The following is a 288,358-nucleotide window of genomic DNA, read 5'->3' on the forward strand; positions in this document are numbered from 1 at the left end:
CATGTCAGTTAAACCTCAATAAAGCTGGGGAAAAAGTAAACACACACAGCATGAACAAAGATATAGATCACATCAAGAAATAGGTTCTTGGGGGAAGAAATCAAATAATTACCATGGTTTTGTAAGCCTCCCAAGCTCCATGCCATGCAACAAAATCTTCTCTGCTACTATTTAACTTCTTGTAAGGGTGAATTTAAATCAAAATTTTCTCCTGACGATGGTGGCAATAATGAATTTTTAAAAAGGTTAGGAAACACTGAAATAAGGTGGGGTGGGTGTGAGAGGCCCTAATTAGCAGTTTAGGACAATGAGGGAGGTTGGAAGAAGACTTAAAAGTTTCAGATGCATATATAGCTCTATCTATTGGTACACACACTTTAGCTATTAAACAGACCATCTTCTAACAGCTGTAGAAATAGATCTTTCAACTTAATATTCTTTACTGAAAAGTCAGAAAAAAAATCTGAAAATGGCATTGTATTTCAGCCAGGAAAATCACTGTTCCTCTTCAGAAATAGACCAAAGATGACACGGATGAGACTGGGTTGATACATTTTGATTATATTACTCTACCAGATGTGTTTTTTCTCCCCCCCCCCCCCCAACCTCTTTTTGAAAGAGTAATCATTAGAGCAGCCCATCACCACAGGGAAATGAGCTTAAGTGATCTTCTGGGATTTCTTTCCACATATCAGTCACCAACATGCAAAATAAATCTGAGTAAATTTGACATTTTTCAAATGAAAATATTAATAAGGCTTAGTTGAGTATTCAAACTAAATCAGAAGGCAGAGAAAAAAAAAAAAAAAACCCCACACTTTCCAAACTGTCTAAAAAGAATGTGTCAAGAAAACAGATGAACACATACTTGAGAGCTAGATGGGTCTGAACCCTGTTTTGTTTGGGCCACAAACAGGAATTTCCCTTTTCTGGCTGTATCAAGTGACCCGGGGCACCTTTAGCTGTCGAAACCTGTCTACGCTGATGTGCACGCTGGTTATAGGCATGAAGAGTGAACGAGAAGGCATTGCTAGGACCTCCCTCCCCAGGATTTCAGGGAAGGCTCGCGTTTACCATGCAATGTTATCTGAGGGGCAAGAGCCACCAATATAGGTCACTGTGATATAAAGTTTCCAAAAATATAACTGTTCTTTGAACACAAGAACAGGAACAGCATATGTTGAAACAGCACCGTATGCAACACTTGGGGGAGAAGACAAAAGGGAATTTAGAAAGGCAAAATCTCCCAAATCTGGGTGAGAGGCTGGAAAACACAGTTCTGTTTTCTTTTCAGGTAGAAGCATTCACCTACTTTCTACTGAAGTTCAGGACAGGGGAGATATTTATCTCAAAAGACACAAAATGCATTTCTGTTCTCACATTTGAGTAGGCTCCAACATATTTTATTAAGCTCTGAGTTTTGTGGTTCTTTTCTTGAAAAACCCCACGTTCCCCCCCTATCAAGAAGCTAGTGTCATCACACAAGTGTTCTCAACTTCAAGAAATAAATGGGTATCCCAGGGAGAGGTTTAATTTTCTGGAAAGACAGGAAAGTCACCTGTTCTCTCCAGCAAATTGAGAGCAACCATTTCTTTATTATTGACATGAATGTAAGATGCTCAGCAAGGACGGGGGTGCCATATTCCACATTTTTTAATACTTGCTCTTAGTTGCACCCACTGTATTCTTAAATTTTTTGCTTATCAAGATGTCCAGAAACCCCCGAAGTTAATAGCAGCATCGAGAGGAGGCCTACTTTCAGTTTGGGGACTGATCTGCTAGCTTACAAAGTGAATGTAATTGGCCTTGAGGCACAAGAAGTGGTACATTAACAAATCGCTATAAACACTAAAACTGTCCATTCATACAGTTTATTTCACTAGACTGCAAATTTATACACAGTATGAAGGGGTTTCCTGATAGCACGCATATAGTTTACTTTCTGTACTGTTGAAGAACCAATTGTTTTTTACATTATATCGTAATACCCTATCATTAAAACATTATTCAGTGAATTTTTTTCCAACTACGTATAAACGGAGATTTACCACACACACGGTGCAAGAATGTCTTTATAACATATTTGAATCACAAAATGTGAATCTAAAATACATCACTGTAATTAGAACACTACTTTAAAATTACAATGTCCCATGTTATATTAGCCAGATTGAATTAATCTCTGTCTACATCACAAAGTGGTTTGGTGGTTAACTTCTTGGATAACTGGCAGCAGCTTTGAACCAGGACGTCAAAAGAAACCTTTAAGAATCAATTTTGAATTTTAAAATCTTTTTTTTTTCCTGTATGTACTCAATATTCTCACAATCAAAATGGGACATTTAAAAATTTATATATAGTCTCTAACACAAGGAGAAGAAATCCATCCCTCCCTTAGCTGAAAGGCTGGGGTTGTAATATTAGGTTTTGTAGAAATCTAAGAAAAGCATTGTACGGGGAATGGAACTGAGTTAAAGAGAAACAAAATTTCTTTAAAAACATTTTGGATTCCTTTGTCCTCTCTACCTCTGTCAAATGCAGAGAAAGAATACTGCACTACACAAATAAAGATGTGCTTCCGTGAAACGGTGTTCTAAAGAAAATGTATGTAAACAAGTCAGAGAGAAAGATTTCTTCATTTTCCCATTTTGTGGAGTGGGGCAGTGGGATGGTGTCACTTAAATAACAGAACTCCTTAGTCAAAGAACCACTTCATCACACACAAAACAGCTAGGGATAACCGCTGAAAATTTCTCATGTGTTTCTTTTTCTTTCCCCCAAAGTTTGAGAATGTTTGAAAGTTCAATAAATAGTAGAAAAATAATCCTTTACTTAGAAATGTTGAGATGCATCATTTAGAGCTCAACAGGAGTTCCATAGAGCAACCGCGGCATCTAGGTACCGCTAAGAAACAAAGCGTCATCTTCCAAGCGCACATTTCTCTCTGGATGTGCCCCATTCCCAGTCTCCGGCAGGGCACATTTCTCGCTCTTCCAGTTAAGGAGAGCCAAATGTTTCTGGCTCCTCAGAACATTCCTCTGGCTCAGCTTAACGAAGGTTCCCAATGTTTCATTTATAGGTTCCGTCTCTGTGTTTGGAGGTCTGCCTTCTGTTCCATTCCATTAGTACGATGGCAGGTTCATTAATCAGGCTTCCTTCCCCTCCGTCTCAGAGCCAGCCCTGCATTTGCACAAGCGTGATTTTGTGGTTGTTTCTCCTTTTGAAACACATGAACAGGCAGGAAATGAGTTAAAGCACTCTGGACGAAACACAAACACAAGGGGTCTCTCGCTGTGGAGTATCTGATGCTGGCTCTTTCTCCCTCCAGAACATTCTGTAGCTCCCAGATCCCGTCTTCTCATGGAGGTGAGGAGTGTTAGCATTCTGCGTCGACAGTGTGTACTGTCACGGCCGCCTGTAAGTGGTGGCTGTGATGCAGCGTGGGGTGGTGGGGGCGGTAGTGGTGGAACTTGTGACTTAGGAGGGCAGCAGTCTGGGGCGGGGTGTCCAGATCCAAGTCCTCATCGTGGTTTCCCACGTCGACCCCCGCCGACAAGGGGTCATTGTTGCACGGAGGGTTCTCACTATCTTCCTGCGGGCTCATGGTACTGTAACCTAGAAAAGGAACAGAACAGGCAGCTGAGAGCTTCCAGATGCAGGGAAACTTCACTTAAGATTTCTAGGGCACTGGGAGATGTTCCTATCTTTGTGTTACATGGGTGCAAACATTTGCAGACATTAAAGCGCCTTATTTTTTTTTTTATTTATTTATTAGAGACACAGAGAGTGAGAGAGAGAGGCAGAGACACAGGCAGAGGGAGAAGCAGGCTCCATGCAGGGAGCCCAAAGTGGGACTCGATCCTGGGTCTCCAGGATCATGTCCTGGGCTGAAGGCGGCACTAAACCGCTGAGCCACCAGGGCTGCCCAAAGTGCTTTATTTTTAAGGAGATCTTTTATTAGCCATTCTTTTTTCACAATCACATAATATATAATCATCTTAGATACCTGAGAAAGCACAGATAAGAAAAAAAAATGCACAAGCAAATCCCCAAATCAACAAAACAGCAACTAACATCACCACACATCCCCTCTAATCCACAGAGGACTACCATTGACATTTGGAAGCTCTCTTTCTACACTTTTCCCGGAGATAAATTTTATTTAAAATAAAGGAAAAGATAAAAAAAAAAAGGCAGCCTCAAAAAAAAAAAAAAAGTCATAATGGGGCTCAGATTGAATTGGTGGGGCCTAGGTGGAGGGAAATTGGGGCTCCAATAGGCCTGAATGTGATGTCACAACACAATGAGAACAAAAACAACTGCCGCCATCATCTGCACACCTGCTCCACAGCAGGCACCAGCATCTTGGGGTTCCCACACACCAGCCAGGTATGTAGCTTAACATCCATCTTACAAGGGAGGGAGATGACGATCAGAGAGGTTAATGAACTTGCCCAAAGTCCCACCCAATGAAATACTAACTCCACATATACCCATAGCAACCAGCAACGGAATCAACTATTCTCTGTGTAAGCTGGCTCACCGTATTTAAAGATTAATTTCTTTCGGTGTTCTAAGTAATACATGTTTCAAAAGAAAATGCCCTTGCTGATCAAAGGATTCCATTCCAAGAACCCTGGCATGTTTTTAAATATTGCAAAAATCCCCTTTAAAAATTTTGAGAAGTGACAGCTCATTAATATTTCCACTGCATCTACGGTTAGCATCAATCAGCACTTACCCATGGGTAGCGCTAGTCACATTTGTGGCTGCAAAATTGATGTGCTTGCATACAGCCAAGCAAGAATAGTTTGTAGTTGAAAATGTATGCTCTGTGCAAAAATGCGAAAGGCAATTCTCCGTCCTCAATGAAACATTTCTCAAATGACAGAATTATTGATGTCAGTCCAACTCAACGAGTATTTACTGTGCCCCTATTATGTGCTAGGTACGGTGTCTGGCATTGCCGGAGACACCATGGTGAAAACTGGTCCCAGCAGAAGCAGCTTTTAAAAGCTAGCGCTTGAGAAATAAAGCCAATACAAGCATAGAGCCATTCAATTATTCATTTATAGAGGACCATTATGGGGCCAGAGAGGGAGACAATGAAACACGAATAAGAGAGGTCTCTTTTCCTTGAGGATTTCACAACCAAACAGGAGACACGTACTCGTGAAGCTAGGTTTATTCTAATGCAGATGATGGTTAAGTGCTATAGTTGAGGTATAACTGAAACCTAGAACATGGAATGGCCGATTCTGGCTGGAAGAAAGAAAAAGCTTCACAGAAAAATTCATATTTTAGTTGGGCTTTAAAGGATGTGCAGGAGTTTGGTAGGTGGATATGAGCCAGGCGACAGAGGAGCATAGCCATGGAGCTATGAAGTGCCAAGGCCATTCCCATATCACGTGGCGAGAAGGTAGTGCTTGTGGGTAGCTGGAGGACATGGCAGGAGGTGGAAAGGTGAGTTCTGGTCAGATTATAAAGGCCATGCCAAAGCAGAGAAAATGGAGAAACAACAGAACATTTGGAGCAGGCTGAAAAAAATAGATGAATTTCTGTGTTTCAAAGAGAGTTCTGGTGGCAGCTTAGAAGATAAAAAGGAGAGAGGGGGGACCGTTAGGAGGTTATTTCAACAGATGGGAGACTAAGAAAACGAAGTATGGAATTGGACAGATTTAAGAGTATCTCAGGAGCAGAAGTAAGAGAAGCTGGTTAGCTATTACAAGTGAGGGGGATGTGGTGGTGGGGGCGGTGCTTGAGGAGTAAAGGGCACAGCGACTTTGAGTCAGGATTGTAAGACTCGGAGATCCCAGGTCTCAGGGACAAAAATGATTTTTGCTTTAGACATCTTGATTTGAGAGTCTGTGGAGATGTCTAGCAAGAAATGCAGGAGTGTTGATCATGAGAAGTCAGGGCAGAAGAGGGGGAGTTCACTGACGAATAGGTCTACCGTCAGAGAGCCTTCTTGGTGCCAGGTGGGGGGCTCAACACAAAAAGGGGTAACGGTGAGGCCCCAGCTCCTGAGAAGCCCACGGTCAAGAAGGGCACGAAAACAGGTGTTAAAACAGAGGCCTACCGAAAGGAATACCAAAGCTGGTTAACTTGGCTTATACCTGAGAAGGACACTTAAGGTAGCCCTCGGGGGAGAGAAGGTGTTCGTTAGGTAAAGAGAGGGATAGAAAGGTACTGCAGGCCAGGAGATAAGCAAACACAAGGACACGGTAGCCTGAAAATCTCTAGTGGGCTTGAGGGGATGATAAAAAGCTTGGTATGGGGGAGAAAGATGCAGGAGACACTGCCCGACACATAGGCTCAGACCAGGTCAAGGTGGCTGGTGGAGCTGGGAGTTGGGATTTAGGTTAACAGGCAAGGGGGTAAAGCAGGGTGGCCAGGACATCACATGTGCTTGAAGATCCCTCGTGCCAAAGAGGAGGCTGGACAGAAGGAAGGAGGGATCAGCTAAGAGGACAGGAGGCTGGAGTGCCGGCCCCAGGGAAGAGAAGACCTGAAGGGACGGTAGCAGTGTGACAGTAGAGCAAGTGGCTGGCTTCAAGAGACCATTCGAGTGCACAGCAGGCTGAACTGGGTGGCCAAATGGACTTGCCTGGTGAAGATGCCAGGAGGGTTGACATCCTTGGATAAGGCTGAGGTTTCTAGGTTCAGGGGCTAGGGAAATGATGCCTCTCCTCAAGAATAAGGGATCAGGAGTCAGAGTGAGTTTCTCAGCTTTGGCAGTGCTTGGTCTGGAATGTGAGACCGGGTGGCAGCTCTGAATCTCCAGCTACGAAGTGCTCTCTGTGTGCTTGCGCTACCACGTGCTTCACATGCAGGGGGCTTGAGTGGAAAATACACTTTTAGCAAAATCTCAGTGTCTCGGTTGATTATTGTTGGCCTACCTGTAGCACCAGGCCGTCTTTACCTTGCCTCCAGATCTGTTCTGAATGGCTTCCCATCTCTCATTTACAAGCACCCACGGTAACTGTTAACTAATTTGCACATTCGTGACAGGCCCTCTGCCTGGCTCACCCTCCCACCCTCCTTCATCTGGCTATTGTGCTTCATGCTTCAATTTTTAAAGGTCTTCTCTGGGAAGCAGCCCAAAGCCCAGCCCTCAGCACACATGGGGTTGGATGCCCCTTCTGTGAGTTTAAATAGCATTCAGTGCACATCTCTAGCTTACTTCTTTTTTTTTTTTAAGATTTTATTTATTTATTCATGAGAGACACACACACAGAGAAAGAAAGAGAGGCAGAGACACAGGCAGAGGGAGAAGCAGGCTCCATGCAGGGAGCACGACGTGGGACTCGATCACGGGTCTCCAGGATCAGGCCCTGGGCTGAAGGCGGTGCTGAACCACTGAGCCACCCAGGCTGCCCTCTATCTTACATTTCTACTATATAATAAACTTCAGGGCTGTCTTGTCTGTCAGCGAATTGTTTCTGTACTCCTAACATTCAACACAATGCCTCCCACAAAGCAGGCACCTCATTTTTCAAAATCACATTACTATGCTCCCGAAGCAATGGCATTTGCTTTTTTAGTTATCTGTGGTTTTTACCTGGTGTGACATTCAACGGTCTCACCTACTAATGAAGACATTCCAGGACTCACTGGGCCCTGCCCAGGTGTTCCAATTCAAGATTCCAGGGATGCTCTGAACCTGGCTGGCCATAGGCTCAGGGTGGTTTTGATGGTAGCGTTCCCAATGCAGCTCAGGGACCCCCCATTTCTCCTGCCCTTGCTTTCTGATGGGAACCCCCAGCAGAGCCTCTTCCAAAGTGAACCACTTGCTCTGAGGACATTCTGTTTCATTTCCGCAGCACCCAACCCCTCTGTAACTTCCTCAGGCTTCCTCTTAGCTCAATAATTAATGACAGTCTGGAGGGAGGGATAGCAAGCTGTGGAGGAGGAGGAAAAAGCCAAACACATGCGCTCACTTAACAAATGTAGTGTTTACTTAGCACCAGGCAATTCTGCTGAATGCTGGGAACAGTGATGAATAAGACGGACTCAGTCTGATTCACGGAGGGGGAAGCACCATTTAAAACACAGAGGATATCCGCAAAGGCTTTCAAAGGACAAATTTCTTTACTATCCAAATGTGCACACAGTCAAGTCTTTGCAAAGATGACCACAGGCAAAAAGGAGGCTTCAGGACAGAATAGAAGAGTCAAGATGAGGCTGCTGCTCTTCCATATTCTGCTTACATACTTAGCTGATGGTTCCTGAGAAAGCTCTCTTGATGGGTAGGGGACGGAAGGTCCCTCTGAGGACTCACTCCCCACCTTGTGGCCACAGACAGTAACTGCAGGAGGATATCTGTGCACCTCTAGAAAATGGTCTCGGGGTGCACTGGGTAGCTTTTGACCATGTTATCAAGGCTCAGCATTTGCCTTTTAAGCTTTTTGGAATTTGAGTCACTAGGAGGAAATTTCCCCTTTGCAAAGAAAAAAATGTTGCTTAATATATACTTGCATAAAGTTTCTAACAAGACTGTAACCAACACATGAATTCACAAGGACAAATATACATTGGCGGTTTTTGAATTAAAAATAAGCCAGCTGTGAATTAGAATACGGTATTTTCAGAAGAGATAATGGATAGAGCATATACAGAATTAAAAACATCAGTAGGTAGGAATTGTTTTTAACCACTGCTTGTGAGCATAACACTAAATAGTCGAGTGCTAAAAACAATTATTCTAAGTGGTCTTAGAATATTGACAAAAACAATTCTATCTTTCAAAGACCATTTTTGAGTAGTTTTTTTAAGATAGAAAACTTAAGATTCCTTTGAAATACAAAACTCTCTTGGCCACATGAAATACCACTGATTCTTGAACAGGAGTTTGAGCTACATGGGTCCACGTGTAGGCTGGTCTTCCATAAATATAGGACAGTACTGTAAATGCATTTTTCTCTTATGATTTTATTTTTTTTTAAAGATTTTATTTATTTATTTATTCATGAGAGACACAGAGAGAGGCAGAGACACAGGCAGAGGGAGAAGCAGGCTCCATGTAGGAAGCCCAGTGTGGCACTCGATCCCAGAACTCTGGGATCGTGCCCTGAGCTGAAGGCAGACGCTCAACTGCCGAGCCACCCAGGCGTCCCTGTCTTGTGATTTTCTTTTCTTGAGCTTACTTTATGTAAGAATACAGTATATAATACATGTAAAATACAAAATGTATGTTGATCCACTGTTTTATGTTATTGGTAAGGCTTCCAGTCAAGAGCAGACTATCAATAGCTAAGTTTTTGGGGAGTCACAAGTCATACATGGATTTTTGACTGTGAGGGTTTGAAGTAGGGAGGTCAGTGCCCCTTATGCCCACAATGTTCAAGGGTCAACCATATATCTAAATAAAAACACAGCTTGAAGTCTCCAAGTTTGGCTTGGGAACATTCAGTTTTAATTCTAGGAATATCACAATTCTGAACCCTATCATGAAAGTCTAGTATGTTCAGTACTTATACATCTATGTACTTTATTCTTTCGAGTTTCCTTTTGTGTATCAGACCCAATGACTCACGTGGAAATACGCTCACTGGGTTTGCAAAGAACTGGGGCCCTACAATTTTACCAGTTCAAGGGCCAGCACCAATGCCACCTTCACCTTCCCCCCAGGGAACTTCTTGGATTTAGGTGCAGATAAAAGTGAATTATCTCCCTATCTTCTTTGTTCTGGTCCTTTAAGGAAGCTGTCATATTCAGCCTTTTATCAGTCTCATGAATACATGCATTCATTTACAGTTTCCTGTTAGATTGTAAATTCCTTGAGGGCAGAGTGGGTATGGAGGTGGGGGAGGTCAACCCTGAGCTCAACATGCCTGCCCTATGTTATTGCATTTAATGCTTACAACTGTACCAGGGAGAAATTTCTATTCCCATTTTAATTATTAGGACACCAACGTCCAAAGGAGCCTAAGACCTCATAATCTGCAAAGGGGAGAGGTGGGTTCCAAGTGAGGGTTGACCCTATTTTATAAGCTCTTCCACCCAAGTCTGCCTCACAGAAATGAAGCTGCCCCTTCACTAGGTCCCTCCCACTGTGCAAAATGCAGATGCCCAGTATGTTCACCAAGGAGAAGAACACAGAGCTGAGGAAGAAGTGTGCTAACAAAGCCACTCAATTAAGTTTCCTTATTTCAGTGTGCACCTATGGCTTATTCTCAGCATCGCAGGGACATTAGAACTTGATGCCAGCACTTTTAGTGACCCACTGTACAGGTTCAGGGATAGGACAACATGCAGTTAAACACTATTGATTTTGTGGTACATTTGGAATTATTTGGAGTGTCAATGCCTTCCATTGCTTCTGGTGTTGCATTCTGTTGGCACAAGAAACTATTTTTCATTCCTCGGGGATAACAGGGATCCAATTATTGTGAAAAATGAAAGAAAGCAAGCCCTTAGCTAGATTCCTTAGCTTTCAGATACTGACACTGCACTATTTCTTTTATCTAAGCTGTTGCTTCATATGCCATTTTCCTAAGACAATGGGAGAGCTAATGGATCATCGTAAACGTCACTCAGAATTTCAATTTCGTATTGAAGCAATTTCTATCCGGAGAGAGAGAGAAAAGATTCAGTATTTCTGCTGAATAAGAAATTATTTCTGTTGAACTTTAGTAGCCTCAAACCTGTTTTATTATTCAAAGGAGAAGAGGCACAGAACTGGCTGGCAGAATGAATTTATGCAAGTTCAAAGGTTTTTACAAGGGGGAAAAAAAAAGCAGAAAGTCAAAGAAACTGAAAAATTTAAGTTGTGCTTTGACTCTCCATAGAAACCTGAGGTTTCTACTTAGTTGGTGGGAACAATGTCATTCAAAGCCCAAATTAGGAGCCTCCAAATTATAATCAGAGTTTTGGCTTCTCCTGTTTTCCAAAGGGAATTTGAATACCTGGCTGTCAATGTAAAAGGCAACACTGGTCGCCTTGATGAATACCCATTCCTGCATTTGTTAGCACAGGAGTGGGAGCACACTGCTTGAAGACATCCCTTTTTTCCCCCCAGGGTAGATATGGAGAAAGAAGAGTCAAACGGTATAAATCCATTATTTACACATTTAAAAAAGACCTGATTCTTGGAAGAAAATAAATATTTCTGGAAAATTAAACAACCGTATGAAAAATAAAAAGATCTTACAATTACAGGAAAGGTCCCACACTCCTGCCGCTCCAACATGTCTGTAGTTCTCTGTGATGCTAAGCCATAAAAACCCTGGCAAGGTAAGAAGCTCAGTGGTGGCCAAATCTTTTTGGTATAGCATGTGGACTTGAACTACAGCTCCCTCAGCCTTGGTGTCTTCCCAATCTAGCCCCAATCCTTGCTGAGCATCTTAGAGCCACCTTATACAACCTCCATGACTAACTATATACACCAGTTCCTTTGCCTATAATATCCTTTGCCCCCAGCTTTTATCATCCTTTAGGTCCAATGCAAATTGTTGTCTTCTTGGTGAATCCTTCCCTGTACCTTCCAGGCATGGCTGGAGGTCAGGGTGCAGAATGTCAGAGGGAAGCACAGACTCTTGTCATGGCCCAAGTGCACATGGGCTGAGAGCGCCCTTGAGGATGCTGGTATTTGTCAACTAACCACACTGGGTAGTAGGAGCAATGAGGATGCCAATTCCCAAGGGTAAGTGGAGGAGAAAGCAGGTTCCATTTAGAGAATGTGAATCCTTACACATGGAGAACATCTAGAAAGCAATCTCTGTGCCCAGAGGTCACCTCAATTATCTGGGAGTGCGGAGACGTAATCAAAGTGACCCTTGGGCTCCTATAAACATGCTATGTTGGAATGTGTCCTTTAGAAAACTATGTCAAAGTAATGAATTTGAGTACAGAAGAGGAAAGAGAAGTGTGGGTGTGAGTAATGGACCACAGGAGCCCACCAGGTTCCTCAGAAGGAACCGGACCTTACCATGATCACTTTCTGTTCCCGATCGACCCCAGTAGCGACGCCTCCTTTCTGGACTGTGTGCGTGTCGTTCGATGACTGCAGCTATAAATCGAGTATTGCTGACTGTGGGAAGCAAGGGCAGTTAGTCACTCTTATGCCAGTATCTTTATTATATCAAGCACATTTACTCTGAACAGGCTCATTCACACTTTGGGGGAGCTAGTCTTTGAAGAGATAGAAGTAAATTTTTTTTTTTTAATTGTGAGGATTAGTGGCAGTGAGAGGTCCCTAATTACAGGTCTCCAACATGCATTAAGAAGATATGTTCTATATAGTTGAAGGCCAGGGTATGTATCTCAATACTAAAGGAACTCTCTTTTGATAGTCTTCCCCCACCCCCGTGAAATTATATACATTTAATACCCTGAGGGATTAAAACAACGTATACCTGATTTCTGGCTTTCTGAAATAATATTATGCTGGAAAGCAAGTAGGAGGAGAAAGAAAAGGTAGGGGGAGGTATTTTAGGTCAAAGCACTTCATGCAAAAAAGGAACATCATGAAATCTTTTAAGATTTTTTAAAACAAAGCAAGCACCTCCACTTAAGTCTAATGAAAATTGGGGAGGAAAAACCTTGGTCATGTCAAAGATTCTTAAATTCTAACATAAGCCAAAAGGATATAAGAAGGAGCGTTTATTCTGGGTTAGCCTCCTGCTGGCACGTTCCGCTACGAGGCAGCTTGAATACTCACTGATGCCTCTGTCCTCATGGCTGTCATCATCCCTTTCATCTCTGTCATTTTCCAGGTTGGACATACGCACTGACATTTCTACCCATCATTAAAAAGAGAGAAACATGACTATTTAATCAAACAAAATCACCCACTTTAATACCCTGAGAAGTGCTCGTTTGATGCCTGGGTGACAGCATTCTATTATGAACGAATCTAAACTTGGAAGACAATCAGCTGATGTCCCATCTATTTTTTTTTTTTTAAAGGAGGAAGGAGCAGGAATCAGAAGAGGGAGTGCCAGACACGAATAATCAAGAGAGACACCTGAAATTAACTTCTGAAGAAAAGAGAGAAAAGAATATGTAGAGGTCAACGGATCTTTAATCCTCTACTAATGTACCTGAAAAAGAAGGAAGGGGTCTATAGACATGTGGTATCTGTGCTCATTTGTGAGCACAGATATCACATTAAACAGTTGGTATGGAAGCCATGATTGCAGATTAATCATTCTGTATCTGACTTCGATTACTTATCCCATTTAAGACATGTGATTATTGCTTTGGATGTGTTTGTTCACACTATGTAATACTAGCGACAACAGAACAGATTCATGGTCTTGCAAATAGTGGCTCAGGGTATCGTTGCTCTACCTGTCTGGGACAGCAAAGAGAACCCACCTCTGAGTTGAGGGAAGAACAAAACTTCCCACTCAACTGCCCAGCACTCCCTCACTGGCTTATTCCAGAGGCGGGAGGTGGGAGCTTAGCCCTGTGTAAGAGGAGAGAGCATCTAGGGATTTTATGGGGAATCAAAATGAAGCCCACAGGGTTTAGCTAGCTACTAGAGAATGAGCCGTGGGCTAAAGGAGGAAAGGAGGCTTTGGGGACTCACGAATCATACTCCCTGGAAGCAGAAAATGAAGTGCTGTTCTCCTAAATGCTTAGCAGCTTATGCAATCGGCTACTGTCCTTCTGGTGTTGGAAGGACACCAGGGAGGCTGCTGCCTCCTGGAGGAGCTTTGGACTCATTCATTGGGAGCTCACCTTGGGCAGCAAGAGGAGACATGTGCTGATGACTCCGGCGATGAATCTGATGGCGGTAGGCATACACAGCGAGAACCAGGACCATGATGCATCCCATGATGCCCCCAGCCACGGGACCCACGGGGGCACTTTTAATCATGTTCAGTGTGACCACCTCATCGCCTTTGTTAAAATAAACAAACAGATGTCCTTGTAATGATTTCCCAACTGTGGTTGCAAGTGGGGATGAAGATGAGATGGGAAGAAATAGAGTGGGGTGGGGTTTGGTGGAGACAAGAGCACCTGCTTTAAGTTCTGAAAAAGGCTGAGAGGACCCAACAGAACATAGGAGTAGTGAATTCCTTTAGTCCCTGGTTCTCAAATGACATGTTGGTTGCTCAGCACAGTAAGAGCACACCAGACAAGGACTACTAAAAACAGTGAGGAGGTAAGAATCACGAAAATTTGTGCTGCCCAGGGCTAAGAGCCTGGCTCCTCGGGGTGTGGGCTCCTCTTGGAAGAGAAGTCATGGAGTACAGAGCTGAGCGTTCCTTAGGCCTCTGAGCACATATTTATTGTACCTGGCGCCCTTTATGCCTGTGGGTCAGTCACATGACCCTTAAAAAAGGATCCCATTTCAAAGCTAATGGGTTCCCTTTAAGACATTATTTGCACTGTCGCATAGGAGACTGCAGGGGGGTATATAAAGTGATGTCTTTGAACAAGGTCATTCCAACTAGGTCCTCACCTGGTTCAAGAATTCTATGTGAGGTCAGGACCCTGCTTCACATAGGAGGAGCTTTTCTTCTGCTGACAGGTTAATGTGGGGAGATGTTTAAAAAACAAACAAATGAAAAGGTTTAAGTATCTCACCTGTCAGGTAAGGTTTAAGAACTTGTGCTAGCTCCAGAGAGACACTGAGAAAGACTCAAAGGAGGTAGGCAGGTAGTTATCTTTGAGGTCTGGAGGCTTGATCCCAGACATGTTCCTCCCTACAGTGTCTCTTTCCACCCCTCTGAGCTAACCCAGGCCACATGAGATAGCTTGGGCTTCTGTTGACTCCAAGACCTTAAGCACTGATTTGTAGCCATAAGAATTCTGCTTTGCAAACATGGTGATGGAAGGTTACAGCAGGAGACCGACGTGCAGCGGTCACTCCACCCATCTCTGGCCCCATTCTTCTGACAGCTGGGACTCACATTCAAACAAACTCCACAGTTCAGCCATGTAGAAATCAGGCCTGATGGTTCTCAAAACAAGCTTTATGGGAACGAATTCCAGGCTTGTAAAATTTGGCAGGAAAAATGGCTGCTTACTCGGCACAGAATATCTAGCCAGCTTTGAAGGTAATTATGTGCCTTGGTTTTGTAAGTACAAACTACTGGCAAAGGAAACAGGAAAATAGGGTTGAGGATCATTTTAAGAGTTTTGTCCTACTGGAGAGGATAAAAAAAAAAAAAAAAGGATTGAGAAATCAAAATATTCTGTGTTCCCAATAAACATACCTATTGCTCCCATGTCGTCCACATATGGACTTTTGGCTCCCACGATTCCTCCGAAGCATTCTTTCTGGGGAGCGCAGTAGGATTTGTCCAGGTGAGTCTTTCCATCGCTGTCCACCATGCACCATTCACAATCTAGCACACCAAAGCAGTCCCTGCCAAGGAAGAGCAGATGGACTTGGGTATCAGACAGCTCTCAAGAGTGCCATTACTTACTAGTCCTGTAAGTCCTCAAGCTTTAGTTCCCTTTCCTTATAAAAGAAGAACGGCCAATAGTCTGCCATGGGATAGCTGTTTTATGTCTCACAACAGCTTGAAAATGAGAGAAATTAAACTGTTCTTTCTGTGGATCATACCAAAAATCCACACATCACAGATTAGTGCAGGATTATTTCAAATCATCTTAAAAGACCAAATGGCCCCAAGGTTTGTTAGACTTTGGCCTGACCCCATGTATAGGGTCATTTAAAAGAGAGGGAAAAAAAGAGGGGGGGGAGGAAAAATGGGCAAATAGATTGGGGAAATACTAGATAAATTAAACAGTTTCCTTACTGCCAATTTCTTAGAACTTTTAATATGTTAAGCATATTAGGACTCAAAGAGGATGTGTGCAGTGTTTCTCAAATATAACTAATTTTGAGTTATTGCCTAACATCCCAAATTAATCAGTCCAATACTCTACCATTTCTTTGCTAAAACATGCATTAAAAGTAGAACTGGGGGAGATCCCTGGGTAGCTAAGTGGTTTAGCGCTGCCTTCAGCCCAGGGTGTGATCCTGGAGTCCCGGAATCGAGTCCCACATCAGGCTCCCTGCATGGAGCCCGCTTCTCCCTCTGCCTGTGTCTCTGCCTCTCTCTGTGTGTGTCTCTCATGAGTAAATAAATAAAATCTTAAAAAAAAAAAAAAAAAAGTAGAACTGGCTGCCCTCCTACCCACTGAATGTTGATAATCAAGGGGCAATCTGCAGTCACAATAAACAATCACCCCTCACCCCTGTAGTCCACGATAGCCACTATTCGCATGATGGCTAGTCCCAAATATCTATCCTAGAGAGAAGGGAGAGGGATGAAGGGACATGTAGTTTTTGGTTCTCCAAGCTATCATGATGCCGATCTACTTTCTAAGAAAACAGAATTGATGAGCTATAGTGTGTCACCATGTAGAGTTGGGTTCTGCTTCAGGAACCCTAAGAGTTCCTGCCCCCCTCACTTGTGCTTCTTCGTGCCATGTCCTCTCTCATTCCTTTTATTTCAAGAGTAAACTTTCCCATCCACAGATGAGATGACCAACATATAGTACAAACGCCAACTAGCTACAACAAGTAGAAACTGGAAAACATTAAACCTGCTGGATAAAAGGCTCATAAGAATCACTTTTGGGTCTGAAAAATTGGTACACCTTTAAAAAAACATTAAGAAGGAGAATGATAAATACCAGCTGGAAAAGCTCAACGAGGCTGCTGGTCACCATTCCTCACTAGGTTCTACTCCCGCAGTGATCATGTTGATGTAAACGCAAGCAACGGGCAATGCTTACCCACTTTCCATCCTCTGACTGCACCTGCTGTTGACACACTGATGAAGGGCATCTTGCAGGCCAGGGTCAATAGCTGTGTATGTCACCGGCTCCTGGTGGACCTCACAGCTTGGGTTTCTATGCAGGAGCAAGTCTGGAGGTTAGGACCAATAACCACTCACATTCCAAACTCATCAGGCCTCTGGCCCTTGATAGTGTCAGATAGATCTGGGTTTAAATCCTGGCCACTTAAATAGATGTAACCTTGGGCCAATCACTTAACCACTCTGAACTTTAGTTTGTTCATCCTTATGTACAATAGAAAAAAATATATATATAAAAAAAGGAAGCCATAAATATCCCACAAAACATGAACGTATATGATCAGAAGTGAGGGCAGCCTCAGTGGCTCAGCGGTTTAGCGCCGCCTACAACTCAGGGCGTGATCCTGGAGACCGGGGATCGAGTCCCGCGTCAGGTTCCCTGCATGGAGCCTGCTTCTCCCTCTGCCTGTGTCTCTGCCTCTCTCTCTCCTGTGTATTCTCTTGAATAAATAAAAAAAAAATAAATAAAAAAAAATCAGAAGTGAAAGTTACCTCCCCTGACTTGCTACTCTAAATCTCTTTTATTCAAGGTAATCATTATTAATAGTTTCATGAGGGTCCCTTTTAGACATTTTTTTCTATGCTTAAACATATCAGTTTCTATGATTAAACATATCAGTACACCCAGATTCTTTCCTTTACGTTCTAGAGAAGGGATTTAACCCCAGCTTATTTAACTGTAGTCTTAAGATTTGTCACTAATGTAAAAAATACCATATGAGGTGTAAGCATGTGTGTGAAAGATACCTACAAGATTTATCACAAAGTTAATTTGAAAACTAAGTGATTTAACGTGCATAAAGTATCTGACACCTGGCAGACACTTAGCGATTGCTTGTAATAGTCTCATAGCTTTCGTACAGACCACATATAATTTTAACGTTTCACAGCATTTAAATGTACACCTGAAAAAGGACTTCATTTTAAGGCTTGAAATCTGACTCAGTGAACAGTTACATCATTAGAATCAATCATCTTACCACAACCCCAAACAAATCTATAGAGGAGGCTCTCTGTGTGTGTACAATATATATATAACACACATATTGATGTAATGTCTATCTTACCGGTTCTCTGCATTTGTGAGGTTCCCAGTGCACTCATTGACCTCTAGAGGGCACTCACAGGGACATTCACATTCATTTTGTTCCATTCTGAAAGGCAAAAGGAAAATCACTATGCAGAAGATCAATAACAAACTTTGTATTGTATATGTACCAGAAGAAGGAAAAGAGAAGAAAATGTGAGCTAGTTAAAAGGGACAGTTAAAAGGAAGCTGTGACCAACGGTTTAAACATATAATTCGCCTTAATTCATTACTCTTTGGACAAGGATACTGTAAACTGCACAGCTAGAAATACTTCCGTAACCAGGACCTTCTTTTTCTCCAGGGCACCCCCCTGTGTCTTCTGTTTATATGGCAGATGCCACGTCAAAATGATTGGCATCAGTTCAGATATTTAACAGTGGAATAAACAGAGAAGAGGACCCATTGCATTTTTACCGGTGACAGTTGAGACAGAGCCGATCCACCATGCTACAAGCACAAAAGGCAAGAGAGTCGCACGTTTCATTGACAATGCCAACAAACGCGTTGGTTCCTGGGATCCTTGCCAGTCTGTACTTAGAACAGTGGCTGCCATGCACAAGGTTCGTCAAATCTCCCTAGAGACAACGGAGGCGTCAGAAGTGACAGACAACAATGCGAAGATTCATCCCTACCGTGGTGAAAACGACTCTTCAACCAACTGCTGAAAGTAGCTTACAATAAAACTTTATTTCTGACTACAAAAGTAATATATGGTTACTGCTGAAAGCTGGAATAATAGAATTTTTTTCTTAATATCAGAGATAATTCCCAGGTCCCACTTAACAGTTGTGTATATTTATTTATTCTCATATCTATGCTTATACAGATAAAAATTTTATAGCTGTTTTGTAATTTTTTTTTAAAACACATTACACCATAACATGAAGATAACTGCAAAAAACAATGAAAGACAGCATTCAGGTAAGGAATAGTTTAAAATGTATTCAAAGGCAAACCTAATCCACCAGAAAACATGCAACCTCTGAGCCATCTTGGATAACAAACCTCTCTTCTTCTAGAATGAAAAAACCCCAGACTCTTTTAAGAGTCCAATTTCCTTCCAGAATATTTAAAAAATAAATAATATTTAAATAACTAAAGCAAGCATTCTTTTCTTCATTCTATAGCAAGAAAATGTGATAGCCAACTTCTTGAAATGGCAGATTTGTCTACTATAGAGAAAACCAAAGATTCAAAAGCAGCTCTGGGAAGCTGAATATGGCTATTCTTTTCTGCACGTGTGTCCAATGTAGTAGGCCAACTATGTAATCCCATGCTTGTTTCCATGCCAGTCATCCCTTATATGTGCATGATGAGGATAAGCCTAACTGAGAAATGTGGCACTGGATGGAGGTCTAGATGAATTTTCCACTGCCTGGAAGATGCCCGCCCCACCATATCAGCATTAAGATAGGCCTATCATCCTTTTAGCTCCACTACCCAGAAATGTTCCAGTTCTATTTTGGAATACCTTGAGCTGTTAAGAAATTATTCTAATTCATATTCCACTAAAATTTGCGTTTCTGAAAAATTTCTCCCAGAGTAGCCTGGCTTTGTCTGTTGAAGACTCAGGAAATCACTGTATAAAAGGTAGAACATACAGAGTAAATCAGACTCTCACAGAACAATCTTGCTTGGCAGCTTCCTTCTGATTACATTCAAGTTTGTCAATGTCCTCTTTAAAGAGAGTGTTCCTTAGAATGCTGTGAAGTCTAAACAGAGTAATAATGATTTCCTTTGAACCCACTATCCTATTCATCTATTTGTTTTTTTAAACTCTTTTATTCCAATTGTTTTTGCTATTGTTTTTCTGAGAGAATTTTCAGTCAACCCAATACATCTTTAAAATTTTTAATTATACATTCAATGATATGAATACCTGTCCTAAATAAAAAGCTTACTTCTTGTGAACAACTTTTTGAACGTTGGTTCTGTCATTATGTATTTTAGCTCTTTTCCAGCTAAGACTATTGACAAACTAGTAGGAACATTCTTAAGATCTTTAATAATATCTAGGTAAGCTTGCAGTTCTCTCAAATCAAATACTTAGAGTACTCTAAGCTACAAAAAATGAATTTATTTTTAGATGATCTACATGAGAGCTCCCATCTAACTGGGTAAGATGACCAAGAAATGACCTAATTTGGCCTTAGGAATTTAAGGAGGCTGCATGATCTCTAGAAGACAGGAAGAAGGGAACACATGGTGCCACACATATTTACATAAGAGTGTGGGAACAGACCTCAGCAGACATTTCAAAGGGTTTCTACTGGGTGAGTCTTTAAACAAACAAAACTAAAACAAAACACCAAGTGTGAAACCTTAAAACATTCACTTTTCCAATTTGGGCTTTACACCCCATTCTGGTCAAGCTAGGGAGCTGGCCTAAGGTCCTGTCCTGTCATTCTATAATTTTAGGCCATGAAACAGCCAGGAGTCATATTCAGATATTAACTATTATTCCATTTCATATTCTGCAATGGAATGAGATGTGAGATGATAAGGGATCAACTTACCACAAGGCTAGTGTTGAATTTATAAAATCTTTGAACTGTTCTGTCACTGAAGCTGTTGCACAGGTTTTTCTTTACAAAGTTGGGGTGGTTCAGGATATCATTTGCTACCAAGGGCTCCTAATAAGGCCAAGCAGACAGAAAACACAAGTCATGTAGTTAATGAACCACAGGCCATGGGAGCACTGAGCCGTCGGCTTTGCAACAAATACCTTGTGGGTAATATGCTGTTGTTCCACGGGTGCATGTCCTTTGGGGTCAATGAGGGTTGGATGTGCCACCAGATAACCCCTGTCCTCCATTATGAAGCACCTGTGCCAAAACAAGTGATATCTCTCAGTAATATACATGGTCTTTCTACACTTTCAGAGAGCATTTATCTTGCTAACCCTGAAACAAATTGCATTTATCTCAGTAAATATCCACTGAAACAAATTCACTGAAGGCTGGCAGGCAGGCAGATACATTATTCTTTTTTTAAAGTTTAATTTAATTTTTTAAAAAAAGATTTTATTTATTTATTCATGAGAGACAGAGAGAGAAAGAGGCAGAGACACAGGCAGAGGGAGAAGCAGGTTCCATGCAGGAAGTCTGATGTGGGACTTGATCCCAGGACTCCAGGATCACGCCCTGGGCTCAAGGCAGCCGCTTAACCACTGAGCCACCCAGGCGTTCCCCTCCCCCCCTTTTTAAAGTGGGATCTACATCCTGCATGGAGACAGATATGGGCCTTGAACTCATGACCCTTAGATCAAGATTTGAACTGAGACCAAGAGTCAGAGACAATCAGCTGAGCCACCCAGGGACCCCAACAGATACATTACTCTTGAGGCGATAGATTACCTAGTATACAGTTTATAGTAATAAAGTTACACCTGACTCTGAGGCCACCTACCTAGTTTTATAGAATGTGTCTACTTAGCCCCAGTAAGATGAACTCAAAAATCTTTTGTAAGGATTAATGACAAGTTTAGTCTTTCTTCAGAGGAGGGATTACTCTGAAGGAAGTTGCCTTGGGTATTTATAGGCACAAGCTTTAAACCATACAATTTCTTCTTTGACGATTAATATACATAAAATATAATCTTCAGGGACATACAAAAACTTATTTGATGGAAACACTAAAGCAAAGCTAGAATTGCTCTAACCAAGACTATGTGCTGCTCTATTTTACTCTGCATTCATTCCAACAGTTTGCTATGAATCCTGCATTTCCCTATTCAGGCCAATGTGAAATTTAGCAGTGATGTGAAGCATGGGCCATAAGAGTGAAATAAGAAAGCTATTTTTAAAAGTGGCCTGCATTAAATCAAGGGAATACCCTTGCTTTGATCAGACACGTTCTTTTGAAATTAGGAGGTGAAGGCTTTTTTAGTTCTGCAAGCCTCTTTCTGGGGAAATGTAAAAGGGAACAGTCCAAGTGTCTGAAATTCCCACAGACTTTGGCTTAACTAAGTTAACATCAAAAGTACCCTTTCTGGTCTTCCTAGCACCCAAGATCTGGGAAACTTCTAATTACTGACTCTGAGAGAAACAAGAGCTTTAGGAGAATTCTGTGCCACAGTTACTCTCCTTGTTATAAGACAAATCTGAAGAAAAAAAAAAAAAAAGACAAATCTGTTTGTCTATATCATAAACGGCATGCATCTTAGAAAAATGAAAGAACAAAAACTTTGTAATCGAACACCCAGGCCATGGATTGACTTTCTGGTCTTGATCATGACAATGTGGTTGCCATTCAATTAGAGATATCAGACATCATTTTCTTTATATTTTGCAGATAGATGGGAAGTGATGTCCCTGAAGGGCTTACCTTATTTTGTTGCCACCATCTTGGTTACAAACTGGTAGTAAGTCCATCAGAACCTTGTAGAAGTATCTAAGTGTGAAGTCGATACCCATCACAGCCACAGTATGCCCAGAAGACAGCTGTGTACTTCATGTGAAAAAGATCAGTGAGAACAAGAGGCACAACTTATTTAAAGGTAAAAGTTACATTCAATCAGAAGGACGTTGTATGGTATTAGAAATATATGCCTACTGTTCCTCCACATTTTTTACCCCTCTAAAAATGATCAATTAAATGACTGACTGGTAGCATAACATGGAGATTTGATGAGAGAAAAACAAGGCTAAAGGTGGAATTTCCTAGTAAGACCAGCTCAAAACATGTACAGCTGTGGAATACACCTAGCCCTGACTTTAGATATTCAGACAGGGGCTGGACTATTCTTTGGCAAGAATATGGAGGTGGCAGGAAAAGGCATCAGGTGGGAGATGAGATACATGACTACTATGGTTCCGCTCAATAAGGAACCTTAGACAAGAAACATGAATGATCTCTTTATTTCCCTCATTTTATAGATAAGGAAACTGGGATCTCAGAAAGGTTAACTGATTAGTGTAAGGTCATACAAAACTCAGTAAAAACAAAAACAAACAAACAAACAAAAAAACAAAAACAAAAACCAACACCCAAAACAAAACTAGGTCTCATTTTCTTTCTATAACATTAAGGTTGGCTCTACTTAAAACACAGCTCAGATTCTAGAACAAAACTCACCTGGTTCTCAGGCCAGTTCCTTCTCCAATCTAAAATGCTACTTTCAGAAAGAAAAGCACCAATGAGGATAAAGTTGGGTAGGTTATCACATGGTGCTTGCTAAGCCTTTAGCTCTGGAATCAAGCAGATCTGGGGTCAAATCCTGGTCCTCTTGGTTTCCATCTGTGTGGTTCCTAGGAGGCTACTTAACCTTTCCAAGACCCAGTTTTCTTGTGTGAAAATGGGGAGAGAAGTGTCTACCTCACAAGGCTGTCATTGGGCTTAAATGAGCCAGTGTGTTTACAGTGTTTAGCAAGCTGCCTAATCTATCTAAAATACCCAATAAAAAGAAGTTTAAAAAAAAGTTTAAAAGTTTAAAAAGAAGTTTAAAGAAAACCAACCAGGGCTTAAAGCTCAGACGAGGACAGAGAATGAACTTATTCTCCTAGAGAAATGCTAGCTATATAAACAGCATGGATTTCTCTGTCACTTGGAACCTTGGTTCTTTCTAATGTATGATCATGGGTATTTGGAGGGGTTTGGGCTATTTGGCTAATGAGCTCCTGAACCTTTGTGGCTGGGAATTTGCAGGGTTTACTCAACATTACTATCATCCATCTGCCTGATTTCTTTTTTTTTTTTTTTTTAACATCTTATTTATTTATTCATGACAGAGAGGCAGAAGCAGAGACACAGTCAGAGGGGGGAAGCAGGCCCCTTGCAGGGAGCCCGATGTGGGACTCGATCCCGGGACTCCAGGATCATGCCCTGGGCCAAAGGTGGGCACTAAACCGCTGAGCCACCCAGGGATCCCAAAATACTTAGTTTGTTTATCTATCTATCTATCTATGTATCTATCTATCTATCAGAGAGAGAGAGAGAGAGAGAGAGAGAGAGAGAGAGGCAGAGACAGAAACAGGCTCCATATAGGGAGTCCGACACAGGACTTGATCCCGGGTCTCCAGGATCATGCCCTGGGCAAAAGGCGGTGCTAAACCGCTGAGCCACCCGGGCTGCCCCCATCTGCTTGATTTCTTGATAAAGAAAGTACCAACAGAAAAATGGGGCTGTTTTAGACAAAAATCTTAAAAATTGTAATTGGAAAGCTCAGAAGAAACTTCCCAAAGCATAATAATCTTTTGGAAAATCAAAACTTGGGAGTGAAATTAGCTTTGTTATGTAGACAACTGTCTCCTTCTGGTTACTGTCAACATTGATACTAGCTTATCCCCAAACCTCGGGCCAAAAAAACCCTGAAAACCCACAAGAAGGGACCCTGACCCACAATGAAATTTCTGTCAGAGCTTAGCTGTCAAAATTGTATTTGGCATGAGATGAAAGAGGACCACATTGTGGGATTATCTATGAGAGGCTATTGCCTCAATAAGAGCTTTCTATTGTTACTGAAGTCACTTAAATTGTACTACGGAAGGCATCCAAGACTCAGCTATCTTACATGGGATTTGTGTTTTGTAGCAAATAATGTTTTACTGAAGTATCAGTCGAAAGAAGTTTATAAAGCTCTCTTACTTGTCCAGGAAAGAGTGAGGAGTCTAAACAGCAGGCACCATTATGATAATATTTACTGAGTGTTCACAATTTATGGGTGCTCTGGTGGGCATTTGAATACGTCATTTCAATTATTTCTCACAAAAACTTTATGAGGCATTATCATTTCCAGAAAACTGAAGCTTGGAAACATTAAGTATTTGGCCAAAGTCACACAGTGAATAACTAGTGGAAACAATGGAATAAGCCTCAGTCTTCAACTTCAGAGCATATGCTTTTTTTTTTTTTTAAGATTTTTTATTTATTCATTTGAGAGAGCAAACGTGACCAGGGAGAAGGGGTGGGGGAGAGACTAAGGGAAAAGCAGACATCCCCTTCCACCCCTCCAGAGTGGGGAGCCCGACACAGGACTGGATCCCAGGACCCCAGGATCAGGACCTAAGCTGAACATAGACACTTAACCGACTGAGCCACCTAGGTGCCTCCAGAGCATACGCTCCTAACCAGTATGTTATACTGTCTCCTTAGAGATGCAGGACATTCAAAAGTTTCCAAGCCATTTTACATGACCTAATCAATTTCCTATGACAATGTCAGGAAGGAATTACAGTTCTCATTTTATAAATGGAAAATCAGGATTAGAATGGCTAAACGACTTGCAATTCTGGCTCCTTTTACAATACTGTAGCTGACTCAGTGAAAAATACGACTCAGGTTTTTCTGGTGCAAGTTAATTTTGTTTCTAAACTTCCCCTGTATGACTGCCATCTGCTCCAATGTGATCAACATACTGAAGGAAAAGCATGCATATTGCCCATGTAAGTCTAGCATTCATATTTTCACCTGAATTTAAAAAATGTACAGTTACCATAGCAACTCATAAAGAATACCACAGAAAAATCAAACCAAGTCTACATTCCAAGGTACAAAGGACCATGCTGTTCGCACCACTTCTGTGAGATTTTCACTGCCAAAGACTCATCTGACCAGTTCCTTAATCACTGACCATACTTCATCATCTCCGCTAGCATTATCATCCTCCAAACAATGCATTTAGATCCTCAGGCTATGAATAATGCTTGTGGAAGTGTCCCAACACAGTTACTAGGATAAGTGAATGCTGGGTTAGAAAAGCCTCTCCCCAAGCTATCAGCTATCACTTCTGAAAACGAAGGCTGAATGAGAGTGCCTCATAATCAGCTGAACACTAGCTTAAGGTCTCTTTCCTGACCTATTAAAATGCCAGAAGTTTAAGGCCGAAATAGCATGACATCAGAAGTATTTGTCTCTTATTTGGGACTCAACATTGTCAACTACAATGCTAAGCACTTCATATGCATCATCTGTAATTCTCATTATATCAGTTCAACACAGGCATTGTCTCCTGTTTCATAAATGAGGCTTTAAGAACTCAAGGCACATAGTAATAATACAAGTATTTACAACATTTATCGAGCCCTTCCCGTGTGCCAAGCACCATTCTGAGATTCACATATATTATTTAACATAATCCCTTATTATTTGAGATGGGCCTTAATACCTCTCTTTCATAGGTGAGGGAACCAAGGCAAAAGGGAACTTGAAGCAGGAGATGGCAGATAGACTTTTTCAGAGTAGAATCACATCTTAGGAGGAGGTGAGGTTCTCAGGTTGGCACATGAGACCAATCACTGGTGATCACTTGAAAAAAGTACCTTTGTGCAGCCCATTAAAGCTACAGTTGCTTTGGCTGACAATTAGAAGTGGAATTTGACTTGCATATGCTGAATGAAAAATACACAGTTTTAAGTAATAAAAGCATGCTCAGCTAAGGAAAATGTTCAAATGATCAAGTCCATGGGACTGCATATTGATCAAAGCAAGAGCAGATACTTATTCCTGGAATACTCTCTCATTGAGTGGCTGGTGGACAGAATCCAGGATTAAAGCGGCTATTTTCACTCTTGTTAAAGTCAAATAGCTAAACTTGTATAGGTTAAACATACTGTTAAAAGCAGCCAAATAAGGGAATTTAACTGAAGTTTTCTCTAATTTGAAATCCTGCCTATTTTTTTCATCGTGCTTCATTTGGGCTGACACCATAAATATTTAAAAATCAGCTAAACAAAGGTTCTTCTACCCATCCAAATTTTAATAAAAACATGTACACAACTGTAAAAGGCATTGAAAATTTGCACCTGCCTATGGCAAACCCCCCCCCCCTCCGCTGCCACACAGACAAGGAGCACTGTACAGATAGAAGGACAAGATAATAGCACTTGATAACAAGTGGCAGATAAGACACACACAGGCAGTCATTCTATTCTTGCCACCCCTACCCCCAATATCTGAAGCCCAGTGCCGGCCCATTGTCATTGTCATCAAAGATCAAGGTGACTACCAGTCTCCTCAAAGAAACTACCTTTGTTTACTTTTTCTCAACTGATTAGAATACATGGGAGAGATGTCAAGTCTATTTAGACAATAGGTGTATACCTGACAGATGGTCTGTTAATGAAAGCACTGAAAAGTCCGGTTCTAAATGAGTATCTACTTGTTTATATGTGACAGAGCCAAACAGATACCATGCCCTGCAAAGCAATCACTATTTGGCTGGCGGCAGGGCCCTGCTTTCCAAGGAGACACAGGTCATGATATTGAAATTCCGACACAGTACTGCTTCCCAATTCTTGCTCCCAATGAACTTGTGTTAGAATTCTCCTGAATGTCAATCATTTGATATATAATGAGCACCAGTGAAAAGCATAAAGTTAAGCAAGAAAAATCTGTCTCCCATAAATTTTAAGGCATCATTACAGGTATTAGTCAAAATATGAGCTTTCTAGGTTGCCAGGGAAAAACATCTATTTGTATAATGAAGGGATTAAAACAACATGTGTGACTTGCCTTTCTACCCAACATTTCACTACCATTTGTAGCTTAAATACTGAAACCTCAGAGGCCTGAAATATAAAGCACCCGAAATATATTTACAGTGATACTGACATTTAATAGCATTCTTGGACAATCAATTTTCAAAATGTCTTTTTACTTTTCAAGAGACAGTATAAGGACAAAGTGACAATAGCAACAAACTCCTCTATCATTCTAAAATGTTAGGCCAAAATAAAAGAAGTAATAACATTAGGGTCTCAATACTTTTTTTCTTCACTACAAATGTTCCTCTGCTTAGGAAAATGTTCTCTGGCAATAATTGTCAGGCTCTGGTTGGGATTTCTTCCTCTGGTTAAAACTGGTATTTCTACAAACTACTCTACTGAATCTAATGTCTATTGTTCTTTGTAAGCATCTTCTTCCTAAGAAGAGGGCTAAAAGCTTTTCATTGGCTCAATCACATGATAACCTTGTGAGGTAGATATTATTCCCATTTTATAGATGACACGTGGAAGCCCAGGGAATGCAAGATGATACAGCTAGAGAAGATATTCAGACTCCAGATGGCCTCCCATCAAATGTCATGCTTTTGCCATTAATCCTTAGTTGTCTACCAGACTTTCAAATTTTCAGAATATCCTTGATGTGTTTATAAAAGGACTAAGAAATTAATTTAAGTATTACCTGGATGAATGGATTGTGTGACTGATGGTTACTACATAGCCAGCTCCTCCAACATCTAAGTAAGGGCCAGTCAAAGAAATCAAACCTGGATTAGCCACTGCATGGAGATACCTAACGGAGACAAGAGAAAGTCACATTATTTTAAGGTCTGAAAAATGATCTGTAAGTGTCAAAAGTGAGCTTGTAGCTCTAAAAAGTATTATAAAGTGTGCCTATGTTACCCTGGAGTTCAAAGGAATTCTATCTTTTATCTCTGACTGTAGCAACACAAGAGGTCAAGAAAATCTGAAATTCTTTTGTAGGAGATGGTCAGCTCAGTATATATTTGAGCTTTTAATAAGCTCTATAGTGTGGATGTTTTAGAGCCTAATATAAAAAGAAAGTAATAAATGAAGTAGAAACAATACAATTTGGCCCATGAAACTGCCCTCTGGATTGGTACAGACAGTACAAATCTAAGCAGCACAAGTCCAGAAATCTGGTTTTTAGGACCCAGTTGCCTTCCCTGCTATACCACCTGACTAGCTTTTGTTTTTGAAAACCTGAGTAAAAATAAAGCCAAGAGGTAAAAAGAAAAAAAAAAGGATTTATACTTATTTTTCATAGGTCATAGATGGGTTATAATTTGATGCCATCATGGGTAGGGATGTTAAATATCCCCACTAAGGGCACAGTGCATGCAACAGAGGACTCAAACAAAATGCTAGGAATTGAAATGGCCAAGTATAAAGCATTTCAGTCTCAAAATTTCAATGAAGAGATAAAAACATTGTGGACAGAGGAAAACCACAAAGCTGTTATTACTGCATTAAAAAAACCAGATTCAAAAATATGTTTTCACGGCCATGGAAGTATCTTCTTTATTGTGACTGCCTGAAGTTGCTTTATTGTATTGTACTTATCATGTCTCTCCATGATTTGGGGGAACCTTTGATAATGGAAGCCCCTAAAACTCACCATTGTCTCCTCGTGGGATCAAATGCTTTGTCCATGAGGGAACCAGGATAAATTCTAAGGACGCCATTGGGCGTTGCTATGTAACGGCGGACAATGTACGTGTTCAGGCTACTCATTTCCATTTGTGTCATCCATTCATCTGTGACGTGGCTGGTGGCCATTACTTCATTCCTGACAGAGAACTGGGAAACAAAGGAAGACATAGCAGGGATCCTTTAAGACTCACATGAAAAGAGAGTGGGCTGCTGGCAAGCTCTCTTGCAGAGAAGCCAAGCCCAATTACTTCTTAAAAATCTTTCCACAGCAGATGGATACAGCCAAACTTGGTGAAAACAAAAGCTTACTGAAACATAGTCAGTGGATGTATGATTTACTCAATTGTTCATCCTAGTGAGGCTGTCAGCATTTAAGAGGAAAGATCCTATAGCAACACACACACACACACACACACACACACACACACACACCAGCTAAATCTCTGCTCCTTAAACTTTACCATGTTTATCTCAACAGACCATAGGGGCACTTACTTCTTTCCCCTGGGAAAAACGGGTCTGGGAAAGTTCCACAGATCTCTCTAAATCATAACCCCCCTACCTAGAAAACCCCTAGTGTATCTAAGGCCTGAAAGAGATTCTTCATCTGGCCCACAGGACTTCTTAATCCGTCAGAAGGGTCATCGCCAACCAGCCTCCTGGGGGCCACACATTGCCTTCCTGGCTCTCCAGCTGAGAGGCACAGATCCAGAGCTGGGCTTCCCACTTCAAAGGTTCACTGACAGCACCCCCTCCCAGGCCTGTGGAAGGATACACCAGAAGTGGGGCCCCAGGCCAGCACTCACTTTGAGCCCCGGGTTAGCAATGAGGCGGGTGTTGTCACTGAGATAGGCTGTGTAGTGTTCCACCATGCGCTTTGTCTCTGGCTGGCTGAGGTGTTCGTAGGGGGAGGAAAAGCTGCCAGCAGACAGCATGACAGTTGGACTTTCTGAAAGAGAAGCAAACAAAGCAGGCCTGGGAACACTGAGACTTCATCTCAGGCCCAAACAAAAGCATCACTAAGGCTCTGCCAATCTGTTAGCCATGGTGACTTAAAGTCTTCCGTGAGGAAAGAACTCAACACTAGAAGGAGCGAAGAAGGAAAAAAACTCTCATTTTCTCCCTTCAAGGAGTTTACAGTCGGGAGCGAACCACAAGAGATATGTACAAATAAATACAAGTGCCCAAAATTGCAAATGCTCAAAATATCTTAGATCTACATATAATATTTTACACTTAGTAGGATTAAGGAGGCGACATTCGACATACAGCCACAGTGGGTTGAATCTGGGCTCCACCATTTCCTGGCCATGCGATGTTGGGGAAAGTTGTAAAATAGGCAATGCTTTTGTCCTCTGCAAAGTAGGAAATTGTAGTACCAACTTACAGAGTTACGGTGAGAATTCAATCGGTTAGTTTACATAAAGCCAATGGGTTAATAAATGTAAAGCATGTAGAATAGTGTTTAGCACATGACAAATGATTTGTGGGTGTTAACTACTATTGTTCATATTGGTATTCATATTTCAAAAGACGGAAAAATGGTATAGTGCAGACAATGCAAAAATAAATTTCTTATAAACAGGGATAGCCAAACTTGGCATAAACAAAAGTTTCTAGAAATAGAGTACTGTATATATAATTGCTGATCCTAAGAGGAAAACCCCATTCTCAAAGACCGAAATCCTCCCAATGAATTACATGATGAAACAAAACACTACATTTCTGTCTGTGACATTTCCTACTATTCCATTTTATAGTTTGAGAACCTTTAGGGGAGCACTGTCCACTGTTCTGTGTCTAATCTCAGTTAAGTGTATAGGTCATTTTCCATTCTTTTAGTTCTCACTTACAGTGTCTTGTTTCCTTATGGCCTGGCTATCTCTGACTGTGCAGGATACATTGTACTATTATTTTTTTTTATTGTACTTAAAAACAAATTTGTAGGGATTCCTGGGTGGCTCTGTGGTTGGGCGCCTGCCTTCGGCCCAGGGCGTGATCCTGGAGTCTCAGGATCGAGTACCGCACCAGGCTCCCTGCACAGAGCCTGCTTCTCTCTCTGCCTGTGTCTCTGCCTCTCTCTGTGTATCTCTCATGAATAAATAAATAAAATCAAAAAAACAACAACAAATTTGTAGAAAGAGCTGAGTCCTAACAGGACACAGGCGTATCCAGGAAGGACTGTTATTTGGTTCTATCAGGCACCAAACCCCAGGATGAGGCAGGGTGGTAAGGTGGAGACAGTTTTCAAAAAGCCAATGGGATGCAGGACCTAAGTACTACCCTGTGGGACTTGATATTCAGTGAGTCGTGACTAGTGACTATGAGCTTCCTTAGACCACTCAGGTGACCCGAATCCCAAGTCAAGGGCTTCTGTGGCTTCAATTCATGTCTGCCCTAAAGATGTAGTTCTGCTAAAGCATGCCTGTGTGGCAGGTGAAAGGGAGGGTTTTCACTTGTTAGTCCCACCTCTTGGGGGCCTTGGATTTGATTTCTTCCTCTCCTCCCAGCCCTAAGAACCTACTACCTAAAGAATAGTTTAATTTCCCAGTTGTTTCTTCTGGATTGGTGAATGGGTACATCACAAATGTGGCTTTAAATACTGGCTTTCTTCTCTGGGTTCTTATATTTTCCTAGACTTCTGTCCAATTCCTAGCTATCATGTTAGTTCTTTGATACTTTTCAGAAAGGTTCCCCTCCCCCCCCACCTTTCTATCCATTTTCAGGTGTCCTCAGTAGAATAGGTCAGAATTATGTAGTCTGCCATTATCAGAAGAAAGTGCTTCCAGTGATGTTATGTCTGATTTAATTCTCCTGATACCACATGGGATGGCTGGGGAGATTAGTATTATATTCCTATCAAGGACAAGAAAACCAGAAGCTTAAGACTTCAGCTTTCTAGCAGCGTGCTGTGGCCTAGGCTCCTGGGGCCTTCTGGGCACAGATGCACCAGAGAGAGGGTAGACTGTCCCTCTCAAAGAGCCTAGAACTGGTTGGAGAGACTAGAAATGTTTAAAAAGAGGAAAACAACAAAATAAGAATAATCCAATAATATTAAAAATGTCAAAAGGCAACCCATAATCCTTCAGGGAGGAAGGATTAGGCCCACAAAGGAATAGGCCCAGAGGTTAAGTGGAGAGACACTTTAGGAGTGGGATTTTCTTGTAGTGACAGAGACTGGGCATTTGAGGAGAGGCTGCTGCAAGGATTTGGACTAAGAGAAAACAACCAAGACACAGGTCTTTGTATCTAGAGGGTAGACACATTAAATTACACACATATAAGAATACTGAACTGCACTGGATGATGCACAATTAAATTTCCCTGTGTACCAAGAAAGACAATATCCCTCCTCCAGCCCTCTTGATGGGGGTTCCGACATGGATTTAACACGTCACCTCAAAATCCCATCAATGAACTTGAATGGAAGTCACTTATTTGCCATTATCTCTCTTCTTTTTCATTCCTTTTTCATTACAATTGAAGTATCTTGCTTTGTTTTCATTACCAATGATTACTAAACTGCCCTTTATGACTTCAACATGTTGTTCTGAGAAGGTTCTACTGCCAAGGTGAAGTTGGGTGGTACAGTGGAAAGATGGCTCAGGGAAAGCCAAATAATGGCCTATGGTTGGTCTGTGTGATCTAGAATTAGTCCATCAGTTCTATGTAAAGTGGACTTAATTCTACATTCTGTGAGTATCTCTATGAGGCAGTATTGTCCAACTGGAATACGATGCAATACTCAAGTGTCATATAAAAATCTTCCAAGAGCCACATTCAATAAAAACAGGTTAAACTAATTTTCCTGGTATATTTTTTGAAATTCAATATATCCAAAACATTACTTTAACAAGTTGCCAATATAAAAAATTAAGTATTTTACATTTATAGTAAATCTCAACTTGAACCAGCACATTTCAAGTGCTCAACAGCCATGTGTCTAGAGGCTACCGTTACTGAAACAGTGTAGCTAGAAGGGATTGTGCAAAGGAAATTGAAAAAATCTAAGCTTCAGCTTTTCTCTCATTCAGCAATATTACCGCACTTCACAGTCTCAAATTTCAAAACAATGACCTATCTTTATCAGTACTTGTGTTGAGCCTGTCCCACAGCATGTAAGAAAATTGTGCATATCTTGGCTATCCAGTGATCATTTCTTAAAAATGTGAATTAAAGGGCATACATGTGCTTTTGTATAAAAGAAAAAGACAGAACCTCAAAACTTAAATCAACTGTAAAAGCCAACCATTTTTGACTGACATCTCTGGCCTTCCTCAAGTTGTCTACACTATTGGAACGTGCCATAAAGGAGACTATTCAGTCTGGTCTGCTCTTCTGATCTCATAACCAGACAGAAATGCTATAGGATGGAACTTAAAAGATGGAATCTGGACACAAGTACTCTCATGTGGAATCTAGACACTGGTGACTTCCATCTTAATCCTCTTCCCACTTGTGCTCCCCTCTACTCGGTTTGCCCATTCTCTAACAAGTCTTGGTCTCAGTGAAAAAGAGTGCCTGTTTTACAGTCCTAATAGTACTACAGAAGTGACTAGCATGTGCCTGGCACATGGTGGCATGCAATAAAAGAGGTGCACAAGTCACATTTCAGCCTTGCTACTTTCCGTGTTACCTTGGGGGAAATTGGTGTTTCTGGTAAATCTAACTGTCCTCCATCTCGAATAGGTCAAGTCAAACGATGAATGCAAAATATGAGCTACCTACAAATGTAAATTCCCTTTTCCTGCCTTTGAATTATTTGCCTATTTCCTAAGCTCTTTTTGAAGACAGGGGCCTGTGGTAGACACAGATACGCCATATGGGCATGCTACCCTTGGATCTCCTTTACTATTTTTCCACCTTTTACCCTAGAGCCCCTTATCTCCGTATTTCTGTGCTTGCTTCTAAAGGGTCATACCGGTGACTCTGATGGATTGTCTTGGGGCTACTAAAACCTCTTTGCCTAGCATTAGCAGAAGGCTGAAAGATACAAAGGAACATGAAAGTCCAGCTCCCTTTCTTGAGACTGAGCAGACTCTGTGGTGTAATTTATACTCCAAAGCCCTACCTTGACAGGATTCGGCTGAGGCTGGAACTTCACCTAAAATCAGACTCTTGCTTGCTTTCTCCTCCCCTTTGCTATATTGTTTCCCTCATTTCTTCCCTAGTTTCTTCTTAGAGCCCATCCTTAATAAATCCACACACAAATCCTGATCTCATTTTCGGCTGGAACGCAGGATCCAAGGCAAGGCCTCAAATTGTGCTCACATCTGTATGCCCAAACTGGCACTGCTGACATTCAATATGTTTTTTTGGGGCAGAGGGAGGGGTCTGGTTTTATCATTTAATTCAAAACTGATATTCACAGGGAGTTGCTATGAGTAAGCCCACAAAGGAAGCTGAAAAGTGCAAGGGCTTTACCTAGAGTGGCCAGCTGTTTGAAGTGAAGACAAGCACTAGGCTGGCCCAGGAGGTCCAGCCGGTGGTATAGCAGCTTGCTGCTGGGGACAGTGTTGAGGTTCTTCAGTTGTTTGACAGGTATTTCCGGTTGTATCACCACAATACAGAGAATAAAGGAAGTGTCCTGTACCTGGAAAAATCAATAAAACATTTCTAACACAGAAAATAAAGGTTTCTAGGGATAGTGACTTTGCCTACATTATTTTATACTATCTCTGTCTCTAACCCCCACTAAAAAATATCTGATGAGTGAATGAAAGCCATGAGGATGGGGTGAGAGAACCTATCTCTGGCAAAAGATGACATTTTCTATTCTCCTTTCTGATTGAGGGAAATTAATGTATGTAACAGAAAATTATGGAACTAATAAAGGGATTAGAAAGTAGTCCCTTTGGAACAGCCACCCTATGCCTCTTTTGCTTCTTTAGGCTAACAAATCCAAGCTGGAATACGGCATATGAATACAGCACTTACTTCTGTTTGGGTCTGAAATGCATTTTAAAATATAGAGTTGGTTTGGCAATGAGTATTCTGAGAACTGACTATCTCGAAAGCCAATTATGAATCTACATATGCAGCTCATATAAAATCTGTTTTATTCATGTATTCCTGACTAATGCTTTCTCCTTGGCTGGTTAGAGATGAGCAGGATTCTCAGACTCATGAAAAGTATAAATCCCATGGCTCCCTCACAAAGCCTGCCTGACTTGTCATTTCAGACCAGAGTAGGCAAGTATGCTGTAGCTTAGCCTAATTTATTAAGCTCATATGTACAAATAGGAATACTTCCAAATTCATTTTGCTCTTTGAAATAGAAGCTTAAATAAAGTTAGTGAGAAGAATGGCCACCAAAGAATTAAAAAAAAAAAAAAAAAAAAGCAGTCTACTTAATTCTAGCTCCTTAACTTAAAAATACAAGATAGCCAAACTTCTGTAAGTCCATTATATAAGGAGGTGGGCGGAATCTATTTAAAAGATGGTTGGTCAATAAATGGAAAGTGTGATAACCAGCTAAGTTAAAAATAAAGGACAGTGAGAACTAAAGCAGCCCAAAGGATTTACTTCATGATCAAGGAGAAATTTTTAAGTAGGCAGGTTAGAGTTAAGTGTAATTTAGGGTTTATGAAGATGGTTGCACAATCTTTTTGAACACAAGAGAAATTTGCATCTCCCTGGGATTGCTTTCAAGTACTGCTGCCAAGGATATTCAGTTAGATTAGCAAATTTAATTCTCTTCCCCCCATCTGCCTCCTCCTCCATTATAAAATGATAGTGTCCCATAGTGTCATTTACTATTACTCTCTCCCTATCTCACACAGTCACCCTTTGTTTCCTTCATTCTATGTTCCAAGGAACCAAAAGACAAAAACTTCACCAGAATGACCAGAAAAAATTGTAGAATAAGGTCTATTCTGCAAGAGAAAAATTAAAAGTTACCCTAAGCATCTAAAAGCAACACTTTAGAGATAGTTCCTAGCTAGAAAGGAAAATGGATTTCAATACAGGTGCTTCTATCATGTTCTTAGGTGAAAAAAGAGTCAGTGCATTAAGGAACCAGAATATTTCTAGAAGGGCTCTCCATGATTGGGGAGTGTTTTGGGTTTTTTCCCCCCACTGATTGCCCATGGGATTCATATTTTGAAGTGAGCCATGCCTGTGTCACACAGGAACACTGTAATACCTTCTGAAGTCAATCCTTTTTTCTGTCTCAGCATGCAGCCTCCTCAAATGCTCAAAGATGGACTTGGGCTGCACAGTGACAGAGTAGTAATCTCTTAACACTGCTAACATAATCTCTCACATTCTATTTAAATTAATTCAGTGACATAATCTATCAGTATCTGCTATATCTATGGATGCTAAGCAGTTTAAATAATCATTTTCAACATAGACTGAATGTATTTGAATTACATTTAGCAGAGGAATCCATTTTATTCCTGAAGACAAGAGGAATAGTTCCCCCCCCGCCCAAGTAACAAAAAAGAACTTAATATTATTTGTTTATATTGCTGGGTTCCCAGGCAAGGAAGGCTCTCTAACTTCTATCTTATTATTTATTATTTATATAATTTTTCACTTAATAGTGATGTTCTTGACAATTTTGGAACTCTGAGAAAGCTAACACTTCTACCTGAAGCGATTACATGATTATATCCATTTGGCTACACAGAGTGGCCAGAATTTATTGATATCACTGAAGAAAATCTTAAGAATACTTCTTTCCAAAATGTTAATATTGAGTTTATTCACAGTGCAAAAAGGTCTTAAGAATGCTTACATCTCCTTCTTTCTATTTTTTAATTTTATTTGCTTAAAGACTTTATTTCTAAGTCATCTCCACACATGGTGCTAGAACTCACAATCCTGATATTAAGAGTTGTACACTCCACCAACTAAGCCAGCCAGGCACCCCATCTTTCTTTCTCCTTTAATGCCAACAAATGTCAAGGTAGATATTTTCCTGGTACGCAGATGAGTAGCTTTCAGTCAGGATATACTAAAGGTAAACAATCTCAAATATAAAAGTATTTTTCAATCCTGGTGTGTGGTTTACCCTTTCTGAGGTGAAAATAAAACAATTCATCCTTATGTAAAAACCGTATGAAAATAAGAGCAGATGGTGCAATAATTCTCAAAAAAAAAAAATCATGAAAATGAGCTAAGAGAGTTTCCAAATAGATTTTGACCATCCTCAGATCTGTATCATCACAATAAAACATCAGTAGAATTAAGCTTGTAAATTGTGAATTTCTCAAATGATTTTATTATTTTGTTTGCTTTTGTTTCCATTGTAGAAATCAATGTTGCCATAATGATGCTTTAAGAACAGAATGAGAAGAAGAAGAAAAAAGAACGGAACAAGAACATTGGAGGAGGCTCCTGCCGAAAGGCATGTTGGCTACTTCCAATCCCCATCATTCCCATGCCAGACACAGACACTGGATGGAGTTGCTGGTCTACCTCCACTTCTGGGCTAGATGCTCTAAGAGGGCAGAGAAAGTATCATTCTTCTTTATCTTTCTTAGCCCACAGTAGCTGTTCAGTAAGTCATCCTTAAAGCGATGAATATGTAGAGCCGTTTGGAGTTAATGGCTTAAACCCCAGATATGGGCAAAAGTAAGGGAATCTCTAATATGACTGCATTTTAAATTTAGTGATTAAAAGTTGATAAAAAACGAAAGTCCACTCTGCTTTTGACCACTTACAGCATCAAGGGCACCCAGGATAGCAGAAATGTCCTGAGGGGAGGGAGTAAAGGGCAGCAACATGAATAACGTGGATAGTGTGTGCTCGAAACTGACTCTGTGATGCCTGCTATCTGAATGAGGCTAGTCAAAGGATGCTTAAGGAAGTGGCAACCGAAGGCGATCACCTAACTGTCCATCTCTAGGTGGTGAGTATGAATGATCCAGATTCTAATCTGAAAGTTTCTGTGCCTTAGAGAATGTCAGTAGAGGGCATTCATGCTTTTGTATTTCCTTTTCAACCTCTAACTTCCACAATCCAAGTTTAAAATGATAAAAAGCCAACAACAACAACAACAAAAAACACCTCACTGGATATAATCTAAATATATAATGATAGGAGGGCTGTGTTTAGAGACATTTGGCCCGTCAACACAGTGCAATGCTACACAGCCATTAAATGTGCATGCAGATGCCCAGATACAGACGCCTGTGTATGAACAAAAACATTTTCTGGAACTGACCCAAGTGGTGGTTTCTGGGGAATGGCAGGCCAAGGAGAGGCAAGTGAGAAGGGCAAAGTTTACTTTTTACTTTGTATCCTTTTATACAGGTTAACTTATTCTACATGAACAGTGATTGGTTTTATAAACAATAAAGGAAAAAAATATAGGACATCTGTGAAGTCTCTTCTTTTTCCAATCACCTTACTATCGATCAGCAACATTATCAGAACTAAGTTCCCCAGAATTCATGCATGAAGTAGCAGTGCACCCCCCAACTCCTCAGGCAAAGTGCCATGCAACTCACCATCTTCCAGGCATAGCTAACATTGTAGGCCTCCTTTCCAGTTGCTCTCAGCTTGTTAATGTGCCAGGACAGGGATGAGTTCACAGGGACTGCGATTATCTGACTGCCCAGAGGGAGGCTGTGTTGGCAACAGAATGAAATACTTCAGGCAAAAGATAAAATTAAGCACTTAATTAAAGGCAGGGAAGAAGCTGTGAGTCAATGACCACCTCCTGATTTTGAAAAGCAATGAAGCTCATCACTTTTGAAAGAGATAATGTGAAATTTTCAATTTTGTAAAAGCATGATGCCAGCTCAACACTAAAATATTTTTTACTTTCTACCCCTGCATACTGCCCCCCAACTCTAATTTTTTCCAGAGACAAACTTGTCTCAAATCACTGTCATTAATTTACAACCAATGAGCACAAAGACCCATTCCTCTATAGGTTACCATCTGCCAAAATAATGTATCATGGTTGGAAAAAATCCAATCTGTTTTTTATTTCAAAAGAAAATGTTGTATATGATCGTGCTGTCAACTCGGAATGGACACTATTTTGCCAAGCTATTTTTTGGCATGCTGGAAAGCTGGTCCTCAACATAACTTTTTATTTTGCCAACATTTTTCAATTTAGTACAATTGGAGTTTTTCTTAAATGAGTTAACATATATCTGATTTTACAATTCATGGCAATGTGGACGTAGAATTTGATTTACAAGACATTTTCTCTAAGTAACAGTTTTAAGAGACCTTACCTGTTGTTATACAAAGTAAATAAAATTTTAGCTACTCTTCTTATGAAAAATTTACTGAGTATACTTTTAATAACATCAATTTATATACGTGTTTGTTTTATATCCTATAACACTCATATTTGACCTCAAAATGTCTATTGTTTCAGAAAAAAAAAAGAAAACCCAAATACTACAACTTTCACCTTACCTTAGGATATTTTGCCGAACCAACTCAAATTTTGGGATATTTTCATAATGAATGATGTCAGTATGAAGTGGGGGTTCTGATAGTAAATATGGTCTGGTAAGAGATGGATGCATAAGTGTATACCCTGAAATAAGAAAACAAAAATATATGCCGTGGGAAACATGCTGTAGGAGCTATAGATTCTAAGAGAAGTGCCTATCATACATTTGAAATGTGGGATATTCTGGGATGAATGCCCAACATGTAACATCTCAGTATGTAACTCACCAGTTCAATAAAAACTGAACTTGTTTATATGTTCTTGCATAAAATTCTTAAAGTATAGAAAGATGCCTTAAATTATAGAACAATTGTCTAATCAAGAGTATCTTAGAGGTATTGGTCTTTGGGTTTTTGTTTTATAAAAAGGTTCTAATCTATCACATAAACCTTGATGTTAGTGAATTTAAAGATCATGATATAGAAAAATAAAATCCAAAGAATCACATTCTACATGTCATTCAATCCTCAAGTCTAATTTCCTGATGTTTAAGTAACTGTTACCTACTCCTTAGGACAACATAGAAACAAATGCATTTTTGTTTCTTAAGAGAGAATCTTAAGCATGCTCCATGCCAGCATGGAGCTCAGTCTCATGACCCAGAGATCATGACCTGAGCCAAAACCAAGAATCAGATGCTTAACCAACTGAACCACCCAGGTGCCCCTAGAAGCAAATGCATAATTTTTAGATACATTCTGCCATTTTTATGGTTTCCACCACAAATGAGCAGTCCTACTTGCACTATTTTTCTGTAAATACTATAATTTTCTTACTTTGTTAGTATCACAGATTATTTTCTTCAGGTTCAAAAAGAAATTATTCTTTCCCATTATAAATTTTTAACAGATTACCTTTGTCATCTATGAGAAAAGTATAGGAGGCCAAAGAATCTTGGTAATACGTCACGTCTTCAAGGATGTAAGCCAAGTTCACGTCCACACCTACAATTCCCAGAAGTAGGTTTCCAAAATAACAGGGTTTACTTACAGTCATTATCAAACCTACGGGTTAAAAACAAAAAAATCCAAAGGATAGCAGAAAAGGCAATGGACAAAGACTGGAGCTGTGCTCTAATGAATCATGAAGACTAGGTCTTGCCACCTCAATTCTGCTTGAAGAGGTGACCTGTGGGATCCAGTAACTAACCATGGCCTCTGCAGACAGTCTGCATAAGTGAACAAGACTGCAGGGGAAAGTGTCTTTTGTGAGGTCAGATACCTCAGTCACTTTAGAGGCAATTCATACATTTTCCACTATTTCTTGACCTAAAAGGACAGGACATTATAGATCAGTGCAAAACATAAGCAGCACTTCTATGATTCTGTTTCCTCAAGTGGGGAAGAAACAACTGAATGTGAAAGACCTTTGGACAAGGACCCTGAAAAATTGGGGTTCTAGCCTAGCTGTGCCCCTTACGCATTGTACACAAGACATGGAAATAGCTGCTCTGAGCCCTGGTTTCCATATCCATTTAAATGACATCATGATAACTACTTTCCTGATTTTAAGGGTGTTAGATGGAAAGAGATTATTTCACTAACATAACCTATAAAAAGACAACAAAGGTGAAAAAAACCTAGAAGGTTTTTTCTAAGATCTGACCAACTAGAACTCTGAGCAGCTAAAGGAGACACTAAGTTTCCAAAGGAATGTATTTGTAGTCATTTGGGTTGGGAGTTCCTTGACTTTTACATAAAGGGCTAGATAGTAAATAAATATTTTAGGCTTTGTGGGCCATACAATTTCTGTTGCATATACTCTATTTCTTTAAAAAAGAAAAAAAAAGCTTTAAAAATATAAATGGCATTTTCAACTCATAGGCCATACAAAAAACAGTACAATAATCAGGAAAGGGAAAAGCAAAGGAAAAGAAAACGCACAAGAGAGGAGTGTGTGACTAGTGGAGTCAGTGTGTGGCCCTGAGCATCAGGATAGCTGGGCTCTCCTACTGAGTTAAGTGGTGCCAACCTTTCAGAAGGAGTCTCTTCATGTGTCAGAGACAAAATGATCTCTGGCACCCCTAGTAGTTCCACAATCCTATGGTTCTAAATAAAACTCGAAACAGAAAAATGGATGGTTTCTCTCCATCTTCCATGTATATTTTCCTGTGCTTAATGGCAGGTTCATGCCTTACTTAGCAGCCTATCAGAAAGCCATTCTTCCGTAAACACCCAAGAAAGGGATTTGGGTACTTGAAAAGTGCTACGAAGCATGGACTTCCACACACAGAAACCCATATGAGATCCATTCAAAGTATTACTGAACTTGCCATGGTTGCAAAGGCCAATTAAATGTATTACCTGGTAGGAGGAAGTATATATAATACTGAAAACCTTGGTGAGAAGTTATGCTCAGAATGTAAGTTCTAGGGATGCAATATACAGCATGGTGACTATAATCAACAATACTGTATTGTATATCTGAAAGTTGCTAATAGTTCTTAAAAGTTCTCATTTACAAGAAACATTTTTAACTCTGTGAGGTGACGAATGTGAACTAAGCTTTCTGTGATCATCTCACAATATATACATACATCAAGTCATCATGTTGTACACCTAAAATGGATGTAATGTTTTATGTCCATTATAAATCAATAAAACAGGAAAAAAGAAAAGTTGTGCACTATTATAATTTCAGAGGCTTTCTTTAAGCAGTCCACAGAAGGTTTTAGAAATGTATTTTAAGGACATTTTTGCTCAGGTATCCCTGGACAAGTGGGTTATAAATGATGGGAGCAGCGCTTGAGGGCCAGCACAGAGACAGAGGTCATAACCTGCACACCACGCTCCCCTGGGCTTGTGTCTAACATTCAAGCTGTTCTCATAGAACGGTGAAGTACAACAGAAATACTCTGTGACCACATGTTCACTTCAGATTTCTTTGGCTATGTTGAGAACAAGCCTGAAAAAAGAAACACAATCTCACTGTTCAATTATTGGACAGAGGACTCTTCATCCTGCCGTGGCAAATAAGGTATGCTAAGCTCTTGCTACACTTAAGGAAATCCCTAAATGCCCTCTCTACTTTAACCTAAAGTACACAGATTTACTTGTTAAAAGATGTACATCCAGTAACCAATATTTTATACTGTGGGGGTTTTGAATGAGAGCCCATGTAAATATGGGACTCCCTAGGCTCGGCATCCCCATGTTGGGAGTTAGAGGAGATGTCACCCACTCATCCTGGGGACTGAACACACAAACACAGAAGGCATACTCCAGTCAGGCAGTGGGACAGTCCAGTAAACCAGTCACCGCAGAGGATTCAGAAAACAGGCCTTGAGGACTACGCTTTGGAAAACATCAGCCAAAAAAGAACCAAAGATTTGCTCACAATTTGATTGAAAGCCTTTGGGTAACTCTCTCTGGGTCATAGAGGTGAATGCTGGAAAGTTTCCTACTCTCCCTGATATCACTAATGGTAACGGGTTTGACTGCATAAATCTCCGTACTTGTACAGGACTCGGTTTCCACATCCGCCTTTGTTCCTTTGACACAATATTAACATGATTCATTGATCTATCTTTCTCTTATCAGACTTACATGCTTATTGAAGGTGGGATGTGTGCCCTACTCATCATTGCCTGACACAAGGCTTGGCTGGCACTCAACACTGGAGGTTAGATGCATAAAGCATCTTTTGCATTTAAAGCTTGACATTTCCCTATAAAGGGAAATGACCTTATCTAAAAGTGTGAGTTTCTATACTATACACATCTGTGGGCTCTGCCAGAAATAGGAAGGATAAAAAAAAAAAAAACAAAAAAAAAAAACAACAAACTGACATGTAGCAGAAGCTACCATATTTCTTCCTTACAGAAAAAAACATGTTTACCTAATTGCTGGAAAACATATTCCTTAGGCCTGTTAGTTTTTATACATGAGTTTTCTCTGGATATCTGTATTTGTGAGAGTTCCTAGTTACTGGCACATAAAAATAGGATCTCTGTCTGGTAGTATCTGTCTAGCTAGTAATTAGCTTCCTTTTCCATTCTCTCTGTCAGAGAAGAAAGGGAAGCATGTCAGGCAAAGGATAAACAAGAATATGAGGAGGGAATGAAAAAGGCTGTACTTTTACTGAGCATACACTGTTGGCCAGCCATTATTCTAGGTGCTTCACACATACTAGTGCATGTAATCTTCACAACTGCTTTGATGGAATTATTTTTGCCATTTGACGGATCAAGAAAGTTAATCATGTGAAGGTTAAACACTACCCAACATGTTATGAATAACTTGTGACATTAGCATAATAATGACAGTGACAGTCACAATACAAAGTAAAAATAATAAATCAATACGAGCAGCGATTATTATTGAGAAGTATGCTAGGCACCAATAAACTTTCTAATCCTAAAAACCTGGAAGATATAGTCTATGAAAGACATTCTTACATTTTAACCAAATGGGAATTACTGAGATTAAATAAATTACCAAGGACCACAACTTAAGGAGTAGAGTGAGGTTTGCAATCCTCCTATGTCAAACCTGTACTTGTCTGACCACACCATGTTGCTTTACCTTTCAGGCTGAATCCTAACCATTTCTGAGATTTACCATCTGCTATGCAAAGTTACTGTTTTATTCCAGTGCACCAACTTTTGGATATTGGTGGGGATCCTCAGTAAGCCCCCCCAAAACACAGACCCATCATGTTGACTGAGGCTAGGGCAATGTGGAAAAATAGGGCTGGGGATTTCTGCTTTAAAATATAGTGCTACCAGACTGATGGCAGAGGGCTATGCCAGAGAAAAGGAATGACCACGCCCTTGCCAATCCAGACCATCTAATGCTCACAGGCAAGTGCTGAGCCACATTTAAAAGTTACTGTCTTGGTGGACTCATGTCCATTTCTTTTCCCCTTCCTTTAATAGGAGGTTTTCCCCAGACTCACCATCTCCCATCTCATCAGAGAAGGGAAGGCTAAAGACAGCTTCGTCAATCATCCGGTTGGGAAGGTTGGTATAGAACCTGCCAACTGTGATTTCCAGGTTACTCAGCTGGTTCAGCACCATCATGCTCCCCTTAATCACAGGCAAGGTTGTCCGGTCCAGCACGCCGTACTTCCCTGAGTTTTGTTCAGCCAGATCTCTCAGAAAAGCTAGCTCTTTTAAACCAGTCACCCCATCTGAAATGGAAAGCCAAAGGTAGGCAGCGTAAACCAAAATGGTGTATATCCATACAATAATCTTGCCATTTAGATTTAATAAGGGCACAGAGAAAGCCTGCAATGCCAGAGGAGTCTTGCAAGGTCGACCTGGATCCAGGACACAGTTACCAATTCTTGCTGAGGAACAAAGCATGAGCCGTGGTCTTTCCTCAAACAGTCAAAAGGGTGAAGGGAGTCTTCAAAAGGCAATGCTAAAAATCACATGAGTAAAAATAAAGGAGCCCAATTTGGCAATGATACGTTTCTCCTCTACAAGTTTAATTTTTCTCCATTTGATATTTGAAAGCAAAAGTAGTGATTAACAAGTCTGCATTTAACTTAGTAGATGAATTTGTTAAGAATTTTAAAGGATAGAGATTTACCTTTCATTTCTTACCTCTTCGCCTATTAAATACTTGCCAAAGTCTCACGGAACTAAAAGGAAGAATTATGTATTGCACTTAGTGATGCCTCCAAACCCTGTGTCTTAAAGCTCATTTTAATTACAAATGCTTTCATGCTTGATACTGCTAGGACAGTCCTGGATTTGATTTCTTTAATGTGTATTTTCTACGTTTAGAGGGTTTAAAAAACTTTGTAAAAGCTTTAGGCATACTGGGATGTACTGTTCTACAACATCTGTAATCTATAGCATAAAAATAAATTTAATAAACCTTTTTAAAAATTTTGGTTTGCTATTGTTGGAACACAGTCAAAAGGATTAGTAACTGATCCCATATGGGTGCCATTGTAAACAAATTCAAATGATTTCATTCACTTTTGAGAGTCTACCAATGAATTTTAAAATGCCTATTTAAAATGCCTCATGTTCTTTAACTACTCTTTAACAAAACAAAACTGAAGAGTTCATGGCTCACCTACTTTATGTGACTATCATTTCTAGCTAAGGAGTATGTATACTTCTAGCCTTGAAAGTCCATTTTTAAAGGCATGCAAATATCTAATGGATATAATTTCCTTCTTAACATATTGAATTGAAACAACTTGGATTTTGCTGGAGCAATGATGCTAAGAAGCCAGAATCAGATTATTGCTCCCTTTCCTGGACACTGAGTGGAGATAGAGGGGATGAGTGGTACACTCTGGAGTAAAAAAACAAACACAAAAGGCATGATTGATCCCTGGCCTTATACCTTTTGAGAAGCTCACAGAAGTGAATGATAAAAGGAGACAACACAAGACAATGAACACATTTCCTTTCTTTGTCATGTACTGTTTAACACTCTCAAATGTAAAAGAAAAGTGGTAAATGGGAACATCTACTAGGCAAAGAAGAATAGCATGGGATGGAGGGTTATCAAAGATTGTATATTTTATGTACTACATCAGGAAATAAGTGCCAAAGGTGGCAGTGGATGGCAGACGGGTAAGTTTGGTAGATGGTTTTAACACCAACATGGTCATCCTGGAGACTACATATCCTGGAATGCTTTTTTCCTCTGTTTCTAGGTTAAAGGTGGCCAAAACTGAAGTGCTATAGATTTGAGAAGTGAAACAGACACGGGGGGACCAGAATGTTCCAGTTTGTCTTGCCCTTCCCTGATCTGCATTCCGTTCCCTTCTTTAGCTGCAGGCTGGCTCGCTCAACAAGGGCAACCCCAGGCTCAGCCCAGATGCTTCATTGAGAATACACAGGGATATGGAAGCCATAAAAAGCCAACAACCTCCCACAGACTTCTCTGCAGACCTCCTAAGTGGTCTTCAATGTTCCTAGCTTTCAGATGTCTCAAAGAGCTCCAACTTGTTCACCCATACCAGAGATGGTTACTAAACACTAGATTGTCAATTCCTCTTTCTGGATCTCTACTTTCCAGTTGTCTCCTCAAATGTGTAGATTCTAATTCTGATAATAAATTCATTATACCAAAATTCTCATAGTGGCTCTGCTTCCCTTTCTGAAACCTGGCTGACAAGAGTAAGGGGATGTGTCACCCTTAGTGAACAATGCTCAGAGACAGCATTTGGAGAGGGAAACCTGGCAGTGAGGATGTTGTATCTAACTAGATTATAGAAAGAGGAATGAAGAGATAAGGGTGGTTAGAGGGAAGTAACCAGAGGTTTGTAAGACTGGAATTATCAGAGGCACAGCAGGTGCACAAGATACTCTAGCGGGAAGATTTAAGACCAGTGAAGAGATGGATGATCGTAAGGAAGCTTCTTTCCTTACTATCTGCCGAGGCAGACCTTCAAATCTAACAGAAAATAAGTGATCACTTCCTTTTATGTGTTCTTACATCTGTACTATTGCACTGAATTCATCTGCCTTGTCTTTCTCACAGAGTCACAAGGTTCTTGAGGACAGGGACTTTGTATAATATAGCTCCAAAACTTCAGCATACTATGTTACGTGCTAGAGACTCAACCGACTTTATTTTCTTCCCTTTCTCTGTCTCTTCTCTCTTGAATCAAAGCAGCTAAACCGTAGGGAAAAAGAATACATGGCACTCAGAGATAATACTGAGAGGTAAGTGCCCCAGCCCCAGCAAAAACAGGCCATCCTTGCCTACCTCAACTGTGCTCACCCTGTGCTCAATGCTCCGAACACAAAGAAAACTAAGATGCGGTTTATGTCTGAGGCTCACACTCTTGTGGAAAGAGGAGGAAGAGGAGAGAACAGTGGGTGAGCACATCATTCCATGTCACAGATGACATCTTAATAGAAGCAAGCACAGTGTGCTTGTGGACAAGGAATACTGAAATACTCAAGAGAGAACTGGCCCCCGAGCCAGAGGGAGAGAGAGAAGCACCTCTGCCTCTGTGGTGTACCGAGACAGGAAATCACACTAACTTTAATTCTCTCCATTGATCAAGTACCGTGTTAGGAACCTTTAACACACCGTATTTTATTTACTTATCATCACAGCAATTCTATGCACATTTCATTTTCATTGTTTTCATTTTACAGGTATAACTGAAGCCTGAAGAGATTAAATAACTTGCCATAAGCCACACAACTAATAGATAGAGACTGGAACTCACACCCTGAATTCTTCCATGTAGAGTTTACAAAATCTGTGGAAAAGAATCATGCCAACCCAAACACAGATTTTTGGACTCTGCCTTGGCAGATCTGAATAAAAATCCAAGGGTGCTGCCTAGGAGTCTACATTTAAAAAATAATCTCCAAGTAATCCTTAGCATGTTAAAATGAGAACCATTGGTCCCTATCTATAGCCACATGGTTCTGCATGGAAATCTGGAAGCGGATGCAACAAATAAAAGGTCAGAGATGAGAAGAGCTCCCGGACCAAGACATGGCCTCTTAAAAACAAGAGAATATGGTCATCCTGAACACTGGGGGTAAGAGGCCTGAAGAAAAGCTCGGGAGGAAGAGCAACATACATTAACAGGTGAAGAGACAGGATATAGCAGAAAAGCTAGAAAACTGGGCCACAGTCAGACTATAGGATATGCTGAAGAGCAGAAGGAAAAAAAAAAAAAAAAAAACCAGAGTATTTCCTCAGATTTGCCAATTTACTAAACCCTTTCACATACTGATTTAATGCAACAAAATCAACCTTCATGAGTACCTAGAAAGTGACACATGCCATCCTGGGTGTTTACTGTATATTAGGGCTAATCTTCGCAACAGCCCTGTCACCTCGGTAATTCTTATCTCCGTCCTACAGTTAAGGAAGCTGAGGTGGAGAGAGTAGAAGAGGCTTTACATGGTGATTCTGCAGAGAAATGTGATATTCGCTGGCTTGGTTATACAGAAGAATCTAGGTCAGTACTTTGGCTTCCTGAAGCTTAAATCAATGAGCTCAGTTAATAACCTCCATGCAGTATCAAAATCCAAGAATATGAAGGAGAATTGGAAAAAAAAAAAAAAACAGAACTGTACAGAATCCTCGGCAAGAACGCATAACTGGCGAAGGTTTAGAAATGAACATTTGGCTGGAAAGAGAGATGAAGAGAGAGTGACATCCTAACATATGCCTTGAATACAAACGGTAGGGAGAGAGAGGCTTGGGCAGGAAGCTGCTTGGTGGCCTCTCTTCTTATACTCTTCAAAGCGCACACTGTTAGGGTCCTTTTTTGTTTTTTTTCTGAAAGCAGGATGCACTTAGAGGGAACTTTCATCTGAAAGAAAAATCTCGAAACACTACCTACCATTCATGAGGGCATAGGTGAGAATCATTACGGAGTTGTTTAGAAAGCTATTTTCTTCATTGATGACACGGAGAGTTGCCTTTTTATCTTCTTCCGAGGAGTCCTTTGATGTAATGCCAGCTGACAGGTAAATTATGACCATGTCTGTATCTAAACAAAAACATACAAATTGAACGTTAGGTTGGATTCCGGCTAAAGGCAGCAGTTCTGTTTCTTTTTCATTTCCTTTGGACTTGCCCGCCTTGAGGACCTGCCTGGCCCAGCGTTCGGACTCCTTCCCATTTGATGCTGGGGCTTTCATCTCCCTGCCTCTGCTTCTCTTCTATTCTGCCCTTTGTGGGCAACGAGGCCTCATTTACCCAGTGTCAGCTAAAGAGATGTTCCTAATAAATTTACCAGATAAAAGAAGGTGATTTCCTTTAGGCACTCATGGTGTGGTAATTTAGCCATCCCAGATGGAGCACTCTCTTGCCTTTGGCAAGAGAAGATTCAGGACCTGATTTATCCTATCCTTTCCTCACTGACTGAGGGGCTTCCACCAGGAGCAAACATTTTTGGGGTGATTAGGCTTTAAAATGGTGGTTCTTCCATGGCCTCTTAAAACATGAAAGGCTATTTGTCTCTACACTAAGTAGCTCCATAAGCAGTTGTGTTTTAAAACTCATCAGTGTAGAAGAGCGGTAACAACACGGACATGGGAGCCAGGTTGCCTGTGTCAAAATCCCAGTTCTGCTACTTATGAGTGTATCCGGGTAATTTTAGGCAGATTTCTTAACTTCTTTACACTATATTTTGTTGTCTACAAAATGGGGATGACAACAGTACTTTATAGTATTGCTGTGAGGACTAATTGGTTAATTTAAGTGAGGAGTGAATCTAAGGGTGATGGCAAATAGAGAGTAAAAGAAAGAAACCTCAATATGCACCCCCTCATTGGTCTGAAGTGGCACCTATGACTCAAGATTAAACTATTCCCCAACCAGGGATCATGAGTAGAATGATTGAGAAGGTCATTTTAGTTCAGTGTGAAGAACTTCCTTTAAGTGGATTTACTAAAAAATAAAAGTAGCATCTCCTACTAGCGGAGATACGTAAGCAGAGGCTGGATGACTACTGCAATGGAGGGAGGGAAGTAAATGAGCTGGACTTCTACGTTGTCTTTCTGAGATTCTTTGGTTCACTATGTATTTTTATGAGGATAGCCTACATGGAAGTTTACCTTTCTGTTGAGAAATAAATATTCATATATTATATGCTTATTTCTTTAGATCCTATTGCTATCATTTAGGCAAGGTTGTTTTATAGTTACTGTGGTAGGCAACAAACCACCTGGTTCCTCCAGTGATCCTACATCCTGATATCTACAACCTCGTGTAGCTGTCTCCCTCTTGAGTGTGGGCTGGAATTCATGACTTGCTTCTTGAGAATAGAATGCGGGAGAGGCAATGGGGTGTTAAGAAATAGATTAGGTTACACAAAGCCAGTGGCTTTCACTGCACATGCTCTCTCACTCTGAGGGAAGCCAGATAGTCTGGTGTGAGTCACCCTCGTTAGAGGCCAGGTACTGAGGCCCTCAGAATGGAGTTCCCCCGGCAACCGAGTGAGTGAACTTGGAAGCGGGTCCTTCTCAAGTTGAACTCTGAGAGGATATCAATTCTGGCAAACTGTCTCACTGCAACCTCATGAGACACCTTTAGCCAGAGGCAGGCAACTATGCTGTACCCAGATTCCTGACCTACAAATGCTGAGACAGTAAATGTTTCCTGTTTTAAGCCATGGAGTGTTGGGAAATTTCTTACCCAGCAATAGGTAATCAGTACAATTATTCACTCTTTTATTTATTTATTTTTTATAAATTTATTTTTTATTGGTGTTCAATTTGCCAACATATAGAATAACACCCAGTGCTATTCACTCTTTAAAACATTGTCCTAACAGTGATGAGGCTACAATGATTGAGTTTCCTTCAGTTTGTCAGTTTCCATTTTAGCCCTGAAACATCTTTTATTATACAAAATTGAATGGTTAGTTTATGTTGTTTCAATGTTGGAGACAACTGAACTCAGAGTGATAAAACTGATTCAAAAATAAATGTGACATAAGTTACTGCTTCTTATTCACTACGATGATTTAATATACAAATAAGTTAATAAAAATAAAGCCATTTGATGCTTGAATAATCCCTCTAATACTACCTGCAAATTTAATTGCACTATTTATTCATCAGAACTTAAGAAGTAAATGCCGATGCAAAAAAAAAAAAAAAAAATCCATAAGCTTAGAAATACCCATCTTAAGCTGGATGTCAATATTTTCCCAATGATGTAAATACTGTCCTGTAAATTATTCTGTTAGGACTGCAAACATCTCACTTAAGCTTCAGACTGGGGATAAAACAAAACACTACTTGACTCCCTAGTTGGGGGGAACACAGATATACCACGAGGCTGATATGAAGTAGGAGACAAACTGTCATCCCATGGCAAAGGTACTGTGTGCCATAAATGCCTGGATACCTGTTAGATTGACCTAAAAGAGAACCCTGAGTTTTCTAACTTAGCTTTATGACTCTAGATAAAATATGCTGTCACAGAAAGCTGGCACAGCTTTAAGGCACAGGCCCATATCTGGAAAGCCAGAAGACTGGCAGTCTGCAGCCTCCTTTAGCAACCAAGCACCTTTCTTTTCCCAGTCTCAACAATAAGGCATGCACCTGTAAGCTTTCTCATGGTCTCTGCTCAGCCTGACTCGATCCTTGCCCTATCCTTTTTAAATAGCACATCTGCCAGATTTAGTGTGATTTATTATTGTTATTTTTTACTTATTAGGATATTTCCTCTCTAGTCACTCAGAGGAACTCAATCTTGTGATTAGTAATGTCATGGATGAGTAATAATTATAGGGACTTGGGGCATAGTGAAGATATAACATGTAAAAGGAAGAAAATTAAGTATCTTCCATTTGACAAATCTCTGTCTAAGCCACTAGCATGGCCTGGGGTCAATATTGAAGGGGAAAGAGCAATTGAAATTTGGGCTTTGCCCATGTCATTAGATCCCCACTCCTATCTTATTCCTTCTGCTATAAAATGATCTACCAACCAATCACCCCCAGAACAGGCAACCCAAATATATCAATGGTATCCATTACAGATCTACCACAAGACTGAAAAAGAGCCAGCATTACATAAGATTTTTAGATATTTTATTAGTGCAAAGTAAATTCGTACAAAGCCACTATGATTTATGACATGTAGCTTCTGTTCATGTGGCTATTAGTGTGTGGCAGATACTTCATTTTTGCACACAGACTAATCCTTATGACAATCCTACAGGGTAGGTCTTACTTATTAGAATAACTCCACCACAGGGCTTTAAAACAGTACTGGGTACACGGCAGATGCTAAATAATTATCTAGGGAGTGAACAGAGTATCACGTAGAGTGTAAGTTCCTAAGATGAGCACATAGATCCCTTACCATACTGTAGCCAAGGCTAGTGTGGTCATCAGCCATCTCGGCTTGAGGTCAACTCAGATGTTTCAGGTATCTGCTCCAGTTTAGCCAGAGCTAGAAGTCTTATAGGATACTGAATACCATAACCATAGGTAATATTTATTTAATATTTATGATGGAATCCTGGATCTTATTATTACCCCAAGTTTGCAGAAAAGGAAATCAGGCCTGGAGACATCAAATAGTAGTTCACACAAGTTCACAAGTACAGAAAAATTTCAGAGTCAGAATTTGAACCCACAATTGGTTAAAGTCCAAAACCCACATACTTAGCCACTATGCTAAACTGCTTGAGAGCACCTCAATTTTCTCCTTAATGAGCTGGACAATGCTAATTTCTGATGTGTTTCCTTATACAATCTAATTTGCGTTTTTCTCTGAACTGCCAGTAAAGAAGCTATAAAGTGAAGGCCCATGAGCTAAAATTTAGGAACATCTCACTTGGCTTAAAAAGGATTCATCTGAGCATTTGAAAAAGAGTGCCATCAAAATTTGTTCAAGTCTGTGATGGTCACTCTTCCTGCCATGTTTCTATTTGCCAACATTAGGAAAAACAAAAAAAAAACCCAGAGGAGAAATGCCTCTCATCAAAGCCTCCTGTTAACGTGTACCACAGGAAAGTTTGCAAGAAGAGGTTTAATGAGGTTTCAGTTTTTAAGCTGGAACAAATGTCAACATTTGAAAACCAAGGGGGCTCACATAAAAATCCAGATTTCTGGCTTCTCTTAAAATAGAAGATCTGGCAACTCTGGGCAGGCCCTCCTACATGGCTGCACAGAAGAACAGTTGCCTTCTCCATGGAGTATGTGCCCTCTACTTTACCATGATCCTGGGCAGCCTGGATGGCTCAGCGGTTTAGCGCCACCTTCAGCCCAGGGTGTGAATCCCGGGATCGAGTCCCATGTGGGACTCTCTGTATGGAACCTGCTTCTCCCTCTGCCTGTGTCTCTGCCCCTCTCTCTCTCTTTCTCTCTCTCTCTAGGTCTCTCTCTGGTCTCTCATGAACAAATAAATAAAATCTTAAAAAAAAAAAAAACTTTACCATGATCCCCAAAAGAATCTTTATTTGCTTACTTTGGGTTCCCCTGACTCCCAATCACTGGCAGGCCACAATCAGTCTAACATTTCTCTCCATTATTTGAATAGTATAATCAAAATTGGACTTTAAAGATGATTCGATGACTGAGGAATCAAGTAGAATCACTCCTGGTGAGGAATGTTGACAAGTAAATGGCAATGATCAACTAGCCAATCTGTCTTGAATACTCAAGTCAACCTTGTCCACTGGCCTTACTGACTCAGCCATCCCGTAATATTGGGTAGCAGATTCTTGCCAAGGCTGGTAGGCAAAATTCTAAGATGACCCTAATGACCCACACCCTTGTAGAAGATTCTCCTCTTGAGGGGGCCTGTGACTTGCTTCTAACCAATAGAATATGGCAAAGGTGATAGATATCAATTCTGTGATTATGCCACAAAGATGGCAAAGATGGAAGGATTTTGCAGAGGTCACTGAGATTTCTAATAAGTTAATCACAAGGGAGAGAAATTTGATTAATCTGAAAGGAGATGGGTCTGATTAGAACAAATGAGCCCTTCAAAAGAGGGTCCAAGCCTTCCCTGAAGTCAGGGGCTCAAAGACGAGATGCTCTCCTGTTGGCTTTGAAGAAAACAGTGCATACGAGTTTTACGGTTGCCATGAAATGAAGAGGACTCCAAACCTCAAAGGAGATCACAGACCAGGGTGGCCTCTAGACTGCAGCCTGTGCAACCCTAAATCCTTACCTAGAACCCAGGAAAGCTATGCCTGGACTCCTACCCATGGAATCGTCTGCATGGTCATAAGTGTACACTGTTTTAAGCTGCTATTAAATTCGTGGTAAATTGTTGTATTCAAACACAAACAAATACGCCATCTGCCATCATTAGTTCTAACAATTCCAGTAGCTTCCATCTTTCATGGCCTCATCACGTGCCAGTCACTGTGCTTTACATTCATCAATGTTGTGTTAGTTTTAATGCAGACACACTGAAGAGCTTAGAAATATAATCTTAAAGTTTACCTCAATAGGATACATTCATTTAAAAAAAATCCTACAAATATTCAAATATAAAAGGGAAAATGACATAGATTCCTTTCTGTAGTTTCAAAGCATATGTCTTATTTCAAATATCCTTTCCTTCAGTTTAACATGCATCCTAATTCCAGATTTTCTTTAATACATGAAAATTAAATTAGAGTGCCTTTGTACATTTGAAGGGCCATGCTCATCTAAATGACAGCTGGTTACAAGAAGGAAGGATCAAGGCAAGAATCCCACAGCCTGTTTACGGACACATGCACACCAGCACACATCCACTCTCAAGTAACGAGGAGGCAAGGCCAACAATTAGCATTAAAAAGGATGTGGATATTCTCCTGGGAAGTAAATGGGGCTATGTCCATTATTAAGGGGCAGGAAGAAGAGACTCTGGTAGTGCAAAAATCGTGCAGGCTAAGTACCTTTGATTGGAAAAGATGAGAAAATCCAGTGAGGTCCTAGGACTAGATGACCATTATGACAACACATAAAAATTTTATCTGGGGTCAATTTTTTTTTTTTTTTAAATCCCCCTAGATGTATTTGTGTGATCCATTTACAATGTATTCCTATTCCTGTCCTTTATCTATTAATTTTAAGTCTTCCCAGAGAGTGCACTTACTTGCTTGGAACTTTGTGTTATTGTTTGTGCTTCGAATCAGCTGAAATGCTTTTTGAAATCCAACCGCGTGCTGGGTAGGACTATCCAGAGACTTGACACTGCTAACGAAGGTGGACATTTTCCTCTTGGTTTCGCTGGTGGCTGGAGACAGGAACGTCTTATAGCACTGGTCAAGTGAGCATGTCCGGACTGTGTCTGCCACAGTCAGCACAGAGATCTGGAGGAGAGAAAAAGAAACCTTGCTATGTTAACATGACTAGGGTTTTTCGTTTTTTTGTTTTAATATTCTGGAAGAGTCCAAGGACTGAGATGGCCTATAGAACAGTTGCTGAGAGTTTAAAAATAAATGCCTGGAGGCATAAATCTATCAAATTTGAAAAGGATTAGTTAAGGATTGGTGAGGCGGAGGGACTCTAGAGTTTGTTTCTTGTTCCCAGCTGAAGTCAGCATAATGGTGTTCATCTATAACATGAAGAATGACTATTTCATGCAGAGAGAAATCTTAGGACTAACCATCTTGGTTTTCCAGCTGGAAGTGGGGGTGCGCACAAAGGCATGAAGTGTGTGTTTTAAGCAACTAGATTAGTCAGTAAAACCTTAGGAGTTGGAAAAGTCAAAATGTTGAAGCAAAAAATGTCCACAGGCAATAGATTATCATTAGCTGTAAACACACCTGTCTCTGAGCTATCCTAGAGATTAGTAAACCTCTAGAAACCATCCCTTATCCCTCACCTCTCATAAATCTTGAGATAAAGTCAGGCCATACACCAGCCTCCACACCCTTGTCCTTCTCCTCAGCATAACTTCCAGTGTGAAAGCCACAGCTAACTGGAAGCCTTGATATGAGCCATGAATGAAGTACAAGACTCGGCTTGGTGGGGGTGATTTTAAAAGAGCCAAAATCAGCAGCTGTTTCCCCAAATGCTAGAATAAAAACAAAACCGCTCTCTTTTCCCCATAGTCATTTTAAATATGGATTTAAAACTATGTATCATAAAACACAAGGTACTTTACAAAAGACATTCAAGGCAGAGTCAATGACATGGGGGTCACTGAGGGTACCTTGTCGTGCTCATCGATGGCACTGAGGATGACCCGGGCAGCGTCCTTGGCGATCTGAAGCTGGGTGTCTGTGACGGAAGCCCCGTGATCCAGGATCACGACTATGTGCTTGGACTGTGGCCGGACTGTGGAGACGTAGATAGGTCTAGAAGGGGGAAGAAGCTTTCTGGGGTCAGTCCTGATTTAGGTAAAAAGGACCTCAACCTAACGCAGCTGTAAATAAACACTACAGATGTGCAGGCATTTGGTGCCTATATGTTTTTCCAGCGATGGCACAAGAATGGAGAGATCAGCTGCAAGGAGAAAGGCTACTGGCGCACTGAAAATATGACCTCGAGACAACAGCATGTGTCTGTAGAACAGAGAATGGTACCTTAAATCTCCCAAAGGTTAAGACAACTGGGAGGAGGTTATAAGAAGCTGACCTTTTGGAGGTGCCTTAGTTGCCTCAGTTGGTGGAGCACATGACTCTTGATCTTGGGGTTGTGGGTTTGAGCTCCACATTGGGTAGAGAGATTACTTAAATCTTAAAAAAAAGGGGCGGGGGGAGTAAATCCTTTGGGAGACTGGCTTTTTCCACACACTTGAAAGTCCACACTCGTAGCTGTATGTGGTGATGCTGTTCAAGGTTACCCAATGTTCGGCTACAGAAAATGGAACTGGTGGTCTCTGAGACTGCAGAGAGCACAAGAGAGAGAAGAAGGCCTACTTGCCAGTGCTGGGTCTGCAGACATACAGAGCGGGGCTTTGCTAAAACGGAGGCGGCCTGTCATCTGTGAACATGCTGAGCAGCTTTGAATAGCAGGTTTGGTTTCTCTCTCCCCAGACAAAGGCTACTGCTTAAGAGGGCCCTTTCCTTTCTGTACTGAACCAATTCACACAGGTCAGCCACCAAAAGGCCCCTTATCTGAGCATTTAAAACCATGCCATCAAATTTGTCCAAGCCTGTGATAGCCACTCTTCTTGCCAGGTTTTTGTTTGCCAACATTCAGAAAAGGGGGTGGAGGGAGGGTGGGGAAGGTCCAAAGAAGAAATGCCTCCCATGAAAAGCAGCCTTCTGCTCATGTGCAGTACAGGAAGGTTTGTGAGAAAGGCTTTAATGAGGTCTCCCTTCACAGTTTTAAAGCTGGAACAAATTAGTTGGAGCTTAAGAAAGCAAATCAGCCTCAAGAGAATTCTCTCCTTTACTGACACCCCTAAAACACTAGTTTTTTTCTATGAAATGTTAGATGCCAGTGGACTCAAAAAAGTCTGGGCACAAATTAAGGAAGAAAGGCAAAATACCCAAAACCCCCAAAAAACAAAAACAACCCCCCCCCAAAAAAAACCCCAAGAAATCCCACAAACTCTTGAAATCTAGCCAAGTTTACACTTTTGTTCTCAAGCCAAAAGTCCTACGTGAACACTGAAGTACTGCTTTATTTTCACCAGTTGATACCATTAAGCCAGTAGGGAGATGGAATAAAAAGAATCCAGGAGAGATGGCTACAGAAATAAAAGACAGAATGGAAAAGAATGAAATCTGACTATCCCAACACTGACAACCATCTCAAATATTGAACTTTTTTTAGGTCCTCCAAGCAAGGTGAATTAAAAAAAAAAAAAAAAAAAAAAAAAAAAAAAGGCATAGCTCTTTTCTAACTCAACCCACATCAATGAAAAGCAGGATGTATGTTTCACATTGCCTGCCACAGAAAGTTGTTAAGAAACTGTTTTGGAGGGATGCATAAATAGTAACATTAAATGTATAATCTGGGAATTGGTCTCCACAGCATGATTGGTATCCACTGGTTCCTTTCTCGTGTATTCTGAAAACCCACTCCACTTCAAAAGATGTGGAAGACTTGCAAAGGCCTCAGAGGAAAGCAGTGAGGGCAAGTCAAGAGATAAGAACAGCAATCTATAAGGAAAGAAACCTGGACTATTTAGCCAAGGGAAGAGTGTTGAGGGTTGGTGTAATGCATATTCAGGGTGGGTATGGATGAAACTTTCCAAGTGTAGGTGAGTGTTGATCTGTGACAAGGTCCTGCTTGCCCTTTTGTACTTTCCCTCATTAGGTGAATCATTAAGAGCAGCATGCCATCCGATCTAGCTTCTTAGAAATACAAATTAGATGGTTCATGGTGTCTTTGGCCTCTCCTGAATGAGCCAGACCAGAAACAAGGTCATGGTTTCCGGTCCAGTCTCTCGACACTTAGATCTTCATCAGGATGTCTAGGGAGGGAACTGAAGAAACCGTATCAATGACACAAAGGTCTTTCTAGGAAAAGCACAGTAGTAGAATTTTCCTTGGGGAAAATTTTAGATATGATTTAAAGTAAAGATAAAGAGAGGCTAAAGTGATGGTTACTTTAAACTCTAAAAAATGGCATGAAAAATGAACATCTCCCACTAGCTCCAGATTTTCTGGCATCAAACATCTGACACTGCAAAGGGAAACTGTAAGGACTCAAAGGGGAAGTATCTTTGCCTAAGGTGTTCTGTAAATTGATGAGTCTTGTCATACAAATTAGCTCACCATTACTGCCCTTCTGGCTAAGCGGTACAAACTCTAGTCATTTCCGTGAGAAGAACAGGATGTTAACGGTCTTCAATCCAATGTGTTCTGGGCAACCTTAAAACTTCTAGTAGCATGTAAATTTCAAAAAGATGGCCAAGCACATTATCAACAGAAAGGAAAGCTGGGAATCACAAAGTCCACTCTGAGAGGCTCCGAGTCTTCTAGGGCTGCACTTAAGGAGAAAGTTTTATCATTCCTGTCTCACCAATGCCTGAACCTCAAAACAACTTGGGTGCCTCCAACAATTTCTTTATTTAAGTACTCTTCTTTGGCTTGTTAGAAAGTATAGAGAAACTCTGGGCTTTATCATTTGCCCTTCCTAGCACTTCCACATCCACCTATGCTCAATGGTGAAATCATTCCAAAACAGGCTTCTGAAACCACAGTTTGGAGGCAGAACCATATGTGTATATGAGGAGTCTCTCTTTCATACAGATCACTCTTAAGCAGTAATTAAAACTTCAGCAAGTGAGTCAACGTACCTACTGCGATGCTCATAGCTGCCCTTACACCGGAACTTGTGTGCTGGGAAAACGGTGAAAATCCCTTCTTCCGAACTGAAATACTGCCACTTAATTCCAGGGTTGGATTTCAGGTTGTCTGCAAGAACTGGAGGAGTGGGGAAAAGGAAATATAACCACCAAATCCACAGGTGCAGGCAGGCACCACTCTTTAGGCATCTGTTTTGCATAAACTGCTTGTAGTATGAAGAAATCCCACTCGATCTCAGGCTGTAAATTTTCCGCTAAACATTTTCTTTCTGTCCTTTAAAAAATACCCATGAACAGAAAAATGTAATGAATGCTTCAGTCAAGGGAAGCTATTATTCTTAACACTGTATGGTGATGCTATATGTCCTGGAATATTTTTCCAGCATGAATGATTTCATCTGCACTGGTCTCTCCCCTCAGTAGGTTGGCCCCTGTTGGACCACTGTATACTTGCTGGCTTGGGGTACGTTAACTGTGGAAAACAGTGACATTAATAGGTCTAGTCTCCAGAGGGACTAGACCTGTGACCCTGATCTTGCTCACTCCACAATGAGGAAATTAGCATAGATGGTACTTGAAAGGTCAGAACCATCATCATTCTGTAAGAGTTCACAGAATCATTCCAATGTGCCAGCAGTGGGATATAAAGGCTTTCCTTCACGTTTTCTCATTTAGCACATGAAACAACTGTAGGATGAAGGTGGTATTATTATTTCCTACTGTGGAGTTTAGAAAATACACTCAGAGAGCTTAAATGACTTGTCTAAGGTATCACCCATAAATGGCCAAGTTGGGATTCAAGCCTGGCTGTCCTAGCTCCTCTGTTCCCACCAACCATGCAGTATTGCCTCCCTTCCTACTAGATACACTGCATCCCTGCCACTGATCTGCAGCGGGAGTGGCAGCCACCTTACCCTGAGCTGTCCTGTTCCCAAACCTCCATGAAGTCGTTCTTACCCTCTCCCACAAGCAGAGTTCTCTGCCTTCTCTGATGCCCTTCCACTCTGTTCCCCCGCCGAATCAGTCATGGAGGACACATTTACTATGGGTAGTGCCCTGCTTTACATGCTGTGAGATACACACACAGCTGAGCCAAAGACAAGCCTTATGTACTAACTGATATGCTAGGAGACTTCTATAGTGGGAAACAGAACGGAAAGCCATTCAGTGGGAGGAGGAGCCTGGGCAAAAGCAAAAAGCAAGCTCTGAAGGCCACGCGGCCATCCTTGAGCCCAGCTCAGAGGTCGGCAAACTTCTGCGAGGGCTGCAGAGTAAAGAACTCTGGCTTTGTTGACCACGCAGGCTTTGTTGCAACCCACCCAACTGTGCTGCTGTAGTGCCAAAGTGGCCAAGGACATTCCGTTTTGTCTTGTGCCCATACAGTTTATCTACAATCGGTGGCAAGCTGGATCTGGTGAGTGGGCCTTTGATTTTAGTGCTGGTCCTCTGAACACACCATGTGAAATGCACTACGTGGAGGACTTAAAAGCATGTTCGGTGTCTCACGCCGTTAGTAATTACCCTGCCAAACAGACACAGAAAAAGGGTAGATCTTATCCATGAAAATCTAGGAGCAACAAAGTATTCTCCCCAAGTTACAGACAAAGAACCCATCTGAGTCTTCTGGCCTCCCGGAGGTTTCACAGGGAGTAAGACGGCAGTCAAGTGTGTGTGACCGCAACACCGGTCCCCACTGCACTCCTGCCAGGCAACCTTAGCAAGGGCAACACCTGGACCAGTGTGACCACTCTCTCCCCTGGGACCTACGGCTGACGTGCATGCAGGGAAACATGGAGGCAGCCTTCTCTCTGAGGGTCTGAAACCTTCACCTTGATCTCATGTAAGCGCTGTTCTTCGGGCAGCCCTGCCAACCCTGCAGTAACCGGCAAACACTGCCTTTGGAAAGTAAAGCTCAATGACCTCATTTAAAAGTAACATCTGTAACAATAAACAGGCTACAGTGAGACTATTAAAAGGGGAGCCTATGAGAGCAAGAATGTTTTAAAAATAAATCAGAATTCATACAGTGCATGATACATTTAGTCTCACCGGAGAAGATCATTCTGGTTCCTTATAATCATTCCAGCACTAGAGCATCAGTATAAGGCAAGGTTCCTCAAGCCCTCCTGCTGAGAACAACTTTGGCATCTGATGACATTTCATCCATTATTCGGTACTAGTAGAAGATGATGAATAGGATGGTAACAAGGACCCCAGGGCCCAGAAGCAATCTATCACTGTAGTGTGCACCCCAAGTGGGCCCCTCTCTGACCTAGATATTGGAGGTGAAGGACGGCCCTATTTTCCGCATAGGCACAGGCAACCCCATTCTTTAGGAGTCAGTGAGGTGTTCGGGCCACTGGATAACTTGGGCTGGGGTCCTGCATGCTCACTCTGTCCTCAGCAATGCTGGATGCTGTCCAGGAAAAGGCTGGGCATACATCCAGCCTGTTGGCCCACAACGCACAGCATTAGGCTTTAAGCTATCAACAGGAAGGGCCTGTATTTGTCTCAACTGCTCTGCACATCTACCTCAGACAGACACACATGAAGGTGGCAATGAACGGCTTTGTCCTCACTCCAAGCTCATCTCCAAGACAGAAGCTACCACACCCTCTGAAATTCTCCAGCATCTCACCTCTCCCACCTTCTAGTTAGTGTTATCATTGTTCTGGCAACTTTTCATTCTTCCAGCCCTAGATTCTGAGATTCGTGAGGGTGAGATCTGGGTCTGAGTCAGCTCTGCGCCCAGAGCAGAGGTGCTCGGTTCTCTTCAAGTGAAGGCACAGGCTCTGTGAGAGCTGTGGGGTTGGTGTCCCCAGCGCCTGGGCTGGGAGGGTCTGCTCAGAAGTAGTGTTTCTCAACCTTTTGTGATACGTTTAATAAATTATAAAATCTTACTCTAATGCCAAATTCCGTTGAAAATAAATATGGTGATTCAATCAAAACAGAGCAATGATAATTCTAAATAGGTTTTAAAATGACCGACACTCTGATCTCCCAACACTACTGCCAATATAATAGGTACAGAAATAGGTAAAGGGAAAGAGAGAAAAGGCCTGCTTGTCTGATGGTTTCAGGGGACTATACATGTCAAAATATATCAATTGTATATATTACACATGTGAAGTTTATTGCATATCAATGATGCCTCAAAAGGATTGATTTGATGGTAGAACAGTGAAAATTTACTGAGTACCACATAAACTAGTTCTATATATGGTGTGCTGCTTTTTGTAATTACTTTATGAGTTTGTTGTTATACTCATTTTATAGATGCAGAATCAAGGCCCAAGTCATGGTTTGACCTAGGTGTGTCTGCCTCCAAAGCCCTTGCTCTTTCAGCTACGGTGCAACCACAAGGTCACTAAATACATGTTGGATGAATTAGCAATCACTAGATAAGTACACAGAGTATTTTTTGAGAAGCAAAATAAATATATAAATACGTTGGTGTTTTTCAATCAAAATAATCAGCTGCATTAGTTTGTAATGACACAGTGTAAATAAATGCAGTTAAGAAGACACTTGACAGAAAAAAATTGAAGGAAGACATAGGCTAAAGTGAGCATTTAATCTTGTAAGAAAAACCAAATGGTGCAACTGCTTAAAGGGGCACACACCAGCTGAAGAGTCCAATGTCATGGGGTTCGCCAGTGACCCCACAGGCTGGCTTAACTGGCAAATACCACAGACATATACACTGTAGCTCAGAAGGCAGACTCAAGTTAAATATAGAACTCATGACTCTGAGTGACACCAAACCATAAAAAGCATATCTTAGATAATAGGAGTTTTTATGGGACTGAGAAACTATACTGCTGAGAACTCATTTTAATTATTCTGAAGGTGTTCGACCAACTGGAGAGGTCTTTCACTGTCAGAGTGAATGAACATAAGAAAGCCAGTTGGAACAAAGTCCCAATGCTGTTCTGTACTTTCTATTTAATTTGGGTTGGCACTTAGGAACTAGAAGGAAGACCCTGATAAATCAGAATGGACTGGGAGTAGGGAGCCATGGGTTTTGGTCCCATCTCTAAGACTAGCAAGCTCTCTGACCTTAAATTTATTCACTATACAGAATCCAAAGGCATCTTTCTAAAATGGAAATCAAATCTCACCCAAAATCCTTCAGAGGTTTCCCACTGTGCTACAGCTAGCATTAAATCCAAACCCAATAAGGCCCTGCACCATCTGGCCCCTTCCTACTCTCCAACCTCACTTTTACCCTCCTTCAACTCACTCACTACACTGTACATCAAGAGCTACTTCCTTCAGTTCTGCACACGTGCTGATCTCTCCATACAAGGTGATCCTTAGACTTGAAATCAGTCTTTTTACTTTCTCAGAGAGATCTTCCCTGGCCACCCTTGATTATTATCCTAATAGCACCCAGTATTGTCTTTCAAAGCAAAGACTGGTAATGGCCAGTGTATTGATTTTTGTAGTGATGTTTCATGTCTCCCATGCAGACTTACTGCAGGCTCCATCAGGGCAGAAGCCAAATCCTGAGCCAAGTTCACCACATTCCCAAAGCCTGGTGCATGCCTGGTTTTTAGGATGCACTGAGTCAGTAACTGCTAGATGAGCCAGTGAGTGACAACCTTGGCCAAGGCTCATCACCTCTGTCCCCCATGAGATTTCATAATTTCCTCATCTCTATTCTCTGAGTAATGGATTTGGACAAGGTATCTCCAAAGACCCTCTAGAAACCAAAGAGAAGAAGGGTAAAGAATGAAAGTCAACAGTAAGGAACGAAGTACAAAGATTCGCAACTAGAAAGGACAAATTTCTACCTAGCTTTGATCAAGTTTATGCAAAAGGAAAAAAAGTGTGTGTGTGTGGGGGGAGTATTCTTACTTCCTAGTAACTTAGGATAACTTAGTAGGTCAGCACTAAGAGATTGTTATTATTGACCCAAGACTAAACAAAATGTCCAAACAGTACCAGGAAATGTTTAGACAGAATGACAGAAAACTTTCTAATCGGCCTTTAACAAATGAGGAAGTACCTGTGAAAGCTCCTTGTTCTTTAAAGGCAAGTTCTGCTCCTCTGGTCTCCTATGTAACCTTCAACAAATTTACTATTTTTCTCTTATAGTTCCCATGCTAATTCTAACGAAGACAAACAATTTCACCATACCTATTGGCTTATTTTTCTTTGCCACAATACACAACCTGTAGTTGGAAAAGCAGCTTTAAAAATGTGGCTTTTGGGGCGTGGCCCACTGGCTCAGTTGGTAGAGCATGAAACTCGATCTCGGGGATAATGAGTTTGAGCTCCGTATTGGAAGAAGAATTTACTTTAAAAAAATGTGCCTTTCCCCTTCTCAGGCATTCTTTATTTCCCATTTATTTGAGTCTCAAGATTTGCCTGGATAGTGTAATATACTGTCTGTGGAAAATTCTAACATATGGGCCCCAGATCCCCTGGCCCCCAAATATTTCCTTTCCAATTTCACCATCTACATCTGACCAGTTCTTAGATCAGCCTCTCTAGTCAAAACAAAACCATGTCCCCAACCTCCTTGCCTGCCCTCTTTAATGCTTAAACCACCAGATTGATGAGAGAGAGAGACAGATTACAAACTGCTTATAGCTGGGTTGTGACTTTGTTTTTTCCTGACAATATTATCCACCAAAGGTAGGAACACAAAGAAATGCTCTATAGGAGAGAACTTGTTGCCTTCCACCTCAAGGAACTCTGGCCTTTCTGATGCCCAGCCCAATACTACTCAGCAAAACACATAAAGCTATGTACCTCCCACACCTTGCCAAATATAAAATACAAGAGCTGTCCTAAATACACAGAATGACAGACACACAAAAACACAAACATTCCCCCAAAAGACCAGAAATTACGTAGCACCTTTCTGTAGTATTCTGTGCAACAGCAATCATTTTGGAGTGGAATAAAATAAACATTTTGAGGGCTCTCAGCAAAATTTCTGGCATTATACCCTATATCACACCTTCCAAGTCCTACTCCTAGCTCACATCCAGAGCATCATTTTATCACACATTTTATCACGTACTATTTCATGGATCTTCAGGAAATGCTTACAATTTTCAGGAGTGGTAGGCATATTGAATATTTGACTATGTACCAAGCACTTTGCTATGTCTTTTATATATATTATCTCAGTTAATTCTTTTTTTAAGATTTTATTTATTCATTCATGAGACACACACAGAGAGAGAGAGAGAGAGGCAGAGACATAAGCAGACGGAGAAGCAGGCTCCATGCAGGGAGCCTGATGTGGGACTCAATCCCGGGACTCCTGGATCACACCCTGGGCTGAAGGCAGGTGCTAAACTGCTGAGCCACCCAGGGATCCCCTATCTCAGTTAATTCTTATAACAACATTTTGAGGTAGGTTTATTATTCAGGAAACCAAGGTTAATTTTCCCTCTAATTGTATATGATAGCTAGGCAAGAGCTGGAATAGGTGGAGCTTTACCAAGGAGATATTATTCCCATTTTATAGCTAAACATATTCTGGCTCAGAAAGGGAAGAGTGACTTAAGCTCCGACCCTTGAATGGGATCTAGATCATGTAGCCCAGTAATTCTTCTACCACAATGACCATGCTAGCTAAAACCTATTGTCAAAGTTAGATTAATGACAACTGGCTCAGATAATCCCACTGTACTTACATTGGTCTAATACTAAGGAGAGAACATCCTCAAATCTCAGGCTCTGCTTCAAGCTCACAGCAGTTTATGTCCATTCTAGATTATCTACATAATGCAAAAATAATCATTCCATTATGTCCTTGATTCATTTAAGACAGCCTGGGTCATGGGCTCAGAGAATCCAAAATAAACTTCTGAGGCAATCCAAAATCAGTATAGGATCTACTACTCTCTATCCTCTTCTTTTTAATAGATTACTCCCAGAGGATCCAAAGATCCAGGTGATCTCCAAATATTCATGGAAGGGGTAAGATAAATTTAACAGAGTTCTCAAAGCCTGGCTGATCATTATAATCAGCTTTTGAAACCTATAAATTCCCAAAACTTTACCAAGCCAATATTCTGAGTTGCCAAGTCTGCGTTGGGGGTCAAAGAATAGGTATTTTTTTGACAAAGCACTCCAGATGACTCTGATGATCAGCCAAATTTGGGACAACTGGACCAAGACATTTAATTCCATTGTCCCATCCATTTCCTTAGTTTTACTTTTTTCCTCCACTGTTTTCAGCATATAATCATTTTCAAGTTTTCCTAACTTAAAAAAATGATTATCAATAAAAATATATAAATAAAAAAATAATAAATAAATATAATAAATAAATAAAACTCTTCCTTTACCCTATTTCTTCCCTATGTTATCAGGGACCTTTCTCCTTTTTCTCAGCCAAATAATTTGGAAGAGTGGTCTACACTGATTCTCCGTTTCCTGTCATCTCATTTATCCCTCATCTAGTCATTTTGCCTAAGCCATCATCATCTCTCTCTAATCCTACTTTTGGATTTACATGTAATAGTCTACTCCAGTTTTCTCCTTCTCCCAGGCCAAATATGCTTCCATTCATTTTCCACAAAGCTCTCTTGCTTGCACTGCTTAAAATCTGTCACTTGGTTAACTTCAAACTAAAAAACAAACCAAACAAAAACCAAACCCAAACCAAACTCCTCAGGGTCATATACAAGTAGTTAAAATCTGGCTTAGCGCTACCTTCATTTACTGTTACCACTGCCCTCTTCCACAATGATCCTGGATTGTGGTGGCTGCACTTTTTATAGATTTCTAATTGGGAGATATACTTAACACAGGCATATCACCTGAATAATTCCTATGGTCTTTTAAGGCACATCTCAACCTTACAATCTGGGTCAAGTGCCCTTGCTTATCTTTATCATTACAACACTTAGCATGGTAATAATGGTAGTTGTCTGTTGATTTTCTCCTTCTCTTCATTCCCCTTGATACATACATATAATACAATTAGGTTGTGAGCTCTGAGGATAAAACCTCTGTCTTGATTATCTTGGTGTCTGCCACAGTAACAGCCTTATAGAGGTTATTTGAGAGAAGCTCTTTATGAGAAACTACAAGGAGGGAGTCATGGTTGGTTCTGGGTCTCAAGCTTCAGTGACCTGTAAAATGAAGCTTTTTTTTTTTTTTTTTTTTTTTAAGATTAAAAAAAAAAAACTATTCATGAGAGACACAGAGACATAGGCAGAGGGAGAAACAGCTCCCTTTGGGGAGCCCAGTGTGGGACTCCATCCCAGGACCCCGGGATCACAACCTGAGCCAAAGGCAGGCACTCAACCACTGAGCCACCCAAGTGCCACAATGAAGCCGCTGTTAATGGACATACAGAACACGGGTGGAGGAGGAGGTTTGGGTTGAAAGGGTAGAAGAGTATGGGTTTGATTTTAGACATAAAGAGTTTGAAGTATCATAGCCAGAATACAGGGATGGAGACACTCCTTTGTCCTAAGCTTCTATGGTAGGAAGCTCACTAGACTAGGAGTCAGGACATAATGTTTAGTCATCTCAACACAATTTGTTGTCTGACTTTAGGTAGATCAGTTATCTGTGGGCCTGTTTCTCATCCATAAAATAGAGTGGATACATGTCTTTGGTATCTATGGTAAGACAAAAATATTAAATGGTTTATGAAGTGCTAAGAAGTAACAGATTGATTTTCTTGTGTACATTGTGTATTTGGATTCAGCATAGTTTGGATCATGCAAATGCAAGATGGTATCATTCATATGCATAGCCTGTGTTACCCTATATACCTGAGATATTTATGTATGCTAATTTGCTGTGAAACTAAAGAAACCATCTCATTTATTCCTCATCTAGTCATTTTGCCTATGCCATGGCCACCTCTTTCTAATCCCACTTTTGGATTTACATGTAATAGTCTTGCAAGCTACCCTGCAAGCAAATCAAAATCAATTCTTTTCTTTCCTAAGGTCCTTCAAAATTCTTGGTCCTTCCACTATAAAAATGAAACAGAAACACAAAATTCTAGTTTCATTCATTCATCAATAAGTATTTGCTGTGTACCTGCTATGGGCAGGTCACTATATTGGGAACTTGACATATAAAAAATAAATTAAAAAGGGATGCCTGGGTGGCTCAGTCAGTGAAGTGTCTGCCTTCGACTCAGGTCATGATCCCAGTGTCAGGGGATCCACCCCAGCATCCAGCTCCCTGCTCAGTGGGGTATCTGCCTTCTTCCTCTCCCCATTCCCCACTTGGACACTCTCTAGTTCTCACTCTCTCAAATAATTAAATAATCGTTTAAAAATTAATTAAAAAGAGCAGAGGGTCAGCATAAAAACTGAAATTTCTAAGAATGTACCACAGAATAAAGTGATAAAGAGAGTGTTGTGCCAACCCAATTCTGAATGACCACCCCAGCCTCTCAACTCCCTTGGAGGTGGCTGAGGACCTCACCTCAGCCTGACTGGTCCCACCCCTCAATCCTGCTTCCTTCCCTCTCTCCATAGGCTGCCAGTCTCCATCTCAAAGTGTGGGCCTAGTAAACTCAACCAGTACAACCGACAAAGAATTCTACCCGTGAAAGTCAGGCAAGATGACAAGGAATTTGGGCCCTGAGGAATGAGCAATATTTTATGAGTCAGAGGAGGCAGGCACTATATTCTGGGATAAAACAGTCACAGGAGTGAAAGCATGGAGGAGTGACAGATTAAGGATTCGAAGAAATGAAAGCTACCCCCTGAGGGCAGGAGGAAGGGGAAAAGAAGATGGCATTGAAAGGCCTCCACCTTTATCTTACAGGTGAGCCACCAGAGGTTTTTCAGAAATGGAGTTATAGAGCAGATATTTGCAAAATACCTACAGTATGCAGGATATATTGAAAAAAGAATAAAAGCAGGGAAAACTTTCGGGAGGTTTCTGTATGAATTCATCTTCTAGAAAGGTCTACAAAGATCTAGGTTTATGGCATTAATAGTGCAGAAGACAAAAGGGATTCAAGACACATCTCTGAACTATGGACTGTGAGCCAGGTTGCCCCTTTAATGAAGAGGGGACAATGACACCTATGTCACAAGTCAGCATGACAAGCGAGAAGGGCACATGGTAAATGCCTAGTGAGGTGACTTGTACATAGTAAATACTTAATAAATATTCACTCACTCACACTCTCATTTAATCACTGACTTAAGAGAAGTTAAGTCTGTTAAAACTTGGAGAAGTACTGGGTTGAAAAAGGTGAGGAAATAGTCCCAATATAACCAGGATGGAGGTACTGCTAATCGGGATAGCGAGCCTAGCTGGGAGAGAGGTTTAGAGAAAAGTTTGTTTTAATTTTTGAGGTAGCTACAGAATTATCACAGAGACATGTGTCTTAAAGCTGGTTACTCAATACATAAGCTCAAATAGGCCATGGCTGAAGAGAGATTTGGAATTCCTCAGCATGTGGCAGGAGCTGAGGTGCTGGCTAAATTGAGAATATTTGGGGAGATAACACTTATAAGCGGGGGAAGGTGGTTAAGAGAGGACCTGTGGGGACATCTACCTGAGGAGAAAGGAGCTTAAGAAGAAAAATGAAAAGGTCTGAGCAGAGAAGAGGATAAATGCCACAGAACAATTTCATGGAAGCCAAAGGATGATAGAACTTCAAAACAAAAATTTACCTGTCAACTACTACACAGGGGTCAGGGAAACTGTGGAGGGGTCACTTGGAATCCTTCCAGAGGGAGTGATACAGTGAAAAATTGGGACAATCTGAATGGTGAACTGGAGTAGATGGATTAATTCAAAGATGTTCTACAATCATTCCCACCAGGATCTACAAGTAAATTTATTTACATATATACGAAGGAATGTTCAAGATACTTTTCTTAACTAAAGCCAAACCAGGCTATATCCAATATGATATGTATTATGAGAGAATATATGAGGATATGTGTGACTAACAAAATCTTCTGAAATCAGTATAATAGGGTTGCTGTGACAAAATATAAAAAAGACTAGACTTTGAAGTAGCTTGCATTATAGGAATAGAACAAAGGAATACTTAATTTTGTGTATATGTGTGACACACATACACACACAAATATATACTGAATTATATAGCCTCAATAATCTGGATTTCTAAGTAACTGAATAGTTTTTAGGTGTTATACAGATAATTACCACATCTGTGATGACACTAATGCAATCACAAAGCTGGGGCAAATAGGCATAAAAATAAACCAGAAATTCCTAGGTTGGTTGATTTTTATTCTTTTATTTTAGGTTTTTAGGAAGAACATAGCTTTTCACTGCATTGGCATTAGCATATTGAATAGATAATTTTCATGACATTTTAAAGAAGGGAGGAAAACCCTACAACACAGAGCCAATCTTTGTCATTCACAGAAGGAAGTGATGAAGCCACTGAAACTAGCAGCAGTCTCCAGCCTCCAGTGCCCACCTGTACCTCCTGCAGCATTTACCGTTGTAACATGACTTACAGATGCCCCTTACACCCCGTGAATCCCATTTCTCAATGTAGACTGCAACGCTACCAAGATCGAAGTTTGCAACTTCAAATGATGTCTTTAAATCAAACACAATAAAGAAAGTCCAGGCACTTTTCTTTTGGCAAGAAAGACTAACTCCCACTCCACTCATACCTCCATTGCATAACTCAAGAGAGCAAGAGGCAACTTTCCTTGGATTCTTCAAATAAATTCTCTTTAGGGATCAGGCTACGCACAAGAAAATAGCTCAGCAGGAATTAAAAAAAGAGAGAGGGAGGGAGGGAGGGAAACTAGGGATAAAAGCAGGAAGGAACCTGAACAAAACATTATCAGCACCATAATGTAACGTGTGCACTGTCAAATGCTAGTTGCTTGAATGGAATCAGGGACAAGGAGTCAATATGGAAAGTTGAGATCTGGCATGGTTTAAGAAAAAGAATATACGAGTGTGTTGGATGGATGGACACATGACCTAGTTTTGGGTAAATGAAGCTAAGAATGGTTTACAATTTATGGGAGTCTGTTTCCAGCTAGTCTGAAAGGCAACCTGAAACTGTGCTATCAATTAGGGACCCATTGATGGATTATATACAGTCTGAAAGAGCCTGAGGCTGGACATCTTACAGATGTAAATATCAGACATGTAATAGCCCACGAAATACATTAATTCTTTTCTGAAAGGGGGCATGAGCTGAAGAGGAGGAAAAGGGGGAGCTCTGAGGTTACCCTCCAGCATCTACCACTCCTCTTATATTACAAATGACTGCTCAAGAATGTGGACTTTGGGATGCAGCCACTGGCTTGGTGGAATGTCACACAACTTCAAATACAAGCAAGTCAGTTCTCAAATACCTGAACATTGTCAAAAACTGCTTGTAAATCTAGCTATGTCAACTACACTGAGAACAACTCATTAGGTAGGATGTTATACTTGAGATGTGCTTTTAGAAACAGCAAAATTCAAGATCTGATGATCTTTAACCATATACCTCTGACCTCACCATCTTCTTTCTCCCCTCCTAATTTTTCAACCTCTCTCTCCCTTCACAGATAACTACTGTAATGAAACAGCATTTTGTCAGGATTCCCAATTACATGTGCAGCTGAGTTCTGCTCTAAAACCTCATTTATAGATGACAAACTTAGTATATATAAAAGGTCTTCAATGACTCTTCTTCCTCTGGCTTACTCTTGGCTGATGATCTTGCTTCCTAAGTCTCTGAGAAAACAAAATCACTATGAAGGGGAAGTCTCTGCATTCCCTACACTACATGGATCATTATGGGGATCCCTGTACACTTGCTCTTCCTTCCCTCCTCTTATTAAGAACGAACAGTGTTTTTGGACCCTCTCACTGGAATCGCACCATCTCTTGCCTAATCAAGAAAAAGGCTCCAATAATTGTCTCCCCTATTGCTTCTGGATCTTTTTGCTTTCCTCTACTGGATCATTCCCTTGGCACATAACCTTGCTGTAATTTCTTTTAATTTAAAAACACCCTCGGGACTCCACATGGCCCTCCAGGTTTCCTTTCAACAAACTTTGGGATTTTTCTTTTCTTTCTTTTTTTTTTTTTTTAAGATTGTATTTATTTATTCATGAGATACACACACACACACACACACACACACACACACACACACACACACAGAAAAAGAATGAGAGAGAGAGAGGCAGAGACACAGCAGAGGGAGAAGCAGGCTCCATGCAGGGAGCCTGACATGGGACTCGATCCCGGGTCCCCAGGATCATGCCCTGGGCTGAAGGTGGCGCTAAACCACTGAGCCACCCAGGCTGCCCACTGGGATTTCATATACTGTTTCCTGCTCCTCTCATCCCTTCTTAAGAGCTTGAACCAACCAGGATCAGCCTGTCATTCTATTATACCAAACAGTCCTTGTCAAGATCATCAATGACCTCCATGTTCCTAAATCCAGTGTCTGCTTTCTTAGCCTTCATCATACTGGGCCTACTTAATCCAGTTGATCTCTTCTGGCTTCTTGAAATACTTTTTTCACTTGGATTCAAGAAGATGGCTCTCTTGGTTCTACCAGATTGACTTCCTTCTCAGATTCCTTCACTGTAACCTCTTCACTTCAGTGACCTTTACGTGGTAAAGCATCCCAAGACTCAGTCCGGAACCTCTTCTCTTTTTTACTCACAGCCACTTGCTAGGTGATCTTTTGGGTCTCATGATTTATTACCTATACACAATGAATCTCAAATCTCAATCTGGAGTCTGACCCATTCCCCAGACTCCAGACTTGTATATTCGACTTGTGATTATCGAATGTGTATCTCAAATTTCACTTTTCTAAATCTGAAATGCTGATTTCCTGCTTGCCACTGGTATTCCCCACCCTGATAAATGGCAACTCTGTCCTTGTTGACAAGGCCAAATATCTTGGAAGTCCTTCCCAGTTCTTCTCTTCCTCTCACATACTCTCCCCCACCCTCATTCAATTCATCAGCAAATCCTAATGGTTCTACCTGCAAAACCTATTCAAAATCCAATCTCTTCTCACCACTGCCTCTGTTACTACACTATGAGCCACTGCCATCTGCCACCTGGATTTTGGAATAACCTCTTAAATGGTTTCCTGGCTTCCACCATTGCCTTGCTATAATCTATTCTTGTCATAGCAGTTCATAAACCTTTTAACCTAAGTCAAATCATGACTCTGGATAAGCCCTTTTTGCTCCTTGCCCCCACCTCTCCTCCACCATGACCTCTATTCATAGCAAAAGCTAAAGTCCTTCTAAGGGCCAGTAAAGTCAGGTTCTTGGTAACCTGGCCCCCAACTGCCTCTCTGGTCTCATCTTCTAGGGTCAATCCTTGTTCACTGAATCACAGTTATACTGGCCTTCTTGCTGAGCACACTGAACATTCTCCTAACTCAAACCCTTTGCCTGGATACATTTCTTCCAGTTATTCTTATGGTTTTACAACCCCACTTATTCAGATCTCACTGATGAGTCCTTTTATAAAGTAATAAGACTCCTTCTCTCCCTTCTTTCTCCCTCCTCTCCCCTCCCATCCCATTCCATTCCCCCTGCCGCCAGCCAAAAGTACCATTATGTCTTATCCCTGTGTTACTTTTCCTCCATAATATTCACCATCAGATATATGTATATTTACGTGTCCTTTTGTTTAAGATTTGTTTCCTGGCTCCTGGAATGTAAGCTCTTTGCTTTCTTTATAACTGACCTAGGACAAAGGAAAGTGTTTACCACTACTTGATAGGTGTACAATAGGACTATTAATGATGGAGAAAGATTTCAATAATACACTCATTATTAGAAACAATGAATAGATATAAAACAAGGCAATGAGGATGGAGCCCTGGCTGCAGCAGCTTCCAGATCCTCCAAGGTCTGGCCTACCAAGGTGAAGGATCCTGGCAGGACAGTGTCGCTCTGGTTCCCAAATAAGCATGCACCATCCTCATGTGGCCCCAGCCTACACCTTATTATTGTCCCAATTATACAGTCAGAGGGTAATGGAGCTTTGTCTAGAACCCTGACATCCATTTGAGGATCTATTGTCAGATTCATATTACGAAAAGTACCGTCCACCAGAAAGAAGTGAAAATATATTGGGAGGTAGTAATTCCTTCTTGCTTTATTTTCCCCTGATTATAAAAGCAATGCATGCTTAGTTTAAAATTAAGAAAACTGGGGTGTCTAGGTGGCTTAGTCAGTTAAGCATCTGTCTTTGTCTCAGGTCATGATCCCAGAGTCCTGGGATTGAGACCCATGCCAGGATCCTTGCTCAGTGGGGAGCCTGCTTCTCCCTCTGCTGCTGCTCTTCCTTGCTCATTCTCCTTTCTCAAATAAATACATAAAATATTTAAAAATATATGAAAATTGATAAGTACAAATACCTATTCCATCACTAAAAGATAACAATTAACATTTATGTGTCAGCCCTTATAGATCTTATGTATGTAAAGAAGGAATGGGCTATATTTTTTCCTTATTAATTCAAATAGCCAGAAGTGAACACATATTATAAAAATTTTGGCTCAGATCATGATCTCATGGGTCATGGGATCAACTCCCCTGTTGAGCTCTGCCCCTCCACCCCCATGCACAAACTTTATCTCTCTAATAAATAATTTTTTTTAAAAAAATTGCTATTTCAAGCTCCAGTCTTCAGACCCAGCAGTGTATCTTGTGTTACTAAGCATAACTGAGGGAAAGAGGTAAGCACTGAATTTGAGAACTAGAAAACTCAAGTTCTAGCTCTGTGCTCTGTGCCAGCTATGGAATCTTCCATAATTCATTTACCCTGCCCATTCCATGTCCTTCTGTACTCTTATATTTTGTTATGAAAAATATTTTCAATTGAGCTTCTTCTGTGGTAGTTAACCACATCTACTCCTGCTCCAGATGGCCTCTAAATTCCCTAATAACTAAAAACAAAACAAAACCTGAATCCGTTACATATTGGTCTATATGTACCTGGCATATTTAGGTTGACCATTTAGCCAACAGCTAGACTTTTAATATCCTTAAGCGATATTAAGCTACAGTTCTTTCCTTCCAGATTTACTAGATTACCTGGTTTGTGTATACAACTCCCAAAGGCTACAATTCTCCCCATGGGCCATGACTGGATGGGGCTCTAAAAGTAAATATTTTGTTCCTTCAGGGTTTATATGTCTGCAAGAGATCTGGAATTTGGGAAATACAGTTCTTCATATTTAAGATTATATCCTTCATTTTCCAGTAATAAGAGAAGTCGTAGGATCCTTCTGAGCCTCAGATTTGAGGATTGAAACCAGTAGGTCATCTCTAAAGAGATTTCCAGCTCTTAAAAGGGAAGCTTTTTGATTCTGAAGCCCACCAATCAACAAGTGTGCGTAGCAAGACAAGTAGAGACATATAGACTGGAAAACCATGACAAGAAAGCAGAGATACCAAATCTCTTTGGAACTACACATAATTATATATACAGGTACCCTAGTAGTTATTACTACTGCATATGACTAAGTTTTAACAAAACCGAGAACAATGCTCAGCACCCTGGCACTGTTTATTAGTAGAAATGCTCCCTTACCATTCTTCCCAAAACAAATTAAAAATTACAAATAGGGAATACAAATTCAATACTTTTTAATGCAAAGGTAGCTGGGTCTCTAAAATAACCTTTAAAATAATAAATGTAAAACTCCTAATGAACAAGATAATGGATTGAAGAGCCGAGCCATATGTATACTATACAATAAAAACTCAGTACAGGTCAGCTGGATTTTCTTTTTCCTTTCCTTCTTTTGAGTGTCAACTTCCCAGAAAGAAATACCTAATTTTAGGTATATGTTATTTTCTCTTCAAATCTTAAGGGGAAAAAATCTAAAGCAATACATTTATTCAACTTAAATGTGGTGGAATATAGTTCATCTTTATAAACCAAGAGATTACTGACCTGAATTTAAATCTCGTCCTGGATTGAAGGCTCGGCTATTAACAGTAGTAGAAAGTCGATCACAACTAATTGTTCTAGATACATTGGTATTAAAGTTCCCATCAAATCTGAAACAATAGAAGAGAATTAGCAATATTTATTTAAGTGGTTATTAAATTAAAACCAAACCAACAAAATAATTGATATCATATATGAAATAAGGCAGCTCATAATAAACAGTAAATTGTTATTTAGACTTTAAATATTGAAAAAAATCATTTCAGAACAGTATGGGAAAAAAATATATGCTTCTAGAAGGCTTTAGAAATCAAGTTCAGTCTAAAGAGATAAAAATAACCATCCTTTCATCCAATTCTCGCTGCAATGAATTTGAGTCAAGTACTATCAATAAAATCATACAGAAAACAGATTTGACAAAATTCAGACTTAAGCTATGATGTTATATATGAAACAATTCTTTAAATTAAAAACCAGTGACTAAGAACAAAAATAGTAAGTAGTGAAGGCAAAAGAATGTTTGTGGAGGCGGCAACACCTAGACTTTGATTCCCTGCTGTCGCTATTAAATGTGTGACTCTCAACAAACTTCAACTTGTCTGAGCTTTTTTTTTTTTTTTAACCTAAGGAAGAAAATTTTTAAAAAGTGAGAGAGATAGGGCAGCCCGGGTCGCTCAGCGGTTTAGCGCCACCTTCAGCACAGGGTGTGATCCTGGAGTCCCGGGATCAAGTCTCACATCGGGCTCCCTGCATGGAGCCTGCTTCTCCCTCTGCCTGTGTCTCTGCACCAGCCCCCCCTCTCGTACTGTGTGTGTCTCTCATGAATAAATAAAATCTTTAAAGGAAAAAAGAAAAAGAGAGAGAGATAAAGTTCCTCTCATGGTATAGAACACACAGTTTGCATCTTCTGGATTATACTGTAAAAAAGGTCACAATCTTTTTGATTTCCAATGAAGTGCAATGCTAGGAGTAGGGCTAGAACATCACTAGTACCCTGACTAGTTGCTGATAAATAAATAATAGTGTAATCAGGATCCATATCCTAGAGCAAACAATCTGCAACAAAGTAAAAAGAAAATGCTCCATCTCAATCATATACAGTCCCTATGAGTATTTTTTCCTACGAGTATTTTTTAAGTAAACTTAATCCAGAAGTAACGAAAGCAAAAAAATCTTAAATTTCTAAATAGCTCAATTAGGATTTTATAAACTGAAAAGACTCACGAATTTTTAAGAGTTCCCCAACCAAATTAACTTAAGCTGAAATTAGGGTTTTTAAAATGTGTAGCTCAGCTTATAAATACCATTGATGTAATTCCATTTATGCAGAGAAGCTATACGACCTAGAAGAAATACTCCTAAAAATCAAGATCCACTTGGTTATTCACATGAGCTTTGATTAATGTCAATCACATCTCAATATATAAAAATTACTACGTTGAACTGATTGTATAAGCAAGGGGACTAGGTCTTCACATGGTGTGTTGGGTTCCAAAATGAAAGTTTTGCTTGAATACTTATCATCTTGCAGGAAGAGGTAACTGGATTTTAAGAGAACTTTAGTTCAGCCTCCAACCCAGTACAGGATTATATCAACGCTATCAATTGTGCTGCCAAGGACACATTTGCTTTACCAACGTGGTTGCTCTTCCTTGGACCTGCTCCAATTTGTCTAGACAAGAGACTGCTGCCTCAAAAGCCACAGATGGAGAGAAAAGAAGAAATTAATACATCAGCAGCTGCCTGTGTGCAAGCAGGCAAAGCAACATAATCTCACCATCCCTCTCTTGTAGCATTTGAATATCTGTATAGCAAGAGTGGCACTATACAAGGAATTCACTTGCTCTCCTTGCTCTATATAGCCATGTTATGCCAATTCCCTCACATACTTTTTAATAAGACTATAGAATATTTAGGCTTGTGGGCTGGCTATATAGTCTCTATCACAACTGCTACAACTCTGCCACTGTAGTGTGCAACCAACGAGCATTCACAAAAGAATGAGTATGGCTGTGTTCCAATAAAACTTAATTTTCAAAAATAAGCGGTGTGCCAGACTTGCTTTACCACCCTGGGCCCAGATCAGGGCAGTCCAAGAAAATTCTCTGAAATGACAAAAATGTATTATTTTTGTAATGTCCAATATACTAGCTACACATGGCTACTGAGCATTTGAAATGTAGCTAATACAACTTAGACACTAAATTTTTAAGTTTTTAATTTTGGTTAATATACCAAATTTTCTATGTTGTACAATTTTATCTTAAATGTAAATCATCACTGAATAGTGGTTACCATTTTGGACATGTACAATTCTGTAAATTTCTCTTGATTATTTACCCAGTCATCCTTCAGGTCTCTCTATTCACTTACTATTCTCCCAGGAAGTCCCATCCTGATTGTGGATGATTTCTCATCTGTATCACTCCATCTTCTCTCAAAGTATATGCCATAATTTTTAATTTGTCTTCATTTGAGTATGTTCATGGGTGGATTTTTATCACTATATGAATAGACAAGATCTCCTTGAAGGCAGGCACCACGTCCTGTTGGTTTTGTGTGCCACTATGTATATGCGACACAGCATTCTTGTCAAACCAGGCATTCCTATTCACTGATTTTCTTTCTTTCTTTCTTTTTTTTTTTAATGAACATCCATGGTGCCGATGCCTAGCCTTGTTCTAGGCTCCCCAGTAGGCTCTGGAAGTCCAAGCAAAAGAGGACCGTAATTTAGATGAATGGTTCGTGATTCCTGAAAGACTAGCCATATCAGAATCACCTGAGCTGCATGTTGGAATGCAGATTCCTGGGATCTACCCTGGAAGAGTCTGATTTACTGAGTCTGAGGGAAGGTCCAGGAATCTGACTTTGGCAGGCTCTCCAGAAAGGAGGAACCCACCAATACTGTCATATAGATTTCTTTAGAAATAAAGCAGTAGGGTGGCTTTCTGTGTAAACACAGGTACTTCAAAGTATGCCTCAAAAATGATAGGCCTCAAAGACAGAATGTCTTCCAGTTTGAATCAAGAGAACAGGTGGGTTCCTCCTTTATTTAGGTAGGTATGCCTGGAACTAACATCTCGACTTTGCCGGACAAATTACAAATCCCTTTTATTTTTCAAAAGTTTTTATTTATCTTTATATCCAAAGTAGGGCTTGAATTCATGACCCCAAGATCAAAAGCAACAAGCTCTTCCAACTGAACCAGCCAGGTGCTCCACAAACCCCTTTTAGACCTATTCACTTCACAGCTGAGAAAAGTGACACCACAAAGAGAGGCTTAAACCCATTGCGTTATAAACTCCCTGTCCATGGATAAGCCACACACCACCCTGCTTAATTTAAATGACACATAACAAAGAGCTTGCGGAAAGGGGTAACTCAGAAGCATTATTGACAATTTCTCCCAAGAGAAGTAGAAGTTTGGTGAGAAGCCCTGCCTCCCTGGATAGAGTCTCCACTGTCAAGACCCAGGCTACCAGCTCAACCCTTGAGAAGTAGATTCCCAGAGCCTTTGTGAAATGAAAGGTTGCTCCTGGGGACCCCGGCAAGGAAATTATTTTTGTAGGTTGTTTTCCTTTCCGTACCGAAAAGATCATCTTGAAGAACATTAAAGACAATAAAACCTGGAAGTAATTCATTAGCAAAAGTGCTCAGTAAACATTTGTGAGTTATAAAAAGGTTTCACAATGTAGTATTTGCCACCAGTAATTTACCCAACCTTCTCTTCCCTCTATCTCCCAAACCTATAGATCTAACCAGATCAGTCCATCAACTGTTGGATCCCAGCCATGATGTCCTCTAGTGTCCACTGCACTCAACAAAGTCCAGCTTTTTAAATTCCATGCTTATGTTTTTTTAGGATTTTATTTACTTTTAGAGAGAGAATGCACACACATGAGCCAGGGGTGAGGGAGAGAGAGAATCTCAAGCAGACATCAAGCCCAGTGAGGAACCCAACACCGAGACTTGATCCCATGACCCCGAGATCATGACCCAAGCTGAAATCAAGAGTTTTGTAATCAGGCTTAACATAAGCCTGATTATGCTAACAATATGATATGTTATCATATTGATGTCTATTAGATCTAGATTGGTTTCAGATTCTATTTATAGCAACAAAATTTTAAAGTAAATTATTATGAGCAAATTATCTTACTTGTTTCATCCTTTCCATATACCAAATAAGGATGTATCAAGTTAGAGATGAGACTCCAAAGACTTTGGTATAGAAGTCGTCTTATGTAAACCTTGCCACACAGCATTTGAACTCCCAGTTCTTTCAAAAGCCTTTCACGTCTTTGAGAAGTCTTAGTTCCCCCACTAGGGCTGTGAGTCACTTGAGGATTTGTAGGTATCTCTCAGGTCTAGCACACTGCTGGCAATGTGTAGTATCCAATAAATCCTTATTGGTGACTAGTGAGGAAGGGCAGAGAGCTAAGTCACTAGAAAGCTCTCAGTATTTTATCCAGTTATATTCATTGAACATCTATGATGAACAAAGCACTGCCACTGTGGCAGAGCATGATTAGGTCATGGTCAGGAACATAGGCCTGAGAGGTACAGGATCTAGATTGGGGTTTGGGTTTAAATTGCATTTTGCTATATAACTCTTGCACATAACTTAGGATTTCTAAGCCTCTGTTTTTCTCATTCATAAAATGGTTATAATAGTATCTATTTCATAGATATCTATTTCATGAGATTGTTTTAAGAATCAAATCAGAAAATGGCTCTTAAGAGCCAGATACACAGTAAGCATAAAATAAATAGTAAGAACTAGTATTAGATGTGTTAGAAGGAGTTACCAGCTACTAAGTGCTCATCATATGTTCCAAGCGCTTTACATGGATTACCTCATCTGATTTTCACAAAGCCCGAGAAAAGTACTATTACCTCCACTTGAATACTTGGAAACTGAGGCACAGAAATGTTAAATCAAGAAGCCCAAGGTTCACAGCTGGGAAGCAAACAGAACCAAGATGTGAACACCTATTCGAGTTCATTCATAATGAATACACTGTAATGTATCTCAATAAATCAACAAGTTATCATTAACATTATCTAAAATAGCTGAAATAGAATTGAATTCTCTCAGAGGAAAAGATTACTCTGAAAGATGATAGAGCACAGGAAAAATCTTTGCTTTTCACTTAACAGAAAATGACAGTAGCTGGAGTGCCTGGGTGGCTCAGTTGTTTGAAGGCCTGCTTTCAGCTCAGGTCATGATCTCAGGGTCTTGGGATCGAGCCCCCACGTCAGGCTCCCTGCTCAGGGAGAGTTCGCTTTTCCCTCTGTGTCTTCCCTCACCCGCTCTTGCTCACTCTCACTCGCTCTCTCACGCGAATAAACAAAAATCTTAAGAAGAATTCTAAAAAAGAATATGACAGTAGCTAAACATAAGGCTTCACAAAGCACAGCTTAAGAGAAAGAGCTCTATGGGCAAATAGAAATATGTGCAGGAAGATGATATTAAAGGCAGGTGTTCTTTATCAATGGTTAATAATTTAAATGCTCATCACCAGCATAGTATGGAATTGGCCATTAGGAGAATTACTTTTTATTATTTCATTCTAGAAAAGCCTCAAGTTCCCCTCCCATTCAGCACTGAAATCTGAGGTGCTTCAGGGAACCAAGGATAGGAGAGTGAACACATACATTCTCTGCACAGAGAAGAGACACAGCTGACCTGGTGCCAGCTCAAAGTAGTTTTCTCCTCCTCCTGGTACCAAAGTTCTTCTCTGAAAGACCCTGGCATTCTGATGAGAGCCTTGAACATTTAAATGGCTTGGGTACAACAAAGATAACAGAAATAAGACAATATCAAGAAAGAAAAAATTGTACCAAATTTTGAAAATTCTCACAATGGGGCAATGAATACAGGATGCAAAACAACATAATGGACAACAGCCACAGCTTAAGGGTTTTTTGTTTGTTGTTATTGTTTTAGATTTATTCGTAAGAGACATAGAGAGAGAGGCAGAGACACAGGCAGAGGGAGAACCAGGCTCCCCATGGGGAGCCCAATGTGGGACTTGATAACACCCTGGGACTCTGGGATCACACCCTGAGCCAAAGTCAGATGCTCAACCACTGAGGCACCAGGTGCCCCCGACAGCTTAAGCTTTACTGTAAAGGTAGGCAACGTGTAATACTGAAACACAACTCAGGAAAACCCCAACTGATGTGGTACAAATACAAAGGCTTCCAGAGACCAAACTTGATTCAAAAATAAAATGTAAAATATCTAAAGAAGTTCTTCTGAAGGAATCCATAGAACAATCCTGATGCTTTAGCATTAAAAAAAAAAAAAAAAAAACCTTAAAAAATTAAAAAATTTAAATTAAATTTAAATTTAATTTAAAAAACCTTACAGGAGAACCTTAGCCAGAGGGCAATCTGATCCCTGTTCTGTTAGTTCAAGAACATGTGGGTTCTAAAAGTATATTAGTGAATGATGAACAGATTGTTACCTCATTCCGAAATCTGATACAAGTAATATGCATGCAGTGAATGCTAGTGGCTTTAAGTTAATTTACTCCTATCAAGCCCCCACATTCAGAGACCTGTTATCCACTCCTTCCTGCTAGATGGCATTCTTCAAGTGGTAACAGTCTCACAATAATCTCAGTGGTTTTGAGTTCTCTCATGTGTGCTGAACCTCAGCCATGGGGAGCATGTCCTCCCCCCCCCAGCTGAATTAACATGAAATGCCTAGAAATAACCCTCCCTCTGCTTCTGCCAGTCAGGTAAGGAAGCAGGTGTCAACAGGGGGCTTAGAAATAAAGGAGAACAGTGTGTCCCAAGCTGGTGAGCCAGCTAGGAGATGTAATTACAAGAGCCAAAAAAAACCCCTGATTATCACTCCACCCTCCACTCACCCACACTCACTAATGTCTGCTTCTCTTCTGGACTCCAGATTCCTACTGGACTCCAAACACATCAGTAAAACCTGCTTAGTTGTCCTCGTTACACTGACCACCTCCAAGCCCCAGGGAAATGGCTGCTTTGCCTAAGATGGGAATGCGTTTTATGCATGTGTGCCTCTTTCTAAATACTATTTCTAAAAGAAACATACTATTCACCTCCATTTGGGGCCTGAGAGAACTGTAGTTCATGCTAAAAGTACTTTATAACAATACATCAGTTACACTCTGAGGGGTTACCTAACAGATTTTTCATTGAGAAGTATATTACCTGCCAGTCACATTTATGTAATTCCAGGTTTACGGAAAAGGTCATGCACTGGTAAAATCATACTGTCATATAAAATGAGCAATTCAACTTATCTTTATATGTGCGCTTTAAAAAAAGGAATTATAATAAGAGAACGATCCTATCTAAATCTCCTATAGACCCTCACTCTAAAAACAGGAGCTATTGGATTATGACTGCTTTCTATACTTATTTTCATAAGATAAAACCAGTGCCCGAAATTCAGTTTCAAAGAACTCTATCTTTCCTATGCCCATAAGTTTGGGGGGGAAAAAAAAACTTCCTTCTGGATTTACTTTCATGAACAACTGATCGAAACTGCATCCCGAGGGAGAAAACAGAACTGTGACTCCCACTTTGATCTCTTCCCCATGGAGAAATTCACTCCCTGCCTGGCTTGCAAGATGTTCATTTGATTGACGTTTGCTCTGATGTGCAAACTGCTTTGAACTTCAGACATTTAATTCCCATCAGGCTGCAGTCATTTTTATTCTCCTTCAACAGGATTTACAAGCAGGAGATCAGCAAATGTAGAAGATAAAATAAATTTGCAGAAGCTTTGAATCTTACATCAAAACAGTGTTCAAGTGAGTTCCAATTGGATTTCATTCAGCTGCGATTCACAGTGTAAATCAACTTTTCAGTGGAGTCCCAGTTTAGAAAGAAAAAGACATAAAGGAGAGAGACACATACACCAGTTGGGGTTTACTTCCTGAATCTCTTTTTTGGTCTTTGTTTAAATTTTCTATGGAAGGTGATTTGCCAGGCAAATCACTCAGAACCCTGGGTTTTCCTCAACATTTCCAAAGAAGCCTGCCCAATTTATCACTTAGCACACAAAAACCACACCCACAGTGTGGATTCCCAGAGTGGTGGTGAAATGTGGTATTGTTCATGGACACATTTTTAAGGCAATAATTCTAAAAGCAAATCCCTGAGGATCTCTCAGAAGAGCCAGGCTTAAACTGCTAGTGGAGTCCGTTAACAAAGACACTACGATGACAGCTAATGGGATGGGGAATATTTTTTTATTTGTTTGCTTGTTTTTAATCACTGCTAAAATGCCAAGGCAGGTGCAAAAGGTTAGAAAAAAAAAATCCCACTATTCTGAAAGCAGAATTCCATATTAGATCAGAAGTTAGTGTGAAACAAATGCAGGGAGACTCAGATGAAGTTTACAACACAGTCTGGCCCTTGCTGTGAGGGCTGTTGAACTATCAAGTTCCATTTTAGGGAGAGCACACATCTTTCTGGGAAGCTTGATTCAAAAGGCAAAATCCCTTGACTGGTAGCTGCAGGAAAGAGCCTTTCAAAAGAGGTCTGGACATGGAGAAATGCTCAAGTCTAGCAGAGCTCGTGGTCCTAGGGAACAGCTTAACAGTGTCTGGTCTACCATGATAGGAAGAGATCACTTCACCTCCATCCAACCAGGTTCGGGCTCCCTCTTTCTGGGAAGTGTCTGCTTTCCAAATATTTGAGCAACACCAGTTGAAAAGAATCAAACAAGAAGTCTCTTATCTTCCACTTAACCGCCCATGAGAATAAAGTTAAACAAAGAGAGAGCTAAGATAAAAATCAAACATCTGCACTGGCAAATATTTAAACTCTATGAATGGCAGAGGAAAGGGGTAAGAGTAGAATCACTTCAAAAAAGGAACTATCACATTTATAAAAGTAAATGATACTTGCTCCCTCCCCGCCGCTGCACAGAGTTTAGTTATTCAAATACCTAAATTAATGGGCAAACTGAAAAGCTGTCAAGTAACGTGTAATCACGGTCCGAGAAATGGTTTTTCCTCCCATCTCTGCAGAGATTGGAGAGATAAGTCACATTCTTTTTGTTCTTATCAGTATTAAGGATTAAACCTTCAGGCTTCGGTAACTCAGACACAGGGCCAGTGTCAAACACCCTTGGAAGGCAAGGCTTTCAGAGCAGTAAAGTTTCTCTATTAAAGTCTCCTACAAACAAGCTCTTTTTTACCATTTTCCCACAAAGATCACTGAGAGGAGAACCTGTTGTGATCTCATGTCTCATGTGTCGATTCAAAGTGGCGGTATGATTCATTTACTCCGCTTTCTCACACAAGCTTGGAAAACTGCACAGGTGACCTCTAGGGGGATTGGAAGTGATTCCACAACCACCTGAAACATTTATTCTTGTCCTTCTCATCACCAGGTTGTGGCAGGGGTGCATGAAGAAGAAAGAAAGGTACATGGAAAAAGAAAAGAATACAAGCAGGTGGACAGGAGCCTCGCAGGACCCACGGGCTCCCTCTGTATTGCCCCGCAGCCCATGTCCATCCTGCCACTTGACCTCTACTAAGGGCTTAACATGCTTCACAGTTATTTATCTATACACTTTTCTCCCTTGCTAAGAAGACACAAAGAGAGAGGTCCTTTCCTGTATCCCCAGGGCCTGTGGGCCAGAGTCAGCTGTGAAGAGTAAGACGTTAGTCAATAAATGTCTGCTGAATGAAGAAATGCCAGAAACCTAAGAGATGGAGACTTCCTGGAACTAGAGATTGGAAACTCGTGAGCTTTCTTCCTCTGTCGATAGCCGACAACTCTGAGTGGTAGGACCCAGACATCAAAGAGAAGCATTAAGAACCTGAGTTAGCAGATGACCTTGCAGATGAACTGGTTCAATCTCTCAGGCACATATGCATTGGAGAGGGAAGAAGCCTGTCCAAATCTCCCTGTTCTGTAAAAGAAACATGAAATGTAAGATGTGGAATACTTATGGCTGTGTCTTCAAAAAGAATTACTGACATGGTATTAAAAAGTTAATAAAGCTGTGCGTGTGCATCATTATATGAGGCAAGTGGAGTCCCCAAAAAGAGATTATAGGCAGATGGGTTTTAAATCTTGGCATTCTTCTTTGAAAACACTTTAATATTTTTGCACAATAAACATATATAAAGGAAGCTCAAGGAAAGCTTCTGGTTCTCTGCTCCTACAGGGTCTATTTCTTAAAGCTGGTATAGTCTACTAGCTCATTTCTCTTGGAGGCTAGATTTAAAAAGAAAAAAAAAAAAAAAGGAAAGGAGGAAGAAAAGAAAATCATAGGATCAGCTCTCCCTAAAATCCACAAAAGATAGACTGATGAAATTCAATATTCTAAGCAGAGTGCCAGGTCTCCCTGAGTACAGGTTACATGAGGAAAAGATCCAAATGCAGGTGTGCTTTCTGCTGTAAGGGTGTTCATCCATAGTACTTTAGATATAGGTATCTATCTACCTACCTACGCACACATACACGCACACATGCGCGTGCACACATGCACACACAGAATTACAGGACAGATTACTGCAGGAACATGGTTTTAGGCCTGAGAAACAAACTAACCCAACTATGTGAGGTTTATAATCTGCTAACTTAGAAAATTTAGGTCATGCAACAACCTCAAGTGAAATTTTAAGAAGGAAGATAAGGCATTCCAATTTTACCACAGGTCAAAATACTTTGTCATTAAAAAAAAAAAAAAAAAAGATTTGAAATCAGGTAACTCAGATTACAAATCTGGCTTCTGGAGCCTGGACACAACCTCTCTGAGCCCACTTCCTCTTGGGTAAAATGGAGAGGGATGGAGAGGGGAGGAGGAGACGGTACCTAGCTCACCACAGTTGTTGACAGGATCATTTGAATAATCTAAGTAAAATAACATTTACAGAAGCCTAAGAAAGTATTTTACTGAAGTATAGACATATGTAACTTTTACAGAAGTCAAATAATGTAACTCAGTTGGCCTTCTGAAATGTAAAGCATTCTATAAAATCTTTGTTGAATTTTGAGCTCTACTGAAGTCTTTCCGGCGCTAATATCCATAAAGACTGTATCTGTAACATTTCACCTGCCTGCAGGTAATAATTTTTAAAAGGCCAGGAGATGAAAGTTTGAGATAAGGGAAAATAACTTGAAAGGCTAAGATTTGCCATATAGCACTTTCAGGGCAAAAACACAAAACACACCTTCTTGGGGAAAGAACAGGACCTGCAATAAAATTAAACTCCGTTGCCAAAGACCAGGCTTGTCACATTATTTGCCCTTGTGACATGGAAAGAACAAAAGAGCAAGGGTCATAAGTGCAAAAGCACCTGGCTAAGTCACAATGTTTCATTTTTCATTAAAAACAACACATGAGAACATAATTCTTATTATAAAAAAAGTGTACACAGGGTTAAACACTTTATATAATTCTTTCATGTGCACTGCCTTAAAATAGAAGTTGCCCACATGTGGTTAAGCTATTATGTCTAGAAACATCATTTTAAACAAAACTAAACTATGTATTAGCACAACATTAAAACTGTACATTTCAACTTGGCCTTCTCTCCTGAACTGCCATGCATATAATATAGTTGGGGGGGGGGGGTGGAGGGTGGAATTTGAGGGAGGAAAATAAAATGATGCTATAGGCTAATCTCAACTTGTCAAACACCTCCCCAGAAGGATCTGCATGAACTTGAAGTCAAAATCAGCAATGTTCATACTGAATTCTTCTTCCTCTTAAAAACCTTTTTTTGCTGGGGTGCCTAGCTGGCCTAGTTGGTAGAGCATGTTACTCTTGATCTCAGGGTTCTGAGTTTAAGTCCCACACTGGGCATAGAGCCTGCTTTGGGGGGAAAAAAAAAATCTTCCTTTGCTTTTCACATTTTAATTAACAGATTTGTATCCTCTGAGATGCTTGATTTAAAATTTTAAAAATTTAAAATATTTCTCCCCACCCAAATCTCCAATTAAATCTAGTTGGCAGATTTTATATACTCCGTGTCTAGGAGCTACATACATTCTACGTAACCCACCAACAACCGAGACAGCCTTTACTCCCCTGCAATCCTTCCTTGCAGTGCCATTCCCTTTCTCCTGGATTATTACGATGCTCCAATTTGACAAGCAACTTGCCTCTCCACCTCAACTTATTCCTCCTTTGCCAACTAATTAATTTGCCCAAATCCCAGACTGACCACAGCCTTTCTTTAAAACCTACTGTTCATGCAGGAAAAAACTGTCTAGCTGTCCAAGAATTTTGAGCCACACACAGTACATCTCTTCTCTAACATTCCAGCTCTACCTTCCACTTCTGCATGCTCAATGCTTTATGATGCTTCCTCTTTGCCATCTGAAGCATTCTTCCATAGATCTACCTGCAGGAATTCCACTCTCCGGACCCGAACTACCATTTCTCTACCAAGACTGAGTGCTCAAAAGCCTCCATTCATAATCACCTTTTCTTCTAAAGGAGACTTTGGATTTTTCATGGCACTTGATAGAGTCTGCTTAGCTTAACTCTAGCATCCTATAATCTCCTGAAAGTAGAGACTGTTTTATTCATCTTTTACCTATCAGACAGTATCTAGTACAATGTCTTGCACATGAACTGCCTTGAATAGGATCCAGACAAGTTGAAAATGATATACATAGGTATTTGGAAATTTCATGCTTTCAAATTTACCCTGCATATAATCAATTATTCATATTATAATTATTCATATACATTAATACTACATTAATGATTAAATCTAATAACTGAGATAACTAAGTCAACATCAACTTATATTTCCTATCAGAGCTTCTGACAATGAAATAACACTAAAAAGACAATTATAAATGGGCATAAAGGTACTTGAATTTCTGTCAAGAGGTAAAGTAGCTCAATAGTTCTGTTACCATCATCACTACCAATACTCAAAAATGAAAGACAAAATCAGATTTGCTATCATGCACTAATTCCTTCGGTAGATATTTAATGGGGACCTGTTCAAGCAAGACGTTGAATCCAATCAGGTCCCTAAATTCAAACGTAACTAAGAAGAAAGACGAGAGAGCACACATAGTACAAATAGGACTTAGAACCTGGTATCAACATTCTCAGTTACTTAGAATCAACCTCAGCCATGTTTGGCTCCTCCCTCTTCTAACACCCAAAATAGTGGGTTGCCCGTAGTCACGTTCATGCCCTACTTGCTCCTTCTCTACTTAAATGGAATCAGACTAGGTCTTCTAGCTGTTACGTGGTTGACAGGGAAAAATCCCCTTAAAGGGGATCTTCATTTCAATCCCTTTCTCAAAAATCTTTAATTCTCTCATTCAACCAAACATTATTTATTGAATGTCTACTGTGTATCAGACAGTAAAGATAAAGAAGCACAGGAAGACTTGTCCTTGGCTTCACTTACAGTGCCTAAAGTCTCTTGAATAAAGTACAATTCCTCAGTTCAGCATTTGAGGGTCTCTGGTTTCTGAAATTAACCAACTTCTCAGATGCCCCTTCCATCATTTGTTCCAAAACAATGTACTCTTCAATGCTCGTGGCCATTTCTACCTACAGGATTTTCTTCATATGGACCTTTCTCTCCTGGAAAGCTCTTCCTATTCTTGTAGGTCCAAATCCTTTTTTTAACTTCAGTACTCAGCTGAAATGCTTCTTCCATAAACCATTCCCCAATTTTTATTTTTTATTTTTTTTTAAATGAATGAGAGGTACCTGGGTGGCTCAGTCAGTTCAGGGTCTCACTTTGGCTCAGGACATGATGCCAGGGTCCTGGGATTGAGCACCACGTCCAGCTCTCTGCTCAGCAGGGAGTCTACTTCTCCCTCTCCCACACCCGCCTGCTTGTGCTTTCTCTCCTTCTCTCAAATAAATAAATAAATAAAATCTTAAAAATAAGTAAATAATTTAATGAATGAATAACCTCTGTAGGCCTTGCTACATAATACCATCTTTTTCCCCACTAGGTAGCTCTCAAAAAGATGAGGGTAAATTCTCTCATAAAATCTAGAATTTACAAATTTGGGCAGTAGGAAAAGTTGCCTATAACGGCAAATGGCACCAGTTAAAAACAAACTTTCTAAGGAGGCTGAGGGAAATGGACCTTGAAGGCTACATCTCTAGAGTACAGTTCAAACTGCTCTTTTCATAGCTGAGCAAACTGTGGACCAAGAAGATCGGGTGAACTTCCTAGGATCACATGGCCAAATAGCAAAGCAAAGGTCCATTTGGCTCTAGGACTATTCTGCAATGATATAACCTGCATCACAACTGTCCTTAAACCCAAAGGAAAACAGTCTTCACTGCTTATTTCTTTTCCATGAGGGTCAAGAATGAAACGATTTTAAAAATTAAAAATTTCAAAAGAGGCTTGCCTCCTTTTCAAAATGAAAGAAGGCTCATGTCTGAGTTCAGCTTTTAAACAAACAAACAAACAAACAAACAAACAAACAAAGGCAAACACAAACTTTGACCTGAAGCTAGCAAGTCCCTAAAGAATCCAGTTTAGGAATTTGAACATTATGGGTCAGCATGTTAACCATCAAAATTAAAATTAAAAACAACTCTCTAAGTAACTTATTTCTGGCTCCTGTGGTGTCAAGAATACTAGAAACTTAATATGTGAACACAGAAATTTGCACATGTAAATCATACCACAAGATATACAACCCAACCTACATGGAAAAAGACTTACTCAGCTGCCTGCACTCCTTTCCAGGCAGCTATTAACATGAACATTAACTTTTTAAGAGAAGCGGTCTAGTAGAACACAGCATAAAGTTTGAAGAGTGATAATCTGGCATCCTCCAATCTAAATGTGAGTGTTAATAAAAATATAACTTCAGTAGTAGGTTTTGCCGCTGTTTTCTATCCTTTCTCTAAGAGTGTGTGATGGTGAATTTTATGTGTCAATTTGGCTGGCCAAGGTATACCCAGATATTTGGTCAGCCATTATTCTGGAGGTTTCTGTGAAGGGATTTTTGGGATGAGATCAACATTTAAGTCAGTGGACTCGTGGGTCCAATTAGTTGAAGGCCCTAATAGAATAAAGACTGACCTCCCCACACAAGAAAGAATTGTCAGCAGACAAACTACAACTCTTCCTGGGCTTCCAGACTGCTGGGCTACCCTACAGATTTTGGATTTGTTCTGCATCATCACATGAGCCAATTCTTTAAAATAAATCTCCTTCTCCTTCACTTTCACAGAGCTCCCCCTCCTATTGGTTCTGTTTCTCTGGAGAACCCTGACTAACACAGGGTTCTAACAGTGGTTATTCATGAAAAATGCCATCCGGAGCCTTACATCAGAACCTATGCTGGTTGCTTTGTCTATAGCACAATACCAACAAATAGGTTTTGTGCTAAGGCCTAACTCTTAAATCATATTGTTCTACTGGGTGGCAGCCAAATGCATTACATTTGGGTTCTCAGGAAATGAGAGGAGTCCTCCCCACCTTCCCCAGCGACTACATCAATCTCAGTAGATGCTCCATCTCAAAGAGCTCCTTGAAAAATAGCAGGAATCTAATCTGACAACGTTTCACAGAGTTTCTTCTGTGAAGTCAGTGAAGCTTTTTAAGTCTGCCCTGATGGGTAGAAGAGAATTCTCTATAGAGCTGAAGTCTAGCCTCAGGTGGCTGGCTTCTGAGGGGGTTGAAAACAATTGCTTACTTACTCCAGCTCCACCAGAGTGTCACTTTGCTCATCCTAAACCTGGTCTAGATGCCTTCAATTCCCACCACAATGAACCAATTCACAAGCATAAACTGAGTAAGGACAACAGCTCTGAACCCTATCTTGGAGCCACAGATGAAAATAAAAATCTAAGTGTATCTTCCCAGCATTTTCTTTTTTTTTTTTTTTAACATTTATTTATTCATTTATTTATGATAGACAGAGAGAGAGAGAGAGAGGCAGAGACACAGGAGGAGGGAGAAGCAGGCTCTATGCAGGGAGCCTGACGTGGGACTCGATCCCAGGACTCCAGGATCGCGCCCTGGGCCAAAGGCAGGCGCCAAACCGCTGAGCCACCCAGGGATCCCCCAGCATTTTCTTCCTAGTTTATTGTCACATTGTTCCCTCCTTAAAAAAAGGAAAAAAAAAAAAAGAAAAGAAAAGAAAAGAAAAAAAAAGACATAAAAATAAAAATAAAAAAATAAGAATGCCACCAGGAGGCAGGAATACCTCCAGAAGAGACTGAAGAAGGGAGGAGAGAAGTGGATTAAAAGACGTGGAAGATAAATTATTGATTGGTTTGTATAAAAGCCAAGGGTTAGTGAGCCCTGCTGAGTAAGCAATAGGTTCAGAGGTGCTCAACAGAACCCTATCTCTGTAGCAAGCCAGGTATTGGACAGATGTTCTTAATGTTATACATGGAGGAGCTGTATTCTTTAAACTTGACAGAGTAAGTATGGACATTTTGTTAAGTCAAACTTATTAGTATTATACAGTCCTCTTAGACCAGGAGTTTCAAACTCACACATTGGTGTGGGCCAAGCAGGTGATCAAAGTCAGGGGAACAGGTTGGTTGGGTGTAATCCACAGGGACTAGTGGTTAAGTCACTGTGTGCAAGGGAGAATGTGGGTCCTGCCCTCAAAGGGGATCAATGCTTCATGCAAGCTGATTGCTGCCCAGTTAGAATATGGACCTACTATTGCCAGATCTTCTGATTTTAAAGACAGAAACTTGGATTTTTAAAATGTGTAATCTCCCAAAATTTAAATGTTGGCAAGAGATTTAAAAACTTATAAATTTAAAAACCTTTAAAACATCTTGTGGGGCCAAGATAAACACATCTGTAGCTCAGATATAGTTCCTGAGCATAATTCTCTGTGTCTTTGTACTCATCGTGGAAGAGTTCAGTCTCTCATGCGCCCTCATCGGCGACCCAACATGAAACAAGGGGAGCTGTTAATTATATGAGTAAATGAACTGGTTCTCAAAATTAATGTTATTTTAAGTGATAGCCCTGAAAATGAGTTTGTCTTAGATTAAGCTGTAATCGAATTTTTTTTCCATCTTAGAGGAGGTTAATTCTTCAGATCATTCCTTCAGCAAACATTGACAAAGTACCTAATCTCCATGCAGGGCCTTGTACAAAATAATGAACTTGTAGGACTCTCGAGTAGGAAAGAGTTGAATGGTCTGAGAAGTATCAAAATCATTTGAAAAATCAATTTTCTGCTGCTCTGCAGGTTCTATCGTTGTCATCATAGTATAAATCTTCAGAATCTATAATGGGACTATTTATTTATTTATTTATTTATTTATTTATTTATTAATTAATGGGACATTTTAAAGCCCTTCTCTCTTCAGAACTGGGCATTTTATTGAAATATGCATTATCAACCTTTGTGAGAAAAAAATAAATGAATTATAAATCAGTAAAAATGAAATTCTAGGCTTGAAACAGCAACTGAGTATTAGCCATTGGTAAAATTAGTTGTAAAAATATTGTCCTAGGACTAACTCATCTTTGATGCCGTTAGAGAAGCAGCAAGGTCTATAGGCCATAGACAGGCACTTAAAATGTTAGTAACAAACAGCTTGAGCGCGAGTAGGCCAGTGCTAGGTGTAAAACATGTTTACCGAGCTCAGATGTTTAAGAATGGATAAGATCCAGATCTAAGAGTGGAGGTACCCTATCTCAAGTTAATTGCTTGTATTTCATATAATGGCAGTATTAATACGGATTTCCATGTGGCTAGATACATGCCATGGGCATCAAGAGTCTGCCTTAGAAAACTGTAAAATCTCACAATTCGGAAGGATTTTAGCAATGATCTTGAGCCCATTTTTCATTAACTTTAATCATTACCTTCTATTACCTTTAAGATTTTAATCACATTCACTTAATATTTTCATTTAGGTTAACTCAATTTTTAAGCACATATATTTTAAAAAGAAATTTTGTTATTGCCCTAAGAGAAAAAAAAAGTATATCTCCTGACATAGAGGATAACATCCACAGGTATCAAATAAAGAAGCTACAATCTAAAAACAGCTCCCTACAGTGACCCTGTAAGGTATGTACTATCCTTATTTCTCAGCTCACTGATGAGGACATTGAGGCTCAGAATGAAGTGACTCTCCAGGGTCAACTTATGAGTGAAAGAGGTAAAATTCAGAACCAAATCTGCCTACCAATAACAAAATTGTTCTTAGTTATGTCCTCAAATTGCTTCCCAAGCCTGGGAGTTCTTCCTTTCTGCACTTAACTCCAACATGAACTCAGAGATTCAAAAGGTAGACGTTTTTGGAGGGATTGGAATATACACTAAAAATGTGTTCAGTAAGATACCAAAACAGAAAGCGTTGAGAAAAGCATTGTATAAAGGACTGTAACAAAGGCAGCGAAGGATTCTCATCCTGGCTCACCCCCAAAACTATTAGCTCTTTCCATTTTTGAATTTTCATAAAAAAGGTGAGATAGAGTCTCATAATTCTATAAAGTGTTTGTGTTCAGCCAATTGCTACAAAAACATCAGCTACAAAATTCCTAAACAGGTGTCCCTGGTCAGTGAGCTCATCACGAGCCAGGAAGACTCTAAGAGAAGGGTAGTTACACCTTGCCGCTCCCTGTTGCCAACAGTTTTTATCAGTTATCTCTTTAATATGCCACCAGAGGAAACTTGTTTTTTACTCATCTGTAAATCTTCTGATTACCCAGCTTCATCGTCAGAACTGCCCTGGTTTTATGAGCTTCACTCTAAATGGAGGTTGGTTCTGTCAACAATGCCTAGTGAGGAGATAAGATTGCATTGCATCTCTACAGTGTCTCTATGCAACATTCAGTACCAACCACCTACTAACCTGCTTACTCAGCATGTATCCTACTAGGAGGACAACTGAAGTCTCTTGGATAATAAACTGAATTCTCATTTCTAAATGAGAAATTCTGGGAGGGAAGACACTACACTTTATGTTATACTATATTCACCAAAAGGTAGACCATTCAATTTTGCCAAATACCTGCATGGCCTGCATCTCTGACCTCAATCCTTATCTCAGTATATTCAAAATGGAAATCGAGGTCTTACCCCAAAAAACACTTTGATGTGAGTCCTCTCAAACTTTTAGAGTGTGTGTGCACACGTGCGTGTGTAGGTATGTATGGCCATTTTCACAAGTCAGCAAATACTCTTCTTTTATAGTCTGGCTGTATCTTATCATCTCATGTTTATGGATGTGATACAATCTCCTTGACTAATTCCCTATTATTAGAAATTTAAGGTAATGACAACATTTTCTATTCTAAATGGCACTGCCATGACTTTCTTTACAAGCTTCTCTTTATAAACGTGTCTTATTATTTTATTGTGATATTCCCCCAAATGATCAGATCAAATAACATATATGCTTCTAAAGTTCACAGAATCTTTTGTGATGCCAACCACCTGGTACATTTCTCTGCTTTGAAGAACTATAGTACCTCTGTGTCATATTTTGCACTATTATGTTCAGTATTTGCCTTCCATCCTCAAAGTTTGAATTTGTTGAGAGTAGATGTCCCCTTAACTCATTTTTTTTTTTTTTTTAAGATTTATTTATTCATGAGACACACACAGAGAGAGAGGCAGAGACACAGGCAGGGAGAGAAGCAGGCTCCATGCAGGGAGCCCAATGCGGGACTCGATCCCGGGTCTCCAGGATCACACCCTGGGCGGAAGGTGGCGCGAAACTGCTGAGCCCCTGGGGCTGCCCTACTCAATTCAGATTTTGACAAGAAGTAATTAAATACAATCTAGATGCTGGGGTAAAAATGGATGAGGTGTAATCCCTGCCCAGAACAGCAGGGGAGGCAGAGTCACCACCAACAACCCCTGATACATTAAGTTCTACACCAAAATAGAGAAGTTTTAAACTTCTTGTGGGAACAGAGATGAGGGAGCACTGAATCCCTCCGGGGATAAAGGGAAAGAAGGGGGAGGGTGGGTATTAGGAAGCTATGGAAGAGAGGCAAATTGTTGAGTTATTTCTTGAAACATTAATAGAAATTCACAAGGTGGATCAGTAATGGGATGAAGACATACAGGATAGATTTTCAAGTACAGGCAATTCAAGATTGTTGTTTCAACTAGAGCAACAGTTCCACTTATGAATTTATGGAAACCTATCTTCTACGGCAGGGGTTTTCACCCTCTGCGCTACTGACATTGTGAACCAGTAACCATTGGGGGGGGGGGTCTGTCCTGTGCACCCCAGGATGTGGCATGGCATCCCTAACCTCTCCTCACTAGATGCCAGTAACAACTCTTCCTACCTCCCAATTAGGACAGTTGAAAGTATTTCCAGACATTGCCAAATGTCCAAGGGAACGGGGATAAGGTGGAAATCACCCCCTGTTGAGAACCACTGTTTTAAGCATACTTCTAGCTCTAAGGATTTCTCCTAATGTGGGATCCCTGGGTGGCGCAGCGGTTTGGCGCCTGCCTTTGGCCCAGGGCGTGATCCTGGAGACCCGGGATCGAATCCCACGTCGGGCTCCTGGTGCATGGAGCCTGCTTCTCCCTCTGCCTGTGTCTCTGCCTCTCTCTCTCTGTGTGACTATCATAAATAAATAAATAAAATCTTTAAAAAAAAAAAAAAGGATTTCTCCTAATGTATCTATCTACACACACACACACACACACACAAGCTCTTCTCCTTGTTCTGAAAACAGTTTTTTCTTTGGTTCAAAACCCAACTAGGCCTTCATTCTCTTTTTAGGTAAGAGAGAAATTGTCAAAAATGTTAAGTTACTGATGCCCCAACTACAAAAAAAAAAAAAGACATCTTCTTTGATTACATCTAGTAAAAAATGAGATGGTCACTATGATAGGGAGGTGTGTGTATATGTATATACACACACTTGTATGTTTGTATACATACACTCTTATATGTATATACATATACACACATATACATTAGGGTTAATATTTTTTCAGAAAATTACAAAGTATTTTTCACATGTGATCTCACTAAATGCTCACAACACCCTGTGAACTATTTATTATTGTTCCCACTCTAGAGATGAAGACAGAGTGGCTAAATCATCAAATATTCAAGACCACGTGAGTATCAGGGAGGATGCCTATCCAGATAGGCTCATTCTACACTGTATCCATTTTTCGCATTTAGTTAGTTAACAACTAGGAGGAGCTTCTTTAGGCTGCTGATAGAGTAAACCAGGAAGAAAGGCTCATCGTAGTGTCACACAGAGAATAAAAGACCTTAAGGATGCCCTGCTATTTACACAGCCCACCAAGAAACTATAGTAAGTTAAAAAAAAAAAAAAATGCTTCTGGGAGCAAAACATTTAACCACTAAACACTATGTTGCATCCATCCTGTGCAAGGCTTTAAGAGCACTTACCGTGCAAAAAGAGGAGTAATACATACTAATTATGAGAACATTGACACTCAGTTTTTAAAAGTACGTTAACAGCTTTTAGTTACTCAAAATAGTCCTAGAAAATTGGTATAGTAAAGTGTATTATCCACCGATAGAAAAATGCACAAAAATAAGGTCACTGAGCCTGTTTCAAGACTAAGTAAAAATTAAGTTCTTAAAAAAAAAAAATAAGTTCTTTGTACCTTGAGGGAAGTATTCTTTCCACTACCAACAATTTCCAGCATCACATGACCCTACACCCTCCAGATATACATATCACTAGGCTAATAAATAAAAAAAAGCCTTAACTATGCAGATACTGATGCTGTTGCAGTATTATCTGAAGCCGTATTTCCCAGTAGTGTAGTTGCTATCTTTAAAACTACCAAGCATGAAGTGGGAATTTTTACTACTCTCTCCAAAGACAAAATGCGCTCCCTTAAATTAGGCAAACTGCCAGAATCAGTGAGACTATTTTATTCATGACCCACTAGTTGAAACATGACAAAATGTTCACAATTTTCTTAGCTTAACTTAACTTTGCACTCAACTAATATCTGATACTTTCGAACCTGGATGCTGACCTTGACAAAAGTGAGTGGGGAGGGCCTAGGAATTTCCTAGATATAGAATGTTGAGTTCCACTTCTTGAAAAATTACTTGTCTATGTAAAGACAAAGGGCTTATTTAAGATAGAAGTACCATACACTTTGCAATAAACAAGCAAAGGCATCTGAATATGAATGGAAAGCAACTCAGTTCCTAGTTTAAACAACGAGAAAAAATATTTTTCAAGCCTTACTCCATCATGGAAGGTGGGATAGTACAGCAGTCTTGAATCGCAGTTAGAGGAGAGGTTAGGTGAGCCGTATAGGAAGCTTCTACAACTTGCTTGTTCCGGTTGACCACATCCAAATAACGGTTGAACTTCTCTCGGATTTTTTTGGCTAGCTGGGAGACAAACAGTAAGCAAAATAAATCAAAAGTCCACCACAATAACCCATCGTGTTTTTTTCTAACAGCTCATTAATCTGTATCACAGGCTGCATGTATTAAAAACCTCAGGTGAAACACACAACATACACCCAAAGCTCATTCTACTGTGTGAGTTGAGATAAAAACTGCAAAATGCCCAGGATAGTCAGACAACAATAAAACGGTATCTGCGGTCTCTTAATAGCTAATGATGCATTAAGAACTTCTCACATGTATGAATAATACTGATCCATAAAATGCCTTGCCAGATAAAGAAAAACAGAGTCTATTGATATTATTGTCAGCAGGATGGCAACAGGGCTTACAAAGCAACAATAGTCATTGTAAGAAAACAACTCACTATTTATGGTTCTGGATTCACATAGATTTTCAAGGGAAAAATACACGAAGAAGGGAAATGAGATCCAGAATCTTCTGCTACACAACTCCAGGCAGGGGGCACCATCACAGACCTCCACGTGAATGGCAAATCCCTGGCCTTGTACAATATAGACATCCACATAAAGCAAAATATGTAGTTAAAAATATACTCATGTTTGGTCTGTTACACCTTTAAGATGGACAAATGTCTTTCTTAACTGCTGCAAACAGAACACTTCATCATAATTTACTTTCATGTGGGAATAACAAAAGCAAATTGATAAGCACACTGCTTTTTCCTCCATTGTTGCCATCAAATATCACAGCTTAATTACAGATCTCCAAGGAAAACAGTGTTGTTTTTCTTTCCCTTAAACAAAATGTTACCCAAATGAAATGACTGATAGAATTATAGCTAATTGGTTTTGTAGAGCTATTCATTATCAGTACACTAGAGGAGAACTAATCATCTCCTCTGGGTCATGCAACTCACACGATCCAATAGCTCACAGGCTGAGAACATGAAGCCAAAGTGGGTTATCTTCATTTGTTATTTTCAAGACAACTCCAAAATCTGATTTTGTTTGTTCCCATTGATGTTTGGGAGTTTTCAGAGTTTCACTTAAATAACTGAGGTTCTCAGCCTTCCTAAACAACACACAAACCATGAAGTTTAGAAAAATTTCTGGACATAGCAAGAGTATCAGAGTAACATTTAATTTGATAAAATGTTGTCCAAATTTGTTTTAGCATTTTCAGAGGAGGAACTGTGTGCCCTTCAAATTAACAAATCCACCTGCAATTCCAATCCCTGAACTAGAATTTATTATTTTTTAAAAATCATAGTGTTTTTCTCACTGAAGTCTTTACAATAAAATGTATAGACACAGTTTCCCATCTTAATTTAGACCGCTGATGATTTTGTAACCACTGGCCCTCCCCCTATCGCCACAGACATTTGTCAAAGTTTGGAGACAATTCTGGTTATTTAAAATTTGGTAAAAAGTACAACTGACATCTGATAGGTGGAGGCCAGGATGGTAAATAAAAATGTGCTCGGGAAATAGGCTGTATTTTTTAAACAGAAGTTTGCACTTATGTAACAATCCCTTTTTCCTGGATTCTTACATTCAATGGATAGTTGAGAATGAGAGTAACAGGTCCAGCTTAAAAACCTAAAGTATATTGTCATAGTGCCCTGCATTCCCTCTGTTGCATAACACACATTATGTTTTAATGCTGTTATCTATTTAATGTCTGTTACCCCCCTAGACTGGATGCTCTGTAAGGGCAGGTACTCCATATGTTGTTGTTCATTCCTAGATCTTCAGCACCTGCCTGGCACTGCAGGCAGATAATATTTAATGAATTAATAAAATGGGGGGGGAAACACCTCACCCCAGAGACTCTTGGTCTAAGGATCTTTTGGTCTAAGGATCAACATCCTCTTTAAAAATGTGGAATACTTATTTAAACACAACAACATGTATTCTAGAAAGTCCATCAAGAAGAGCAAGTTCTATCTTTTCTCCTTAGGTTTTAGTATATGTGCTGCCGAAGCGAGCACTCTCCTTAGGTTTTGAAGTAATAAATATCATTAGTTTTCTACCTGTAATATCAAGAGTATAGCCCTTCCTTGCTCTTGGGAACAAATGTTCTGTAACAGTATAAAGATAAAATATAAAAAATAAAAAATAAAAAAATAAAGATAAAATATGCTTGAAATAACTGAAATTCTAAGTAATAGCTTTACAAACTCACTTCAAAATGAAAATGGAATTTGCAACCATTTGTCTCTCTCTCTTTCACATGAATAAACACACAAAAACATCTGAGAAATACCCAGTGTTTCTTTTATACATTTGGAGAATTCTAACTTAAAGTCAGAATCTAGTTAATCATGATATTCTAATTTTGCTCACTGTCCATTTCTGTATGAGCTAAGAATGATTCTTACATTTTTAAATGTCTTATTTTAAAAGGTATTTTTGTGGTTCTAATAACTGCAGGAAAGTCAAATTTCATTGTTTATAAAGTTTTACTGAAACAGTCATTGGTTTACCTAATTGTTGATGGTTGCTTTCATTCTGCAGTGATAGTGTTAAGTAGTTGCAAGAGACTATATGGCTTATTTTGCTATAGGTAGAAGTAAGAAGCCCTAACATGTCCCAAAATAGAGCCATAATCGAGTAGTTTTATAAAAATTTGCTGCAATTTTTTTTTTTAACACTCCCTCCATCCTGACAAATGGGGTCTGTGTTCCCTCTCCACCCATTCCTTCAAATCTGAGAAGGGTTATGATGGCTTCTACCAGTCAACTACAGAGAAACTGACACTATGTAACTTCTGAGGCTAGGTCATAAAGGGCCATGCAGTTTTCACAGGTCTCTCTTGGAATGCTCTCAGCTACCACACTGAATGAAGTCCAAGACACATGGAGAAGCCACAGCTAAATGCTTGGTTGGCAACTCCAGCTGCTCAAGTCTTCAAGTCATCTCAACCCAGATTCTTAGTAGGCATCACGAAGCCTCCAGATAAGTCTCCCCTGAAGAAGTCCCAGACATCCTGGAATGGAAATAAGCCATCCTTGCTAAGCCTGGCCTGAGCTCCTGACCCGTAGAATACGCAAGCACGAAGAAATTATTGTTTATGCCACTGAGTTTGGGGTATTTTCTTTATGCATCAATAAGTAACTCGAACAACCAAGATAGGATGAATTCCAACCCTAGATAAACATATTGAAGCTGCGTTATTCAAAGCTGCTCAGATCTAGGTACTACCATCTACATCATCAGAATTTATCAAAACTGTAGCCTGTGGATCGGAAACCTGTTGTGAAGACATCTCAAGGTTCTTCACAAAATTATAATAGTTATTATATAGTGGTGCTTATCGCATGCTACACATTTAAAAATATGATAAATCACACAATCTGACGAAACTCCCATCAATATAATTAGCCAAGGCAGAGCCAGGGCATAAAGCCCCCCGTTACTGAGCTGAGAGTTGAACTAAGGGGTTCCCTGAAGGGGGAGGGGGAGGACAGGAGTTGAGCCAGGCCAGAAGTAGCAGGCCGGAGCAAGCTGGCCACATCTGCCTTCAGCCTCCTAGTTAGGACAGGTCTCGAGCTGCGATGTTCATCACTGGAGGCAGCGACCTGCATACAGAACCCAAACACACATGACAATTAACAGAAGGTCTCAAATGCCAGATCCTTCCACTCTGGATTCACACCTCTCAGTCGGAAACTCCTGTCTTTCATGTAATGATATCTCATCTTGTCTTATTAAAAAAATATATAATAGCCAACATTTGTTGAATTTTAACTACGTGCAAGGCACTGTTCTAAGCACTTCACAAACATATTAATTTAATCTTTCAAAGAACCCTGTAAGGTACACATTTCCATTCCTCCCCATCCCTCCACCCCGCCCCCCGCACACCCCCCATCCCCTCTGCCCCCCACCAAAACAGACACTAAATAAAGGTTTGGCAACTCGCTCAAAGTTACAAAGATAGTAAGTGGTAGAGCTGACACCCAAACCCAGTAGTATTCTAACTTCAGAGACTCAGCTTCAACCTCTATGCAATATTGTTTCTCCCTGTAAGAAACACAGCCCAACAATTCCCTCCTCCCATTTCTTTTCAAACCCATCTTAACAAATGCTGTGAAATTCTTGGCAGAGTACCATAAGCCACACACAGTCTCATTACTTTATAATAATTAGACTTCTAAAAATACATTTAGAATTCTACATAATTCCTATGAAAATCAAGGTTTTGAGGAGTTTTAGAATTGAATTCTATCACGGATTTAAAAAAAGAAAAAAAAAAAAAAAGGAGGGAGGGGATAGGGCCAAATTTGAAATAATGTATTCTCCAAAAACAATACTCTTGCTGGACTACTGTGGTCTAAGTTACACCAAACTAACTTAAATTGATCCAATTACTCCAGGGTGTTTAACTTTGCTCATAACCTGGAAAGAGAACAGCATGGATGCACTATTCCTTTAAGTGACTTTCATAATTTAATGTTCTCCTCTGGATTTTCATTCAATTAATTCATCTGCCATCATAGGGTAATAAGATGCAATTGTAATTCCCATTTTACAAGTGAAGAAACAGGCATGTGGAGGTTAAGAGTCCCTTGATTCCCATGTGGTTCTCTGGCCTCCCTTGACCCCACTGCCTGAGATGACCTCCCCATGCCCTTCTGACAAGGAATGTGATAGTGATTCACTATGGAAACCTCAACTCCTGCTCCACTGCAGGGTATTTCTCTCTCTCTAAAAGCAATCTCTTTCAGCATGCCAAGCAAATCCAGGTTGCTCGGCGGGCATAACAGAATCTATTAGAGTAAAGATAGCCCACAGAGAGATTAAATTCTGAATGTATCCGCTAAACTGAAGAGGACTGGCTACCAACACAGAACCTTCCAAGAGGCCAGACAGATTCTGGGTCTGTATCCTGCCATGATCCCTGCAGACAGGAGAAAACAAAGGACGTTCTTAACAAAAGCTACAGGTGGACCCACAATCCTCCTCAGTGTAATTAAAAACATTTTTCTTTCCACAGCTCAGCTTTCATCTTTTATCCTTCTTTATCCTCTCCCCTTCATCCCCTAAGGGGTTCCTGAATGCTGATGAGACTACGGGACTAAAACCATCTTGTCATCTTTTGGGTCAATTCTTTGGCTAGCCAACATCCAGCCATGGGTCAAATGATCAGTAGGTAGCACGCCGGTCCCCATGGGAACGGATTCTAATTTGTCATCATCTCCAGTGACAACGTTTCATCACAACATCAATGAATTTCTTTCTTGCTGAATTTCACTTCCCTTAATTTTCCCATAGACATTTCTGCCATTTGCATACTTCCCCAGAGCCCCCTTTTTTAAAGCTCTCTCTACCTTAGCTTTATAGTTCTAAAGACTGGGGGTGGGGCAGACACACAAAAAGGTAAAAGAAAACAAAAATGTAAAGGCAGAGTACACACTTTATTTATGTCTCTTTCCTAAAACTCCGGAAGGAGTTTTGAATGTTAAGGAAAGCTGCATTTAAAATGCATAACAATGAAGCTGACAGGCACCGACAGGAAAGGTACCCTAGGGGACTGAAGATTCATAGCAAAATTCCTATTGAGTGTAGAAGAGTTTAACATTTGACATTCAAAAACCTTTGTGCTGTGATAAGAATTTAATAGCTGATCCCCTTTCCCTCCAATCCCAGTCTTATTACTCAAGAATTATTATTTCCCCCAGCAGTTTCAAGATTTGGTTATTTAAATGTGACACAAATAATTTTAAGTATATGCAAGCACAAATGCTTACCATCTCTGAACATCACATCACTGCATTCCAAAGTTCAAGTAGAACACATTCTCATGTCTCAGGTTGCACACGGTAAACAGGATATATATACAATGCAGTACCTTTGCTATCTCTTGGTAATTATTTTTAGTAATTATTAACAGTTGCAATATTCTCTAAACAGCTCTCTCAATTATCGGCTAGAAATATTGAGCAACTGACTTCACTAGTCTCAGTTTTCTCATGAGTAAAATAGGAAGACTACCCCCTTTACAGGGGCTTATTGTGCTGTTCAAATGGTGAACATATAAAGCCCAAGAGAAGTACAAGGGATTATTCTTATTGTTCTAGCCCAGTCTCCATACCAGGAAATGCATGTGATAGTGATAGGAAAGTAATGTAAGGTCTAAGTTTTCCAATAACCAAGCCCTAAGTAAGGGAGCGGGCTGCCTGAACATTGACCATTTTGTTAATTTAACTCACCCTCATCCTTCCATCCTGCATAGAAAACCTGGCACAGGGTCGGCAGGGGAAGGAGGGAGCTTTTCTATTTTCCCCTCTTAGGTTAAAAGCAAAATGGCATAAAGGGCTTAAGCTTTGGAGTCAAATAAATTTGAGTTAAATCCAGCTGTCATTTACTAGCTAAAGGAACTAGGCAAATTATTTCTGAGTCTCAACTTCATGATCATTAAACTGGAAATAGTAACAGGTGTTTCATGTTGTTTGAAAACTAAAAGGGATGAAGTTTGTGAAGTATTCAAGAGAATAACATACTGTCAGTGCCAAATAAATGGTACTGATTTTTGTGTTACTAGTGCTGTTATTGTTACTATTATTGTAGTTATTATTTGGGGATTTTATGTATTGACACAGGTACTTTGAATGGAGAATCTTGAAGAACATAATTTTTGGCAATTGGACAGGTGGCAGGCTGGATGCGTTAACACTGGACTAAGGACCGTGCTAGAGCTGTCAATGCCTCTTTGAAAGCACTATGTCCTAAAGGTTATGTAGTTACAGTTGCAGGTAACTCAGGATTCATCTGGGATCTTCTCTTTCTAAACTTAAGGATCTGATAAGGACTTTACTCTGGGTTTTTGTTTGTTTTTTGTTTTTGCCATTTTCAAAGCATTTTTACATGACTCATCTTAATGTGTGCCTTCCAACAACCCTGGGAACTGGGCAGAGCAGGTATTCCCTGTCCCATTCCTACACTCAGAAAATCTAGGCTCAGTAGTGGGCCCATACTCCTGTTGAGTGAGTGTAGAAAGTAGAGATCATTTCTTCTAACCCCTAGCTCCATTTTCTCTATGTGCTACAAACTCTCCAAATTGCAGGGGGGAAAAAAAAATCAAATCTCCCAGATCAAACTAAGTTCTAAGTTCTACTCGTTCTTTCAGTTCCAGCCCAATTTTTGTCTCTTTGAATCCTCCTCAGACCCTTCCTTTCCAAAATCACCTTGGACTCACCATCTGCACCCCTCATAACCTACTTCATATTGTTCATTTTTCCTATTTAAGGATCCCATTTCCCCCTCCCCCACAAATCAGTAGCATAACAATTAGCATTTATGGATTGCTGGCCATGTGCTGGGCACTTTGAAAGTGCAACTATATATCAAGCCTTTTAATTTTCCCAATAGCTTTTAGTAATTGCTATATGCTCTTTTTAATAGAGGTTCTAATTTGCCCAAGGCCACGCAGCTAATAATTAGAACCCATGTTCTTGAACACTATACTATGTATTTTTATTTAATGCAGTGCCTAGCAGCTAGAAAAGACTTAGAAGTGGTCACCACTGTATTCATCTGTCCTCATACAATATACCATTATTTGCAATATTGGAGAAATCTGCTTCTAGTTCTAGGAAAGGGCAGATAAACCTATGAATACTGCTCCTTTCTGGTTCAAGCCAATCAAACTCTGGACCTGTCTAATTCCCTATCTTGACCTGCCCCCTGGGTAGTATCAGCTGCTCTGGCATAAGTCTTGCCTAGAAAAAGAACGCCAGTTCAGGGAAGGTATCCTGATGGCCAATAACCATCATTGTGATGTGGCTGCTCATCAACCACCAGAGTTTGGGCTTTGTGTAATCACTCAGAGAAGAGCTAGGCACAGCAGGCAAGGATACAACACAAAATAAGTGAAGACCTGTAGACAGAATAGGGTCAGTCTGACTTTCCAATGGACCAGAAGCTTCAGGGTTGTCTGACGGATGTGTGGGAATAGCACATCCAGTGGAGAAGCAGGGCAGCTGCTGACAGATGAACTGCAGGTGGACCAGGAAGATTTATGTGCAAGGCTGTCTGGGCTCCAGGGTCACATACCCTGATCCTGTGAGAGGTGGGGCCCCTGTGGCTGAGCTGGGGAGGAGTGCAATGGAAAAAACAGAAGGCAAGTGCTGACATGCCAGAGAACCAGAGGAGGCCGAGCTCTGGGAAACAGTTGAGAGCAGCAGCTTCTCTCTAAGCAAAATGCAGGTTTGCTTTAAAGGCTATAAGGGGTTTGCTTTGGGCAGCAGTTTGTGTTAGGTATTTCAGGAGAGTCATGGAAACACACACCCAAGCCTCCTGAAAGCCAAGGTTATCAACTCAAGGGCTCAACAAGCTCTTGCCCTGGTTTTCACCCCACTCTACCCCTAACAACCAGATCATAACAAAAGAAACAATGGGAAGGGCAGGCTTCAATCCACTTCTTCTCACTTCATTCTGTAATAGGAGCTCCTGAGCTGAGGTTCCTTTAAACCAAAATAAGCAAGTCCTCAGGCCTTCAAAGTTTACAGCCTGTTCCTTCATGAGGAACAAGAAGTTCAGCCTAGTCTTGACCTTAGAAAAATCAAGAGGCTGAGAATTGGGGATTGGGGGGGAGAAGCAGGAACCACAGTACAGAGGCTAACCCCTACCGTTTAACTCACAACTTTCGAGAGAAGTTTGCGTAAGAAATTAATCATGGTGGAAAGGGAGCGAAATATCTTGGGTTTCTGAATTTAGTAATTTTCTGGTGACCCATGAAGAACACAATCGTGGAAAAGGAAAGAAAACTCAGGCCCCTCTTACTTTGTAAAACCCATATTTAGAGTACAAATATCTGTGCATAACTTATCAACACCAGGTGTAACTTTAGAAGCATTCCAAGTAACGGGAGGCCATACCACTAGAGAAACTGGGGATAGGCTGGGAGGGCTCTGGGACCCTGCAATTTTCCCCACACCCACTGCAAATGATATCTCATCTCCAACCAATCTGGCAACTTGGGACAGGGCCTGGCACACTGCAGGGACTCAGGAAGTCTTTTCTGTATAAATGAAAGTCAAAACCCCAGCTAACCTCCAGTTACAGGCCATCTGACCAGTGTTTTAGGGTTTCTTGACGGGCCCTTTGAGAGTAGATCGATCAAACACTTGCCAGCAAGTGTCAATTAGCTCAGCAATGAAGTGGAAAGATGACACTGGCAGGGAAACAAAAATCTGCTACCACTAAACACTTCCTTACCCTTGACCTGGCAAGAACTTAGTAAATCCAATTCTTGGGAAGACAATCTTGAAACACAATGGAAAAAAGATGTTTCCATTTCCCCTTTTTGAATATTGACTTAGCTCTCCAATGGAATAGAACATGCCATTTCAGGACTTCATTAATACACAATTCTTCTAATGACCTTAGAGCTCAATACAGTAAGTAGATCTCTCCTAGTCCTCCATTATAAGAAGATAAGTCAGCACAAGACAGAGGCCAACATAAAGTGTACTCCATATTTGGAATAACAAACTCCCACAACATAAATTCCCTTTAAAACTGAGGGGCGGGGGGATCCCTGGGTGGCGCAGCAGTTTAGCGCCTGCCTTTGGCCCGGGGCTGATCCTGGAGACCCGGGATCGAATCCCACGTCGGGCTCCCGGTACATGGAGCCTGCTTCGCCCTCTGCCTATGTCTCTGCCTCTCTCTCTCTCTCTGTGTGTGACTATCCTAAATAAAAAATAAAAAATTAAAATTAAAAAAAAATAAAACTGAGGAGGGGGGAAATAGTGCAAGAGAAAGCATTCAATTTCTTCAACTGTTGAAGACTGGCCTGGAATATCCATAATCACCTGATTATTGAGTATGGCGTGAAAACCTCAGGAAGGAGAGCACTCTCTCTTGGTCCTACCTTCCAACAGGGAGGCCAGTTTGTAATACACTTCTCTCAATAGATAGAGAAAAGGTACTTCTTCGCTTTAGTTTCAAGATACCCGAGTAGTGACAAAGGAGCCTCTGAGATCTCGGGGCCTTTACAATATAGACATAGAGCTTTAAGTATTGATACAGAGGTAGGAGTTTTGTTTTTGTTTTTGTTTCTTTTTTGCTGTTGTTTTAATTAGGAAACAACCACAACACTCACATAGACCACTTATATGAGGTGCAAAGCCTGGATGCTAGAGGGAAATGCTATTAAGATTTGCTAGAAACAAGAAGAAGTAATGTTTCCCATGTGGATTCCAAACCAGAGGAATGAGGATATTTGCTTCAATCACAACAATTTTATTATATCGTTCTCTGAACTATTCTGTGTGTTCCCTTGCCAAACTGCATCTGATATCATTCTCTAACTCACAGTTGGATTTGGGAAGGTCTTCTCATCCCCTATCTGATGACAAGGAGGATTGCAAACAGAAGACCTGGGGCATGCCTGCTCTCTATCGCAGTCTGCGTAGGATTCATTGCTAACACCTTCCTGGTGGTGGTGGTAGTCGGGGTGCCTGACATGGTGTCAGAGGATGTGACAGCGACACTCCTCCAGGAGTTTGCAGAAGAACCAGCATGCACTTTGCAGCATATAAAAGGAAAGCATATAAAAGGACTGCTTAAGCACCAATGAGTGAAAATGCCCACCATCAGCTATTTTAGCATGATCCTGACCTGCCCAGTCTTCCAATATTAAAACAAAGTTGAAATCTTGGTAAGATTTATTTTTTATCAGTGTGTTACTTCATGGGTCCAGACTTTCAAAGGGTTTGGCTAATTCTGAAGCTCTTGATATTAGCAGCAATTAATTCCTTCACGTCCTCACCACAAGTATTTCCTACTGTGCTAAGGAATATATTAGGGATGAGGTGGTCCCTGCTCTTAGAGGAGGCTCACCAGTTTTCAAATACACTCTGAGTTGAGATTCTGTGTATGCATTCTGCCAATGTAGACGATTGGATTGTTTTTCTAGTAGGAGCAGCAGTCTTGTGTGGATTTGGAGAGATCTTGGCTGTTACCTTCTCCCCAGTATTTGAGTACTATCCAACCCAGAGACACTGGAAACGTGGGTATAATGAGCTTAAATTGTTTCCACTTTTAGTGGAATGTTCATTTCTCATGATGCAGTCTTCCTGGCTTATAGAATGAAGACTTCCACTCAGTCCATTCCCTTCTAGTTAGATGCATTTTGAGTAAAAAGCCCATACTTTTCAAGTTTCTGCTTTACGAAAAGACGACATCTGCACACATACAGACTGCAGGGTTATGTGAAATGCTGGAGCAGGGAGAGATGCACAGTGGAGTGGGAGCTTATGTTTCTTTTCCTGCCCTGCTCCAAAGGCTTCATCCTTCAGTACCTGGCTACCAAATACTCTCCAGTGGTGCCTGCCTGCAACACTCCCTTCTCCCTGTCTTTGCTGATAGAGAAACAGTACCTGCACGCCTGCATTTGCTGCATCTCCAACAGTGGGAACACAATGTATAGAAATTAAGAGAATGGGGGAAAAGGATTATTCTGGGTTTTTGCCAAAACAAGGACAAAAAAAAAATCTGTAACTAGAATTCATAAGCCTTAAATATTAGTGTGTGATGGTGGTGGGAGAGAAAGATTTCCATTTTCTATTGCCGGGGTAAGAGTACATATAACAAATGTAAACATGAATGTTGGGTTACAGAGACTGTAAATATGTGCACAGAATACAATGCATATCTGTAAACAATAGATACTGCATTTTTTGTGTGTGTTCAAAGAGAGTACATCATATCAAATGTGTGAGTACACAGGAGAGGCGTGTGTGAGTGAGAGAGAGAGCAGGATTATCTCCCCTTATCTCAATATGAGGCACATACATTGGCTAACGTACAGGACACATATGCTTAAAGTCAGCCAGTCTATATTTGGCATCAGAATTAAACTTTTCATGCATGCATACAACCATATTTTAATTTCCAAATATAAACAAGCATATGGAACATATGCTGCATATATATTTTTTCCTTAAAATATAAACAAGATAAATAGTTGAAATTCCAAACTGCTATTTATTAAATAGTGAGATAGGTAGCCATCTGGTTGCTTTCATTCTCCTGAGCCATCTTGCTCCCCGCCCCTCCCCCAGGCAAGCTGGCTGAGCAGTTCCTGATTATTAATCAGTAACATTGACAATAATCAGAAATACTGATTATTGGCTTGTCAGAAATACTGATTATTGTCAAAGCTTCATACTGAGAGAGAACCTAGGAGTCCTGAGAGTAGCAAAGGGTTTGCTACACTCTCCAGGGAAGCCATACTATGAAAAGCTTTACCAACCACAGTTCCACACTGGGAATGCCAGAGTCAACCAAGTTCTACTTGCGTGTAACAGAAAGGAAGCTCACTCTATTAGACTTTAATCCTAAGTACTAACTCAACAGCTGCAGTTTTTCAATTACTCCATTAGCTAAAAGTTCTTATATAAGAGGTACTCATTTACAAAACAACGCCAACAACAAAACAAGCCAAAACCCAACAGAAATTCCATAGTGACATACATTATTAGCAAGTGTCTTAGGGTTATGTTCTAACGGAATAATGATGAACTGTGGGGGGGGAAAAAAGAGTGAAAGATTTCATTTAACTTTTATATCTTGTTTATGTTCCTGCAGGATGATCCCTTAGTAATATAATGCTCTTCCTCATATTACATCCTTGTGATTTATTAGAGTTAAAAGGCTTGTCACTAACAGTCCAGAAGGCACCCCAGTCATTGTTTTACCCATGTCAACTGAGCATTTAAACTCAATCTTTTCCTCATTTAGCAGCTAATATTCATCATAGTACTTAAAATGTTTAGACATATTCCTTTCTTGCTTTGGTTGATGAGTAATACTCTCAGGAGAGAATAAACCACCTTCCTTTTTAAAAATTGAAGACCTACAGAAAACTGGCAGTGGAAAAAGTATAAAAAGCAACATCAGACCACACTGATTAAAATCTTGGCCATATCACCTAATTCAAGAATGATTTTGGGAAATTGCTTAGCAGAGTCTCAATTTTCTCAAATCTAAAATGGTAAGAGGAATTGTATTTGTATCACAGGGTTGTGGTAAAAATTCAAGGAGATAATTCACATTAAGCAGCATTTGTTAAAAGAACACAAACTGTTGTGTCAAATAAATAATCTTTCTCCAGAATAAACACCGTTTAGGTACAATCCAGTTCTTGCACCCACCCCCCATTTATTAGAACTCTAGAAAAAATTTCTAGTTTGAGCTGAAAGTACTGCCACATTAGATGGAATTGATAATCTATTCAGACCACTGTTCAGTCTCAAATACAATCAGGAAATATTTCCCAAAGAGGGTACTTCTGTCCTTTGGGGCATCACCTGCAAGAGATTAGCAAGATATACCAAATATATGAACACATGTCTCGTGTGACTTAACTATGTCCTTGGGATAAGCTCTTTGTTTCTCTTCCTACAATGTCAAGTATATAGTAAGTCCTCAACAAATGTTTGCTGAATTCATCAACTATCTACCACTTACCACAGTATGCTCAGAATCTCCCCTCCAAGAGATCATACTCTAGTTTATCCATTCATTCCCAATATCCATAAAGCACTACAACATTATTCTGACATGGTCCTTCCACTTAGGAGTTTATTTTTAGAGGACCTACAAATACCTTAAATTTTCTCTCTGCTTTAAGAACATTTATTTAATATTTTCTTACCATTTCCAACAAAGTTTAAGGAGTATCTCCTAATCATAATATTTGTGCATTTCTTTTAAACTCAAACTCAACCTTGCAGGATTATTTTTGAAAAGCAGAAGGATATAGTGTAATCAATGGTAGATCTTTTTTAAAGTGACACACTACTTTAAAAAAACTTCATACTGGGCAGCCCCAGTGGCGCAGCGGTTTAGCACCACCTGCAGCCCAGGGTTTAATTTTTTTTTTTTTTTAACTTTTATTTATTTATGATAGTCACAGAGAGAGAGAGAGAGAGAGAGAGAGAGAGGCAGAGACACAGGCAGAGGGAGAAGCAGGCTCCATGCACCGGGAGCCCGATGTGGGATTCGATCCTGGGTCTCCAGGATCGCGCCCTGGGCCAAAGGCAGGCGCCAAACCGCTGCGCCACCCAGGGATCCCCCAGCCCAGGGTTTAGCACCGCCTGCAGCCTCGGGTGTGATCCTGGAGACCTGGGATCGAGTCCCACGTCGGGCTCCCTGCATGGAGCCCACCTCTCCCTCTGCCTGTGTCTGTCTGTCTGTCTCTCTCGCTCTCTGTCTCTATGAATAAATAAGTAAAATCTTTAAAAAAAAAAAAACTTCATACTAAACTCTAATATATCAAGCAGATAAGGTGAATTGTTAGAGGAAGAAGTGGAAAGAAAAGAAAGATAGAATTTCATCCTTACATTTTACAACAGCTTCTGCAGTACCTTCCCTCATACCTTAGGAGATGAAATTTTGAAGATATGTAGTAGAACACCAAATCTAAATTCACTTGAATTCATAATCAATTTCTCTAACCACTTAAGATGACCCTGGACAAGATATTTACCTGTGCATAATTTTCTTCGTCCGTAAGCTTTATAGAGCTGGTTTTGAAGATTATGAATTCCTATAGCAAATGTTTACTGAGTACCTACCATATACTACATGTAGATATTTTTTCCGGATACTGAGAGCGCATCGAGGAATTGAATAGCTCTGCCCTCAAAGAGTTTTTGTTCTACTAGGAAATAATAATATATAAATGCATACAAAAATGCATATAAAAAATAAATGCATATACACATCCTAGGTGATAAATTATAAGGAGATAAATAAAACTGAAATGAGGATAAAAAGTAAAGAGGGGTGCAATTAATAAAATTTAGAAACAAGTGGCCAAGAAGGGCCTCACTGAGGAGAAACACTGAGGTAAGACAGAAGAATTTAAAGGGTGGGGGGAGAACTATGTGGCTACAGAAGATTTAATGACAGTACTTAATAATACATATTCAATAAATGATGACAAATATTATCATAACCAATATGATACAAAGAAAACACAAAAGTAGAAAAATTCTGTCTTTGTCACTTTAACACTTATAATGACCTCTCTGATACAGTTTTCCCGTATGGAAAATGGGATACTGATAGCTGCACTTTTTATGATGTCATTAAGAGGATAAAATGAGAAAATATACATGGATATACTAAAAAATAAAGAGTCACATAAATATTAAAACTATCACACCCTCTCTTATACTATTTTTCCAAAGTGAGAGACCACCATCTCATCTTATGGAACAAGGAATACGTTGGGCCAGGAAGAGGGTTTCTAAGATAAAAAGGAATTTCTCTTGGAAAGTCAGACTATGAACAATAAGAGCTGAAAGAGACCTAGATTAATTTCCAATCAAGGAAACCTAAACAACCTGCTCAATTTGCCAGGGCTCTGGTTTTCGAGAATAATCATCTGTTTGCTCTGAGCCTTGGTTGATCATTATAAATTCCTCATCTGGGTGGCTTCACTAGCTTTCAATCTTCCTTTTACCTTCCTACAAATTTAGTGCCTTTTGTTCACTTATTCAACTAAAATTTCATGAACACTTACAATAAACACAGAGCCAAGTGCAGATTTCAGTAAGTGGGTGAATTAAACCAGGGCTCAGCCTAAATAAATCCCCCAGGGACAGGTGGGGGAAAGGTTAGAGGCAAAGAAAGAATGGAATCCATCTACACCACCTCCAGGATTCCTCTAACTCTGGACAAGTCTGAGCCTTGAACATACTTAACTAGGTAATTATCAACAAAATGTGAGCCTTCAGGCTACTACCACACTAGGTTATACTTGGCTGGGCAATCCAAAATAAACCCAGATTCTGGAAATATGAATACCAAGGTGCAAGGGTATCTCTAGAAACTTTTTTAAAACAAATATTTGCTAAATGCCTACTTTAGTACCAGGCACAGGGAGCCAGAATCAGAACACCTGATTCTCAAGTGTTCAGACCTCCTCTTGACTTCCACACCTCCTCTTGTTTACCATTGTCCCTTTCTTCTGTGGTTCAGTGCACAGTTCAATAATGTAACCAGGTTTTCCTACAGTGAAGAGTTTCCAGTAATAGAAATACACAAGTAATACAAATGCAAAGCCAATATAAATCCCATGTCCAGTCTCCTACTTCTCGACTAGCATGGCTTCTAGTTAAAGCTCCCACTAGTCCCCCTTCAAGGGTCTTTCTGTGATCATTCTGTCCCAGAAATTCTCTAAAATTCATAGATCTTTTCTTGCAGGCGTTACCTAAGAATATTAACACATTAAGAATAGCAATCTTCTCACTCCTTCACTCTTATATGCACACTCTACCGGCATTTTTTTTTTTTTTTAATTTATGATAGTCACACAGAGAGAGAGAGAGAGGCAGAGACACAGGCAGAGGGAGAAGCAGGCTCCATGCACCGGGAGCCCGACGTGGGATTCGATCCCAGGTCTCCAGGATCGCGCCCTGGGCCAAAGGCAGGCGTCAAACCGCTGCGCCACCCAGGGATCCCTCTACCGGCATTTTGAAAGCAGAATACAAAATACTGAATACCTCTGAAAGCAGAATACAAAATACTGAAATATCTAGTCTGTGCCAGCCAGGTAACTTTTTAAGCAATCTTGCAAGATAGACTATTACCTCTATTTTATAAATAAAATGGATGCAGACACTGAAAGGTTAAGTGTCATGCCAAAAATCAAATTGATAGTAAATGACAGAACCTATGTGGAACTCTGTTTTCTGTATCAAAAGATGAGGCTCTTTAGTTCTCCATTCCAAGCAATCCCTACACAAGAAGGCTGCCCCAAAGACTGGAAGGAAGCTTCCTAACCTTTCTGGCCCGTACCCATGGTCTCAGAGGTCCCTTCCAACTCTAAAATTCTGAAACATCCCACTACATACAACTGATTATTTACATTTTGGCACATAAAGTATCCTCTCTCTAAAGACAGACTATGTCTATTCATAGTATCTTTGAAGAAAGAACTATTTTGTGTTTGTTCTGCTTCAGAGTATATTCCTTCTTCTATGAATAAAGGGATATAATTTTGTTCATGATCTAGATATTGCTTTTTAGATAGATTCTAATCCATTGTTTTGACTTGGTCCAAATTCCTCATGACTAGAGACTTGAATTTATACTTAGGTACAAGAATAATTTGGAGTATTAGCATCTGCTAAGTATCAATTTCTTTTAAGACCAATATGCTTCTCCTTTGCTGCACTCCAGTGAATTGTATTTGGTGAAATAAAACATCAAATTCTAAATCTTGCAGGTAGAACTGTCAGTATCAAATAACAATTGATAAAAATAATTAAGAAAAACGACGGACTTCTACCAAAATACATTTTAAATACTAGAGTGTTTTGAAACACAAGAAATAGACTAGCAGTTTGCATCCAATCAGCCCAATTGCCTGCTAAAACAAACAAACAAAAAAAAAAAAATCAACTCTTCTCACAGGAATATAATAGAATCCAAAATTTTTCATAGTCTCCAGAGTACAGTCCAAATTTTTTGACAGAAGAAAAACCAAAGTGTGACCAATTTTCAAGAATAAAGAAACAAAAATCAAGTTCAAATATTTGCAGATGTTAGAAGCAGTAGGCAGGATTCTAAAGCAGCTATCATAACTATGCTCAAGGATACAAAGGAAAACATGCTTGCAATGAATGAAAAAAATCTTAGAAAAATACCCCATTAGAAAGAAACAAGTGGAAATCCTGAAGTTTAAAAATATGATACTGAAGCTTAAAAAAAAAAAAAATCTGTGGAGTTCAACACCAGGCTGAGGCAATAGGAGTAAAGTTAAAGACAGATCAACAAAAATTATCTCATCTGAAAGTCAGAGAGGAAAATAATTTAAAGAGGAGGAGGAGGCATTAACTCAGAAACATGTAAAATATCAAAAGATCTAGCATATATGTGATTAAAGTCCCAGCAGGAGAAAGGCGAATGATGCAGAAAAAATATCCGAGGAAGTAATGATCAAAATTTCCTCAATTTGATGAAGACTATACATTTATAGATTTAGAAAGCTCAACAAACACCAGAGAGGATAAATAAATACCAAGACTGTTAGGTCTAGACAGTTATAGTCAAATTGCTGAAAACCAAAGAGAGAGGGGGAAAAAATGTCAAAGCAGCCAGGGTGTGCGTGTGTGTGTGTGTGTGTGTGTGTGTGTGTGTGTGTGTGTGTTTGGGGGGTGATGATATTACATCCAGGGACAACTTTCACAGACTTCTCATCAGAAGTGGAGTCCAGCACACAATACAACATCATTTATGCGTTAAAAGATTTTTAAAAAGCAATCAGTCTAGAATTCCATCTCAAGCAAAAATATCCTTTAAGAGTAAAGGCAAACAGACATTTTCTGAGCAGTACAATAATAAGAGACTTTGTCACCAGAAAATCTTCACTACAACTAAATATTAAGAGAAGTTCTTAGCCCTTCCCCTTTCACGAAGATGGTGCCAAAGGTGAAGGAAGCCCCTGCCCCTCCCAAAGCCAAAGCCAAAGCCAAGGCTTTGAAAGCTAAGAAAGCGGTGCTGAAAGGCATGCACAGTCACAAAAAAAAGAAGATCCGTATATCACCTACATTCCGACGACCCAAGACCCTGCGTCTCCGAAGGGAGCCCAAATATCCTTCAAAGAGCACCCCCAGGAGAAACAAGCTTGATCACTAGGCCATCATCAAGTTCCCCCTGACTACTGAGTCAGCCATGAAGAAAACAGAAAACAACACACTTGTGTTCATTGTGGATGTCAAGGCCAATAAGCACCAGATCAAACAGGCTGTGAAGCAGCTCTATGACACTGATGTGGCTAAGGTCAACACCTTGATCAGGCCTGATGGAGAGAAGAAAGCATATGTTCAACTGGCTCCTGACTATGATGCTTTGGATGTTGCCAACAAAATTGGGATCATCTAAACGGAGTCCAACCGGCTATAAATCTAAATTTTTTCACCATAAATAAATAAATAAATAAATAAATAAATAAATAAATAAATAAATAAATAAATAAAATAAAAGAAGTTCTTAGACTATCAGTTGATTATCTTTGGAAAAAATGGAAGCTCATTGGAAATGGTCAAGTACCCAACATTTATTTTTCTTTTAATTTGTTAAGTTCCTAGGACAGTTTAAAGCAACATCTGTAACATTCTCTTGTGCAGTTTACAACAGATAGAACTCTAGCATGAAGGGTAGCAGTGGAAAAATGGACCTATAAGGTTATGAGGGTTCTAGATTTCATATGAAGTGTTAGAATATTAATTCCAAATACACTGTAATAAGTTAAGGCTGTATATAATTTATATAGCATAAACCTAAAAATAAGAGAAATATAGCTTTAAAAAGCTAAAAGAGATTAATATGAAATTCCAAAAAACTTCAAAAATTCAAAAGGAGGTGGGGGAAGAACTAAAAGAGGGGAAAATGAAAAAATAGTTGACCCAAATCCAAAAATCAAAGTAAATACTCCCAAAAACCTAAATTGCCAAATTAAAAAAAAAAAAAAAAAAAAGCCTCAACTATATTCTGTTTACAAAAGATACACTGTTACCAATGGAGACCAAAGGTAAATGCTTATGAAAAGACAGTGCAAATAGTAAGCATAGAAAGGCTGGAGTGACTATATTAACATGAACTTAAAGTTCAAGGAAAGACCAATGTAATCAGAGATAAAGAACAACATTTTACAATGTCAAAAACTCATCAGAAAGACCAATTTTAAACGTATACATGCCCAATAATGAAGCCTCAAACTATAGAAGGCAAAAATGGGCAGAATTAAATGAAAAAATACTAATTCCACCAATATAAATATTAACAATCCTCTTAGCAATGATAGGATCAGACATATAAAAATCAGGCCCAAAATAAATATCTAAATTATCAACCTGCTAAACCTAATGGGTATATAAAGAACCGAAGAGTCAGCAACTGCCAAATACACAATCTTTTCAAGTTTACATGGTATACTCACCAAAATACATCATGTGCTGAGCCATAAAACTCAAAATTTCAATAAACTAACAAGGACTGAAATCATATAGAATATGTTCTTTGACCACAGTGAAATTAAATTAGAAATTAGTAACAATAGCTAAGAAAATCCCAACTGTTTTGGAAATTGGACAACACACTATAAAGTAATCCATGGGTCAAAAAAGAAATTAGAAAATATTTTAAAAATTGAACCATAATAAAACAGTGATAAACTTTGAGCTGTAACAAAAGCAGTGCTTAAAGGACAGTTTACAGTGTTAAATGACTCTGTTTGAAAAACCAAAAGGTGTTTAAAAAAAAAAAAAAAAAAAAAGACCTAAAATTCCAATTTAAGAATTGAAAGACCAAAATTAACCTAAAACATAAGGAAAGAAATTATAAAGAACTTAAATCTTGAAATAGAAAGTGGAGTAAATTAATGAGGCCAAGTTCAAGTTTTAAAAACTCGATCATCACCAATTTACTTTGCCATTCATTCTCTCTCATTCTCTGTCACTCTGATTTATCCATTTAACGGATTTTTTCCCCAAAAAAGCTAGCATTTTGTTTTACTGTTTTATGTTCTATGTTTTTCTTTTAGCCTACAGATATTAAAAGAATAAAATATTAAACACTTTTATGCCAACAAATTTGACAATTTAGATGAAAAGGACAAATTTCTTGAAAAAAAAAATCCACTTACAAAAATTGATACGAAACAGAAAATCTGAGAAGAAAAAAATGAAACCTCCCCCCTAAACCCTACCCACAAAACCCAAAGACCTGTAGCTATTAAAGAAACTGATGCCCACACAGAGTGCTCCAGGTGCAGATGGCATTCTGGGTGTATTTTACCAAAATAGAAAGGAATACCACCGATATACTCTTTTCAAAAGTAAAGGACAAGAGAATGTTTCCAAACTGGTTTTATAAAGCCAATACCTTAAAACCACAAAGTGATAAGAAATAAGGGAAAAAGAAAAAGTAGAACAAGGTAAAGGAAAATCAGGAGTTTGGCAGGCAAGGTGGGCTGCATCTTAAAATACGGCAGTCTCCTCTTTCAGCAAATGACTTCTGAGGAAAGACAAAGCAGGTGAAGGCCCTTGGAGTCCTAGGTCTGCGCAACACCAGTGCAAAGCCCTAAAGCAGGAATGTACTAAGAAACACCAAGGAGGCAAGTGTGGGATCCTGCAGACCCAAGCCTTGTAAGTTTATCAACACAATGGAACTGACCAACTTCTTAACACTGATGTTAATCAGATAGAACAAGGACCCTGGATTTAGCAAATTGGACATCACTGGTGACCTTGAAGAGAGCAGTTTTGTGGAACTTGTAGGGCTGGACAAAGTTTTAGAGAATGGGACAACTGGATCCAGGGAATATAGACACCTTGTGATGGTTTGGGCTTCAAAAGGAAAGAAAAAGTGTGGCAGAACATGGAGAGCAAAGTGGGGTCAAGGGTTTGTTTGTGGTTAAGACAGGAGAATAGCATGTTTACATGCTGAAGAATAGGATCCAGGAGAGAGAGAAGTAGACACCATTTAAGAAAGGAGGAGTACTGCTCAAGGAAAGCCCTCGGTCCAAGGTCAGGTACATCACACACGTAAGTGTTGCTCTTACCACGAATGCCTGTTCCAAAAGAATTCTGAAGTCTTCTAAAATCAGCTACTGCCATCAATAGTTTATGAAATACTGCATGAGGAAAATATGTTTGCTATTTCATTGAATAAGTGATTAATCTAAATAATTAGTAGAACATTTGTGAAAAAGTTAGACCAAACTCTTGAAACCTGTCCAAGGAGCCTCTGATTTCTTTGATGATCCAATTAAGGGCTCCAAGAGCTTCTTTCTCCCTTTGTTTCTTTTCTTCTTCATTGCTTTGTGCCTTATGGATGATGATTTGCTCTCTTTGGGGCACTTGATGAAAAATTTATTTTTCTTGATTCAAGTTCAATTTCATATAACAGCTTTATGTGCTCACACAATTTCATTTTTCAAAGTTTTAAAAAATGGAGTCTATGGGAAATGCTCCTCGTAAGAATGCACGCATGGGATTTTTATTTTCCTTAGGCTGTTGCCATAGACTTTTGGCAGCAAAACTACACAGATACTGAACTAATTAAAGATTTAAAACACATTGTTAGGCATTTAGACCCACACTCTGAAGGTTAATTTAAAAGAAATAATTAGAAAAAGCAAAGTCTATGCCATAGAGAATTTTGTGGTAAGAGTCAAGAATCACAAAATGTTTTTTATTAGTTTAATTACTTTGCTCCCCTAACCAGAAGATATTAACAACACATTAGATTTACTGCCAACTTATATAATATGCACAAGTCAGATCCAACTCTCAATGAGATCTGATTAGTAAGGTGGGAGAGTAAGAACCCATGAGGTTCTAGTTTTCATTACCCCAATGGAGGAATGATGGATAGAAAACTCAAGTCATGATTCCAGATCCTACAAAATACACCAAAACATGAAGTGGTCCACTAAAGACTGAGCTAAAATAGAGTACAGAGGTCAATAACCTACTTTGGATAACTAGCCTGTTTTGGCTTATCAAACAAATCTTATAAGCAGTTGAGATTGTTCTTATAATAATAATGACATGATAATTATCTCCACATACTGGATGCAAAAGAGGCATAAGATCTATTTGTTCTGGGTTCTTCCAGAGGGCAGACTAGAAAGACTGGAGAAAGGTTAAAAGTACATTCTGGGTCAACATAAAAGAGAACTTTTTGATAATCAGAGAGGGGAAACACAGAACCATGTGATAATTTTCCATTTGAATTACTCAGATTAAAAAAAAAAAAAAAGCTTAGCAGAAGCTATTGTTTTGAATTGAAAATACAAACTTTAAAAATGAACTCAAAAAAATATTCATATATAAAACTTTGTGTCAAACTTGAAACTAGCTAACTTAACAGCCATGAGACTACAGGTAACTTATTTTATCTCTTGGAGCTTTAGTTTGCTCATCTGTAATAAGGGTATCTTTCCTTCAAGGTAATTTGGAGGGGGGGGTGGTGGAAAAATCAATGTAATAAAGCACCAGGGTTCCGTAAGTGCTCATTTGCATGATGATTAAAAAAATTTTTTTAATTTAAAAAAATTATGAAAGGCTTCCAAGCTTTGTGCACAGCTTGATAAATGAAGCAATGACATCGGTCTGGGAAAACAAAACAAGTTTCACATTTGAATACAGTTGAAGAAGAACTTGTCTCTGTTACTTCAAGAAAAGCAACAAAACCGATATCCCTGGATCAGTTTCTTTAAAAGGTTATCAAGTGGCCTCTGGTCTCCCAAAAAGTTTCCCCAAACATGCTTTGTGTAGAAATCTTCCCTACATTAAAAGAAAAAGCGCCTCTTAAATTTCATGACCCTAAAGGCACTTCTCAGTTTGCTGGAATATAAATAAGACAGGAATCATTACGATAAGACTCGATACAGTAAACCACATCATATTCACTGTAATTTAGGGTCATTAGTTTTTAAAAATATCTAAAGCTAAGAAAAAAAGAATACATACATAAGTGCTTACATCCTTTAAATTTAACCTGCAGAAACCAATAAAACATTTTAAGATCTATACAGAGGAAATGCTCAACTTCAAGATTAAACCACAGTAATTTCTTATAAATAAATAACTATCCCATAAATAACTTCACTAATGACAGTTGCAAAGGTTTTTCCTCTTGTACAGCACTTCTGAAGCTTGGATCAAGTCAAGCTGTTTTTCATGAATAAAATAAAGGCAGCATCTCAGATTTTGAATTATTATGTGTTTTACTATAGTTATCTTTTTATTCTGGGGAAGCACTCTGCTACACTCTGGTTTTTAGCTTGGTTCTGTTTTTTACTTAAGTTTCCAGCCTCGCTTCAAATTACCAGTTGATAGTCACATGGTGTAATGAAGTTGGTGGATTAGTTGAAATTAAAACCCAGATTCCTCTTTACCACCCCTTCTTTTCAAGCACAGATCAATTATTTATGACCAAGTTCACCAACACTGTTTTAATTTAGGAAGCAGTCCATTTGAAGGCAGCTGTAAATAAAGTAAATAGAATCTGGCCTCAGAACTTCCTGATCCCACACAGCATTGAAAGAGGAAAGGAAAGAAGCAAAGGAAGGATACAAGGGGAGGAAAGAAAAATCAAAAAATAAAAGAAGCCAATATCCACTGAGCTGCTTCTATGCCAGAATCTTCCACATAAAGGATCTTATTTGTTCTCAATTAACAATTCTCACTTCATAAAGTAGATATTGTATTCACCTTATTGAAAACTTAGAAACTGAAGGTCAAAAAGGCCAACTTGCAGGGCACCTGGGTGGTTCAGTGGTTGAGCATCTGCCTTTGGCTCAGGACGTGATCCCAGGGTCCTGGGATTGAGTCCTGCATGGGCTCCCTGCAGGGAGCCTGCTTCTCCCTCTACCTCTCTCTGGGTCTCTCATGAATAAATAAATAAAATCTTAAAAAAAAAAAAAAAAGAAAAGAAAAGAAAGGCTAACTTGTTTACTGGGGGGTCACGAAATAAGGGAGAATTTGACCTGGGTTAGTCTAACTCCAAAGCCTGGACACTTCTTCTGATATTGGATGGAATAATTTCTAATCTTTTTAAAATTTGGATCTGTTTAGGAGTTTTCAAAAACAAAAAGGAATTAAATAATTATTTCCAAAGTATAACAAATAGTGAAAAACCATCCATGGAACCATTCTATCAACTGTCTATAAGAACTTCAAGTGTGAGGTTAAGACCTACATGAAATCATACACAGAACCGGGGAAAATCTCACAACGAGCAATGAAGCCATATCCAAAAGCAAGACAAAAGGCTGAGGACTGAATAATCTCTTACCTGCTGTACTTCACTTTCTCCATTTGAGATTTTCTCAGTGTAAACAAAGGAGTTGAATATTCGCTGGAACAAAAAGAAAATGAACAAACATTAGATTTTCTAAAGACCATCATTTTTTAATGAGTGTGTGTGCACGTGACTAATTTGTTTACAACACAAATAGAATCAGGCAGAAAAAATTTAATTAGAATACTGTTATTTTACACAGAGAAATCCACATATCAGCCAAAGTCAATCACACTTATATAAGCAATACCCAGGCACTTCTGTAGTGAAATAAACCAGATGTCCCACTATATTTTTCATTTTCAGAAATACATTTAATTATAGATTTCCGGAGCCCATGCCATTTTATCCAAGTGGTATAATCTGACAAAGTTGTGTTTCTCATTTAAATCCTGCACTCCCTGAATGCTGTAATTGTTTACAGACACTAGAATCTAATGTAATAAAGGTCTTTAAAAAGGATTCTTTCCATATTGTCTCATGTCCCTGGTCCCACCAGTACCTACCAAATATTATCTATCACCTTCATTACCCAAGCACTCCCTCGAGAGGGTAACATAATAGGGCTTGCCAAATATGTGCGGCCTTAAGATCCAGTTCTTACATGTCAGGAAATGGGACAGCCGTGCCAAGACATTAGTCCAAACTGTGACACACAAGCACACACATTCTTCCACTGCTCTCTGCCTAGCTAGTACCCACCCCCTCCGTATATTGCCTGCGTTTAAAACATCCCTGCAGACTTATGACTTTACCAAACCCCTCCCATTACCAAGCACTCCCAAGAGATTAATATATAACAAACTAAAGAAATTAGAATCCAAGATACATATCTGTTAGAGACACAAGAAAAGAGCACGGACCCCATCATTTATCCTAAAACTTTAAAGATACCACTGGAATTCTCCAGATGAGTAAGGAGTCAGACCTGGAGATGTCAGCCAAAACTTCCCTTTTCCCTTTCTATCCTACTGCCAAGGGCTTGTCGGCATCTGGGACAGCTTCCAGGACAGTCCAACACACCTGCATGGTTGTGGTGAGGAAGGCAAGTGCCAAGTTTACCAAGTGCTGTGCAAATGAGGAAAGATAAGGTGCTGGGGAAGGGGGGGGGTTGAGAGGGGATGGGGGGGCAGGTTTGTGACAGAATGGAATTTAATTACAGTCTGGAAAATTCTAAGTATGAATTATCATAATTTTACAATACACTACTCATTCATTCAACAGATGTTTATTTTCCCTTTCTTTCCTAAAAGTGACTCTGCTGAGGGGCGCCTGGGTGGTACACTAGGTTAATGGTCGACTCTTGGTTTCAGCTCAGGTAGTGATCTCCAGTCCAGTATCCCACTTGGTGCTCGGCGCAGAGCCTGCTTAAATTTCTCTCCCCCCCTCCCTGTGCCTCTCCCCTGAGGTTGAGCACATGTGTGTGCTCTCTCTCAAATAAGAAAATTAAAAAAAAAAAAAAAGACTGATAAGAAAGATACAGATTTTTAGTAATAGTGCTAACGATAATGATACTGGCTACTATGTAATAAATGCTTACTACAGGCAGACATTATTCTCAGCAGGTTACATCTATTTAATTATTTTAAAATGTTTCCTAAAACACCTCCGTGACAGGCACTATTATCTCCATTATACAGAAGAAAAAACAAGCAGATTTGTTGGGTATCTAATGCCATGCACATATTGCACCTTTGTGTGCATATCCTATTCCATCATTATCCTATTCCATTATTATAAGGAAATCACTATTGCTCCAAAGATGAAAAACTACTACCTTGGGAAATTAACGATCTTACCCAGGGTCACTTTGCAAGGCTGGAATTGGAACCCAGGCAGTGACTCCCAATCTGGTGTCCCTTACTGCATTATCTCATAAGAATATGCCACATGTCTGCCTTATACACGTAAAATAACAACAACAAAACCCATCTCTATTAGGAGCTAACAACAACAGCACCCACCTCTGTTAGGAGCTAACACCCAAACATAGTGCAGATCAACAGTCCTTTAAGTGTCTTTCCAAAATTCAAAAGCTCTAAAAAAATCAAAAGTTTCACATAACACATTTGTTAGCAAAATAGGACATGATCTGAATTTATTTGGCAGTAAATCCCAACTCCAACTGATGTGTACTTATAACCTTTATTAAACCACTTAATGTGAATGTTCTGTAATTCTGATGCAGATATATTAATGAGTCTGATTACTGGGATCTGTTCGAGATCTCACCAGCAGTATTTTATCATTAAGGGGCATCAGGATTCAGAGTCCCAAGACATTTTGATATAAAGAGATTAGGGACCTGTAGACCTACAGCTTTAAGGTCCCAGTTTTCTGGTGAACACCTTAGTTTAGTAGATTATAACTTTTTTTTTTTTTTTTTTGAAGCTGGACCAGGTCACTGCCCTCTACTTCCCAGACCATATTCCATATTTTTATTCAATTTGATTTTCAAAACCTGCTCAGTACCATGAGAATACAAACTAAAAATTAATGTCATTTACGTAGGGTCTCCAGACCTTGAGGAATGTGATCAGTTTCTTATTTCTGACAAGGATCTTCCAGTTGATACATTGTCTGGCCTATCCTGGAAGATGCCTTATGGAACAATGCATGGAACAGCCCTGGGAAGCACACCAGATCCACCTTATTCAAGTTAACACCCACCAAGGGCCAAACTTATGAATATCACATCTTTTGTTGGTGTTGTTGTTAAAATAAAAGGGAATTCCTCACTAGTAATAAGGAATGTGTGTTGTTCACAAGGCTGTGTTTCAGTCCTTGTTTTATTCATTTATTTTTAACAATTATTAGTAATGATTGCTAATACTTCCATGCAGATCCTTTTATGGCCTATAAGCATTTTTCTATTGTCTGCTTTTAATGATGGGGTAGATAAAAGAAAATTTAGAAAGAAGCTCTGGATATGAACAGTAGTTCATATCAAGACTTTGTAGACTACCCTACTTTATACAACCCTCTAGCCACTCTGCAAAGTGAAATCACCTGTGAGGGTCATATTTTAGGGCTATCACCAAAGCAAATGATTTTTGCTCCTCTCCTTCCCCACGCAGGGGAGGGCTGTTAGAGGTCAGTAGAATCTAGATTAGTAACTCACGACTCAACAGGTCAGCCAGTCATATCTGGAGCAAGGTTAAAAGTTCAGGCTCACGTATGCACACAAGACCTCCAGGTACAGAGAGTTTCCACTACACTCTAGGTCAATGGACAGTAACTGTCCAGCTTAAAATGCAGAGCCTGCTAAATCCAGCTCTCAAAGGCTTAGGCTTAGTACTTTTATAGTTTACAATTTCACATAAATGATCACATTCGATTCCCACAGCAACTCTATGGGGCAGGCAGGGCAAATGCCTGAAACCGATTTTACAGATTGCAAGCTACAGCTCAAGCATTAGAAAATGTGTCACAGGTTTAAAAAAAAAAAAAAAAAAAATATCATGTGAAGTCTGAACCCAGGTCTTGAGTAAAAACAAGCACTGATTTTAGCAAAGCTATTATATTTATTCACATCATCTGTTTGTTCAGGATAACCTAAGAACCCTAACACCTACATATAGGGAAGGAAAAAAGGCATATTGGGGATTTTTTCTACCATTTTAAGCAAGATATAATATGCTGGCATAACAATATATGTATCTGATTCACTATGTATATAAGCAATGTCTGGAGTGATTAAGAGTCTCAGACAAAGGTCTTATTTTTTATTACTTTCTCCTGCTATGTGAAGCTGTGAAAGGAACAGGGTTTTTGGGGTGGGCTGGAAGGCGGGGGTCGGAGTGGGAGAAATTAATTTGAGAGCAAGGCATTCCAAATGATATACCCAGCAGACCTCAGTGTAAAGAGTTTCTTGGTTGTTAGAGGGACTTGAAAAATGAAAATGAAAAAGCTGTCCTAAAACAGGAGCAATCCCAAAAGGTCAGAGTGCCCAATCCTCTTGGATGATTTGCTCACAGTGACAGGGTTAGGGTATGGCTATGTGGGGCGGGCATTCTACCCTCTGTTTCCAAGCTGTCAGTTTCCACAATCCCAATTCCCTGGAGAACAAAAGGAATTCCAGAAATTTGAACTCTTAATATTTGAGCACAACCTGAAGGGAGTCTGAAGGAACTCTCCACGGTGTATGAATCCCTGGAAGTAAAGGCAAAAATACTGCCCAACCCTGCCCACTAGTCTTTCTCATTCTCAAATACTGTAAGTAAAAATGTGTTTTTTTGAATGAAAAGATCATTAAAATGGGTGGAGTGTTTAAAAGTTCTTTTAAGTAAACATATTTCACTGGATTCTCTTTATCAATTAGATTTACTTCCACAATCAAAGAAAACAAAGTATCTTATTTTTATGCTCAGAGAACAGAATACCCTGGACAAAAATGACCTTTCTCTCATTGATACATACAGTTTAGACAACTAGCAGTATCTTCTAAACTTAGCTATATGCATATCAAATTACCCAGCATTTCCCATCTTTGGTATACACTGAGCAGAAATGTGTCCATATATTTATTAAAAGAGAAGCATAAGAATCTTCACTGCAGCACTATTCACAAGAGCCCCAACCTGGAAAATACCCAAATACCTATCAGCAATACAACAAATTGTGGTGAAGTCACACTATGAAAGATTCAGGGACAGGAACAAACAAACATCATGCATCAACATGATGATACTCACAAACCATATTGAGTGAAAGCAAACACTAAAATGCATAGTGTATAATTCCACTTATAGCATTTTCAAAACCAGGCAAAACTAATCTATCTTGTCAGAAGTCAGGAGAGTGGTTACCCTTCATGAGAGAAGGAACAGAACAGGGCATGAGGCAGCTTCTAGGACAGTGCAACCTTCTATTGCTTGATCTGGGTGCCAGTTAGAAGGATGTTTACATTTATGAGCATTCATCAGACACCTCTGAACTGTGTACTTTTCTGTGTATATGTTAAACTTCAACAAGTTTACTTTTATTTTTTTAAAGATTTTATTTATTCATGAGAGACAGACACACACACAGAGAGAAAGAGAGAGAGAGAGAGGCAGACACAGGCAAAGGGAGAAGCAGGCTCCATACAGGGCCTGATGTGGGACTCAATCCCGGGTCTCCAGGATCACGCCCTGCGCCCAAGACAGGCACTAAAACCGCTGAGCCACCCAGGGATCCCAACAAATTTACTTTTAAACATACATTCTAGGCAGGCTCTTTAAAATATACCCTAGTCAAATGCTTCCCATACTTTTCAAAATTATTTATGTATAAAAAGGGAAAAGAATTAACTGGATTATTATAAATTTTAAAAAAGCTACACCTAATCTGTAATCCAGATGAAACTGGGACTATACCAACTAGAGAGTCACCTAGCAATTCACAGATAAGATCTCCCAAGCCTTCCCTGAGGCTACATATTAATTGCTCCCTCATATTCTAAGTGTGTAACATTACTCAGTTCTTGAGCTTCCCAGCCTAGTGGCACTGTACTAACTTGAATTTTCAGAGGAGGGGGGAAAAAAGTGTCTTTATCTGAGTTCCATCCAGCCTGGATGCTTCCAACACAATTTAATTCAATCTCTTCTTTGCATATTGTTCTTTTATTTTCCTAATCACTGCCTTCCTCCTCTTCCTCCCCCAAAGAGGAGGTTCAACTCATGAAGATAAAAATTAAAGAATCATGCAACAATTGAATACAATCCCCCCCACCTCTACTGCAAGAGAAGGAAAAATAACATCCCACTGTGTGCGCACTGCACATATACACATGTGCATACATGGCGTGTAGCCTATCTCTTCCCACCTCTTAAGGGCTGCACCTTAGTCCTTCTCTGTCCCTACTCCACTCATTCCTCCCTACCTGCCATCGCCTTCTCTCCCAAATGTATTTAATTGAGCCTACTTAACAGATGGCAAGAGAATCCCACTTTGCTGGAACAGGAACAATTACATGAGTGTTTAATAAGATGGTCGCAGTACAGACAGTTGGTTCCACCTTCACGCCTCCAGCAGCTCTGCCAAATCTTAACTAGATATTTAAATGAATGGTATAGCACAACAGCACAGTGAAGAAATAAATACCTCTACAAGCCTAGTGCAATTCTGTTGGTCTCCCTCCCTGTTCTTTGCTAAGAAAATACAGGCCTGAATTTTTATTCAAAGGCTTACTCTCTTGATGTTTACAGGTCTCTGTTGCAAGCCAATTTGGCTGACAGCTCACTAATAGCTTCATTCAGCTCTGGATCTCTTCCTAGGATTCTAGGAATTGTGGCCAAAAGGGAGGAAAATATAGATCATCACCGTTATCTCAAAAAGTTGACCAACATTAGCCGTGAGAAGAGGAAAGTGCTGTCGTTACAACAACCTCCAACAATCTCTGGGCAGGGCATTAGTGGCAACTTAAGTGTTTTAGAAAAGAAAACATATGCATGACTTTATTTTCCCCTAAGCATACCTCACACATAATCTTTTACTAGGCTTTTAAGGGATCCCTCCTGCCCATATTAGACTTCGTCTGATCTTCACCACCCTATTTAGCCTCACACTGTTAAACATATGGAAGGTGCAGAAAAATGGCCTTCTCTGTGGAGGCTCATTGTTCTGCATTCTAAGGTCACAAATCTGTTGCTACAAATCTTGGTCATTTTCTCAAATCTCTGGATACAGGTGGGCTCAAGAAAATAGTTTACCAAGAGTATTGAGAAGGTTTCCACTAAAAAGCAAAATAAAAAATAACCTAAATATCCAGCAACAAAGCACTGATTACTTTTCATCCAAAAAATATATTGTGTGCTGAGTACAAATAGGTTTACAATGATTCCTGTTATTAATACTTTTAAAGTAACATCTATATATACGAGTATTGTTCCAATTACATATGTGTGTCGGGGGGGGGGGGGGGGGCGTACATTACACATAATGTTACCATGTATACTATCAAAGGTCCAGAATGGATTCAGGTGCTTTACAGCATATTATTTAAAACTCACACCAAGCCTTCATAGTAGTTAGTATGTATTCATTTACAGACAAGTTACTTATCACATCAGTTTAAGTGGCCAAGCCTAGATAGAAAATTTGCCTTACCCTAAAGTTTATGTATCATCCTCTAAGCAAATACCATTTTAATAGAGAAAACTTATACAAAATCTAGAAAGTACCCAAAATAGCAACAGGGCTTCCCTGTGAATAGTGAATCTAGGATATACTTTCTTTCTTCCCCATTCCACTCCCATCTTAAAATGGAACATCTACTTCCTTGATAATGGATAATGACAAACACTTTTCAGTTACCACACTCAGGAGAAGGGGCGTATGCTCAGTTATAACTCTACAGAAGACTAGATCACCACCTTGAGAGCTTTCAGAGGGAAAGATAAATGCAAGGACTTATGCTTGATGCTCGCTATAAAAATTAGATTTTAAATACCATACAGACTTGGAAGAAACACGGCTATTCCCATTTCATGACAAAAGGCAATGCTAAGAAACTGAAAATCATGGCAGAGGAAGAGGCCTACTTTGGGAATTTCAAACAAAACTCATCAGTACACAACAGATGACCTTATGGCAAGTGGTTTCCAAGGTACACATGTCCTGACCCAAAAGACTCATTTTAAGGTTGTATATATTAAAAAAATCATAATAGCTATTGTTTATAAAGCGCTTACTATCTGTCTGGCACCAGGTACTTCACATATATTAACTCAACTTCATAAACAATGAAGAGGAATTTATATAGACTGTTCCAAAAACATTATGAATGTGCTTCATCCACGAAGATAGTTACTCAAACAGTCTTGTTATTCTCTATTATTACTCTCTTATTGTTAGTCTATGTTTTTAAGATTTTATTTGAGAGAAAGAGAGAGAGATCGATCCTGGGACTCCAGGATCATGACCTAAGCCAAGGGCAGACACTTAACCGAATGAGCCACTCAGGCACCCCTATTGTTAGTATATTAAGAGTATTTTGTGAGTGAAAACTAATTCTATGACAACTGGAGGTGTGGAGAGAGCAAAAATACTTGTACAAAACTTAAAAAAAAAAAATGAGCTGGGACTCAAGATTTTACTTATTCATGAAAGACACAGAGACAGGCAGAGACATAGGCAGAAGGAGAAGCAGGTTCCCCATGGGGAGCCCGATGTGGGACTCAATCCCAGGACCCCAGGATCACGACCTGAGCCAAAGGTAGACACTCAACCACTGAGCCACCCAGGCGTCCCCCTCAGCTCATTCTTAATAGTTTTCCACTAATGATAATCTTTTCCTTCTCTGGACTTCTGAAGCAAAGACTCTATGAAACAATTTTTAAAATACATTCACTGTAGAGAATTTGAAAATTCGTAAAGGAAGAAGGGGAAAAATCTTTTGTCTGACTACACAGTAAAGACCAACTACTATTCATGTTTATTTTATTCTCTTCTACCCTTTTTGGCTTCTAGGCTCTAACTTTGTGGTAAATTTTTGATAATTGGTCCATGCCAGTTTCTTAGCACAGGTGCATGGTAGCTAGTGGGTATAAATAAATATTTGCATATCCATTAATCTAGGCATTAAATCATTCAGATCAGTATTTTGCTTGGTGACTCAACCAGCTAACAAAAAAGGAGGAAGGTGTCCTTTCTCTTGAAGATAAAAAATATTCCCCCTTCTCTCAGTTTATTAACAAAGCTTCCCCATCCCTGTTTTTTCCTTCCCTGTCTTCATTGGGCTCTAAGTAGGCACACATACACACATACAGACACACACAATGACCTGCATACTTCAAGTTTGTAAAAGAAGTCAAATTATGAATTCCTTAGTCTGATGTCATTTAACTTAACACCCTTCAAACCAACATGAGCTCTGAACAGTAAAAAAGCATGTGGGAGAGTCACAAGTCAGTGGCAAGTGTCATCTTTACAAAGAGCTGCCTGTTTTTTTTTTTTTGTTTTTTTTTTTTTTTTAAGAGCTGCCTGTTTTGGTCCACTCTGTCTCTCAAAAGAAATTACAGAGAAAAAGGAAAAGTCTGTAGTCTGATTTAGCAGGGAAAATCTAAAGCAATAATCTCAGCAAGCAAAATTCCTCTTCTTGATCACTTGGTTTCCTGTTGCAGCATTCAAAACCAGAAGAGCGGGTGAGTAAATATGAGCCCAGAGAACAAAGACAGGCAAAACAAGACGGAAATGCTTCCCCTAAATGCAATAAAACTTCTGAAGGGTTACTGGATTTTTGTTGTTGTTGTTGTTCTTGTTGTTGTTTTGGCTTTCAAAGAGAGTAAGAGGGGAAAAAGGCAAGTAAATCAGTTCCACATGTTGGAAAGATTCAGCCTTTAGCCAATGTAACTTGATTAAAAGTAATATTCATGACAATGCACATGGCAACCTCTCAGAAATGGAAAGCTGAGTTGCCCAAACGCTTTGCAGATGGTGCCAAATTTCCACTCCCCTACTTCCACTCTCCTAACTTTTAATTCCTTCACTCCCCACCCCCTTGATCTCCATTAAGGCTTTTTTGTTTCACCTTGAAAGAAAAAGGTGGGGGTTATTCAATGGCTGTGCGTTTATTCTGGGAGCAGACGACAGTTTAAGGGTATAAGCCCTCAATATTCAAGTGTTCTGTGTGTGCACAAACCCATTCAAAGTGCTCAGGTCTTTAGGAATCTATCCATTAAAGACAAAGGGAACTAGAAACCCTACAATGCTTAACCTTCCAGGCCTAAGCAACGACGTTTCATTAATAACTCAGGCAATCAATCATGTCCTTTCTGAATGAGTCAAAAACCATGTAAAATATGGCCCCATATTCAAGGAGATCATGATCTAGTTGGAAGGAGAGAAGTTAAAAACAATAAAAGAGTAGTCAACAATGCAGCACAGACTTGGTTTGAATTTAGTATGTTTGGCACAGGCCCAAGATGCTGGGATGGGGGGGTGAGGGGAAAGAAACTCCAAAGAGATGGGACTGGAGCTTGAGACATTGAGTTGAGAGCATTTGAGTGTTCACAGATAGGGTATGGCACATAGTACTAAGTATTTGGGCCAGGCATTGCTCTATATGCTGGAGATAGAAAAATGAGCATAAGAGACAAAACCCCTGTGCAAGTGGACTTTGGGCTTAAGAAAAATCTCCTGGAGGGCTTACTATGCACAGGCCCCATATACTTGGAAAAGGGGGTGTTCTAAGATAAAGACCTTGCCTCTTTCCTGGAAAAGCTCATATTCTAAAGAGGGCCTCTGAAATCGGTAAGTAGGATACAAAGATAATTTCATCAGGGAAACTTTTGCAAACGAGGCTGAACTGAATGGAACAGAAATGATAGAGCTAGACTGCGGAGATTTTTCAAGCCAGTTAAGAGAAGTTGGATTTTATATGTATGGTAGGCACTTAATATTTTTTGAATGAGTAAATGAATAAATGTATATTTGCCAAGAAATAAAGAGCTGTTAAAAGGATTTTTAGCTGGAAAGTGACATGATGAAATCGGTGATTTAAGAATGTTTATATTCCACATGCTCAGAACCAGGCACCCACTTTACTGACTTCTCACAAAGAAAAAAAAAAATGTAGGCCATTTAGAAACCAGTTCCCATCCCAAGGGTCTGTGACAGTTCTAAGAGCCAAATGAACTGGATCATCTAGCATGACACTCAAAGGACCCTGAACTGAAGTTTCCCATGTGTCTTATCTCCTCCGTAGAGTTAGGAAATCCTCCTAGGGACTGTTTTATTCAACTGTGCAAATCCCAATAGCAGTTACACAGAGCAATATTATGGAATGAGACCGAAAAATACTTGTGCAAAAAAAAATTAAAAATAACTTAATGAAAAACAACTGTTGGGGTTTAAAGCACAGTCACAGCGCTGCATTCAGAGATGAAGACTGGTTTCTCGACATTTCAAAATATGCTACTGTAGGGGCTGTTGTGCCTGTTTTTCACATAAAATGTTCATTTGTACCACATCCAAGTAGAGAGAATTTTCATACATGTAATTCTGGTACAGTCTTTTACTTAAAAAGATGCGTTTTTAGTACAATCATTTAAGCACAGGAACTATACATCAAAGTATCAGAAAACCTGAATAATGATGGCAAACTGCAGCTCTGTATAAACTAATTGTATGGCCTAGTGGGGTCATCAAGCCTCCCCAGGCCTAGTGCCCCTCACCTAGAGAATGAAAAACAGATGACAGAAAATTCAGTGATCCTAAAATTTCCATTCTACTCTTATACTAGAATTTTATTGAAATACCAATTTGAGGAGCCACTAATGTTAGGTATTTCTGCCATATGGATAGGTGTTTCAAGAAAATTACATTTGCTGATTAAATCTGACTTTAATTATTTAAAAAAAAAATTACAAACCTATCTCTGAAACTTGCTACAGGAGGAGTGGCCAAGGAGTCAAAGGATTTTAAGATGAAAATTTAAAGAGAGAAAACCAATCTTGAGAGTTGTGAGTTTAAATGTGGATGTTTTAAGACATGAATCAAAGCAGTTAGCTTTTTCAGAATAAATGGGATGCTAATATGATTACATAAATGTCTCCCAGGTCCTCCTGCCTATATCATTCTTCAGGCTCTCCCAGCCAGGGTGCCTGTCACGCATATCGAATACCATGGTAACAATCCTAGCCTGTGATGGCTCCTGCACCACATGCCAGGATTCTCAATAATTATTAACTAACATTTTGATGAATGATGACTCTCTGGGCTCGGATTCACAATACAATTTTAATGAATAAATAAATGCTGGTTAGAAATGTTCTTCAAATTTTGGGGGTAAAAAAATTAGGAATGTGAAAGGGGAGCTAAAAAAAAATCCTATTACCAACTGGGGGGCCTTGGAGAGGTTAATTTGCCCCCATATTCTAAGTTATAAAGTGGAGCTGATCAAAACAGCTACCTTGTAGGGTTTTTGTGAGGTCCGATACATGTACAGCACTTATTCCTTGCATACAATAAGAGCTCGATAGTAACTTTTAAAAATCCTCCAAAAAGAACTATGCCCAGGAATAGCCATTTGAGATTACCCATGTCCTTATTCCAATGCCAGAAACTCTTCCACATCGGCTTTTCATAAGCCTTCTCTGAGGTAACATGATGGATTTAAAAACACTATATTTCCAGGAAATGGCTTCCACATTAGCTCTCAGGGTTTTTACAAGGTTGGCTCCCAGTCTCAACCTGCTGGTTTCCTCCAGTTGATTTAGAAATCCACATGCAAGTGGTGTCCCCTTCGGCAAATGACTTTTCCTCTTGATTGACAGTACCATCTCGTGGGAACTGACCCCAAATCTCTAGTTCACTCAAACCCAAGGCCTTGTACACATATTCCAAGGAGGCCAAAGGATCACACTGAAGTTGGAAAAAGCTGCACAGGTGCTGGCATCTCCCAATCTCGTACTGTAGTACTGCTCTACAGACAGGGTTCCTTCCGTCCAACAGGGCAATGCAAGCACTGGGAGAGCTAAGTAGTCCTAAAAATCCAACCCACACATACTAAGCAAAGAGAGGCTGCCAGAGAGGGGCAAATGCACTAACTGGCTCTCCCTTCAACAGAATCCATGGGCTCATCCAAGCCCTGCCTAGGAGGCAAAACAATTCAACCCCCTTTATTGCCATCACTGAATACTTACTTTCACATTGTAGGCAAGTTTGCTTATAAACACTTGTAGTTGGCGAGGGGGGGTGGGTGTCAGAGAGTGGGGACACTACTCTCCTGGAGAGGAACCGGGGAGCTAAGGTTGGGCTTTGGACTCCTCCAGACCTCAACTATCTCAGCTGTGTGACCAGTACAAGTTATTTAAACCTCTTGAATCTTTTTTCCTCATGGAAATTTAAGCAACATACCTCCAACCCTGCAGAGACAGGACAGAGTGATAATCAGCATCTACTAAGTTTGCTGTTAGAATTAAATGAGAGTGTCTGGCATATTATTTTTGCCCAACTAAGTATAGCAGGTAGGAAAATTGTTATCATCTTCCTTGAATATCCAGCATAATTGCCAATAGATGTCCAGTAAAGGCTTAATGAATAAAAGATTTGGTACAACTCACTTATTTGACAGAAGAGGAGACAGTCTCAAAGAAGGAACGTGATAGATTGGTCCTGTCCCTCGTTGGTGACCTAATACTGGCTTCTCTAGCTTTCAGCCTCCCTGTTACATTTTTAACATGCTGATTTCTCATGTAATTTTAAAAGTCTGGCTGTACTGCATACGTAACTAAATACTAAACCCTATTTATTTACCCCAAAATGCCAGTTGGAACGGGAAGGAAAAATATGTTATCTAAAACTACTGAACTAGGACAAAACCAGAACATCAAATTATTCTCCCCAAGCAAATATTTAATTTGGCTTGAGTTCCTGGAAGGGAACGTGGTATAGTGGAAAGACCATGGGTTCTTTGCAAGGATGCAAAGGATGTCAGACTCTGGCCGTCAGCTCTACTATGTATTGTGAGGTTGGAGGCAGGTTTCTTAAAATGTCTAGAGCCTCAATTTCCCCAGCTCTAAAAAAAAAAAAAAAAAAAAAAAGAGAGTATTATGCTATCTAACCTCGGGCAGGGAATGCTAATAGTTACAAGATTTCTTTTTGGGATGATGAAAACGTCCTAAAATTAGATAATGCTGTTGATTGCACGACTCTGGAAATACACTGAAAACCATTTAATTATACACTTTAAATGCGTGACTTTATGGAATGCAAACTATATCTCAATAATATCTGCCTTACTGTCATAGCTGTGAGGACTTATTTACCATCTATGTGAGAAAAAGGACAGCACACAGTAGGTGCTCAATACAGTTACATAAATTGAACTTCCATCACTAAGGTGGTAGTTACCCAACTTGAAGCGCACAACACAAATCCTGGTTTGCTCGTTATGGAATGCAGATTCCTTGGCTCCACCTCTATAGCTAATGAGTCCACAGGCCTGAGGACACCAGTAAGTGTGAGAATCACTGAGGCAGTTCTCAGAGATGGCCTACTCATCACTGTTTGGAAAGTTCTACACTAGGGAACCTTTCAAATCACAGTACTACAAACTGAGCCTCTCTGAAATGTCAGTATGATCTCTCTATACTAAATTACTGTATAATTCCAAATTTCTGTGGAGTGTACTTTAAAATATGATCTGGCTAAAAGAAATTTCTGCAAAAGAAAAAAAAAAACAGGGAGGGAGAGGGAAATACCCACTATTGCTGGCCACTGGCCACTTCAAGGCAGGGGATAAAGGGGTGGTCTTTTCCAAATCTTCATACACTAACAGATGCTCTCCACTTGCAGTCATCATGCTCAGGATTAGAGATGGAAGAAGAAAAGTAGGAAAGCACTTTGATTTGTCATGCCTCTGTCTCCCTACCTCCCTGAAAGCTATGTGTTAGTACCCTCATCTTATCAACGAGGAAATTAAGACTTGCCAGGACCAAGCAGCTTTCTCCCAAGTCACACATCCAACCCACCACAGGATGGGGCTGCTCTTCCTACAACTCTGGGCTTCCCTAGAGGCTAGAATTCGAATCCGGGACCAAGAAGTCTTGGGCCGCTCCCAGACTTCTGGAGCGGTGAGTGAGCTTTCTTTGTCCTAGCATTAGCCTTCTCCAGCTGAATGTTCTGGAAATGCTCACCTTCCCATTGTGGCCCAACTTTGTTTTCTGCTAGTGAACTCCGACTTTGAGTTGACTCCAAGCTAGACTCTAGAAGACCTAGCATTAAGACAGTCCTATTCTAAAAGCTCTTAGAGCCAGGGAGAAGAGGGAGGTGTAAGCAGAAATTGCAGGGAGTGGCCAGCAGGGGGAAGGGACATTAGACCCAAATCCCACACAAAGTCAAATGGAGCCTCAGTTCCAGCATTCAACAGGAATTATCAGAGCCTCATATGCAGGGCAGGGACATAGCAAGAGGGTGGGCGGGTTTGCTTGGTTTTGACCTGGGATTCACATTCATCAATAGCCCCAACACTGTACTTTTGATTTACTAATGAGACTTTGTACAACAGTCACAGAGATAAAAAGACAGAAAGGGGGGAGGGGGAATAGCGATCATAGAACTTTGAATAAAACACATCATGCATAGACAGTATTCTCAAAAGTAATGCTTTAAGGAAATACATACCGAAATTGGCTTATAAATAACACAGACTGCATTTTGGTGCTTAAGAGTTAATTTGCTAAATAAAACTATTTAAAATAGAACACGTTCGTCCTGAATCATTTCTTTATTTATTAACACACAACTTCAAAAGTGGAGGCAGGCTGGACAGCTCTGTCTCAAAGGTCTACAAGTTAGTGTGCATGGCTGAAGCCTGGCTGAGTGCTGGCATTCTTTCTCAGCGGCAGCAACCACGATGCAGTATCTGCAGGGCCTCCTTTTGGAGCTCTGTTCAGAACTCCAACTCCACATACTCCAGTAACTGCCTTTTCCCTGCCATACTCCCCTCTCATTCACACCTTACCTCTCTACAAGGCACCGATAATAGAAACAAATCCTCTTCCTGTTATCTTCTGCAGCTACTGCCTTCCTCCTCCTCCTCCTCCTCTTCCTCCACCTCCTCCTCCTCCTCCACCTCCTCCTCCTCCTCCTGACACAGCCTTTCAAAGTAAGAGTAAACAGCCTCACTTGACAGATGAGGCATCAGAGCTAGTAAGTTTCAGGGTGAGATCTGAACTCAGATGCATCTGACTTCAAGGCCAAGGTTCTTATCACTTGTAGGTCTAAACTCTCCAGCCACTTCCCAAGCAATTGTGACTAACAGCCCACCTCCTTGCACAGTTCCATAGTCTCTAACTATGTCATGCATGCTCTTTGACTTCTCTCTTGCCTTCTTCCAGACCTCAACCGCCTCCAGACACACTGGCCTCCAAGATGCTACTCAAGCTGGCTGGGCACTTTCCAGCCACAGGGCCTTTGCTCTTCTGGTTCCGTTTTTCTAAAACATGTTGCCAGTGTATGGGCTTGCTCCTCCTGTTTCAGGGTTCCACTCAGATACTATTTTGTAGAAAATAGCAACCCCAGGAGCCTGCCCTGGTCACACCTGACATGTCCTACATTTTATTGTATGCTTTGCTGTTAGTCTCCCCATATCGGTTTGTATGGCATATGAGCAGGATTTTTGTTTTGTTCCCAGTGTCCCCAGCACCTAAAACCACTCGTTGAATTCATCAGAGTGGCACTAATGGAACACATACCATGAGAGAAACACCCTACTGGGAATTCTCAACAGCGAGACTCACTCAAAGAAGGTGCTTCCCGGGGATCCCTGGGTGGCGCAGCGGTTTGGCGCCTGCCTTTGGCCCAGGGCGCGATCCTGGAGACCCGGGATCGAATCCCACATCGGGCTCCCGGTGCATGGAGCCTGCTTCTCCCTCTGCCTGTGTCTCTGCCTCTCTCTCTCTCTCTATCATAAATAAATAAAAATTAAAAAAAAAAAAAGAAGAAGGTGCTTCCCTTGCCTAGAACATACTTGCCTCCAGTTTCCCTAGTAGGTTCATCATTAAGGCTCCTTGGAAAAACTGATCTCTATGCAGTGGGGGTATTGTGCTGCTCTAACACTTGCAGAATGCATTGCAATTTGTTTATGTATCTACCTCCCACCTCTGCTACCTTATCAGTTTCTAGAAGACAACGGATTCCTACTCATCTTTGAATGCCCAGCACACAGTAGGCACATCCTTGGGGACTATGTGGTATAACGCTACCTCCTAATACGCCCCCAGAAGCGGTATTTAGGGTAACAGTGTAAGAGTCTGGTATTAACCAGAACCATGACAGGAAAGATCTTCTGGCCACAGAGAGCAGGATCACTAACCAAACCAGTCCATGTATAAACACGCTCAGCCAAATGTTTGGTGTGGCAAACATTTTTGAGCAACAAAGAGACATTGGTGGGTAATAAGCCAATTAACAAGCAGAAACTCACTCTAAATAGACGTGACTTCTGACAGAGCTTACGTGCATGTTGACCTTGTTTACCTCCCCAAACAAGTTCAGAGTAGCCTTCTCTGCAAGTGCTCTAAGTTCCTTCTGTCCGTCTCTTGTGCCTGCATGTGCACTCATCCCTACGTGCCTTTTTATACCCTGTATATACACTCATATTCACCCTAGTTACTAAGGGAGCAAAGGGACAGTGGAAGATAGAGGAATTTGCTAGGTATCACAAGTCCTGGGACTCAGCTCATGACAGATTAGAGGTTTACCTAGATTTCCTCCCTTTCCCATCTCTGGAACCCCAATTAAAAATGGAAGATTCCATAAGCAGTAAGACAATGGAAGCAGGTGAAACTTTTGCTCAACATCGGTAGAACCGCATCAGACCACAGTGCACTAGATTCCCCATAGCGGTCTGACTTCTAGACTTCTGGAGTATTTGCTTTCAAAGAGGTTTGGGGTAGGCCTTAAATAACAGGGCTTTTCATTTTGTCTGTAATGCATTAATTCCAAATTTAAGGAATGAAGCCAGTGGAGAAACATTCCATGCAATGAACAGACTTGCTCTACATTACAGGAATAGTTGAAGGTGATATACAATTAACTGCCAATAAGATCTCCTCAGACTTTTTTTTAAACAAATTCCTGCTACAGAATGAGGCTTAGGGGGAAAGTATTTATTTCATACTTCCTTCCTTAAAAAGGGGGGGGATGTAATATTGACAGACATCTGAGCTCATTCTTTCCACTTAACTCCTCAATGAAAGAGTTGACCCATTAACAATGATGGAGAAAAAACCCTATACCACTCTGCCTTAACCAGTTAAATAAAACTAAAAAGTGTGTCTCAATAGCTTCATTATTTTTAACCTCGGTCTCTCCCTAAATTTTCCTCTAGATGTATACACAGGGCTTTTTAAAATCTTGTCAATAATTCTGATTTTCAGATGTCATTTCTTAAAGCTAAGTTTTTACCTATCATTTAAAAGTTGCTAGTCTTCAACCTCTCAGAAAGAATGTTGAGATTCATTGCGGAGGTGAGATGGGGAAGTCAAATGGCCCCGGGGAATACTAAATTGTCCAGGCGCCAGGAATCAGCATCGAAGCACCCAGTGTTCTTCCAACTAAACTATAGAGCAAAATGCTGAATGTAATTTTAAGTTTGAAAGTAAGAGTTCTGTGCTATCAGATCCTGACCACAAAGGACAGCCGAATCTTTTACTGCCAGGCACTGTGCTACTTCCAGGGACACCAAATGCTCCTAATTATAGAATCATATCAAAGTTAGTCTCAAAGGCATCTTTTTCTTTTTATTCCAGCCAGCCCATTCTTATCATAAACAACAATAAGGATGAAGAGGTTGACTTGGGCAAAATCATGGAGGATCTAGAAGCAAGCCAGCAAGCCTATGAAGAGCTAGAAGTATTAGGGACCCTCTGAAGTAATGTTATAGAGCAGAGGAATAAACTGATCTGATCTAGTAGGATAACTTGGCAGTGATAAAAGACCCATCATTAGCTAACTAACACGTAACATACAGTGAAACATGAAAACTAGGGTCAAAGGCTGTTGTGGATTCAAATCCCAGCTCTGCCAATTAGTAGCTGGGTAGCCCAGGGCACATTACCTAACCCAAGGACGCACCTCTGCCCACAGCATCCCACTTCGTAGGTCTATTGTTAGTATTAATAAGATAATTCATTTATCCCAGTAACATAGTAGCCAGCATAGGATAGGTATTAAATAAATGATAACTTTTGTTGTTGCTATTGTAATAAACCAAAATGGAGTGAGGCAACATGGGAGGCTAGAATAAGGTGATTTTCTAGAAAAGAAAAATGGGAATGATTAAAGGGGCTTTTAAAAGCTTAGTTGTACTCAAAAAAAAAAATAAAATAAAATAAAAGCTTAGTTGTTGATTGGTTGTGAGGGTACTGATAGAAGCAACAAAAATGCTAAAGAAGTTTGAAAGCTGGGTAACCTTACTTTTTTAAAGATTTTATTTATTTATTCATAAGAGTTACAGAGAGAGAGAGGGGCAGAGAAATAGGAGAGGAAGAAGCAGGCTCCCTGCGGGGAGCCCGATGAGGAACTCAATCCCAGGACCCTGGGATCATGACCTGAGCCAAAGGCAGATACATGCTCAACCACTGAGCCACACAGAGGCCCCCAAAGCTGGGCAATTTTAATACTAGCAGAGATAGATTCCATTTTTAAGGTGCTTTTACCTAGTCAAAACAAAAACAAAAACAAAAAAGGAAAAAGAGATAATCTTTTGTACAAGCACTACAAAGGCAAAAAAATATATAATTTTCTGAAAGTTACCCCCATTCTTTTCAAACAGATAGGGAACAGACAGTAAGCCCTTTCTTTTAGAAAAAGGGTTTCTCTAGAAAAATTCATGGAACTAAAAACATTTTTTTGAAATATATATATGAAACTTCTCTTTTTACAAAAGCAAGCACCAACACTATTGGCTTATGAATTCACATCTCATTTTCCCAATTCAAAACTGATTCTTGGGACAGCATGCAACTAGAATAGGACATAACCTAATGAAAGGTAGAAAAATATGGCAAAATATAGGTAAGTTTTTTTTTTTTTAATGTGAGATGCCAGCATCGTAAAATAAATCTAAGAGTCTTTTTCATTCTCATGTCATTAAATCAGGAGAATACAATCATTTTTTAGAATGTTTAAGTGCAAAAATAGGTGTGATTAAAAGTACTAACGTCAACAAAACTATTTTTAATAGTAATAATGATAATGCTTCTTTTCAGAAATCCCACAAAAAATTTTTAAAGTACTCTAAATCTCATGAATCTATAATAGTAAAGCACTAGTATTACCAAAGCAATAAACCTAGGAAAAAAGTTTTTTTTCCAACAAAGGAATTTTCTCTGGTCGTTTGACTTTACTCTTAACTTTAAAACAAAAAATTACAAGGGGATAGAGTGACTAACCTCCACAGACAAAACTAGTAATTTATCCAAAGTAAATCTCTTCTGTGACATTATTCAGAAGGACCCTATTTATATTACCTTCATTATTTAGGATGTCCACATGCTGATCAAATATATAATGTCATCTTCATTAAACATAATTAAGATTCCCTAGGCAGACACACTTGAAATGGGGGGAAATCTCAATTTTTTATACCACTGCAAGGTTTTCTAAAACTCATTCATATTTAATTTTTAAGGATGCTTTGCAGCACATTAAATATTTAACAGTCAGAGGAATTTCAAACCAGAATGCTAAATGTCAACCTATTCCTCCAAAATACTCATTTCATTTGCAGTAAATTAGCTGGACCTCCCTTCAGAAACAGGAAAGGGGTGGGGGGAGGTCTTTAAACTTAACTCACATTAGGGCATTGAGATGGTAATATCTACCTACATAATTAGACCATGTAAGAGATTTGATTTTAGAGATCAGGTCTATTTAACTATTGTAGAATGCTAAAGTAGCGTGTCTCACATTATAAATGGAAATAATCTTTCAGAAACTCATCCCCTTCTCCTTTCCAGAATTCATTCTGCATCGTGCAACATACATTAACATACAGAATGGATGTGCTAAGTCAGCACCAGCAGGAGCAGAGATAGTGAGATTCCACAGCACTGGGCCAATTAGCAATACAAAATGACAACTGAGGAACACGACTCACTGTTGGAACCTAATTAAGAAGGGGAATTTGAAAACCCATTCTGATTTTTGTAAAGAGTGAGTATTGTAAGGTCATAGTCCATGTGGTAGTCAGTACTCATGGACAACCCCCTCCCAACAAAAAAAATAGTCTTTTCTAGGTTTGTATATTCAATTCCAATATTGTAAATGATAGTAAAATCTGCTTTATTTCTGAACACAGAGAAAGGAAATTGGCTTTAAGCCCTGATGACAAGGAGAAGAGAAAATGTATTTTTAAAAAAGGAAGAACAGAAAATCTCCAAGCTCCAGAGAATCCATGAGACTGGACCATGTCAGGTCAAAATTCAGGTCTTCCTGACCTTAAAAACTTGGCAATTGCCATGGCACAAAATGGTTTCACAACAGCCTTGTGTGGAAGTGTGTTCCTACAGCTACTACACAAACCGTGTGATCACAGGACCTCCCAAAGAAGGCCCACTTTCTCACCTCAAGTCAAAAAAAAAAAAAAAAAAATCTATTGGCTCCATGAGGTCTCAGTGATAAAAAGTAAAAAGCACACTTAAGAAATGCCAACAAGGGCAGCCCCAGTGGCTCAGCGGTTTAGCGCCGCTGCAGCCCAGGGCGTGATCCTAGAGACGCTGGATTGAGCCCCACGTCAGGCTCCCTGCATGGAGCCTGCTTCTCCCTCTGCCTGTGTCTCTGCCTCTCTCTCTCTCTCTGTCTCTATGAATAAATAATAAATAAATAAAATCTTTAAAAAAAAAAAAAGGAAATGCCAACAAGAGTACTGTTTAGCTGGCACATGGCTTGTACTCAAGGCTTCCAACTTTTGGATAACCCTGATTTACAACAGTTTCTGTAGAGATGGAAGGGTATCCAGGGAGACTACTCCATTCCTTGCATGCAAGATCTGCATGCATCGGTCTCCCCCCACTCACGCATTTTATACACCGTTTAATAAGAATCACACTATTTTTCTAACCAATTTTGCCAAAGATGTTCTTTAAAATAAAAAAAAAAAAATTTTAAAGACCATCCTTATCTTGATCTCCACACCCCCACCCCCAACACCCCATCCAACAAGAAAGGAGATCCAGGCAGGATCTACTGACTCCAAACTGCTTGCTACATACCAACGATGTACTAAGTGCATACAAAAGTTCCACTGATTAATCCATTTGTGACCCTTTAGCTAAGTGACTCATGTGGCTGTCCTTTTCCTAGATATCTTCTGAAAGAACTGTAGTAATAACCTGCTACATTCAACCACCCAGGGATGTTAACCCAAACCAGAGGTCGCCAGAGAAAGGAGGAGTTTGGAAGAAATGGTCTGTGCATCAGAGCGCCAAATGTCAACGAGGAGAAGAACGGATTTCTGACTCACATGGAAATAGATAAATAAATAAATCTGCAGAGCTTCTTGCATTCTTACAGGAATGAGAAATTGCTTCACTTCATCAATTTTGAAACTTTAACGTAATTGCCTCTTTCCCTAATGCTCTCCCTCCCACCCCCAGTCTCTCTAAACTTCAGAAGTCTAAAAGAATCCCTGTTACAGGGCAGTCGGCCCACTCAGGACTTTTCAAATTCCAAAACAAGTCCTAGCAGGCTGGAACTTTGTTCTGGGAATAACATTGTTAATGTTATTAACTACCTTTGTTTGTCTCTCTTATTCTGGAACCGCTTTAAGGAAAAAAAAAAAAAAAAAAAGTCACTCTAGCGCTTCCTGGTCCTTCCCACGGACATAAATAGCCATGAATCATTTCTTATAGTTTTCTACCACTGAAAGAGGATGCATGGAAAAACAGGCAGCTGAGGGAAGAAACCACCTGTAACTTAGAATCTTCCACACCCCTTAAGTATGGCTCAGGACCCCACGCCATGCAGAGAGTCTTAACAGCAAGAAGAGAACAGCTCATGCTGAGAGGGATGGCATTGCAATTATACTCATTTTTACCAATCAACATACATGGGTTCTAAGGGATCATGGCTTACCCAAAGTGAGAGGAGTACTAAACTTCTGACCCTAAATTCCAGGGAGACACACGGTCCATACACTAATAAAGCAGTGCTGGGGCAGGTTTTTATTTGGTCCTATTCATAGTACTTCATACTGATTTGATTCTTTCCAGTTCCTAGATCATCTGTCCATTTAAAAGCAAAAATAATTTGAGAAGTAAGCACACACCCAGAACAAAAACAAAAACCAAAAAAAAAAAAAAATCGGTTGCTTACATTCCTACGATTTCTGTAACTCCATGAAAATTGAGTAGAAGGTGTCCTCAGCCTCACCTACAGTTTTTCGGGGAGAGCCAGAAAATTAACAATAGTCAGCGATCTTCATAGAGAGTCTACTTCCTCTACCTCCCTCAGGCATCCAGGCTTCTCCATGTAACCTCACAGGTGGGCTGAAGCAAGCAGTGTTGCCATTACCTAATGAAAACCAAGAGTGTCCGTGGAGTGAGCTCACAAGTCAAAGCACACTGCACATGTGAGATCAATTAGGTAGGGATGACCTTTATATTCAGGAAAATACTGAAATGCCAGCCAGCCCCCTTAATGTCTGACCTACTATCTGAAACTGAAGAACAGCAGTAATTCTAAAGACTTAAACACTTCAGACTACTGGATTTGGTCATCAGTAATACAGTGTGGCAGAGAAGCAGCCAGGATGGGGAATTGAAATCGAACTGCATTGAGACCAGCATGTCAAAACTGGGCAAGATTTTTCAGAGCATCTAATTGATAGCTTAAAGGGGAGGAAAAGAATGCTCAGATAGGTTATTAGTTCTTGAATCTTGGATAAATATTTAGATGACATTCTTTGACAATATATTAATCACTGAGAGATTCTTCATGATCTCCGTCATTTTTAAGCCCTTGGAGGATCATATTCTTATTTCCCTCTGTCTCTCATCATGAAAGCTAATTTCTCAATGCCATTCTTGACAGGAGACCTAATACTAAACTTTGCTTGGCTAGATTTACAACAAGACTTTCAGAAGAGTTATAAAGCAGAACACAAACTAGTGTTATGACTTCAGAATTGGATTTTAATTTTTCCCCAAAGAGAAATGAGTGGGGGAGACACTGCTGAGACTGTCCGCTGGGGATGGTATTATGGATACAGGAGGTATAAACATGTGGAGATGTAGTTAAGGCTCTTCCCTCCCATAAAATTCTAATTCTGACTCTCCCTGCACTAGCAATGCAAACTCGGTCTAGTTACTTGGCTACTCTTGCTCAATTTTCTCAGCTGAAAAGTAGGAATATTCTCTCGCCCATGGGATTGCTATATTAAAAACAAGATATAGAGAGCAGCAAGTAGCCAGGAATATGATAAAAACAATAAATAAAGCTGTAATCACCACCACCACGTGTCTGTTTCCAGAGCTTTTCCTGCATGGAACTTTAAATTTAAGAACATAATTAAAAGTATTCCAAGGATAATTTCCTCTCTAATGCTGCCATTCAATTGTTCTTACAATATAGAAAGTCATCTCTACAACTTTTTTTTTTTTTTTTTTTTAAAGAACTCCTCTTTGGTTTGTGGTAGTTAACTACTAGTTGTCGTTACCCTCAAAACCAGGTAGACAAGCAAACTGAGTGTACTTAAAAGTACTTTTTACACAGTTAGATGGTAAGTAGTATATAATTCCTATTCCTCCTCCATGAGCTAGGAAACAGGCTGCTAACTTGGGGAATGTCATGCAAGGGTTAAAAACCCAACGTGTGATGCTATATAGGATCTTGAGCCATGAAACAAAAGCAGACATGGAGCCAAACAGGACAAAAAGTTACAATGGGCTATTTCTGGAAAAAGGTGAAAATCTTCCTGCATAGGAATTATTCACACAGCACTCAATATTTGTTCTTATGCTTACTTATCAGTATTCAAAATAGTAAAATAGAGCTGCTCAAGGCTGCTTTTCCTTTCAACTAAAACAGCACAGATAGTTTCATTGAAAGTATGTAAAAACAAAACAAAAAAGCCAGCAAAACCTTTACAAGCCTTTTCAAAGCCTGGCACTATTTACATCACAACGTTTAACAATTACGAGAAGTTGGAATGCTCGTATTTCATTATGCTAGCAAAACCAAGAATAAAGCATAGAATAATTTCCAGATGGTGTCCCCTTTTTGTACAGATCATTCAATTCAACGTTGTTCTGAAAAGTTTTAGGTATCCTAATACAGAGTTGTAACAATTCTATGCAAGAATCTTGTTTTGGGATAAGGACTCCTACACTATTTATGGAGGTTCCTAGCCATTAGAAAGAAAGAATGAGATGTAAAGCATGTAAAAGTCCCCTCTACAAACAGCAGGGTCAATGATTGGATAAGGATATAGTTCAACCCTCAAGTGACCAAATTCTCTATGGACCACTTCTGACTTTTTCTAGTTATCAGAGCTGCATGTGCATAAATGGAAGTTTATATATAAAATGTACATTTTAACAAGTACAAAGATTTATAGAATCACGGGTTTAAAAAGCTTCAGAAAAATAAACTTATGCAACTATGAAACAAAGGGCGTTACAGATTAGCATCCATGGCGTACAGAGCAAAGTGGGCACTGGTAGCCAGAGATGAATTCCACTAGGGCTCTAGCACAAAGACTCTGTAAACCATGGTTTGCCTCTAAGAAGTTGGTTTCAGTAACTGCTCCCAAGTGCTCCTCCGTCCCAGTGCATGCAGGACATCCAAACACAGGAGACCCACATTTATGGAAAGCAAACACAGCTCCATGAGGAAATGCTGTATTCAAATGTTGTATTAAAAATAAAACCATCCAAAACTGTTATGGAAAAACCTATAAAAGACAAAAAGAGTGTTACAAATCTCCAGAGATCTGTTACCTAGTTTCAACCATTACCGACTCAGTTAAATCTTGTTCATTCCTATGCCTACCTTTCCCAATCTAAGTTAATTCTAAAGCCAGTTACAGACACCCTATAATGTCATCCACAAATAGTTTATATGAAATTCTAAAAATAAAGATGCTTTTTGTTTAAACAAAAAGAAAGTTGTGTTTGCTTAAACAAAAAGCATGATACCACTGTCACAGTAATAATGATTCACAAATATCATTAAATATCCAATCAGAGTCAAATTCAACTGTAGTATTTTACAGATGCCCTCCTGAGAAGGGGAAAAGCAGTGAGGGGCAGGACATCACAGTATTTTACGCTTTTGTTTTTTAAAACTGTGCTAGCACTTAGGGCATCATAGCATAGTCTAGCTCCCTGGACTCAAATCATTCGAAAGTTTTCAGTCTTGTCTCTTTTTCTTGCAGCCAAGATGCAATGTTTGTTCACTTGAAAAGCAGGCCATGCCAGAATAAAACACAGTATGCCACTTTCCTCACTGGTATTTTCACAATTAAGGAAAAACTATCAAATGAGCCAGAGTCTATTGAACTTTACCTATACGCCATTTCTTTTAATGTTTTCTTTTGAAAAAAATTCAGATTTACAAGCTGCCAATACAATGAATGCATCTTCATAATTTTTAGGAACCTGTACCAATAGGTTCCTAAAAATACATAAATTTTCATAATTTTCTTTTGGCAAAAGATTCTTAGGTATGAAACTAAAAATCTGAACAAGAAAATAGATCAGACTTCATCAAAATTAAAAACTTTGGTGCTTCAAAGGATACCATCAAAGTGAAAAGACAGTCCACAGAATGGGAGAAAATATTTGCAAATCTTACATAAGGGACTTGTATCTAGAATATATAAAAGAGTCTTACAACTCAAGCGAGAGAATTATTTTAAAATAGGCAATGGGAGAGCCTGGGTGGCTCAGTTGGTTGAGTGTCTGCCTTCTGCTTGGGTTCTGGGATGGGGTCACATGGGTCAGTAATAAGGTGAAAAGATATTCAATATTGTTAGTTATCAAGGACATGAAAATCAAAACCACAGTCAGATACCACTTAGTATCTACTAGGATAGCTAGACAAAAAACGTCAGATAACACAAAGTGTCAGTGAGGATACTGAAGGTGTGTATGTCACCATACACGGCTGGTGTGTCAAATGGTAAAGCCACTGTGGAAAACTGGTAGTTCCTCAGATGATTAGAATTACCAAATGCCTAGCAATTTCCTTCATGCATATATACCCAAGAGAAATTAAAACATATATCCACAAAAAAACTTGTATGCAAACTCTTACAGCCAGCATCATTCATGATGGCCATAAAGTGGAAAGAACCCACATGCCCATCGACTGAATAATGTATAAACAAAAATAGGGTATATCTATACAATGGCATATTTATTATTCAGTCATAAGAAGGAATCAAATACTGATACATGCCACAGCATGAACAGATCTTGAAGATATTAGGCTAAGTGAAAGAATCCAGTCACAAAATATCGCATACTATTTATTCATTATTTATCATTATTATTTATCACATACACATTATCACATATGAGCCTATTCATAAGAAATGCTCAGAACAGGGAAATCTATAGAGAAAGTAGATTACTGGTTGCTTAGGGCTGGCTGAGGGAGACAGGAGGAGGGAGGGAGAGTGTGAGAATAGCAAGGTGATAGTTAAATGGTACAGTGTTTCTTTTTGTGGGGGTAAAAAATTTCCAAAATGGACTCTGATGATGGTTGCCAATATTAGTGAACATACTAGAAGCCATTGAATTGCACACTTTAAATGGGTGAATTAGAGGATATGTGAGTATCTCAATAAAGTAGTTTTGTGTGTGTGTGTGTGTGTGTGTTTAAGATTTTATTATTTATTCATGAGAGACACAGAGAGAGATTTGGCAGAGACATAGGCAGAGGGAGAAGCAGGTTCCGCACAGGGAGCCCAATGTGGGACTTGATCCTGAGACTCCAACTTCACGACCTGGGCGGAAGGCGGGGTGCTAAACCGCTGAGCCACCCAGGCGTCCCTCAATAAAGTAGTTTTAAAAAATAAAATCCAGGGGAATCTGGATGGCTTAATCGGTTGGGTGTCTGCCTTCCGCTCAGGTCATGATCTCAGGGTCCTGGGATGGAGCCCCACGTCCAGCTCCCTGCTCAGTGGGAAGCCTGCTTCTCCCTATACAGCTCCCCCTGATTGTGCTTGCTCTCTTTCAAATGAATAAGAAATCTTTTAAAAAAATTATAAGATCAAAAAAAAAATTATAAGATCCATAGATACTTAAAAAAAAAAAAGAAGAAGAAGAAGAAGATGATGATGATGATGCTACAGCACTACTGGCTTTCAGTCCTTAATTCTGTTGTTTTAACTAGTCCTTCCTGGCTATAGTCAAGCACACATCACTTCTCTAAAGAAGGACAAGGGAAGTACAGATGGCTGTGGCAGATATCAATGCTTTTCACAAGTTCTGAGGAGACAGCCAAAGGGCAACATCAAAACTTTCCATTTACTACCTCTGAAATAAAGAAGTGTCTGGAACACAAAATACTTTATTCTTCATATCTTATACCATCAGATATAACGAAAATGCTCTGCAGGGGGAAAGAGGCAATGCTTTCCCCAGTTGCATCAAAATCTCTGTTGAAAGGTTACATATGTCTGTATGTTAACGAACTGAGATTTAAATAAAATCTTTTTTAAAGTTACATATACGATAGTACTCAATATGTACTCGATGTGTCAGATTTTCTTGATTTAAGAACAAAAGGACTTGGGATAGAACATCATCAGTGGCTGCTTTGGAGTCTTGGACAAGAAGGCATTCTTGAACCTAGTGCTTTAAGAAATGGTCTACTAGAGAAGTGTGGTCCAAGGGTATAGTATCTTCTGGAAGCAAGAGCACACAATTAGAAATCAGAAATCTAGGATCTCCAGTCTGCACAGATTCTAAGTCAGGAGATCTCCTTCTCCTTCTGTCTGTAAATAGCAGTACCTCTGCGAAGAGGGATTACCTGGGAAGGAGTGCAAGGGAACCTTCAGAGGTGTTGGAAAGGTCTTTTATTCTCACCCAGGTGGGTGAGTTACACAAGGATAAACTATATTTTAAAAATTGCATCAAGTTGCATGTTTCAGATTCATGCACTTGACTGGATCTTTTATTTCAAAAATGAAATCAGGAAAAAAATGGTTTCTGTAAAAACATTTCAAAAATTGCCAGGTGTTATGTAACTGAAAGATATCATTTTAAGTGGCTTCTTTTAATAAAAGGTGGTATAGATTTCTATGGTAGAACACATTGTATAAGGAATAAGTAGTCACACATTCTCCAACAGTCCTCAATTCAATGGTATTTACTGTGAAAGATTGTGTTATAGGCATAGTGAGAGCACTAGAAATACAAAGCTACCATTCACTGCTCGTGGGCTGATACCCTCCTAGCCACAGTATTAATTTTATGGAACAAAACCAACCCCATCTCATGTAATGAGGAAATTAAACCCACTTCCCCAACTAAGACTCGTTTGGTTCTTGCCTAGACCATATTCTAAGATCTGTTATTGTATGGTCATTTTTAGGGTCAGCTCTAGGCAAAAATGGTAAAGCACAAAGAATTGACTACCTTTGGGTCCCCTTCTCATCACCCCTCATGACTAGTGTTCTCATGGAACACTAACCCTGGGAATACCCTTAGCACTTTTCCGACCCTCCTTCCAGATCAAAATTCTGAGCAGGGTTTGATGGCCAGAATTCTACAATGGTTCCAAAATTTCTGGCCCCTGTTTATACAGACTCTGCATACTCTTGGAGTCTGAGCTTTTATTCCATCATGAGGTTATACCATATGGTTAACAGTTAACTTTGAAAAAGGAAGATTAGCCAGTGGGCCTAACCTGATCACACAAACCCTTTGAAAGCAGTGTTTCTCTGGCTGGTGCCAGAACGGGAATCAGAGAGACACTCCAGCTGGTCTAGAAAGAACAGCACCCACGTGGTGAACTGCACCTGGAAGCCACGTGGCAAGGTAGTGAGCAACGTCAAAGAGGTCCCCAGCCAGCAGCTAGAAGGAAAATAGGGACCTTGGACCTATAGCCACAAGAAGTTATTTCTACCCATAACCAGTGATGAGGGAGTTAACTCCCAAACCCACACAATAATTAGCCCCGGCTAATACCTTAATTTCAGTCCAGTGAAAACCCAGCCATGCCAAGCCCAGAGTTCTGCCTTAAAGAAACTGCTGTGTAATAAACTGGTGTTTTAAGCCACAGAGCTGGTGGTATTTGTTATGCAGCATTGAGAAACAAACAAAGGGGCTACCAGACAGCTCCACCTCAGTTTTCTGTCTACAGAAGGAGCCAGATCTCTACTTTGCAGGTTGGATAAGAAGTAGAGATGGTGTACAGAACATTACTTGACATCTAGTAAGCATGCAATAAATGATAATATGGTTTTCCACCCAGTGATCAGATGGTTCTGAATATGGAGAAGTTAAACGACACTTTTTGAACAAGGCAATCCTGAAAAATCTTTTCAAAGTCTTAACTCCTATAGAGTGCCATTAATAACCGCGGTTTCCACCACAGGGCTTCACAAAGGCAGTGTTAAGATGCCTAATTAGGTTAGCAATAATTCAGTGCAGGTAATGTGATATTGTGTGGGACTTAATTAGGTTAAACTACAACTCAAAATGCAGTTGGCATTACATTCAGGAAGGCCCTCTCCAAGGGTAGGCAGCTTATGTTCTAATCACGAAGACATACTCCAAAAGGAGCACTGCAAATATTATCCATTTTAACCAACACCAGACCCTTCGCCAATTAGGAAAGTCTATGCCAGAGGTGTGTGTGTGAAATGAGTGGCTTATAAACAGGCATTATAAATGTCAGAAGTGGGCTTTCACTGGTGGAATTGAAGATATATTCAAGTTATAGAATTGACCAAAATATTTAGGGATACCCCTGCTCTTGCATGAACAAGAATCCTAAGTTTGTTCCCTAAATGGCCCCAAGTGCAGCCACTATTGGAAGACTGCCAGTTGCTTGATGCTGATTATTAAGGATAACAGAACGCTCTACTGGAATGCTCTCATCTAGGAGTGCAGTTTTCATGCAAGGCAGTGATCAGAGCAACCAACAGAAGACAGCTGGGACTTCATCAAACATACAAGCCAATTTTGCATGAACTACTTTGTGCCTGCTGGCTGATAATCAATGTCTATGTGTAGCAGAATCAGGTCTCAGACTTGCTTTAGTAATAACCAGGTGGCAAAGTTGTGTGGGACAGTAGCTAAACCTCACTCCCCTCAAATAATTTGGCCGTTATCAAAATTACCTTCCCAAAATCCCCTAGGAGTGGTGCATAACCAAATTGGCTTAGGTCAATTTGCAACAGGTGGCAATGATCTAGAGCTGTTTGCAATACAAAAAGAAAAAGCCAAAATTATGCTTGCCATAAGACTAAAATATCAACTTTTGGGGTTTGCCCTGGAATGATACCAGCTTAGTATTATAACTCTGGTTCACTCAAGTTACTCAGAGCATTTGATTTACCGTTAATGGGAAATCACTGTAATTTTTTTTCTTTTTCTTTTTCTTTTTTTTTTTGCTAGGAGGAAAAAACAAGTTAATTCAGACTTAAACTGTTTGTTAGGTGTTTTAATATTAGAAATAATAATGCATGCCTTGTTACGGAGTTTGTCAATCCTTTCATTTTAGCAATAAGGAAACTGAGGCCTGGAGCAGATGAATAATTTTTCTATGGCATTCCACATGTTTCCATTTCTGAAATCAATCCTCCTTAGTGTCTGATGTGAGTATCTCTTCTAAGCAATTCCTGGCTGTGCCTCAAACAGAAAGCTCCACTGCCTCAACCTCCTGGCCCCATGTGGAACTTTCCTACATTTCCATTTCCGCAGGCAAAAAGTTTATCAGGCACAAAAAGCTATTAGTGGCTCTTTGAGACTTTTAAGCAAATTCTTCCATTAAGTCTATTATCAAATAGGTCACAAAGGGTTAATGAGATTAAAAAAATTGTTCCTGCTAATGAGTAACCCCTCAAATGTAAAGCTTTAACTCAATTAAGTGATGCCTATCTCCAAAATTACCTCAAATAATTAAGAGAATGGGGGATCCCTGGGTGGCGCAGCGGTTTGGCGCCTGCCTTTGGCCCAGGGCGCGATCCTGGAGACCCGGGATCGAATCCCACGTCGGGCTCCCGGTGCATGGAGCCTGCTTCTCCCTCTGCCTGTGTCTCTGCCTCTCTCTCTCTCTGTGACTATCATAAATAAATAAAAATTTAAAAAAAATAAAAATAAAAATAAAAATAAAATAAGAGAATGAAGGGGGGGAAATAGGGTCTTGTGAGGAGTAAAAAGATAGTAGTAGGACCAGTAGGTAGAGGACAAGTCTTGTCAGGGTGTGGGTCTGAAGGCACAGGTTGATGGTCCAGGGGCAAGGCCCTTATCTCTGGGGTTTTCTAACACAATAGGTTGTAGATAACCTGAAAGGAAGACAAAAAGCTTCAACTCCTGGGGAATGAGGCAGTGGAAATAAATAAATACCCACGCTTGGCATCCTGGTGTTCTCTACAAAAGGTTAAACAAGAACCATCCCACACTCTTTCTGTTCCCAAATAGTAATCACCAGACAAGTGGCTCCCCACAAGTTCCCAAATCACCAGACATGTGGCTCCCCACATTTGGGGTCACAATACTAGTACAGAGGGATATCTGTATACCTTAGTTTTTTCCTATCTTGTAAGGTAAAAAAGTGCATGTGACTTAACCTACTGTAGAGTGCAGATGGCCTGGGATCAGAGGTGTCACAGTCACACAGCTACTTTTTCAACAAAGGCAGGCATGCCACCAAGGTCCTCTGACTCCAATCTCCTGTGATCCTGTGTAAAGTTTTGCATCATAACCTGCTTTCATCCTGTCCATCATTCCCTAATAGGTCCACATTCCCATGCCTGAATTTAAAAACAAAGAAGTATTTCAAATTAATGTGGCTGAGAAGACTCGAAGACCAATGAAACAGTGGAAGACTATCCTGGATACTGAAAGTCAGGTTTAGAGGTCATTGATTCCTACTTGAGATGCAGTGCAGAAACCTTTTCCATCTGTATGTGCGATGAGGGTAGATCTGCCGCTGTTACCTTGGAGGAAAGAAGTTAAACATAGGTCATGAGCTGACAAATTGCCACACTTAAGCTCTTCCTCTTCTCCCTTAATGGATCCTCCTCACTGTAAGGAGATACAAACATTTAAAAACCACTAAACCAACCAACACCTCCCAGGATCCTCTACTGAAGATTTCCTGGTTCAGTACGAGGAAGCCTGGAAGCCATCACGTCATGTTCAAAGAGGATCACAAGCTGTGCTACCACAGGATTCTACTTTCCTTCCTTCTTAAGATCTAATCATTTCCTTTGTTTCCCAAGGAATACAGCCATTACAGCCACAGGACTGCCAGGTTCAATCAATGATATAGAGTAGGCAGGGCGGCTACCCTGGGCGGTCAGATGCATTTCCCACCCCCCACCCATACATTCAGAGTGTAAAAGGTTAAGCTAATAGGCGAGAGGGGAGCAAGGAGCTATACTGTCCAGGTCCCCCCTCCTGATGAGAAGCAGCATGGTGACGATGATCACACCACTCCTCTGCCCAAGACCTGACCCTCATGGCTCTTCCTTACTTTCACAATGGCCTCTAAAGCCCTAGTGACCCCCCTTAGTCCTCTGGCCACCCTGGCCTCTTTGCTGTTCACCTCCCAGCATAAGCCATCTGCCAGGCTCTTCCCACTCCCTTATCTTCTCACCGACCTCAAGTCTCTCTGCTCAAGTATTATTTTTTCAAAAAGCCCCATAGTGAATACTCTATTTAATGACCATCTCAAAGGCCACCCAGGCCCTCAACACATTCTCTTCGTTCTCCTTACCCTTTTCTCCCTTTGGTCCTCTTTTAATAACACTAGCTGTGCTCCTACATGCAATTTATTTCTTCCTGATATTCATTATGTCTATTGTCTTGCTCTCCCCTGTTGGAATGCAACTGGAATGTAAATCCCATGTCGAAAGGCATTTTTCATAACTGATGAATTAGTAGGATCTAAGAGTGCCTAGCACATGCTATGCACTCAGTAAATATTTGCTGAATGAGTGAAAATGTACCTGTGTCCTAACAGCAACAGCAGGTACCACTTATTGAGCATTTACTACATCTCAGACATCTAGCAAGTGCTTTACCTGTATTATCTCATGCAATTCCTATATGTCTATGAGATAGGTCATAATAGTATCCTCAATTTACATACAATAAAACTGAGGCTTAAAGGAGTTACCCAAGGTCCCAGTGCTAAATAAACAGAAGCCAGAATAAGCCAAGTCTTTGGGTTTACTCCAGTTAACCCCAATGCTGTATTTTCCATTCTAGCTCTGCTAGACAAGTTTTTGTATTTTTGTTTTTGGTGGAACTCTACCAGCGTTTATTAGGAAAAAGCACTTGAAATATGAAAAAGATTCCCTAGCAAATTCAAAGACAGACAAGTATCTAGAAAGAAGTTTTGGTAAAAATGTTTCTGTATTAGAGAATATCTTCCTGTGGCATTGCAGTTAAGAATAACCAGGGGATAAAAACTTGGACTCAAATCCAGACTCATTTTCCTAATCAGTTCTGGGATCGATGTAGGGGTAATAATCTATAAAACAGAGATAATATCTATTGCACAGATTGTTTAAGGATTAAATGAGATAATATTCATGAAAGTGAAAATATATATATATGGCTTGTTATTTGGTCTTTTCTTCTTTTCTGTGTTAACAACCTTATTGACAGAGCCTTTGTTCATAAATGAGCAAACTTATTAAGCACCTAGTATGTGCCAGGTGCCATGCTGGATGTAGTAGTTACAAAAAAAGTAAGATAGCGTACCACACAGTAAGGCTCCCAGTGTGGAAATGAAACAAATCAGCGAACAGCTATTTGAGAACCACATGAGAAAGGACACAGCAGAGTTATGTACTGGACATTGAGACAATGCTGAAATGAACTCTCCATAAGAATGGAGAGATTCTGATAAATTGGTTGCAGAATTACTAGGAAAAAATAGGAAAGGATAGGCATATTAATCATTGGAACGATCTTGCTGATGGAAGGATCCATGTTAGGTCTGAATTCATCTAAAAAGGTTTAGCATCAATGTAGTTCACATGCCACTTATCAAGAAAAAAACTACTTGAACCAACAATCATTTTTCAGGTATCTGTAGCCTGTGAGAATCTTAGTAACTAGCTTTTCCACCACTTCCTCTCTAATCTTATGAAGCCCACCTTCAATTCCAAAAACTTAGATTTCAAAATCTCAAGCTTTACACAAAGTTCATAAAGTAGAGCAAGGGAGGGGAAGGGTGCAAAAAGAAAAAGAAAGAAAGAAATCAATCAATGCTCTCCTTAATTTTTTAAGTTAAAAACAATACAGTCAGAACCATGATTCCCAGCCACTTTTCCATAAACATGGATTACTGGGTTAGTTTAATTTCTATACACCACTTCAGACCACCTGCATCCCCAAATAGTGTCAGATAACAGGCCTTTCTTCATACATTAATTTTACATTACTCTCTCTCCCGGGCAGCTAGGGAGCTAACGAGAAGTCCCTGCGGCTCAATCTGAACAGAATTGGCATGCATTCAGGCAACACACTACAGCTGTTGCATAATAGCATTTTTCATATGAGGAAGCCATATCACCACAAATACTAATAGCCAAAATGATTTAAGGAGGGAAAAAATGCTTTGAGGTATTTTGAACTTGCAAGGATAGAAACATTTTAGTTTTTAATTGCATAAGCTTATATTCCAAAGGTCCTGGACAAATGTCAGACCAATCAGACTGGAAACACGTCTGGTTTGAGGAGCCTCTTAGGGTAATTTAAATTCAGCCCCTTGTATAAATTGGGAGGATCTGTATTACTTCCTATCTGTTTTCATTATAACCTAACTTCCACAGCTCCCCATTTTATTTTCTGAAATACACAAAGAAATTATTTATCAGAAGTATACTGTTTGATTGAGGTAAGCACAAGTAATAATTGTTAAATGGTTTGTATTAATGAGTTCAGGATTCATTAGAAAAATGAAAAAAATTTAAGAATTCATACCACTCAAATTAATCTAGATACCCTAATTTTTATCCTTCTGGATCATGTGTGTATATGCGTGTTCTTCCCAAAACATCCTATATTGTGACCAAAATCATATGGATACCAACATGTCAGTGAAGAGACCTGAAGAACCTGAACATTGGGGGGAAAAGCTCCATTATGGCCAAAGAGGAACATGGGAACTCTGGAGCCTATGTACCAGTCAACTTCATCTCTTGCTCATCCTAATTACAGAATATTTAATTATAACTACACTAACCGTAAAGACTCTGTAAAACCAATTGGACCAGATTATGCCATTTACTATACAAGCAAAAGTTGTAAAAACCTCTATTTTGATTTCCTCAAGGCATCTTACAAAGTACTTCATACTTCATCCTAGACAACAAGATGGCGTACCGAGCTACACTGTCAGAGCTGGAACTTGGATGCATCATAAAAATGTTAACTATCACCGGAGACTTAAAACAACACAGAGGTCATCACCTAGCTTTGCTGGTGAGGTAAATACCAATAATCCTGTGGTCGACTATGAATCTAGCTCTGCTGCCTACGAATACACTCGCCCCCCCATCCCACAGCTCTTCCTGCTTTAGGCTCCTGGTTCAGCAGGGAGGCTGCTTCTCCCTCTCCCACTGGCCCTCTTCCTCAGGGGAGGAAGAATTCCTTCCTCACAGGGCTAAAGCTAAAAGGTTTTTATGTAAAACTACAAAAAAGAAAATTCACAGTCAAGCTGGCAAAAGTCACTTTTAGCTAGATGGCCAGCCATATGGACACCTCTTGAAAAAAGCCATATGGTTATATTTGTTATTTTTGGCCTCTTTACCTTTAACTTCTTTCTTGTATATAGAGGCCTCCAGTTATTAACACCAAGCGATAAATCACTTTGAATTTCCAAGGCTACAAAAGGCATTTACTGGCAACCATTTCAGGTTTCACTTTTAGTTGAAAACCCTGGAGAATTCTTAAGTGAAAGATGTTCGCATTTTCCAAAAACGTTATTTTATTTAACCTGGGTCAAAACTTGAGATCTACACTTTATCTTGATAGCTGAAGTTCAAATGGGGAAAGTAAAACATGGGTAGAAATGAACAGCATACAGTATGAAGGAACATACCAGTTTAACTTTTTCTCCAATAGTTTCTAAGAGAAAGGATGGGAGAAAGGCCTCCCCCTAAAAAGGTTACTGGGAAGAGACTGCAAAGTGGCAACCTAACTCATCCAGCACAAGGTTATTGCTGTTTTAAACTGAGCCAATGGGGGATCCCTGGGTGGCGCAGCAGTTTGGCGCCTGCCTTTGGCCCAGGGTGCGATCCTGGAGACCCGGGATCAAATCCCACATCGGGCTCCTGGTGCATGGAGCCTGCTTCTCCCTCTGCCTGTGTCTCTGCCTCTCTCTCTCTCTGTGACTATTATAAAGAAATAAAAATTAAAAAATAAATAAAAATAAACTGAGCCAATGTTTAAAATTTGGGAAATTTCACATTTTACAAAAAATCTGAATTTTCAGCATCTTTCCAAAAACTGGAAGTTCTGGCAACAATAGACTAACGTTCCCACTAACAACTGGCTCCCACTGAACAGCAATGGTCTCCTTCCAGGGGGTCATACAACCTTCAGTTTGCCACACGCATTTAAGACCTACTTCACTAACTTGTTTTCTGACTGGAAACCTATCAAAAGACTAGAAATGAAGCACTGGTTCCTTCTCGGATTTCTTTCCATTCTCTACTGCTCCCTTTAAGGTAGCCCTCAAATGCCACCTTGCCTTTGAACCTTGCAGAGTTATCAAATTCTCTCTTGTATCATCTCCCCCAATAGTAGTTGCTTGGAAGCAGGACTAGTAACTTACTTCTGGCTCTTGTCTCTTTTCTCCATTGCACTTAGCACAGTGCTTCGCTTGAAGTTATCTCACAGCCATTAAGCTTGCAAACAGGCTTTTACATATACAAGTGTTCCAAACTTAAATATTTTTTATTTATTCATTGAGAGAGTGTGTGCACATGCTCACATACAAGAGCATGAGCATGGGGAAGGGCCAGTGGTAAAGGGAGAAGCAGACTCCCCACTGAACCAGGAGCCCGAAGCAGGGCTCGAACCCAGGACCCTGAGATCATGATCTGAGCTGAAGGCAGAGGTTCAAGCAACTGAGCCACCCAGGCACCCCCAAGTGTTCCAACGTTAGGACAGTATTTCTCAATGGGGGCAGTTCTGTTGCCACACATCCCACAGGACATTTTTAGTTATCACACTGGTGGGGGGGGGAGGGGGAGGGAAGAGAAGGCACTGCTGGCATCTAGAGGGTAGAAGCCAGAGAGATACTGAAGATCCTAAAATGCACAGGACAGATCCACCCCACCACGACAGTTAACAACCACTTCCACCACCCCATTGCAATCTATCCAACCTGTGTCATTAGTTTCAAAGTTAAGAAAACCCTCCTTAGAACAACCTAACAGGGCAGCCTGGGTGGCTCAGCGGTTTAACACCGCTTCAGCCCAGGGCGTGATCTTGGACACCCGGGATCGAGTCCCACGTCAGGCTCCCTGCGTGGAGCCTGCTTCTTCCCGTGTCTCTACCTCTCTCTCTGTGAAGAAAAGAAAAGAAAGAAAAGAAAAGAAAAGAAAAGAAAAGAAAAGAAAAGAAAAGAAAAGAAAAGAAAAGAAAAGAAAAGAAAAGAAAAGAAAAGAAAAGAAAAGAAAAGAAAAGAAAAGAAAAGAAAAAAGAAAAGAAAAGAAAAGAAAAGAAGAGAAAAAAGAAACAACCTAACAAAATTCCAAGTAGAGTCTCAGACTAGAAATCAAGAGGCTGGGCAGCCCGGGTGGCTCAGTGGTTTAGTGCTGCCTTCAGCCCAGGGCCTGATCCTGGAGACCAGGGATGGAGTCCCACGTCGGGCTCCCTGCATGGAGCCTGCTTCTCCCTCTGCCTCTCTCTCTCTAATAAATAAAATCTAAAAAAAAAAAGAAAGAAAAGAAAAGAGAAAAGAAAAGAGAAAAAAGAGAAGAGAAGAGAAAAGAAAGAAAAGAAAAGAAAAAGAAAAGAAAAAAAGAAAAAAAAGAAAAAGAAAAGAAAAGAAAAGAAAAAAAGAAAAAGAAAAGAAAAAGAAAAGAAAAAGAAAAGAAAAAGAAAAGAAACCAAGAGGCTTACTCAAGGTAAACCAACTTGCAATAGTATCAAGATTTGAAAACTAGTGCCAGGATCTCAGAATCTGGTAACAGCAACCAATAATAGAAAAACACCTCAAGGATGGAATTTGTGCCTGTCTGACATGGACTTGTATAAGAATGTTCACAGGCTAGAGACTACCATTCAACTAACAAAGTCTATCTTAGCTTTACTAAAAAGACAGCCCGATGATGAGAGTCTAATAGACACTTGGTGGAAAAACACAATCCTAGCTCATGTCAAGTTTACCACATACATATGCCAGAAAACAAAGTTCCACTCCCCAAAGAGCCTTTTTATAGTAGCTAATTCATAACAAATACATGAAGTGCCCCCAATCCACATGCTGATGACTACAGAATACAAATAACAGACAGGATTCAAAGGGAAATTCCTCTTTAGGAGAAAGAGAAAAGGAAGGCATAGCCATCTGAGGTGTGCAAGTGTTGAATTCAGCACTGAGAATGCGACCTGAGACTGTTACGTCTGCAGGCTATTGTATTTTGTCTCAGTTACTCCAGCTGGCCTAGAGTAGTCTCTCTCAGGGGAGTGGTAGGTAGGAGGATGGAAAGAATACAAATTGAATCATTTGCCTTTGAACCTCAGGGCTTCCATTTGTTTTCTCAGAGGCTTCTTCAGTTCCATGATCTGGAAAAATGAGAATGATCATTTCTACCTCAGAAAGTTATAGAAAATAATCATCAGTAACTTTATAAAACCTTATAAAGTCTCACTACGTGCCAGTGACTGTGTCAAATGCTTTATTTCATTCGTTCCTCTTTACATGATGAGGTAGTCACCATTTATAGACAAGGAAACCAGGGTGACTTGTCCCCAGCCACAGCTAGTAAACAGAGGAGCTAGGACTCAAACCAAAGCAATTTCTAGAGCTGTGGTTCAGGCTGGCTAGCTTTATCAATTCAAAGTACTAATTAAGTGTCTTTAATTACTAACAGGTTATCACTGATGGACACATAAATTTGAAACCAAAGAAGTCCTGGGGTTTGTAACGAATAATTTCCTAACGGCTAGAGCTGTCCACAGATAAAACAGACCATCGGTGAAGGAAGAGGCTCCCCATCACTGTTCAGGAAGAGGCTAGGAGACCATATTGATGGGGCAGTGAACAGCTGGAGACTGATGAGCTTGAGGTCCACTCCAATCTTGCAATTTTAGAATTCTTTGTCCCCTCGATTTCTCAATCTCTGGAACCTAATGGTTGTTTACTTCCTTTCTTTCTCTGCTCTTACTCTCTTCCACTTCCTTGTTTTCCTTTGCTCCCACCATGAATAGCATGGATAGAGCCTGGGCTTTGCAATATAAGAGCTTTGGATGTGAATGTTCAATCTCCCATATGATAGCTAATCAATACGGGGCAAGCTACTAAGACTTCCTCTATAGGAGGATCTCCTTAGCTATAAAACAAAGGAAAGAACATCAAATGAGAAAAAAAGATTGAAATATAGTGCCTGCTCTGTAGAAGCTCAGTAATTATCAGTCTTTATCTGCAATGTCCTCTCAGCCCTACCTACTACTACACTGCCATACTCTGTTTTTGTGTCCTATAGAGATCTAAGTTACACTAAAAATAAGTGCAGTCCCAAAATATCCATGCATTTTATCTACCACGTAGTTAGCCAAAGAAAAATGTCCTGCATTCTCTGGCTCAATATGGATTCTCCACAGCAAGGACCAGAACCATTACTAAACACTATGCCCTTCTTTGACATTCTAAATCACAGCAGTACCCACAACCATATTAATCCCATAGATTTTTCCCCTCATAAGAACTTCCAGGAATAACATATAGACGTTATATATGCACTGAACTTTCAAGGTCCCACAACAATAGCTCATCTAGATCATATGACAATCCTGCAGGAAGACTTACAACGGCACTTGGTCTGGTCTGAATTTATCTGTATTTGGGCACTGGCCAAATTCTCTGCCAATTTTTGGTTTTTATAACTTAAAAACTATGCAGAGTTAAATGATAACTGCCACCATAAAAAATGTATCAAGACAGAAATTAACATAATCAGAAAAGGAATTTGTTAGAAAGACATGAGAAACACAAGAGACAGAATCTTAGCAAGGTTAGATAGTGAAGAACACTCCTCAAGAGATCAAGTCACTAAAATAGCCTCACTAGAAGGCCACAGTGGACAACCGCCTGTTCCTGTCCTTGGAATCTCTTTTCTATAATCTTAACATCCTAAACTGTCCCTCATCTATTGCTGCCTCAATGTTTAAAGCCCTAGGAAGGAGTCTGATCACCTAGTGTAGGTAACATACTCCTCATCCTAGCTGTTACGGAGCAGGGAGTCAGATCATCCACCCTTCCTGTCTATATAATACAGGGCAACCAGAACAGCAATAAATGTCCAAAGATCTGATGAACCTTCACCACAACCCTGTGGGGGCAATCCTATGTACCTCTCCACTCATTTCTGATAAGGTACTGACTTGTTCAGGTTCATGCAGCTGGTCAAGTGCCAGCATGAAGAATCCATCCAAGGCTCCTAGTTCTTGACTCCCGGCAAAAATCTGTTTAAAAAGCAGATTTAGGGCAGCCCCGGTGGTGCAGTGGTTTAGCTCTGCCTGCAGCCTAGGGCATGATCCTGGAGACCCTGGATGGAGTCCCACGTCAGGCTCTCTGCACGGTGCCTGCTTCTCCCTCTGCCTGTGTCTCTGCCTCTCTCTCTGTGTGTCTCTATGAATGAATGAATGAATGAATAAATAAATAAATAAATAAATAAATCTTAAAATAAAATAAAATAAAATGCAGATTTAGGGGCACCTGGGTGATTCAGTCAGTTAAGCATCTGCCTTGGGCTCAGGTCAGGATATCAGGGTCATGGGATCAAGCCCCACATGGAGGTCCGTGCTCAGCAGGGAGCCTGCTTCTCCTTCTGTCCCTCCCCCTGCTCATGCTTTTTCTTTCTCAAATAAAATCTTTAAAAAAATAAAAAGCAGTTTTAAACAATATCTTAATATGGGTTTTTTTTTAATGAACGTGCTAATCCCTCTTCACTCTGCTGTCATAAACATGACTTTATGTGTATAGAACATGTACTAACTGGGTTGTCAGTTTTTCAGCAATCTTTTTCTCTTTTAAAATTTAAGTATAGTTGACACAGTGTTACTTTCAAGTCTATCACTTAGTGATTTGACAAGTCAGCAACCTTTTAAAACTTTTTCTGAAACCTATCATTTCTTTATAATCCTCAACTTAGAAAATCTTTAACAGTATTTTATAAGACTAAATATACCAAGAGTTTGAGACTCAGTCTCTGACTTAATCTTTCCTATTAGTAAACAGAGAAAAGATGCAAATGTCACTAATATTAAAGTAGGTGTATATACTTGGGAAAAAAAAAAAAGGTCTTCATAAAATTCACCTGATACCCTTAACCTCACATTTATATATAATGCTTTTCTTCTATCTTTGTAGATTTAACAAAACACTTCTACTTTAAAAAGCCCCCCTAGGGCCGATTTCATGGTCAAATAAAGCCTTATAAAACAAGTGAATAACTCAGTGTTTTACCTTAAGACCCTTTTCCTATTTTTTTTAAGCCAAGAAAGATAAATGAACTAAAGCTGTTCATCTTTAGTTGATTCAAATCTACCTTTTCAATACCAACTGGCTGATGCCAAATAATTAGAGATGGTGTTCTTTCAACAATTCCTAATTACAATCTGGGATTTGCTTGGCAATTACTCTCTCGGACATGGCTGAGGACAAGCAGACTTACACTGCTCAGACTGGGAACTTTCTAAAAAATAAAAACTCCATATTTGCTATAAAGGACAGGTACCACAGGCATAAAAAGTGCTGTGCTACAGGAAGTTATAAGGCCTTTGCTAATGATGGTTTCAAGAGGTGATGAGCCGCAACCCTCAGGAATAAAAGCAGAGTATTTACCATCCATACACGTAGTTAGGAATGAGGTAACAAAGATGAGGAATGAACTTCATTAAATTTTGAGTCTTCTAGAAATTTCAGAGTAATCTCTGCAATGCCCTATTGCTTTCTCTCTTAAAATTAGCAAAGAGGGATGCGTGGGTGACTCAGCAGTTGAGCATCTACCTGCCTTCAGCTCAGGGTGTGATCTTGGAGTCCCTGAATCGAGTCCCACATCGGGTTTCCTGCATGGAGCCTGCTTCTCCCTCTGCCTATGTCTCTGCCTCTCTCTCTCTCTCTTTCATGAATAAATAAAATCTTTTAAAAAAATGAAAGTAGCAAGGAAAAAACGATGCTTTCCACAGTCCTTGTCTTCTGAGCAAAGATGGGGGTGGGGGGTAGGGGGAGGCTCCAGTCATGAAGGGAGAAGAACCTTATGAGAGACATAGACACTGATAGCAGGGGTCACCCAAAGGAAAGGTGAGTGGTTGGGAGTCCAGTTTTTTTTTTTTCTCCAGGACTTAAAGAACCACTGGAGAGACAACTAACCCAGGCTGAAGAAGCAATCTTGAGCTTATGAGTTTAACAACCAAAAAAGAAATCTTAGAGGTAAACCAGTGTCAGACCTGAACATCAGGACAGAACACATAGTATGGTTCTCTGCATGAATCACATCTGTCTTACCTAACACACTATTTGATCAGTGAGAGAACCAACAACTTGTCCGCTTAGAGCCACAGCTAAGTAACAGGAGCAGCTGTTTATCAATCACCAAAACAGGTGTTCTAGGATCATCCCAACTCACATATGTTCCTTGCCTGGTAGATCCACTACCCATAAGATAGGCATCATCATGCTCATTTTCCCCCATAAGGAAACTGAGGTTTGGAGAGATTAACTTGCTAACCTGAGGTCACAGGAAAGACCACATGCAAAAAAATAAAAAAGAAAAGGACAGACCACATGATCTCAAGTCCTTGGAATCTAAATCCAGCACACACTCTTTCTTCTACGAAAGACTCTTGGTCACCCACCTCCACTCCAGTATGTGTGTTGTGCTTTACACATGAGACAAGAAAGCTTCCACAGGCATCCTTATGTAATTCCTATAAAACATGTTAAGAAGATGACTAGATAGATCATTTTTCCCATAGTAAAGAGATGGAGGCCCATACTTTAAGCAGCTTGGCCAGGCATATATATATATTGAGGCAATAATTCACATCTTTGGACCCTTAAAGGTATGTTCTTTCCTATAAATAGCACTTTTTTTTTTTTAACATATCAAAAGAGTTGTTTTCTCTGTGCTATTTCCTATGGAGTTCAAGTTCCATGCTCACTCCCAGCTACTGAAAGCTCACTCTTGTCTTATTTCTGGCTCACCTTCCTAATTCAACCTGAGTTTCCACATTCCCTATCTCCTGGCTGTCAACAGATTTCTCCTCCAGCTCCCCCATACTCCTGCCTCACCTCTCCTCACCCCCCATCCCTCTAACAGCCACCACCCCCACCCCCACACACAAGCCTCCAAGCCTGGAATCATGAAGACAAGCCTTCATGTCTATGCAACATGTTCCTTTAGTCTCTGGGGTGGGAAAAGAACAGCAACAGAAACTAAAAACATCACCTTTCATCTCAACATTATCCCATGTTTTATCCCATGCAGCCCATTAGATTAATTCGATTGGCAGGTGCTATGTGTACAGTCTTTAACTCAAAAAGCAGAGTAGGGTAGTGCCTGGCTCGAGGAGCACCTAACCTAGTGAGACAGGTAGAAGCAAATATAGCCAACTGTCATACAAGAAGCTGGTAAGTGGTATACAGAGGCACAAAGCAGTGCATAAGCGAAGGGCTTCTGGCTAGAGACACTTAGAGAATGTTTTGACCCTAGAAGTCTGTTCCTATCCAATCCTTGCACATTGGGAACAGTCTTCAAAACAGGATTCATGAAAGACCTATTAATTTACAAGTAATGAGATTCCAATACTTTATTGCCTAGGACCTCAAAGTACTCCCATCTCACAAGAAGAGATGATAGAGTTATTTTGAACCCCATTTTATAAGTGAGTACACGGAAACCCTTGCCCAACAAGGGTCATACAAAGATCAGAAAAGCAAATCCAGCTCCTGTCAGTGGTCTTCAACCACTCTGGAACTATAACTTTGCCAATGGCTCCAATGAAATATGCTCTAATAAGGGAAGCTCTTCCCACAAACAGCAGACAATTCAGGAAAATTTAACCAAAAATACTAAACAGCTTCACTCCATTTAAAATGTTTTCTGGGGACACCTGGGTGGCTCAGTGGTTGAGCATCCGCCTTTGGCTCAGGTCATGATCCTGGGGGCTCACCATAGGGTGCCTGCTCCTCCCTCTGCTGTGTCTCTGCCTCTCTCTGTGTCTCTCATGAATAAATAAATAAAGCCTTTAAAGTAAAATGTTTTCTGGGTACCTTGGAGCTTCTATAGATAAGCACAGTGTGTACTGGATAAGAACATAACCATGATACACAACTCAGCATAATGGACACCTCCTCTCTGAATCTCTCTTGATATATCACTGTCCACCAAGTAAAACAAAACCACAACAACAAAACCTATTTCTTCCCTCTATGCCCATTAACAACCTGACTGGCTTTGACTTCTGGCTCTGCATGTGAACCAGAGTAAAGTAATTTCATCTTCACCCCTCACATCCTCCTTCATATTAATAACAGTACTTACACCTCTTGGTGGCTGGCAAGAGTAAGCAAATTAATACACATAAATCACTTAGAATACTGCCTAAAAGATCATAAGCACTCAAAGTACTGTACCACTTTATTAGTCTCATTTGGTGTAGTAGTTAAGAGTACCCAGGTTTAAATGCTGGCTCTAAATTCATTAACCATAATTAGAGGTCAATCATAGCATCTACCTAGTAGCAATGTTACATAAGATAACACAGATAAGAATATTTAGCACTTGGTAAGAATTCAATAAAGGATAATTACATGATCTACCTGCATCCATAAGGAGCTTTGGCCTGTTTTTTTTGTTGTTGTTGTTTTGTTGTTTTTTTTTGGTTTTTTGGTTTTTTTTTTTAATTCCTAGAACTCAGTACAAAGTGCCAAGCACAACCAAGAACAGTGTCAAGTGCTTTTTCCAATGATAAATGAACGAGTGTGGGGATCCCTGGGTGGCTCAGTGGTTTAGCGCCTGCCTTCAGCCCAGGGCACGATCCTGAGGTCCCAGGATTGAGTCCCATGTCGGGCTCTGTGCATGGAGCCCGCTTCTCCCTCTGCCTGTGTCTCTGCCCCCACCCCTCTCATGAATAAATAAATTAAATCTTAACAAAAAATAAATGAATGAGTGGCAGGCAGCAGTCTAGTTAGGACAGGTGAAGCTGGATCACCAGTTCCTCCTTGGCTTTGTCAACCAGAGAATCATGGCCACCTGGCACTTAACGGGAATGAATGCAATAATGATACAGCAGTGAAGAGCCAGAATCATGTGGCAGTGCTTCAATTCACTGTAGTGTTTTAGGTGTGGGGGGGGAAAAAAAATCCTCTCCATTTAAAAGAACAGCTTTTTTTTTTTTTTTTTTTTTTTTTTTTAAAAGAACAGCTTTAAAAAAATCATATGCAGCCCAAGGGGCCAGAAGTGGCGCCCCAGATCACTGCCCTCCTGAGCGGCAGGCCCCAGTGAGCCAGGCAAAGCTCCACAGGACCCTCCGGAGAAGCAAGCAAGGGGTGGAGAGGCCTTGAAGTAAAGACAAAGGGCAGAGCATGGAGGGGAGAAGCAGGATGGCCAGGACCAAAGACAGGCCCAATGCTGGAGCAGACAAAGAGCCAGAAAGTTGGACATGGGATGTGGGATGTGGATTCCACGTGGTACACAAAGGAAGCCTCCTCAGGACAGGGGTTTGGGTGAAGCAGCCTGAGGGGGAGATGACCAAAGCGCCAGGAGGGCCAGGGATGGGGTGCAGTCAGGAGAGGAGTGGGGAACTGGTGGCGGGGGGCAGGGCTGAGTCAGGAAGAGGGGAGTTGCAGCTTGGAAGAGGGAGGAGGGCAGAAGGCAAGGCTGGGGGCACCCTCTAGGGGCAGGGAGGTCCCATCCCACAGATGTGACCTTGGGCACCTAGTGAGACTTCTGAGATAAGTGATAGCCTTACCCAGTTCCCTGCCCTGGGTTATGCCCAGATAAGTCTGTCACTATCACACTCTGCCTCCTGAACAGGATTTCACTGTTAACATAGGTTTTTACATAGGGAAACATGTAACATAGGTTTTTCCCTTCTACATAGGGAAGGCAAATGAAACCAAGGAGAGGTACCTATGCACAAAATGAAATTAATTAAGCCAAACAGGGAAATCCAACAGCTATAAAACTGGCAGAGATGGAAATCTAGTACACCCAAACAAGGGGTGGAGAATTACTAGAAAATTCATTAGCTCAATGACTGCATATACCATTAGTTTCCTTTGATAAGACGCAAAATACCTAAATACATGTTTTCTCCATCTTTTTAATTTTAACCTTTTAACATGCATTTCTGTTATGCTCATCACTGTTACCTCTAGGTTAGTTGTCAAAACTTGGCCTACATTTCAAAAATACACAGACTGACAGAACTAATAAGGACTGCCTCCAACGTCTTCATTTACAAAAGAAAGGGAGAGTCCTAGAGAAAGTATCAAGTCACTGGGGGATAGCTGGCAAGGCCAGGCACTAGAGCCTAAGTCTCCCAACCAAGAATCTTTCCAACAGTATAGAAAAAATTTTATCTATTAGATTAATAAACCCATGGCTTATTCGCATTTAATTCTCCAGAGAAGCTCTTCAGCTGCAAAATACACTTGAAGCCTAAGTTTATGTATGTAGTGGGGACTGGTCAATAAGAACATTTCTAACGGAATGTCTCAATTTAACAGAAGCTATATTTTTGATCCAACAAAACTCATCAGCTCTACCCAGTACACTACACAAAAGCAGGTTTAGAAAATGTGAACTGAGAAAGTCATCTAGCGGGTAGTCTCTTTCTTCACATGCGAGAGTGCATGCAGACATCTTAAAACTATAAAATTACTCCTTGCATGAACAAGGATGATTCCTAAAAGACATCACTTAGTATCTTGGCTCTGTAAAAATTGTTTTTTTGCTTTTGCACATAAATATATGCCGTATTTTCTCTAAAGTAAACCAGTGCTTTGACAGATTTTAGGTTTTTTCCCCTTAACTAAAAGCACTATTCAATTTCAATGTCCTTGGAGTGTTTTATCTGGGGATTAGACAACTGTACCAAAACACAGCTGTTCCAGTTTTTTCTCCTTTATTTTTCACATTAAAAAACTCCCACTATCAGCCAGTCCAATTAGTTACTCACTATCAAAAGCCGGCTTTGGTCTTTCATCTTCTGGAAAACTGGATCCAAGTGACAGGGTGTCATGGAAACTGTATCTCGGGTCATTTCCTGTTTCAATTGTTTAGCCACAAAAAAAGTTCAGCTCTATCAGATGGAAATTAATGAATACTTGCTGTTGCCTTTTGAAGAGCATACAACTAAATAAAAAAGTAATTATCCTTTTGGACCAAGTTTTCCCAACACCAAGGAATATGGGGAGAGCAGTGTACCCAAAATGAGAAAAGAAAAGCACTTTAACTGATGCAACGAACCAAAGCCTTTTCCAGTTCAGTTTCCCTAAGTCAGTGGTCAGTTTTCAGGCTGTCACTTAGGCTTGGAAAAACTAACTTCAAGTTCAGTGGTTGTAATTGTAGTTAACTTTGTTCTTTTTCCCTTCCACTATCCAACAAATTTCCACCTCTCCTCACTCCATCTACTTCATTCTAATTTTGACATTACCTATACAGAGCTGGTATTCTCCTTACCCCCCAAATCCCCTTAACATAAGGGAATGTGTAGTAGAAACAAAACTTGTAATATAATCTAAAGATTTCTTGCTGTACCTGTTCTCTGCAAACACAGGCGCGCGCGTACACACACGCGCGCGCATGCACACACACACACACACACACACACACACACACGAGGGAAAAGTAGAGCTTAAGGCCTACAAGCAATACCAGGCAAGCACATGTGTTTAGGAAATGAAGTCCTGGCTGGAATTCAGTAATAATGAGCCCCTTAGTGATCTAATGTACACCAGTGTACACTGTGGATGGAAACAGAGTGCCAGACAGGACAATGGGGAACACAACCCGTGTTTAATATGTTTCAGCTCTGTCTAAATAACTGTTGGCAAAAAACGTGGAAGCAATACAACAAATCAATTTTAGGGCTCAGGAGGATTTGTTCAAATAAGACAGCTATGAAGTATGCATTACAGGATAAGTTCACAGCTCCATTGTGAGAAAGACACCTACTTGCAATGCTTTCTATCCTGTTTAGGTTGTTATAGGTCTTCTCTACTCAAAATGAGGAAGTATCTGTGCTGCTGCTTTTTCTTAGATTTAAAACAGAAAAACAACTGGGAAAACATCCAAAGATAAATTAGCTTTATTATTAGCATAAGCTAAGACTTCTATTACATCCAACTTGCTACTTATGCAATTTCTACAAAGAAAGAACACTAAGAGAGGAAAAAGAACACCATTTACCATGGACACCTGAGTTCCAGACCTTTAGATCTGTCATTAAATCACCATTTTTTGAGTACATGCCAGCAAAGAGGCAGCCAGGCCAAACTTGTGCACCATTTCGCTCTTCAAAGTTGCTTCACACACGCTGCCCAGCTCCCCACTCAAAACCTACACTTTTGCCTTTAAGAACTGCCTGTGACTCATTAAAACTAAGATGAAGGGCAGCCCGGGTGACTCAGCGGTTTAGGGCCACCTTCAGCCCGGGGCGTGATCCTGGAGACCCGGGATCGAGTCCCACGTCGGGCTCCCTGCATGAAGCCTGCTTCTCCCTCTGCCTGTGTGTCTGCCCTTCCCCCCCACCCCGTGTGTGTGTGTGTGTGTGTGTGTGTGTGTGTGTGTGTGTGTCATGAATAAATAAATAAATAAAATCTTTAAAAAAAAAAAAAAAACAACACTAAGATAGAGTGGAGGCACCTGGCTGGCTCAGTTGGTGGAGCATGTGACTCTTGATCTTGGGGTTGTAAGCTCAAGCCCATGTTGGCCATAGAGATTACTTAAAAATAAAATCTAAAAAGATGGGAGCTGACTATTTCTAACTGGAAATCACTTCTATTTCTTTTTGTCAGCCTTTAAGGAAAGTAGAATATCCAACCTTCTTTATCTTTCAGGGAAAAAGTTTCTAATTTAGAAGAAAGGTACTGGTAAGCAATCTTTCAAAGTATTTATTTGTATTTTACTTATCATTTGATCGTTAAGCACATAAGACACCAGAAGTAGAAGCAATGTCATGAGAGGTAATTTTTACCAGAAGTCAAAGTAATTTCTAGAAGCCATTCGGGTAGTATTTTCTCACCGAAAAACTATTTAAAATATGGAATTAACTGCTGAAGGCATCAACACAAAAAGGCATAAGTCAGTTCAAAGAGGTAGTGAACCTAGACAAAAATAAATTCAAGAATACAGCTACCAACCAGACTTGAAGGCCTCTGGTCATGATGAGTGAAGTTGGTTTTATCCCAAGAGAAACAATACATAAAATAAAGATGGAGCTGGGAGAAGGGGTTGTGAACTCTAAGAGAGGCAAGAAATACAATCAGTACATCAGGACAAATCATTTTTATATTCTGGCCATAACTCACTATTTTTCTTTTAAGTTCTTTTCCCCAGAAAATGAAATGGTAGTGAGCTTGCTGCATTTTCTACCTTATTTATTAAATTCTTCATTTCAGCCCCCTTCTATTTTAATTTGCAAGTAGCAACTCAATTACAGAAAAATTAAAATAAACTCTCTACATAGAGATAGGATTTTCTAGGTTAATTGTGAGAATTACCCTATCAGATTTTATGAAATTTCAGTTATAGGTTTTGTTTGGTTTGCATGCCCAAACATACTACTTAGAACATAGATATTTATCAGGCACCTTCAATGTTGACGATACAATGCTTAACACCTGTAACCAATGAAAAGCATACCATTGTGAAACAGACACATATGCCACTCACTGTATATCCCAAGTGCTCACCCACATACTCCAGCTCCTTTGAAGTTAGGTGGGGTCTTATGACCAAGTATATCCAACTGGGTTATGATCACAAGTGACTTGTGACAACGGGCAGACACCCAGGACTTCAAGATGGCATGAGTCATACCAGTGAAGGAACAAAAACTCATGGATGTCAAGTAGGGGAGCTGCCAAGCTGCATACTCATGCAGGATTTCACCCCTAAAGGCATTGTTGGAGCATTTCCAAGATGCTTTTATAGTACAAGTATGTCAATGCGAAGAAATGGAGCATCTGGAGTTTCTGAGGTGCTGGCAGCTTATGTGTTTAACTGCTGCCTTTCTTACAAGGAACTCATGTGAATGGTCACAAAAGTACCACTGAAGAGGAAACCAGAGAAGAGGACTATTCTGAATTCTTGGCCATGACCTTCTTTGCCTTGGCACCCCCTCCTTGAGGAACAAAAACAAAAAATCCTATCTTGAGAATTAATGCCCCCCCCCCCAAAAAAAAAAAACTCAATGTGTGAAACAGAACAAACCAGCCAAAGCCTTCAAGCATAAAGACCTTCTCCATGCTGGTCTTGCTCTTTTGAGGACAATCTGGAAGTCATAAGCTTATATGCTAACATCTCAAGAACAAGGAAAGCCACATCTAAGAGACATTAACAAGAACTACATTTACACTGGGTGGCTCAGTTGGTTGAGTGTCTAGTTCTTGGTTTTGACTCAGGTCATGATCTCAAGGTCATGAGACAGCCCCATGTCAGGCTCCACACTCAAGGGGGGGGAGGGGCTCTGCTTGAGATTCTCTCCCTGTCCCTCTACCCCCAATCCTAGCTTGCACTCTCTCAAAAATAATATTTAAAAAAAAAAAAAAAAAAGACTGTGATGAAGGGATTGTTCTTTACCACAGCCTATCCTAGGCCAAAGATTTTTAGCTTTTTGAGTCATAGACCCTAGGGCCAGTACAATGAAGTGTGTGGTCCTCTTCTTAGAATCAAGTGTTTAAATGCACAAAATAAAATGGGAAGGATTTTATTTTATTTTTCAAGATTTTATTTCTTTATTCATGAGAGACACACACAGAGAGAGAGAGAGAGAGAGAGAGAGGGAGGGAGAGGCAGAGACACAGAGGAGAAGCAGGCTCCATGCAGGAAGCCCGATGTGGGACTCAATCCCGGGACTCCAGGATCAGGCCCTGGGCCAAAGGCAGGCGCCAAACCACTGAGCCACCCAGGGATCCCCAATGGGAAGGATTTTAAAGCCCAACTATAAACATTTTTTTTTAGAGTTATAGGATATGTGCTTCTTTATTAACACATTAATCAATAAGATCCAACAGAGTATCAAAACATTGTAATTTCAAAAGGAGTGTGAATCGTGTTATTTCAAGTCATCTGTGATACCTACACAAGTTATGAAATATCTAGGATTTGTTTTGGTAACAAAGCCCCAGGTACTGCTAATGCCATTAGGATTTGTTGTCTATATCATAATAGGAAAAAATGCCAGATTTCCATCACGGGGGTTATAATTTTTTTCCTTCAAGGTCATCAATTCCCTGAATTCTGTGAAGCCCAGAGTAAGAAATTCTGAGATTTACTTTCTTCTAGTACAACCATACTACAGAATTCTCAGAGGGAGTTCTTGGGGCCTCTCTAGAGTTACATGTGCTACAGTGTGCATGGCAGTCTTCTGTGGCTCCCTTCTTACCTGGTATTTTTTATTCTCACCAATTGTTTTTAACGTGATGGTAAATGACTATAGAAGATTATCATTCAGGTTGTTAAAATGCAATTTATTGGAGACTTGGATGCCTTGAAGGCAATGATCTAAAGGGAGGGGTGCCAGGCTGGTTCAGTAGGTTAAGCAACCAACTCGACTCCAGATTTCAGCTCAGGTCATGATCTCATGGGTTGTGAGATCAAGCACCATGCTCAGCAGGGAGTCTGCTGGAGATTTTCTCCCTCTACCCCTCTCCCTCCATTTGTGCATACTTCATCTCTCTCTTTAGAGTAAATAAATCTTTAAAAAAAAAAAAAAAAAGGAAAGAAAATGGGATAACAAAATCTGTTTGTAATAATCTAGAAATCTTTTGACATCATAAATGTCAACTAGTCAGGAAAAATTGACTAAACATTATACAGAAGGCAGCTGCTCAAACAATCTTTCCAGAGGTTGACTTCCAGAAATATGAAGACACCTGGGTTGCTGGGTCACTGCATCAGGATGTGGACTCATCCTGAGCTGGGCAGGACTGCTTTCAGTAATGTACATCCCAAACTAATTGTAAAGTCAGGTCTATTTAATCAGCCTATAAAGGCTGGGTAAAACAAGATAGAAATCTTTCACATTTTGTAAGGTCTACCTCCATTCTGTAAGTTGAAAAGAAAGAAATGATCAATGTATATTCACAGAAACCATTATTGCCCTTTCTTCAATCAGCCTAGCATAGCTGCTGACACCTTAACTCAAGAACAAAGGACGTAGTGGATAACTAAGCTGTAGATTTCAGCTTGGTTAGGGAAATAAGGGATCAGAGAATCAAAGTGTTGAAAGTAGTAATAAGTCTGCAGGCAAGATTTGAGAACCAAGACGTTGAGGCTTGGGGATCCAACTTGTTTCACATTTCAAAAACCAAGAGGTAATGTAACACAGTAGAAATGCCACTGGATGAACATCAACACAGGGCTTTTCATCTAGAGCCCATGACCAATTACCTGAGCAAATGTGGGCCAGAAGCCACATTTCTCCAAGCTTCGGGTTCCCCTTCTTTAAAATGAGGAAATTAACCTCAAAAGTCACCTTCCCATGCAAAAATGAAGATTCGGTAACTTTTGAAACCTCAAGAATGATTTTTTTTTGTTTGTTTAATTTACTTACTTATTAAAGAGCGAGAAAGCAAGCATGAGCAAGGGGAGGGAGAGGCAAAGGGAGAGCAAGAGCCAGAATCCCAAGCAGAGTCCCAGTAGAATGCGGAGTGTGCCCCAGGGCTCAATTCCATGACCTAAGACAAAACCAAGAGTCGGGTGCCTAACTGACTGAGCCACCCAAATGCTCAAAAAGGCTTAAAAACGGGGGGGGGGGGGGGGGGGGGGGGGGGGGGGGGGGGAAGGAGTACTTACTGAAAATTATAATTAAAGATTTAAATGGAAGGTTTTGTGAAATAAAGGGTATTTCAGTTTCAAATGGTGAGAAAATAAAGAGAACTGAGAAGTTTCCATGTACTGAAGCACCATGCTGGGCCCCACATTGTATCTGGTCCTCTACATACAGGAGTTAAAAAAGTTGCACAAGTTGGGGGAGTGGGGAGGTAAGAGGGAGAATTGGAGGAAAGTGGTTAAAAAGGTACAAACTTCCCATTATTAGGTAATTAAGTCCTAGGGATAGAAATACACCATGATGACAATACTGCTGTATAGAACATTTGAAAGTTGTTGAGTAAATCTCGGGAGTTCTCATCATAAGGGAAAATTTATTTTTCTTTTTGTATCTCTAGAAGAGGATAGAGGTTAACTGGGCTTACTGTAATTAAGCTTATACAGCGCTGTATGTTAATTATAGTTCAATAAACCCCTTCCCCCCTAAAAAAAGTTGCACTAGTCAATAGCTAGATGCTCTTGTGAGACCTCATGCATGCTCTCTGTGCTAAACCTAACCACCAGTTTAACTGATCATTAGCTCCTTGAGCGTGTACCACTGTCTTGTTTAGAGCCATATTCCCCAGCGTTACAAGAATCAGTCAAGATTTATCTGAAAAAAGAAGGTCTGAAGAACTTGATCTCAAAAGGTTTGAGATCTAGTCCATGCTCATTCTTGGCCTCTAGTAAGTCCCTCCCGCCCCTTTTTGCTGTCTCTGTTATTTTCTCCCAAGGGGCTGACCTATTTACTAGGAGCAGAGGACTTGTCAGACTAGCAGGAGAGTAAGTCAGCATTTAATGTCTGGATTCCAGGCTCTTTCCCAGGTTTTGTTTTTTTCTTTTTTTACTGAACCACCTGACTCCAAATAACTTCAGTTCTTATAACCATCACGTTAATTTTGCCAGACTTTGAAACCTCTTTATTCTTCCTGGCTAACGGTCTTTTCCCCTGCTCTTCCCTATTCTCCTTGCCAAGGGCTGCTGGCCATAGTTGTGGAAATGTAATTTCAAAACTGGAAAGGAGTGTAGCCCACTGCCTCAGAAAGCAGATGTGGGGTCTGGGTCCTTTTCTCAGTCTACCCCAGGACCCCCAAGGCAGTATGAAGCATACAGTAAGGGCTAAAACATGTTGGCTAAATGAACTTAAAATTGAAGGAGCACTGCTGGCCCGAGCACTTGCAGCATTATGGTTGGACAGAAAAGGAAAAAAGTTCTGCCTTCACGCAGAGTCCAGAGTCCACTATAAAACCAGAAGTAATCTGGTTTACTTCTCCCTCCCACTTTTTACTGCAAAGTTGTTAACTAATCAGTAGTTAATGGGCTGATCACTCCTTGAATCTCAGCATTTTGGGAAAAGAGAAAACTTGCTCACACATGCACACGAATATATACACATATACACACACACACACACACACACACACACACACACACACACACACGGTGGGGGAGGGGACTAGATTTCCACTGTGCTTTGAAACATAAATCTTAAGACCCCTCAGGTTAAAAATGACAGCTAGAGTCCTTTAATCTTGAAAATGCTCTCTCCATGGAAACCTTAAGGACAGGAAACCACTTAGGCAAAGTTTTTTTTTTTTTTTGAGGCAACTTCTAAGGAAAATCTAGGTTTTAAAGAAATTGGACTTTCACGTACAACCATCCTGTAGGAAAGTAGCCCAGGTCATATGATTTCACTAACCCATAAATAAAGCCTTCCCAGTTCAGTTCAGCTGGAAGAGACAGATTCACTTCACCTAACAGATTCTTGTTCTCAATTCCCAGTTCTAAGGTTCTTGCTAGGTGGAACAAGGATTCTACATAATGGTCCACCCCATTTTTACCCAAATCCATGAATTTTGCAAGCTGTAACTTTTTTTTTTTTAAGATTTTATTTATTCATGACAGAGAAAGAGAGGCAGAGACTCAGGCAGAAGGAGCAGCAGTCTTCACGTAAGGAGCCCAAAGTGGGACTCGATCCTGGGACTTAGCTGAAGGGAGACGCTCAACCGCTGAGCCACCCAGGCATCCCAACAACTGTAACTTTTGATTATGAGAAGCACCAAAATGTGATGCTTCTGGCTACAGAAGACTGGAAAAATTCAAGTTAGTACGTAATTCTAGAAAATTAGGAAAGTGTCTAGTAAGTACATTACAGGAGAAAACTATAGCACAGAGAGGTTAAGTGATTAGCTCAAGACCCCAAACACAGAATATGGTTTCCTACCTCAAAGGCTGCTTGAGTTCTCTTGACTTTCTCGCATACCACCTTTTAGATATTTCAGTCTGGCTACACTTCAAAATAATAATAACTAGGTAAAAAGCAATCAAAATATTTTCAATAAAAATAAGGGGAGGCAATTGTGCGAATTCTCACATCGTTTCTAGAATCTTGAGCCTGTTAGAAGAGTAAAACAATCCACAGATTTCAAAGGATGGATCTTAAAGTAGTTCAAACAAGCACCAAACATCAAGTCACTTTCCCAACCACCCAAGCTCTAGGATTCACCGTCTGGGACATCAGCCAGGTTGGCAAACAAATCATTATAAAATGCAAAGGTATTAAGTGCCCTCTTGCCTTTGGCAGTACACTCAAAGCTATTCAAATGTATTATAGCAAAACTAAAATACAGCTACCAAGGTCTCAGCCAACAAAGAGGGAGAGAAGTCCACGTGTGGTTTTTCTTGTTTGTTTTTCAATTTGTTTAGGTATTCCAACTTTTGTTCCATTTTCTTGTGAAAGACAGCCTAGGAAGAAATGGAGAAGGGGAAGATGCATCTCTAAGCTTGTAGAAAAAGGAGGAAAAAAAGAGTAGGCTGAGATGCAAAAATGTAAGGACTTCAGTGTTAGAGGCCCTTTGAAAATTCAGTATAGCAACATGGGTTGAAAACAAGTTAAAAAAAAAAAAAAAAGCTAATTCCCCTAGGTCTGAGTCAAATAGGAAATTTTATTGCCTCTCTTTCTGTCCATGTGTATTTTTCCATTGCTCCCCCCCCCCCCCCCAATCAACAGAAGGGACAAAGTCCATCTGCCAATTTCAATCCAGGCAGATCAAGTACATTGAAAGCATACTCTTCAGAATAAGTCATTTGGAAGACAATTCGAGCATATGAAGACACTACGTGAACAATGACAGCAACCACTTTGTCTGTTTTAAAAGAAGACCAAGAAATAAATTTAGGATTATACAGGAGAGCTCTTCCTAGCACATCAGGAAGAAATTCCAGAATATAAAATAGTTCCTTGGGCAGCCCAGGTGGTTCAGCGATTTGGTGCCGCCCTCAGCCCAGGGCCTGATCCTGGAGACCCAGGATCAAGTCTCACATCGGGCTCCCTGCAGGGAGCCTGCTTCTTCCCTCTGCCTGGGTCTCTGCCTCTCTGTCTCTCATGAATAAATAAAATCTTAAAAAAAAAAAAAAAAAAAGATAGTTCCTGTATCAGAGACTAGAATCTGGCATTCTGTTCTCAGGTTTTTCTTTTATATTCTGTCCTGTTACCCAACCCCCACCCCTTGCCCCCCACATGATGATGCCAACACTTTATATTCACATCCATTTTCAGTCTTCATTACTTCTACATACATACATACTTCTACATTTCCTCCAAGCAGGGTAGGAGGGGTTTCCATACAAGCCTACTAGGGACAGAGGAAAGAACTAAACAAATGTGTCTTCAACCACTGGATTGGTTCAATATTTCCTGTTGATTGAACTACAGTAATGCCAGCTTCTCCCCAAACCCACTCCCCCACATTCTCTAGAGCCCCCTACACAAAGTAATGAGATTTATGCAGACAGCAAATATTAAGGAGCTCATTAAATGCTGAATCAATTAATGTAATTAACCTAAGAATCAGGCAGAAGCCAGCATGGATTTGAATTCAATCTCTTCCACTCCTGACTTTCAAATCCTAAAAGTTGTTCACTCTTTCCCAAGTCAGTAACTGAGCATTAGAAATAAAACTCTACTCTTTTGCATATGCCTGGGACATAAAAAGGTGCCCCCTAAAAGTGTGCTATTTTAAGTTCTACTTACCAGTAAAATGTTCCTTTTTTGAGACTCCCCCAACCCTTTCCTAGCAATTTAAGGAACCATATCAGGCACAATCCACGTAGTTTCACTGGTAGGTAACAGGCAGTGAATCAAAGCAACTCACACTTGGTTAAATTCCAGATTGGAACTTATAGGATCGATTCAAGTAAAAAGTATAAACCCTTTGTCTAAGGAGGCTTTGAGATATTGTTGTTTGGGAACTCAAGAACTTTCTCCTTTACAAGTAAATCCTCTCTGTGAGGACTGTTCACTATTAGGTCACTAATATAGCTTACTTGTCCACAGATGTGAATGTAAAATAACCCCTTCAAATTAAGAGAAATAAGGAGGAAAAGTTAAGGGGAGTGGGGGAAGGATAGTTGGAAAAGATGAGAAAATGTCATGGGTCTTACCAGGCAAAGCCAGAGCTGCAGCACCAGTTCAGAAACCCCTACCTGGTCTAAAGGAAAAGTTATCTAAAGCATTAACTAAGAGGATAAGGATCCACCATTGTTGCAGGCTTAAAGTGATCCACTTTCACTAGAGCTTAGGGTAGTGGGGCCCCCATTGAAAATGCAAAATCCCCAGCTGGGGGTAAGAAGAAAAAGTGTAAAGATGCTCAGCTCTGGAGTGCCAAGACCAAGGGTCTCCACATTCCAGCGCTCAGCCTCCTCCCTCCCCTGCTCCAACACTCTCTTCCTTTTATTCTGGAGCAGGTCCTGCCCAGCTCCGCATTTCCGTGTCAGGGAGACTCAGGAAGAGCCTCAGGAACTGCTGAGAAATGGAGAAATACACAAAGGCTCTCCTCCACAAAGGCCTCTTTCACAGAGGTAGTCGTGTCTATTAAATACGCCCCCTTACTTGCACACACTTCTATAAGGAGATTAGGAGAACCATGAGCTCACTGAAATGGACAGGCCCCCACAAAATGTTGAAACCTACTGCAGGGAGGAGAAACGGTGGGTGCGGCAGCAGGGGGGAAGACTTAAAATTAGTGACAAGGGGGGGCCTCCTCCCCTCTCCTTGATAATGCAGATGGGTGGTGATAAAACTATCCGATAGGGCTGCCCCCAGGGTGGAACTAGTTGGTATCCACACAATCCCCTTTCTTCCCTTGCATTCTTGTATTGCCCAGTCACACATTCGAGGTATTCCTTCCCATACAGGAGTCACAAGAGGACAAGCAGCATTCCCTACGTGGTAATATGCACTTTTCCGACTGCTTCTCAAGTCTTTGGAAGTAGGAAGTACAAAATAGAAGCAATTTTCCAATAAAACATATTGCTACATATTCTGAGAAAGTACATCATACATGAGGTACCCAACTATATATTTAAGTTATTAAACTACTCCTAGGCCATCATTTGCTTAATGAATGACTAAGCTTTCACCTCATTATTTCTTCATGATTACTTCTTCCTGGAGAATGAAACAGTTACACAAAGAACAAGTTCACCCAAAGCAATAAATGGCAGTCCTAGACATATAAAAGATAAAACAAGAAATCTTTCACTCAGAGGGTACTTCTGAACACTTGTAATAAGTCAATGATCTTATAATTCACAAAGGATTTTAGAGACCTCTCATTTGATAGAACAACAGTTTTGTGAAGTATTATTCCCCACCTCCCTTACCATGTAATAGAAGAGGAAAGAGATTGAGGTGGAGCCTCAAATATCTGCTTCCAAAGTCATTCATTCATTCACTCAGCACTCACTGAGGATTTACACTTATCCTGAGCACCATGCAAGGTATTCAGGGAAAGCAGAGACTTAGTTTCCACCTGTAAGTAGCACACAAGGATAAGTACAGATCTAAGGGGGTCACAAAAGAGTACTCAAATCCAAGTTTAGGTATAAGAAAACAGAACTTGGGGATCCCTGGGTGGCGCAGCGGTTTGGCGCCTGCCTTTGGCCCAGGGCGCGATCCTGGAGACCCGGGATCGAATCCCACGTCGGGCTCCCGGTGCATGGAGCCTGCTTCTCCCTCTGCCTGTGTCTCTGCCTCTCTCTCTCTCTCTGTGACTATCATGAATAAATAAATAAAATATTAAAAAAAAAAAAAAAAAAAAAAAGAAAACAGAACTTTCTAGAGAAGGCAATATCAAAGTTGAGCCCTCAAGGATAACCCTAATGTTCTCTTATACCACAATGACTTCCAGTCATTGACTCGCCAGTATTAAACCAGGTAGCAAAAAAGTGGTCCTGAGAACAACATATGTTCCAGAAGACCAAGAACTACACAGTACACCTAGGGAGTCCCAAGGACAGCGTGGTCTTCTACAGTTATGTTAACCTAAAGATAAGGTACTCCAGGGTTGTATACTCTGTAGAAGGTAGCTTATTGCTCCTGTGTGGGTTATGATGGAGAATTCAGAATAGAGGAAGGTTCTTCCAAGAAGGGATGTAATAAGCAGGAAAAACTCATTCCTTAAGGATGAGCACAGAGAGATCTGGAGCCAGGGTCCACCTGATGTTGTCCGAGGGCATTAGATGAATTTATGGATAAAGGCTGGGAAAGGGGACCCAGGCCAGAGACGCTGGTCAAGGCCTCTTCCAACAAATCAATGGGAAAACCCAACTCCATATGATCAGAATAGAGGGCTATCCTTTCCTATATTTTTCTCAAGTTATATTTAAAAACAACAGTAACAACAAAAAAACCTTATTCCTCAAGCAACCAAGAATTTTGAGTGGCCTTTCAGTAAGGATAAAACACCCCCCATATATCGGCTGTTTATAACTGTAGCTACAGAGTATCTTCAACCCTTCCCTTCTCCCTCCCCCAAAGAAATAATGCTGCCCTGATGAAAAATTTCTTTGTTGTTTTTATTCCAAACTTCTAAAAGTCCTGGTCTGCTTAAATTTGTGGAAAAATATCTGAGAGCTACAGACTTTTAAGCCATCTTTAGTCAAGAAAGAAAACCAAGGAAAGTGAGTATAGCTTTGTTTTGTTGAAATCCTAACATCTTACTGCTAATTTTCATTAATAAACAAAAGAAGGGAGGGGGCACCTGACAGGATGAGCACTGGATGATAGGCTGTATGTTGGCAAATTGAACTCCAATAAAAATAAAAATAAAAAAATAAAAATAAACAAAAGAAGGCCTTGAAGAAAGGCACCGCATCTCCCACTGCTTTGGGTCACTGTGTAGAGGGCCTTCTCACTCACGGACTGAACGTTTACAGTCCAGACATTTATTTGGAAGCAACGCCTGCCCAAGCCCTAAAGCAGAGTAACAAATTTAAGGTGCTCTTAATATTATAGAGTCCTCTCATACTGGTCTCTAGACAATAACTTTAAAAGTAAATAAACCTATCTTATTTAAGCAAAGTTTTTCTAAATTCCATCTTTAAATTTTTACATGAGGACCCCACAGGGTTGAAGATTCACTGAAAATTAACGGGTAGGAGCTCCTAGTACTACAATTTGAAAATGTTGCTCTGCACCTAGATTCCCACTGCTCTTTTGCAGATTGCCCCTAAGACTAAGACGTTATCACGGAAAGGCAAGACACAAAAGGCTTCTACGTACATGCTTCATTTGGTCTTCACTGTGGTCTTTGGAGGTACCTAGTATTCCCACTTTGCAGGTAAAGAAACTGAGGCTTGGACCCACGTCACTCAGCCTTAGCACAGCTACTTTGTAATGGGGTTCTTGAAAGGCGAGGAACACTGTGGGAGCAAAGCACCGCACCTACCACAAAGTGTATTCCCTTCCCTCAGATGTCTGAAGGGCACACACATCTTCTGAGAAGACGAAAACTCATCAGCTTGAGGAGAAAATGCCAAGTTTAAAGTGAGCTTGTTAGAAAGAGAGCTATCACAGATTATTAATTTAGCCTTCTCTCCCAGCAAGTGTTTGATGTAAATGGCAAGGGTTCGAAGGTCAAAGAGGAAGAAGTATGCGCTTTAATTTTTCCCCCCAGAGGTGCATGAGTGTTTTCTATTAACAAAAACCCTGTAGCCAACAAATCCTGGGCTTGGATCAAACGACCCTCCATCTTTTAAGTTATAACATCACAGGGAGACATTTCAAGAAGAAACCAGGCCCAGTCAGACCTGCAGTACCAGAGAGGGCTGTTCTGCCCTTTGGGAATTTGAAAAGCATCTTCCTTTTTGCTGAAACTGCTTAGCCACAGACAAAAACATGCCCAGATAGTTATTCCTGATCTATAGACAGGAGCTAAACTGGAAAAGGGAAACAACAACAACAAAAATCTAGCAGCACCACTGGGCAGGGGCAGAGCTAGAACCATTTGCACCTAGAAGGCCAAACCCTTTGGTCAAAGTTCTTAGGAAAAGACACCTTGGCAATAAGCTTGATCCACTGGGCTACATCTGGGTTAAATGAGAATAGCCCATACTTAAAGTGTGCTTGGCATAGTATGTAGTCCATAGTAAGTGTTCAATAAATAATATTGCACACTTCCTTTTTCCAGGCCTTTCGTAACACGGGAGGTTCATCCTATTTATTTCTCATCCCCACAAGCACCCAGGACCCTCACTGCCTCTTAAAATCCCAAAGTACAGGGTGGAGCATTAAATCCTGAGGTCTCAGCAACACCTTTCTTCTTAAAGACTAACATTTAAAAAAAAAAAAAAAAAAAAGACTAACATTTTGTGAGCTCTCTGGCATCAGGCATTACACCAGACATGCCCTCAGACCTTCTCTTATAACCCCACAGCCAGCATGCAGGCACCTCCAATTTTTAGGATAGAGAACTTAAGGGTCAGCAGAATAGGAAGCTTGGATTAAAATCCTACTTACTCTAAACAGGCTTCTGTGAGTTGGCCTGGGAACTGGGTCTGCTTTTATAACCTCTCTGGTGGAATGTTGTTCCAAACAACAGACTTAGAAATGGGATTCTGGAAGCCAGAGTGTTTGTAAACTGAGGATAGTTGCAACTGTTCACATCTCTTGCTGCCCTTCGGGGAATGCCTCTGCATTACTTAAAAACAGCTTTTTAGTTTGAAGCATATCCACAAAACCTCCAAGATGATAAGCATCCCTTTCCTGACAGGACAATCCTCAGAGACTGAAGAATGGAATCTCAGGCAGCTCAGTGAGGAAAAAAAAAAAGAAAAGAAAAATCCAAGTTAAGGGGTTTACAGGAAACACACAGAGGCAGAGTAAAGCATAGTACTGTAATGGTTTTCAGGCCACTCATGAATCTTCTAAAAATGTCATATATATATAAAAAAAAAACATAGCCTAGGGGGGACTAGCGTGCAAAGAGTTAAGCCCTTAGACAATCCCTGCAGGCCACGTGACCTATCCACATCCATCAAGCAAAGTCTTGACCACTGCACTGGCATAATTTCCCTGAACTCACCCTTGTCCCCCTGCTGTTCCCAGGCTGCTTTCTCATCTCCCCAGGAGAGCGTCTGCTCCAGGAAAGCAGGCTTGCATTCCTCTATCTTCAGCATCCACAAGGATGCCTGGCAAGTAGATGTGAAATGAAGAATTTTTTCAATATTTACCTATTTTCCTTGGTTATATTGTTTAGGCACACAAGAATCCCCTCTGAAGTTTTAAAGGGGCTAATTATTTAGTGATATGAATATTTTGAGGAAAAAGGCATTTAGAGAATTCTAATGTAATGACAAAACAACGAAGAAATAGTCCAAGGTCTATCTATACAATCTTGATCTTAGCCTCAAAAATAAGAGAACCAAGGTTTAAAAATCAAATTCTAATGGAAGATATCTAAAAATGATGGTATAAGACACACTGCTTGGCATTTAGAGTATGTTAAAAGAATGGAGGAACAATGGTAGTTACGTTACTAGGCTTCTTATCCCTTGATTCAATGTCAGAGAAATGGCACCACATACCTGTTACTTCCATAGTTTAGGAACATGCTAAAATAAAATTCAACAAGAAATACTGTGTTACATTTAAATCTATAACTCTTAGATCAAAGGGAAGACAAATTTTTGGAGGGTAAATTAAAGAAAGATACTTCTTATTCTTCACCTTCACATTTCTACTGTGTTGTAATAAGATTCAAAAAAAAATTTCAGTTCAATAACTTTGTCCAAAATAGATGGTAATTGACCTCATAACTATACATTTCTCAAAAATCATGTACTGAGATCCAACAGAATTTGTGTTTATTGAAACTAATAAGTAATATATTTTCAAATACCTAAATGAGCTAAATGCAAGTGATTTAATAACCACATTCTAAAGTAGCAGTTTTGTTTTGGGGTTTGTTTTTTTTTTTTTTTTCTTTTCTAAATGCCATTATGAGACAGAAACAAATTACAGATGGGCAAATAGAGATCCGTCAAAAACTTGAGATGTGTAAAACAGATTATAAAGAATTTGTCACCAGGTACTTAGAAACAGGGTTCTATCCGCAAAAGATAGGTTGTTAATATGTATCTGTAAAAATAGGTTTACAAAATGTAAACCCACCAGCATGGATAATTCCAAACCAAAAACCACCTCATATAAACATGAAACTATATTCTGATATAAAGTATTAGAATTGCCTTCTAAACTAATGGATTTGGATTCTTTTACTAACTAAATAGATGAAGCATACCAGATTATCATGATGACAGGAATCAAATAAATCCTAGGTTTCACACAAGTACTTAGTAAATTTTTTTTTTTTAAGTGACAGGAAAGTCCAGAATAATTAGAACGCTAGCCAAAAGAATCAAAAGCATTCCCATACTCTACTGCCATTGGAATGACCAGTGAATATAGAAAGGTTTGTGTTATCTCTCTGCTGCCCAAATCACTGGATTAGGTAGGAGTCAGATGCAGGGGGAAGCAACCAACACCCAGATCTAGATAGGCCCTGATTAGCACGAACTAATAGAATCCTCTTACCTTCATTTCACTAACCACAGTCAAGTCCCATCAAAGTAACCCAACGCACCCTCCAAATGAGTGGAGGAGAGAAGGTCTTCTGAGGAGTATGCTGTGCTCCTGAGAGGCCTGGAATCACAGCATTCATTTTCCTACACAGATAAATCCAGTCTGAGGATAAGCTAACACCTGGATGAGGGCAGAGCCTGGAAACAAAGGGGGTAGGTGGGCAGTCGGAGGAGGGGGGAGGGGGGCTCAGAGGTTTAGCGCCACCTTCAGCCCAGGGTGTGATCCTGGAGACCCGGGATCAAGTCCCATGTCGGGCTCCCTGCGTGGAGCCTGCTTCTCCCTCTGCCTGTGTCTCTGCCTCTCTCTCTGTGTCTCTCATGAGTAAATAAAATCTTAAAGGAAGAAAAAAAAAAAAAAAAGAGGAAAAAAAAAGAAAGGGTTAGGGAGGAGGTAGCCAGGGCTCTAATCAAACTGTGCCTGAAGCTCACCCTAGTTGTAAACTTTTTTTTTTTTTTTCAGCTATTTAAGTCAACAAGCTCACTTTATCTTTTATGGCAGTTTCAGTTGGGATGGGTTGTTACTTGCAATTCAAAGCATCCTAGTAGAATCAGAGAGGACAAGTCTATGATGTACATACATTAATGTACATACAACAATCCAGAGTTGAGGCACATAGGATTTTTCTGCTAATAAAGTGAGAAAATAAAGCAATGGAGAAAGAAAAAAAAAAAAAAAAGACTTGTCAAAAGTGACATAACCCAGGACACCTGGCTGGTTCACTGGGTAGAACATGGAACTCTTGATCTTGGGGTTAAGAATTTGAGCCCCACAATCAGTGTAAAGATTACTGAAATATTTTTTTTAATGTTTTTTAAAAGATTTTATGTATTCATGAGAGACAGAGAGAGGCAGAGACACAGGCAGAAGGAGAAGCAGGCTCCATGTAGGAAGCCCGATGTGGGACTCGATCCCAGGACTCCAGGATCAGGCCCTGGGCAGAAGGCAGACAGACACTCAACTGCTGAGCCACCCAGGCATCCCTAAAAATTTTTGAAGTTACATAGCTGGTAAGCTAAGGTCTCAACTGCCTTTAATGATCGATCACGTAGCAGAGAGTATCTGCCAATGTGAACAATGTTGTCTCATATTTGTATATGAAAAGACTTATTTCCTTGATTCGCTTTTCTGCTGCACCTGCCCTCCTTTCTTTATAAGTCATAGCCTTGGCCCGGTGAGTTGATATACCTCATTAACTACTACAATTTCATCACATTTAAATGAAATCACAAAGGCAAATGGGATGATCTCTCTCCATGAAGAATATCTTCATTTCTCTAACTGGTCTCCTTCCTCACGTCCATGTCTGCTTTCCCCCACCCCCACCACATACATACAACCAGGGCACCCAACAGCCAGAGGGATATTTCTAAAGCAAAAGTCAACTACGTCACTCTCGTGCCTAAAATCCTCCACCAGCTTCCTATTTGAGCCAGAATAAAATGAAAACTCTTTCAAATCCAGTAATCTATCCTTGCTCCTCTTCCTCCACTCCTACCCTCCTTCTGTGCCTTTCAGCCTCTGACACACCAAATTTGTTTTCCCCTCAACCCCTGTACTTTCAACTCCTTCCCCCAGCTTCTTCCAGGCAGCCCCCAATACATCCTCACTCAGCTCAAATACTAGCTCCTCGAAGAGGCTGCCTTTGAACCTCACATTAACCTACTTCATCTTCACAGAACTGATCAGGGTCCAATGTAGCCCTTTATTTGATTTTTGCATATTTAAATATCTATCTTCCTCTTGTAGAATAGAAGACCCTTAAAAGGTAGAGACTTTATTCTTCTGTTCATCGCTGTGTCCCACACTTGAGCAGTGCTGGAACATTACAGGAGTGCAGTCAACAGTTACTAATCAATTGACTGACTAAATCTAAGACTCTACAGAGGCCACATTAACCAAAACTCCTCAAGGGAGCTTTGTTTCTAGCTGAAAACAAGAACTGCAAAACCACAACTCTCTTTTAAAGATTTTTATCCATCCTGGATTATGGTTCATGCTTTCTAATCCTGGTCATTATTCTTTAAGTAATAAAAGCAAATATCTCATGAAAACAATGTCACTTAAAAAAAACAGATTTTGGCCCTCCTAAGGAAAATAAAAAGTATGTCTGAATTCAAACAAACAAAGAAAACCCTCAAAATTGGGGCACCTGGGTGGCTCAGCCAGTTAAGCATCTGCTTTTGGCTCAGGTCATGATCCCCAGGTCCTGGGACCAAGCCCCAACATCCAGCTCCCTGCTCAGCAGGAAGCCTGCTTCTCCCTCTGCCTCTGCTTTTCCCCCCTGCTTGTTCTCTTGCCCTTGCATTCTATCAAATAAATTAAAAAAAAAATCTTTAAAAGGTTTTAAAAAAATACCTGTGGGAGGTTAGAGGGTGTGACAATAAAGTAAACAAGGTAAGGAGACACAGTGAGGAGAGGTAAAAAAGCAGGGTACTATTAAAGGTAACCCAGGAAAGCTTCTTGCTATTCCCAGGCAGAGGGAATTTCAAGTTCAAATGCTCTGGGGCATATGTGTGCTTGGATTATTAGGAGAACAGTGTGTGTGTATGTGTGGGAAGGGTGGTAGTTGGGTGGGGTGAGGGGGGAACTAAGGCCACAAAGGTATCAGAGGCTAGGTCCCATCTGGCTATAAAGGCCACTGTAATTTGGGATTTTACACAGAGTCAGAAAGGAACCTTTAGAAAGTATTAAGCCGGGAAGTGACATTCTGGCTACACATGAGCATGCGCGCACACACAGATTTTCAAACATCTCCCTAGTAATCTGATAGCCCTTGTTTCTAATACTATTCAGAAATTTATAGTTTATAGGTACTTACATGATTATTTCTTTACTATCTATTTCCCCTAGTAGATGGTATACCCCCATGAAATTGGGCTCATGTAACTTTTTTAAAATCACAAATTGAAATCCAAGCATAGTATCTGTCAGATAGTATATGCTCAGTAAATAGTTAAGCTAATTAATAAATTCTTAGCCTCTAGGATAAAGTAGCTTTAAGTACATAATCTGCAAACACATTTTTGTCTTTGCTATATTACACATACATACTTCAGCTTTCTCTCACATGAAGAGATTAGGCATTAGAACCAATGTTAAAGTTCTAATGTGCTTGATACTCTGCTAGACACTGTCACTAATCTGAAACACTTTAGTAAAGACTTTAGTTGCAAATAAAGGCTCAAGACTTCTCACTGTAAGCCTAAAGCAGTAAAATTGACAGATAAAACATAGTAGCAAAAGCTAAATTTAGAGTAGTAAACATGAGATCTTATAAAGTCTACTGTTGAAAGCTGGCCACTCAATTTCTATAGTCCATTTTTTGAGTCCTCACCATGTGCCAGAGACAGGACTAATTCACAGCAGAACTATAGGATGAATAAATCTCGGCGGCATTTCTTTATGGGAGTTCATGCTCTAATAACTCACACCTGTAAAAAGCTTTACTGTTTGCAACTCTTGCCCACATGTATCTCAATATACATGTACGCCAAAAAAAAAAAAAAAAAAAAGAAAAAGAAAAGAAAAGAAAAGAAAAGAAAAGGAAAAAAAAAAAAAAAAAAGAGTCCAAGCTTCCCTGACAGTCCTATTAATTTATTAACTCCAGGGATCTCAATCCATAACAAATATGATTGGTTCAGAATCAGTACAAAGTCAGGTCTCCTGTCACGTGCCCCCTAACCCTGCCTCAAGACTACAGAAGGTAAATATTCCCATTTCACAGGCAGGTCAATGAAGCCAACTATGGACCCAAGAACCAAGACTGCCAAAAACTTCAATCCTCCAAGCTTTCTCCAAAACCAACCAGGTTAGCAACAAACCAGTGACCGTCCCCTAGCTAGAGGGGAGATCAAGAAGCAAAGAGCAAAACAACCAGGCTCTCTCCCATAGTAGCCAGGGGTGGGCCTCATTCAGAGGCAACACTATCCAAGTAGAACACAGTACACACCCCACTTCAGCAACCCCTGCTTCTGGGCTGCCGGGAGAGGCCGTGGCTTTGGAAAAAGCCAATCCAATAAAAGTGGATGAAATTAGGACAAAGGAGTCCTGTATCTTGGCAGGGGCACAGGGAGCAATCCAAATGGACAAAAACAGGCCATGAAGTTTCACTTGAGTTAGCAAATAATTGAGGATGGACAAGAAAGCCAACAAATTTTTCCTGTACCTCTTATTTTCTAGAGATCCACACCATAATCACAGAAAAACTCTTAAGAATATTTAAAATATACATATTCTACCAGTAAAGCAATATATACTCAAATCACTTATAAATATTATCACATTTGTATTAGAGAGGTGATATATTTCAAAATTTCCTAAAGTATCTTTTCATGGTTAAGACACAGCACAGTTATTGTCAAGGTTTTATGGCATCCCTGTGACTTTTTTCACCCCCTGGATAGAATCCTCATTTTATTTTCAGGATACATGGGACATGAAGACTATTTTAAGCTGGTTAATTATTTTATAGACAGAGTTGGGGCAGACTGATGAATCTGTACTTCGCTGTATTTATGGATTATTAATTTCTAGCCATTCCACTTTTGAATCAAGATTTCTTTAAAAAGAAAGTTGGCCATCATATATTAGACTCAGTTTGTCTTGTTTCCTTAACATATGCCTTATCAGCTCTGCCACAGCTGAAGGGATTCCAAATTGCTTTATGACACACTTGGATTTTCTCCCACTAATAATTCCTCCTTCCTGCCCATGACTGGCAGGCTTCTTCCACACTGCAGTAATGCGGGACAGCTAATTATCTACCAATCCACCTTGCTATTCCGCACTTGGCAACTTTTATCTGCACAGGACAGCTGCACTCTCCGTGTTTGAAGTAAAATGTCAGTCTCTGCTAACGCAACAAGACCTACATCACTAATGATGTCTCTACACTTTGAAGAAACAACTCAAAGCCTAATTAAAAATTCAGATTCATTCTCACCGGCTTGCCGATTTTCACTGCCCTTCCACCAGGGCCTCGAAGTTTTGTGGGGTTTTTTTTTATATATACTCCATGCAAAAATAAAACCTAAAGAAAATATCTAAAAGGAATATAAAAATTTAAAACAAGTACTACAGTCTTGGGCCTTGACAGAGTCTTTAAAATAATTGTTATGGTTGGAACAGAATCAAGGCATTATCACACACAACAGATAACAATTTTCCCACTGGCTTCTTCTCTACAATTATAATAAAACACACTATTTCCAGGGAAATACGGATTATAAGTTACTTTTCAGTGATCCACGCAGGTACTTAGGTGTTGGAATTTTTCTAATTATAATTAAATAATTTGACTATATAAATCTGAAGGATGAGAAAACTCCTTTTGAACTTAAAGAAGGTAAAGAGGCATGCAAGTGACATTTTCTTTTGTTTTATTATCCAATAACTTCTCCAAAGTAATAATACTATTCTTTTTCTCTTGGTGAATATTGAAAACAAGAAAAAAAAAAAAAAAAAAAAAAAACCTTTATACTCCTAATGACTAGGGAGATGTAAGTCCTGGAAGTCCAAAATAGAACCCTGCCTGAAAATTACAGGTGGAATTTCCTTCTGTAGCCTTTACATAAACAAAAAACAAAAAAAACCCCAAAGTGTTCCTCCCTTCAAGTTTTGTTTTCTTTTTATGGTTAACCTTTTTAATAAAAAATTACTTGGCAGTGGTAAAGTTCACGATTATAAATAAACTGAGCATTTAAATTTGCTCTTTAGGGACGCCTGGGTGGCTCAGCGGTTGAGCGTCTGCCTTCGGTTCAGGGCGTGATCCCGGATCGAATCCCACATTGGGCTCCTGCATGGAATCTGCTTCTCCCTCCGCCTATGTCTCTGCCTCTGTGTCTCTCATGAGTAAATAAATAAAATCTTTTTTAAAAATTTTGCTTTTTAAAAAAACTAACAATATTGTATTAAGTCTCAAAATTTGTTTCATCTGTGGCTCACTGACTTCTAGGCATTTAAATAGCAACTGATCAAAATAAACAAAAACCCAGTCAGTTGTCAAAGTAGACTATCAGCTTTGTGTATCCATAAAATAACTAAGCCAAACTCCTCCCCCAAAGGAATATAAAGGTCCTTAATTAACTTTCCATTTTAAGGCAAAATTTTCTTGGAAAAACGGAACTCCCACAGGACAGTATTGTATAAAGGGTAAAAACAAAACAAAACACACATGTCTTAAGATCAACACTTGAGTTCTAAGTCACCACTTATTACTGGTGTGGTCTCCAGAGTCACTTCCCTGATGGGCCTTAGTTTCTCATCTGTAGAAGAAGGGAGGTAGAGGTGACTTTCTCTCTTGTCCTTCCCAGTCTTCATGACACCCAGTGATCTGAGGAGCTGAAAAGGTCAGGGAGAAAATGTGTGCCAAGGGCAGGCCTTTTGAGCCTGGATTTGTACAACACCTGAGGGCAGATCACAAGACCACAGTGGAAAGTCAGACCTGCCTGCTTTCCCGCCCGAAGCAGGGAGCCCACAAAGCCGGCCCTCCCTGAACTGGAGTTGGGGAGGCAGGACAAAGCTATGGAGCGGACCCTAGCAGCTGGTGGCAGCTGGTGTCTGAATCCTAAATCACTTCAGCTGAGTTTTCTAGGTACCAAGCTCTCTCCAGATTCCTAGGTCCTTCCCCCCCTCCCCCAGAGTACATCACCAAATACAGGATACTCGGGCACAAGCAGCAAGTTCCCAGCTCAAACACTGATGTTTCATGTTGAAACAAAGGGGAGGTCCTATTTAAGAAAGTGGGCATGCAGAAAAACCGTGTGCTGGCCACAGTGTTTAAGCCCTAATCTGACCACTGCCCAGAGGTCTACCCCAGACTGTTCAGTCGCTTAAGGCAATAGTTCCTTTCTTGTTCAGCCAGTGTAATGGGGTATTCTTTACCTGCCATATAAAAAGTCTTGAGTGACACGAAGGATCTGGGGAATCCTACAACCTCTATCTACTTCTCTGACCTCTTCCCGTACCTTTCCTGCCCTCTGGCTCTCCAAACCCAAAACCTTAATCCCAGTTTTCCATTCCTCAAAGGTGCCATCACAAAGGGGCCTTCTGGGAACTCCACTCTGACCGATTCATTCCTTCCACCTTTTCTGGGAAGCCTTCCGGGAGAATCCCTCTCCCCAAGCATCCGGGAACCCCACTCTCATTCATTGCATTGGAAATTAGCTGATGGAGATCTCAGATATAACCTAGTGCCTGGCACCAAACATAACATTCAAGAATTACTTGCTTACGATAACAGAGAGCTCATCTCCCAAAGCAATCCAATGGAGAAGTCTTTTATCAGAAAGCTTTCCTTTATTACAGAAACTCATTTCTCCATAACCTTTATACACATGCACTGATTTTTACCTCCCGGAGCCCATTGAGTAATTTCAATCCAGTCACTGCAAATTGGTGGCCTCTGGCCTGATCCAGCCTGAAGACAGGTTTGGTTTGGCCCACAATCTTTGTGGATTTTTTTAAAAATCTGAATTGGTTGCCAACATTTTTAGGAATCTAGAGTTTTGTCTAAAAACCAGATATCCACTTTCTCTTGAAAAAGTCATGTGGCATCACCAGACCCACATTGCCAGCGGGCAACAATTGGAGGACAGTAGTACCCGCCAGTTTACAACAGCCGGCACCATTCCCCACTGACCTACCTCACTCACTTTGTCCAATGGATCCCTGTTAGCCCAAGGTATAATCTAGACCCCATATTCTGGCATTTGTTTCTTTCTATTCTATTTTGACCCACAGAAACTGGTTTAGCCTCCCTGAAATGACAAGAGCTCCCAGAGGGAAAGCACTGGGTTGTTCTCTGCCTCTCCTATGCTCTTCCAGCCTCCAAATCTGCACTGAGGCACCCACTGAATATTTGCTGATAGACTCTTCAGGAGACAAAAAGGTATATAGTCCATCTTTTCCCCTTCAACCTCTTACAGCTTATCTTGCCTTGTCCCTTTCTCACTCCTGCCTCCTCTGGAAGGGGCAGAGAACAGATGTAAAGAGAAGATGTGGTCCATGACGCAGCAAATACATGTGCAGAGACTATAAGCTGCCCACTAAGAAACAAACATCCTCAGAGCCTCGGGCAGAAAGCCAGACAGCTTGTGTAAGGGACAGGGAAAAAAGGGTCCCAGAGAAGGCCCTCCAGAAGAAGCCTGGGCATTATTTCTGGAAGGTTGAGGAGGTTGCTGAGCAAAGATAAAGATACCGTGTGTAAGGAGCTGGAGGGGCCTAGTGATGGTTTTGCTAAAAAATTCAGGCATGTCCCCATAAAACACTTTAAAAATATATAGCTTCCAAATATTTGTCTTTATCTGTGGATTGTTAAATTCCATATACTAGTATCCATTATGCATATTCTAAAACATTTTAAAATATGGAAATAAGGATGCAATTTATTCTGGATGGAAAAAAAAATAAAGTATGGAATAAAAGGGGAGATCTGGAAGTTGCTTCAAAAACAATTGGGGAGTGAGTAGAGGCATAGGCAGAGAGAACAGTGGCCTGACCAGGCGTTGCTAACTGTCTAAGCTGGGTAAGAGGTACATGGGCATGGTTAAGCTATCCTCTTTCTTCTCCAAATCTTTGTAATGAAAAGTTTAAAAGTAAATACTATTAACAACAGGGCTAATCTTTTCTTCATAAACCCCAAAGAATGGTTTTGCACCACATCCCTAGGTCTGTGCACCCCACTTCAGTAACCCCTGGGACCTACCTCAGACCCCCCCAAATCTGCAGGTTCTGAAGATCTGATTTTGATTTCATTCAGGCTCAGAAGACTCGCAGGTTCTGGGTCTTGGCACTAAAAAGACAGTCTCATACTTCTGTTTACTGACTGTTCCTATGTTAGACCTTGTGCTAGACACTTCTCTTGTAAAAGATACTTCCCTTCATTAACACAATCAATGAAACATGAAGACACTAATACTCAGAGCAATTCAACAACATGCTGGAACTTAGAGTTAATGACTTAGTGGAGTCAAAATTGTTGTTTCTGTTGTCCTTTTCATATTTCGAATTTCAGTATTTTTACACCAGGTCCAAGCAGATCCAAAATAAATTCCACTGCATGTCATACCAAAATTCCAGAGTTCTGCAAAGTTCCTGTCTGCTCATCCACTTAAGCTCAAGGAAGGAACTCCTCAAGCAGTAACCAGAAATAGCACCAAGTTATAAACTGTGAAACCATCTCCTTCCCCCTCCCCCATACACCTCCAGACTCAAGCACAGTTGGAAGGAAAAACATAAGCACAGGAACTGATGCCAACCATGACAGGTATTAGTGGAGAGGAAGTGGGAAAGAGTATCAATGCACAACAGGGATAGTCCACCAGAAGTCATTTAACATGCTTTTCCTTGGTTCTCTCTTACCACATTCAATCCAGAGTCATCCATCAATGGTCAATTTTCTTCTACTCCAAATACTCGAGAGCAAGTCAGTAATTTTTCCCACTAGGGCTTATATTTTTACACAGGGCATAGAATAAAACCACATTATTTCCAAATACAGGGGCTCCCCCCGCTGTAAGACATTCACTATTGCTTAAGTACACATTCAAATTATCCTCAAATATGCCATTCCTGGTATAACAGACGTGATTTAGGAGACAATTCAAATCTTACCTAAATAAAACTACAAATCAGCATGTGCTTATCATTAAGCCACCAAGATGTTTGTGTCCAATAACCACAGGAGCTCCAGGGCGATGGCCAGTGAGCTAGGATAGGAGGCCATATGAAGAGGTACAAAGGCCACAGCTCCATCCCTACTCATACCAAGTCCCTTTGTCCAGTGCCACCAAAGGGTAGGAGAACTGTTTGGTCAACTCCTGACCTGGTCAGCCTTCATGTTTGAGGCCGCTACTGTCAGGATTGACCTCTCTGTGTTCACAGTTCACTGAAAAAAACTGAGAAAGGAGTAACCAGCTTCCCGGACTTCACCAGAAAGGTTCGGGCAGCCCTCCTCTGCTCCCAGAATGCCTTGCTCCTCGCTCTACCACCGTACACCCACTGCATTCTACTGCCTCTGCCTCTTGCCAACCCCCTAAATCATGACGCCTTCTTTGTGTTGGTCTTCATCACCAGTCCAGAGCTTTTAGGGGCACACACTCATTCACCTTGCTTGTATTCCCCGCTGAGTCGCCCCCAAGGCCCTTCACAGCACAGAAGCCCCCTGCCCAAAGCTTGCTGAACGTATGCAAAATGGAGGCCGAGTTTACGCAATGCTGTTCTGGTACATTCGGAGGCCTCCCTTTTCACTTTGAGCAGCAGCCAATCGTTTACAACTTTGCTCTAGATTTTCACCCAGCACCTCATCCCAGCTGAGCCCTTCGGTCCGTAAAGTCCCATCTGACCTGGCTGCGGCCCTGTCTGAACTCGAGTCGAAGTTTCAGTTTGTGCTTCTCGTCCTTCTTCGGCCCCTCCTGGAAGGGCCCTCCTCACCTCACCCCAGCCCCCCCTCAAGGCCCCAAAAAGCAGCTGTCTGACCAACCTGCTGGTAAGTCTGCCAAGTTCACAGGGACTCTGCCCAGCCCGGCAGAGCCGAGTTAGAGCTCCTATCAAGGCGGGCAGACTGGCCACGTGCCAGGCCCTTGCTGTTAAGAAGCCTGTATTGTCATATAATGTTAAATGGGCCTTATAAGTGCCTGGTGAAATGGCTGCCAGAGCCAGATATGCCTCCTAACAAGCAGACACTGTTACTTAACCAATTTTCCCTTTGCAATCTTCCCTCCTCCAGATTACAAACTCCTCCAGGGCTTATGCCAGCATACCTCCTTATAACCCCCCTAAACACCTAGCAGAGGGTTCTGTGCACAGTAAGCTTTCAATTAGTATCTCTCCATTTACGAACCACCACATCCACCAACACTTCCCAGGCCCAGCTGCACAGGAACAAATGCCTTCACACTCACTATTTCCATTAAGTCCACAGAGCCAGTCTCTAGGAGAATCCATCATCCCCAATCTTGCAGTTAAAGATTGCCCAACTTATAAGTGGCAGAGCCGGAACCCAGGTCTCCAAATACCCAATGTCAAGTCCTTTCTATGCCAAGACGCTGCTTGATTAAAACACAAACAAACAACAAAACCCTCATCGCAGGAGGGAATAGGCATAAACAAGTTTCCCTTGCCACAGCCACTCTTTGCTCCCCACATCTCAACGTTGATGGCTTCACTCCACCAGACCCCTGAGGAGATGATGATTAGGTTTTTGACTTTTACCCATGATGTATGATGTCTGCTGCCAGGGGAGGCAGGATTCAGTGGCAGCTTTCCCAGGGCACTGGCAAAATTAGTTGGTGCAAATCATTTGAAGATTTTTTTTTTAAATTTTGTCCATTACTACAAATGAACCACAACGAAACAAAACAAAACAAAAAACAAAAAACAAAAAAAAAAACTACCACCCAACCCAGGAGCGGGCGGCCTTCATGAGAAAACCTCTCCAAGAAAATCTTTAAAGATAGAGAAGACAGTTTGAAAAGCTGTCTATCAGCAAGCACAACAACCACGCCATGGGAAACTACAGTGCTGAAAGGCGGCCTGATTTTTGTTTTTGTAAAATTACCCCTTGCAACCTCCTGCGAGAAAGCAGTACGTGCTGCCATTCAAAAAGCGGCAACAGGCCTCATTTGAGTGCTACTTCACCATTTCTCAAAATTAAAAATGGTCTTTGGAGAATATGAGCAGGCAGGATCTGAAAGTCTGAAAATAGGCTTTTTACATATAAACTGACCTGCACAAAGTTTCTCATCGATATGGTCCTCTCCTGAAAGGTCTGCACAGTGCTTGAAAGGCCAAGGTCAAATGAAGAGTCAATCCTTAACTGAATGAGAGTATTTTTTTTTTTTCCTCGCAAAGAGACATAACCTGCCCCCAAATCCCCTCCTATCTGCATAGGTCCTCCCCAGCCCCTCCCATCCATATACTAGTCTGACCCTGGCTCGCCTTGACACCCACACAGGGCTATCTACCTCTGAACGACAGAAGAGCTCTACAGCTATAAAACCCAACATTTCACCAGGGAGGACTATATAATCCTTACTTTAAATACCTAAACCCACGTAATTTCAGACCCATTGAACAAATCCCAGAGGTTTACAGGGGAAAACGTGAGGCTCAAAATCTTTGTTCCAAGGGCCAAAAATCTAACCTGCCTTAGATTTTACAAGTATTCCTCCCCCTAAAAGCTGGCAGTCTAACAAAATGAAGAGACTATCCCCAATTTTCCCAGATGGAGGCAAGTGGCAGATCAATGTACAGCTCAAGGAGAGGAATTTAAATACAGTATGTGCCTCTCTTTTCAAAAAAAAAGGAGAGAAGCCACTTCACATTTTGCCAGACAAAACCCTGTCCCCAGGAGGCCAGTTTCCACAATGAGGTTGCAAAGGTGCTAGAAAGAGGCCAGTAGGGAGGAGATACAGGGCCATTTGGGCACACACCCCCCACAGATCAGAGCTTTTTTTTTTTTTCTAAAGTGTCTCCTTTTCAACAGGGAAGCCTTTTAAAAGTACATTTGCTTTGGATTCCTACCTGAATGACAATGTGTTGGGATCCAATTTCACCTTTTGTCAAGGATCGGGTGAGAAATAGTAAAACTGCTGTCAGCATCTTAGAAAAGGCCAAGTCCTTAGCTTATATGTGGAAGGGGGTGGGGGTGGGAAGGAGACTTAAGATCCCTTGTCCAGCCCTAGTGATGGGGTGAAGGTGACAAATGCCTCCTAATCTTATGAACAGTCTGAAACTGTGACATACTAAACCTTCTTTATTTTAAAAGGTGTCACTATGCAAAAACACAACTGTTTGTGCTCTGAACTGAAACATTCACCACTGAAGAGAAAATATCTTAGTTCCTTCCTAACATTTTAGTTCCATTTCCTCTAAAAGTCACCTCACTCCCAAGAACGGTCAACAATCATCAGAAAATGCATGTGGAAAAAAGTGTAACAGAACCTGAACCTGAAAAAAATCTGCACAGAAAAGGACAACTAAATGATGTATCCTAAAAAAGCTTGGCTATTGTTATGCAAATGAAGAAATATCCGACTCTATTGCACTTCATGGCCGGGTGTCTACAAATACAGAAATCACCTTTCAAGCATACCATCCACTCCTCAATCTCATCTAAAAACAAGCCCAACATCTTTCCCCACAGTGAGAGGGGTCTGCAGGGGTGGCTTTAGGAAACTATCATCCTGGGAGAAGACTCGGTTGAGGGGGGAGGCATGATAGGGAGGAAGGTTTTTAAAGAAGAAAAAAAAGACGTCGGAAACCTGAATCCCAAAGTGACTCAAAACACCTCGCCTGGTGGGAGGTGGAGGGGTGGTCACAGAAGACTCGAAATCAGAAACCTATTCTGGGAGCACATTCCTGGAAACTTTGCTCTTTCGAAGACCACATTTGTCACCATTATTATTAGAATGCAGAAGGGAATAGGTTGTTGTTGTTTTGGGGAGGGTTGGTTTTTTGTTTGTTTTACATTGGAATGTTATAGCAAAGGTTGCAGGCTCTTAATGTCACCTCAACCTCTCCTAATCGACTGGGCTTTTCTGGCTAAGAAAAAAATCATGGCAGGACAATCTCCAGGTGGTTGCCGTTCAGCAATCTTCACTACTGTTATTAGTAACACCCTCAGGATTAAATCTTAGCCACGGGCAATCTTTCTTGCAGAAGCCCCTTCCACCGCGGAGGAGGGCCAACACGGTAAACAATCTGGAGAAATGGAAACCTATTCACGGTTTCCCCGTTTATCTGCACCAAAAAGGCACACACAAAACAAAAATCATACAGCGAACCGGGCGCAAACGACGACAGCAACAGCGGAAAGCAATAAAAAGAAATCCCCCCCCCCCACACACACACACACACACCCCCAACCAGAGTCGAGAATCTACCGGGCCAGCCCCTCCCCCAAAGCACCCTGGCCGGCCAAGGAGCGCAGGGTGCACTCCCGAGGCTTGCTCCGCGGGGACCCAGGCGGCCCGGGAGCAGCCGCGCACGCTGCGGTGCCCTCCTTCCCGGTGCCCGGCCGTGCGCCCCGGTCTGGAGGACACCGGGGGACGGTCAAGGGGTGGGGCAGGGGATGGAAATCGGCCAGGCCAGGCGGGGCTGCGCGCCCCGGGATGGGTACACAAAGAGCGGAGGGGAGTTTGCAGGGATGGGGGGCGGGGGGCGGTGAAGACAAGACTGCGGGGCGAAATACGTGCAAATTAGGGAAGGAGACTGAGAGGAGCCGCTGAATCCTCGCTGAGATAAAGGGGCTGGGGTGGGGGGTAGATGGGCTTCGTGCAAAGGGCAGGAGCCTCTGCAGAGGAGAAAGGGAGAGGTACCTGTGTGCATGTGCAGGAAAGGAGTTGATGTGTAAGGGGGCGGCGGGGGGGTGGCGTAGGTCTGTGCAGGGGGCAGAGGTGTCCGGCGGCAAAGGGGCTCCGAACGTACCGGAGAGGTGCGGGCACGGTCGTGGGACCCGTCCTGGGGAACGGGACCCGGCTCTGCGCCTAGGAAGGGGGAGGGCGGCAAGCCTGGCAACTTCGGGGGTCGCAAAAGGGGCCGCTTACCTGCATGGTGACGACCCCAAGTTCCTCGGCCGCCAGCCTCTGCATCTGGCTCGCCAGCACTTGCGCCTCGTCCAGGATGGAGAAGTCGGCGTCGGCGGCGGCGCCCAGCAGCCAGCACGCGCCCAGGCAGAGCAGCCAGAGGGGCGGCCGCCGCGCCCGGGCCCGGGCCCCGGCCCCGGCCGGGCCGTTCGAGCCCCGGCAGCCGCGGGCCCGGGCGGCCGCCCCCGCCGTCTCCTCCTCCTCGGGCTCCCGGGCCATGCCGCCTCCCCCCACGCCCCGCCGACGGGCTCCAGGCGCCGGGAAGCGGGGAGGGAGCCGCGGGAGGCGCGCCCGGGGCCCGCGCGGCGCACCCCGCAAAACTTTCTAGCCCTTCTGCAGACGCCTCTGCGAGCCGCCGCGGCTCCCAAACTTAGGGGGCGCCCGGCTCCGGCGCGGGAGCGCGGGCGGCCACCATCGCGGGCGGGAGAGGAAGCGGCCGCCCGAGCGCTCCCCGGGGCGCCTCCGGGGCGGGGGCGGGGGCGCGGGCGCGGGCGCGGGGCTTCCAGCCGGGGCTGCGAGCCGCCGAGCCTTCCCTTCCCCGAGTCCCGGCGGCGAGCCTGGGCAGCCACCCGAGCGAGGAGGGAGGGGGGAGGAATTAAAAAAAAAAAACAACAAGCAGAGAAAGCGAGCGAGCAGGCGGCGGGGGAATGGGAGGCGTCTGGTGCCACCACGCCGCTCTCCGGCTCCGTGCACTTCCCGGCGCGGCCGCCGCAGCGACTGCGGTGATTTATGGAAGGAGGGAGAGGGGCGGGGAAACTCCCGCGGCCGCCCCGCCCCCTTCCCCGGCTCCCGCCTCCGAGCGGCCCCCAGCCGCGGCGCGGCGAGGCGCGGCGGGGCGGGGAGCCGGGGGCGGGGGAGCGGGGGGCGGGGGGCGGGGGAGCCGCGCGGCTCCTCGGGCCGGGCCCCGCCGGGGCGGGCATCTCCGCGACCTCCCGGCGGCCCGAGGCGGCGCGCCGCAGCCCGGCCCTCCCCGCCGAGCCCCGACTCCGGGATGCACCCGTCGCAGGCCCACCCCTCCGGCGGGCCCTGCCGCTCTGGGGCGCGCGGGGCTTTCGGGCCTGGCGGAGTTGGGGAAGGAGCGGAGGGACCGCCGCGGCGCGCCCCCTGCTTCTCGGCGGCTGCTCCGGGGCCGTGGCTGGACCGACCGACAGGTTTCTTCTCTGAGCCCGCTACTGTGTGCCCGGCCCTGCGCGCTGGGGGCTCCACACGTGGGCCTTTAATCCCGCCACATCCCCGGGAGGGAGCTGTCGTTATCCTGGACGCTTAGGTAACAACAGACTGAGGCTGGGAGAGGTGGAATAAATTGCCGAAGGTCACCCAAGGGACAGGAGGCCGATCCAGGATTTAAGCACGTCTGATTCCAAGGATCTTGCTCTTAAGTACGACGTAGTTCTTTCTGTCTCCCTTTGGAGATGAGCCAGCTGATCCCATCAAAAGCAAAACAAAACCCACAAAACTACCGAAAGGGAGCTGGCCCCGCGCATCTGCGAAGCACGGGGAGGCAGGGGTAACCTTCCCATTTACTCCTGGCTCAGGCTCACCTGATGGGAGCACCCGGAACAAGCGGGGTTGGGGTCGGGGGAGGGGTATGGCAAGGCCGCCCTCCGTCCTCCCAAGGGCTGTGAGGTTGCTGCTGCGGGTTCCTAAGAACAGGGCCCTGCCCGGGAGGTGGACGGGCCTGCCGAGGGGGTACCTAAGGGAATAGTAGCGCTAGGACCTGGACTTCGTGAGCGCTCTTTTGCGCTTTCTAGTAAAACCTTCTGTTGTATTTTGACTACATTGTATTAAAAACCCACTTCTTGGGGCACCTGGGTGGCTCAGTGGTTGAGCGTCTGCTTTTGGCTCAGGTCGTGATCCCGGGGTCCTGGAATCGAGTCACACATCAAGCTCCCCACAGGGAGCCTGCTTCTCCCTCTGCCTAGGTCTCTGCCTCTCTCTGCGTGTCTCTCAGGAATGAATGAATGAATAAATAAATAAATTTTAAAAACCACCTCTTCTAAGCTTTTCCTGGCCCAATGCCTCCTCGTGATTATTGCTCTATTCTGAATTTCCCAATCAGTGCTGCCTCCTATGTTTCTATTTTGTGACGCTCTTCACTCTATGCTCCCTTAAGAGGGGGACAACAGACTCCTGCTACACCATCATTTAGTATCTGTGATGCCTTACATAACTCCCACATGCTAGAATTAGGTAAGCTTGAGGGCAGAGCCCAATCCACCTCTCCACCATTCACACTTAGCTCAGTACCATGCACAGTCAGTGCTGTAAAAATGAAGCTTTAATTAATGATAGGATTAAAAAAAAATCTACCTGTTGTCTTCTGTCCCCAAAGTTGAATTGGCATTTGACAGAGAAATGATTCTATAACTTGTTTTAAATTATTATGTTATTGTACATGGCAATCAGTGAAACATTTTAGACCATGTAGTGAGAGGGAAAAAAAAAACTAAAATAATGGCAGTATTAATGTTTTGTACTGGATTCTTCAAGGTTACTGTCACCAAAGTTGTCTCACATCTCCAAGCTATCCTTCTGAAACTTCAAAATGGCTTCTCTTGCTTTGCCTACCCTTTGTATAATGGTATTTCTTGGGGTCCTATTTCTTGAAATTCCAATCCTATGTCCCTCTTTTTCACTCTAAGGTTCTTTTTGAGAACTCTCACGCATACTCATGCCTTCAATTATCACCAAGACATCAGAGTTTTGCAAACTTCTAAACAAAGCCTCATCTCCCTTTTGAGCTAGCTTTCCATTTTTCCAACTGTTCACTAGCTTCTCTAATAGCTGTACCTAACTAAAACTCAGTACTGCTTTCTCTCATTCTCCACCTAAATCTGCATCTGATTGCACACCAGGGTGGATGTTGCTGCTCTCCAAACTAGACTTCTTACACTCTGCCTCCACTCCAGCTCCCTATGTGTCATGCCCCTCCCAGTGCTCCATCTGTAGCCCATCGGCTGACGTCACTTCCGTCAGTTCCTTGTCACAGCTGACCTGCATTAGGACCACAGCCTCCTCCCCAGTCAATATGCAATCCTCCTTACTTCTGTTATTCTGTTCTCCACACTGAAACCAAAGTTATCCCTCTAAAAGTCAAATCTGAACTTGTAACTCAGTAACCTAATCATTTCTGATTTCCCATCACAGAGAAATAAAGTTAACACAATCAACAAGCTCTCTGTGCTCTGGTCTTTTTAGGCTTATTGAAGCCACTCTGTCCCAACTCCCAACAAATGCCTCACCACTTCTAGAAAACACCTTTGCTAGCAGTCTTGAAAACCTTCCCCTTCTCTCCGCCTGGCAAGTCCTTATCCAACTGAGATGTCACCTCCATGAAGTCTTCTCTCACACTATCCACCCCACAGACACAGAATTTATCGCTCCTCCTTTCCGGCTCCAAAGCTCTAGTGTATTCTCTGAGCACTAAATGTCCTCCAGCATTTAACAAGCAGCATTGTGACTATCCATTTGAAAGTCTTGTTTTCTCCATCCTAACGTTTCTCATTTTAGGTCCACCACCTTGAGGCACTCTTAAACTCTAAATCCTGGGATGCCTGGATAGTTCAGTGGTTGAGCGTCTGCCTTTGGCTCAGGTTGTGATCCCAGGGTCCTGGGATTGAGTCCTGCATCTGGCTCCCCGCAGGGAGCCTGCTTCTCCTTCTGCCTATGCCTCTGCCTCTCTCCGTGTGTCTCTCATGAATAAATAAAGTTTTTTTTTTAAAAAAAAAACAAACTCTGAATTCTGTGCTCCATCCCAAATTTACTGAAGTCCTGCAGTATGCATTTTACAGCCCTCCCCCTTCCTCCCACCAATGAATCTTTTGAACTGCTTGATGTTAGACTGAAAACGAAGCTCCTCAGGATGGTAACTCATGCATCCAGGAGCTCTAATATTTAGCTCAGTGTCTATACACAAGAGATTCTCAATACCCAGGAAGAGTCATGTGATATCTTCAATATTGCCAGTAGAGAAAAACCTTAGAAATAAAGTCATTTGCCCAAGGTAATACAACTTTTAGATGGTGGTACCAGTATGCAAACCCAGGTCTTTAAACACCAAAGAGCAAGCTCTGAGCTACTAGTCTGATGTCAAAATGTTCACACAATTGGTATGTGATAGACCAATAAAAGTTTTTTGCTTGATAAACTACTAACCCTTGATGTTCCGAGCCCATATAAATCATATTGCCCCACACTGGCCCCTGTTCAGCATTGATTGATTGTCTTCTGGGGGTGGAGGGCAAATGATTAGAACAGTGTGGGCATGTGACATGAAGGTAGCCAATCTATCACATGCCAAGGCATGACAAAAAGATTAGCTGCACCAAACAAATTTTTATTCTCAAAAGTTTTAGAAAACACTAAGAGGAAAAAGTAGTTAGAAGTAGTAGTTGGAAAAAAAAAAAAAAAAAAGAAGTAGTAGTTGAGGGGCACCTGGGTGGCTCAGTGATTGAGTGTCTGCCTTTGGCTCAGGTTGTGATCCCGGAGTCCTGGGATTGAGTCCTCCATCAGACTCCCTGCAGGAAGCCTGCTTCTCCCTCTGCCTATGTCTCTGCCTGTCTCTGTGTGTCTCTCACAAATAAGTAAATAAAATCTTTTTTTTAAAAAAAAGAAGTAGTAGTTGAAACTAAAAGGAGGGCAGCCCCGGAGGCTCAGTGGTTTGGCGCTGCCTTCGGCCCAGGGCGTGATCCTAGAGACCCCAGATCGAGTCCCGCGTCGGGCTGCCTGCGTGGAGCCTGCTCTCCCCTCTGCCTGTGTCTGTGTCTCTGCCCCCTCCTCATGAATAAATAAATAAATAAAATCTTTAAAAAAAAAAAGAAACTAAAAAGACATAAGGAGTCATAGGAGCCTTGAGCCCCATATTGCAGGAAATAGATAATCCTTATATACATACAGAACCATCTGTGTGGGTGTGGGTGTGTGTATATAACCACACAGCCATATAACATAGTAGCAAAAATCATGGGTCTTTGGATCAGAAAACCTGGGTCCAGGTCCCAACAATAATACTTATTAGCTATGTCATCTCTATAAAGCTTAACTTCTCTTGGCCTCAGTTTCTTCATCTATACAATACAAACAATAATACCCAGAGTTGTAAAAAGGCACTTAGCATAGCACCCACTACACAGAACCACCCAATAAATAGTGAGTGTGATTCTTCACATTGAAGCTAGGAAGGAGCAAACACCACAAATGAATTAAGAAAGTCAACCAGAGAGAAGAGAGAGTAGGATATTAGAACAGATGGCTTGTAAGAGACATCACCCAGACCTAAGAACTAACTTTCTGGTTCCAATCCCAGTCCACATGTTCTATTAATAAGAGACTCCTTTATCCTCCCCTCTGTCTTGAATCCTAAGGATCAAGTTCAGTCATCTATTTTATATAGTGAAGACACTACTGACTGTGTAGCTATTTGAACTTTAAAAAATGATGAAATGATTGGCAGGTGGGCCACAGTTGTCCCTAGGAGACTGTAGACCACAGTGAAATTTGACTGATGGCTTTACGTTCTCATTAGAGTGCTCCTGTACTCCTTGCTTGTGACTAAGTTGGACTCCTGTTCATTATTGGTTTCCTCCCCAGAAGTTCCAGTACTTAACATGTGACCTTGTAATTGTCCATTTGCAAGTCTGTTTTCTCCATCTTAATGTTTCTCCTTGCACAGGGGCCATGCTAATCTTCTCTGTATCATTCTAATTTTAGTATATGTGTTGCCAAAGTGAGCACTTAATATTTCTCAAAGTGTGGTCTACAACCACCTACAGCAGAATCACCTGTCAGGGACTGTGTTGGTTTCATTCACTGCCACAGAATCTAGCATGATTCCAGACCAGAGTAGAAACCCAAATGACATTGGAACAAAGAACTGGGGAAAGATTTTTTCCCAAAGATTTATTTGAGACAGAGAGAGCATGAACACACAAGTGGGGAAGGGATAGGGTGGGAGGAGAGAATTTCAAGCGGACTCCCCCACTGAGCCCCAGGCCAGACCCCGGGCTCAATCCCAGGACCTTGAGATCATGACCTCAGGTGAAACTAAGAGTCAGATGCTCGGGATCCCTGGGTGGCGCAGTGGTTTGGCGCCTGCCTTTGGCCCAGGGCGCGATCCTGGAGACCCGGGATCGAATCCCATGTCGGGCTCCCGGTGCATGGAGCCTGCTTCTCCCTCTGCCTGTGTCTCTGCCTCTCTCTCTCACTGTGTGCCTATCATAAATAAATAATAAAAAAAAAAAAATTAAAAAAAAAAAAAAGAGTCAGATGCTCAACTGACTGAGCCACCCAGGCAACTGAGGGGAAAGATTTTTAAGAAAATCTATTAATCATTCATTCTGTGCAAAGAGGGGGCACAAACCATTTAGTTCCTTGATTGCTAAAAATGAAGAGACCAAGATTCCTCATCAAACTGTTGCTCTTCCATTTTGGGGGAGGGACCAAGCCATTTTAGTGATAGACTAGTTCATGGTAGTCATTGGATAAGGTTCTCACAACAGAAAAACTCCATGTAAAACTGCTCTGAGGAACTCTTGGTCAGATTTCCAAAACTGTGGTATGGAGTCTCTAAGCCACCACAATTCCCCTTTGCATGCTCTAAAATGGAAACAAAGCCCGACTTAGCAACAAATTCTCAAACTAATGCTGCTGGCAGGCCTCCCACTCAAAACAATAATTGGCTGCAAACTACATTGAACCTGTGAACTCAGGGAGCTCAGGAGACTAGGATAGGTAACTCCAAGGGCAGATTCTATCATTGGCTCATTAACTTCCACAGGATTTCAGATCTCAGCAAATGTACTTTATTGCTAAATGAATGAAAATGGGGACACCTGGGTGGTTCAGTGGTTGACTGCCTTCGGTTCAGGGCATGATCCTGGAGACCTGGGATCGAGTCCCACATCGGGGTCCCTGCATGGAGCCTCATGGAGCTTCTCCCTCTGCCTGTGTCTCTGCCTCTCTCTCTGTATCTTTCATGAATGAATAGATAAAATCTTTTTTTAAAAAATGAATGGAAATGGCTAATGGTCTACACAATATCCTAGAATACAGAGCCTCCCTGGTTTTCCAAGTGACTTTAGGAATTCTCAGATTTCCCATTCCTCTTCAAATGGGGAGTTAGTAAAGATAAAACAACAGTAATAGAAGTTTTGGAACCCTACCAAGGGTTGGGTACTGTATATGGTGCAACATATTTCTTGAATGCTTAGCATGTTTCTTATGTTTTTTCAATTTCAGCATCAAAACAGAGAAGACAAAATTATCATCATGATTTCATATACAGAGAAACAGAGCATCAGAAAGATTAAGTAAATGGCCCAAGGTTACAGGCTAGTAAGCAGCAGAGCTGAGATGAAAACGAAGCTTGACTCCAAATTAAATTCTTTTGCCTCTCTGTCATGTGCCTTTCTCTAAATGAAAGAAGAAAGAAAAGAAAGAAAGAAAGAAAGAAAGAAAACGAAAGAAAGAAAGAAAACGAAAGAAAGAAAGAAAGAAAGAAAGAAAGAAAGAAAGAAAGAAAGAAAGAAAGAAAGAAAGAAAATACCTGGCACCAGTAGATCTCTGCCAAAGAAACATTCTTATTTCCAAGGGACAACTATTTTTAATTTCAACAAACGTTTATGGAGAATTTGCTACGTACTTGTAGTTTTACTAGGGATACAAAAATGTGTAAGATTGGTTGTCCTTAAGAACTTCATAATTATTGAGGAAGTCAGAGCGTTTTAAGACAGAAAATGTCATGTACTGCAAGTGACGCAGGGCCTTTCCACTTGCTATTCCCCATGTCCTAAATGTTCTTTTTCCAGATATCTGCATTTCACTGTCAAAGACTGTAAAGAGTCTGTGGTTTTACTCTACTTGCAGGCCAACAAGTCGGCCTACCACAATCTCAAGGACGCTGGCAGAAGACACGAGGCTCCAATGGTAGAGACAAAGGGCTTTATTACTCATCAATAGCAGTAGCCAGAGGGTCAGCATTTGTGCCCGTTCTCCAAGCCCCAATTCCCACTGGCAACATGGAAAGGGCCAGGTGACACCCACATACTTTGGGTAGCATCGAAGAAGGTAGACCCCAAGCTTAGATAACCCAAATCTTACTTATAATGAAATGCAAACAAAACTGCCCTTTGCCCCAGAGGAAGATATCTTTAATGCACTGGACAGGACAATTTCCCCTTTGCTTCAAAGAGAGACACTATCACTACCTGACAAAGCTGTTCACTAAACAAACATCATTGAAAATATAATGCAGAATAATAGGCCAGTTAGTGCCTTGCTCACATGGCATGCAAAAATGCAGAAATCCATGGAGGATTATCTCCCCACATCACCTCTTCCTAGTCTGGATTCAAATATGAGGGGAGGCCTTCCCTCACCATTCCAATTAAGCTTGTAGCCCCTATACTGCTGCCTCCAGGAACTCCCTATACATTAATTACCTCTCTATTGGACTTACACCGTCTAACACATGTATGTTTGCTTACTTGCTTTGTCTATTGTCAGCTCCATGAAGGTGATGATTTTTTTTTTTTTTGTCAACATATCCTTCATGTCTGAAATAATATCTGGCACATAGTAAGTATTCAAGAAGCACCTACTGAATTAATGAATATAATAGGGAGCCCCTCTTAGGGCTTTAGAGAAAGAGTTTATACATCAGGTACAATGGAAGAGGCACTTAATCCAAGGAGGGGAGTCAGAGAAGGCTCCCTGGAGGACCATATTGTTTGAGGAGTGTCACCAAGAATAGGTGGAGTTTACTTAGGCCAAAAGAAAACATCCCTGGAAGAGAGAACAGCATTTAAAAATGTACAAAGACCAAAACAAAATATAAAGAAAGGAACTAGAAGTTGGGGATTTCTATAGCAGTAGGTGGGAAGGGGCAGTGGACATCGCTGTTGGTAAAGACAGAGGTCGTGGTCCTTGGCCAAGGATTTGGACATTCTCCTGGGAGGGTTGGGGAACTACAAAAGGTTTTTAGGTAGAGAAATCACATTTTAGAAAAAGTATGCTGTAGTTGTGTGGAGGATGGATTTAAGGCAGGGACACTTAGATTCATTGACTAAACTAAATAGCAACTCAAAAGTATCTAAATATTTTTAATTAGGATGTTTAAATTTCTTAAGGAAAAGTGTGATACAGGTTTTTAGTTTAGAAAACAAGAAAAAAAGAATATCCAGTGCTTTAATAAGAACCCTCACAGCTTTCTATAAACCTAATAGTAATAAATTAAACTTAGGGCCTCTAGGGGCACCGGGTGGCTCAGTGGTTGAGCATCTACCTTTGGCTCAGGTCGTGATCCTGGGTTCTAAATTTTTTTTTTTTTTTTTTTTTTTTTATGATAGTCACACACACAGAGAGAGAGGCAGAGAAACAGGCAGAGGGAGAAGCAGGCTCCATGCACTGGGAGCTGGATATAGGACTCGATCCCGGGTCTCCAGGATCGCACCCTGGACCAAAGGCAGGTGCTAAACTGCTGCGCCACCCAGGGATCCCCTAAATGAAACCTTTAAAACAAACAAACAAACAAACAAACAAAACTAAGGTATCTTAGAAAGCAAAGAACAAGAATTGACTCTTAACTAGTCATTTCTGTATACTGAACTCAGATGACTTTCTTCACATGAGCTTGGTGACACTTTGGCCATAATAAGCAGTATAGTTCTTTCCATCTTACCAAAAGTTTAAAATTTTTCTAAAAACTATTTAAGAGTAATAGAATTCTGTATAAACTAAATCAAAATAACTGTAGGGCGAGCATCTCCTATACTCAAGGGACTTCACTACTGCTCTGAGTTTATATTCTCGCTAGGGAGGCAAGACTTGTTAATACACAAAGTAAAATAGCAAGGAGAGACTTAAACCACAGATCAAGGCTATGGTAGAGGAGATGAGTTACACAAACATAGTAGTGATGCGAGGACTATATATAGAAATGATATTAATAGCTGCTGCCACTTTTTGTGTGCTTACAAAGTTCTAAGCATGATGCTCTGTTTTAAATGGAATTATCTCATTTAATCCCTAAAGCTATGAGACACAGTAATAATAGCTAACATTTGAGCTCTCTCTAGGTTCCAGGCACTGTTGTTTTCAATGGATTTTTAAACAAATATTTTATTATTTATTCATGAGAATACACAGAGAGGAGACAGAGAGAGAGGCAGAGACACAGGCAGAAGGAGAAGCAGGCTCCATGCAGGGAACCCCACGTGGGACTCCATCCAGGGTCTCCAGGGTCACACCCTGGGATGAAGGCAGGCGCTAAACCGCTGAGCCACCCGGGCTGCCCTCAATGGATTTTTTTTACTTCATTCTTGCCAAGACCTCTTTAGTAGGTATAATCAACCCCATATTCCAGATTAGAAAACTGAGGTTTAGCAAGATTAAGTTTGTTGCCAAAGGTTTTCCAGGTGCTATATGATGATGTCATTATTTAAATCCAGGCCATCACTCCGAATTACAGTGCTCTCCTCCTTCATAATACCAGGTACGTATTATTATCAAATACATTTTGCAGTGGAGGAAACTAATGCTCAGAAAAGTGGAGCCATGAACGTGTACAAAAGCCGAAATATAGAAACTTAACTATAACACATCTTAAATGATCAGAAGCATGAATGGCAGAGATTTTCTATTTTATCAATGTCATCCAGCTGACCCTGCACTTGAATTGCTAGATAAGTAAACTAGTGGCAAATGGGGCAGACCAGATTCCGATTTTTAAAATCTTTATCATTCACTCACACCAGGCGCTAGAGAGCAAGGATGTGACAGGTATGCCTCATACACTTGTGAGTTAACAGTTTGGGGGCTTTCTCCTTCTGCCAATAGATGAACGTTTATCTTTTTTTCATGTTTCTTTTTGTTTTTGTTTCTGTTTTTTTTTTTTTTAAGATTTTATTCATGAGAGACAGAGAGAGAGAGAGAGGCAGAGACACAGGCAGAGGGAGAAGCAGGCTCCATGCTGAGCAGAGAGCCTGATGCGGAACTCAATCCCAGGACCCCAGGATCACACCCTCAGCCGAAGGCAGACACTCAACCACTGAGCCACCCAGGAGTTCCTTTTTTTTTTTTTTTTCATGTTTCTAAATAAATAGGGTTCATAACTTTCTCTGAAAGTACTGTGTCAATAAGATTAATATTAAACATCAAATTTACCTTCATGCTTCCTATTGAGTTCTCTTCCAAGTTTGTTTGCCCATCACTGTGAGAGTAGAAACACTATTGCTCACATGGTCTGTTTACCACTTAGCACATGGTGGGTGTTTAATTAGTGTTAAAAGAGTAATCATCATATACAGAAGGTGAAAGAAAAAGTTATGTGTTTTTCATGAAAGAGTGTGACAATTATTTTCCTTTTGAAAATATGTTCAACCTCAGTGTGATTTCTCATTTATATATAACCTTGTCTTTTCTATGCCACATCAGCAACAGGAGAAAAAGAAACTTTGTGATAGTCAAAAAGCTATTTAGCTCACATCTTTTCTATTTTGGTCATTCATTTACTCATTCATCCAACAAATAATCTAGGCCCACTATGTGCTAGATACTGTGGGTATTACTGCAATTCTACTTGAATCCTGAGAATTACTTTTAGTTCAAACCTTGATTTCCTTCTGAGACATCCAAATGGTAGCTGTTTGCCAGAATGAGGCTCTGAGTATGGAGAACAAGCTTGTTGCCTGGCACTGGCTTTGGAAATACAAGATCTTGGTGAAGGTCTTCCCTCGCCAGGCCCTGAAGCCCTTCTTGGAGGATTCCAAGTACTAAAACCTGCTGCTTCTTTTTGTGGGTGACAACCCACTGCTGGTAAGTGAAGAGCCCAAGGTCAAGTTCCAGATAGTTCTGCTGTTCTCTATTGCTCCTCATTGCTGGCTAATATCCCATTCCTGGGCCAGGTCCCATCTGCTGTTATGGACTAGACATGATTTGCCATGAATGTAGCAACTGCTTCAACATCAGAATGGATATTGGCTGGAAATACTGCACCACCACTCTGGTGCCCTCCCACATACTCTGCTTCTGGGCTCCAGTGCTAATATCTGCACCCGAAAGCCCTGAGCCCTTTGGAGGTGCAATCCACTCTGCTAGACTGTTGACACTCATCCTCATTCAGTCTTTCCAAAAATTTAATGAGATACACTGCTACTATCCTCATTTTACAAACAAGAAAACTATATAAAAAGCAAGACTCACACACAGATTGTCGAGGTCCAGGCACGAAACATGTCATCACTAAACTGCCAAGAGTCACCCTCTGAGCGAGATGGCTCTTTTGGCCAATAATAATAGTCAATAGTAACAGTAAGGGCAGACAACAATGATAATGACTCTGTGGTAGAAGCCTAGCTGTCCCTGACTGTTGAAGCTCCCTTTCTTTTATAATAAAATCCTTAATTTTAGCCAGGAGAATGGCTACCAATAAGAAAGAATACATTTTTCAGGGCTTCTTGCAATTCTCTACAGCTGTGTGATTAGCTCTGGCCAATGAAATGACACCAAAGTGAAGCAGAAACTTTATAAAAATGCTTTGAACTTTACATAAGAAATACATTTTGTATTACAGTATGTTGTTGGGTTTTTTTTTGCTATGTTATATATATCACATAGACACCCATACATATTTCTGAAACAAAAGTTTCATGTAAGAAATATTTAACCTTTACTGTCTAGTAAATACTCTGATATCATCTATTTTCTTTAGTTTTTTTTTTTTAAATGAAGCACTGTTTTCTAGCATTGCATCACTTTTTTTTAAGATTTATTTTTATTTATTTATGATAGACATAGAGAGAGAGAGAGAGACAGAGACAGAGACACAGGCAGAGGGAGAAGCAGGTTCCATGCAGGTAGCTCAACGTGGGACTCGATCCTGGGACCCCAGGATTGTGCCCTGGGCCAAAGGCAGGCGCAAAACTGCCGAGCCACCCAGGGATCCCCTATTTTCTTTAGTTTTTAAAAGTTATCCATTATATTGATTTTATGACCCACTAGTGAGTCGTGACCCACAGTTCAAAAAACATTGCTCTACAAGACAATGTGTATGTGCTTCTCTTTCTCTTTTTATTTGTCCATTCTACCATCCTGATGCCTGAAACACAGATGCCTCCACTTTGGACTGTGAGATCAAGGCCACACACAAAGGAGTATCAAGATGAAAGACTACTGGATCTCTGATGTTATAAAATGTTATAAGAGCCCTAAATTACCGATGTGGGCTTTTACGTGAGAGACACACGAGCTTCTATCCTATTTAAGCCATCGTTATTTTGAATCTTTTATCCCTCATGGCCAAAACTAATCCTAACCCATTGTGGTAATGAATTGAGTGTTGGCTTTCAGACTCATTTCTCTCTGTTTCCCCACCTTGCTTTTTATTACAAAGGGGCTGGGTTCAGACAGTGGGGCACGCTGATGAGAGACAAGAGGGCAGAGGGAAAATAAGCTAAGGTATTTCTGCTCCTTTCTCTGCCTTAGATGGAGTCTTCTCCAGGAATAGCTGTGCCTCCTCCATAGTTCCAGTTCCTGCTGGATGTGGTTTCGTCTTCTGTCGGGTGACCTCACTCTTGGACTCCGGTAACACTGTCCTCTCCCATTATCTCTGTGGCAGCTCCCTGTGGTGTAGTTGATCTTTGGATTTCCTCACCTTCCTCTTTAGCTAAGTTCCTACACTAAATCTTTATTTTAAGGACCTGAAATAGTTGCAGCCTTCCTGACTGGCCCCTGACTCACTCACTAACATATCATACAAAGTACTTCAGGTAAAATTTCCCATTTCCCCCACGCCCTCTAAGATAGGTGTTATTTACCCCATCCCACTCCCACTGTCCCCTTGCAAGTGATGAAACTAAGGCCCAGAAACATTATATGATCTGCCAATGTCACATGGTAACATGGGGAGGGGTGTCCAAGTCCAAAGCCACTACCTACATTTCCAACATTCAACCAGCTTGATACTGGTCTGGATTTTTCTGAATTTCAAAAAGTAATCACATTGTATCATGTTAGTTTTCAAGGTCTAGACACAAAAGCTATTTGGATGTCATCATTCCATGATACCCAAGTAGGCGGTCTCCATTCACCAAGCATCTCCACAAAGCAGGCCCAAGTCCTTTAACTTCTCTCTGTCTTAGAAAAAGGTTCCAGCCTTCCTCAAAGTCACTTCCCACCTTGGGTTAGGGGAGTGCTCTCTGTCCTTTCACATCAAAGTCTTAATTACTATTCAAGGGCTGCATTTACTCCTTCATAAAATGTTTATTGAGGGCTTAGTATGTGCCCAAGGGCTAGGGTCTGGGGCAGAGCAAACCTGAATGAGACTCTGAATGAGACTCAGTTCCTGACTTAAAGAGCTCATTGTCTAGGAGGAAAGACAGGTTTATAAAATAATGAAAGCAGACATATAAGAAATTTTTTAGTGAGATCCAGCACAATAGCAGCATAGTGGAGGTGTGGATCTTGAGCTGATTCTTGAAGAATAAGAAGGAGTTTGAGAGGGGAAGGAGATTGAAGGAGCATTTCTGGCTAAAGGAACCAACATAGGCAGAGGTTCAAAGGCATGAACGATTCCATCTGCATCAAATATGTGTACATAGGAACACTGCAATATGAACCTTGGTATTTTATATTTGCCCAAATGTATGAATGTATGTGTGTGTGTGTGCATGTGAAATTTATATTTATACATGTCCTACATTTAGACACTACATACCTATATTTTATATAGACATTACATATTGTATGTTTGTGTGTAAATATATACAGATATGTATACATTTAATCTTTGTACTATATATGTAAATATAGACATATATATCTTTTTGCCATTATATTAACCTAACACTGCATAAAAGAATAAAGACAAACAGAATAATTAATGTATTATCAAAATAAGGAAATCTAATTGCCTAGATTATATCTGTAACTGTATTCACTGCACTGATAAATGCCCAAGGAAAAACGATTGACATATAAACCACAGACACATAGCTTTGTACAAGGACATTCCTTCATAGGGAAAAGCTTAAATGGATCTTGTAGGCTCAAGTTCCTTTCTCGAAGACTATTAAAGAACATGTCCTATACTTGTTATATTTCAGCTGAAAGTAAGATGTGAGTAATAAAGGATATTTTTGACTGGGCTGGAGTTAATTCACATTTATCAGTTTGCAAAATGACAGGCTGTCCAAAATTCTTTTTTGCTCGGGGCAGTATGCCTCCCGGGGGGGAAAAAAGGAATTAACTTAATACAATACTGCCCAGAATTCTCTAAGAACCTTTTGCTAACCTACTGAATTCCCGCCTGATGCTTACCTGATCTGCCATTATTGGCAGTGTTTCAGGAGGGGGCTTCACATGCTGCCCTCCCATTAGCTGAGCTGGCCTCTGGAGAGACCAGGACATCAACAACACTGGGGTAGCTTTGGCATTACACCATTTTTTACATATTGTCTTACCTCTTTGATTAGCTTCTAAGTTTCCAAGGACAAGCAACCTCTCATAAACTCAGTTCTTTAGGAACAATTATATTGTTTTCTAAAGAAATCTCTCCCAGTGGGTTTCCTCTCTTGGTTTCTCAGTTTTCTTTTGCCATTTTGGTCTCAGGAAGGGGAATATATAAATCACCCTGGGGAGGAGAAGAAAATGATGTATGTGAAGACTATTTTAGAGAGGAGGAAAAGGGATAGAGTCCTTTTGATACCAAGAGGTGGAAATGCCTTGGAGGAGAGGAAAGAAGAGTTAGGAGGGGAGGTGAGACATGTATGTCTGGCTATCATCTCTGGCCTAAAACCCCAGTGGGGGAGGTTGGAGAAATAACTAGAGAATAAGCTGATGGGTTTAACCCAATCAGCCCTGCGTTGATCACAGTACCAGCAGGCCGCAAGTTGGAGATAGTGGAGAGGTATAGGAAGGTGGAAGAAGACAGATGCCCTTAGTTTCATAAAAAGTCCAGGTTGAAAAAAAAAAAAAAAAAGAAGCCCAGGTTGCAAAGGAGAGAATTCCTAGGTTTGCTGTAGATACACAAAAGGCTGTGGAAGACAGTAGGAGCATGAGCCACGTCTGCCAAAAGAGATTGTAGGATGGACCTGCCACTAGGAACCAGAAAGCCCATGGTTCTGGCTGTGTAAAATTCCTAATGACTAGATTGGGGCAGAAAGTCCCAAGAAGGTGAAAATGGGCTACCTGATAGAGCTGCCAACAAGATGTCACCAGCACCAGAGACATGAATATGTGAGGACAACAGCAGCTGAGGACATTATAGATGTCTCTTTAGCTGCAAACAGTAGCAGTGGGTGCCAGCTGAATGACAGAGCAACCACACTGTATCAGAGGATGACAGAGATCCGGACGACAGGATAGGTACAGGAGTACCTCTATCACTAGGGGAATAGGCAAATCTTCCAAAAAAGACTAACCTTGAGAAAAGGGAGAGAGGAGGACACCCCAGAAAGATGAGCAGAGCAAGTTTAAACCAAAGAAACACATTTTTTAAAAAATATTTTATTTATTTATGCATGAGAGAGAGAGGCAGAGACACAGGCAGAGGGAGAAGCAGGCTCCATGCAGGGAGCCTGACATGGGACTCCATCCTGCGTCTCCAGGATCCCACCCTGGGCCGAAGGTGGCGCTAAACCTCTGAGCCACCAGGGCTACCCAAAGAAACAAATTTAACTGAAAAATACTCTTGATTGATGCACTTAAGCATATTTTTCCTCTTGCCTAATGGGATGGAGGCTACTGAGGAATTTTAAATTCATCAGAGACAATCAAAACATTACAGGTTTCTCATATATTCTGAGTTTTGTGCTGTGAAATATTTGAATTGGCTACACTTACTAGTGGGGATGGGCTCAGAGGACCTTACACATACTAGGCATACAATAATATTTTAGTAATTGACTTGAGTGGCTACATAGGAATCCAAAATTCATTTTGCCCAAGTAATTGTTAGATGTATTATCAGATTTACTATCCATAGCTAATGGAAGTTTCCATAGCTTCTTAATTAACCAAATTTTAATGTCTGAAGATAATGAATTATTGCTTATGTCTATACTTGAACCTACAAGTAAACAAATTCTGCATTTTCTTATGTATCAATTCCATTTCAAAGATTTACCTTACTTGTGTTTACTGCACTTGTCAACTCCCAGCCACTACCTGATATATAGAGACTTGGACAAGAAGGAGAAAAAACAATTTGTTTTTGTAATCTGAAAATATCCTTAAGATGTGTCTCTGTCATGAACAGACCACCTTCATCTGCCAGCTAGTTACTTATCCACACCAACCAGCCTGAAGTATTAAAGTTAAGTACTTTTTACCATAACCATCAGTTGTAGCAAAATTATCGCACATAAGCCACTTCACAGTTCATGGAAATCTTCTAACATTTCATCTCTTCTAATTTCAACAACTCCAAATCTCTCTATAGTCATTCTAATCAAGCCTTAGTAGCCACTATTAGACTGATAATGCTCTTGTCAAGGTGGTCAGTGGCCATCTTACAAAATCCAGTGATGAGCACTCAGTCCTTATCTTACTGACCTCTTAGCACGACTTGCAACACTTTCTGAAAGCATCTTCTTCACTTTGTTTTGGGTCATCTGTATCTTCCTAGTTTAGTGATACTCCTATCAGTATCTTTTACTTTTTGAAAGGAAGGGTTGAAGGCTCCACATTTCAGTCCTTGGCTTCTCTTTCTTTTCACTTGCTCAAGGAGCATATTCAGTACTAGGTCTTTTGATAGCATGCTGACAAGTTCCAAATTCATTTTTCCAGTTCTATCCTCTTCAGTCTTGAATATCTAAGATTACCTGGCATTTCTGCTTGGGTGTTCAAAAACGCATCACAAACTTAACATGTCTACCTTTGCCAGGGCCCCCCCACCCCATGTGTATTTTTCAGTTTCCTTCCTGCCTTTCTAGTTTTTGCTAAATGACTATCTTAACTCTACTTCTTTTATAAGCCCTGATTTTGTAGGTTTTTAAAAAAATATTTATTTATTTATTCATGAGAGAACAGAGAGAGAGAGAGAGAGGCAGAGACACAGGCAGAGGGAGAAGCAGGCTCTTTGCCAGAGCCTGATGGGGGACTCGATCCTGGATCCCTGGATCACGACGTGAGCCAAAGTCAGCTGCCCAAATGCTGAGCCACCCAGGTGTCCCAGAGCCCTGATTTTGGCTTAGCCACAGATCTGACTCTCACCTTAAATTGACCTGTGATCCTGTCCCTGCTTCAAGCTGTTCTAAAACTGAGTCTTGCTTTGCCCATTGGCATCCACGTTCTGCCCTGTATTTGTTCCTTTGTCTTGGTGAGTAGCTTCACCTTTCCTCAACCCACCAGCTCTTTGCCCTCTGTCCAAGGCTCTGGTTGTCAGTAATTCTAGTGTTACTATCTATCTGACAGCTTACTATTAATGAAAACCTAATGCTTTTTAATAACCAATAAATCTTGGTTTCCTTATACTTTTTCCTTTAACAGGAACAAGGAGGGTTAGTCACATGGCCCATAGAGGGCACATCATCAGAGCATCATCAGAAAGTTTATTAAATATTCAATTGCATATTACCTTGTTCTTGTCTTTTAGATTATTATAACCAGGAATGGCTGAGAGGTTCATCTCCATTACCATTTACAGTTGATTGATATTAGCTGCCTGGGGTGTGTTTGGGAAGGATTTTAAAGTCAGTAAATTCAACAGAAAAGAATGCTATGATCAAATGGTAATGCTTACCATCTCCACTGTATCAGGGCAACTTATTCCATTTGCCATCTATGTACAATATAAGATATGATTCTCTTTTTCAAACTCTTTCTATTCATCCACTACTAGAAATAATCATTAATATAATTAATAATTATCAATTATATTATTATTAATTAATAATAGTTCATTGACAACTGATTCATATAGCACAGCTAATAAATACCATTTCTAGAATAATTCACACTTTGCCCAACAATATACCAAGAATTTGGCTTCACTAACTCATTTAAATCCTTACAATCACTCCTTAAGCATTACTATCATTTCCATCTACACATAAGGACACTGAGAGTTAGAGATACAAAATAATGGGTATAAGTACTCTTCACTAGTAAGTGATAGAATTATTTAAACCAAAGTTTAGGGATCCCTGGGTGGCGCAGCGGTTTGGCGCCTGCCTTTGGCCCAGGGCGCGATCCTGGAGACCCGGGATCGAATCCCACATCGGGCTTCCGGTGCATGGAGCCTGCTTCTCCCTCTGCCTGTGTCTCTGCCTCTCTCTCTTTCTCTCTCTGTGACTATCATAAATAAATTAACATTTAAAAAAAAAAATTTTAAACCAAAGTTTATCTGCCTCCAAAGCCATGTTCTTAAAGACTTCGCTAGACTATCAATGTAACATTTCTTTAGATTTTTAAAAGAATTTGATGTGCAATGTACTTGAAGTGCCCAAATCTTTTTTTCCGTTTTATTGAAATATAATTGACATAGCATTGTCCATGTTTAAGGTGTACAACATAATGATTTGACTTAAGTATATTGTGAAATGATCACCACAGTAAGCTTAGTTAATATGCATCATCTCATTTTGGGCACAGAAAAAGAAATTTTTCCTTGTCCTGAGAACCCTTAGGATTTACTCTCTTGACTTTCATGTTTACCATACAGCAGTGTTAACATTACATGCCTAGGGCTTATTTATTGTATAATTGGAATTTTTGGCCACTTTCCACCAATTCACCTCAAGTAACCATTGATCTGATCTTTTTGTATGAGTTTGTTTCTTTGTTTAAAGTTTTACTCTAAACATTTACTCATAAAAGTAAGGTCATACAGTATTTGCCTTTCTTTGTTTGACTTATTTCACTTAGCAACCCGCCCTCAAGATCCATCCCTGCTGTCATAAATGGCAGGGTTTTCTCCTTTTCAATGGCTGAGTTATATCTATCTCTCTATCATTTATCTATCTCTCTATCTATAATGGATATAGAATATATATATTCTTTATCCATTTAATCCCCTGATAGACACCTAGGTGGTTTCCATGTCTTGGATATTGTAAATAATGCTGCTATGAACATGTGGATGCACATATCTTTTCAATATAGTGTTTTTGTTTCCTTCAGGAAGGAAGGAATTAGAAATGAAATTGCTGGATAATATAGGTTAGTTCCATTTTTAATTTTTTGAGGAACCTCTATATAAACTGCCCAAATCTTAAGTGTACAACTCAATAAATTTTTTAAACACTCTCATGTAGCCACCATCCGTGTCAAGATCTAGAACATTTCCAACACTCCAGGAGGCTCCCTCCTGCTTTTTCCCAGTTTCTGCTCCTCCCCAGCAGCAGCAATTCTTACTTCTATCACCATGAATTAGTTTTGCCTGCTTTTGAACTTCACATAAATGGAATCATACTGTCTACAGTCTTTGTGTTATATTTTGAAAGCTAATCATTATATATGTCAGATTTATCTGTGGTGAACAGACCCTACAGAGACTCCCAATAATCCCTACCTAAATCTTGTGCCAAAGAGATTTCTAAACAGCAGAGATCATTCTGGCTGGCACAAGCAGCGTTGTGACATTGGACTTCAGTCTTGAATGCCAAGAAAGGTCTGGAGAGGCAGATCAGGGCAAGACAACTTGATTTTGGCAGGGCAGGCCAGTTGGTCAAGGCACTACATAGCCACAGTTCTGGCTGAGGTGCAGAAAGCAGCATATGAGTCTGGAGATATATCCCCTTGTTCCTAGAGATGTGGCTAATGACATACTGGAGGGAGCAGGTCTACTTAATATTCCATAGAGAGCCTCTCTCCTCCAGCTGTTGCAGTGATTACAGTTTCTAGTCTTTAGAATCCACATTTTTTTCATTAATTTTTATTTGTGAGATTTTAGGGTGCTTTTTGGCCAGTGTTCAGTTATATTTATCTTCTTGTCCTTCTTGTCCAGAACACAATGTTTTCTAAGAAATTACCATTATTCTGGTATCCACTAAAGACATTTTAGTCCTATCCAGCCAAGAAGGAAACCTCCTAAGCATATTCTCTGCCTATGAGTTTCCCTCATACTCTTAGCCTTCTGCCTTCACAAATTTCCTCCCAGATTCATTTATTTCTGAGTGGCATGCATAGTTATCAACAGATATTGTCTTAAAAATAGATTTCTGTATTTCCTAGGAGTGACTTGGGACTGAGATGCAGCATCAAAGGTATGTTTTCAGCACAATCTACTACTGAGGGAACTATGATACATACCAAACTTTTCAGAAATCCAAGGGGGGAAAAAATCTTCCTAATGGCAAAACTGACTTATAATAGCAGAAATAATAAAAAATATGTTGAGAAATATCTTTGCATTCATCAACAGTTTAGTCAAGTATTCTCTTTTTTTAATTTTTTTAAGTTTTTATTGATTTAGAGAGAGAGAGAGAAAGAAGGAGTCGTCGGGGGGGGGGGGGGAGCCAGAGGGAGACGGAGAATCTCAAGCAGACTCCTTGCTGAGCACAGAGCCCGACATGAGGCTCCATCTCACAACCCTGAGATCATGACCTGAGTGAAACCAAAAATTGGACACTTAAGTGAGCCACCCAGGCTCCCATAATCAAGTATCTTCTAATTTATCCTAGTCCTAAAATGGTTAGAATGCTCACATCAAGTCCAATGGAGAACTGGATTGAGTTGGGCAAATACTAACTTTCTGAAGAAAGAAAATTTTAGAAAAAAATAGCAAAAGTTAGAAGGGAATAGAACTAAGTTTTCTGGTCCAGATATGATGTATCAGATGCTGCTTTTAGCATATTTGCATGTGTTTGGGGGCCTGAACTTTCTGTGGGTTATAGGTACTTGCTACCTTACTTATATAAATGTACAATAGTCATATGATAGCATGTGGTACACTTTTATGCCTCTCCATGCCTAGCTCTCTTTCCTGTTCTCCTCCCTTCTCCACTGCCTTGAGCCCACCTCCTTCCTTGGATCTTAAGCTCCTAGTTCTATAACCTGCATGCTGACTCTCTTCACTAATCCCTTCTTCCTTCCCTGCTTCACTACCTGCTTTACCTCAATCAGACTCCTGAAAGGAATTTATGTATTTGATGGCTTCAGTGTGAGTTGCTAGTTCTTGCTTCAGCCAGGCCTGGGGTAGGAGTTTAAGGGCTGTGCACTGTGAAGGAGAAGTTACTTTTACCCTTAAAATGTGGACAGATAGACTGACTTAAAGACTCATTTCTATCAGACGTATCTGATCATCAGTTTGAGAAAGTTAAAAGGAAAAATAATTAGGAAAAAAATAAACCTTGAAAGACAGCCAGAGCAAGTAGATGACATTCAACTTTGAATATTATAAGCCTACTTTGTCAGCAATCCCTTGTTTTTCTGTCACTCATCCCAACTTCCCAGCTATCCTAGGGTCAATCCCATGGGTAGACTCTTGAGCTCTTAACTTCACTTTTTATAATGCCACGAAAAATACTCCTATCTTGGGACACCTGGGTAGTTCAGTGGTTGAGCGTCTGCCTTCAGCTCAGGTTGTGATCCCGGGGTCCTGGAATTGAGTCCTACATCAGGCTCCCCGAGGGGGTCTGCTTCTCTGTGTGTGTGTCTCATGAATAAATAAATAAAATATTTCTTAAAAAAAGAAAGAAAAGGGATCCCTGGGTGGCTCAGTGGTTTAGCACCTGCCTTCAGCCCCGGGCATGATCCTGGAGACCTGGGATCGAGTCCCATGTCGGGCTCCCTGCATGGAGCCTTCTTCTCCTTCTGCCTGTGTCTCTGCCTCTCTCTCTGTGTCTCTCATGAATAAATAAATAAAAATCTTAAAAAAAAAAAAAAGAGAAAGAAAAGTACTCCTGTCTTGCCATCAGTCTTCTGCTACAGCTAGACTCTTAGATTTAACTGTCTCTTGAATAGTCATGCATGTTCCAACTCTGTTTTTATTCGCATCTTCCTGGGATTCCCTCTTTCCTCTCCCTCTTCTCCATCTCTCCAAATCCTTTCCATTTTTAAATACTTATTTGAATCCAAGTTTTCATGAATCCTGCCCTGGCCACCCAGTGAAAATGAGCTCTTCATCATCTAACATTGCTTGTATAATTTGGCAATTAAAATTTTTCAATGCAATAAATATTTATTGAGTGTTTACCATGTGCGAATTACCATATGAGGTACCATACGGGATTCCAAGATAAATAAAACCCTTTTTCTGTAAATAGAGTATAAAACAAGTACTCAAACTTATAAATGCAGAACATGCTACGTACTATGAGGCATGGCAGACAGAGCTGTAGGGGTTTGGAGGTAGGAGGGGAGAAGGGAGCTAACATTTGCTGAATGGATGTTACAGGTTAGACCAATAATGCTGGATGCTTTATGTTGTCATTTATAATATACCGATTTTATAAAGGTGGAAGATAGGGTTCAGCAAAGTTAAAAAAACATAACCAAGATTACACACTTGATTTAGTAGTGTAGAGTCAGAATTTGAATCCAGGGCTGTCTGGCTTCTAAGTCCCATTCTTTCCACTAACTCTCATCTAGTTATAAGTTTAAGAACATTTTCATGAAGAAGGAGGCATTTTAGATGAGGCTTGAATCATAAGTAAATTTAGATAAATGAGAGAGAGAGAAATACACTCTCCAACATTTAAAATTCACAAGCAAAGTGCAGAGCCAAGAAAGAACAAGATGAATTTGGGTAATAATGAACAGTCAAGTTAGACTGGTTCATAGAATATGTGGAATGGGCTAATAATAGAGTAATAACTGTCTTTTATTGTGTCAGATACCACTTTATATACTGTGAGATGATATATTAGTTAACTTTTACTGCTTTGCATACCACCCCCAAAACAATGTGGTTTCAACTAGCTCACAATTCTGTGGGTTAGCAGTTTGGGCTGTGTTCCACTGGGAGGGTTCTCTGGCTAATCTCACCTGGGCTCACTCATGTAGTTTGTAGTTGGCTTGTGGATTAGTTGGAGCTCGATGGTCTAAGACAGCCTCAATATATGTCTAGGGATTGGCAGTCAGTTGGAGGCCAGGCTGGGAAGCTGTGTTTTTCCTCCCCGTGGCCACTCCAAAAGGCTTGCTTGAGTTCATTCACAGGGTAATCCTAGGTCTGCAAGCATGCAGAGTGGAATCCTCAAGGCCTGTGAAAGCCAAAGCTCATCAGCTGCATAAGGTCTGTTACACATATTCAATTGACCAAAAGAAGTCACAAGGCCAAAACAATTCAAGGGGCAGGAAAATAAGGAACTGTAAAAGAGTTGTTGTTATCTATAAACTGCCTCAGATGAATATTATTATCCCCATTTTTACAGATTTTTTTTTAAAGAGGCTTGAAGAGATTAAACAATTTTCCTAAAGTTGCATGTCAAAGCCAGAAATTGAATCCAAGGTTGTCAAAGCCCAAGCTGAGGGGCGCCTAGGTGCCTCAGGGGTTGAGCATCTACCCTCAGATCCAGTCATGATCCCAGGGCCCAGGATCAGGTCCCGCATCAGGCTACCTACCCATGGGGAGCCTGCTTCTCCCTCTGAACTATGTCTCTGCCTCTCTCTGTGCATCTCCCATGATAAAATAAATAAAAATCTTTTAAAAAAGAATCATATAAAAACCTCAATGTATGCTGAGAAGTCAGCCAGTAAACCTTACCCTTTATTCTTGATGAAAACTTTTCAAAAACTGGGTTTGGAAAGTTTATTAAAGAGGTTCTGCAATCACTATGACAACTCCCAAATGCAGCAGCTTGACAAAGGTTTACTTCTTGTTGACATCACACTTGGCGTAGTATATTGTGTGTGTGGTGGGAAGGGGGATGGGCAGGGCTGTTTCACTTTGGCGTTCAAGGGACCACTTCTATCAGTGGTCCACCTTCCACAGGGCCTCAGATTCCTCTGCTGGATCTTTTGTATTGAGCCAGCTGACAAGCCAAGGGAGAGAACAAGAGGAGAATCACACTAGCCCTGCTCACATTACATAGGCTAGAGGGAGTCACATGGCTTAATTCAGATGCCAGAAAACTGGGAAATGTAGTTCAATAGCAAGCCAAGAAAAAGGAAACTGATTTAGAAGGTTTGTGCCATTGAGCTTCTTTTTATCCCCTTTACATGATGCATATTTAAAACTAAGATCAACATTTATAATTATTATAGACCTAACAGAGTTCTTTCCCCAGGAATGAATATAAGAACAAATTCTTTTTTTTTTAACATATATTTTTTACATATATATTTTTTCATTGGAGCTCAATTTGGCAACATATAGCATAACACCCAGTGCTCATCCCATCAAGTGCCCCCCTCAGTGCGTGTCACCCAGTCACCCCCACCCCCACCCACCTCCCTTTCCACCACCCCTTGTTTGTTTCCCAGAGTTAGGAGTCTTTCATGTTCTGTCTCCCTTTCTGATATTTCCCACTCATTTTTTCTCCTTTCCCCTTTATTCCCTTTCACTATTTTTTATATTCCCCAAATGAATGAGACCATACGATATATGTCCTTCTCCGATTGACTTATTTCACTCAGCATAATACCCTCCAGCTCCATCCACGTCGAAGCAAATAGTGGGTATTTGTCATTTCTAATGGCTGAGTAATATTCCATTGTATACATAGACCACATCTTCTTTATCCATTCATCTTTCGATGGACACCGAGGCTCCTTCCACAGTTTGGCTATTGTGGACATTGCTGCTATAAACATTGGGGTGCAGGTGTCCCAGCGTTTCACTGCATCTGTATCTTTGGGGTAAATCTCCAGCAGTGCAATTGCTGGGTCGTAGGGAAGATCTATTTTGAACTCTTTGAGGAACGTCCACACAGTTTTCCAGAGTGGCTGCACCAGTTCACATTCCCACCAACAGTGCAGGAGGGTTCCCCTTTCTCCACATCCTCTCCAACATTTGTGGTTTCCTGCCTTGTTAATTTTCCCCATTCTCACTGGTGTGAGGTGGTATCTCATTGTGGTTTTGATTTGTATTTCCCTGATGGCCAGTGATGCGGAGCATTTTCTCGTGAGCTTGTTGGCCATGTCTATGTCTTTCTCTGTGAGATTTCTGTTCCTGTATTTTGCCCATTTCTTGATTGGATTGTTTGTTTCTTTGCTGTTGAGTTTAATAAGTTCTTTATAGATCTTGGATACTAGTCCTTTATCTGATACATCATTTGCAAATATCTTCTCCCATTCTGTAGGTTGTCTTTTAGTTTTGTTGACTGTTTCTTTTGCTGTGCAAAAGCTTCTTATCTTGATGAAGATAAGATGAAGATATTCCTAGTCCTCCTCAACATACCATGAGATGCTGATAGTAACTGTTTAAGAAGAAAAGAAAAAAAGAAATGAAAATACAGGGAAAAGGAAACATATCTACAGATGACATATTTTTTATCTGTGGAATTCAAACAAAATTATAGTAAATTAGAAATAATTCACAAATAATCTCATCATAGATTTAGAATATAAACTATACATTTGTATCAGATCAAATCTAATACACCTTTTTAGGTGTCCTGGATGGTCTCTTTCTGATGATAATGCCCTCTGCTTCCTGCCTGTGTCACCTTTTAACTAAACTCCCTAAGTTTACTAGAATCAAATGGTAGCCCTGACTGCCTGTGCCACACTCCACACAATGCATTACTGCCTTTAGTCACCACTTCCAGACATGGGTATAAAGCTGGTTGGCAGTATGCATTTTACCTCTCAAATAGGCTCCCACCACTGGGTTGGATGACACAACTCAGAAGTGCAAGAGAGTTACTTTCCTGTGGGGTAAACATTGACCACTAGGGAACGGGAGACCAAAAAGATCTGTGTAACTTTCTTCTTTTCTGCCCATATGAACCATCTGTATAGTTCTTCCTTGCCTTTCGGGAAAGATCCTCAGTACTAAGCAACACCCTTTGTAGCCCATTGTGAAGTAGCTTATTGTATGTGTTGCCTCTTTCCTTACTTCACTTACCCTTTTTTTTCTTAATTCTCTGGGCCTGTGCCTCCCAAATTTTCAGCATTTTATCTTTATCTAAAGCTCTGTTTCCTAGAGGACCTTGTCAAAGCTTATGTTCACTCACAAATAAACCACATTTGTTCTATACACTAATGCCCTATCTAGAAAATAAGATTAAAAATTAATATCTTTCAAAATAATAATTAAATATTGCTTTGGCTCAGATAGATTTATTTAAAAGAAATAATGAAAATACTCTGGGAGAAATAAATGAAGAAATAATAAGTGGGCATATAAGTTATGGTCCTTATTTAGGACCTTGGGAAAATGGAAAGAATTTTGGAGAGAATTCTTTGTAAGGTAATATATGCTTAATGGAACATCACTTCAACCTCCCATGAGATTCTTTATGTAGCAAGGTAAATTGAACGTGAAAATTCCACTAGAAAAAAATGAAAAGTCAGAAGTATATATTTATTTAAATGATACAAACTCTATAGATTAAAACCCATCTTATCAGAGTGCCTAGTTGACTCAGTCAGAAGAGCATGTGACTCGATCCCAGAGTTAGGAGTTTGAGCCCCATGTTGGGTGTACAGATTACTACAAATAACTTAAAAAAAAACTTAAACAATATTATTATCTTAAAAAAAACCCACCTTATCAGTATGATGATAAAATCATTTGGTTCTTTATCATTCATAAAGTACTTTCACATATGTTTTCTCACTTATTCTTCACAATGATAATGATATCTAATAGGTGATTAGAAAAGGTTTAATGTTATCTGTACTTTAGAGATTTTTATTTACTTTTGGGATTTAGTTATAGGTGGGCTCATTCCAGAAAAAAAAAATTGAGATGCTTAATCTCACAGTTGAGAGGTTGGATAGCTCTCAATTAAAGGACTAGTATGAGGATACTGGAACTCCCACTCAAGCATTTTGACTCCAGAGCCCATGTTTTTTCCCACTATACTTGACAGTCTTCTGTTACAATATGACAATGAATCAAAATACACAGATTTATTTTAAAAGCACATCATGGGTGCTCGGGGAGCCAAGGGCTTTGGTGCAGACATGGCCAAGTCCAAGAACCACACCACGCATAACCAGTCACGAAAATGGCACAGAAATGGCATCAAGAAACCCCGGTCACAAAGATACGAATCTCTTAAGGGGGTAGACCCCAAGTTCCTGAGGAACATGTGCTTTGCCAAGAAGCACAACAAGAAGGGCCTGAAGAAGATGCAGGTCAACAATGCCAAGGCCATGACTGCGTTTGCTGAGGCTATCAAGGCCCTTGTCAAGCCCAAGGAGGTTAAGCCCAAGATCCCAAAGGGCGGCAGCCGCAAGCTCAATCAACTTGCCTGCATCGCTCATCCCAACCTCAGGAAATGTGCTCGTGCCTGCATTGCCAAAGGTCTTAGGCTCTGCTGGCCAAAGGCCAAGGCCAAGGCTCAAACCAAGGCCCAGGCTACAGCTGCATCCCCGGGTCCGGCTCCTGCTTCTACTCCTGCAGCGCAGTCTCCCAAAGGTGCCCAGGCCCCCACAAAGGCTCCAGTGTAGAGGCTTCTGCCTGCCAGTGTGAGGACGGAAGGACTGGAATGACCCCTGGGCTTCTGTCTGCATGGGCCTGGTGTCCTCCTGTGCTATTTGTACAAATAAACCTGCGGCAGGATCTGTCAAAAAAATAAAAATAAAAATAAAAATAAAAGCACATCATGTTTAATGGAATGGAACAGATTCCAGACACATACAAATTCTTAGAAGAATTTATCATAAGTTGGCATTATTTTCATGGTCCTGTGTGTTCATATCTTGTAAAATTACCTCAAATTATTTTAGGAAGTAGGAAAAATATAAACAAAGAATGAAAAAAATGAATGCATGAAGTTAATAATATATTTCAAATTTGAAATAATACTTAGGGGGAGAATACTTGTACACATTTTGTTGGAATAATCAACCATAGTATAGTACTGAAAATTAGTCACCCATATTTCACACTCAATATTGCAAAAAAAAATTTTCCAGGTAAGTTAAAATATTAGTTTCCTTCATAGTAGGCTCTTAAGAGATATTCATTAATTGAATAAATATCTTTAAAAAATTAGAATTCCTGGTGGGTTCATAGGTGATTTCTGGTTCCAAGAATTTATAAAAAGAATTGTATTCCATGACCAAGTGGGATTTATCCAGATGTGTATGTAAAGCTTGTTCAAAGTTCAAAACTCAAGGAATGAAATCCATTATATCAACAAGCTAATATAGAAAAAATATGATCAATAGATGCAGAAAAAGCATTTGACAAAATCTAACACCCATTCACGATAAAAAAAAAAAAAAACCTCTCGTAAATTAACAATAGAGGGGAATTTACTCAACTTGATGAAGAATATCTGAAAAAAAACTACAGCTAACTTCATACTTGTGGTGAGAAATTTAAAGCTTTCCTATTAAGATCAAGAATAAGGCAAGGGGGATCCCTGGGTGGCGCAGCAGGTTAGCGCCTGCCTTTGGCCCAGGGTGCGATCCTGGACACCCGGGATCAAATCCCACATCGGGCTCTCGGTGCATGGAGCCTGCTTCTCCCTCTGCCTGTGTCTCTGCCTCTCTCTCTCTCTGTGACTATCATAAATAAATAAAAATTAAAAAAAATGTTTTAAGAACAAGGCAAGGATGTCCTTCTTCACTATTCCTTTTTCAACACCGTGCTGGAAATCCTAGCTAATGGAATAAGAAAAGAAAGGAAATAAAAAATACACTGATTGGGGAGGAAGAAATAAAACTGTCTTTATTCACAGATAACATAATGGTCTATGTAGAAAATTCCAAAGACTCAAAACAAACAAACAAACAAACAAAACAAAACAACCCCCCCCCTCCGGAACTAATAAAGCAATTATAGCAAGGCTGAAGGATGCAAGGCTTAAGATACAAAAGTCATTCATGTTCTTATATATCAGTAAGTGGGACAAGTAGAATTTGAAGTTAAAAGCACAATATCATTTACATTAGCACCCCAAAATTAAACACTTAGGTATAAATCTAACAATACATGAGACATATACAAAGAAAACTACAAAATTCTGATAAAAGATACCAAGGAAGAACTAAATAAATGAAGAGATATTCCATGTCATGGATAGAAGGAGGCTTTTTAGGGCAGCAAAACTACTCAGTAAGATTCTGTTATGATGAAGACATGTTATAGAATAGGCAACACCAAGAGTGGATCTTAATGTAAAATATGGACTTTGGGTGATAATGATGTGTCTGTGGAGATTCATCAATTATAACAAATGTGCCACTGTTGTGGGGGAATTTTGATAAAGGGCAAAGTTACAGCTATGGAGGCAGATGGGATATGGGAAATTCATGTGCCTTCTGCTCAATTTTGCTGTGAACCCAAAATTACTCTGAAACAAAAAATTAAAATTAAAAAAGAATTTTCTCTCTGTGTGTCTCTCATGAATAAATAAATAAAATCTTTTTAAAAATAAAATAAAAAATAAATTTAAAAATTTAAATGTTATGGGAAGGAGAGGAAGCTATACATCAATCCCAAATGTGGAAGAGGGATTCATGGAGGTGATCTGAGACAAGGTGAATTTGAACGGATGTGCACTTTAAACATTTGCACAACAAAATGTCTCTGGTTTTCAGTCTAGCTGCCCTTCCTAAATTCTTTCCAATGGCAGAGGAGTTGCTAATCTGATTGGACTAGGACAGGCAATGGGCTGTTCTTACCAGAAAGTGATGTTACTGTGTATGCCTGTAGTTATACATCCAATATTGCTGCCAGCCTGCTTTCCCTTCTTTTCTTTTTTAAAAAAGATTCTTATTTATTTATTTATTTATTTATTTATTTATTTATTTATTTATTTAGACAGAGAGAGACAGAGAGTGCACAAGTAGGCAGAGAAACAGGCAGAGGGAGAGGAAGAAGCAGGCTCTCTGATGCGGGGCTTAATCCCAGGACCTCGGGATCATGACCTGAGCTGAAGGCAGATGCTTAACTGACTGAGCAACCCAGTGCCCCTCATTTTCTTTTCTTTGTCCTTTATGTAACAGGAGGGTTTGCCTTTGCCTGACACATCAGGTTCTTCTCTAACTTGCTCCATTTACATAGTAAGCTTTCAGTCTCATACTGCCTTCTTGTTTTAGGAACACTGTGGCAAAGTGTGACCCTTAGTGCCAGACCCAGCTATTTCCTTCCACCATTTCCTGCTTCCAAGACTATATAAAGTATAGGAACTTTTCTTCTTTCTTTTTCTTTCTTCTTTCTTTCTTTCTTTCTTTCTTTCTTTCTTTCTTTCTTTCTTCTTTCTTCTTCTTCTTCTTCTTCTTCTTCTTCTTCTTCTTCTTCTTTCTTCTTTCTTCTCTTTCTCTTCTTTTTTTGAGGTGTCATGGCTTCATCGCTTCTGGCCTCTCTTGTCTCAAATGGAGACTAAAGCTCTACTCTGACTCAAAGTTAGGCAGTTGTGCAGATACTTATTCAGAAATGGATATATGAAGGGAATAAGAAGGTGAGTTCTATGTATGGAGACTGCCTCCACAATCACATCTGTTCGACCCATCCACTCTGGCCACAGACCTTCCCCTTGACTCAAGCTGGACCATTCAGAGCTCTTTCCTGGGATTTTTCCAACTTGTACTGGGATAGGAATACTGTTATATGCCCATGACCTTGCAATGTGACTCTAAAGCCATTTGTAGCCATGTTCCCCATCATGTGACTGCCATAGAAGAATGAAGTTAAGAATTATAGACAAGCAGAATTGCTTGATAGGTCCCTAGAAATGTCAAGACACAGCTTCTAGTTAGCTTCAGCTTTTCTTAGTTTCATAGGTACATGACATGCATCAATTCACTTTTCTGCTTATGCCTTTTCAAGTTATGTTCTATCATTTGCAACCTAAAGGGTTTTGACTCTTAGAGAAATTGGAAACCTGATTCACCAGGTTCGTGTGACAAAGTAAGCATGGTCATCAAAATGGGAATAATGTGGGCTTAATACTCCCTGTTAGAGAAAATGCTAACAGAAGATCCCAGATAAGGCTAATTAATCATAGGTTCACAGAAATAAATTTAACAGACGTCCCGCTAAAGTTTATATCTGCATAACCCCAAACATACCAGCTCTGGTACACAGAGGCTTAATGTGAGCCACTGCACTATAGAATCATATCCTCTCATCCATTTCCAGACCCAGATACTCTTCCAGGCCCTCAGAATTTCCAGGAACCTACTACAACCTCCTCTGTGCCTGCTATGAATCTCCCTCCCCCAAAATGATATGTAGCCTATGTTACTATGCATTCAAAAGAGAGAAATATCCACATTTGGGATTAGGGGGTAGAGCACTATTGGATTTAGGCTCCAAACCCTCACTGCTTTGTGGCTACCCATAAATACCACTATGGATATTATGGGATCAGATGGTCTGAAGCTGAGTTCTAACTGAGTTCACCTCATAGATGGTTCAGTGCAACTTGCATCCATTTATAAGGTAATTTCTCTAGTCCTGATCTCAAACAAATATCCTGGCCAATTGAACCTCATACTGGATCCCGGATATAGCTATCATAAGGGGAAAAGCCAAGATGTTAGAGATCCTCTTCCGTCACAAAGTAAAAAACCAAAACAATATAAATCTCTTGGAGAGTTGCAAAGTACAGTAACATTAAAAGAAAAAATTACCCTTTGTTACTAGGTTGAAAGTTGATTACATATTTTTAGCTTCTCTACAGTCATTCACTCATTTTATTTTCTTACTTAGATGCTGGGTTTTGCAGCCACATTAATTTCTCTTCACTTGTTTTTTTTTAAAGATTTTATTTATTTAATTGTGAGAGACACACAGAGAGAGGCAGAGGCATTGGCAGAGAGAGAAACAGAGGGAGAAGCAGGGTCTCAGAGGGAAACCTGATGCAGTACTCAATCCCAGGACCCCGGGATCACAACCTGAGCCAAAGGCAGATGCTCAACCACTGAGCCAACCAAGTGTCTCTCTCTTCTTATTTTTTGATATTGTTTTAGTGTGTTACTTATGTTTGGTATTTGCTTATGAGCTAGTGGCTTTAAGATTTCTCTTCTTTTAAACTATATTTAAAAAAATAAACATGCGGGGATCCCTGGGTGGCTCAGAGGTTTGGTGCCTGCCTTTGGCCCAGGGCGTGGTCCTAGGGTCCTGGGATCAAGTCCCGCGTCGGGCTCCCTGCATGGAGCTTGCTTTTCCCTCTGCCTATATCTCTGCCTCTCTCTATGTCTATCATGAATGAATGAATAAATAAATAAATAAATAAATAAATAAAATCTAAAAAAAAAAAAAAAACCTAAACATGCACAATAAAAATCTTCTTATTCCAACATATAAACAGAAAAAAAAATGTTAGGGAAAATAATAGTCTTGAATATTTAATGACATGAGTCAATAGGGCCAATGAGAGCTGGCATATACCTGAGTTATATATCAGTGAACCTCTGCCTGCTAGTCAGTTTCACCTTAAGGACTGTTTAGAAATACAGTTTTAAAATAAGTGCTTAATATAGAATGTGAAGGGAAAAAAGATCCTGTCAAATATTTCAGGTTTTGGAAAATCTTACTTGCTTAGTTAATCTATTTATCCAGGTAAGAAAATCTGTGTTTTAAAGCCATCATTTAAAAAAAGATTTTATTTATTGATTCATGAAAGACAGAGAGAGAGAGGCAGAGACATAGGCAGAGGAAGAAGCAGGCTCCCTGTGGGGAGCCTGATGTGGGACTCAATTCCAGGACCCCGGGATCATGACCTGAGCTGAAGGCAGATGCTCAACCACTGAGTTACCCAGGCATCCCCAAAGCTGTCGTTTTTTTAAAGATGATTTTGTGGATTTATAAAATTCTAAATAAAATCTTAGTTTTACTTTTTAAGAATGTATCAAAATAATTCTAGAAATTGCCTCTAAAATGGAAGAGAGGGGATCCCTGGGTAGCTCAGCGGTTTGGTGCCTGCCTTTGGCCCAGGGTGCGATCCTGGAGTCCCGGGATCGAGTCCCATGTCGGGCTCCTGGCATGGAGCCCGCTTCTCCCTCTGCCTGTGTTTCTGCCTCTTTCTCCTCTCTCTATGACTATCATGAATAAATAATAATAAAAAATTTTTTAATAAAAATAAATAAAAAATAAAATGGAAGAGATATAAATAACAAGGCAGTTATTGAAAAAAAATGACTATTTAGTGGAACATTGTCCACTAGCAGTTACAGTGAAATAACTGAAGTGGTATAGTATTAATTCAAAGACAAATAGAAAGTTAGGAGACAGAGAATATGCTCCAAATGAAAGAACAGATAAAACCTCAGAAAAGGAACTAAAGGAAACTGAGATAAGCAATATGCCTGATAAAGATTTTAAAGTCACTATCATAAATCATCATAAAGATGCTCACTGGACTGGAGTGGAAGAACTCAGTGAAAACTTCAACAAAGAGAAAGTATTTAAAAGAGAACCAATCAGAGTTGAAGAATACAATAACTGAAATAAAAAATACACAGAGGGAATCAACAGTAGATTAATGGGTGCAGAAGAATGGATCTGTGATCTGGAAGACAGAGTAATGAGAGGAACCAAACCTGAATAGCAAACAGAAAAAAGAGTTTTTAAAAATGAGGATAGGGGTTAAGGATCTCTTGGACAACATAAAGCAAACAAATATTTGCATTATAAGAAGGAGAAGGGAGAGAGAAAGGAACAGAGACTTTATTTGAAGAAATAGTAGCTAAAAACTTCCCTAACCTGGGGGAGGAAATAGGCATCCAGGTTTTGGAAGCAAAGAGAGTTCCAAACAAAATGAAACCAAGGAAGTTCACAGCACAAAACCGAATAATTAAAATGTCAAAAGTTAGAGATAAAAATAAAAGATAAAAAGTTATCTTTCCTTCTTTTTTGTCTCTGTGGCAAGACAGAAGCAAAAAGCTATATGCAAGGGGAACATCCCTAAGTTTATCAGCAGATTTTTCAGTGGACATTTTATTAGCCAGAAGAGAGTGACATGATATATCCAGACTTGAAGGTAAAAAAAACTCTACAACCAAGAATATTCTATCTGGCTAGGTTATCATTCAGAATTGAAGGAGAGAAAAAGAATTTCCCGCACAAATAAAAGTCCAAGGAGTTCATCACCACTAAACGGGCCTTATAAGAAATGCTAAAAGTACTTCATTAGGTGGAAAAGAAAGGCCATAATTAGAAGTAAGAAAATTATGAATAAAAAGATGTGAAATATGACAACATATACATGAATTATGGGGGAAGGGAGTAAAAAAAATTCTTTTAAAATATGTTTAAATTTAAGTGACCATCAACTTCATATAGACTACTCTATACTTAGAATGTTATATATGAATCTCATGGTAACCACAAACCCAAAACCTGTAATAGATACACAAAACATAAAGAGAAAGAGAGCCAAGCATAACACTACAGAAAGTCATCAATCACAAGGGAGGAGTAAGAGAAGAAAGGAGCAGAGAAGAATTGCAAAAACAAGAAAACAATGAACAAAATGGCAGTAAGTATATATCTGTCAATAATCATTTTAAATGTAAATGGTCTAAATGATTTAATGAAAAGACATAGTTTTGGGGCACCTGGGTGGCTCATTCGGTTGAGCATCCAACTCTTGATCTCAGGGTTATGAGTTCAAAGCCCTGCAAAAAATAAAAATAAAAGACACAGTTTGGTGGAATATATATATATATATATATATATATATATGATCCATCTGTATGCTGGCTATAAGAGATTCACCTCATATCTAAAGACACATACAGATTGGTAGTGAAAGGATGAAAAAAAGGTATTCCATGCAAATGGAAGAAAAAAGAAAAAAGAAAAAAAAGTCAGAGTAGCAATATTTACATCAGACACAACAGGCTTTAAAGCTAAGATTGTAAGAAGAGAAAGAAGAGTATTACATAATGATAAAGGGGTCAATGCTACAAAAAATATAACAATTGTAAATATCTATGCATCCAACATTGCAGGACCTAAATATATAAATCAAATGTTAATAGACATAAAGGGAGAAATTGACAGTAATATAATAGTAGTGGGGTACTTTACACTCCCACTTATATCAATGATTGGATTATTCAGGCAGAGAATCAATAAGGAAACAGTATCTTTGAACAGCCCATTAGATCAGATGGACTTAACAGATATGCACAGAACATTCCATCCCCAAATAGCAGGATACCCATTCTTTTGAAGCATACATGGGACATTCTCCAGGATAGATCATATGTTAGGCCACAAAACAAGTCTCAATAAATATAAGAAAATTGAAATCATATCATGAATCCTTTCAACCACAACAGTATGAAACTAGGAATCAATCACAAGAAGAAAAAACTGGAAAAAACACAAATTCAAAGAGGCTAAACAACATGTTACTAAATAGACAATGAGTCCATGAAGAGATCAAAGAAGAAATAAAAAAATACGTGGAGACAATAAAAAAAATACATGGAGGCAAATGAAAATGAAAACACATGGTCCAAAAATCTTTGGGACACAACAAAAACAGTTTTTTTTTGAAGATTTTATTTATTTATTCATGAGAGACACAGGGATAGAGGTAGAGACATAGATAGAGGGAGAAACAGGCTCCCTGCAAGGAGCCTGATGTGAAACTTGATCCCAGGACCCGGGGATTAAGACCTGACCCAAAGGCAGATGCTCAACCACTGAGCCACCTGGGTGCCCCAACAAAAGCAGTTCTAGAAGAAAATTTATAGCCTCAAGAAATAAGAAAAATCTCTAATAAACAATCTAACCTTATACCTGAAGGAAATAGCAAAAGAAGAACAAAGTCCAAGGTTAATAGAAGGAAGGAAATAGTAAAAATCAGAGCAGAAATAAACAAAATAGAGACTAAACAAAATCAATAGAAAAGATCAGTGAAACCAAGACCTGGTTCTTTTTTTTTTTTTTTTAAGATTTATTTATTTATTCATGAGAGACACAGAGAGAGAGGCAGAGACATAGGCAGAGGGAGAAGTAGGATCCTCACAGGGAGCCCAATGTGGGACTTGATCCCGGATCCTGGGATCACTCCCTGAGCCAAAGGCAGACACTCAACTGCTGAGCCACCTAGGCGTCCCAAGACCTGGTTCTTTGAAAAGATAAACAAAATTGATAAACCTTTAGCCAGAGTAATCAAGAAAAAAAGAGAGAGGACATGAATAAGTAAAATCAGAAATGAAAGAGGATAAATAACAACTGACATCTCAGAAGTATTATAAGAGAATATTATGAAAAATTATCTGAGGAAATGGATAAATTCCTGAAAATATATAATCTTCCAAAACTGAATCAGGAAGAAATAAAAAATGTGAAAACAATTAATAGTAACAAAATTGAATCAGTAATCAAAAAACTCCCAACAAACAAAAGCCCAGGATTAAATGGATTTACAGATAAATTCTACCAAACATTTAAATGAGAATTAATGCCTAGTCGAAAACTATTCCAAAAAATACAAGAGGAAGGAAAGCTTCCAAGTACATTCTAGGAGGCCAGCATTACCCTGATATCAAAATCAAAGACGCCACAAAAAAAAAAAAAAAAAAAAAAAAAAAAAAAGAAAAGAAAAGAAAAGAAAAGAAAGAAAGAAAGAAAACTGTAGGCCAATTACTCTGATAAACATAGATGCAAAAACCCTCAACAAAATATTAGCAAACCAAAGTCAACAATCCATTAAAATAGTTATTCACCACAATTGAGTAGAATTTATTCCTGGAATGCAAGGGTAGTTCAATATTTGCAAATCAACCAGTATATCACATAAACAAGAGAAAGGATAAAAACCATATGATCATCTCAATAGATGCAGAAAAAGCATTTGACAAAATCCAACATCTATTCATGATAAAAACTCTCAACAAAGTGGGTTGAGAGGGAACATATCTCAACATAATAAAGGCCATATGTGAAAAACTCACAACTAACCTCATACTCAGTGGCAAAAAACAGAGCTTTTCCACTAAGAGAAGGATGTCCTCTCTTACCACTTCTATTCAACATAGTACTGGAAGTCCTAGCCACAGCAATAAGATAAGAAAAAGAAATAAAGGTATCCAGATTGGTAAAGAAGAAGCTAAACTAACTATTTGCAGATGACATGATACTCTATATAGAAAACCCTAAAGACTCCACCAGAAAACTATTTGAACTAATAAAAGAATTCAGTAAGTTTGTAGGACATATAATTAATATACAGAAAACAGTTGCCTTTCTATACACTAATAATGAAGTCACAGAAAAAAAATTTAGAGAACAGTTTCATTTGCAATTGCAACAAAAAAGTAAAATAACCAGGAGTAAACTTAACCAAGGAGGTGAAAGTCTTGTTACTCTGAAAGCTATAAAACATTGATGAAAGAAATTGAAGATGACAACAAATAAATGGCAAAATGTTACATGTTCATGGTTTGGTAGAATTAATATTGCTATAATGTCCAAACTACCCAAACAATCAACATATTCAATGCATTCCCAATCCAAATACTACCAACATTTTTTTTCATGTAACTAAAACAAATAATCCTAAATAATCCTTTGCATGAAACCATGAAAGACCCCTAATAGCAAAGAAATCTTGAGAAAGAAAAACAAAGCTGGAGCTATGACAATCCCAAATTTCAAGATATACTGCAAAGTTGTAATAATCAAAACAGTATGGCCTTGACACAAAAATCAATACATAGGGGTGCATGGCTGGCTCAGTCAGAAGAGCATGCAACTCTTGAACCCAGGGTCACAAATTCAACCCCCACGTTGGATGTAGAGCTTACTTTACAAAGGAAAAATAAAGAAAAGTCTATACATAGATCAATAGAACAGAATAGAGAGCCAAGAAATAAAACAACACTAATATGGTCAATTAATCTCTGACAAAGGAGGTAAGAATATAAATGGGAAAAGATAGGCTCTTCAATAAGGGTGCTTGGAAAACTGGACAGGTTTATGCAAAAGAATGAAACTCAATAATATTCTTATGCCATACACAAAAATAAACTCAAAATGGCTTAAAGATCTAAACATGAGACCTGAAACCATAAAACTCCTAAAAGAAAACACAGGTAGTAATTTTTTTGACATCAGCCATAGCAACATTTTTCTAGATATGTCTCCTTAGACAAGGGAAACAAAAGCAAAGATAAACTATTGGGATCACACCAAAATAAAAAGTTCTTGCACAATAAAGGAAACTATTAATGACACAAAAAAGGCAACTGCTGAATGGGAGAAGATATTCACAAGTAGTATATTCAATAAGTAATTAATATCCAAAATATAGGGGATCCCTGGGTGGCTCAGCGGTTTAGCTCCTGCCTTTGGCCCAGGGCTGGATTCTGGAGTCCCGGAATCGAGTCCTGCATCCGGCTCCCTGCGTGGAGCCTGCTTCTCCCTCTGCCTGTGTCTCTGCCTCTCTCTCTCTCTCTCTCTCTATCATGAATAAATGAATAAAATCTTTAAGAAAAAATCCAAATGTATAAAGAAGTTAAATAACTTAATGACAAAAAAATCCTCCAATAATCTGATTAAAAGATGGGCAGAGGATCTGAATAGACATTTTTTCCAAAGATGACATAAAGGTGACCAACAAACACACGAAAAAAAGCTCAATATCACTAATCATCAGAGAAATGCAAGTCAAAACACAATGAGATATGACTTCACATCTATCAGAATGTCTAGAATCAGATAGACAAGAAATAAATAAGTGTTGGTGAGGATGTAGAGAAAAAGAAACCCTGTGCACTGTTAGTGGGAATGCAAATTAGTGCAGCCACTATGGAAAACAGTATGGAGGTTCCTCAAAAACCGGAAAATTAGAAATACCATATGATCCAGTGATTTCACTACTGGGTATTTACCCATAGGAAACAAAAACACTAAATTGAGAAGATATATGCATCCCTATGTTTTATATGCTTCCCTATGAAGCATTATTGATAATAGCTAAGATATGGAAGCAACCCTAGTATGCACTGATAGATAAATAAGTGTGGTGTACACACACACACACACACACACACACAATGGGGTGTTACTCAGCCATAAAAAAGAATGAGATCTTGCCATTTGCTGCAACATGGATGAGCCTAGAGGTTATTATGCTAAGTGAAGTAAGTCAGACAAAGAAATACAAATACTATATGATTTCACTTATATGTGGAATCTAAACAGAAAATAAATGAATAAACAAACAAAAAGCAGATATAGGCAGCCCCGGTGGCGCAGCGGTTTAGCGCCGCCTGCAGCCCAGGGTGTGATCCGGTGACCCGGGGTCGAGTCCCACGTTGGGTTTCCTGCATAGAGCCTGCTTTTCCTTCTGCCTGTGTCTCTGCCTCTCTTTTGCTCTCTCTAAATAAATAAATAAATAAATAAATAAATAAATAAATAAAAAGCGCAGATACAGATTTGTAAATACAGAGAACAAATTGGTGGTTACCGGGGGGAGGGAGATAAGGGATGAACAAAATGGGTGGAAGGGGAGTGGGAGATACAGCAATAGAAGGTACAGCATAGGGATAATAGTTAATGGTGTTGTAATAGTGTTCAATGGTGACAAATCATATTTATAGTTGTGATGAACATAGAATAACTACAGAGTTGGAGAAACACTATGTTGTGCATTTGAAACTAATGTAACATTGGGTGTCAACTATACTTAAATTAAAAAAAATAAAAAGTCAATTAAATAGATAAAACCCCAAAGCTGAAACAGGAAGGCACAAAAACTTAATACACAAGGAAAAGTAAGAAAGTAAAGAGTGTTATAGATATTGGCTACTCTGGAAAAAAAAAACAAAAACAAACTAACATTCATACCTCATGCTATTTATCAAAATAAATTAAAGTTATATTACATTTAACTATCTTAAACAACACAGAAATATTTTAATATATAGCTTTTTGGTCTTTGAGAAAAAAACTGAACATAGTCAACTAAAACACAATAAAGAATTTAAAAAATTGAAGGATTTGACATGATGCTTATATTATAAATCAAAAGAAATCATAAATATAATTTAAAAACTAATAAGAAACCGGGGAACACAATTTTCAAAAACATGACAGCTAAAATATCAGTGTCCGTAGTTACATAGAACTCATGGATGTTGATGAAAAAAATGCATGAATTCCCAATTAAAAAATAGGACCAAAACATCAACAGTCTGTTCACACACACATACCACACACACGCACGCACGCACACAAAGAAAAAAAAGACAAATGCTTAAAAATATATAAAAATATTCAATGTTTTGAGTTATGGCAGAAATGGCTAACAGATCATCAGACCTTATGCTCCTTCTCCACAGCAGCTTTTAAGTTAGGAACTACATTTCTCAGCCACCCTTTGCTCCATGAAGGACCATATAACTGGTCTTTGTCAATGGAATGTTAGTCATTTGTTTCTCTTCCCAGGTCCACCTTGATCAACATTAAAATGCAGACTTGAACAGAAAATAATTCATTAAAAGATGGAGTTGGAGCTAGTGAAAAGATAAAGCATTAACTTGGTCAGAATTCTTTCCTTTTTGGGGGGATATAGATGAGTGGTAAGTGGGGGAGGTTGAATTATTTTCAGGCTAATGATGAGACTGAAATTTTGTACATCCTCTGATAGAGAAATGCTTCTAGTTTCCAGAACCAGCACCAGCATGGGTTCTACTCAAAGCTGCTGAAAAGTAGAAAAATTGATACAGAGACTAACAAAATGAAGTACAGAGAATTCTTGATTTTTCTGTACTTCAGATTTTACTTCCCTGGAAGCTATGTATCCATGTATTGATAGTTTCTATGTAGTACAACACAGGGTGACTTTCTTTTTCTTTTTTAAATTTGTATTTTCTAATTTTTCTGTAATAAATATATAAGATACCTATGTAAATAAACAGGAGAAATAATGCTAAATATAGAAGTGAAATTATTTGAGTGTATTTCCTTATTTTCTTCATTTTATTTTCTTAATCTTGTTGTCATCCTTTTGATATCTCTGCCACAAGGCAATCTATAAGCCCGCCAAGTCACAAGTTAAGATTCCAGGCTTTGTGCTATATACTAGGTTGGCTATTCGCAATTCTGAATTATGTGAAGTTCAGGTTATTCCTTCTCACACTTTCTTACTAACAAGGAAAATGTTTCAGATATCTGTATTATATTTTTAAAAAGCAGAATGTAAATTATAAGAATAAATCTATATTCATAAGAAAAGTCATGAGAAAGAAATGTACCAATTTGTAAATAATTTTAGCATTAAAAAAAAAGATGTTATTTATTTATCCATGAGAGACGCACAGAGAGAGGGAGGGAGAGAGAGAGGCAGAGACACAGGCAGAGGGAGAAGCGGGCTCCATGTAGGGAGCTCGATGCCGGACTCAGTCCTGGGACCCCAGGATCACACCCTGGGCCAAAGGCAGGCCCTAAACCACTGAGCCACCCAGGGATCCCCAGTAATTTTAGCTTTTAACCTAATGTCTGAAAAAGCACAAGTTGTCCAATTTGTAGGTGGTCAATTAATGTTGGTTGAATTTCTTTTCTTTTTTTTTTTAATTTTTATTTATTTATGATAGTCACAGAGAGAGAGAGAGAGAGGCAGAGACATAGGCAGAGGGAGAAGAATGCTCCATGCACCAGGAGCCCGACGTGGGATTCGATCCCGGGTCTCCAGGATCGCGCCCTGGGCCAAAGGCAGGCGCTAAACCGCTGCGCCACCCAGGGATCCCCTGTTAGTTGAATTTCAATTTGTAATCTCACTTTTAAGGAATCTCTCATAAGGACATAATCCTAAGGGGGGGGCAATTTATATAAAAATATATATCTAGCATACCCCTACATTCATGAAAAATCAGAAATGAGCTAAATATTTAAAAATAGGAATACGGTAAGTAAACACATTTGGAAGCAATCTAGTTGGTGTTTAGTCTCTGGGTGGTAACAGTTTTGCCTTTCATAAATTATACAAAAGTTTACTGTTTTCCAAGACAATGTTTGACAATACTCATAAAAAATGACACAAGGATATGCACATATGATATAAAATTCATTGAAAAAAAGAAAACAAAAATATGTATGCAATGATCTCAAATATGAACCAACCTATATCCAGATTAAGGCTAATCAATAATTTACAAGAGATGAAAACAAAGTTTTAATAGTAAGTAGATTCCTTATGTCTCTTGCAACCTGTGAAAGAATCTATATGTATACTAATAATTTTTAAAAGTATCAACAAAGGACATTTATTGAAGCCATTCTAAATAAAGTACACTAAGAGATTATTGAGTCTGTCCTACTGTTGAACAGTTTACAGCTACTAGATAAAGTAAGGATACTTAAAAGAAATGAAAAGTCTGCTTTTGCTTTCTAGTCTTGAAGGCATTTTCAGAATTCTCAGAATTTCCTATAACATGGCTTAGATCTTCACAAAGTTCTGGAATAACCACTGGAATTCTCTTTACTAGATTTTAGTACTTAAAAAAAACCCCATTATAGGGGTTTTATTATGAGATCTGGGCTACCACAGGACCTCAGGAAATTAGTTCTAGATGTGGTGGTCTCTAGCAAAGACTTAGATAATATTTTTTTCTTAAGTGCATCATACTTTAAATATGTTTATTCTGTAAATTCAGAAAATATGCTCTATGGCAATTTCCACTTGAAAACAAGTAAGATGCATTTCTATGCCTTGAGAGCACAATTGAATTAACATTTTTTATTATGAGTCCCCAAAAAGTTGTAAATAAATTTTCATTAGTAACTGCTTTAAAGATTATCTCAAGTTTTAAAGTATTTTTTCTACAAATATTTATATTAACTTGTCAGCAAAATGCATTAATTCTTTAAAAACCCAATCATTAACATCTCTGTGGTTTTTTCTGATACTCATAAAAAAATCCCTCATTTTTATAACACTAATCAGTAAATGCATTTGATTTTGTGTCCTGCTTTTCCTATTTACTATTATGTCATATGTATATTTCCATATATGAAGATTTTTCATGTCTGCTTTAAATCAATATTTTTAGCTATATATAAGTATTCATTCTTTTTGAAAACTCAGTGAATTAACTGAAAATTTAACTGAAAATTCACCTTTTACATTTCAAAAATGCAGGGATAAGGCATTTATTTTTATCTATGAGAAATATTTTTATAAAAAAGTCTACACGACCAGGAACATATTCTCTCCCCAGGCAATCTACTAATTTTGCTGCTTCAACTATAAATTCAGTAAAGATACTCACAAATCTTTCTCTGCAGTTCTCATCTCTTTTTGGGATTCCAATTTGGATCCCAAACTGCCCCCTGAACATGTTCATTGGGATGTCTTGATATAAATTAATTTTCTTGATTAATAGATAAAATAGGCATATTTACTTGTCAGTATTTTGTCTTATATGTAGCCAAAAGGAATTCTTGATTACATTCATACCATACATTCTCATCCCTGGAGGAGAGAAAAAGTCTTTGGAAGAGAGATTTTTAGCATTTTTTAGCATGCCTGAAAGTAACAACAGATAAGGCAATAAGTATTATCCAGAGAGAGGTTTGTTGTTTTGTAGGTATTCCCATAGAAAAATGTCAAGATTTGTCATCACTGTCCATGGCAGAGTCAAGAACATAACGTCCTTGACATGGTGACAGGAGGTGGCAGCAAGTATAATGGAACTTGGAATCTGAGGGAAGGATAAAGGATAAAAAAGGAAGAATAAAGAAAAAGGACTTCCAGGTCTTCCCTTTTTCTTATCAGATATGATCTAATTTCTTGACATGACATAAAAGAGTCTATTTTTCTTGTGATTTCTCTCCAGTCTTCTAGGACTAGTCAAAGGTATTAAAATAATATTGTATGTTTATTGGAGTCAGGTAGGCCTGGATTTGAAATCTATCGATGACATTTGCTAGCTGTGTTACCATGAACAAATAATTTCAGTTCTCTGAGCTGCCATTTCTTCATCCACCAGTGGATTTTATAGGAGCATCAAGTGAAACAATTATTTGAGACACAAACCTTAGTGCCTGACACACATCAAATGTTCAGTAAATAAATGTTTTCTATTCTCTTCCTCTAGACAACTAAGCAACCTAAGAGGCAAATATCTATAGATACTGACATTTGGCAGAAAAATTGTCAAATAAGGAATTAGGACAATCCCAAAAGAGTATCCGGTGTAGGTAAGAGAGAACAGAGAGGCACAAGAAGGATGTCCAGCTACGAGAAAAATGACGTGAGAGATTATCTGCTGTGTTTGAAAATATGGAAAGAAGACTTCTTGTTCTGCCAGAAAATTTAGGGATAATTAAGACATGTTTGGGTGCTTTTCTTAAGAGAATCCTTGTGGCTTAGGTGAAAATAATATTTTGTAGTTTTAATAATGAAAATACTGAGTAATAATTTAACCACAAATGATGATGTAACTATTTTGAAAAGATGAAGAAAAAGGAAATGTGTACTTCTGTGGGGATTAGAGATCTGAGAGTCTTTCATCGCAGAAAGCAGGCAGGTAATATTTAAAATGGAAAGAAAAAAGATCAAGAAATAGCACTTAACATGTAATTTAGAAGTATAGAGGTAAATGCCAGAAGAAATGGCTGAAAGAGTTGGAAATGCTTCCTTATGCAGAATGAAATTAGTAATGGAGTCTGGCAGGATGGACAACTGTTCCAAACTACTTGTAGTATTACTTGACTTTTTAAACTAGAACTTGGATTGCTTTAATTCTAAAAGAGAGAGAGAGAGAGAAAAGAAAAAGAGAAAATTAAAAAAAAAAAAAGAGGAGAGAACTGAATGTTTATCCACTTTCCTCCCTCACAGATTGATACGGTATTTTTTTATCAGCTATATATTTTTGTCCTAAGTATGAATGGCAGTGTTATAAGTTCTTGAAAAATTGAAATTCAGAAAAAAAAGGAGTAAATGATAGGGAACAGTTTTGTAAAGATTATTTATTTATTTATTCATGAGAGACACAGAGAGAGAGGCAGAGACCTAGGCAGAGGGAGAAGCAGGCTCCTCACAGAGAGCCTGATGTGGGACTCGATCCCACGACTAGGATCATGCCCCTAGCCTAAGGCAGACACTCAACCACTGAGCCACCCAGGTGTCCCAGTAGTAGGGAAAATTTAAAAGAGTTCCCAGAAGCTAGGGATTGAAAAAATTTAACGTGATTTGATTGTTTTAAGATGAATTGAGGTTGGGTGGTGTTGTGGTTTAAATATTGCTCATATGATAGGATTTTATTTATTTATTTATTTATTTATTTATTTATTTATTTATTTTTTATATGATAGGATTTTAAAGGGACACCAGTAGAGTGTTATAAGAAGCTAGTTTCAAAGATTGGGGCTGACATCTTCTAATCCAGTTCTTACTAAAAATACCACTCTATCTTCTAAATTTACAACCCAATGGTGTTTGAGGACTTTACCAGTTTTTCCTTCTAGAACATCAGCTCCTTTAAGCTCAGATTCCAAGTTTTCCACATATACGTATCCCACACAAAAGTTGACACAGTATTAGGTATGTAGATTATATTAAGAGAACATTCAGGAAAAGTAGTATTACACTAATTCCTTAAAAATTTTGTAAAATTTATTTATACATTCCCTGTAAAAATTTTAAATCTCTTTTCATATTAGCATTTTCATTAGAAAAAGTGGGCCTATTAATTACTTCACCCTCTTTTCTCATTTCTCTCTTTTTAAAAAAACATCATATTGAGTTTATATTAGTTAGTATATGTTATTTGCTATATTGGACAAGTATTTGCAATACCTTTATATAGTCAGTATCTTTAAAAATTATTCTTTTGATTATTTGACAAATATTTGTTGAGGATTTTTATTGTGTCAGGTCCTATGTCAGAAGTTGATAGCAGTGAAAGGTTTCCTATTTAGGAAAAAAAAAGGTTTCAAATAAAAAGTCATATAACTAATGTGTGATTGCAAATTGTGCTTAAAGAGTTTTAAGTGAGAGTTAAAAGGGAGGTTCTCTTATATATCCTTCGGTTCAGAATTCTGGATCCAATCTTTCTAGCTTAAAAAATTCAACTTCAAAAAAGTGAGTATACAGATTGGCTTTCTTTAATAAAAGCATAATAGTGTGCTAGGAGGTAACAGGCACCCATTATCCACATAGCTTTTTAATCTTTTCTGTATTAATTCTTCTATTTATAGCCACTCAATATATAAAATGCAGCTGCCTGTAGTATTTCTACTAGTTGTAAACAACACAACAAAGTCTTAGCTTAATTAAAATACTATAAATAGGGGGAAGAATCCCAATTCCTTTCCCTTTTCTTCTGCTATCAATAGGATTAGAATATTTTTCCATCCAACTTTGCCTTCAGATGCTTATCAAGGCATTCTCAGAACCACCAGCTAATGAGAGGTATCAGCAAGTCAGGGGGGGAGAGAAAGAGGCTTATTTTCCAATTATGAATGTACTGATTCATTAACCCTGACTCAAGCATTCATTTTAGATTCAGGTTGTCATGGGCTTGCATTTAAACAATAGTGGCATGTGGATCTATGCCATTTTTCAACAATGTAGTATAGGGATGCCATTTAAGAAACGGCAGAAAAAGAAGCTGAAAAGTAGTAAAATATGCATGGCCAAGGCCAAAACTGTATAATCTTTCAGAGAATCATAATTATTTTTACTCATCATTGGCAAATCTCAAAATACATTATAATAGTGGCTTATTCTACAAACTTTAAACTAAACAAAGAAATTCAAAGTGGAGAGATCATTATCTGATCTGATACTACAACTTAACTAAAGACATTGAAAAGTTAATGGTAGTATTAGTTAAAGCATCAAGTTAAAATAGTTTAAATATTAACTTACTATTATTCCTCAAAGTTTATGAACATACTCAATATTTTTCTAAAACTATACCTCCTTAGTAATGCACCAGTATAGTCAATTTTTAATAAAAAGTTTCATATTATCTTAATTAACTGTTTTGTTCAAATAACCATCTCAAACACAGTCTTTTGCCTAACCTAAATGTGCTTTGAACTTATAAGAATAATTTATACTACTGTTTGTCATAAATCAGTAATTTGGATACCAGCCTCAGAAATTTTGTCCATTTCCAGGCATCAATTGTACTAATATTTTTTCAAGTATTTTTTAAATTGACAAATCTCATTTTAATTAACTTGACTTAAGTAATAATATGATTAAAATCAAGGGATTGGTGTGATACCTTTATTTTTTTCAAATAAACATTGAAATAAAACTCAGAGGCCACAGTCCATAATTGTTATCAGCTGGAGTGTTAGTTTGAGGCAAGCTACAACTCTCATTCCTTTTAAAGCTACTGAAAGCTGAGATTTTTTAGTTGTTCGTTACAGATCAACTTAGCCTATCCTGAGTGATGAGGAACATACCTTTTATAATAATAGTTGTGTACTATCCTTCAAATTCTTCAAGTTCTTTTCAAATCTTTTAGCTGACTCCAAAACAGTAAATGCACAGAGTGAGAATCCAAGAAGCCTAGCAAAAATCAGCAGTTAGGAGGCAAAGGTTTCTAACTACAAGGACCTAGAGAGAAAGAATTTGAAATCCAAATTCTGCCAAGTAAGAAGAGTCTGATAAACATTTTAGACTTTACACTAGAACTTCAGAAAAGCCACATCTTATGGGTAGTTTAGGACTAAGGGTTCCAATCTAGAATTAAATGCAAAATGGAAATAAATTCACTATAACAAAACCTAAAGCAAGCTTCCATTTTACATTAACAGAATACAGACATGTGGTTATCAGAAGCAGAGGATGGGAAGAGAAAAAAGTGGAAGAAAATTAGATCATCAAAAAGTACAGATTTCTAGTTATGATGTAAATAAGTACTGGGGATATAATGTACAACATGATGATTACAGCTAACACTGCTATATGATATATAGGAAAGCTGTCAAGAGAATAAATCCTAAAAGTTATTATCACAAGGAGAAATATTTATTTTTCTTCTTTCTTTTTTGAATATTATATCTACATGAGATGATGGAGGTTAGCTGGACCTATTGTGATAATCATTTCACAACTTATGTAAGTCAAACTATCATGCTATACATCTTAAATTTATATAGTATGCCAATTATTTCTCAATAAAACTGGAAAAAATAAGATTGATGTGATCTACCAATAGCTTAGCTGTCTTAGTACAAACTCAACTTTCTCTGGAGGAAGGATATAAAAATACATTATCTCTATAATGCATCATCCACAATATCCAGGACAAAATATTACTGGATATTTGGAAAAGCAGGAAAACATGAGTCAAAGAGAAAACATAGTCAAGAAAAGCAAGCCCACAGATGACCCCTATGTTAGCGTTGAGACAGGACTTTTAAAACAGATATTAGAAGTATGCTAAAGGACTACAAATAAGGGAGGAGCAAAATGGGTAAGCAGGGAGTCCCAAAAGAGAAAAGAGAACTGTAAAATAATAAAATTGAGATTCTGGAGCTGAAACATACAATGTCAAAAAAGAAAAATGTACTGGATAAATTTTAAAAGACTAGACACTGTAGAAAAAAAAGAAAAGTCACTTTGAAGATAAATAAATAGAAATTATCCAAACTGAAGAAAAGAGAAAAAATTATTGATAAAAATAGCCAAACTGCAGACATGTGGGACAATAAGCTGACATACGTGTAATTAGAGTATCAGAAAGAAAGGAAAGAGGGTATGGGATAGAATTTATCTTTTTAGGAAAAAAAACAATTTTCTGTTTAGGAAGAGTTAAAAATTTTCCATAATTTAGTAGAAATACATCAATTCACAATTCCAAGTATTTAGAGAATTCCTAAGAGGATAAATAGAAACAGCACTACAGGGAACCCTGGGTGGCGCAGCGGTTTAGCGCCTGCCCTTGGCCCAGGGCGCGATCCTGGAGACCCGGGATCGAATCCCACGTCGGGCTCCCGGAGCATGGAGCCTGCTTCTCCCTCTGCCTATGTCTCTGCCTCTCTCTCTCTCTCTATCATAAATAAATAAAAATTAAAAAAAAAAAAAACAGCACTACATCTAAGCAAATGATCATCCAATTACTAAGACCAAAGATAAAGAGAAACATTTTAAAATAGAGAAAAATACATATTATAATGCTCTTATTTTCACCAGAAAATCATGGAGCTACCAATCAGCTCCATTACCAATATCAAAAATGATATAAGAGGCATCATTTCAAATCCCACAGACATTAAAAGGATATAATAAAAGAATACTATAGTTTGTGTTAATAAACTCATCATCTGTTAAGAAATGGGCACATTTCTTAAGAATCACCAATTACCAAAACTTCAACTTTCAAAAGAAGAAACAGAAAATATGAAGTGTCCCATATCTATTTAGAAATTGAATATGTAATTAAAAACTTTCCTACAGAGAAAACTTGGGCCCAGATGGCTGTACTACCAACTCAATCACACATTTAAGAATTAAATAATGCCAGTTTTAGACAAATCATTTCTGGAAATAGAGAGAGAGGGAGCTTTTTCTAACTCATTTTATGAGGCCAGTAAATCCTGATACCAAAACTTGACAAAGATAGTACCAAAACAGAAAATTAAAGATCAATAGCCTTCATGCACAATAGAAGTAAAAATTATTTAAAAAAAATATTTTAGGGATACCTGGTGGCTCAGCACTCACACATCTGGCTTTGGCACAGGTCGTGATCCTGGGGTCCTGGGATGGAGTCCCACATCTGGCTCCCTGCATGGAGCCTGCTTCTCCCTCTGCCTGTGTCTCTGCTTCTCTCTCTGGGTCTCTCATGAATAAACAAATAAATAAATAAAATATTTTTTAAAATTCTTTAAAAAATTTTTTAAAGACTTTATTTATTTATTTATTTATTTGTTTGTTTATTTATTTATTTATTTATACTACCAGTTGGGGGAGGGACAGACAGAGAAGGAGAAAGAATCTCAAGCAGATTCTACTGAGCAGAGCCTGATGCAGAGCTTGATCTCACAACTCTGAGATCGTGATCTGAGCCAGAATCAAGAGTGACTCTTAATGGACTAAACCACCAGATGCCCCAATAGATGCAAAAATTCTTAGCAAAATATTAACAAATTCACTCTTGCAAGGGTGATATATCATGATCAAAAGGATGATTCCAGGAATGCAAGGTTGTTTTGAGACTTAAAAATTAATGTGGGGCATCTAGGTGGCTCAGATGGTTAGCAGTCTGCCTTGGGCTCATGATCTTGGAATCCTGGGATGGAGCCCTACATTGGGCTCCCTGTTCAGTGGGGAGCCTGCTTCTCCCTCTCCCTCTACCCTACCCCTGCTCGTGCTCTCTCTCTCAAATAAATAAACAAATAAATCTCTAAAAGTAATCAATTATGTGATTCACCACATTACCTAAATAAAAGGGAAAAATAATATAATCATTTTGATAGATGCAGAACAACAAGCATTTGAAAAAATTCACCATCTTTTTTTGAGAAGAGTTTTAGCAAAGTAGAACTAGCAGGGAACTTCCTCAATCTAATAAAGTACAACTCTGAAAAACCTATGGTAACATTCATACTTAACAAAGGACTGAATCCTTTTCTTCTGAGATTAGACAAGGCTATGTTTTCACGATTTAAATAAATTGTAGATTGAAATATAAATGTTAAAATCATAACGCTCATGGAAGAAAACATAGGAGAATATCTATGCACAGTTTGTGCAGCCAAAATTTTGTAGCTATGACATTAAGAAAAATTTAAAAAGTGAAAATGTAAGCTATAGAAAGAAATAAAACATTCACAATACATTACCAGCAAATCACTGCTGCAAACACACACACAAAATTAAATAGGATAAAAACCTCCCTAGTCAGTTCATAGAAGAGGATATATATAGATGACCAATAAATAAATAATAAATAAGATTTTTAGTATCATTAGTCATCAGGTAAATGCAAATTAAAACCACAATTAGGGCAGCCCGGGTGACTCAGCAGTTTGGCGTCGCCTTTGGCCCAGGGTGGGATCCTGGAGACCGGGGATCAAGTCCCACGTCGGGCTCCCTGCATGGAGCCTGCTTCTCCCTCTGCCTGTGTCTCTGCCTCTCTCTCTATCTCTAATAAATAAATAAAACCTTAAAAAAACACACACACACAATTAAATACGACCTCATAGCCACTAAAATGTAAGGGATTAAAAGACTGATATTACTAAATGTTGGCAAGGATGCTATTATGGGTTGGATTGTGTCCCGCCAAAAAAGATATGTTGAAGTCCTAACCATCAGTACCTTAGAATGCGGCCTTATTTGGAAACAGTTCATTGTAGATGTAGTTAGGTAATATGATGAATCACAGTATGGACCCAATATGACTGGTGTCCTTATAGAAAGATGGCAATTGAAGACAGAGATACAAGGAGAAAGTCATGTAAAGATGAGGGCAGAGATTAGAGTGATAGAAGTCAAGGAATATCTGAGGCTATTAGTAGCTATAAGAGAAAAAATGATCCTCACCCAAAGCCTTTAGAGGCTTTAGAGGGAGCATGGCTTTCCTAATATCTTGATTTTGGACTTCTACTCCCCAGAATTGTGAGACAATAGAATTTAGTTGTTTTGATACTTTGTGATACTTTGTGATAGTTTGTGATACTTAATTGTGGCCACCCTAGGAAATGTATACAGGTATAAGGCAACTGGAACTTCTATATATTCCATATATTTCTTATTGAGCTAAACATACACTCACTATATGACTCAGTAATTCTGCTCTTATGTATATATCCAAGGGAAATGAGACTTATATGCCCATAAGAAAACTTGTACGTGAATGTTCATAGCAACTTTAGTTACAGAAATCACACCCTGACATAAATAAAATGTCCATCAACAGGAAATTGCATAGACAATATGATATATTCATGATATTGAACTCTACTCAGACATAAAAATGAATGAACTACTCATAAATGCAACAATATGGACGAGTCTCAAAAACATGCTGAGTAAAAGACACCAGACACAACATTTAATATACTGTATAATTCCATTTATCTGAAAATCAGGAAAAGCAAAACTAAGCTATTATGCTAGAAACCAGAATAATGGTTCCTTCTGTAGATTTACATCCAATGGGTCATGAAGAATGTTCTGATGTGATGGAAATAGTCCATATCATGGTTGGGGTATTGGTTATGTGGATGTATACATTTATCAAAACTTACCTAACTCTCTTTTCTGCTTGCTTCTCCTTCTGCCTGAGTGCTACTCTGGCAGCACCATGCTCACTCAGAGCTCCCACCTCTTGCTAAGCTAGCACTTCCATTGTCTCCCTCCAGCCACCATCACAATCATCTACCCAAACCTCATTAACCATGATAAGATGTTCTCCAAGATTTGGGATGGCCTACAGGCTATGCCCAGAGGTGGAGAAGGATATGGTCAGTAGGAGAGAGGGCAACATTGATGACTCACTCATTTGTGGAAATGCCTTCACCTACGGCCCTGAGGGTGAATGATACCTAAAGTACAGTCATCAGCAGTATTGTCATTGTCATGAACCATAGCTTGCAGGAAACCAGCTTCACAAAAAAAGCCTACAAGACATACAACAAAGATGACCTGAAGTCAGTCAAAGGCAAACTTGGAGCACTGAGGCCAGAAAAGAGAAAACCTTTTATGATGGGCTGAAGAACCAATCAAGAACATCTTTGCTAATTTCAAAACCTACAAGTTCTTTTTTTTTTAAATATATATTTTTAATGTATTCAAGAGAGACACACACAGAGCGAGAGAGAGAGAGAGAGAGAGAGAGACAGGCAGAGGGAGAAGCAGGCTCCATGCAGGGAGCCCGATGTGGCACTCGATCCCAGGACTCCAGGATCATGCCCCGGGCCGAAGGCAGATGCTCAACCACTGAGCTACCCAGGCATCCCTACAAGTTCTTTATTAGCAAAATCATGAATCCAGATGGAATGGTTGCTTTGCTGGATTACCATGAAGATGGTGTGATCCCATATATGATTTTCTTTAAGGACGGTTTAGAAATGGAAACATGTTAACAAATTTGGCCATTTCTTTGGATGTATCACCTGCTGTCATAACTGGACCCTGCCTTTCATCCACATAATACCAGGACTAAGACAAATGGGACTGATGTCCTCTTGAGCTCTTCATTTATTTTGACCTTGATTTATTTGGAGCGGAGGTATTGTTTTAAGAAAAAAAAAAAAACATGTTGGGTAGGTTGTCTGAAAATGCATTTCAATTCCTTTGAGAGAATGTTTCTTTGTTTAATACATATTTCAATCCATCCTGTGTTGAGTCCTGGAGAAGCTAGAGTCTGGTTAAAACCTATTGTAGACTACTTTTAGGAAGTAGAAGATTGTCTGCAGATAACTTCTACAGTGAAAACCACTTCTGGGACTGGAACCTAAAAAACAAGATCCAAACATCTTAGTTCTGACTTCAAGTAAAGAGAAAGGCCAAGCTCATAGCTGAGCCAATATTTGAAGTGGATTCCTTATACATTTCGTCACCTACAAATGGGAGTAGTTAACTCTGGAAGAGATTACCAAAAAAATTTAAAAAGAGACTAATACAGTTGGAAGTAAATACAACAACAAACAACTTATCTAACTCTACACTTAAGATCTTTACATTTATTGAATATAAATTATATCTCTATAAGAGTAACTATTAAAAAAAAACAACACCCTTCTCAATAGAAACACAAAAAGCAAAGTTTAACTTCCACTTCTGGATAGAATGGAGAAATATGGGGTAGGTCAAATCTGTCAAAGACAACTAGGGGGCAGCCCCGGTGGCTCAGCCGCTTAGCGCCGCCCACAGCTCAGGGCCTGATCCTGGAGACCCGGGATCGAGTCCCACGTCAGGCTCCCTGCATGGAGCCTGCTTCTCCCTCTGCCTGTGTCTCTGCCTCTCTCTCTCTCCTCTCTGTGTATTCTCATGAATAAATAAATAAAATAAAATCTTAAAAAAAAAAGACAACTAGGAAAGCCAGCTAAAATACAAAAGCCATCTATGTCAAGCTCAGAGAATTGTAGAAATAATGAAGAATAGACAGATTAAGATTGTGAAGACAGAAAACCATGAGATCTGAGCTGAGGGTCTGCAGATGCTTTCTCTTTAGGAATTTTCACCAAATTTTTGGCAAGCAAGAGGGTGACACTCAGACTTTGCCCAGGGAGAAGTGACCGCTGGGGTCAGAAAAACAGCAAAGGTTTTGGGGATTTCACATGGCTAGAGAGACAAAATTGTAGACTCGATGAGTCAATCCCACTGCCAGTTTTATGTTCCAGATTTACCAGATCCCACAAGGCTAGAGGTTAAAGAGTGAAGGTGAAAATTTTTCATATTTACTTAGGAAACTCTACAGTTTGGTCTTCAATTTACCTTTCTGACTTTTATTTTTCAATGTACTATAACTTATAGATGCTAATCATAAGGAACGTTTCACCTTCCTTCCTTTTCTTTCTTCCCTTTTTTGCTTTGTTAATTACAGTTTCTATGCCTGGATGCCCTTTTCCATTACATGTCTTCAAATATGAAAATCAATCTATTCTTCAAAACCAATTGGAAAAATTTTTGTGTGACTTTGGGAAAGTTTCTTACTGAAACCCAGTGTTCTCTAACAAATGAAGATAAAATATACCTGCAAGATTGTGGTGAAAATTAAAAGAGATTATATAAATGAAAATATCATATTGGGTACCTAGCACATTGAAGTGCTTCAAAAAATTATTCTTCACAAAGGCAATATACAATAAATTATATTTACATATACCAACAAAAAAGAGAAAATGAAAATTAAAAAATAATACCAGTTATAATAGCATAAAACACAAATCACATAAGAGTATATATAGCAAAAATTGTGGAAGAGCTCTATACTGAAAGCTAGAAAACATTACTCAAAGTAAGAACTAAACAAATAGAGTGGTATATCATGGTTTTGAATTAGAAAATAAATATTTTAAAGATAAAAATTTCCCCAAAAGCTGATCTATAAATTCAAAAGTTTCAATCAAAATTACAGCCAGCTTTTTTGGACAGAAATTATGAACTGATTTTACTTATTTGTTTGTTTTAATTTCAGCTTTATTGAGGTATAACTGACATATAAAATTATGAAGATGATTTAAATTTCATATGGAAATACAAACAGGATGATATTGATGTAAAGATAGACAAATGACCAGTAGAACAGAATAAAATCCAGAAACAGGCCCACACATATGTAAAATCTAGTTTATAACAAACACAACACTATAGGGGAGAGGTAGTTATTTCCATAAATAATGTTGGTGAGTTGGATATATCCATGAGAAAAAATTTTGATTCCATACCCAACATTATACATTGGACTATGTTAAAATTAATAACATCTGTTCATCAAAATATCTTCAGATGTTAAGGAGACAACTTAGATCGAAAGGAAACATTCACAATACCTATATCTGACAAAGATTTCATATCAAACATATATATTGAACCCCTACAAAGTAGTAAGAAAAAGAGAGATAATTCATTTACAAAAAAGGGCAAAAACTTGGTCACCTCACAAAGAAAGGTAAAGAAATGGCCAATAACCATAAAAAAAAAAATGCTTGACTTTATTGTTTTTCAAGAGAAAGCAAATTAAAATCAACGGATACCATTGCTGCCACCTGAATGAATAAAATTTAAAAGTAGGAAAATATCAGGTGAGGTGGTAAAGCAAGAGAATTCACACACACTGCTGGTGGGAGTGGAAAGGAAACAACTGTTTTTGCAGTTATCTACTCTAGCTGAGTAGGGACTGAGAAGGAGCCCAAAGGGATTTTCTGGAGGGTATAGCTTGATCTGGGGGCTGGTTACATGCATGTGTTCAATTTGTGAAAATTTATCAAGCTGGATTCTTATGATAAATGCACTTTCTGGATGTGTATTACATTTTAATAAAAATTTTAAAAAATAATCTTTCCCTTCCCTTCCTTTCTCTTTCCGTCCCTTCACAGATAGAATATTGGCAGGTCCCATGGCTTTTCCAGTCATGCTTAGATAATAAATAGTCCCTTTGTTTAGGCATTAAAAAATCCACTCTAGCCTAATAATCACATAACTTAAGCCTGGTCCTGGGTAACCAACACAACTTCAAACTCTTGTCTAATACTAAAGCTTCTCATCCCAGTGGGGGCCTGACCTAGGTGGGGAAGCCCACAGAGGAAGCAGTGATATTCCTGGTCGGCTTCTTCATCAGTTTCCAGCTATTTCTTCTCCTCACTGGCTGCTGGCTTGTCTAAGCCCCTAGATACAGGCCAAGGCACAGAGGATTAGGGGAATGGCACTGTTTTATATGGCCGGAGCAGCTGCAGTGTACTGTGCTCCCCACCCCCCCACCCCCGATGCTGGCTCTTATGAAGTGCTTTTGTGGGTTTTCTGGAGAGTGTCCCACTGAGACCTCAGATGGCAGTGGCTCCCCACCTCGCCCGCCCTGGGCTGCCCAGCCCCACCCGCACGATGCTTGTCCTCTGGCAAGCTGCCTGATGAGCTGCTCCCAGGCCTGGGCTTCCAAACATACCCTACACAGACCCTCTCAGTTGGGGTCCTTTCTCCTTGCTGGGGAGTCTTCTTGAGCATGACTCATTTTGAGGAGATTTCAGATCAGCTCCTTCTCATGGGATCTACATCTTTCCTTCCTGGAAAACACAAACATTTGCCCTGCTGTTTGTGGAACTACAGATTGCTGCCAGTACATTCCTCTCTCTGTGCTGCAGGCTAGTTGCTCATCTTTAGATGACTGGATTAGGTTAAGGCACAGGTCTTCATGTTCCCCAAACTTCTGAGGTGACTTCTGAGCTCCCTCACTTGGCTTGAGGTGAAGGAAAGTGACTCCTTTTCTTCTATCTGCAGAGCCAGTGAGTGAGCAATGCATAGCACACTGACTGTTCTCTCCAAAGAAATCCCCTCTTGATCTTGCCTTTGAGACATCATCTCCTCTACACTCTCAAGGTGAGTCTCTTAGTATCTTGCTCTAGAGCAGTGGAGACACAGTCCAGGACTTGGGACCTATTGGGTTGTTCTCAAAGTGAGACAGCAAAGTGTCATTTTAACATCCTCTTACATAACTAATCTCTTTCCTCATCTATCATAGTTTTTCTCTCCTAGCTTTTGTCACTTTCAATCTTGTGTTTTAGTTATTGATGTGCATATCAAACTTCCCCTACTAAACTATAGGTTTTTGGAGAACAGGGTTCAAATCCATTTTAACTCTATATGTCCCATAAAACCTAGTAGAGTGCTGGTACAGAGTTGGAGCTTAGTGCATATCAAGATAATGAACAGGTAAATAATTAGAGCAGCCCCCTACAAGACTGGACACATTGAGCAGGGCTAAACCTGACCTTTTGTTTGGTACGCAAAGGTACTAAGGTTTCCTGATTTTGTGACCATGAGTTACAGGATTTCCTGATTCTATAACCATGTTTAAAACACGTTCATTCAAAAATAAAATAAAAAAATAAAAATAAAACACATTCATTCATTTCCTATTCACTCAACAAATATTTCCTGAGAATTTATTATGTGTCAGGTCTGGGTAAGTGATAGGAAATAAAACAGACATAGCTTCTACCTTTTTGGAGTTTAGAATTGAATTAGTATGGATTCGACATGAGTGATGAGTAAGCTTTGGCTAGGTGGATAGGAAGAAGAACCAATTCCTGCAGGGAAAATAACTAGCAAGTACTCTTGACTCAAAGGTGAGAATGTGAGGATGTGTCCAGAGAGTGTAGATGAGCCAAGCTGTAACAGAGGAGCCTGAAGCAAGCCCAATCCAGGCTTGATCAGTGTACTGTGGAGAATGAAGTGATACTACGGAACAGACACAGATAGGCTTGGGCAAACAACATTTGTCTCTGAGGGTGGCTCTGAAATCTGGTTTACCTTAGCATGGGGAAGTTATATTCCTTAAAAATATGATTTACAGTGTCTTCTAAATCCTTTGTAAATGTACCCATCCTGGCTAATGAAAATAAGCCCTGGGATATCTTTTTGTGATAGTATCTGTCTCTCAATTGATAAATAACCTTGGTAATTTAACATGACATTTAAAGGTTCTTGCTTCATGATGTCACTGAACAAAGACTTGTTATCCCCCCTTAATTCTCCCAACTCCACAGACTTTCTCTCTCTCAGCCTCTCTCTCTCTCTCTCTCTCTCTCTCTCTCTCTTCACACACACATAGGCACACACATCCCAAGAAACTCATGCTATTTGGCTGCTCTGAAGTCAGGTACTTACTTACCTTTCATTAAACTGATTGACAAGAAATTTGGAAAGTGACCTTGGGGAAAGAAACGGATGATCCCAACTGAACCTTTAACAAAATCATGCCAAGTTTGCCTGAGGGAACAAAGGAGTTCTGGAAAATAGGCTGAATTGGTCACATTTTGTCACCATGAGAATATCATGCACAATCATCTCAACTGCAAAACTCAAAGCCACATGGAGAACTAAGTGTGTGGTCTGGAATATTAACAATACATTTTAATTTGAAGGCATTTTTGCCTGTAGGGCTTTGGGCACTTAAACAGAAAAAATAACTAAAAACAAAAGAAGATCAAATAAAATGACAGGCCAATCATAATCTCTAGTCTACAAGCAAAGAGCTGCCATGACTCCTAATAACATGTGAATAAGCAAGATTTATGGAATGTTGTGTAACAGGATAAAATATTTTAAAAATAGAGAAGAAACATGTCTTCATAATGCCATTGTTTATTGGTTCAAAACAACTCTAAGATACCTACTGTGTAATGCAGTATAACTTGTAAACCATGGGAAGCTCAAAAGGATCCAAGCACTAATATTGAGCCATAGTACTCAGGGTGCACTCGGATAGCTGCATTTATCTCTTATATGGCAAGAGAATTCCTTCGAATATTTTGTGGTCCTGGCAAGCATCAGTAGTCAATGTTACATCATGGCTATGGCCCATGCCATAGGTGAAGATCAAAGACATGGCTAGAATAAACATCTACCTGGAAGTTGGAAAGGATGTGTAAATAGTTAGAAGCAAGGGGAGGCTAGAAGTTAAGATCACGTAGACAGGAATGGGAACATACTATTTGGTGCAGGAAGTGGAGACCTAAAACACAGTGCAGAAGCCACATCTTACAGCCAGAGAGAGAATGGGTTCTTGAAAATAACAACAGCAACAACCCAAAAGCCAAGGCACAGAGCCCGGTGCAGAGAATAAGTCATGAAGTTTGAAAGCCAAAGTGGGTGAGTGAAGACATGAGGAGAAGATTCCAGAAACAGGGCTGGGTTGGAGTTGTCTTGGGAAACCAAATGGGGAAGTAGGGAGGTCTGTGCTTGCTCAGAGTGTTCAGACAGAAACACTATGTGACAATGAACATCTCTTTCAGATGACTGCGACAGAGATATTTCAGCTGACAGATGAAAAATCAGCACCAGATGCCTCCAAAAGAGAGGCTGCTCATGGGATTGCTGTTTTTTTCTTCCCCAAGAGGAAGAAAGTTGAGCGATAAAGCAATGCCTACCCTCCAAAAAGGCCTCTGAGTCTCTTTCATGGAATACATCTAATAAGAAACTCAAGCACAAACATGGAAATGCACCCTGTAAAATGCTCAAACTACTCTGTGGTCAAATACATTGAACTGGGGATAGGTGTGCCTTATTCAGAGATGGGCCAGAGCCAGCTAATGGATTAGGTCTACCTGAAGATCAAGCTTTTGCACTATGCACTGTGACAGAATAATGTTTGGTTACTTCCAACCCCCTTTCTGAAGCCGTGTACTTCCAATCATATTTAGCTGGAGGTGAGTTTTTTTCAATGCTAACTGAAGGTTATAAAGGATACAGTGTGTTAGCATAAAAATAAGGGACGAGACAGATTAAGAGACACTGAAGACAAGTTCTAACATATTTTTAATTGGAGTTTCAGAAAAATAATAAAGAGAATGCAGAAAAGGAAGAGTTCCGAAGATAATAGCTGAAAGTTTCCAGAAATTACACACACACACACACACACACACACACAGACAACTAATCCTTAGATATGGGAAGTTCAAAAAGTTTCAGGCAAAGATAAGGAGAAAGAAATTATCATTGAGATATAAATCATAGTGAAACTACAAAATATCAAAGGTAAAGAGAATACCTGAAAAGCAACTTGAGAGTCAAGACTTCCTACAAAGACATTGCAAATAGCCTGATTGAGTGACTTTTCAACAATAATAATGAAAACCAGAAGACAATGAAAGATATTTTTAAAGCACTAAGTAAAAATAATTGTCAACCTATAATGGAATATGTGGTAAAATAATCTTCCAAGAAGATGAAGGAAAGATGAACATATCCTGGCTAAAATAAAACAAGATAACAGAATTTACCAATAGATTCTTATTAAGGACAATTCTCAAGGATGAACTTCGGGTAGAAGTAATACCAAATGGGAGGTCTCAGATGTGGAAAGAAATGATCAACAGAGATTTCTGTAAATATGTAGGTAAATCTAAACAAATAGTGAACACATAAATTATATCTACTTTATCAAATTAAAAAAATATGAAACCAAATACATAATAATAATAATAATAATAGTAATAATAATAATAATTTGGGAGAAGACTGATTTGATCTGAAGCACTTTGTATTTGTATCTTTGTATTTGGAAAGTAATAGAAAGATTTTAATACTAGACTTTTTAAAGTATCCATGTTAAAGTATTTGGGGTAGGCAGGCCTGGTTGGCTCAGCAGTTGTCTGCCTTTGGCTCAGGTCGTGATCCCAGGGTCCTGGGACTGAGTCCCGCACCGGGCTCTCTGTGGGGAGTCTGCTTCTCCCTCTGCCTACGTCTCTGCCTCCTCTCTCTCTGAGTGCCTCTCATGAGTAAATAAATAAAATCTTAAAAAAATAAAGCATTGGGGTAATTACTGAAATAATATGGAAAATATAACCTTCAAACTCATAGAAGGCAAATAAAGAAGGGGGAGATAGCCTACCAAGAGTAAAAGACCTCAGTATAAGAGGTCTTTAGGTTAAAAAAATAATAAAGTCCATATCAATATGAGGAATTCTTACTCATCATTTCTTCCGGATTCCTCAGGTCCCCACCTTCATCAGTAGTATCTGGCAGTGGAGAAGATGACTCAAATGCAGACTACCAGAGGAGGAAGGACTTTTGTGCAAAGAAGCAGGAATTAAAACAACTGAAGAACTATAGAAGTTCTAAGGGATAGAAGGAGGGAAAGGATGCAAGAAGGCTCTCTGTTGGCGGTCTAAGAACACATGTGTGGTCAAAGCAGTTCAAAGACATGAGAAAAATAGATTCCTTAATATTGATACTGCCTGAAAAATGTTGAGAGGTAAACTCAAGCTAGTGAAAGAGTCAAGTCAATGCTCAAAATAGCTGCCTGACTCATTGAACAAAAGAGGCTGTAAGCACTGAGGAGAATCCAGTGTTACAGGGAGGTGGCATGTGATAGACCGGCTTCTTTCTCATGTTTCCATAAGAATATCTGTTTGCTGAAAGATAGCTTATTATGTGTACAACCCCACACTAAGCACTACATCCCCAAGATCATTTGACATAGACCTTGCTCTCGTGGGGTGAGAAAATTCAAGTACATAAAAGGTTGAATAAAAGGTTCTGAAGAAAGAGAAGTAGAGGTGAAGACTTTGGGGAATGGGTCATTGGGATGAACAGGACCATCAAGTGTGAGTGGAGGGTGGAACTGATCAGTGGCAAGCATACAAAGCTGAACACTGATGTTAGCATCTCAATGGACTTTGTTTTTTTTTAGTTGCTTCTTTGTAGTTTAATGTCAAAGATTATAAAGGTGCTTAAACACACACACACACACTGACACTATTAAGACACAGTACTTGCGGAGTCATGGATCTTCTTGCTTCTGCAGTAACAATGCAGTGAACATTTGTCACTTTGGCCTCATGTCTGAACCTCCTTCCTATGTTTGGGAGTTTCTCACATTATGAGATGTAGCCCTGATTCCTCATAGATATTAAAATAGTAGACATTTTCTTCTCCAGCTTCTGTTGTAGTGTTGGTCAGATGAGCTAGGTTCTGCTAAACAGATTACTGAATTGAAAACTGGTGACGTGAAAAAGCGGGGTCTGCTTGTGCTCTGTTTAGGTGGCAGCGAGAACAGGGTGCAAGGATGGTAATTGGGCAGTGGAGGCTCTGGTGGCAGTAGTGATGATGGTGGTGGAGGTTGTCAAGAGTTGCAGCTTTCTAGAGGCAGCAGGGACAGTGGTTCTAGTAGCAGCCTGACTGCCTAGTGTCTAGTTATGCTGGCAGTGCCAGCTGAGGCATTGGTTGCCCAGAGATAGCAGCAGTTTTGCATTGTGATTTTGGTCTTTGTACCTGGCACTCTAGCCTCCAAACCTGGTTCTCTGCAAGACACTGCAAGCTCCTCAATATACTTTTCTGCTTAAATTAGCCTAAGTAAGTTTCTGTGGCTTATGCCTAACAATCCTGACTGATAAATGGGGTAAAGTCTTTGCTTTTTAAAAAACTGTGGGTTGGGATGCCTGGGTGGCTCAGCGGTTGAGCATCTGCCTTTGGCTCAGGGCATGATCCTGGAGTCCCAGGATCGAGTCCTACTTCGGGCTCCCTGCATGTATCTCTGCAGTGCCTGCCTGTGTCTCTGCTTTTCTCTCTCTCTCTCTCTCTGTATGTGTGTCTCTATGAATAAATAAATTAAATTAAATAATAAAATTTAAAATGTGGGTCAAATTCCATAAGATACTGTTCTTGTGAACCAAACCAATAATGCCTCAGAGTTAGTTTTTCATTCATTCAACAAATATTTATCAGACCTCTATTTTATGACAGACATTGTGGCAGACACTCTGGATGTGTGACCAACACAGATACTATCCTTGCCACTGTACAGCTTACAGCCTAGCAGAAAATACAGATATGACATAAATAATAAAAAGTGTTTTACCTGAATTCTAGAAAATGCTAAGTATGGTTATATGCTATGGGAAGCCTAACAAATTGGGAAACTTAGCCTGGTTTTAGGTACCAGGAAAAGCTTACCATGAGACATGAATGATTTGCAGGAGTGAACAAGGGAAAGAGAAGTAGAATGACAAGATAGCATTTTATTTTATTTTATTTTTTAAGAGACTTTTTAAAAAAGATTTTATGTATTTATTCATGAGAGACACACACACAGAGGGAGAGGCAGAGACACAGGCAGAGGGAGAAGCAGGCCCCATGCAGGAAGCCTGATGTGGGACTTGATCCTGGGTCTCCAAAATCAGGCCCTGAACTGAAGGCAGTGCTAAACCACTGAGCCACCCGGGCTGCCTCACAAGATAGCATTTTATTTTTTATGTATTATTATTTTTTTAAGATAGCATTTTAGATGTGGGAACAACATTTTGAAGATCCAGAGGTGAGAGACACAGGTGGATTTTGAGAATCTAAAAGAAATTTCTGACTAGAGGAGAGAAAGTGAAATATGGGGAGAACTGATAGAAGATATCAAAGACGTTAGTGAAAGATTGTGAAGGGCTTTGTAAACTACGACACTTCTGTGGATTCCTGAGACCCTCAGTCGATGGAGTCAATTGCCACAACCTGTATTCATTTGCCCGGTGGAAAAGAGGACACAGAATAACCCAAAGAAAACTTACAAGTCAATTGAGTTACTAACTAGATTATTTTGTATTGTGGGTTGAATTGTGTGCCCCTCCCCCAAATTTGTATTTTGAAGTCTTAACACCCAGTACAACAGAATGTAACTATATTTGGAGATAGTACCTTTAAAATGAATTAAGGTAAAATAACGTCATGTGAGTGGGCCCAAACCAACAGGTCAGCTTTGTGCCTAGCAAAGTTGGTGTGGATTTGTCTAAGAGAGGCTAGTAGACTCAAAGGAGCTTTGAAATTGGAATAAGGAATACAGAAACCTGCCAGCTGGAAGTTGTGGGGAGACAAAGGTAATCTTAACAGATGCAGGAGACATAAAGGCCAAGGGCCAAAAAAGCTAGGGGAAGAGATGCACATCATCAGGTACCAGTAGAAGACAGAGGATGAAGACAGGCCATGTACCTCACGACATCAGAGCAACCAGACAAAGGTAAAGTCTCCCAACAGGCATAAAGCAGAAGAAAGCACTATATTTGACTGAGAAAGCAATCATTTGATTCAGAATAATAAATTACACAGTGACATAAAGAATAAAGGAAGTCTGTGGCTCATGACATTCATATTTATTGTTCTTACAGTTAAGGATAGCTCTAGGACCATAATGCAAAGAGGTATTGGTTATAAGAAAAAGAAGTGGGGCACCTAGGTGGCTCAGTCAGTTGAGCATCCACTTCTAGGTTTCAGCTTAGGTCATGAACTGAGGGTCCTGGGACCGAGCACCATATTGGGATTTGCACTCAGTGGGAAATGGTCTTGAAGAATCTCTCTCTCCCTCTCCCTCTGCCCTCCACTCCCCATAAATAAATAAATCTTAAAAAAAAAAACCAAATAGAACTTAAATTTACTTTAACATCTAGCACAGACTCAAAAGACTACAACTATCTGATATCCTGAGAAAGTTTCTGCAAAGGGGTGGCCCCAACTGCACACAATTCTTTATAAAGCCAATTAAATGATTCAGCAATAGCTCTTTTAGGTGCAACAAGAACATAATATATATTGGGCAGTTCCACAAAGGTTTAAGAAACTGTTTTGGTTGGACTAGATTATGTCATGCTATAAATACCTTGTATTTGGTAGGACAAATACCAGGATTTTAAAAAAAAGATCTTATTTATTTATTCATGAGAGACAGAGAGAGGCAGAGACACAGGCAGAGGGAGAAGCAGGCTCCGTGCAAGACTCGATCCCCAGGACTCGATCCCAGGACCCCAGATCACGACCTGAGCCAAAGGCAGACACTCAACCACTGAGCCAGCCACCCAGTTGCCCCAATACCCAGAATATTGATGCAATAGCTAGGAAGGTATTGGTGGCCCTAAATTCACATTTCAGGTTTTTTCTACTTAAATGTATAATTGCCAAACAATGTAGGAAATTTTTCTGTGAGCTTATCTTCTATTGATTCCTAGAACAGAATATTATAGAAACATAGAACTACACTGGGGAGTCTAGACACAAACATCTCAAAGCATTGGAAAATTACAGTGTGATAGAAGCTAAGAACTAAAAGTGGTGGGTAATTTTGACCTTGTGATGAGTTTCTAAGTTTGGAAGAGATTGAATTTTGCATATCAAGGTCAGTAAGTTGCTGATTGTGGCAAATATTTGAAATGAACTCCATATTAATAGTTCTCCAATGATTTCTCAAAAGTCTTTCATATTTGGGAGTTACAGAATTGGCATGATTTTGTTTAAAATATTATGAATGTTTAAGCTCTACTTCTGTTTTATTTTCTGGTGCCAGAGGTACATTTCACACTTCCAAATACATTTATGTGCAATCTAGAAAAAGACACTCCCCTCCTTTTCTGGATAGACCTAGCTGTGCATTGGGGCACAGGGCTCAGATCTCTCTACTGGGCTCTCTGGTGTGGCCCAAAACTGTACAACTCTCCATGATGACTCTGGTTGGGGAATTTTGTTGGTATTTTTTGTAGTTTGTACTAATGAGATGAACAGTTCAGACACGGATTCCTAATGATGTGAATCACTTTCATCCTAAAAGGCTTGTGATAGACAGTCTTCAATGATCCCCAATTCCTGGTATTTATGCTCCTGTGTAGTTTTGCATTGAATAGGGCTTATTCTGTAACCAATAGAATATCCCAGGAATAACAGACCTCTAAGTCTAGGACATAAAGACATTGCAACTTCTTTTTTGCTCTCCTGGATCACTAGCTCATTCTGGGGGAAGTGAGTTCTCATGTCATGAGGCCTCTCAAGCAGCACTAGAGAGCTCCTACCAACAGCCAGGTGAATGAGCCATTTGGAAGCAGGTTCTCCAGCCCCAGGCAAACCTTCAGATGATTTTGGCCCTGATTTTAGGCCAGCATCATGACTGCAACCTCATGAAAGATCCCAAGCCAGAACCACCCAATTAAGCCATTTCCTAAAGGCCTAATCCACAGAAACTGTGTAAAATAATATGTTTATTGCTTATTATAAACTGCTAAGTTTAGGAACAATTCACATTGCACAGTGATAGATAAAGAATAGGGCCTTCATACTGTCTTGATCTTTTACCTTTAGTAAAAGTTTGAGACATACACAAGCTTTGTGTTTGTGGCACTTTGGGGGCAACTGAGGAATTAGAGTCATGGATAGTGTAGGATGAAGTGGGCTGGTGAGAAAAGGCAAAGTAGGTAATGGAGAATGTCAGGAAGGAGTAGGTAATAGTGGGAAAGAAGGGTGTAGTATGCATTGACAGGGAAATCCTGAACCCCTTGGAAAAATTCAAGTTAAGGAGAATTTCCCCTATTATGTAGAATGGGGACTTCAGCATCTTTAGATTCTTAAGAGTACTGAAATTAGGGACACCTGGATGGCTCAGTTGTTTAAGCATCTGCCTTCTGTTCAGGTGATCCCAGGGTCCTGGGATGGAGCCCTGCATCAGGTTCCATGCTCAGTGGAGTCTGCCTCTCTCCCTCTCCCTCTGCTCCTCCCCTGCTTGGGCTCTCTCAGGAGTGCACTCTCTCTTTCTCTCAAATAAATAAATAAATAAATAAATAAATAAATAAATAAATAAATAAAATCTTGTAAAAAGAGTATTGAAATCATTCTTTTGTAAAAGAGAGTAAATCAGCTATCTATTGATTTGTAAGAAATAACTCCAAAACTTAGTACTTTATTCCCCCTACCCCAATTTATCATGTCTACATAAGTCTATGATTGGACTAGGATATTCTACTGATTCTGTTAGGGTTCACTCATCCAGCTCTAGTCACCACACAATTCAGATGGGGTGTGTTGGTTTAACTCACATGTCTAGGATCTCATCTAGGATGGTTAGAAGAGCTGGGATTGCTGGGACTGTCTCTTCATGTGGTCTTTCAACTGGCACTTCTGTGTGGCTTGGTGGTCTCAGGGTTCCAAGAGGGTGAGTATGGTAATCTCAATGTATATCTTCTGCTGAGTCCTATTAGTCATTGCCAATCACAAGTCTGGCTACGATTCAAGTAGTAGGAGACAGACTCCATTTCTTGACGAGAATACCTGTAAAGAATTTGTGGTCAATTTTAATCCACTACTATGATGTGGGTCACTTCTTGAAAATTCAAGTAATACAGAGAGAGGAATAAAGGAAGAAAGCTATAAATCACATCAAATCTCATCATCCATAAATAAGAAATGTTAATATTTGATAAACACCATTATTTAAAACATATCTAGGCACCTGGGTGGCTCAGATGGTTAAGCCTTCAACTCCAGTCATGATCTGCAGGTCCTGGGATGGAGCCCCACATTGGGCTCCCAGCTCAGAAGAGAGTCTGCTTCTGCCTCTTTCTCTGCCTCTTGCCCTGCTTGTTTTCCCTCTGTCATTCTTTCTCAAGTGAATAAATTAAAAAAATATATATATATATATATTTAAAAAGAGTCTGTTTCTTAATTTGCCTCTCTCTCTTTAAAAAAACAAAACAAAAACAAAAGCATATCTATTTGGGGGCACCTGGCTGTCTGTCAGTAGAGCATGCAACTCTTGATCTCAGGGTCATGAGTTCAAGCCCCACATTGGGCCCTACATTGGACGTAGGGCTTACTTAAATAAAATATATCTGTGTGCATATATGTAGAGGATGGACAGATGGAACAATAGAAGGATAAATGGTTGTATAGCTAGAAAGAAAAAACAACTAAGAGGTGAGAGTCATTTATTTTTTAACCTACATGTTATAATTTTAGATGAAATGGATTGGCTACTTGTTAAAAAAGGCAAGGAAATGAGCTTTCTTATCATTTTCCCTACTTCTTCTTCCTGCCTATAGACTTGCTTTGATTTGGTGAGAGTTTACAAATTTATTTATTTTTAAATCATAATCCTTTTGGTTGCTTAAATGTAGCTCTGTATTTAAATGAATGAAATGATCACAGGGCTCCTTCATTTTGGCAGGTTAGTCCCTTAAGATTTCCATGTCTTAGAATATCTGTCAATTGCCTTTATCTTTGAATCATTTTTTGGCTAACTATAACATTTTTCTTTCCCTCGGAACATCAGAGACATAGTTCCATTGTCTTCTGGCAGTCCATATTTCTACAATAAATGAGAACGATAATTGCATTTTTTCCTCACTTGTAGAAGGCCTGATTTTTTTTTTTTTTTTGGTCTAGAGTCCCAGAGAATTCTAAAATTTTTTTTAAAAAAGATGTTATTTATTTCATGAGAGAAACAGAGAGAGGTAGAGACACAGGCAGAGGGAGAAGCAGGCTCCATGCAGGAAGCCCAACGTGGGACTCGATCCCAGGTCTCCAGGATCACACCCTGGGCTGAAGGTGGCGCCAAACCACTGAGCCACCCGGGCTGCCCTAGAATTTATTTTTTTTTAAGATTTCATTTATTCATTCATGAGACACACACACACACACACACACACACACACACACACAGAGGGAGGCAGAGACATAGGCAGAGGGAGAAGCAGACTCCTCATGAGGAGAACCATGTAGAACTCGATCCTGGGACAGCAGGATCATGCTCTGAGCTGAAGGCAGACAGTCAACCACTGAGCCTCCCAGGTGCCCCAAGAATTCTAGAATTTTAATGATTTCCCCAGAATATACTTTTTGTAGCATTTGTTTGTATCAGTTTCTTGGGATTCAATCTGTAAATTTAATTCTTCCTTTATTTTATTTTTATGATTTTATTTATTTATTCATGAAAGACACAGAGAAAGAGGCAGAGACATAGGCAGAGGGAGAAGCAGGCTCCATGCAGGGACCCCGATGTGGGACTCGATCCCGGGATTCCAGGATCATGCCCTGAATCAAACGCAGATGCTCAACTGCTGAGCCACCCAGGCATCCCTCTTCCTTTATTTCAGAAAATATTTCTTGCATTATATCCCTCCATATTTTTAATGCTTTATTTAATTGGTTCCATCATAGTGATCCCAACCATTCTTAGGCTGGATTTTCATTACCTTCCTTATCTCTTATCATCTTCTAGTTACTTTAATACTCTTTGCCTTTTTCTTTCACATTCATGTTGATTATCTAAAGCTTTTTAAAATTACATTATATATATATACACTTACTATTTCTAATGTCGGGTCTAGAGTGATTCCATTTGGTTTCTTAATCTGTTTGCTTTGCATTCTTTCCATTTGCCTTTTCTTATTATGTATCATATTGCTTTTGAGCTCCTCCTTTCTTGAATTCATAGCTTTATTTAATCTTTTACTAGTATAAAGTACTTGTAGGATGTATACTTATGTTGTGTTATGTTTTCTCATAAATGCTATTTTTTTTTCTCTTTTGCATGATATATATTTCCTTTTTTCTTTCATTCTTTTTCTTGGTGACATCATATGTTTACATATTTACCCTGCCCTTTTTTCTGCATCTGTCCTATGTAAACCTTTGTCTTTTTTTTTCTTTTTTTAAGATTTTATTTATTTCTTCATGAGAGACACAAAGACAGAGAGAGGCAGAGACACAGGCAGAGGGAGAAGCAGGCTCCATGCAGGGAGCCCGACGTGGGACTCCGGGTCTCCAGGATCACGCCCTGGACTGAAGGCGGCGCTAAACCGCTGAGCCACCAGGGCTACCCCCTTTGTCTTTTCTGGTGTCAGTTTACTTTCATATCTGAGTTTACTTTCATTCCCTCATCCAGTTTGAGACTGCATATTGCATTCCATCCACTTTGCTGAGGCCTAAGGACTCAGGAGAGTAGTACTAGATTTTAGTGGAAACTGATCATTGCCTTTCTGTGAGGTCTAAGCTCTCCTTTTTTCTGGGATTCCATTAATTATTCTGCTCTAGGGCCCCCTTTACCCTGCCAGAGATGTATCTCATTTCAGTGTCCTTGGGTTCAATCCCCCAAAGACAGCACAATCCCTGAAAGATAAAATCTGTATGGATTTGCTTAATCCATTGTTTTCCCAAGGTCATATTAAGGTAGTGAAAATAGAATAATATAAACTCCTACTTTGAGAATGAAAATATTAAATCAGGAATATAATGTCTCTCCTCAAGAATAAAATTGGCCTCAATTGAAGGAAAGCTCTGTAGCAAATCACTTACATAAAAATACTTGTTTATAAAGGTACAATGCTATAAATTTCCTTTTCTGTGCTGATAGGAAAAAAAAATGAAGAATATAGGATATTTCTTTTTTTTTTTTTTTAATTTTTTTTTGGATATTTCTTATTCAGGTTGCTAAACAAAACAACTCAAATGCTGACTAGTCAGATCAAGGTGAAGCTCTAAACTAAGATTAAAATTGACTGTTTTTTAAAAATTGCAAATAACAAAGATTCTCCATTGATTTTCTTGATATTCAATGTTAAGTGATAAGGACTTTTTCTTGACAAGTTATTTTTCCATTGATCTTCTCATTACTTATCTGACATGTAACCCCTTAGCCTCAGTGTTTGAATGTACTTCAAGATTTTGAGAAATGTTTTATAAAATTGCATGAAGTCATAAAACATGGCTGGTGAAAAAGTTAATATTGTTTCACAAAATATATATATATTATTGCCCATTTCAGATATAAATAAATTTGCCATGAATTCACTATGATTTCACTATCCCGTCTCTTTTTACCATAGTTCTATGGGTCTTTGTTTTCAAATACTATAATAATCATTGAATATTTTCTTGTGTTGAGTTAATTTACTCAGTTGATTCTCTTGGAGTAGTGTTTGTAACAAGCTTGCTAAAAGTGTTTTTGACAGTTTCTAAACCTAACCTCAACATGAAGTCAAGATGGATCAAAACAGATACAGTGTTTGAAGAGATGAAGACTGTCACAGAAAAGATAACTTTTGATTCTTCTACAATTAAATGGTGGTATGGGTTGGATTAAACATACACTACCATATAGCCAGTCAAACTCTAGGCTGAAACTTAACTGATCTCGTGTGCAGCAATATCAGTCAGAATCCACTACTTTAAAAAAAGAAATGCACAACAGATTATATTGAGAGTCAATTTTGTGTCAACAAATGGGCTTGCATATGCGTCAGGTAATTGAGCCATGTGAAATTTGTTCTCTCATAAAATGTGTGTTTTCTAATAGTGATGGATCTTAATCAGATTAACGTGTCCTGAATAGGGGAAGCTAGTCTGTGAATTCCCCACCCCCACCTTTTCTTATGATAATGAAGATCTGGTGTCAGTCACCCTGGGCTTATGTTTCCTACTAAGCAGTTATGAGGAGTGTGATCTTGGGCAACATATTTACCTCTTTTGAGTCTTGGTATCCTCTGCTGTAAAATAGGCTGTAGTGAGAAATACATAAATAGAAATTTTAGTAGCAATTTATAATATGTGATTAATACTACTAAGTTTCTTTCTTTCTAGCATATTTTGAAGACAAAGTAACAGAAGTTGGCAAGGCATGGGGGTTTATACATATTTTAAATAAGAGATGGATCCCACTTCAATTAGCTTATCATCTGACAGGTCAGAGTACAATGGTGATTACCAGGTAAAACACAGGGCAGTCACTTCATCTGTTTATGTCTGACTTATCTATCTTTTAGCCATGACTAAAGTTTCTGCCTAAAGTAATAAGGATTCTCTTTTCTATTCTATTCTATGAATAATTCTATTCTATTCTATGAATAATTTACATAATGACAAAAATTACTAGATGTGAAAAAATGGTAATAGAAGGAGGTGAGTAGAAATGAAAAACATGGGGATGCCTGGCTGGCTCAGTCAGTAGAGCATATAACTCTTGATCTCAAGTTTGTGAGTTCAAGCCCCACATTGAGAGTAGAGCTAACTTATAAAAAACATGCAAATTAAAAATATGGAGGACTTACTGGTGTGGTGGAAAAAGCCCAAAGGGTTGACATTAGCTCAATGTCAGAGACAAAACTTCATTCTTTGCAGAATATACTTGGGAGACTTTGGGTAAATGAAATTTTCTTTGGGCCTCAGTTTTCTAAAATAATAATAACAACAGGGATGCCTGGGTGGCTCAGTCAGTTTAGTATCTGCCTTCAGCCCAGGGCAAGGGGATGGAGCCCTGCATCAGGCTCCCTGCTCAGTGGGGAGACTACTTCTGCCCCTCCTCCTGCTTGGGCCCTGGGTCTCTCTCTCAAATAAATTAATAAATCTTTAAATAACAACAACAACAACAAGCCTTTACTGAGTGCTTACTATGTGCCAAGCTCAATGATAAGGTTTTCCATTCATGAAAAAAAAAATTCCTCATAGCTACTCTAATTGATAGGTACTATTACTTTCTTTATTTTATAGTTTATATCAGAGAAATCTGAGGTTCAGGAAGATTAAGTAACCTGCCTAAGATCACGCAGCCAGTAACTACCTTTGCTGTTGCTTTTATGGAAGTAGCATGACTCCAGATTCTGGGACCTGGTCCAAACAATAGTGAATTCAAGATTTCTTTTCCTCTAAATTCCATATTTCTGAGTGTGGTGAAAATGCAGTTGGCTCAAGGATTTTGATAACAATATTTTGGAAATTGCATTGACTGTATTTGTGCCTTGGGTCTAACCAGTGGAATGTTCAAATCAGAGTCTCTCTTGGTTTCTGTACCCTTTGAACTCAAAACCACATTATTGTCAGGATGGGATCTCAACGCGTAACTTTGCCCTCTGGTACTTTAAACAATGATGTGTTAATTATGCTCATCTGGATTCTCCTAGGCACTAAATTACTCCCAAAGGAAAAATTACTTTCTTTTTAAGGTTATTGAATTACTGACTAGTTCCCTGGCACAAAAATCTACTGAATGATACCCAGATGACTTTCCATCATCACATCTTGTTGTTATTTTGATCACCATTAATAGAATGTTTTTTCCTTGACAGTATTTCAGTAATCCTACCCCTTGTGTAGGTACTGTTAATATTGTCCCTCTTTTCAGATCAGCAAACTGAGGCTCAGGGAGGATGAGTAGCAAAGATGACTAATGACATAATCCCTCCCTAGGGAAATTCACATTACCTAAAAATATTTGAGTGCTACTAGACTTCCAGTTATGCTCATTGCTTTATCTTCTTCTACATGACCCCTCACCACTGTCGGCTGTACTGAATGGTATAGGAAGTCCAGGCATATCTGTGAAGCCCTATCTGACAGCTTTTCCACAAAAGGGAAGGGAGTGTGTAGATGATATAAACTCCTACAGGGCAGCCCCGGTGGCGCAGCAGTTTGGCGCCGCCTGCAGCCCGGGGTGTGATCCTGGAGACCAGGGATCAAGTCCCACGTCGGGCTCCCTGCGTGGAGCCTGCTTCTCCCTCTGCCTGTGTCTCTGCCTCTCTCTCGTTCTCTCTGAATGAATAAATAAATAAATATTAAAAAAAAAACTCCTACATATGCCTGCATACCTAAAACAACAACATAATGGACAGGTAGGTGAGAAAGTGGGGAAATAAAGTTAAGAATTCAATGAAAAAAATAATTTAAAACTACCCAACTTCCTGTAGACCCAAAAGGCAGTGAGATAAATCTTTTCACTTTCAGCAGTTGTTCTGGGCTTTTTACAGCCAGCTAGTCTCATGAAAACATAAAATGAGTTTATTACATTTTTTAAAAAAGTCTCTATCAGACTTCCTTCAGGCTTTAGGCACATGCTAATGATATGGACAAAACTGATTTTGAATGGAGTTCCCACTAAACAAATGAATGGTAGAGACAAGAAAGTTATATGAAAGACAGCCAACTCTTTCTGCAAAACCACAGCAATACACAAAGCCACAATGGGAAAAATTGCATGCATCTGGGAGGAAGGTATAAACTAACATGTTATGGGGAAATCAAGGGGGCTTGAGAAAGGGAGAAGGGTCAGAGATTAAAAGAACTCAAAGGATGGAGGCAAAACCCTAAAAGAAACCAAAGGAAAAATAAAAGCAAATTCTAAACAGCTCTCCTTACAAATGACTTTCATATGCATGGTAAGAAGCGAACTGAAAGAAAACAAATACCAAGAGATATAATAGACACATTATGTAACAAGGATTACGAAGGAGAGGCTAAAACCAGAAACAGATTCAGAATAATTTGGAGATGGAAAGTTTATATAAGAGATAGACACAACAGGCTAGGGGGAATTATGCCAACATGGGTCAAGAAGGGAGAAAGAATGTCACATAATAAATAAGTTGGCAGTGGGACAAAATATATTTGGATGGAAATAAAAGATAAAAGGAACATAGGACTAATCTAGGAAATTATTATAGACCATCTGGGTCAGATAAAAAGGCAGCTTGGAATGTTTATGCAGATAAGGGTGTCCATGAAAACCAGTTTGGTCTGGGACAGCTATACTAATATTGTATTACAGCAGAGGGATGTACTGGTCACATTTCTGGAGAAGATAGTGGATTCAATTAGAGTTCAGCTTTTGCATACTTTTTGGAGGCCAGAAACCTAGAAGATGGCCTACAGACAAGGATCCAGAATAATTGAGGGCAGGCTGTCACCAGACAGGCTTCCATCCCTCACTCTGAACACTGAACACCAGTGTTCAGTGGTGTCTGTGAAGACTTGGTGATCCCCCCTTTCCAGTCACACCAGCACTTTGGTCAAATGCTATGATTCGACACAGTTCTTATTAACTCCCCATTCCCATCAGTCTCTTCATAGACTTCTTCCTGCGGCAGCTGCACTTGCTCCTACCCCACTCTCCAAGTCCATGTAGCTGAATGCTCTCATAAAAACACAACTAGCCTCTCCCAGCAGCCTCTGGCATCCTCGACTAGTCAGAGGGCTTTGGCCTGGGGGTTGTAGCCAGGCAGCTATGGAGAAAGGGAACAAAACAGAGCCAACAGTTGGGGTTCTGGTCCACTTACCCTGGGACCCTCTAACTGGAGTAACAACAACAACAAGCAAATTGAATTGTTTTATGTGCAGTGACAACCCTGTTGACTTCCTGACAACATGACCAACATTTTGAGGACTTTCATAGCAGACTGCTAGATTTTCATTTCTTGATTGCATCTTCTCTTCTGGGCTCCAAAGCCTCTTTTCGAAGCAGGTATCATAGATACATGGGACTTGAATTCCCCCAAGGATAGAGACTGAGTCTCTCATCTCCCACTTGCCAGAGATTAGCATCCTGTCTAGTAATTGTGGATGCTCACTTATCATGTGGAATGAGTAGAATGATTGGGGAATGACTCAAAGGAATTAATGCTTAAGTATAGGATTTTAGGCAGTTATATTGGTAGTAGGGAAGCCCATTTGCTAAAGAGCTGGTTGGGTGGGAGGGAACAAGAATGATGCTTACCTGGTGTCCTTTAGTTTATACCTCAATCTGGAATTCCCTCCTCTGCTCATATAAATACAAGCCCTGGGCATGCTTTTCTGATCCAAGAGTTAAAAATTCCATCTCTGAAGATTGAAAAGCAAAATTATCCCAAAATAGATGTTCCTTGTATATTTTTCTTATCACTTCCACAAGAGTGTCAAGATACTTGTGAGTCAATTCCTTTGGGCCCCATGCAACACCTAATGGTCTTGCATAGAATTCTGTAGAATGTCTTGGTGAAATGAGTGTATATATTGCAATGATCTCAGCCCTGCTAACATGTTTTAGGCTAATAGTACCCAAAAGGCTAAAGGATTAGGATCACTTAGGGAATTAAAAAATGAAAAGGAAGAAAAAGAAAGAAAAACCCCAAATTCCTGGTTCCAGTCCTGGCCTCACAGAGTCTAACTTTCTATAGTCTAAAGGAATCTGTGTTTTCAAACCTCATGAGTTTCCAAAGCCTAGCTTGATTTAGGAGTTACTGTTTCGACCAAATGAATTTCTTAAATAAATAAAAGGCGACTTATTTTGTTTTAAAATATCCCTAGTTAACTTCTATACTATTTTTAGAGACACCCAAAGTCACACATGATAGTTGGAGTTAGTTTTAGTTTAGAGCAATATGTAATAACCTCTGCTCACTGGAACCTTCACCCTTGAAGGAGTAATGAGCCTAATTAGTAACTACAGTTCTTTTAAATGATAATTTTGTCTCTTATGTGGGCAATTACCGAATAAAATTCATTAATATTTAGCTATATCTTCATTCATCCTGTATAATGATAATGATCTATTAGTTCATCTTTCAATAGTGCCAATGGGTAGGGAGGATGTGTATAGGGCAGTGTGCCGAACAAATTACCCTCGATAATTGTCAATTCTTTATGTTGTCTGCTTAAGGGATTGCTGGATGTGACTGGACTGTGACTGAGAAAAGAGAGAAATAGAGGAGACAGAGTAGCCATTTTAAGACTGGATATTCAGAAAGGAAGAGAAGATAGCCAATTCTGGAGTTAGTTCCAACAGAAACCAATTGCTTGCAGTTGACATCCTCACTATATTTTGTGAATTAAAAAATGTGGTACAGAAAGGGGGACATTAAAAAAAGAAGTTTTAACAATCTCCAAATCCAAGGGGCTTTCTGTTTCTTCAGGGAGATGCTAATGTAGCCATAATTTATGGTAAAATGTACCAGAGGTTAAAATCAAAAGTATTCTGAAAAGGAGAAATTAGCTTAGGAGTATACCAAAAAAGACTAATGACATTGACTTGGTCCACCAAATATTAAAACATATTATGAAATTATAGCAAATCAGTATCTGTGGCACATGTGCAAAAATTAGATGAATTGAACAGAAAGAGAGCCTAGAAAAAGCCTCTATCATATATAATTGTTTAACAAAGAAGGAGATAAAGTCAATCAGGGGTGAAGGGCAAGCTTATTCAACAAGTAGTTCTTGGGCAGCCCGGGTGGCTCAGCGGTTTAGCGCCGCCTTCAGCCTGGGGCCTGATCCTGGAGACCCGGAATCAAGTCCCACATCAGGCTCAAGTCCCACATCAGGCTCCCTGCATGGAGCCTGCTTCTCCCTCCGCCCGTGTCACTGCCTCTCTCTCTGTGTGTCTCTCATGAATAAATGAAATGAGTAAAATCTTTAAAAAAACAACAACAACAACAACAAAAATCCCCAAGTAGTTCTTAACATATTACAAAGCAGATTTGGATCAAAATGAATTAGATCTTTCTCTCATATCAGCACTATGAGAATACTCAATGCTAGCAGGTCTATGGTGAGATGGAGATTGTCTTACATAGTGAGTATAAATGACACCAACCTCTCTGGAAATGGTTTTGTAATATGAATGAACAGACTTTAAAATTTCATAACCTTTTGATTCAGTAGTTCCATTTCTAGTTTTACACACACTTATAATCATATATATACACATAGATATATATACACACATTCCTAAAAATGTGAAATTTTAGTTAAAATTTAGTTATAAAATATTCACTATAATAGTAATGAAAGTGGGAATAGCGTGGCTAATTAGGAGATTATTAAGCAAATTGTTACAAATTAGGAGATTATTAAACAAATTATTACAAATTATGCTACTTTCATGTAAAGGAATAGAATGCATTTGTTAACCACATTTGTTCAAAGTGATTTATTGGTATGGGAACTTGCTTTTGTTATGTTAGAGGTAAAAGGTAGGGTACTAACATCTCAATTATATTTAAAACACATATGGGGCACCTGTGTGGCGCAGTCAGTTAAGCAAGTGTCAGACTCTTGAGAGCTTGTTTGGAGGTTCTAGCAGGGGAGCGCAGCTACTCGTATACCCTTGACCGAAGAACGGTCCTCCTCTATCGGGGATGGTCGTCCTCTTCGACCGAGCGCGCAGCTTCGGGAGGGACGCACATGGAGCGGTGAGGGAGGAAGGGGACACCCGCCTAGCCAGCCAGATCAGCCGAATCAACCCTGGCGATCAATGGGGTGACAGATGTCGCAGCCAGATCGCCCTCACATCCGCAAGTGTCAGACTCTTGGTTTCAGCTCAGGTGGTGATCTTAAGGTCATGAGATCCAGCTCCTCCTTAGGCTCCGCACTCAGTAGGGTGTCGCTTGGAATTCTCTTTCTGCCCCTCCCCACCCACCCTCCATGCTCACATGCTCCCCCTCTCTCTTTCTCTCTCAAATAAATAAATATATCTTTAAGAAATACAACACTTAGAAAAAGGACTGGAAATATATATCCCAAACAGTTAATTTTGTTATTTTGGGATAATAGGATTATGGCATTCCCCCTCTCCTTTAGCATATTCCCTTTCTAAGTTTTTTTCAATCATCACATTTTAGAGTAGATTCTTGACCTTCACAGGGAACATATCCTAAAACAGTTGCTAATCCCTAAAATGCAAATACCTTCACTTTCTTAGACGTTAGTTTCTCTTTATTGCCATCACCAGCACTATCAATCTGCTTTTTTCTCACAAAGAACATTTCTGTTACATCACTAGAGTTACTATATCCTTGATAATGAGAGGAGAACAACAAAGCCACACTGCGCTCTGATTCTGGGTGGTCTGCTAGCTGTAATAGTAGCAAGGAATAAATTCCCTCTCCTCCTTTCTAAAAGCCCTCTTCCAAGACACCCCATTAATAATAATGATGATAATGGGATTCTTTAGTATGGACAAGCGACATTCTCTGATTCTCAAGTGAAGAGTAAATAAATGCATCTTTAGAAAATGTTGCTATTTTTCTTGATTAAAGTTAATGTAATGTTGACCAGGCAGGCTTCCCAAATAGCCCCTAAGTGACTCCTATAGAGAAATTTGAGAGGGACCATTTTGCTAGACTTACTTATCAATAAGCCCTTTTTGTCTTGCACCATCTTCAAAGCACTCATGATTAAAATTCACATCAGAGCAAAATTACCATCTGCCAGGTCACAGAACTTGGGTATTTTCCTTGAGTAAATAAACCTGGGAACAATGAACTATCAAATGCCAGAGATTATACTAAAACTAGAGCATGGGTAAAGCAGTAGAAATGAAGAAAAGAAAAAGATCAATTTGATGTGGGGTAATAGAAGTATGACTCTTATTAAGTATTGACAGGTACAAAATGTTATTCTGTTTATTGTTCTATGACTGAAAGCAACTATAACCCCAGCCTCCCCCCAACCAATTTCTTCATCTAATAATAAAACTCTCGATAACTCAAGGTATTTTCCATTGCAGTGTAAAGTATTACATTTAGCAGCTCAAAATACCACACCTTTGAATGATCTCACAGTCTCTGTGGGTCAGGAATCTGGGCACAGCTTAGCTGAGCCTTTAGCCAGGCTGCTGTCAAGTGCTGGTCATGGCTTGGTTCTCATTTGCAGGCTCAACAGGTGATGGATCTACTTCCTAGCTTACTCTGGTTGTCGGCAGAATTCATTTCCTTGCAGTTGTAATACTGAGGACCCTAGCTTCTTGCTGACTGCCACTCTCAGCTTATAGAAGTCTCTTGGCATGTGGCCCTCTCCATAAGCTTTTTTACAACATGGTAGCTTACTTCTTCAAAGCCAGCAAAGGATGAAGAGGGAGTCTACCAGTGAGATGGAGTCTCCTCCATAGTCACAGGAGTGACATTCCATTGCCTTTGCCATATTCTATTGGTTAGAAATAAGTGACAGGTATTGTACACACTCAAGGGGCAGACATTACAAAGGTATTAATACCTCATTAATAACATGAGGGCCATGTTAAAGCCTGTTTGACACACCAGGTTACTCAGTGTCTGGGTTTTCTTCAGTCAATGAATTTCTTCTGCTTCCATTCTCCCAAGGGCCTTATATATGTGGTGTTATGGCTTGAATTGTGTCCCCCCCTCAAACCTCACATGTTGAAATCCAAACATCCAATACCTCAAAATGTGATCTTATTTGGAATTAGGGTCTATATAGAAGTAATCAAGTAAACTGAGGTCATTAGCATGGTCCCAATTCCATGGGTTAGGGCCCACGGTGTCCTTATAAAAAGGGAAAATTTAGAGACAGACATACCTATGTGAGAACACCATCTGAGGATGAAGACAGAAATGCAGGGTGATACCTCTTCAAGCCAAAGAATGCCAGAGATTGCCAACAAATCGCTAGAAGGTAGGGGAGAGGCATGGAATGGATGTTCCTTCACACATCTCAGAAGGAACCAACTCAGTAAACATCCTGATCTCAGGGTTCTAGCTTCTCTAACTGTGAAACAATAAATGTTTCTTGTCTAAGCCATCCAGTTTGTGATACTTCGTTTCAGTAGCCCTAGCAAACTAATACACATTATATTAGGAGTGGGGCTTCTGGGGTCATATGACATCTCTGGACCCCACTAAGGTCTAGGTGTCTTGTTTGGTCTTTAAACATTGTCCTCTCTACTGCATCTGTTGTTAATGTATAAGGCCTTACCACATTCCTATAACTTGCGTTATCTAAATATTATTAATTGGCTGGGTTTGCATGTGGTCTACATGAAGCCTCTTTCCTCCTCTAGCCCTCTCTGCCTCTTGGAGTATGGATACATTTGGCTGCAAGCCTGTAACTACTCAGAAGTATCCAGGAATCTTTGAGAATTCCCAAGTCCATTCTTTAGCCATTGCTGCTTTGCTGGATCCTGGTTGAAAAACCTCTTCAGGAAACTTGAAGCCTCCTTAGGGAGGTGAGGTACAAGCTCTCAACCCTGAGATCTCTTCAAAGTTAAATGTGGTTGGTGACATGGTCCCTGCAGGACTGATCCCAGAAAGGATCAGCGACCAGAGCTCTCTTCCACCTCTAAGCTTACTTCCTCTTCCTCACATTCCTAGTCCAGAGAATATTTTTATATCCTGTCTATGATCTTATGTTATCACACTATCTTCCCATCTCTCGATTCATGGTATAAACTACATCACATGAATCCTCCAGATTTTACTTTTGATATTTTGGAACTCAAAGCAAGATTTTGACTCTTTGTTCTTACTAGGACAATAAGCTTAGACTAAAGGTGGAGTTTTTTTTTAAGGATTTTTAAAAAATATTTTATATACTTATTCATGAGAGACACAGAGAGAAAAAGTGGCAGAGACACAGGCAGAGGGAGAAGCAGGCTCCATGCAGGGAGCTCGATGCAGGACTTGATCCCAGAATTCCAAGATTCCAAGATCACACCCTGGGCTGAAGGTGGCGCTAAACCGCTGAGCCACCAGGGCTGCCCAAGGTGGAGTTTTAATAGTAGAAGTTTGGGAGAATAAAAAGGAACTACTAAGAGGAAAAATACCACGAGTCAATATAATAATATCATCTTAGTATAGGTAGTGGTTGACAATGACTTATTAAGAAGGTAATATATTTAATTGGTATTAAAGGAATGGGTAGGGTTTTAACACATTATCCAAAATACTCCCCTACCCCCAATTATAGCCACATTCTCTCTGCTTACTCTATGTTATTTTTCTTCATAGGATTTATTATTGCCAGAAATTACACTATTTCTTTATTATCTCTCTCTTTTAATAAGTTGTAAGCTCCATGAAACCTCATCTTTCTTTTTCAATGCTGTGCCCCCCGGTGCATAGGATAGTGTCTGCCATATAGGACATGCTTAATAAACACATATTGAATGAATGAATGAACACCCAGTCAAAGATAAAATATATTCTAACGGCAAGAAATATTGTAAATAATGACAGTGGAGGGCAGCCCGGGTGGCTCAGCAGTTTAGCGCTGCCTTCAGCCCAGGGTGTGATCTTGGATACCTGGGATAGAGTCCCATGTCGGGCTCCCTGCATGGAGCCTGCTTCTCCCTCTGCCTGTGTCTCTGCCTCTCTCTCTCTCTCTTTGTGTGTCTCTCATGAATAAATAAATACAATCTTTTTAAAAAAAGAAAAAAAGAAATTCCACCCAGTCCAGAAGAATCCAGAATCAATGAGTTCCCCGTCTTACAAGATCTTTCTTAAAATCAATTAGTCTGAGCCCTCAACGTTTATATTGCTCCTTCCCTAACTTCTGAGATGTTACTAAAATTCTAAGAAGGTGGTACTCTCTCTTCCTAGTGTAGCTTGAATAAACTTAGTTTTACTCGATCAAAGTTGTATCTGATGGTCTTTTTCAAGAGATAGCCACATGACTTAGGTGAATGAAGAAGGAGCAAATACAGTGTGACTGTAGCATATGGTTATATGAGTCAGGATGTGAGGTAGTATTTGATTTTCGTGTAGGTGGGAGACAAGACTAGAAAGATATGTTGGGGTCTGTACTAGTAAGAGTCCAAGTTGAGAAAACAATGGCAGGGGAGAGAGAGAGAAAGAGAGAGAGAGAGAGCACACCAGCACAAAGGGGGTGGATAGCGACCCACAGTTTAAGCAACTACATGAAGCAGAGTTATAGTGCTAGAGCTGGGGACAGAAGAATGAAGATGGTCTGACCAGAGCCCAGATGTACAGAGAAGGGCTATGTGGTTTTGCTGGAACCATGGAGGAGACGTCTTCATGGCTGATACAGTTATTAATGGAGAAAGTAGAGATTGCCAGAAGGATGCAGCCACTTCCAAGGGAAGGTGCTAGAAGCAGAGGAGGAAGGATTCTCTACCTTCCTACTTTCTATGTCCTGACAGTGACCTCTACTGGCAGAAATAACAGGGAGCCTGCCATCAAGGAATCCTGGGAAAAGTAGTGCAGACTCCGAAGTTCAGGATTGTAGAGCAAAATAGAGAAAAGCAAACATGGGCTGACAGATGTCAGGTAAATAACCAGCACAGGGTCAAACTGAGAAATGCAAGTAAGGCATTTGGACTTCTAGATGGGTATTAAGGGCCTGTAATAAGTGGAATTATATGAACAAAGTCTTGGGAAAGAAGAGGCTAGCTTTCTACCCCACCCTGTCCCACTCAACCCACCAACCTACTGTGAGACTTTTTTTCTCTCCCTCCACACACATGTATTTGGAAAGAACGTGGCTTTATCTTACCCACCCTTTCAATTTCCCTCACTGTCAGGGAAGAAATCCAGAGACCAGGAATAGGAAATTTTATCATGGTGCTATTCACTGTCAGGGAACATAAGGAAGATCTGTAATGGAACCCAGGACAGGGAAAGGGAGGGAGAAATGTATCATTTTAACATAATAATGACCAAGATTATTATTTCACAAGATATATGGTCAACAACCTTAATATTAGCCATATGAATTTCTCATGTTGGTGAAATGATGTCATCTTCAGAAAATAAAGGAATATCTGTGGTTGTACATTATATTGGTTCTAGCTATTTGGGGAGAAAACCAGTTCCAGCCTGGTGAAAGTTCCATCATTTTGCCCTTCTTCCTATGGGTCATATTTGGGATGTATCTTCTAGCTGTGCCTTGAATGTTATTACCAAAGTTCTGTGTTTAGTTGAATCTCTTTCCCTTTGTCCCTGAAAGGACATGAAGTTATTTCAGCTTTTTGACCCTTCTCCTGGTCTCTGCCTCCACTTCTAAATGTTGATTGTGACAAAACTGTGCTATATTTCATAATTTGGTTACTTTAGACTTATCTGGGAGCTCCAAATTCTACAACAGAACCCAGTCTCTGGGCTTAAGTACGGAGTGGGCATATTCATATCCACAATGCATGCCCTGGTCTCATTACAAAGTTTCTTCAAATCACTTTACTATGAAGAGACTAAGTTCAAAATGCTTCTCTCCTAGCACCTGGTTTCTCTTTTAACCACTGAGGGGAGGGGCAGGGGTTTAGGTTATCTTACCACATATATCCTTATATATTAACTAGAGACACAGGGATATGGAGGCAGGCAGGAAACCCTTCATTCCCCAGGGATTGTGGGCACACATCTCCTACTTTTGCAACCACACAAAAAATACAGCTGGGCTGTTATATATAAAGGTTGTTGAGAGGTGTGGCAGTGAAGAGGATAGAGTCATCTAAGGCTAAAAGAAAGATGACTGCTCCCCTTAGAATAGTAGCCTTGAGACTCAGAATGTTCCATTAAGCTGAGTGGATGGTGACAGCTGATCAGATGAAAAAAATCAAGGATTTCCCAGGTTCCTTCACTTGGGGGAATTTCCAGGATTAGAAAAATTTCAGACCGATAGTCCTTCAGACCCCAGAAGCCACATTGAGGAGGGTCATTAAGGAGCAGCAGTAAGAAAATTGATGAATGTTCCCTTGAGTTTGGAAGAGGGCTTGGAGTTTCCTGACAGAATGAAAGGGAAACACTGTTCTGGAGCAAAGGGAGCAAAATCAGCAACAAAGAAAGTGTAATTAATGATACTGGGGCTTTTCTCTGATTCCCTTTTCTGGGTTTTTCTCCCTGTTCCTGAGAATCACCCATTCCCCTCTGGGAATACCTGCAAGGTCATGCACATCTACCTGTGTTTTCCATAGCCAATGACTACTACCAGGTACCAGGTAAGCTGGTCCCCTTATCAGAAGGTAGGACAACTCTTGGTGCCATTCAGATTTCAGTTTCCTGTGGAATGAGGCTGAGGCCTGATGTTAGCTGGACCCATATCTTTGTTCAGCTTCTTCCAGGTTTTTCCCATTTCCCTTCTTCATTATAAGTTTCACCCAGAGAAGTCTTATTAAATCACCTATATAAGAATTTCTGCCTTAGACTCTGCTCATAGGGAACTCAATTTAAGGCAGGCATGGTCTATTATTCCATTTTTCTGTGATGGAGGGAGAGGGTAAGAAGTATCCATTTAAAAAGGGTCCAGTAGGATTGGCAGAATGAAAGCCCTTGGGGCTGGAAGTAGGTCTCCACCTAATAGGGTCCTGGACTGGAAATGCTCTGTGTCCTTGAATATTTTCTGCTGCTCATTTTGTATGTCTCCCAGCTCCACACCATAGTGGGAGAGGCTACTGGTGCAATGGCTCTTCTGTGGTGTGCAAGTCCTGCTGTTGGTTGGTAAGCCAAGACCTCCTTCTCTGTGATTTGTTATATGGGATAAAAGTCAATATCCATACCAGCAAGTTCTGAGTTTTGAAATCTCTCA

General features: G+C 40.0%; 1 protein-coding gene, 1 non-coding gene and 2 pseudogenes across 2 annotated transcripts; 2 read left to right on the forward strand and 2 right to left on the reverse strand.

The window, feature by feature from the left end:
- Positions 1–593: 593 nt before the first annotated feature.
- CACHD1 (cache domain containing 1) lies at positions 594–202,667 on the reverse strand. The gene is made up of 27 exons (XM_038538809.1): positions 202,410–202,667; positions 123,029–123,091; positions 98,071–98,219; positions 75,914–76,020; positions 59,021–59,147; positions 55,979–56,123; positions 54,917–55,133; positions 48,700–48,849; positions 44,311–44,544; positions 40,269–40,418; positions 39,375–39,498; positions 38,450–38,567; positions 34,416–34,584; positions 29,798–29,940; positions 28,957–29,138; positions 28,000–28,110; positions 22,204–22,326; positions 20,603–20,702; positions 20,394–20,510; positions 18,292–18,452; positions 17,855–17,941; positions 16,705–16,821; positions 15,171–15,322; positions 13,687–13,848; positions 12,662–12,739; positions 11,930–12,031; positions 594–3,615 (listed from the first exon to the last, which is right to left on the reverse strand). The coding sequence occupies exons 1-27, from the start codon at positions 202,665–202,667 to the stop codon at positions 3,377–3,379; spliced, it is 3,885 nt and encodes a 1,294-aa protein (XP_038394737.1). The 3' UTR covers positions 594–3,376.
- A 5,407-nt stretch (positions 202,668–208,074) lies between these two features.
- On the reverse strand, positions 208,075–208,181 carry LOC119872114. The gene has a single exon (XR_005360297.1). It is a non-coding gene; the product is annotated as a U6 spliceosomal RNA (small nuclear RNA).
- Positions 208,182–230,433: 22,252 nt separating this feature from the next.
- On the forward strand, positions 230,434–231,045 carry LOC479542 (annotated as a pseudogene).
- Positions 231,046–255,764: 24,719 nt separating this feature from the next.
- LOC100683944 lies at positions 255,765–256,470 on the forward strand (annotated as a pseudogene).
- Positions 256,471–288,358: the final 31,888 nt, after the last annotated feature.

The sequence above is a fragment of the Canis lupus genome, chromosome 5 (assembly GCF_011100685.1).
Source record: "Canis lupus familiaris isolate Mischka breed German Shepherd chromosome 5, alternate assembly UU_Cfam_GSD_1.0, whole genome shotgun sequence".
Taxonomy (NCBI): domain Eukaryota; kingdom Metazoa; phylum Chordata; class Mammalia; order Carnivora; family Canidae; genus Canis; species Canis lupus.

What these genes read in the sequence shown, in the direction of transcription:
- CACHD1 (XM_038538809.1), bottom strand. Translation starts at nt 202,667, where the DNA reads ATGGCCCGGGAGCCCGAGGAGGAGGAGACGGCGGGGGCGGCCGCCCGG. An exon ending in AATTCAACACTAGCCTTGTG is followed by an intron (nt 18,453 to 20,393) that starts GTAAGTTGATCC and finishes CGTTGTCTCTAG; the next exon opens with GGAGATTTGACGAACCTTGT. An exon ending in GGGAACAGAAAGTGATCATG is followed by an intron (nt 3,616 to 11,929) that starts GTAAGGTCCGGT and finishes TTCCTTTTCTAG; the next exon opens with GTTACAGTACCATGAGCCCG.